We start from the raw sequence: 276174 nt of genomic DNA, 5'->3' as shown, positions 1-276174 counted from the left end.
CCTGCTCCTGTCCCTGTGCCACCCATGTGCCCCACAATGGGAGTGGCAGGAGCTGGGCAGGCAGGGGATGTGGGGCCGCTGCTGCAGAGGGGGATGGAGGGGCCAGGGAGCCCCTGATCGTTGGGATTGCAATCACAGGACTCTGCCTGGGACACTCTGCTGGTTAATCCAGCCACTCACCCCCCCAGGAGATGCCTATGCTCCTTCCTGGAGCATGGGACAGGAAGGCCCAGTGGAATGCTCGGAGCAAGCGCACAGGATCATTGAGGTCCCAAATCCTGGTGTTTCTCCTGTCTCCTTATTTCAGCCTCCCATCCTCTCTGCCTCCCACCCACTCTCTGGCTGAGATTCCACTGTCCATGGGATGCAGGCTAGGAGCTTTCCTGAGGTAATGTAACCCACCGACCCCAGGACATCCTCTTCTCTCTTCCCCCAGCAGGTACCACCTCCTCGCCCTCTGAAGAGACGTTTTTGGCAGGTATTTGTCTGTTGGATGCTGTACCCGGGGCTGCCACTGGCAGCAGTCTGCAGCCAGGGTGTCTCGTGTGTTCCTGGGGATCCTTGGGGTGACCAGCCAGGTCACAGGGACCATGCTGAGCTAGACGAGTGTTGGCACTCTCCTGTGCTGTCTATGATGGGTGGGGGGTGGGCAAGAGGGACAGCCCTGCAGAGTGGGAGGCCGGACACATCCCCCCTCCTAAAGACACAGCAGGATGTTTACGTGATGGATTCTGGCTGGTGAAGAGCACACAAAGCCTCAAAAAAATAAAATTAACAACAACAACAAAAAATTCTCCTGTTGTTCCCTGCAGCAGATGGAAAATAAACACAGCTGCTACTCTGTCCCAAGCAGTGGCTGCACACCCCAGCCCCTGCTGGTCCCCATGCCCAGGACACACTGCCCAGGCAGCCAAATACCCATGGGATTGATCCCACAGGAATCCTGAGCATCCAGGGGGATGACAGCTTGGCTCCGATGCTGCTTGAAGGGTGTGGGAGCTGAGATGGCACTGCCAGCCCAGAGGGGGGCCATGAAAAAAGGGATTGCCCACCCCAAGGAGCCATCCCAAGGTGATGCCAGTGGTGCCGGTCCAACCTCTGCTCTCTCTGTGCCCAACGGGGTGCATAAGCTGATCCCGTGGAAGAAGAGCCCTGTGAGGGGTGTGAGTGAGGCAAGGGCCCATCCCCAGCCCAGCTGGAGCAGCAGAGGAGCAGGGACACGGCGGGTGTGTGGGGACAGGACAGGCTGTGAGGCCACGGCTGCCCCCATCCATGTGGAGCACGGGGTGAAGTGGAGGTTAAACATCAGGAAACACTTTCTGGCTCTAGATGGGATCTGGGAGGCAGAGCCAGCTCCCAGCTTGGAGCCCCCTCTGTGGGGACAGGAGGGGGGCTGGGGGAGGACCCCCAGTGAAGGCTGTGTATCTGTCACACTGCCACAGCCGGGATATCCTCTATCCCTTCATTCCTCATGAATTTTAATGCCAGCAGGAGCTTCTGGCACCATGGCCTGCTGCAGCCCCCCACGGCAATGCCCCCACCCCGTCTGACCTGAAACTGGGGAAAAAAGGAAGATTTCCCATATTTACCATGAAACCGCAACAGCTCCTGCAGAGGCAGTGAAGTAACACTCCAGAATCTGGATTTAAATAAAGTTCAAGAATCTATAAATCCCATGGACAAGCAGAAGTACCAAACACCCCCCCCCCCTCCCCAGGTTTGCCTCTGGCAGCCCAAAACCTCTCAGCCTCCAGGTCCAGGAGGCCTGAGAGTCCTGAGTGAGGTTGGGTGGTGCTCCAGGCTGGGGAATGACCCAGACAGTTTGCAGGAATGCTGTCAGGGATGCCCGAGGCTGCAGGGATGTTTCCAAGGATGCAGGAATGCTGCCAGAGATATTGGGGACTGCAGGGATGCTGCCAGGGACTCCCAAAGGCTCTCTGGACTGCAGCTCTGCTCGGGGCTGGAAGAGTGCTTGAGGCTGGCAGGGATATTCGGAATTGGCAGGGGACTCACGACCGGCAGGGATGCTCCAGGCCGTGGGGATGCCTCCGGGTTGGGGAATGCTCCGGGCTATGCCCCGAGCTGTGGGATGTTTGGAGCTGGGGACTGACAATGGACAGGCATCCGGGGCTGGAGGTGCTGGCGGGCAGGGCAGGGGCTGCAGGGGCTCCTCCCGGCTGCTCGCGTGGAGCTCGGCTGTCCTCTAGTGCACGCCCGGCTCCATGACACGGAGCCGTGAGGCTGGGAAGGGCAGGGAAGGGCTGGGAAGGGCTGGGAAAGGCAGGGAAAGGCAGGGAAAAGCAGGCGGGGCACGTCGGGAGCACCTCCAAGCCCCACCTCCCACTCCCTTCCAGTCTCCACATTTTTAGGGCCTCCGCTATTTATTCAGCATCCCTTTGTCCCTCACTTTTTCTCCACGCCCAGTGTCCCTTGGCCTTCCACCCCTTTTTGGCCACAGTTTTATATTAAGTCTCCACATAATGGTCTCCAGTTATTCCTTAGGGTCCTGCTCCTTTTCAGCCTCCTGTTTTTCGGCGGCCTCCACTCTTCATCGCCCTCTCAGTCTCCATTTCCCACTATATTTTTATAGTCCTCTCAGCTCTCTTTGGCCTCCCTCCCTTTTTCAGCCCCCAATTTTTCCTGGTTTCTATTTGCCTTCAATCCTCCCATACCTCTTTGGACTCCCACCCCATTTCGACACAGGGAAGCCACCAAAGGAACACGGCACAGGGAAAAGAAGGGAAAGAGTGAGGGAGGAGGGTGAGGGAAGAAAGATGAAATGCAGATCCCCGAGCACTCGGTGTTGTCACAGGCTGAGCAGCCTCACCTGGGGATCCCCCACACACCTGCTCTATTTAAGATGACCCTCAGTTCCTTCCTCACCTCGCTATCGGCGTGCCCCAGCTCTGGCCCTGCCTCCAGTCCCACAGCCCATCCAGGCGACTCCTGCCCTGTCCCCGCGGGGGCTGTGGGCACACGGGAGGGTTCCCTGACCTCTGCCAGCGCTGCACAGGGGGACACCCGTCCTTGAGCCACGGGGCAGGGTCATAACCCCTGTTCCCTCCATAGGCTGGGTGCTTCGGGGCTCTTTTGAGGTGCTCTGGGGGCCCCGGGTCGCGCTGTCCCCGCGCTGTCCCCGCGCTGTCCCCGCGCTGTCCCCGCGCTGTCCCCGCGCTGTCCCCGCGCTGTCCCCGCGCTGTCCCCGCGCTGTCCCCGCGCTGTCCCCGCTCTCCCGGCGGCGGCCGCGCGAGGGCAGCAGAGCGCCAGGGACGGGCGGCGGGAGCGGAGCCGGGCGCGATCCCGAGTGGGCCCGGGACCATGGGCAGGGCAGAGCCGCGGGAGGGAACCGGGACAGGGACCCGAAACACCGCCCTACCCACCCGTGCTGTGGGCAGCGACACCTTCCGCCAGACCAGGTTGTTCCTACCGCCGTCCAACCTGGCCTGGGACACTTACAAGGATCCAGGGGCAGCCACAGTTCCTCTGGGGGCATCCTGTGCCAGGTCTCCCAGGATGCTCTGATCGAGCCAAGTGTCTGCTCCTTTCTCCTGTTCAGGTAGCTCTAGAAACCGGCATTGCTCACAAGGGCTCCTTCATCTTCAACCACCAAATCACAGGGGATTGAGGAGCCACCTGTGCCTGCGGGTGCTGCCTCACCCTCTGCTCTGAGTCATTAATCTGTCCCGGCCCAGCCCTGGCTGAGGAGCAGGTCTGAGGATCATCACTCCAGGGCTCCTTTGCTCCAGCAGGATGAGCTTCCCAGCAGCTGCTGGTGCAGACCCGGGTCTATCAGGCTGGCCTCGGGCTCTGTGCCCAATCCAATATCCACTCATGACCCCCCCTCAGCAGCCCCCTCTCCCACCCCCACCATCTTCAAAGTCAGGGACCTGGCAATGGTTCTGAAAGCTGGGCAGAGCCTCCATGCCATGGCTTGGCATGGAACTCAAAGGCTCAATTAGCAACATCTGCTCTTGTGGGCTGTAAAACCCTCTCGCTGCTCCCCTCCCTTGCTCCAAGCGCTCACAGCTGGGAGCAGCATGGGACTGCAGCCAGCCCGGCCAGGGGAGCTGTGCCCCTGGCTCACAGCTGTCATAGCTTGTGCCACCTCTGCCACCGTGAAACCTCTGCCACCACTCTCTAGACCCTTTAGATCCACGGCCTGATGGCAGCTGAGTGTGAGAGACAAGGAGTGAGCTCTTCTCTCTGGTGACCAGGGGATGGCCAAAGCTGTGTCAGGGAGGATTAGGCTGGATATTAGGAAAAGGTTCTTCCCCTAGAAGATGGTCAGGCACGGAACAGAGGGAAGGGTCTGGGGAACCAGGAGTGGCTGGGAGTGCTCAGCCTGGAGAAAAAGAGGTTCAGGGGGGAACCTTCTCCACAGCTCCCTGACAGGAGGGGACAGCTGGGGGGATTGGGCTCTGCTCCCAGGGAACAGGGACAGGATGAGAGGGAATGGCCTCAAGCTGAGTCAGAGGAGGTTCAGGCTGGACATCAGGAGGAATTTCTACATGGAAAGGCTTGTCAGACATTGGAAGGGGCTGCCCAGGAAAGTGGTGGATTCCTCATCCCTGGAAGTGTCTAAGGAAGGACTGGATGTGGCACTCAGTGCTCTGGGCTTGTTGACCACATGGGCATAGGTCAAAGGTTGGACTTGATGACCTTGGAAGCCTTTTCCAACCTCAATGATCCCATGATTCTGTGAAAACCAGCCCATGCCCTGCAGACTGGCTGAGAGGCCCCGCCAGCACCCATTGTTTGGGAGCTGAAGCAATTGGAGCCCTTTCCCGAGGAGCCTGGCGGGCCGGGCCGGGCTGTCCCGGGAGGGCCGTATAGCAGCAGGGCTGAACACTGCTGTCATCATTCCACGGATGCCTCCAAACGGGGCCAAGCGGCGCCACACGAGGCCACCAAGGTCGGGAGGGCATGCAGCCAGTCGGGAAAGGGATTTGTGAATGGAAGCTGGAAAGGCAGTCCCAACTGGATGAGAGACCATGTGGTACCCCCTGAAGAGGGGGGTCTTTGGGCCCCCATTTGGAGGCAGCCATCCCCTCACAGCCTGGTGCCAGGAGGGGACAAGGAAGCACTGGCAGGGCACCACTGATGTCTGACACTGGGCACCAAGTGCTTCCCTGCCTTTCTCAGCCTCATTCCAAGAATGTCCAGTATGTCTGCTCCTTCCCAACATTTTGGTCATTAGATCTGATTATCCTTGATTTATTTGCTGTCTGGGGAGCTCTCAGGGCCTCTCCCTCTGTACGAAGCAATGTCAGCTGCATTCTGGTTGCAGCAAAACATCCCAACCTGGGGACATCCCTTGGGAGATTCCCCAAAACCCCAGTGCCCTCCTCAGCTGGGGGTGTCCCTCAACTCCTGCCTGGGATCTGGGGGGCCAGCAGGGCTTGCCAGGACTGTGACCCCATGACAAACAAGGGATGTGATCACAATCCCATAAAAACACATAATCGAAGCCCTTTGCCAAGGCCAGGCCAAGCCTTGGCTGGCACAGTAGGCAGTGAGAAAACACCTTCTGCTGATGGCGACTTCGTCCCTAATTATCCCCATCAAGGATCTGCCTCACAGGTAATCATGGAAACTCCAAATTCCCCAGGGAATCCTCCCAAACATTGAGGCAGAGGCTGGAAGAGCTGCCTCTCTCACCTGAGGAACCAGGACTTGAGTGCCAGACTGTCCATATCTGCTTGGAGTAAGAAAAACATCCACAAACCACATTTGCCTTGGAATACTGACAGTAAAACATCCATACAACATTGCCCTTAGTACACCAGCAGCAGCAGCAGAGGGAGAGAAGCCAGAGGAGGGCTGAGCAAAGCTGTTCTCTCCTGAAGGGTCGTGTGTGAGCTGCTGGTTTTGCAGGGAGTGGGAGGAGCGGATAATGTTCTCCCAGGCAGAGGAAACTCCTGGGTGGAAATAGCGCTGTGCCCTGGAAACGGAGGCGTCAGCAAACAGGGCTGGTGCAGCCTCATCTCAGCAGGTGATGCTGAGCTGGGCACAGGCTCTGTGGTGGATGAACTGCTCCCAACGGGAATGGGAGCAATGAGCTCCCGTCACGGCTCTGTGGGTGCACAAGGGAGCCAAGGTCAGGGACAGACAGTGTTCCTGCACAGCAACTCCCTGGGACACCCACTCCATGCTCTCCCTCCCAGTTTCATTCATCCTCAGGTACACAAGAGGACCAGGAGTGCTTGGCCATGAAGAAAGCTGAGCCCTCAGGCTTGGGAGAAAGCTGAAAAAGAATGGGAATGAGTGAGGCTTTGTGGGGACAGACAGGAAATACGAGAGAAAGGACAGCAGGGCTCAGTGTCCCATAACTAACAGGGTGCACAAGGCTTGGAGGGGCTCTGTTACTGTCTCAGCTCTTCCTAGATCTGGACAGGACAGAACAGTCCTGATCTCCTGCCTGAAGTGCTCCCCCTGAGACATGGAGTAATGGGACAAGGGGCAACGGCTTTAAACTAAAGAGAAGGGAAGTTTAGATGGGATAGTGTGAAGAAATTCTTCCCTGTGAGGGTGATGAAATGGGGAGACCCCAACACAGCTTGCTCAGAGGAGCTGGGGCTGCCCCTGGATCCCTGGAAGTGTCTAAGGTCAGGTTGGACAGGGCCTGGAGCAACCTGGGAGAGTGGGAGGTGTCCCTGTCCATGGCAGGGTGATAGACAAGGTGATGTTTAAAAGTCTCTTCCAACCAAAACCATCCAGTGACTCCTCAAACTCTGGTTTGATCCTGTGTGCACGAGCAGCACAGACAGTCCTGGCAAAAATCCCACCACAGGAACCACAGGCATGCAGGAACAGCACTCTCAGCTATTCCAGCATCTCCTCCCAGTGGGGCCGTGGACATGCTGGAGGAGCAGGAAGGGATGGGGTGGAAGAGCCAGAGGGAAGCAGCCCCTGAGGGAGCCACAGGTGTCTGTGCCACGGCTCAGAAGAGCTGAGCCTCCAGCCTGAGTTGCAGATCCTTATATCACTCCCAGTGATGTTCAACATTTGTTCGTTCCGGCTGTAAAACCTCTCCTGGCTCCGCACCAGGTATTTCCCTCCCTCAGTGCCTCAGCCAGGGCTGAGCCGTTGGAGCGTGAGCAGCTCACATACCGTGGCCTTTGTGACTAATGGCACCAGCTGAGGCAACAGTCCCTCCATGAGAACCCCTTTCTCATGGGGCTTGCTGTCCTCACAGGTTAGGATGATAAATAGGACAAGGATAAAACCTCCAGTGTTTTTCTCTGTGCCTGCAGGATCCTACTCCCCTGAGGAAGCTTGGGTACTAGCACCCCATGGCCTTGAAGGAACTTGTTCACTTTGGGACAGAGCTTGAGGAAAATGCCAGGAATAGGAACTACTGAAGCAATTCCCACAGCCAGGGTAGTGCCCGAGGCTGAGGATTGCCCTGTGGGTGGAGAAGGACCCTCCTCTGTTCCGTGTACACTGGGGTTTCAAGTTCATAAATTTATGGAATCATTTAAGTTAGAGTGGCTCTCAGAGACCATTGAGTTCAACCATCACCCCCAGCACCACCAAGGCCACCATTAATCAATATTCCCAAGTGCCACATCCATGATTTTGACCACTTCCAGGGGCAGTGACTTCACTGCTTCCCTTGGTGTCTGTTTCAATGCCTGATCACTTTTTCAATGGAGAAATATTCCCTAATATCCCACCCAAATCTCCACCAGTGCAATTTATGGCTAATCCTTCTCATCCCGTCCCTGTTTCCTGGGAGCAGACCCTGATTTCCCCCTGGCTGCCCCCTCCTGTCAGGGAGTTGTGCAGAGCCAGAAGGTCCCCCCTGAGCTTCCTTTTCTCCAGGCTGAGCCTCCCCAGCTCCCTCAGCTCCTCTTTATTTTCTGCTCCCAGCGAGCTGATGGTCTCTCAGGGTTTAGCCATGCCAAGAACTCCCTAACAGGGATTTAGGGACACAAATAAGGGATGTCCCTGGAAGCTGCTTTTGCTGTCTGGTGATATCCCTCAGGAATGGAATCATCGGGGGCTCTTTGGTGGGCTGAGGGTGTGTGGGCAGCGAGGGGACACCAGGCTCTGCTCTCAGGGGACAGCACCGTGTGTGTGGCTGCTGCTGGAGCCCCCACGGGCCTGCTCCGCTGGGACCTGTTGACAGCAGGGATGCGACCAGTCCATGAGGGTGAGGATGAGGATTCAAGTGAAGGTTAGGGTTAGTATGAGGATGAGTGTGAATGTGAGTGTGAAGATGATGGCAAACGTGAGGTGAGCATGAGGGTGACCGTGGGGGTGAAGTGGCGGAGAGGATGAGGAAGCGGGTGAGGTTGAGGTGCTGATGAGGGTGCAGGTGACGCTCAGGGTGGGGGTGAGGACGAGGATGAGGCCGAGGGCGGTGCTGCCGCCGGGGCTGGGGGTGGTGTGCGGGTGCGGGGGTGTCCCGGCCCGGCCCGGGCGAGCGGAGCTGTCCTTCAGCACCTCGGAGCGCCGGCCGGGCCGGGCCGTGGCCGTGCCGGTGCCGGCGGAGCGGAGGCAGCGCGCAGGCGCAGCGCTCGCGGCTCCTCAAGGTGTTGGCGGCGCGGCCGAAGATGGCGACAGACTGAGGGCGATGGGGCCGGGCGGCGACGGCGGCGGCGGCGGGCGCGGCGCGGCCCCGGCACCGCGCCGGGGCAAGCGGAAAGCCGAGTGAGGGCGGCCGGGGCATGCCCGGGGCCGGGGCGGGCGGCGGCGGCGGGGCGCGGCGGGGGCGGCGCGGGCATGGCGGCGGCGCGGGGCAGGTGACAGCGGCGGCAGCGCGGCGCTGCCCGCCCGGCGCCCGCGCGCCCCCGGCATGATCCGCGGCGCCTGGATGTCCCCCCGCGGGGGCGCCGCCGGCGGGGCCGTGTGCTGCGCGCCGCGCCGCAGCGACAAGCCGGTGGCCGACCCCGAGCGGGCGCAGAAATGGCGCCTGTCGCTCGCCTCGCTCCTCTTCTTCACCGTGCTCCTCTCCGACCATCTGTGGCTCTGCGCCGGGGCCAAGCTGCGGGCGCGGGAGCGGCCGCGGGGCCGCGGGCCGCGGGCGCTGCTGGCGGCCGAGCCGGCGGACGGCGGCGGCGGCAGCTGCGAGGCCCTGCTGGGCAACCTGAGCCGCGGCCCCGGCGGGCCCTGCCCCGCCGCCCGCGGGGACCTGGACTCGGCGTGCGCCCGGCTGCTCGCCCCGCAGCGCCCGCGGGCCCCCGGCGCGCCCCTGCGCTCGCCCCCCGCCGCTGCCGCCGCCGCCGCCGCGCCCTTCTTCGCCTCGCCCTCGTCCAAAAGGACCTTCCTGCAGGCTTACTTCAGGAACTTCAACCTCTCCTTTTGTGATACTTACACGATCTGGGACCTGCTGCGGGAGATGGCCGGCCCCGACGGCCTGGACTGCAGCCTGGACAACCTGATGGTGGACCTGGTGGTGGCGGCGGCGGGGGCGCTGGGCGGGGAGGCCTGTAGCAGCTGCGTCCAGGCGTACCAGCGGCTGGACCAACACGCTCAGGAAAAATACGAGGAGTTCGACCTCTTGCTGGAGAAGTACTTGCAATCGGAAGAGTACTCGGTCAGATCCTGCCTGACGGACTGCAAGGTACGAGGGCGCGTCCTGGGTGAGCTGAGCCACAGGGGGCTTGGTGGTGTGGGGGAACCGTGGTCTCCCTGCTCTCACACCTACCTGCAGGCTGGGGTCTCCCTCTGCTCCCCAGAACTATCGTGGCAGTAGTGGTGGGACAGGTCTTGAGCCCTTGGGAAGGCTGGGACTGGGTGGTGGGACAGAGAAGGCAAAGCAGGACTTGGCCTGAATGAGCACTCGCACATCCCTTCACACCTGTGCACACACAGGCAGGTCCCGATATCCCATTCCTAACACCCTGCTCCCAACACCTCAGTCCAAGCACCCAACTCATGACACCCCAATCCCAGCACCCCAATCCTGACACCCCAATCCAGACATGCCACCTCAATCCAAGCATCTCACTCCTGACACCCCAGTCCCCACCAGCCTCACTCAGCCCTCTTTCTGTGTGCACCCCTGTGCACGCTGGGGCTGGGCCGGGCCAGGTGCAGGGCCTCTCATCTCTGCCTCAGGCCTGCTGCTGCTCCTGGAACAGCTCAGGGGTCTGCCTTGCTGTCATTAGACCAGCGGTGACCTGAGATGAACTGTGGTGCCAGAGCCCCGTCCCTGTACGTAGCAGCTGTTTTCCAGCTCTTATACCCTTTCTGCCCAGGGAACTGGCCCAGGGGTGCTGGGATGTGCCTCCCACCTTGGTGTTCCCTCCAGTGTCACTGACTGTGCCCAGCCCTGGGGCACAGTCCCTGTTCTGAAAGCCGATGGGTTGGTTGTGTCTCCCAGCATCCGTGGGATCGAGGCTCCGTATGGAGCCATCTCCTCTCCCAGATGAGAGCTGTGGTCAGATCTCCATCAGGCCCCCAGTCCCCAGTGGTTCTGCTGGATGCTCCGTTCTTAGAAATCTGTGGTGCCTCCAACTTCCACCTGCTCCAAGCTGCCTGGCTCACCTGTGCACGCTCTCTCCAGACATTGCCTCTGGGAAGTGCAATGGTCTCCATAAATAAACCTGCTTCCCTTTCTCAGAGCTGTGTCTTGGGGTGTGTGACAGCATCCCTGTCCCCACAGGGATGGTGACAGAGCTTCCTCCCTGGCAGTACGACGGGGTTGGCTGCTCCTCTTCTGCGACAGGAGTTTGGAGGGACACTTGGAGTTGCAGGGCAGCTCTTGAAGTGGCGTTCATGCCCTGGGGAAGTGCGGGAGCAGCACCAAGAGCAGCGCTGGGACACCGAGGTGGCGTCTTTCACCAAGGGCACATTGGTGAGATCCTGGCCACTACTACAAGGGTCTCTTTTGTGAGGAGCTGGGTTTGAGCAGGAGCTTGTGCTTGCGTTCTGGGCCCAGGCCAAGGCAGGTAATTACGGTTTGCTTCCCAAATTACTCCTGTGGTTTCCAAGGCATGTAGTGTTCAGCCTGCTCTGAGTAGGTTGGTCCACTGCTCCACTTCCACAGGGAGTTAGTTTGGTGCTGTCCATTGTGCTGCTCCTGCTTCCAGGGGCCCAGCAGGATGAGGATCTTCCTGTGCCATGTCTGGTGGAGCATAAATGTTCCAACTTCAGGCTTAGCTTCCATCTCTGCTGGGAGACCCAGAGAGACAAGTGAAAGAGGTGAGAAGATAATCATTATGTTGGGACTCCAGTATGTATGGAGTATGTAGAAACAGAGGCATGCTTTGATGAGTCCCCATTAAGTGTCCCTGGGTTTAACATCCTTGATGGGAGCAGGAAATGTGGTGGGGAGATGCAGAGCTGGAGGCAGTGGCAGGACTAGTCCCTCTGAACTGGTTCCGTGTTGCGTCCATGCCTCCTTAGAGCATCTGTGAGCTTCAGCCACACATTCCACAGGCAGTACTTGGGAAGCAACAGGAGGCAGAAGCAGCAGGGACAACCTGTGCACACTCCCCTGGGCCACCCATTGGGATGTTCCCATGGGAGTGCCCGAGTCTGCACGCTCCCACCGGAGCCCTCACAGCTTCCATCCTTTTGGTTGCTCCTGAAAATCAGGCTGCTTTGTTTAAGGCCGTTCACTCCATATTTATGTGTCTTACTCCAGCCTTTCACGTCCATGAGACTCAGCTTTTCTCTCTCAGTGGCTGTTCCCCATCTGTGAATTGAGGCTGATACCAGACCCCTCCAACGTTGTGGTGACAAGCAAGTTTTGGCCTGATTTCGAGTCCTCTGGACTTGAGCGGGGACTGCAGTTACTCATTGCCTTGGAAAAATGTGTCTGGTGGGATTTTTGAAGTGGTTTGAATTTGTAATTCCCATCCAGATGCTGGGTAATACCTGTTTGTGAGGGATGGCAGAGCTATTGCTTGATGGTGATAACATCTGAGAGCAAATAACAGGAAAACAGGAGAGGAGTGGAGGAAAACAGAGTGAAATGTGCAGCTCGGCCAGTGTGAGAGCTCCTGCAGAGCCCTCACAGCAGGATTCTGGCTGCAGGAACTCTGGAGCTGGAGAAATAGGATTTAGATGATAATTCTGGTACACGGGACCATGGGAGCAGGGCTGTGCATGGAGGGTTAGTGCTGCTTCGCATTCGCATCCCTGCCATTCTGTAATAACAGATGGAAATTTGAAGATGAGGAAGCACAACAGCTCCAGCTCACCTGCACAGAGTCTCTCTCTGCAGAGCCACGGATCCCTCTGGAATTTGGTGCCTAAGAAGTGTGGCCCAGTAGACAGCTCACAGGGAGCTCTGTGGCAGCCGAACAACTTCGATGATTTTGGCTCTCTATTCCACCTGATATCAAACAAGAGCAACACCAAATCCCAACTGGAGCTGCCAGTTCCTTCCTATGGCAGCAGGTTTGACCCCGAGCTAAAAGTTTGGAAGCGTGTGAGTGTTGCGGATTGGTTTCAGGAGACACATAATTCCCTGTTAATAAATCATCTTGAGAGCTGCCCTCAGGTTTGGGGAGAAAAGGCAGGTGCTGCCAGGAGGGAAAACAGCATCTCTAGGCATCCCAACCCCAGATCCCTCTGTGCTGGAGATTGGGGAAGACTGGACCCAAGTCTCCCTGGGAGATAGGAATCCCATGAAATGGTGGGGCCTGTGTGTAATTCAGCTGCGGAGATTACTCAGTGCTGTAATACTCTCCCTTTTTATTTTCTGCTAGAGGGGTTGCTCCTGGGCAGATCCCACTTTCTACATATGTTGTTATTCCTGTACAGCACCGTCAACTTCCAAATCACTCCCTGCAAGTGTTTTATTTGTTACTTCTACAACTAGCCCCAGAAATCCCTGTGACTGAGAGACAGTGAACCATGAGGATGCACTTCTGGGGTTTATTGTTTGCTTTTCCCGTGTGGTGGGATTTTGGGGGTCTGGCGCTCACAGGGATGCCCATAGACAGGGGCACTGGCATCTTGCAGACAGGAGGAAAAGAGGGAAGCGGGTCCACAAGGTTCATCCATCTTCTCAAATACATTTTAGCTCAATGCTGTGAGGATCTGCCTGCCAGCTGCTGGGTCATGGTGCTAGGTAGGGATGATGTGGATAAAAGGTGGCAAATGCCTGTGTTTTTCTGAACATAAGAGGGAAAAGTCATTAATTGAGTCAGGAGCAGCTGCCGGCCGCCTCCTTCTCGCCTGTTGCTATGTGACTTGTACCCTTTGTCTCTGCAAGACACAATGAACTTGGTGCACTGAACGGTTGTGGGGACACTTTGGAGCATCCTCCAATGGGGCTTGAGGAGGTAACAGCGGGGGGGACATGGATACTGGACTCGAATATCCATTGGGATATGTGGGGCAGCAGCAGCACCCAAACTGTCAGCCCAGGCTTTGCAGGACTTAGTGCAGGAGGAAGTCGCTGTCCCTCGAAAGCAATGCCCTGAGGGATGCTTGGGGCTCATTTGTGCCTTTTCCCCATCTTTCCAAACAGGGAAAGAGCAGTGTTGCACCAGATGAGAGCTTGGTTTGTGCCAAGGCTGATCTCTGCATGCTGGCCCCCGCCCCAACAGCTCCCAAAAGTTGCCCCTCCCACCAGTCCCAGGGCAAATCAAGATCTATGGGACAAAGCCTGTGGAATTAAAGAGTCATTAGGCTGCAAGAAACAAAGCTGTGATGAAAGAAGGGTTGGCAGGCAGGAGGGGGCGGCAGCAGAGCTGGGCAGGCTGGGCTGGACAGGACCTGTAGCATCTCAGATGTGATTAGATTATCAGGTTTCTCTGTGCACGGGCCCATGGTATGGGATCTGGTCCTGCACCTCTGGTTTTCCCAGTACCCCTGGCAGGGCAGGATTTCATTCCCAAGGCTTTGTTGGTGTTTCTGTGCCGCAGGTGCACAGCGGTGTGGTGAGAAATGAAGGCTGTTCCTGCTCTGGCATCACATCCGGCCCCACCAACAATGGAGCAGGGAGCAAATACCCAGTGCTCAGGTTCAGCACCCTCTGGGGTCCTGTTTTCTGGCTCTTGTTTAACCAGGAATAGGATGAGCAATGAGCATCCCTGCAGAGCATTGCTCCCTGTGGAACATCCTCTGGAAACCCAAGCCCACTGGCACCAGGAGCTTTGGAAACATCATGTCTTGGGGTTATCCCCATGCCAGGGACGACTCTTTGGGGAAACCAAAGCAACATTTTTTACCTTCACAGAAGTAGCTTACATTGAGTTTCTTTGGGCTAGGCTTATCCAAAATGCTGCTCAACCTGGTACAGTCCTGCTCCAAGCCTGGATGGCTCCTTACACGAAGGGAAGGTCTCTTGAGAACTACAGTAAAAGTAGTTTTACCAAAGCCTTGTGCTTTTTTAAGGGAGTAACTTTAACAGTGAGGCTTCCAGAGAGTCTATGGATAGGTTGCAAAGTTGCACCCTGGACCTGGTCTCCAGTGGAGCATTTGGTGCACCAGGAGCAGCAGCACCTGGGAAGGGAGAGGCTGCTCCCACACGCCTGTGTCAGCTCCAGAGCTTCTCCTCCAGAACCAGCCTGGCCAGTGAGGCATTTCATGAGGTGAAAAAAGGTTCCAGAGTGAATTCCGAAGTAATTCCAGCAGAACCAGTCATTTGGCAGCTTGAGCAGAAGCACATGCATGGGCTTAGCCAAGTATGTGGCTCCGTGTTCCCCACCCATTCCATGGAAGCAAAGGGAATTTTTTGTAGCTCTGCACAAAGATGTGATTCAGTTGTATAAAAAATTTGGGCCAAAGGACCAGGGTGGCTTTGGTCTGCAGGTACTGTGGCTGCAGCCTTTGGCACAGCCCAGTTCCGGTGCCTTGTGTCTGGTACATCCTCAATGCTTGAAAACTGAGATCAAGGCTTGGAAAAGGGGAGAAACAAAAATTGAACTGATGGAAGGAGTTTACCCCGTGGAATAAAAGACGTAGAGGTGTCAGGAATGCGCCAGTGGTAGCTGGGACTTGGCAGTACTGCAAGCCAGCCCGGAGTGGGGATGCTGAAATGGTGCTTGCGCAGTCCTGAGCTTTGCTTGGGGTTGAGACATCTCAAGCTGCTTGTGAGTGTGTGGTGGGCTGGAGGCTCAGCCTGCACAGGTGGCGTGGGGTGAAGCAACCTGGGGTGAGGTCAAGGTGTGAACGGGCGCGATTTACCGGGGATCGGGTGGTGTTTGGCTGCTTCCTTAGTGCTGGTCGTCTCTCAGTCCTTGTTGTCTGCCTGTCCTCACCTGTGTCTGTCAGTGGTGCTGCAGGGACAACCACAAGTTTCCCAAGGCAGCAGCAGGTCTCCATGGAGCAGCAGGCAGGTCGGCAAATGGTGCAGGGACAGCAAGGGAGGGTGACATCTGTCTCCATCAAACTGTCACCAGTGGCTCCAAGTGCCATAGGCTTCAGCACTGGTTCCTGCTCCATGTGCTCCCACCTGTGCCTGCTGCCATCAGTGCCAGAGGCAAGCCCAGGTTCTTCTCCATGTGTGCCCATTCCTGGAAGTATGGTGGGCCCAGGAGCTTCACCAGCAGGGTGGGACAAGCTCCTCGGAGATGCCACCTCAGCAGCTGGAGATGGAAAGTATCCACCTGCCCTGTGTGGTGCGGGAAGGCTCTGGGAGTCAGGAGCTCAGCAGCGCGTGCAGTGATATCAGCAGAATGTGAGATCTGGGAAAACAACACGACCCCCAGCCCCCTTGCTGTGCACATCCATTGTCACAGGCTGCCTGTGGTTGTCCAAATCAGGGCTGTCTTGCCACACTGCTTTTCCTACCAGGCAGTGATCCATGCTTCCCATGGACAGAGGGATCTGCTGGTGCCATGCTGACTTCCAGCTCTGCATGCATCCCTGCGAGAGGAGGCAGCACCTTCCATACCAGCACCAGGAGGTGGAAGAGAATGCACAGGTATCTGCTTGAACACAGTTGGACCTGCCCTCACAGTGGGCTTCGCCTGGTCCCTGCCTAAGGACAGGATTCTTTTCCATCAGGAAAGGAGCCGTTTGCACCCAGCGGGGATCACACATGGCCTGGCCTGACCCCGATGCTGGGCAGTGCCAAGGATCACACACAGAGAGGGTTTGGCAAAACATCCCTGTCCCGAGGGATGCCCCACAGGCTTTTTTTTTCTTCTTCCTCTGCCGCGGGCTCCGGAGCTGCCCTCCAGGGTGGGAGGCAGGCAGGCGGCAGAGGCAGGATGTACTTGGCTGCTGGGGGCTATTCCCACTGTCACCGGGATGCCATTAGGATGCGACTCATGCCTGGCTCCACGCAGGAGCTCAGCTCTGCTGTCCTTTGAAGGGCAATGACTCAGGGACAGCAAATCTGTGAATGAGACACGGAGGCTGCCTGGGCAAGAAGTAGCCATCTGTCCACGCTGCTCCATTCCCGTGGGCAGAGCCAGCCAGCAGCTGCCTGCCTGGAATGGCTCTCCTGCTGCAGCTTTGCTCTTCTTCCTGACTTTTCCCTGGGGCCGCTCTCCCAGCCATGCTCCTGGGGTGTCACAGGAAGAGCAGTGCTGCCAGCATTGGCTCCCCCAGATGCTGCCAACGTGGCCATTCTGTTAAAAAAGGAGCATGAAATGGCCCCAGCTGGCAAGGATTTGGTTTTCCAGAGCCCTGCCAATGCCAGGATCCTGGTGTTCCTGGTTCTGGCTGAAGAAGGAAATGCCACCTGCCCTGTTTGTCCTCTTGGGAGTAACAGATACACATGTTTGGCATCTTGGATGGAAATCTTATCCCTGCATGGCAGCGTTGCTGGTGGGTGGAGGCTGGTGGGTGGACAGGAGAGCGAAGGTAGAGCTGGGGAGGGGGCCAGGAAGTGGCTGGGATTGGGGTTTTCCTGGTGAGAGGTGTGCCAGCAGGGACCAGGGAGCCTGCAACACCCTGTGCTCGTAGGCATGAGTCCCAAGCATTCCCCACTGCTGGTGGTTACAGAGGGAGAGGAGGCAAGTGGAATTTTCTTGGAATTCTCTAACAGTTGCAAGTTGGGAAGGAGTGACCAGTGCTAGCAAAGCAGGAGCTGTGCTTCTGTCTTTAGTGTAATGAGTTCAACCTCCTTCAGACCTGGGCATCTCCCTGACCTACTCGTGGTCTTCAGTGTCATATTCCTTGGAGCTGGTTGTCTTCTGTGTCATTTTCAATGGAGCTGGATGTGGAGAGGAGGAATCCACAGGGGTCTCTGTGCAAGGACCAGTTTTCCTGCCATGCTGTTTTTCCTGTTTGTTGTCATTCCTTGCTCTCCCCTTCAAATGAGACTGTCAGGAAGCACCAGGAGCTCTGGGGTGGCAGCCTGGCTCAGAGCATGGTCCTGGGACCATTCTCCAGACACTCCCTGCTCATGGGAATGCAGGGGAAGCACTTCTGCTCTGCGAAGCATAATGAGGGAGAAGGGACAGGGACAGGGACAGCCTCAGCCTGTCCCAGGCTTGCCTTAGGGGAGAGCAGCAGGAATGGGGCTTCCCCGCAGTAGCACATCCCTTGGGATCTGCTGCATGAGGAGCGATGCCAGCCAGGAGCACCTGCCTGCAGCTCACCACAGAGACTGAGAGTGATCCTGGGGCTTTCCTCCCCTGGAAGCGAGCAGGAGATTTCTGCAAGTGATGTTCAGCCAGGGAGAGAAAACCAGAGGCTGCAGCTCTGGGTCTGACATGAGCCACAGCCTGCTGTGTGTCTCCAGCAGTAGGAGCTGCCAGGAGTGCTGATAAGCATCTCATAATCATCTTTGCTTGTATTTAAGTGACCTATGGACACAAGTTGAGGTGGCTGCAAGGCCCAGCATGAGCATGGAAAACTGCACTTCCCTGTGACCATGGAAGGTGCTCAGGAACCAAGATGTTCCTGTCTCCCTGCTGTTTGCTCCCTGGGCAAGATCCTGCTGCTTGCCCATCTCTGTGGGGTGCACATGGATGACATGAGGGACAAGGTTTCTCTTGCTGCCTTATACCCTGTCCCATTCCCACTAAAGCCAAGTGGGACCTCTTGGGATGCTGTGCAAGGGGCTCAAGGAAGAGTACAGGATTGGGTCCTTCCGTAGGCATTGGATGCAAGACAGCCCTGCTGTGACAAGCCCTTGCTGGGCTGGACTTTCACACCAGCCTGAGAACAATTTTCCAACCTCACCACTTCTTTGGAAGGGGGATGAGCAGAGAAACTTCTCCCTCACCCCCATCACTGGTGGGTAATTTATGGCTCATGGCACTGAAGTGTCTAGCCTTTATTTTTTTATATCCTATCTAATGTAACAAGATGTTCTCATTAGCTGTATAAATGTTTAATCCACTTTTGAATCTTGCTAAGCCCCTGGCTGCAGCAGGATCTAATGGGAGTGAATTCCTCAAGCCATCCTAATGGATTGAAGGGACCTCACTTTCCCTCTGTCCCCAGCTCCGTCGTGTTCAGCTTCAGTTTTGCTGAGGTCTTTAATTACTTTTTAAGTCATGGGCTGGTAGGATGGGCTGGTATATGACCCACTGGGGGCTGGCAGGTGAGGGATTGTACAGGATGGAGGGTTAGATGGGATATTGGGAAGAACTTTACTCAGAGTCTGGTGAGGCCCTGGAACTGGAGGCCTGGTCTCCCCTCTTCCACCTTCGGCCACGTGGTGTCACAAGGGCAGAGCCCTCCAGACGCCAATGAGAGCTGCTCTCTCCCTGGCCACCAGCTGTTTGTCCTTGTCTCCTGGTGTCCACCCCGTTCCCATACAAACCTCCACCCTCCATCTGGCCTTGCCTTCCTGACACGCTGCTCTTCTCTTCTCTAAAGCCCAGCCAAGACCCTTTTTGAAAGGAGAGCACAGAGCAGCAGCCTGGATTAACTGTAGCCTTGGAGTGCTGTTTCCTGTGGCCTCATCATGCTCCCAGGCTGAGATCTTGGCATAGGGACTGGCTGTGCCTGGGGTCTGGCAGCAGTGCCCACCATGGCTGGGCCACTGTGTCCCAGAAAGACACTGCCAGGGAATTCCCAGGTAAGTAGAGGAGACACACCCAGGATGTGAGGAGGTAGGACTGAACAGGAGACTGACATCAGGAATGCTGGGATGAGAGCTTGCATCTGTGAGCAGAGCACTGTCACCCCGTGCTCACCTCTCTTGGAGAGAGGATGCATCTACCTTGCGGTGGAGTTTAATAATGAAATGGAAATATTCCATGGGAACTGGGATGTTTTGTAGCAGCGATCTGGGATCGAGAGCCTCCTGCAGTGGGCTGGGGGCTGTAGGAGTGATTGGGCAGGGCTGAGTGGCTGGACGCGGGGGTAACCTCCAGCCACGTCCCAGCCTGCACTGGGAAAAATGGGAGCTGTGGTGGGAGGGGAAGAGCTGCAGACACTGCTGGGCAGGGACATGGAGTGAGCTGTGACATGCATGGAGACAGGCACTGGCTGTGGGAAGCAGGAGGGCCTGGCAGTGTTCATCCAGCCTTCCTGTTCATCCAGCTGTGCCTTTAATTGCTGTGATTAATCAATAGGTATAGGCACAGGGCCATGTTGGGATGCCACGTGCTCTGTCCCCTCAGCGCAGGAGCTGCCAGAGGCGTCCAAAACAAGTCCACAAGCTCTGCTCTTCCAGGGAGTGCTTCCTGCTTTGGTACCATCATGAGCACAAGCCCTTCTTCCTGGATTTGTTCCAAGGGGAGTGTGGCATCTGTTGGAATGAGACCAGGCTTTTCCCTGGGCGCTGCACACAGCAGCCCTTGGTGCCATGAGCAGATGAGCAAAGCCAGGAGGCTGTGACTGTGGTGTCTGTCCCCTGGGAGCGTTCCCAGGGCTGGGAGCTGGCACTGCCACCCCCCAGCCCATCACCTGTGGGTGCTGGGGTTGTGTGTGTGGTTGCAGAGACAGGTTGGGGTGCTGCTTCTCCCACACTTTTCCCACTCCAGTCCTTTCTAAGGCATATGTTGAGTTGCCTGATATTGTGACATAGCGTGGCAGCTGTTACCTGGGCCTTGAGTGTGTCAAGTGTGTGGGGGACCACACTTTAAAGCTATTTTCTCTTAGTTTTGACCAATGAGCTCCTGGGACATTGTGTGTCTCAGACTGGGTTTGAGTGGCTTGGAGGGGGAAATTTGGGTCTTTTCCCTCCAAAAGAAGGCGTGTTCAGACAGTCTCTTTAATCCAAGAACCGAGAATCAAAGCTAAAATGCTTTATTGTTAAATAAAAACTGAAAGCTTTAAACTTTAAAATGATTAGCTGCTTCATGAGGTGATTGAGTGGTGAGTGAGTAGCTCTGACAAGTTGCTTCCAGGTAATTTGGGAGTGACTTCATCACTCAGGTCAAGGAATATGGTCTGGTCCTGTGGGATGTAGGTGGGAAGCCACAGTTTGGGAGCACAGGGAACGTTCCAATGCCCAGGACCTTCCCTGAAGATGAGCCTGGTCAGTGCCAGACCTGGACCCTCCCTGTGCCCGGAACAAAACACAACAAGCAGGATGCAAACTGGTGTCATGGATGGGATGGCTGGCGGAGAACTTCTGGGAAAACCAGCCCTGGAGAGGGGTGCGCTGCAGGGTAATGGAGGGCCTGGAATGGGCATGTGCCAGCCAGCCCAGCAGCTCCGTGTGGTGTTTCATTCCCTGGTTGGAATTCCCACCAGTGCTGTTCCCTACAGCATGCATGCATCCATCCCCATTCCCCCATCCCTATCCATGTCCCAGGCATTCCTGCTGGCAGCCCCCATCCCTGCGCCCACTGCAGCCGTCATTCCGTGCCCTCTGGAGCTGGGTACAATGGGCAGAGGCTCCCCTGGTTGGGAAACGGAGGAGCTGCGGCTCCAGTGCTGTCATCGCCAAGCAAAAGGCAACTTTATATTAAAAATGAAGGGAAAACAATACAAATCCCATAATCCTACCCAGTTGTTGGGGCTTAGGATTGGGTTGGTTGTTTTTCTCCCCCTTCTCCTAACCCAGAGCATGTGAATGTGTCAAGGCAGGGATAACAACTCCAGAACTATGAAAGAAACCAAAAATCAGCTGTTCCAGAGATGATGTTGGAACAGGCCATAGCAAGGAGAATTTTTTAAAAAGCATAAAAAAAGCTGGTTTAAAGCTCCACATTGTTACTGGCCAAGTTAATTGAATACAGTGGTAATTGGACATTGCAGATGTGTTTTGTGACTCCTCCTGGCTAGCCCTGGACCTCAGCATTCCCTTAATCCTCTGCCATCCAGGGGGGCTCTTCTCTCCCCCTGGAGCCTGTCCTGCTTCCCGCGCTGCATCCTGATGTGCCAGAGCTTGGAGAGCTGCCCAAGCGGCTCATTAGCAGTGCTCATTTCCCTGTGTCCAAGATTAATGAGGCACAGCCACTCCAGATGCTCCTCTCAGGCCAGGATGGAAATGTGAGTCCCAGGAACTGCTCTGGGAGGGGAGGGGGCTGCTCCTGCCTGGGCATCTGGCAGGGACAGGCAGGGATTTTTCTTTCCATCCATGCTGGGAGCTGAGTGCACCCCGTGAGAAGAGGGAAAGGAGGAAAGTAATGGTGGCAGAGCCCAGAGTGACCCTCACCTCTGGTCCAGGCACAATCCGAGGTCTCCTTCTGGGGTTATTTTGTAGCGAAAAACTCCCTATTTCCCTCTCTGCCATCCAGTCTGCATCTGTCCTTCAGAGGAGTGGATTTTGGGCTGGGGATGCTGCCCCAACCCCTCCCTTTAATTAAGGAAAAGGATTTGTTACATTTGTACCATTAGCAGGATTTTCCTTGAGGAAACTTCCTGAGCATTGATCCTGTTCAGATGGGAAAACAACAGTTTGTTGTGTTAATTACAACTGGCATTCCCAGTGGGCATCCAAACTATCCCAAGCACTGCATCCTCTGCAGTGGTGGTGTATCCTGAGAATGCTGCTCCATTCCTGCTCCTTGGTTCTCCCAAGATGTAGCTGGGATGGTTCCACATGCAGTGGCAGTGTTTCCAACATACTGGCAGCAACTGGACCAGCCTTGAAGTGGTCAGATTTGTGCAGAAATCTCAAGGACATAGAAAGACTTTGGGAAAGCTTTTTGGTGGGGAATGCTGTCCTAGTACTGACAGGAGACAGAGGGAATAGTGCAGGCAGGAAAAAACTCTCATTTGGCACAGAATTCCCTGTGAAAGCACCGTCCTTCTGACTGCTGCTTCCAGATCCCAATGGAAGTGTGAGCAGACAGGGAGCTGAACTAACTATTGGAAATCAAATTAATTTTGGGATTTTTAATGTCTTTTATTATGAGATTTTTCATCCTATTGGCAAAATTCCTATGCGGACAAATAGCCTGTCCTCCTTCCATATAAATTGGGTGTCTGAAGTTGGCTCCTTTCCTAGGCAGCCAAATTCTGTGTGCTTTCTTGGAGTCATGCAGCCAGGCCTCTAGAGCTAAAAATGTAGGAAGAGGGCACCAAACTGGAGCTATTTTGGAGTTGAGGTCAATTATGTTTATTTGGCCAGGCTGGAGATCTGCCAAAAGCCAAACCAGAATGGCAGGAGCACTGGTTGCAACCTAACCTGCTTCCTGAAGAATCCAGAGAGAGCAAGGATGGAAACCAGGGAGCTTTCCCAGTTTATCTAAGCAAGGAATAAATGTCTCCCTGTCCTGAATTCTCACATGTCCTTTTAACAGCAGAACTAAGGAGGTTGTGTGGGGTAAGCTTGGAGATATCAAAACCTTGAGTATCCTAGGGAATTTGCTCGTTGTCTGTGACATGGATCTCTGTGGGTGAGTGATGGGAAGACTGGGATCTCCTGGAGATCCACCTGTGTCTCTGCCTGATCTCAGTGGAGTGGGAGAGCCCTGTGGGACCAGCACGTCTTTGGATGTCTCTGTTTTTCAGTACACACAGACAGTTTCCATCCTGCAGAGCTGCAGCACCTGGAGGATCTGCCACAAGGGAATGGCAAGGGCTGGCTGGGCTCAGTGCTTCCCTCAGCAAAGGCAGGTGCTCTGGAAAGGGAAGGATGAGTGGAAGGCAGCCAGGCAATCCAAGGTCCAGGTTCTGGATGAGTGCTTCAGCTCTGCCCTCCCTGGTGGTATCACCAGCTCCTTGCAGTCTCTCCATCCATATTTTCATTCAATTCATGGAACATCCCTCTGTGTGACCCCAGCACTCTGCCAGACTTCCCTGATGGGAATCATCACAAATGGGGAATATGTGTGGATCCATGTAGAGCCTGCTTGTGCCAGCTCTGTTTCCACATGAGAGCAGGATGAACCCAAGCAGCTTCCTACAAAGGAAGTCTTCTGTTCCGGCTGCCTTTTCCACCCAAATCTGGAGCTGGGACAGCTCAGGTGACAACCAGAATCCTCTGCCAGAGCACTTAGTGTACCCTCCATGCCGAGCTGCATGTGAGTCTAGGTGGGAGCTGGGATGTGACTGGGATCTGGGAAGGAGTGTGGGAGAGAGTCGGAGCTGGGAAGAAGACTGGCAGGAAATGGGAGTGAGTAAATCAGCCGAGCTCGCCTGAGTTGTGACTAAAGGGGGAGCATGAGATGACATCTGCAAATATTAGAGATGTGTAAACACAGAGCAGGGAGAGGGAATGGTGGAGGGAATGATTGAAGGGAGTGAACTTTTGGATGGAAAAATGTAGGTCAAGTATGAAGGAAAACTTGTAGGCAGTGAGATAAGTGCTGTAAAACAACCTCCTAGGGAAACACGAGGAAGTCCCACTGATGGAGATGTTTATCCTAAGGCAGATGAGGGCTGGAAAAGAGGCTGTGCTGGAGGGATGGATTCAGGGTCTCCATCCCAGATGGGGCTGGGCATACCAGTGATGTCCCTCTAGCTCCTAGTGTGTTCATAATTCCCCTTTGAACTCCAGGCTGGTTGTGGTTTAGTTAATCCATCTGGATTTTAATCCTGAAAACTTCATGGCTTTGGGGGGAATCCACCCACCTGAATTCAGCCAGTTCAAATTCAAGCAGGTCATCCACACCAGCTGTCCAAAATCCTGGATGGTCACCAGAGGAAGGAGAAGCTCATCAAGCTCCTCACTGCCAGATGCTCTGAGGGTCAGGGTGTTCTCAGCACACCCTCTCCTTGTTGCTCTAAAAGCAGCACAAATAATTAAGGTAATTAATAAGGCCTCTCTCTGTTTTGCTCCAGACCACACTGGAGTGTGTCTGGAGCGTGTGGAAACAACAGCGTCATGTCCAGGCAGGGATTTGTTGAGTCTTCAGATTGGAATAAGGATAAATCCTTGTCTTGGTTTGGAAAGACAAGTATCTGTCAGGGAAAACTGGAGTTTCCCTTGGAATGGAAAAACCCCCTCCCTCCAAATCAATACAATTTTGAAATTAGGAGCTTTCAGGCTAAAATATGGGAATAAGAATAACAGTTCTGTACTAAGAATATTAAAAAAATACAAATGCAGTAGTACAAAAAGCCAAACAAGCAAACAAACAAAAGTCTTAGAAAACCCTGACAGAGTCAGAGATGCGACCTGACATCCTGTTGTCAGGGTGTTGGAAGCAGTGCAAATAAGTCTTCCTGGAGTGACAGATGTTATGTGAAGTAGAGATGATCCTGCAGAAAAAAAAAGTCCAATGCTGGCAAGATGGGTCCAGTCATCCTCTGTGACTCCAGTGGAAACAGGCTCCCTTGGTGTTTGGGATTGCTGGTTTTATCCCGGTGGAAAGGCTTTGGCTCCTCCCACTGGGTGGAGCATCTCACAATGGAATGAGGTGATGTTATCAGTCATGTTTGAGGCCTTAAATGGCCCATTCACAGGCCCTAGGACAGGGATGGGTGGAGGAAGAGATAAGAAGGCACTGCCTTATCTGGTGTTATCAGTTGTCCCACTAACAGAGGGCATCTGTCCTCTTTCCACCTCTAGAGTTACAATAGATAAAGAACAATATCTCCCAACCGACTTCAACAGATGAAAATAGAGTACACATTTTTGGTTATGTTTTTCAACCCAAGACAATCCTGAATAAATCCTGGGCAGTCAGTAGGTGCTTTGGAGCCCACTTTACATCCCCTGGTGCTGTGTCCCATCAGTGTAAGGTGTCACTGCCCCCTGAGCTCTCTAACCCTCCTTTATATCCTGTTGAAGTTCCATAGCAGCAGTGACAGGTTCTGCTTTCCCAATGGAGAAAAACTCAGGGTTGCAGAGGGCCATGTGCCGCCCACTCAGGTGTCCTGCTGTGTCCTCCTTGCTGTTCCCATGTCTCCTTGCTCCCGACACTGTCCCCACGGGAGCAGAGGCAATCAGGGAGGGCACGTGTTGCAGTGGGGGTTGTGGTCCCTCTGGAGCATGGCTTCTTCCTCCTCGGCTCTAGGGAATCAGCTCAGGCAGATCATAGAGTCGTGGAATGGTTTGGGTTGGAAGGGACCTTAATCCCATCCCACCTCCTGCTCCAGGGCAGGGACACCTTCCACTATCCCAGGGTGCTCCAAGCCCCATCCAGCCTGGCCCTGAACACTTGCAGCAATGACATGTTCAGGGATGCAGATCCAGACCTCAAAACTCTCCTGCTTGAGTCCTCACACTCTGCAGAGTCATTCCCTCCTCTGGAACTGTTTCACTGTGTCCCAGTAATTAACATCCAACAGGACAAGAGCAAGCACCTGTATTCCCACATCCCAGGGGAAAGTCCTGGCCATGGTACTGCTGTGGGACTGCTCCAAAATGTTTGTTCCATAAATTGTGTCTGGTGCCCATTAAACTTTTTGGAATGAAAGCTTCACCAAAGCTAACACAATTCAGTGAAAATTCTGGATTTCATGATTTGGCATTTTCCAGGAAAAAAAAGGCAAACTAAAATAACTTGCTAAGAATTTCCTAACCAGCTTTAATCCTGAGACACCACTGTGGTCCAAACAAATGATGATAAGGATCTGTGGAAGACATGGGGAAGCAAAGAAGTGATGGGTTTAAAGCCTCCAGAAAGTGAAAATGCAGCTGAAAGGAGGAGCTCGGGGCTTCTCTAAGCATGCCAAGAAGGGAAACTCATTCCCTTTGAACCAGAGGGAATCCTTTCTAGCTGGTTTCAAAGGAAGTTGGTTATGGTCATGGAATGACTGTGGTGCTGTCACTCCTGGCCACATGAGTTCATGGGTGAGCTGGAAGTGCCACAGATTTCTTGCAGCCTGAGGAATGATGCACACCAGGAGAAATGGGAGCTCTCCCTCCCTCTCTGCTACAGCCAGTGGAGACAAACAACTTCCCCCATGTCTGATGCTGGGGAGATAAGGGAAGTTTGGGAATATGGTTGTAACTGAGGCCACCTGGGCTATGCCCAGCTGTCTGTCATAGGCACAAGCACACAGAGGCTGGAAGGGAAGAGGGAAACCCAGGACTGGACAGGCTGGAGAGGCAGGGAATGTGGCACAGCCTTGCAGTCACAGCTGAACCCCCAGGGTGCTCTTCCTTTTGGAAATGTTGCCAAGCACAGCTTGAAGTATCAAGAAGGTGAACAGAGCACATGGAGACACCTGTACCACTGGTATGTCCCAGTGCCAGAACTGGGAAATGAACAAGTTTCCCCCTTGAGCCAGAAGAAATGGCACAGCAGAAGTTCCAGATGTCAAGGAATCAATAATCTCTCCCAAGACCTGGTGCGGGAGGTGAGGAGGGTGTTATTCAGTGGCAGAGAGGGACAAGCATGAGGGCGCAGTGACTGTGTGTGCTGCATGCCAGCTGCTTCTGTCCAGCAGCTTTTCCAGCAGGAGACGTCCAGTAAAGACCAGCCCACGATGTGTTTTGCTGTCCCTTATCCAGAGCTGATGGGGGCCAAGGCACTTTAGAGGACATGAGAATCCGTCCCTTTCCCAGGAGAGCAAGTGGGATGTCTTGGGTATGAGGAGGACGCTCTGGGATGCGTGATAAGCAGTGTTTGAATTTTTGTGTGACAGACCAAGCTCTTGGGTCACTGGTGTTGGCAGAATCTGTCACGGTGCCATGTGGTAATTTCATGCGGTTATTTTTGTGGTGGATTTAACTGGATAGACAAGTTCCACCGTTGTTACACACCAGTGGGTTGTTTGAATCCATCACTGTTCAACAAATGCCCCCAACACACATTTCCCACAAGAGCTGGGGACTCTCCCATCCTCTTTCACACTGCAATGCTCCAGCTGTTCCAGTGCTTGGGAAGTGATGTGTCCCTCTCCATGACTTCCCCCAGGCTGTCTATAAGGCATGGCTGTGCTCCGAGTACTTCAACGTGACCCAGCAGCAGTGCCGGCAGCGGATCCCATGCAAGCAATACTGCCTGGAGGTGCAGACCAGGTGCCCGTTCGTGTTACCGGACAATGACGAGCTGATCTATGGAGGTTTGCCTGGCTTCATCTGTACGGGTAAGGAGGGCCGGGCCCACACCGGGCACAGAGGGTGACGGTGAGCTCTGGGGAATTTCCAAGCCGCTTCCCAAGTTTGGAAGGCTTGTTGGGATGGAGTGGGAGGAGGGGCAGTGTGGAAATGTTGCCTAATGCCAAAACGTGGCCATCCCAAGGGTACAGAATAAAGGGTTAATGGGGACACAGCAACATTTCAGCCCAGGAGGTGAAAGTCCTACCTCTGACTGAAAGCTAAAGCATGGAAGGAGCTGCAGGTGATGGATTAAAGCAGGGTGGGGATGTTGAACTACTGTGAGCAGGATTTGGGGAGCCCTGAGCTCGCCCGGCTGATGTGTGCAGGCTCACAGACGCGCTGGGGCAGTCTTGTGAGGTGTCTGGGTGTCCTGGTTCTCAGGTGTGCCCATCCCACAGTCGGGCAGTCTCTGCAGCCTCATCCTCAGTGTCCCGCTGACCCCTCCTCCTGCTTCCTTCCTTCCCGCAGGGCTGCTGGAGAATCAGCTGCCTGACGAGGAGGCCAAGTGCTGCGAGGTGCAATGGGACTCCTGTGAGCACCCCCCAGACAGCAACGAGGACACATCCACCAAATCCACGGCATCAGAGTCACTCCATTTCCACCGCCACGACCCCCACCTCCATCACCAGAGGCAGAACCACTACCACCTCTACCACCACCACCAGTACCACCAGTACCACCAGCCCCGCTCCCCATCCTTGCTGCCGGTCTCCGCGGGGTCTCGCCTTGGCAGCAGCAGGATCAGACTGTGCGTGCTGGTCCTGGTGCTCCTCCACACCATGGTGTCCTTCTCGAGCGTGCACGGCGGCGCCGGGGGGCTCAGCCTGGAGGCCCCGCCCACCCTGGAAGAGAGCGTGGCACGGGACGAGTGACACAGAGGGCAGAGCCGACCTCCAAGGAGAACGCCAGATCTTTTTCCATAAGGGGGGCACATGCTATTCCTCCAATGGGAGGCACGGGATTGGGGGTGGCGCACACGCACCCCCGCACATCCCCCAAGAGCTGCTCGCGGGGCATCCCCGTGGTGAAGAGTCTCTAACGCGCACAAGGCTGCGGGACCCGGCGCCAGAAGGGTTCGGGCAGGGGCAGCATTCCCGGCCCCGCAGGCGCCGGGTGGGCAGGAATGGCACAGGGGCGGGGGGACCGAAGGGAGGGGTCCCTTGGAATGGAAGGGTGTCCCCATGGGACTGCCGAGTGTCCCCCGTCCGCTGCCGCGAGTGCCTTGGGCGCCCGCGCCTCCCCCGCCCGCGCCGTGCCGAGGTTTGACAGTCGGCCAAGCCCTCGTTCCTTTTCTTCTGGGTCTGTGGATCCCGAGGGAGCAGGCGGAGGGGCAGCACCTCCCAGCACAGCCTGGCCCACTCCTGTCCCAGGGAAAAGCCACCGGCTCGGGGCAGAAGCACCCAGGTGGCACGCAGTGTCCTCAGCGTGGCGCTGCCTCACTGATGGCATTTGGGGACAGGAGTGGGACGCTGTGACACTGCACTGTGGTACCACTCGGGGTTGGTCTCACTGCATACCAGCCTGCTCCTCCAGCCTGGCCTTTCCTGCTCCTCTATGCGAGCAGGAGGAGAGGGAGGAGGCATGGAGCAGGAGGGATGTCCCCAGCATTCCCACATCCCACTTTGCCCAGTGTCCTGATGATTTAGTGTGACCTTTTGTTATCCTCCCTGGCTGGTGGGACTGGTCCCAGTGAGGAGTTGGGGAGATGCTGATTCCAGCAGCACACAGGCTGTGAGGAAAAAGGGGTCCCGTGTGGCAACAGTTGGATGCAGGGAATCCCAAAGGCATCCTTCCATGCTTCCTAGCTACAAATCATTGACTGGATGGCAGGAGTACTGGGCAAACGGGCTGGAGAAATCTGGCTTGGAGGGAGAGTCTCCCACACAAAGAGGCACTAATAAAGCCCAGCTAGGGAGGAGCATTTTTGTGAATAGTTTCAATCCATGGATGCCCCCAGATCCGGAAATTTCTGGGAGCCCAGCTGGACTTGGCCAGGCAAGGTGCTGGCTGGTGGAGCCTCATTTGGCTCACTTCGGGTGGTTTTTTAACCTGAGCTCAACATATCCAGGGATTAAACCCCAAACAAATATCAGATGCCTAGGATCTCATCCACAGGGCATTTCCTAGGAAACTCCCAGTTCTCCACCCACCCATCAGAACTGTTCCCAGCATGGACACTGCAAGGTGTGCCTCTGGGCTGGGCACCAGGGGCTGTAATTTGTCCTGGGTGTGGGCAGGGAGGGAAGAGAGGGCGTTTTAGCACAAGGTCATGAGTTGTGTGTAAACCCAGCCCCTGCTCCCAGAGGGGCTGGGATGGTCCCTCTGTTTCCAGGCTGGCTCTTGACAGGAACCTACAGTGACCCTGTGTGGGTCACTGCAGGAGATGGGGGTGGAGCAGGAGGAATGTCCTGCTGCATCCCAAATTGATCCCAGATTCCTGTGAGGGTGCAAGAAGTCCCAGAGTTGATGACCTGTAGGAGTTTTGTGGTTTCTGGTCAGTTGAGGTGAAGCAACACCAAACAGAGCCCCATGAGCAGAGCCCCATGAGCAAAGCTACTTCCTGCCTGGCTGGAAGAAGGAAGTACCAGGCATCTCGTAGGAAGCACAGGTTTCCTGACATTTCCAGCCCATTTCCAGACCAAAGAGGCTCTGAGAAGCAGCTGAATGTTTGATTCCTGCTTTGACTTGAATCTCAGAGCTTTGGGGTGATGTTTACACACCACCAGTTGCCTGCTCCCAAAGTCCTGCAGAGATGAGGCCTGTGATCCCATTGTCCCATGGTTTTTGGGGTGGGAGACGTGGTGCTCATGGAAGATGGAGAGTGTTTCCCGAGCAGATTCCCTTGCTATTGCCACCCAAAAAGTAGGATGTCTCTTGTTTGACTATTCCTCATGACATCCTTATAATTTCAGCCTAGTTTACACCAATCAGAACAGTTGGACATGGAACAGTTCTGCAAAGCAGGATCCAGTCCCATGATTTTCTGTGAGCAGTGGGGTTCTGGAGCTGCTCTGACAAGGACCAAAAGCTCCCAGGCAGGCCAGGGGAGGGAGCACAGCCCCGTCCCTGCCTCCAGACAGCCAGATCCCGGAGGAAATTAGATTTCTCCTGTACTGCCAAGAGTTAAGCTAATTCCAGGCGCCTCTCTCTGAGATAGACTGTGACCAGTCTTGGAGCGACTCATCAGAAGAGAGAAGAATAGCCCAGTGTGGTGCGTCAGCAAGTGGCCCTGAGTCACTGGCCCTGTTCACTGTGTCATGTGTGACACTGAGCAGCGCTGGCAGGAACGGGGTGGCCCGGCCTCAGTCCCTGCACCACATCCGGGTCCAGCACCATCCTGAGGGATGTGCTTCCTTCTCGTTGCCCCAAAGCCCTTGTGTCCTGCTGGTGCTAGGAGCATCAGGCCAGGCTTGGGGGTGGTGATGGGTGATGTGGGATTCCCAGAAAAGTTGTAGAAGTGTGCAAGGCCACATTGGACAGGGCTTGGAGCAACCCAATCCAGTAGGAGATGTCCCTGCCCATGGCAGAGGGTGGAACAGAATGGGTTTTAAGATCCCTTCAGCCTAAACCATTCCATGATTTCCACAGAGCTACAGGAATGAGATCCAACAACCCAAGTCATCTTCAGGGGATGCTGGCAGGGATTTGCTGGGATGACCTGGGAGCTGTGAGAAAGTTTCACCTTCCCTAACACCAGCTGGAGGCCTCCCTTGGGAGGTGAGGAGCACATGTTGCATCTTAGTGAATCTGGAAGTGGAGCCATTTCAGAACTGGGCTGGTCTGGGTGGCTACTGGGGAAGTTTGAGCCCCATCCACTGGAAGTGAGGAGTCCCCCAGGGCAGGAGATCCATGTATTTTCCAGGTCATGGCTCACAAGGTATGTTCCCAAGACAACAAGATGCCAGAGAGAGCACACAGGAGCGTAGAATGGGCTTTACCTGCTGCAAGTAGGAGGAAAGTGCTGAGTCTTCTCAGAGTGAAGCTTTGGAAGGAGATCTTTTCTTTAGCAAGTCTGGGCTGCTGTCAGTAAGTTCTGTGGTTTTAGGGCAGCATATGCTGCATTCAACACTTTGCCAGTCTCCTTAAACGGATCCAGACAAGGCTGTTCTCAGAGCAGGAGCAGCTGGAAGCGGTATATGGCGCAGTCCATTGTCAGGAGCCTGTCAGATAAAATTCCTGCCTTTGGTCTGACATTACAACCTCCTAATCCTCCATCCCTGAGTGCTCTGGCTTTGCTCTCCGAGAGAGCAGCCCAGGAATCAGACGGTGACATTGTCTCACCAAACACTACTGGCATTATTTTTATTACAAAGTGGAGGGTATGTGCCTGAAAAAGAAGGGAGTGTGCTTGGATAAAGAAGGAATGTGCCTGGATAAGGAGGGGAAGGGCTTCCTTACCCTGTGTGTCGAGGGATGCTTCACCCCAAACCCTGTGTCCGCCAGAGCAGGCACCCTTTGCAATCCCAAATGCTTTCCACATTCCCAAAGCCATCTTGGAAAATATGAACTCTAAATGATTTATCCTACCAGGAACTTAAACCCAAGGGGCTTTGTCGTTTTCATCCTGTGATCTTGTCTCTTCTCCCTAAAGAAGATGCCCTGTGTTGGATTAATATGTAAAACTCAACTTTTCCTTCATGGACAAACTTCTCCTTGCTCAGAGAAAATTGCCAGTGGGAAGCAGTGATTCTCCCCTGGTGAGGTGGTTACTCACCCCCAGGGAAGTGAGGGATGATGATGTCTCCACAAACTCCAGGTGTGGGCAGAGAGAAGGAGCAAAGGGAGCTGGGTCCACCGTTATTCCTGGGTTTTGCACTTTCATGTAGCTGCCAGTTGTACAAATTAATTTAAAATAACTGAAGAAAAATCCCAAAGAAAGGCCCTGCTTCCTCTGGGGAACATTAATCATTAGCTGAGTCTTTTTCTTATGAAAATACAGATCCATGGTAGCCCCAGGCAGAAGATTCCCAGGGAGAGCCCTCACCATTCGTGCTCCAGAGTTAGGGAAATCGCTTTGAAAGCATCTGACAACTAAAGCAGAACATGTTGAGTAACTTGGCAACACTGGGAAAACATCTGGAACTGGTTTTTCTTCCAACACATTTTGCTTTGCTTCAAGAGGAGATGTCAGGGCAGTTCATTCACTGCCACTCAGGGCCACAGGCGCAGCCAGGAGATGCTTGGCTGCTGCCTGGAGGAAGGGAATAAAGGGAATATCCCAGATAATCTGCTGCTCCTGGACAGGATCCTGCAAGGCCAGGCCATGAAGTGTCCCTATGCTGAGCTCTGTGGGTGCCTCCTGGTTTCTGGTGGCACCAAGCATGGTGGTTTGGGATGGGTTTTTGAGATTGCTTGGAAATGTTGTGGCTGCCCCACCCCTGGGAGCATCCAAGGCTAGGTTGGACGGGGCTTGGAGCAACCTGGCATAGTGGAAAGTGTCCCTGCCCATGGCAGGGAGTGGAATTGCATTATCTTGAAGGTTCCTTTTAACCCAAACCACTCTGGGATTCCATGATTTCCACAGAACCAAAGGGAGTGAGGTCCCATAGCCCAGGTTACCTTCAGTTTGTGATTCATCCTAATCCCACCCCTGCTGGCATCTGGGAAAGGAATGTGTGTAGGGCTTGGTGAAGACAAAGTCAGGATAGAAACATTCCTGATTCTGCCAGAAAGTGATGGGGCAGTGTACTAGTTTGAAAGCAAACCAGCAGGAGATTTCAAGTCAGAACTACAGTTTAATAGGAAATTAAGATAAAGGCAATAGAACAGAAACACTGGCTTAGACTGACAGACCTGACACCCTGTTGGTCAGGGTGGCGGTAGCAGTCCGATCCAATGGTGGCTGCAGTCCTGTTGGAGTGATGGATGTGGTTCTGTCAAAGCAGCGATCCTGTAAAAAGATCTGGAGTCCAGTGGTGGTTATGGAGCTCTTGTCCTCTGGGAATCCAGGGGTAGTGCTCCCATGGTGTCCCAAGCCTCAGACCACATCCAGGTAGGAATGTTCAGTTCCTCCCCTCAGGGCGGAGGAGCTCACAATGGGATGATGTAATTCTGTGAGTCATTCTTTGAGACCCTTCCTCAACACATTCCACTTGCTCCTCCTCCTTTTCCTCGGCATCTCTCACAATGATGCTGGATGTTGTGGTGGTTGTGGAAGCAGCGCTTGTTGTTGTACCCTTTTTAGTGCCAGTCACAAATTCAATCTTTGTACGTTCTGTATTGGCCTTTGCCAATCTCAATATTCTGGGCTTTAGCTAGTGCCTCATAATATGAATCCTCTGACCAGCTGTGAGGTTCAAACATGTCCTTTGGGTAATTTGTACCAATTTCATCAATGGAACAAAACTGGATCAGCTTTTCATACATGCTGGGGTTGCAAAATTCCTTGTTCTTCTGGATGATATAGCTCATATCCATGCCCTCTTTCATTTTCCTCTCATACAGCTTTTCAATGTTATCCTGCAATTGCTTAAAATATCTGCCAGGAGGCTCAGGAGGGATTTTGATCTCATCTGGAGACACGTTCCACACTCTTTCTGAAAAAGAAGCAAGTGGTTCATGAGGATCTCTTTATTCCACTTCGCGGAATTCCTTAAGGTCACCAACCTCAGATTTTTCAGTCCGTGAATCGTCGTCTTCTGACTGCCTGCTGTCCCCATCATCCTCCTGTTCGTACCCTTCCTCATCCCCATCCAGGCAGGTGAAGTCATCTTCTCCATACCCAACTGGCACCAGGCCTCCTTTGTCTCCCGTGGGCGCTCCCCCGTCACTCCATGAGTGCTGGCCTTGCTGTCTGACTCCAGGTCCGAGTCCTCAGCGTAAACTGCCAGCAAGGAGAGAGCTCTGCGCTTCACCACCGCCATCTTCCACCTCGGCCACACTACCAGCAGGGCCCCACCTTGGGCACCAAAAATGTCCTAGTTTAAAAGCAAACCAGTGGGAGATTCCAGATCAGAACTACGATTTAAATAGGAAAATTAAAGTAAAGGCATTACAACAGAAACAGTGGCTTCGATTGACAGAGTCAGGATACAACCTGACACCCTCTTGGTCAGGGTGGCGGTAGCAGTCCGATCCAATGGTGGCTGCAGTCCTGTTGGAGTGATGGATGTGGTTCTGTCAAAGCAGTGATCCTGTAGAAGGATCTGGTCCTTCTTTGGATGTTCAGTGGTGGTTATGGAGCTCTTGTCCTCTGGGAATCCAGTGGTAGTGCTCCCATGGTGTCCCAAGCTTCGGTTTATATCCAGGTAGGAATATTCCGTTCCTCCCCCTGGGTGGAGCATCTCACACTGGGATGATGTAATTCTGTGAGTCATTCTAGGAGACCCTCATGGCCCATTAGTGGAGATGGCTCCCCACAAAGCACCTGCTGCTTCCCTGGAAGGACTTATCAGGGCTGAGTCATGGAGAAGATAAAGAACACTGCCTCCTCCTATCTTTTGGTTACATCTTACATGGTAACCCAAGACAGGCAGGGAATTCTGTGTATCAGCTTTTTGTGCTTCCCTGGGGCTTCCCGCCCCTGGGGGTTAAACCTCTCTTAAACTAGGCTGGAAAAGTTGGGAAGGGCCAGGTTGGATGTTAAGGATCTCCTTCAGTCCAAAAGTTAGTTCATGAGCATCCCAGCTGGAGGTACCACCATCATACAACTCCAAAACCATCCCTTCTCCCATAGAAGAAGCATGCTCCAAGCTCCTGGAGCTGCACAACTTCTACCATGAGTCCATTTTCTTGCAGGAATGGAAGGATTTTAGCAGCTCTTTTTGGGTATTGTCAGTCCAAGTGGCTCTTCCGGGGACCTCTCAGCCCTACATGTCTCTGTGATGGGGGATGGACCATTTTTAATTGAGGATCATAAAAAATAAGGAATAATAAATTTTAAAAGTTGTTGGGGTTTTATCAAAGCACTCAGCCCCTCTGAGAGGGCTGAGCAGGAGATGAGTGAGTTCCCGAGCCCTGTCCCTCCACCCTTTCCTGCTCCAAATCTGCAGGACTTGCATTCCAGGCAGGCCAGGAGCAGTTTCCAGCCTTTTTAGCTCTTCAGGATGATCCTTTTTCAACCCAGAAAGTCAACAATTCCGCTTGTTGTAAACTGAAACTCAACAAAAAAACCCCAATAATTAGGTTTGGCTTATGAAATTTGGGGTTGGTTTTACCATTTTTAAATGTATTTGGGAACTGGACATGCCTGAGTTGCAAAACAAAAAGACAAAAAGAGCCAGACAGTGATTTTTTTTAATTTTGAAACTTGTCAAAACAAGCCAGATTGATCATTATGACCAATTTTTTTCTTTTCTTTTTTTTTTTTTCAGATTGAGAAATGCATCCAAAACAGTCCTTTCCCACAAAACCTTTCATTTTCCAAAAAGAAAACAAGGCAGAAAAAATTAAATATCAATCACACTTTTTCTGCTCGCACAGTTGGAACAGGCGGCAGCAGATTGGGAGAGAATAGCAATTTGTAAGGAATTCCAACCAGCTCTCCTTAAAATAGTATCCAGCCAGTTTCTCCAGGGCAGGAGGCTGGGTGGCTCCATGGTGGGAACAGGCTGGAGTGCATCCTGGCTAAGCAGGGTGGTATAACACCTTGGGAATGCAGGGACACCTTCCCCATGGGAATCAGAGATGCTGATGCTTGGGAGGAATTCCTGGGGATCCCCTTCCATCCCTCTGATGGACGTTTGGTTTGGTTTTCCATTCCAACCCAAACTGAATGCAGCTCCTCTGAGCCTCCTGTTTGGACACAGCCTCAGGATGCCTTCAAAAGGGAGACGCTCCCATCTGAGCAAAGGGGTGGAAATTGGGAATAAATTACATGTGCTGGTCCTTGAGGGAGCCAATGCCGTATTCAGGAGGGATATGGGAAGGGAGAGCAGGAGGAGACCCCAGCCCCTCGTGCCCTTCTCCCTCCAGAGTGTGTCCAAGCTGGGGCTCCCTGCCTTGCGCTGGGCGTCCCAGGGCCTTGGGAGACCTCAGGGAGACCTGTGGGACCCGACCTCTGCAGTGCCCAGGTTGCTGGTGCCCGAACCCTTCTCAAGTGCTTGTGCCATGTGGGTGGTGACAGAGCTCGGCCCGACCCCAATGAGGTCCTTCAACCGTGTGTGGTGGTGAAACACAAACCAACATTGCTGAAGTCAAAGTATCCTTTCTAATCCCCCGGCCCGATTTCTCTTTCTTTCCAGCTTTTCCTCCTCTGCCTCCTGGATCCTCCCTCTGTTCCCACCCCCCTTCTGTTTCTCTTTCTCCCTTCTGTCATAAGAAAGTGACTGTGTCCTCGAAGGGACAGTTTTCTTATGCCATTTTATACACTGTGCTTCATGTTTAGAACTTTTTTGCACTAGTTCCTATTACATTTATTTTCCAGACTGGTTTGACAAAAAACAAACAAACAAAAAATCCAACAAAAACACAATCCCATGCTATAATTCAGTTGTATTAAAATATTATCCTACTACTCTCTGTGTTCAATAGTCTCTGTACCTGTAATGCTTTCAGTTCTGTTGTATTTTGGGGCCGAGGTTTTCTCTGCTCCTTGTTTAACCCAGTAAAGAAATAAAATGTTAAGAATTGATGATAACTCCTCCTCCCTGTCTCTGTTGTGTCATTGGGGCCACCAGGGTCCCACAGGGACAGGCTCCCTCCAGAACCTGCTCTAAACTCCATCCACTGTCTCATGGGAGTTATTTTCCTGCCAAATCCCATCCCAACTGGAGGCCAGAGAGGCGGGCTGAAGGGACAATAACCCTGCCTTAGCTGAATTTGATTTCGTAACCTTTCTTTATATCCTTTTGTTTCTTGCTTTCACATTTCTTGCCACGGGGCTCACCTCAGAACAATAGGGGCGAAGGCTGTCACCAAGAGATTCATCAGACAATAATGACTCAACCAGGGTATCCAAATTTTGCCCAGCTGAAGTCCACACCCACACATAATCTGGAATTAATTCCTCTGGACAACAGAGCTCGGCATGGAACAGAGTGAGGACACCGCGCTCCAAATTGAGTGCTGCGTGCCAGACTGGGAAAGGCCACGGGATAAAGCTCTGGAGTGGCACTGTGGCCATCCCCATCCCAGGCTGGAAACCTCTGTTTGGAAAGAAAACCAGGAAAAGGGGAAGGATTTGGATGGGGATGGAAATAAAAGTTTTTTTAAAAAGATTGGTGCAGGAGGCAAATGGGGAAGGCCCCAGCTGTGCTGGAGAACCAAGGTCACAGAGTGGGAGAGGGAGTTTAGGGGGTGGGTGGGTGACAGTGAGAGGGGCTGGGGGTGATAATGAGGGAGCTGCACTTCCCCAGCTTGGGCAGCAGGAAGGGGGGATTCTGTCCCTCTGCCCTGCTCAGGTGAGACCCAACCTGCAGAGCTGCCTCAAACTCTGGAACCCCAAGATCAGAAGGACCTGGAGCTGCTGGAGTGAGTCCCAAGGAAGCCACAGAGCTGCTCCAAGGGCTGGAGTCCCTCTGGGGCCAGGCTGGGAGAGCTGGGAGTGCTCATCTGGAGAAGAGAAGGTTCCAGAGAGATCTCAGAGCGCCCTTTCCAGTGCTTAAAGGGTTCCAAAAGAGATGGAGAGGCACTTAGGACAAGGGATGGAGGGACAGGACACAGAGAATGGCTTCTCATTGCCAGAGGGCAGGATAAGGTGGGACATTGGGAAGGAATTCCTGGCTGTGAGGGTGGTGAGGCCCTGGCACAGGTTGCCCAGAGGGGATGGAAGAGGTGTTTGGCCCTCCAGACAGGAAAGTACCCACTGGAGCCTGTCCCCAGGAAGCCTCAAGTGCCCCAGGTTGTGCTGCTGCAAGCAATTACAGCAGCCCAGGTGATTCTCAATTCCAGAGTGATTTCTCCTGGCTGTGTCCTAAACTGCCCCAATTTGAGAGCTCTGGGCCCCAGATGGGCTTTAGAAATGTGCTGGTTTGAAAGCAAAACCAGCGAGAGACTCCAAGTCAGAAATACAATTTAATAGGAGAGAGGGAAAAAAAGTAAAATAAAATAAAATCAATAGCACAAAAAAACCACTGACAGAGTCAGAGAACAACCTGACACCCTGTTAGTTAGGGTGGTGGTAGCAGTCCAGATGGAGCGGTCTTGTTGAAGCAGTGATGCTGTAGAAAGGTCTGGTAGCTCTTGTCCTCTGGCAATCCAGTGGGTAAGGCCTGCTGTGCTGTCCCCAATCCCAGATGATATCCAGGTGGGAATGCTCACAGCCTCTCACAGTGGGCTGACACCATTCTATGAGTCCTGCAGTGGGTCCTTGAGTGCCCATTAAACAGAGATGGCTCCCAGAGGGAGTTACCTGTGAGTCACTGATGAGGCCTTGATGGCCCATTAACAGCAGATAGTCCAGAGGGAGGGGGCAAGGGAAACACTGCCCCACCTGGTTCCAACAGCTCCTGAAGATGTGATAGAATACACACTTTGGGCACACCTTACATTGTAACCTAGGACAAGAAACTACATAAAAGGTTCCTGCAAGGGCCTGAGCTGGTGGACAGTGTTGGGGTGCAGCACCAGCCTTTTCGGCAGAGTGTTTGGGATCTTTTCCTTTAGGAATGCTGTTGGCAGGATGTGTCCTGGCAGCCCTGGTGCCATCTCTCATTCCCACCAACCTCCTGGGTGTCTGGAAAGCAGTGGTGCCACTCCTGAGCTCCCAGGGAAGGGTTTTGGTGGCCACATGGTGCCCAAACTGCTGCAACAGCTGCAAATCCACCCAGGGACATGTTTATTCCCAAGGATTTGATTAGCAGGGATTTGAGTTAAGTGGATGTGAATTTTCATGGCTATAGTGCTGCGCACATCAAAGCTGGGAGGCAGGGGGCCAGAAAGAAGTTTCTCAGCTGTAAGTTTGCCTCATGACTCCATAAAAACTATGGTGGGCAGCATGGAAAGAATTCTGCTAGAAAGAGCCCAGAAAATGCTGCATCCCCAAGAAAACAACAAAAAGGGCTGCAGACCCAAACCAAAGCCCGGGCCTGGGAATGTTTTGAGGTGCGAGATGGAACTCACCAGATGCTGAAGTTCTGGGTGGGGTCTGGGTTTTGAACCTCCAGCCCCTCTGGATGTGGATTAGGAATTCCTCTTTTATGCCTTTATTTATAGTTTAATAGATGGCATACCAGCCCCTGCTTTCTGAGTTATCAAAAAGGAAAAGGATAATATTCAAATGCATATTTCTGAACCATTTCAGACCTCCTACAGCTTCTCCATCCTTCCTGAGCAGAGGAGAACTTGGGATTAATGGAAATCCAGAAACAGCGTTCTAAAAATGTGCTTGAGATCCTTGTTTTGCACACCAATACTTGACAACGGTAGATTAAGAATTCTGAAGAGAGGATTCCTCCTCACAGGAGTGCAGTTTTAGGGTGTTTTCCAGCAACTAGAAAACTCCAGCATGATTTTACTCTTTTCCAAGTCTGGACATTCTGGATACATTCCAACTGGAGCTCCTGATGTTGGTGAGTTCTGCATATATTTTTCTGGGATCAATCAGGTTCTTTGGGTGTGTTTACAGCTTTTGTGACTTGACAATATGATGCCACCTCAGCCAACAGATGAAAATCCTGGAGTGAGGAGTTGATGTTATTAATGGTCATCCTTTTCCACATTTTTTGCCTGAAGGACTCCTTTGTTCTGCTCTTTTTGTCTCAAAATCTGTGTTAAGTAACAGCTTACAATTAATTTTTCATTCCAGTCCCCTTTGCCCCAGCGGAGCCTGGAGGGGCTGTGGAAGGTGGGTTTGTATGGATTTCCATGGATGCTGTGAGCCAGATGGGTTTTACTGGGTGATTTCTTTCTTCCTTGTTCTGCTTTTCCTGGGTCTCCTTTGGATCATAGCCTTGGATCTGTTTTGGTACCCAAGGAAAATGAAGGTTTCACTGATGTGTTTTCCCCACTGAAAAATCCGTGTCTTTATTAATTCAACTTTAATTGCAGTGAGGAGAAGCCCTTGACGGGACAGAGCTGGGGAAGATCGGGTTTGCTGCCTCCACCTCCCTCTGGATTCCTGCTTACCCTTCACACTCAAACTGTCACCTTTCCAAGGGCTCACATTCAGCTCTGCTCTCTGTGACCAGGGACTGGACTCAAAGCACGGCTGGAACTGTCCAGGCAGGTTCAGGTTGGGTTTTAGGAAAAGTTTCTTCCCCCAGAGGATCTTGGGCACTGAAAGGGCTCCCAGGGAATGATCTTGGCAGCCCCAAGGCTGCCAGAGCTCCAGAAGCATTTGGACAACACTCCCAGGCACAGGCTGGGATTGTTGGGGTGTCTGTACAGGGCCAGGGCTTTGACTGGATGATCCTGAGGGACCCTTCCAGCTCAGGAAATCCTGGGATTCTGTGACTCTTCTTCTTCCAGTCTCAGCATCTTCCTACCACCCTCTTCCCTCTACAGCTGTGTTGCTTGATCTTTTCTCCAAAACTCATTGAATCTGGGGATTTTTATAATAGAATTATTTGGACTGGGATATTTGGGTCGCTTCTACCCCACTCTTGTTCCTTGCAGAATGGACTCTGTCTCCCCCAGATCCCATCTCCCACAGCTCAGTGCCCAGCCCAGGCAAATGACCAGCCCCAGGTAAATCCAGCACAGGCTTGAAGCAAAGCCTCGCTGCCCAGAGATCCCCTGACATGTTTGTACTCATAAACTTGTCAGCATTTGGCTTTTTTGTCCCTCTTGGGGGAAATTACTGCTGTTCCTCACCCCGTGTCAGCTCCCAAGCTGCATTGGGAACGGTGCTAAAACTCCTGCTGTGAGTGAGGCTCCGGTGGGAGCTGTCACTACCTCGGGGTCAGGAAGCCAATGGGAACCTCTGTTCCATAAACTGTGAGTTTTTCATAAAAGCCTTTCTAATTTGTACCAAAGAGACTCCAGCACACCCTTGGGACTGGTAAAAATAATAATAGTTTGAGTGGTGGAAGACTGCGAATTTGAAACAGAAGGTTGTGAGATCCACGAGAATTACCCAAAATATCAATGTTGGACATCAATAAATGTAATTTAGATATACAATGAGATAGCAAAGATTCCCACAAAGAACTGTCAGCTCTCACCTCTTTAGATCTCGGTGAGATAAAGCAGATGTTTCCATCCCATTGATCTGGAGGAATCGGCCCCTCCATCCGAGGGCGCATTGCCTCCAATCGCACGGGAATTATTCCTCACCAAAATTACAGGGTTTGCTATTTTTCAATAATTTTTTTATTCATTCTGAGATGAAATGCATATGTTCCTATCAGCAGGTTTAGCTTAGGAATGCTGCATTCCCAAAGCCAGGAGTCTTCTCATGGAGGAGAGGTGAAGGCAAATGGCACTCAGAGCTGGAGCTGTTCCCTCTGGAAAGGTCCCTCCGTAACACCCAATTTAATCTTTACTATTTCATCTCAAACAAATGGCTCCTGCCCCTTCCCAAATCCCCTCAGCCAGGCTCACATGGAGTGCTTTATCCTGCCTTGATCTCACATGGGCTCCGCAGAGGAAATTGCTGCTTTAGGGCTGTGTTCTGGAGGATATTCTGTCTGAGCCTTGTGATCTTTCTCCTCACTTAAATCCACAAGTGCTGGCACGCTGGGAAGAACAAACACGTGGGATTTTCCTTCCCTGGTTATTGCTGTCATCTCACATTAACAATCCCAAGGCTGGAAATCGCTGAAATCCCAGGTCACCTGGAAACTAAGCCCCGGATGTGGGGTCCTGTGGCTGGATCAGGGCCTGAGTGTGCAGTTTCCAATCACTGTTAGCAGAAAAAGACACTTCCATATGTTCTCCTTATGACTGTTCCTGCTTTGATATGAATTCCTTGGATTTACCCTTTTTAAAGCCAGGGCTTCAGTTCTTAATGCTGGACTCGCCCTGCCATACCCAAAATGCTTGAAAGTTTGAGTTTAGGCCAGAACTGAGATTTGGAAAAGGGTCTGGAGTGACAGGAAAAGGGGGAATGGCTTCAACCTGACAGAGGGCAGAGTTAGATGTAATTTTGAGAGGAAATTCATCCCTGGTACAGGTGCCCCAGAGAAGCTGTGGCTGCCCCACTTCTGGAAGTGTCCAAGGCCAGGCTGGATGGGTCTTGGAGCAATCTGGGATAGTGGAAGGTGTCCCTGCTCATGGCAGGGGGTGAGATGGGATGAGTTTTAAGATCCCTCCCCACCCAAATCATCCTGGGATTCTATACTGGGGCTGGAACTGTGGCCCTGCTCCATCCACAAAGGATTTTAGTCACCTTATATTTTTCTCTCTTAATGCAGAAATTGCATTTTTAGGCTCAAATCGTTATCCATGGAATTTACATCTTGAAAGAGAGAGAAGCAAAAGCCGAAGAGGCTTAAATTGGCACATGTGCCACAAACCTGGAGCAGGGAATGTCAGAATTCTCCCTGCTTAGGGGAGTCCCAAGCGGTGATTGAGGTTCCAGTTTCCTACACCTACAATATGGTGCTAATCCCATGTACTTCTGGCAGTGGGAAGCCATTCCCTGTGTCCTGTCATTCCATCCGTCCTTCAAAGTCCTTTTCCAGCTCTCCTGGAGCTCCTTTTAGCACTGGAAGGGGCTCTCAGGTTTTGGCAAAGTTGCTGCAAACCCTTATGCGGTGAGAGTGGGCATGCTCTAAGAGGAAAGGGGTCTCCTTGGGGGGGTCCCACCTTGACAGGGTGTGGCTCTGTGGGGTGGCACCTTCTCCCCAAGGACCCCAAACCCTAGAGCTGTGCTCCCCAGCAAACAGGTCTGGAAAAGCACAGAACCAACTAAGTCAGAAAAGACCTCAGGGGTCATTGAGTCCAGCCTAGGACCCAACAAGACCATGGCACCAGGAAGCCTGGAGAAATCCTTCCCAAGGGGCAGGGAGAGGAGCCCCATCCCTGCAGTCCCTGTTCAGGCTCAGCATTGAGGTGCAGCTCCCTCCTTTCCTTTCTCCTCCTTTTCCCTGCCTTTTGGTGAGCGATCCAAGGGGCAGAGCAAGCTCTGGGCTCTCTAGCATCTTTCATGTATCACGTCTGCTCCTCGAGGCACAGATTGTATCCTCTTTCCCTGGCACCAGCACAGCCCGAGAGTGGCACCCCCAGGACAATGCCTTGGCCGGCTCCAGCGCTGACCCGGGATGTGGGAGCCGAGGGGTCAGGATGCGAGGGCCAGGAGGCACCAAGGAGGTTGAATAACGTGGTGTGGAATATCATTGTTCCAGCCAGGATGAGTAAGAGCACAGCTGAGCCTGGTCACCGACGGCACTTCCATGATTACGGGGGAGGCAGGGGCTCGGAGACGGCTGCACAGTTGAAAATCAAGACAATGAGTCTATAAAAGTTTAAGAACTGAATAGATCCCGAACATTTGGTTCTCATTATCACCAAATAACATATAAATAAACATACAACAGAACCAAGAGAAGCATCTTCCTCACCCCCTCTGCAAAAGGTTGTGTTTAGGCTGAACCCGGCCTCCTTGGCCAAACCTCCTCCCATGTGCTCCGAGATGGAACCGTGGGGCTGCCAGACCTCATCTTCCTTCAAAACAGAGCAAAGCCTGATCGGTGCTGGAAAATGAGGTGTCACTGTGCTGCTGGTCCTCAAAAGTCAGCAGTGCAGGGGGAAATGTGAAAATAAGCCCAGCAAGAGTCAACACAGCTTTTTTTTCCTGTTGCAAAAAGCCCTTCCCCCCCCTGCCACGGGCAGGGACACCTCCCACTATCCCAAATTGCTCCAAGCTCCATCTGGCCTTGGACACTTCCAGGGATGGGGCAGCCACAGCTTCTCTGGGCAACGTAGTGTTCGTTTTGAGGATTCATGGAGTTAGAGAGTGAGAGATGAATGATCAGGACTGTGATGTCCTGCGAGGAAGAATCTTGGAAGAGTCCCTGGCAGAGTTAGGAAAAAAGCCATGAAAGTGATTCCTTAGTACATCTTGCTCTTCTAAGATGAACATATTGCTCAATTGCTGCCCCTATGGAAGCAGTTAGACACAAATAATTACCTTTCCTGCATGGACAGAGCTCACAGTTATTGAAAGAACAGTCTTAAGCAAAGCAGATTGGATGGAACATCTTAGATCTCACTGAGGAAGAGGAATTGAGATTGCAGTGCTGGATAGAGGCTCCATAACATCAGGATTCTGCTTCCTAAGGCCTTGTAAACACCCGTGCATGTGTTGTTGGAGTGCCAGGATTTCAGGTTTTAGTAGATTTTATTGTATTCATGTTGTTGAAAACATCACTTAGAGAGCGAGGGATGGCTTTCCTCAAAAGAAAGTCAGGAATTCCAAAGCTTTTAGGTCACACATGTTAAACTCGACTCTGCAGCCGCTGTAGGAATTGCAGCTGCTGCCAAAATGTAAATGGGAAATGGGCTCAAAGCTGCTTTACATCACTCAAAGATTCCCTGATCTGTGGAATTCACATGGAGAGGGGCACAGAGACCTGCCATGCGGTGCCCTGTGCTATGCAGAGTTGTACCCATTCCAAAGGGAAGGGAGATCTCCTAAGCTACAGCAGCTTCCTCCCACCTGTGGTTAAATCCTGTTGGGATGGAAAGGTGTCTTGATTTGGAAAGACAGGTATCTGCCAGGGAAAGTTGGAGCTCTCCTTGGAATGGAGAATGTAAATGCCCTCCCTCCAAATTATTATAATTTTGAGATTAGGGGCTTTCAGGCTAAAATATGGGAATAGGAATAACAGTTCTGTACTAGGAATATTAAAAATACAAATGCAGTAGCACAAAAAACCAAACAAGCAAACAAACAAAAGTCCTAGAAAACCCTGACAGAGTCAGAGATACAACCTGACACCCTGTTGTCGGGGTGTTGGAAGCAGTGCAAATAAGTCTTCCTGGAGTGACACATGTTGTTCTGTGGAGTAGAAATGATCCTGTAGAAAAAAAAAAGTCCCGTGCTGACGAGATGGGTCCAGTCTTTCTCTGGAAATCCAGTCGAAAAGAGCTTGATGGTCCAACATCTCAGTTTTTATCTGGGTAGGGAATGGTTGGCTCCTCCCCACTGGGTGGAGCATCTCACAATGGGATGATGTAATGTGTCATGTCACTGGTGAGCCTTAATGGCCCATTAACAGAAGATATCCCCTGGATGGAGGACAGCATGAAAGAGATAAGAAACACTGCCCCACCTGTTTTGAACAGCTGGCCCATTATCAGAAGGCATCCACCCTCCTCCCCCCTGGAGTTTGAACACTTATGTAGGGTTCATTAATGTTTATTTGCTTTTTGCGCCTCAGTTGTTGGGGTTGGCAGTGCTTGATGCTTCCAGTTTTGCTCTCCCCAAATATTAGGGAAAAATTTCTTTCTTAAGAAATTTCTTAATTTCATTTCCTAATGAAAAACAGAGGGTCTCATGGAATTTCATGTCTGTGACACAGGACTTATAGGAAAAAAAAGCCTACTGCAGGAAAACAAGGCCAGGAAGGGCTGGAAAAGGTGGTCCTCCTCTGCAAAGGCAGGACAAGGCCACCATGGGATTCTTTATGGCTGTGATCTGTGGGATGAAGACCCTCACAAATCCTCAGACAGTGTGTTCCAGGACTTGGAAGGGTTTGTCCTGGAAAGGACAGCTTTGTGGGAAGCCCCCAAGATCTGGGAGCACAGACCTGGCACAGGATCACCCAGCTCTTGGAGCCCACCCAGAGGAGCTCACCAGGACCCATCCCAGGGGTGTGCTGGTGGCAGTACTTGGTGCTGGCCCTTCCTGGTGATGACTCTGACATCTCCCAGCACTGCTGACCTGGTCTGCCTTATGTGATCCTCCAAAACCAGCTGGAATCCTCCTCTGCAGTGCCACCTCCTCTGCTGCCATTAACACCTTCTATTTAATTCCTTTTTTCCTTTTAGTTTTCCAAATCGCATCCTGTTGTCTTCAGGCCACCTTTCGAGTTTGTTCAGTACATTTCTAATTTCTCAATTCAAATTTCCTGACAGCCTGTGAGCATCACACAGCATCTTATTAATCACATTATCCCTCTTGTTATCAATTAAACGCCCTGACTGGGACTAGAAACAGCCCACGCCTTGCCAACTCCATTCGATGAGCTTTAAGGTCCTTCCAAACCAAACCAGGTGTGATTCCATTCCATGGTTCCCTCTCCAAATACACTCCTCCACCCGGTTCACTCTTTCCCAGCTGTTTTCTAGCTTCCATTAGTTTCCAGCAGTGACAATCAACCTTTTAGAAGCCGGAGAAGGCAGCGACAGCTGCCCCCAAACACTCACACACCCCTGGGCGCCCGTGCTCGGCCGTGTCCCCCGGCACAGCGGTGGCAACGCTGCCCATGCGCGGGGATCGGTGGCGTTTGTATCTGTTCCCAGGAATCCTCCGCCGGCTGCGGAGACAGCGGTCACCGGGACCGGGTCCTTCCATATTAGCACTGGGATAAAGATGGGGATGTCGACTGGGATCAGGACCGGGACTGGGACTGGGATCGGAGGTGGGAACGGGCCCTCCTGCACCGCACTGGGCACGGGCCCACCCATCACCGCTCCTGCCCATAGCCGGACAGGGATCGGGATGGGGACCGGGATCGGGCCCGCAGCGGGGCGCGGCTCCAGCCCCGGCTGACCCCGCCCATTCCTTTGCATATCCCCGCCCCGCCGTTGCCCAGGCCCCGCCCCCGGCCGGACGCTGAGGCGGTGCTGCCCCTGCCGAGCCCCGCCCCTCGCCCCAGTCCCCGCCCCCCTGGCGGCCCGGCCCCGCCCCGCGGGCTGGGCCCCGCCCCCTGGCGGGGCGCTGGCGGCCCGGCCGCGCAGCCCGCGGTGCCCGGCGCGCCCCGGGAGCAGCAGCGCTGGGGCCGCTCCGCGCCGCTCCGCCCGAGCGCACCATGGGCGCGGAGAGCAGGGCGGCGGCGCCGGCTCCCCGCGGCTGCGCCTGCGGCGGTGGCGGCAGCTGGCGGCTCTTCCTCGGCTTCTTCGCGCTGTCGCTGGCGCTGCACGTCCTGACGCTGGGCTGTTACCTGGAGCTGCGCTCCGAGCTCCGCCGCGACCGCGGCCCGCAGCCCGCGGCCCCGCCGCGCCGGGACGGGACGGCGGCAGCGCCCGGAGCTCCGGCCGGGGGCCGCCCGCAGCGCGCGGCCGAGGGCGCGGAGCGGCGCCAGCAGGTGGGTCCGGCGGGGGCGGGGGGACCGCGGGGGCTCCGCGCTGCTCGGGGCCATCCCCGGCTCCGTCCCCGCGCTCGGGTGCCGCGCCCCGGGGCGCTCCGGGACGGCCCCGCGGGGGAGTTTGGTGAGAAGAGGGAGGAGAGCCCCGAACTCGCGGTGCGGCGCTGAAGTGCGAGGGGAGCTCGTCTGGGCTGGGGGTGACGGGCTGCGGGGCCGCCTGTGTTCCACCTGCTGCTCGCCGTCTTCCTGTCGCGACAGACCCGCCGTGTGTCCCGACAGCCCGGCCTTGGCCAGCGGCGGCGGCTGTGCCCTGCCCCTTGCGGGGTCCCCCCGGGCGCGGGGTGCTGCTGCCGGGGAGCCCCGCACGGCTCGGCCCCGCACCCGCCGTGCGCGCTGGGTCCCGGTCCCGCCCGGCCTCCGCTGGCTCCCCTCCCTCCTCCTGCGCTGCGTTCGTGATTCCACTTCTCCCCCAGCCCAGGTGCATCATCTTTTGGGTGATGCCGCGGTGTCCCCCCCGCAGCAGCTGCTCAGCCTGTGCAGGACAGGTGGGCAGCAGCCTCCCGGTTGTCCCCGCCGATGTCCCCAGGAGGGACATCGATGGCCCCTGGAGGGGTCGCCTGTCCCGAGAGCCTCTGGGAGAGCCGGAGCGGAGCTGGGGCCTCCGCTCGCAAACTTAGCTCATTTTTTCCAGGCACGAAACCTCGCTACGAGCAGGATAAGCTGGAGGAAGGAGTTTCCTCCCCTCCGAGCCTCCCGAGCGGATGGCCCGCTCCCCCAAGGTGCCGGGTGGCTTTGCCGCGGAGTCGCAGCGGGGTTTCGGGGGGAGATGCCAAGCCCTGCCTCGGCACCCGGGCGGTCCTCGCCTTGCTGGTTATCAATGTGTGGGGGGAAGGACAAAAATAGCTTTGATAAAGCGGCGAGTTTGGAACTCTTCCTCCCACTTGGCAGCGGCAGCCGTTCCGCCGCGCCGGCCTCGGCTGCCCCCGGGAAAGCTGGGCTTGTGCTTCCTTCGCTGCCTTCATCCCGCAGCTTCCCATAACAAATCCCAATCCAGCGTTGAACTGGAGGGAAGCCGAGCTCCCAGCTCATCGCTCTGCTCTCTCCCCTCGCTGCCCCTCCAGCAGTGTCAACACAGAGTGAGCCGGAGCATCTGATGTCGTGCTGCGATTCCTGGGTTGCCTTGCAATAGCGCACGGCTGGAGTGCCTTTGGTGTTATCGTGCTGGATCTGTTTAGTCTTTCGAGCTCTTCTTTCCAGCGAGTGTATAATGAAGTACCAGGGCACATACTTGAGGCATTCATAAATTACAGCGTTAGATAATTTGTCTCTGGATGCGGACGGAGCTCCAAGCGTCGCTCGCGGCAGCTGACGGACTCCAGATAAGGTAACGCTAATTATTTATTTCTTTATTCTACATCTGGCCTGTCAGGCTTGAGATGAAGTATTCTTTCGGGCACATGGAAGCAGTTGTGTTGGAGAGAAAGGTTGCTGGTAGTAGGGACACAGGGAAGGAAGGCTGAGCATCCCAAGCCGCTCCGGTTGGGAACGGCTGCCGTGACAACATGTGATTAATGGGATTTGTAGTGGTGCTGCTCACCCATTTCTCACTGATTTTTCTGCCTTGAGTCGATGTGCAGCTAAAAACAAGCACTTTGGGTGTCCTGGGGTGCTATGAGTGCATTCCTTCAGTGATTAAAGCAGTGAAATGAGGGGTATGCAAACAGCTTTATTTACAAAGTTATTGTCCAGCTTTGGGGTATGTGGGGGTTCCTAGCAGCTCTTCCGAGCTGCGCTGCTGATAAACCCAAAGTGCGATCCCATACATGTGATGCTTGCAAAATTTGGGCTGGGATTACTAAACAACTCAAGAGACGTGCTCAATGACATTTCTCTCCTGTGGACCATGGTCAGAGTCAGGGTTTGTTTGGGGGGTACCAATGAGCACAGTGCCGTGAGCCCTCAGATGTCCTGCAGCTGCTGAGTGTCCTCAGTGAAGAGACCGAATGCTGTGTGTGTTGTGATTATACAGACTGACTTAAACCCAAAAGATACTCCCCTTCCTGACCCTTTCTTCTTTACTTTTAAATTGTTTTATTTCCCCCCTCCTCCTGACCTGAGGCAGGAGGAAGAGGAGTGCGGGGGGAAGGATGGGGAGCGATGGTCAGCGCTGAGATTTTGGCTGAAACCTCACCTGGCTGCGTGCCAGAAATGACCTCATGACAGGAGTGAGATTTGGCAGCTCGATAACGCCCCGCTTCCCTATCTCACAGGGTATCCAAATATGTAACTCATTTGGGATAGAAGGGCAGATTTTCATGGCAGAGGTTGAGGCATTGTAGTTCCACATCTTTGTCCCAGAACCCGCCGGGTGTTGCATCACCGCGTTGGCTGCGAGATGAGGAGTTTGTTAGAGCTGCTTTAATTCGTTGACTCTTCAGTGGCTCGGAGGTGTGAGAGAGGATTTGGGGGGATAGTGGAGCCTTGGCTGATGGTATACAATTCAAATAATCCCTCCAGATGGGTGTGCTGTGGGATGGGAGAGGGATTCAGTCAGGCAGGCTCCGCTCGTGGAGATCCACATCAGGGCACTGTGTCCCTTTAGAGGATTTTGTGCCTAAAGCGAATCGTATTTTGCTGTCAGAAAATCATCCTTGCAATATTTGAGCTGGGCAGAGCATCATTCCTGTGCCTTTTCTTCAACCAAATCCATGTCCTGCCACATTTCTGCCAAAACTTGTCTTTTGACCAATGCTGGGTGAAATGTGTGCCCTAAGAGTGTCCCACGATGGGGATAGAAACTGCCGAAGTCTGGGAATGGGACCAAATGCTATCGGTTTTGTTGAACTAACTGTGGAGGCGCTTGCAGCTGGTGGGGGGAGGGAGGGGAGGTGCTGAGTCATCCAAAAAAATGTGCGGAGCAGCAATTTGCTTACTGGCATTTCACCCTCCCGGTGCCAAGGTGTCTGATCTCAGTCTCCATTTCTCACCTTTTTCACAGGGGATGTTCCTACTTTGGAGCATTGCCAGGTCGGCATTCCTGACCTTGGCGTTGCTTTCATAGAATCATGGAATAGTTTGGGCTAGAAGGGACCTTAAAGCTCATCCAGTCCCACTCCCTGCCACGGGCAGGGACACCTTCCACTATTCCAGGTTGCTCCAAGTCCCATCGAACCTGGCCTTGGACACTTCCAGGGATCCAGGGGCAGCCACAGCTTCTCTGGGCAACCTGTGCCAGGGCCTCCCCACCATCACAGCGAGGAAATTCTTCTTTCTTTTCCCTCACCAGTGTAAAATTGCAGTTATTTCCCCCCTTTTTTTTTTGTGAATTCTGGCTCCAGAGTAAGAGGCAGCTCTTGATGTGAGTGGCACAAAGGCTCTAAAGGTGTCAAAGCTGCTCCAGGGACTCCTCCCACCCTGAGCATACCTGTAGCTCATCCATGCATCCTCATCCCTGCGTCTGGTTCCTGCATCCCAGCTGAAACCTGCCCAACGTGCTGAAAGCTTTGAGCAGGGCTCCTGTTGGAAATGCTTCTCCAGCCTCCTCTGGAAGCAGCCTCAGCACGAATTCTGTGGACTCAGACCTTTAAATCCCTGCTCAGGGCCTGTGTTGGGATTTCACGGCTCTGGTCCCAGGTTAGGGAAAGGCTAGGTGTGTGCAGAGGGAAGATGGCGATTTGGGATGTGCCCCCACAGTGGGTTTTCCCTCAGATTCCGCTTTACGGTCCTGGTTGTAGCTGGAAGAAGCTCTCAGAGGGCAATAAAGGGAGCTCTGTGGCAAATGTCAGGCTCTGGTTACCTTCACTCACAACTCGAATTCTCGTATTCCTGCTGCTGTGCCTATGAATATTCCATGCAAAATCTGGCCTCAATCCAGAACTACTCCTGTTGAGATGCTGCAGAGTGGCAGGAGCATGGCAGTGGCTGTGGGATGTGTTGCATCCTTGGGCAAATTAAATACAGTGTGAACTCTTCCCACAGGCTGGAGGTTCATCCCTGTGTGTCCTGTGGGGTGAATTCCTGGTGTGAGGAGAAATTCCTTTGGCTCTGTGGGAGTAGCCCAGCTGGTCCTTGGGAATTGTGGAATCACAGAAGGGTTTGGGGAGGAAGGGATCTCTCAAGGGCTGCCAAGTCTATACTCTCTGCCACAGGCAGGGACACCTTCCACTCAATCAGGACCTTCCCTGATTGTCCTTATTCCCAGATTTACGGTGCTGGAAGGGTGCTTTTCCTTCTGCTCCCCCAATCCCCCCGGCCTCCTCCACAACTGAGTCGGGGTTTAATTTCTGTTCTCTGCTCACTCCATGAAGGAGAAAAACTGTGACTTTGTGTGAGGACCAGGATGTTTTATCAGCATTTACCGAGTTCCTTGATGGAGAATGTTGTTGCCAGAATAAGCATTTGACTGACCCATGACCAATTTGCAGGTTTTTTCCACAATTTTTTGATGAGTTCCCTGTCAAATCCTTGAACTTCGGCTTTTAACAGTATTCCAAAGTTATCATCCCCTTAACCCCAGAGCAAATAGTGCTGTATCAACCCCATATTATTTTAACCTTTTAACATTATTTTTCTTACCGCATAATAACATAAATCTTCCCTGGTCTCCCATACACATGTAGTGTCTTGTAATGCTAATTAAACTGCACACCAGCCTAATTTTGCTCTCAGACTAATCCAATATATTTTTCTTGACTGGAAGCCAAACCCTGAGAGCTTCGGAGCATGCGGAGCTCTCATTCCAGTCTTATTATATGTTAATGGCTTTATATTTTAATATCTTTCAACACTTGGGGAGGATGTTATTTTTAGAGGTGTCTGGCTGCAGAAGGTACCGGTCTGTGAGGGGTTTGGGGGATGTGAAGCACTGAGTAAACTCCATGCAGGGAGTAAGTGGGAAGTGTATCCCTCAAGAAGTGTAATCTGTCATGGATCCATTGTGCACAATCATGGAATCACAGGGAGGTTTGATGTGATTTTACCGTGGTTAAGTGGGAGATTTGGATGCAATTTTACCGTGGTTAAGTGCCTTTATGGGGCGGTTGCAGTGGTAAGTGCTCTCTCGTTAAACTCTGGGTTTGTGTGCTAATGGTGCCAATGCCAGTCTGGCCTGGATGCTACTACAGCAGGAATAATCACTCCCAGATGGGTGTGGATGGAAAGAGCTCTTTTCCTAATCCCAAATGAAACACTGTTATAAGTGCAAAGTCCTAATGATGCAGGACTCCATTGATGGGGTGCCAGGCCTGTAACACCTTCCAAATGGAATTGCAGGTATCTTCCTGCCAGGCTGCACCTCAGCTCCGGGGATGGAGCTGGGATGCACTCCTTTTGGATGGTTCTTGCAGTAGAATCCCAGAATCTGCTGAATTGCAAGGATCCCATCAGGATCGAGGTTCACTGCATGGCGCAGGGTTGAGTTGTGTGGCTTTGCAGCTGCAGGCATTGTGTGACACGAGGTGGCATCATGTGGTGAGGGTTTGTGTCCATGGGGAGGGTTTGTGTGGTGTGGGGATGGTGTGAGGGTCCATGTCCATGGGGAGGGTCTGTGTTCCCTGGTGTCAGGGTCCATGTCCATGGGGAGGGTCTGTGTTCCCTGGTGTCAGGGTCCATGTCCATGGGGAGGGTCTGTGTTCCCTGGTGTGAGGGTCCATGTCCATGGGGAGGGTCTGTGTTCCCTGGTGTCAGGGTCCATGTCCATGGGGAGGGTCTGTGTTCCCTGGTGTGAGGGTCCATGTCCATGGGGAGGGTCTGTGTTCCCTGGTGTCAGGGTCCATGTCCATGGGGGGGGTCTGTGTTCCCTGGTGTGAGGGTCCATGTCCATGGGGAAGGTCTGTGTTCCCTGGTGTCAGGGTCCATGTCCATTAGAGGGTCTGTGTTCCCTGGTGTGAGGGTCCATGTCCATGGGGAGGGTCTGTGTTCCCTGGTGTGAGGGTCCATGTCCATGGGGAGGGTCTGTGTTCCCTGGTGTCAGGGTCCATGTCCATGGGGGGGGTCTGTGTTCCATGTAATGAAGATCCATGTCCATGGGGAGGGTCTGTGTTCCCTGGTGTGAGGGTCCATGTCCATGGGGAGGGTCTGTGTTCCCTGGTGTGAGGGTCCATGTCCATGGGGAGGGTCTGTGTTCCCTGGTGTCAGGGTCCATGTCCATGGGGAGGATCTGTGTTCCCTGGTGTGAGGGTCCATGTCCATGGGGAGGGTCTGTGTTCCCTGGTGTGAGGGTCCATGTCCATGGGGAGGGTCTGTGTTCCCTGGTGTCAGGGTCCATGTCCATGGGGAGGGTCTGTGTTCCCTGGTGTCAGGGTCCATGTCCATGGGGAGGGTCTGTGTTCCCTGGTGTGAGGGTCCATGTCCATGGGGAGGGTCTGTGTTCCCTGGTGTCAGGGTCCATGTCCATGGGGGGGGTCTGTGTTCCCTGGTGTGAGGGTCCATGTCCATGGGGAAGGTCTGTGTTCCCTGGTGTCAGGGTCCATGTCCATTAGAGGGTCTGTGTTCCCTGGTGTGAGGGTCCATGTCCATGGGGAGGGTCTGTGTTCCCTGGTGTGAGGGTCCATGTCCATGGGGAGGGTCTGTGTTCCCTGGTGTCAGGGTCCATGTCCATGGGGGGGGTCTGTGTTCCATGTAATGAAGATCCATGTCCATGGGGAGGGTCTGTGTTCCCTGGTGTGAGGGTCCATGTCCATGGGGAGGGTCTGTGTTCCCTGGTGTGAGGGTCCATGTCCATGGGGAGGGTCTGTGTTCCCTGGTGTCAGGGTCCATGTCCATGGGGAGGATCTGTGTTCCCTGGTGTGAGGGTCCATGTCCATGGGGAGGGTCTGTGTTCCCTGGTGTGAGGGTCCATGTCCATGGGGAGGGTCTGTGTTCCCTGGTGTCAGGGTCCATGTCCATGGGGAGGGTCTGTGTTCCCTGGTGTGAGGGTCCATGTCCATGGGGAGGGTCTGTGTTCCCTGGTGTCAGGGTCCATGTCCATGGGGGGGGTCTGTGTTCCCTGGTGTGAGGGTCCATGTCCATGGGGAAGGTCTGTGTTCCCTGGTGTCAGGGTCCATGTCCATTAGAGGGTCTGTGTTCCCTGGTGTCAGGGTCCATGTCCATGGGGAGGGTCTGTGTTCCCTGGTGTCAGGGTCCATGTCCATGGGGAGGGTCTGTGTTCCATGTAATGAAGATCCATGTCCATGGGGAGGGTCTGTGTTCCCTGGTGTCAGGGTCCATGTCCATGGGGAGGGTCTGTGTTCCCTGGTGTGAGGGTCCATGTCCATGGGGAGGGTCTGTGTTCCCTGGTGTCAGGGTCCATGTCCATGGGGAGGGTCTGTGTTCCCTGGTGTCAGGGTCCATGTCCATGGGGAGGGTCTGTGTTCCATGTAATGAAGATCCAAGTCCATGGGGAGGGTCTGTGTTCCCTGGTGTCAGGGTCCATGTCCATGGGGAGGATCTGTGTTCCCTGGTGTGAGGGTCCATGTCCTTGGGGAGGGTCTGTGTTCCCTGGTGTCAGGGTCCATGTCCATGGGGAGGGTCTGTGTTCCCTGGTGTGAGGGTCCATGTCCATGGGGAGGGTCTGTGTTCCCTGGTGTCAGGGTCCATGTCCATGGGGGGGGTCTGTGTTCCCTGGTGTCAGGGTCCATGTCCATGGGGAGGATCTGTGTTCCCTGGTGTCAGGGTCCATGTCCATGGGGAGGGTCTGTGTTCCCTGGTGTGAGGGTCCATGTCCATGGGGAGGATCTGTGTTCCCTGGTGTCAGGGTCCATGTCCATGGGGGGGGTCTGTGTTCCCTGGTGTCAGGGTCCATGTCCATGGGGAGGATCTGTGTTCCCTGGTGTCAGGGTCCATGTCCATGGGGAGGGTCTGTGTTCCCTGGTGTGAGGGTCCATGTCCATGGGGAGGATCTGTGTTCCCTGGTGTCAGGGTCCATGTCCATGGGGGGGGTCTGTGTTCCCTGGTGTCAGGGTCCATGTCCATGGGGAGGATCTGTGTTCCCTGGTGTCAGGGTCCATGTCCATGGGGAGGGTCTGTGTTCCCTGGTGTGAGGGTCCATGTCCATGGGGAGGGTCTGTGTTCCATGTAATGAAGATCCAAGTCCATGGGGAGGGTCTGTGTTCCCTGGTGTGAGGGTCCATGTCCATGGGGAGGATCTGTGTTCCCTGGTGTCAGGGTCCATGTCCATGGGGAGGGTCTGTGTTCCCTGGTGTGAGGGTCCATGTCCATGGGGAGGATCTGTGTTCCCTGGTGTGAGGGTCCATGTCCATGGGGAGGGTCTGTGTTCCCTGGTGTCAGGGTCCATGTCCATGGGGGGGGTCTGTGTTCCCTGGTGTGAGGGTCCATGTCCATGGGGAGGATCTGTGTTCCCTGGTGTCAGGGTCCATGTCCATGGGGAGGGTCTGTGTTCCCTGGTGTGAGGGTCCATGTCCATGGGGAGGGTCTGTGTTCCATGTAATGAAGATCCAAGTCCATGGGGAGGGTCTGTGTTCCCTGGTGTGAGGGTCCATGTCCATGGGGAGGATCTGTGTTCCCTGGTGTCAGGGTCCATGTCCATGGGGAGGGTCTGTGTTCCCTGGTGTGAGGGTCCATGTCCATGGGGAGGATCTGTGTTCCCTGGTGTCAGGGTCCATGTCCATGGGGAGGGTCCGTGTTCATGGCTTTGCCATGGCGGGAGCCGCTGGCTCGGTGGCCTTGTGGCAGTGGCTCTTGTGTGACGTGCCCTTACCGTGGTGGACGGGGAAGGGTTGTTTGTGCTGCACGCGGCAGTGGTCACTGCGTGGTGTGACAGGACAGTGGCCACAATGGCTGAAGCTGCTCCCGGGAGGGAGGAGCAGAGGACTGGGGAAGAGTTGCCTCCTGCCAGAGCTGCCTCTCGCATGGCTCTTGGGAGCTCAGAGCCCTCCTGGCTCCCCTCCTGGGCAGTGCCGGTGCCCCGGGGGTTAAATCCCATCCCTGTGTGACAACAGGGTTAAATCCCCGTGCCGGGCCAGCGGGGTGCTGTCCCTGAGTGCTGCCTTTGTCCTTTAATCCCTCTTTGCAATTCCTGTCACCTCTGGGCTTTCAGCCTCTCCGGAGACACAAAGCACTCGGAGGGGGAGACAGGGAAGGTGGTCCCTGAGCTGGCGCTGGAAGTCAAATCCACCTGGGAGCAGGTACAGGCTCTGTGGCTGTAAATTATGTGTAGGTGGGAGGGTAGGGGAGGTGCTGTGTCGGACAGACCCCATTGTGCTGCCTAATCCCAGAATCTCACCATGGTTTGGGTGGGAAGGGACCTTAAAGCTTGGCCCATTCCATTCCCTGCCATGGGCAGGGACTCCTTCCAGTATCCCAAATTGCTCCAGCCTGGTCTTGGACACTTCCAGGGATGGAGCAGCTGCAGCTTCTCAGGATATCTTCCCAGCTGTATCTTCTCCCTTTTTGATTTCTTATTTTAACTGGATAATGCTGACATTCCTTCCCAGAGAGTTGAGAGGATCAGAGTGCCCTGTCCAGAAAAAAAAATTAAATACAAGTCTTTGAATCTCATTCTTATTTGATAATAATATTTACATTTTCTAAAAATAACCAAATCTTTGTATTCTTTCTTACGTTTTCTGATCCATGAGGTGGCAGTGGCTTTCCCTGGTTTTCCCAGGGATGTGGGGCAGGTACTAGTGGCCTAAACAGACCTCTGTGATCCTTCCAGTCTTCCCCACGTGCCGGGCTCAGCGAAATTAATCCAGGAAATCATTTCGGAGCAATCATTTCCTTCAACTTTGCAAACAAGTTGCCAAGCTACTGGTTCTCTTAACCAGCACTTTATTCTAATTTCCCATGGGATAGGAAAATAGGATAAGGCATTTAAAGCTGGCAGCTGGAACCCTTGCCAACCCAAGAGGATAGAACAGTTCAGACTCAAAAATGGGGGCTTTATTTTAATTTTTTATTGCAGTTGCTGCTGTTCCTGGGGCTGCAGGAAGGCTCCTTCTGGAAAAATTGAATTCTCATGTTTTCCCATAAAACATAACCTATGGCAGAAAAAGGGGATCAGACAAGGAATCACTGGATGTGCAGCTGATGAGGTGCATTTCGAGAGCAGGATGAAGAGTCGAGTCGGGTTTTCTACTGCAGCTGTTTGTATCTTTTGAGTGATAATGAACTCAGTGAGTAGTTGGCTGCCTTGAGGCTGTGGATGAGCTTGTTGGTGCTTGCTGTGTCTGTCTGGGGTGTTAACTCTTGCTGGGAAGCAGGGAGATCCCAGACAAAGGTGAGGGAAGCCCATCAGGAATTACCTCCTCCCGCCCTCAGAGTAAATTCTGGCAAATTTGTAAGGTCAAAAGGAAATTTTTTTTTCCTAGAGAGGCAGGAAGGCAAAATTTAAAGCCTGTAATTGTCCATTTTAAAGGAATATTAAATCTTCTTTAGAGCAATTTCTTTATTGCCGACTTGGGGCTTTTGCCTGTTGTTGACAAGAGTTGTTTTGGCTCAGAACACAGCTCCTGCAGAGATTGCTGGACTGTGCAGGACTTGATGGTGAAAGGAAAATGGGCTTAAACTAAGAGGGTTGATTAAGATTGGATATTGGGAAGAAATTCTTCCCTGTGAGGGTGATGAGGCCCTGGCACAGGTTCTGTGGCTGTTCCACCCCCAGGAAGTGTCCAGGGCCAGGTTGGGTGGGGCTTGGAGCAATCTGGAATAGGGGAAGGTGTCCCTGCCCATGGCAGGGGATGGAATGGGATGGGCTTTAAGGTCCGTTCCCACCCAAACTATCCTGTTCTTCATTCTCTGGAAAGGGAATGTGTGCAGGAAAAGTCCTTGAACTGAAGGCTTCAGCTGAGCCTTGGGAGCTCAGCAATTATCCTGGCCCAGCTGAGCTTTGCCTCCATGTCTGGTGAGATGCTGAAACCAAGGAGAAAACTCAGCCTTTTGCTGGCAGGGTGGATTTTTCTTAGGAGATGGGAGAGCCTCCATGCTCAGCACCTGCAGGAATGCTGTCTGGTGTAATCCCTGGATCCCCTGGACTCTGGGCTCAGCCCAGTACGTCTCCCCAGTCCCCATGGGCTGGTCCTTATTTCAGGCTAAGCACCAGCAGCAGAGGAGCAGGAGAATCTCTGTGCCACTGCCCGGGATGCTGGGAGCCAGCACTTCCTAATAAAAGCAAGATTTGACTCCAAACACAGATGCTCTGCGGGTCATTCACACTCGCCTGTGTGGCTGCAGGGCTTGGAGAATTCCAGATGTGCTGTGTTGGTGTCCTGGTTGGGATGGAGCTGCAGGAGGAGCTCTGGGAAGTTGAGGTCTTCAAGTGTTAAATCCCAAGTGCTGCTCCCGGCGTCTGGCACACGTTTCCAACAACAGCCTGGATTTGCCAAGGAAAATGACGCTGGATGCAGCAAAAGAGCTGTCAACTCTTTCCTCCCTATGCTGCCGGGCAGCTTTTCTCCTGCTTTCCGGAATAACTAGGCTGTTTGGAAGTGATACGGAATTTGGGGTTCTCAGGGATGCTTTCATCCCCTTGCCTCCATCCTCACCCCATTCTAGACAGCAGCACTTCACACCAGGGCTGTGCGGTCCCTCTGGAATCCCACTTCTGAGGTGAGGGCTGGGGGTCACGTTAAGCTGAGAATAACTCAAGTTCTCCTCTGGCCCCTAAATGTTGGACCAGGGGGATTTTGGCTGGAACGTTAAAGAACTTGTTCGTAAAAGAGGCTTTTTGAGGCTAGTTTTGCGCAGGTGGGTTCAGGAGAAGACCCCCAGGGACCCCTGGACTGGTGTGCCTCCCACTCACTGACCCAGTAGCTTCTCTGTTGGGTCCTTCTGACTAAAAACTCTTTTTTTCCCATCTCTGAAGATGCTGAAACCCCAATTTATAAATGACTACTCTGCTAGCGATGGTTCATAGGGTGTTTGGGGCAACTATCCTTCAGTCATATCCCTATGAAGATCCTGTGTGGCTTCAAGCTGCGTCAGGTACTGAAGGAGTTAAAAATTCCTGCTGCTGGTGCACATGAGCAGCGCCAGGTATCTCGCAGGGGATCCAAGTTTGCTTTCTGAAATCTGGCAAATAGCAAAAATTTTGATGTCTGTGAACAGCAATCACACCCCAAGGCGATGACGGCTGACAGGGAAGGGCTCCTGACATATTTACTGAGCAATTTTCTTATCATGAAGTGCTTAAAAAGCCCAAACCTGGAGAACAATAGCAACAAAAACCCCACTGCAGGGTTTGTCAGCAGATGCAGCTTGGAGATAACAAATGATTTTTGCTTTTTGTTTGACTCCTTGGCCATTTAGGGGTTAATTGGAGCGAGGCCAAGTGTGGTGAGATAGTGCCTGAATCAGTTTTAAAAACACTGGGATTGGAAGGGTTTTAACTTCTAACTTTTGTGAGGCTCTTAGAGGCTGGTGAAGAGGTGGCTTAGAAACAACTAAAGGAAAACATTTGGGTTGGGCAATAAAAATTGGCTTTGGAAGGGGCAGCCCTTCCTGAGACCCCAAAAGTCATCTCAGCCCTCACCCCAGCTGGGCTTCCCCTTGTGCTGGGACTGGATTGGTCTGAAGTATTATTAAATGGGAATAAATGTTCCTGTGCGGGTGTTGTCATGTGTTCATCCACCAGTCCCTCTGTCCTAGTTGTTGTGTGTGTTTGGAGAATGAAGCAAAACTGCATTTGTGAGAAACCAGGGGGAGTTTGACACGAAAAATCAGGAATAAAGTTGTAATGTTGGTTCTGATCCAGCTGCTGCCCTTGATTTCACTCTGATAGAGAAAGGCACTGGCCTGAAACTGGTCCAGAGGGTTGTCCAGGATGCTCTGTGAACACTGGCATGAGGAATTCTGAGCAATAAAACTTTGGAAGTGTGGCCTTCGAGGGCTATTGTGGAAGGAAGGGCATAAGAAACATGACACTGGGATTGTGATTCCTGGCAGGAATGCTTTGCAATGGGGAAATTTCAGTTTGGTTTGTGTTGCTTACATGCCTTTCTTCTTGCTGAAGGGCAAATGACAGTGTCAGCATTAAATGTGAGGAGCTGACATCTTCCCATGAAATATGCCCGCCGTTCCTAGAACAGAGCTGGAATTACTGCTGCTCCAGAAATCTGCCTTCCCTGGATTTTACTTTTGGTCTTACCCCGAAAGGGACCCGACTGAAATGTTCCTGCTGATAAAGAGGTTGATTGTGGGGGGAATTGTGCTCCGGGGGGAGGTCTGAGAGCGGGAGGAGCCGTGGCTGAGCTGGATGTCCCTGTGTCCCTTTTGGCCCCTGGGCTCTCGTGTCAGGATGCGTCAGCCTGACGGGCGCCTGAGATGGAACAAAACCCAGGGCAATTGCTTGGATGTTTGGGGTTTTTTTTAAGGCCACTTCTCTGGGTTTGGAGATCTTGAACTTCTGTGGGGAAAATTTATGGCAGTTTAGAGATGGAAGAGATTGGCCATGTTCTCTGTGATGCCCTGATGGTCCCGTGTCCCCGGCAGCTTCTGTTGTGGTGACTTTTAGGTTGGTTGGTTCAGCTGGGCTTGGTTCAGCCAGGGCTGCACACCACAGAGTGAGTGATTGAGGGAGCTCTGTTGACTGGGGGCCAGCAGAGATGAGTGTGGCAGCTGGAGCTGCAGGAGGATGAGGAGTCACTCAATTTATCTTTATATCCAGTGGATTGTGCCGCTCGTTTCAGAGATCAGGAATTGCTCATTGTGCTGGGCTGAGTTTGGTCCTCTCGTGGGTTTTTCCACCAAGATCTGCCAGGGTTGGTGTCCATGGGGAAGAGGAACCTCTCAGGCTGTTCAGGAGGTGCCGACTGCCGCATCTGCAGAAGATCAGCAGGGTTGGGCTTTGTTGGCCAGGAGGCTTTAAGGGACACCTTGCGTGGAAAGGGCTGTCCAGCCCTAGCACAGGAGTGGTGGAGTCCCCATCCCTGAAGCTGGATGTGTCACTTGGGGACATGGCCAATGGTGGCCTTGGCAGTGCTGGAGAACTCCAGTCTCAGAGGGCTTTTCTAACCTCACTAATTCCATGATTTTTCTCGGGCTGTTACTATCATTGCTCAGTGCTGACATGCTCAGATTGGAAGAACTGGGGTTATTTCATAAAGGATCCTTTTCCTTCTTTCCCTCTGAAATTTCCACATCAGAACCATTTGCACATAAATAAAGCAGAATTTTTGGCCAGCTCTTGTACACACACCTGTGCACTCCCATCACCCACCAGGAAATTGCTGCCCTGAAATGCTGCTCCTAAAATATTTGCAGAGAAATGTTTCGAGAAAGCTGAAAATTACTATTTTGAGATTTCTCACGTGGTTGGTTGTGAATTAAGGCTGCAAAAAGAGGTTCTTCAAGCAAATGAACTGCTCTTAGAAGAAGTGGGGTGGGTCAAGATGGGACCACCCCCTTCCCGTGGGCAGGAACACCTTTCACTATCCCAGGTTGCTCCAGCCTGGCCTTGGACCTTTCCAGAGATGGGGCAACCACAGCTTCTTCCATAAAATGATGGAAAACACTGGGCTGGAGGGGCTCTGATGAATATAGGGTTATTTAATACATAGGATGATTTAATTTCTGTTTCAGTAGCTGTATTTACCATCGGGGGCTGGGGTCAGCTGGGGTGAGGGAGGAGGATGGAGGGGATGAGGCAGTGAGTCCCTGCTCCAGCAAGTCAGGATTTCCAGTAGGAGAATGCCCTTGGAAGAGTGTGTGTTTGTGCCCACAGCCATTAAGCTCCATAATCTTGGTGTCTGTATCGACTTACAAATGAAAGCTTGCAGTAATTTGGAGCAGCATTTGAATTGTGAGTGGTAGTGATGATGCTGAGCTTGTCTTTTAATGCTGAGTTTAGAGGCTTTGAGGTTTGGATTAAAAAAAACTTCAATGAAACCACAAAAAAGACATTGGAAGCATAGCTGAACAGGTGGAACAAATTTGTTAAATCTGTTATTGGGAAAACAGCAACTTGCTTTTAAGAAATAAATCAATCTGCAGCTCAGTGTTTCATAATGAGGAGTGGGATAGGAAAATCTAAAAATATCTCCAAATGAGAGCTAATGCTCCGAAGGAACAGATCCAAACTAGAATATAATATTGCCCATTGTGGTGACAATAAGGATTTTAAAGTTCATTGAGATCCTTGCTGGGATGCAGATGGGACTTGAAGAGCCAGCATATTTCCCTTGGCCGGGTCCAGTTTTTATTTGCATAATAACTTATTATATGTATTGCCAGTAGCTCGCAGAGCCCCTGGTCAGGATTGGGAAACCACGATGAGTTCATCCCCCTCTGCCTGCTGAGACAATATATTCCCCAAGAACTGGGAGGGAGGCGTCTCTAGCAACTGGAGCAAGTGATTATGTGCTTGAAAAGGCAGGAAAAAAGCAGAGTTTTAACCCTCTGAACCTTTGTGTACCTCGGAGCTTCTCACCAAGACCCATTTCAAGGGTCTTTGTCCTTTGCCTGCCTTTGTCCGTGTCCTTCCTCCTGTGGCATGAACTTTAGCAGCTGATTTTAATGAAGGAACCTTTCCAGGTGGAAAATGTCTCCTGGGTTCTCAGGAGATGAGGCATCTGTGCTGTTGTCCCTGTTGGAATGGTTTGGGTCAGAAGGGGCCTTAATGATCATCTTGTTCCACCCCCATTTTCTGCTCCTTTCCTTGATTTCCCCTGCGCTGTTCAGGCAGCAGAGCCAGCTCCACTTCCATTTTTCTTGGAAAGTGATTCCACAGCCTCATCCCTCTCTCAGCAGGTTCTTCCTAGCACTATTCCAGAGTTTTCCTTGCTCAGCAGAGCCCGGGTGCTCTGTCACACCCAGCCAGGCCAGGCTGGGGCACTGCCATCACCTTCCATGCTCCATCGTCCCTCTCTTTTGGGACTTGCAGAGGGCTCCGGGGCACAGGGGGCTTCTTCCAGTGCTGCTGTGGAGTAGCTGCTCCCAGCTAACCAAATCCATATGGACAGCTGTTGCTCAGAGGGGAGTGGGTAAGTGCATCCATAAAGTTTGGGATGTGTGCCGGAGGGAGCACAGCCAGTGCATGGGCATCGCTCTCTGGGACTTAAACCCAGGAGAACAAACCCCAAAACCTCTCTAACTTCCAGATCCAAGTTGAAGGAAGAATCAAGGTGTTGTGGAGTTGTAAATGAAAATGCCAGTTTTTCACATCTGCGTGTTGCCTTGCTCTGGGACCAGGATTGCTCAGGATTGGGGATTCTGTGTGATGGCATGGCTTTTGAGGGCAAAGAAGGTTTACCTGCAACTGCTTTAGGCTCGATTTTAGGAAAAGGTTCTTTCCCCAGAGGGTATTTTGGCACTGAACAGGCTCCCCAGGGAATGATCATGGCCTCAAGGCTGACAGAGCTCCAGGAGTGTTAGGACAGTACTCCCAGGCATAGGGTGAGCTTCTTGGGGTGTCTGTGCAGAGCCAGGAACCAGAGTGCTGGTCTTTGTGGATCCCTTCATACTTGGGATATTCCATGACGCTGATTTTGGTGATGGGCAGGTTGCAGTGACAGTGCCACTGTCCTCTTCTGTACCAGGCTGAGATGCCCTTGGGGTGACAAAGGCCAGTGCTGCTGATGCCTTTACCATGGTCAGTGTTGGCTTTTGGCTGGGTCCAGCCAACCATTGGGGCTGCCATATTCCTTTGGAAGCATTTCTGAGTCCAGGGATGCTTTTCCATGGCTGGGATTCCCTAGGTGCATTGTAACATCACTTTCTGCCCCAAACCTCAGCTCAGACTTCAAGGACTTATTTCTCACCTCAGAACTGTCACCATCCCCAGCTTGGTCATTGTGCTGGGATCTGGATGGATCCATGGGTTTGGAAACTCCTCCTGTTGCTTTAGTGCTGAGAGGGGCTCGTGTGGTGCTGATTGGGAAGCCCTGCTTTCCGTGTGCTCCCGTGGTTTGGGAGAGCTGGCATGTGATGCCCGGGATCCGTGCTCTGACCACGATGGCCCTGCTGGCCAGGACCCACCCAGAGTGGCTGGAAGGCAGGGATTTGGTACCCATGGGTGCTGCTGGAGGTGCCAAAGCTTTCGGGAGGTGCCAGGGACTCACTCCGGCCATGCCGCCAGTGATTTTTTAAGGCTGAGGGGTTGGTGGAGCCTTTGTGTTTCTCCTTTGAAGCGCCGGCCTGAAAGTGTTGTAATGAGATTTTATGATGTATTCTGGCAAGGCCTGGTTATTTTGTGTGTGGATTTATTGTCTAATGAATTGAGTGATTTTGAAATGTTTTGTGCAACGCTTTTTTGGAGAGGACATTGTATTTTGTTTATGGGACGCGTGAGTTTTTATGAAACTTTATTTAGCTTTTAGCAAGAATAATCTTTATTCAACAAATAGTGCAAATAAATCTTTAATTGAACAAATATGTGCCAACTTTCAAACACAGTAACAAACAATGACATGAAACAAGGAAACTTTGGAACAATATACAACTTTAAACATAGTATTAAAAAAAACCAACCCATTCCACCCCAACCCAAAACCCCTAACAAAGCAGATTATGGGCTGTGTAGAGGAGCATGGATATGTGGGACCTGCCAAGCTGGAGGGAGCAGACCAGGGAATGTGGTGCCTGGTGGCTTTCCAAGGATGCCCAGGGATTGGGGTGTCCCCCATGCCAGGGTTTGGAGGGAGTGGGACCTCCTGGATGTGCCTGAGCAGATTGGGAACTTTCCCTTTGTGTCCCGGTCCTTCCTGATGTTCCTTCCCAGTGGGGCATCCCCAGCCCCAAGGAGGGATGAGGAGCATCCAGGGGATGAGGATTTGCCTCTTCCAGCCCCACATTGTCTTCAGGCTCTTGGAGGGCACCCGAGGGGCTCTGAGCTCTGTGTTGCTGCAATGTCCTGTGTGAGCTGCCTGGGAAATGGGATGAGCATTCCCTGCTCCTCTTTATTCCTGCCTGGGCTTGGCTGCTGCCACTTAGGTTGCAAATGGAGATTCCCATCCCCTGCAATGCATGTAGCTGGAAATCCCTGAAGAACTCTCAAATCCAGCATGAGAGGGTTTGAAATGAGGGGAGGAAACCCTCAGCATTTGTTTCATTTCACTTTTTGGAGTGTCGGTCTTTAGGGAAGATGGGCAGAGTCACCTTTCTGTTTATTTCCTTATTATACTGATCCTACTGGATTGCCTTCGTTGTTCCAAGTATGGAACGTTTCTTTTATATCCCTGGAAGTGTTTCAGGCCAGGTTGGACAGGGCTTGGAGGAACCTGGTCTGGTGGAAGGTATCCCTGCCCATGACATGGGGTGGAACTGGATGGGCTTTAAGGTCCTTCCTAACCCAAACCATTCCAGGATTCTTTGCAAATAATTGTCCTAAATTATGGAAGGAGTTTAGTACTGAGGATTCTCATACAGCCACTGCTTTTCCCTGGAATTTCCTATATTGCTGACAAAATGACATGGCAGAAAGAGACCAAGCTCTGCATTTAAGTCACTTCCCTACATCTTCAAATACCAGGAATACAAACCCTGATATTTCTTCCTTCTCTGGGAAGAGCATTTTCATCCCTTCATTGCCCTTTTCAGCCCTTGGAATTGGAACAAAAGAGCTTTTCTTCTAAAAGTGAGCTGTGGAATTGGGTGTTAATGGAAACTAATTAATGCTGAATGGAAAATTCCTTCTCAGCTATGTTTTGCCATTCTCTTTTATAACTCCAACCTACCAGACCTCTCCCGGGCTGCCCATATTTTTCCAGGAAGGATAAATGAGGCTTATGTTTCCAGAATGGGAGATGGAGGCATCTTACCCCTCCATGCATCCTTGGCTTGATCTGACCCAACATTCCCCTGACCTCTGAGTGGTCCTAGAAGGGCCCAGTGCTGCTCTCTGCACCCGCCTCACCTTCAAAGACCCCCTTTTTCCTTGGATTTGTCTTCATCTTCTGTTTTGGACAATCACAGGGTCATTCAGGTTGGAGAAGCCCTTTGAAATCACTGAGTCCAACCCTTCCCCAGCGCTGCCAAGGCCACCAATAGCCCACATCCCCAGGTGCCACATCCACATGGCTTTTAAACCCCTCCGGGGATGGGGACTCCATCCCTGTGCCAGTGCTGGACAGCCTTTTCCATAAGCAATCTTCCCTGATACCCGACTAAACCTGCCTTGGCACAACTTGAGGCCATTCCTTCTCCTCCTGTCCCTGTTCCCTGAAAGCAGAGCCTGACCCCTCCCAGCTGGCCCCTCCAGGGTTGTGCAGAGCCAGAAGAAGGGGAAGCCCTGAGCCTGGTCTTCTCCAGGCTGAGCTCCCTCAGCTGCTTCTGGTGCTCCAGACTCTTTCCCAGCTCTGTTCCCCACTCTGGACACAGGAAAAGCCCTGAAGAGCAGCAGGAGATTGTTGGGTTGGGGAGTTTCACCCCGTTCATAAATGGGGAGATGTTGGTGCTGAGGAGCCTCCGTGGCCAAAGTGGCAGAGTTGACTGAGCCAACATTTTCCAGCTGGATCTCTGAGCAGGGCCCTGAGCCGCTATCTCCGGCCAGAGCTCTGCCCAAATCTCTGAGCTCTTCTGGCCTTTCAAACAGAGCCAAAAGCCCAACTGTGGAGGGAAACACCTGCCTGTGCTTTGTTTTGAAATCCATATTAAATCAGGAGATCAAGGAGTCGCTGTCCATGCAGAGGGATGGAGGAAAGCCATTGATGTGCCAGATGTGTGGCTGGAACATCTGTGGCTGGAGGTGCTCTGCCCAGGATTTGTCTGCTGAGGAAAGCAGGGAGGTGGTGCCTGAAGGGGCTGTGAGTGGTGGTCTCCTCTCTGTGGTAAATCCATCTTTTTCCTTAGGCAGGACATGGCTCAGATCCATAGAACATCCAAGGGTGGTGTTATGGATAAACTCATTTGGATTCATGATTGGTGTTTTTAACTACTTCATTTCCCAGTTAGTAAAGGGGGGGATAATTCCCGGTAGGAGCAAACTGAGCATCAAAGCTGTTTGTCGTTGCTGAGCTGGGCTCCAGACACACCCAGCGTCCAGCAGAAAGTGGGATGGGGACTGTACTGTTGGGAGCTGTCAGTATGGAGAGGTTCCACATCCTTGTCTCTGGATAAGCCCAGAGGAAAGGGACATTCCTCAGGCTGAGGCTGCATCCCATGGGGATCAAGGGGACAATTGCATCTGGCATTCGGTCTGGTGTCTTTCCAAAAGGCAGAGGGAAGGACCACTGGTGGGATCTTGGTGCTTGGCCAGTTTGGTGATGGATCCCAGTTAAGGATGGTGAGGTCCAGGGCACAGACAAAGCTGTTCACATTCCCTGTGAGGAAAAGCTTTCCCTTGCGCTTGCTGTCCACACCTCCATTCCTTTCCAGATCTCCCAATCCCTCCCTGGTTGTGTCTGCAGCCATCCCCCTGCAGGGTGAGGGCTCAGAGCTGCTCCTTGGGTGGGAGGACATTCCCACATCCCTGTGGGATATGCAGGTGTCTGTGTGCCACAGCTGCCAAGCTTTTTTCCCTGGCATAGACCACGATCGCATGAAGCCTTGTCTGCCTCAGCTGCTGGAATTCCTGTCAGTGGATCACCTGCTCCTGGTTGGAAGTGATAAGTCCTCTCTGTCTCCGTGTCAGCAGTGTATCAGGCCCATAAGTGTGTTGGCAGGAAACCTTCTTCCCTCCCAGGCTCTTGGATCACAAGGGGAGGATCAAGGACCAGATGTCCTCAAAATCCTGCATATCCTGAGGCTGACATTCAGCTGGCAGGGAAAACTTCACTCCCTGTCCATGGAATCTCTCCCAGGTTTTGTAGACAGAACCATTTCAGATCTCTCCATCCCTCATGCCTCTCCTTGGTCCATGTTGGGCCCCAGCCTCCTTTGGGGTGGTCAAAATGGGACTTTTTTGGAAGACCAGAAAGGTGCTGAGCTTCTCCTGCAGGGGCTGCAAAGGAATGTGTCTGACACTTCAGCTGGTTTTCCCTATGGATTTAAGGAAGGGGGTCAGGGCAGCAGGGCTTGGAGAATGTCAATAATTCTACCAAAGAAGTAATTTGTTTGCACCAAGCTTGGCATTTAAATGCTCATGGATAAGCAGGAATAGTGCATAGAATTTGTGGTACCTGTTTAAAATAGCTCTGTTGGAGCCCCAAACCAGACATGGAGGGTTTGGATTTCAGACCATCCTCTTGCTCCAGGATCTTCCTTTGGAAAGAATGCAATATTCCGTGCCAGCAGCTTGTGCTGCCCCAAATCCTCCTGTTTTTAGGATGCAGATTTTGATCTCAACCTGGGAGTCAGAGCATGCACTTGAACAGCATCTTAATGAGCTTATGGTTGAGAGCTATTTATTATCTGTTAGAACAGGCCTTTTATTCCACTGGCAGCCTAATTTGCATGGTTTGTTGTAATTAACACCATAAAATGTTTAAACAAAAGTACAGATAGAAATTAAATTTACAGGCATTGAATTCAATAGCATCAGAATAAACCTTTGATTTGTTTTTTTCCTTTGGCAAGAAAGTGATTCACTCAAATTAAATTTAGGAAAAGCTCTCAACTTGGAAGGACGGATTTAATGAAAAAAAGGCATCCCAAACTGCCAGAGCAGCTCAGGGAAAAGCTGGGATTTCTCTTGGACAAGGCTGCTGAAGGGAAATTCAACTGAGAGGTGTCCCAAAATCCCATGTTGGCTGCTGCTGGCAGCACGCGTGCAGGCAGGATGGTGCCTTCACTGTCCATCTGTTCCACTTTTTCATGCTCTGGCAACTATTTTGGAGGGACAGAGGGGTTGGGATGGAGGCAGATTTGTGGGAGTGTTCCCTGAAATTGTCCAAGGGCAAGTTGGACAAGGTTTTGGAGCAACCTGGGGTAGTGAAAGGTGGAGAAGGAGTGGAACGAGATGAGCTTTAAGGTCCCTTCCAACCCAACCCATTCCAGGATTATTCTATGATAGCTTGGAAAATCAACCTGAGGCTGATCTGTGGGTGAAAGGGTTGGGAACTGTGCTGTGTCCCAGCCATTCCTGAGGGGCTGGAGGGTTTTCCAGGGGCTCCAATGGTAGTACATCGCCTCCTGCTGCAGAACACGCAAGGTGGCTCTGGAAAAGTCTTCTATGGCACTAAAAGTAGCGTCACCATGTCCACCCCCAAATGAAGTCATCAAACCCAGGCCACTTCTGCTCTGATTTATGCGGCGAGCATTATAAAGAAATTATATTGTGAGCAAAATGGTCTCTGGGTGAGGTTTAGATTCCCTTCTATTGTTTGGAATTTTGGGTTTAGTGTTATGGCTGGGATTTGTATAGTCAGAACTAATTTGTAGCGTCTGGGACCGAGGCTTGGAGTGGTGCAGGAGTTGGGACTGAGCTGCTGGAGACATTAGTGGGGGGGAGCACGTGTTCCCTGGGGTCGGGGCTGCCGGGATTTACAGCCTGTGGGATCTCGGGAACTGATCCAGCAGGAATTCTGGTAGCCAGAAGATAAATGGGGAGAGTTTAGCTCATCTGTGCCTCTCTCTGGCTCTTTGAGGTGCTGATTTAGGGTTTGGAGAGCCATGCACAGGTTCATGCTCTGCATCCCAAGGGATTTGTCCAATATTTCCTCAGTGAGACATTGCTGTAGAGGATATTCCCTAACAGGTTGGGTTTTGAAGCTTAGAAAGGTCTGTCCCAAAGGTTTGTAAATTGGGGTACTGAAAATTGGGGTAATGATGAAGCACACTGAAAGCTGTTTGCCAGCCCCTGGGCAGTTTGATAAACTTATAGTGGCTTTCCTCCTGAAATCCCTCCTGGATCAGAGTGAAAACAACCGCCAAGACCTGTGTCTGTAGAGGACATGGGAAAACTGAGATAAGTGAACTAAAAGCAACTTTTTAAAAGAAATTAAGCTGGCATGCACCACCACCTCCAGGAGCAGTGCTGGAAATCATGTTTTCTTGGCCAGGTCATGCACAAACTAATATTAATTAATTATTTTCTGTTGCTGCAGCAGGAAGTTCTCCGTGTTGGTTTATTCTCTCTTTTTGAGCATTTTTATTTTTACCTCTGGCTCCTATTGCTTCACGAGGTGCTTCTCACTCTTTCCCAACTAAACCTCTAAAAGTTCAAGGATCCATGAGGTTTGTGTCTTGCTTAGGTCTATTTTTCTCTCTACATGATTATTTGGTTTGGTTTGCCAGGAGAAATCCAGGCCTTCACCCACTGGGTGCTGCAGGTTCTGAGCATTGGCTGTACAGAAAATAAATTAATTTAGCATTGTTTGACTTTTAGAGTTGTTTGACTTTGGAATAAATTGAGAATAAGGAGCATCTTGCTGTGCCAGCACCTACTAGCAGCACACTTTGCTATTTTAGGAGGGATTTGTCATGCCCAAACTGGAGATTCTGAAGCAGGAATAAAGCTTTTTCCCACTTTTCTCAGTTGCTTTGTAGTGTACAGGGCCAGGTAGGGCCCTCTGCTGGGGTTTGCAGTGGCAATCAGTGATTAACAAAAGGAAAGTTGTGAAATTAGGGAAGACACAGAATTTAATGCTTGCAATTTGATAATTGTGTGGTTTAGGGTTTTTTCACTTCAAATTAGACGGTTTTGGTAACATGATAAGCTGCTGTTACATGTCAGAGGCACAGGACTTGAATTGGAAATCTGTTTTTTCTAGTAGTGTTTTTTTAAGAACAGATTCTCCTTGTATTTGCTGTCAGTTCCTCTGGCTTCTCTTTTTCTTTGGAAATGACACATTGGGAATGATTTTGTTGGAATTTGAGGGGGGTTGGAGTTTTGGCTCAGGCAATGGCAACTGAATTTTTGGCTTGCCATCCCTGGTCAGCTGATGTGCCCTGTGACAAAGGTGACCCCAAATGGGTCCCTTTCACCCCAAACCATCCTGTGAGTGTGGGATTCTGTGTCTCCACGTCGAAGCCCGGGGGGGAGCAGCTCAGCCTGGGAGCGTGTCTGGGCAAGGACAGGAGGGAAACGGGGAGCAGAGCTGCTATTAAAGGGATTATTCCCAACATTATTCATCAGCCAGGCTTGAGTGATGGCCTCAGATCTGGCTGTGTTTGTGTTGGGGGGTTGTGTGTTGCTGATGGAAAAGTGGAGCCTTGCTCTGGGGGGAAACTGGTTTTATACCAGTTTTGGGGAGGTGTTGGTAGAGACTGCTGTTTATATTTACATTTATATTTACATATTGTGTACATACATTGAGTTTTTGGGGTAGGGGCACAGTCTATCCTTAGTCCCTGGACATTTCCATGGACACAGAGCCACAGAGGCTGCTTCATCTCTGGGAGTGTCCAAGGCCACACTGGATGAGGCTTGGAGCAACCTGGGCTAGTGGAAGGTGTCTCTGCCCATGGCAGAGGGTCGAACTGGATGAGCTTTAATTTCCCTCCCAACCCAAACCAGTCTGGGATTCTGGGATTCTTCACAGCCTGCCTGGGGGACATGATCTTGTGCTCTGGGCTTTGAGTATTTGTGACCCAGCTTGTGCCAGTACATTTTCCTTTTCCCTGGGTGAGAGTTTTCCAGGTCTGTTTGTGACAGCAAGAGCTGATTACTCTGACTGTTGGTGGAAGGACTCCAGTGCCAAGTGAGATGTGTCTCCAAATCTGCTTGTCAGTGAATAACTGCTGCTAGAGGATCTGAGCTGGCATTGGTGTCAAGAGGAGACGCTGGAACATGGATGCAGCTTTAGCTGCAGTAGAGCAGAGGGTTCAGGAAAGATGCTGGAGGTGCTAAACAAGGAAGAAGGTGGAGGAGCAGCTTCCATGCTGCCTGCTCACACATTCCCTGCCCGGAGCATTCTGCTTGCATTAAGTGCTGCTTTTTCACTTCACAACGTCACACAGAATCACTGAGGCTGGAAAAGCCCTCCAAGATCATCTGGTCCAACCTGGGACCACCTTGTCACCCAGCCTGGAGCACTGAGTGCCACATCCAGGCATTCCTTGGACACCTCCAGGGATGGACACTCCAAACCCCCCTGGGCAGCCCCTTCCAATGCCTGACCACCCTTTCCATGCAGAAATTCCTCCTGCTGTCCAACCTGCACCTCCTCTGGCACAGCTTGAGGCTGTACATGAAGGGAAGACCACTTTTGTTCTCCTCATTCCTCTCGTGGAGTGGGGGGTAGCAATGAGCCACCGCTGTTTGTTGTGGCTGTTGTTGCCTTTCCCTGGGTTTTCCGCCTAATGCCTGGCTAAGGAATTATCCTGACGAATACACGGAACAGGCACAGCTCCTGGCTAGAGGGATGAGAGCAGCTAATCCACAGGAACACAGCCCAGCCTTTTTGTTGCTTCCCGTTGTGGGGAGCTGTGCGGGACAGGATTTGTCAACACTCGGGGCCTGACAAAGAGCCCCTGACGGCGGCTGTGGGTGAGGCCAGCAAGCAGGGCCCGAGGGGAAGGTGTTGGGACTTGCTGCTGGAGCTGTGTCTGCACACAGACAGCTGGTTCAGAAATCCCTCCTCTCCTCTGGGAATGCAAAACTGATAGCTCTTTTGCCATCCCACAAGGAAGCAGGTTCCAGAGGTGCGGGCGGCTCTGCGCACTCAGGCCGCGGGGAGTTGGTTTTTTAGCAGTGAGGTGAAATTTTGGGGGGGTCACACCTCGTGCTTCTGGGATTTCATCCCTTTTAGATGTTCTTTCTCCTTTTCTCTTTTTTTCCTTCGACTCTAAAAGTTAAAAGAGGCCTTGGGTGTCTTCTCTTTTTGAAATGTGACCTTGCTGCATAAAGTTGTCTGACTCTTTGCTGTCCGTGCCCAGTGATATATGGGAACATCTGGGAACGAGGGGAGGCTGCTCAGTAATTCCCTGAATTTCTCTAGGATCACACGTGTACCTCAGGATCCCTTCCCAGCATTGGTGAAATGTTCCCCCTTTAATCCCAGCACTGTTTGAGGAGCTGCCATGTGTAGGCAGAGCAAAGAGAAGTGGGGAATGGGCTTTTTTGGGAGTCTGGCGTATTCCAGTAGTGCCAAGTGTGTCTCAATTAGTCCAGTGTGTGCATCTGTTATTTGACGGTGGTCAAAAGCAATACATTCTCCTCCTGCCTCCCTGACCATGGTTTAATTAATTAAGTTTAAAAATTCAGCCACAGGCTGTTGGTGAAGGTGCTGCTGGGGGTGTGGGAGCTGCTTCCAAAATACCATTGTTAAATTGTGGTGTCATTCCCAAATAATCCACTCTATAAGGCTGTTTTATTGGTAGTTTCTCTGCTTTGCCACTTCCAGATCTCTCACCAGAGGCTGGTTCCTGTTCTGCTCAATCACTTCCCACCTCCACCCTGCACCTCTCCAGGCTAATAATAAAAATCAAATTGTTTTCTCTGCTGGAGAAAAAAAGGAGAGTCAGAACTGAGGCTGATGTGATCCAGACCAAGCATTTCCCTCTCCTTTGGGTGCTGGATGTCCAAGTTCTCTGGGAATTAAAACCACCAGATGCATTTCTGCCCTTGGGCACCCCGAGCTCCTTCCAGCAGCATTCCCAGTATCCTTCTCTCCACATGGGGATCCTCAGTCATTTGTTTTTTCCTGTTGCAATGTTACAAATTTCTGCTGCCCTGTATTTTATTTGTGGGTTTTTCAGGCTTAGCAGGTAATGGTTATAAATGGAAATTTGACTGCAGCACGTGGTTTCTGGCTGCAGTAAATTCATTCCCTGCAGGCTTGGGGACGGATCCCATGTGTTTTCTCCAGTGCAAATGGTTGTTTCAAACATCCATCTGCTTTATCTGCTGTTGTGTTTACAGTTCCCCTTTGTAGTTCCCAGCAGCATCTCCTCTCTCTCCTCTGCTTTTGTTTATTTAAGGTTATGGTAAAATATCCCTCTCGTTTGGAGCTGTTTTGTGGGAGCCTTTCCCAGCTTGGCTGATCCCAGGGGTCAGGGGAATAAAATATCATGACCTGATCACCCCAGGGGAATCCCACAGTGGTGTTTGCAGCTGGTTCCTGGCGTTGCTGCTCCTCAGGAGTGGGATTTTAGCCAGATCTTGCCCTTGACCTTCCGGGGCTCTACAGGCAGTGTGGCTGGTCATTACTGAAAAATAAAGGGTTTAATCCACTCAATTTGTAGCAAAAGCTGACCAGTAGGCTCATCTTTGTTTGGGTATTGAACTGTATGATGTTCCTAGTTGTTTGTCTGTCCAGGATGATTTAGAAAACCAGTTTCAACTTTAGGAAAAAAAACCCCAAAATAATACAACAAACAAACCCAAACCAAGCTGTCTGAAAAATCCTAGGAGGATACATTTGATACTTTTTCCTGGCAAAAGTTAGACATTTTCCACTCTTCTTCAGTTTCAAGCCTTCAGAAGGCTTGTGGGTCCTTCTCCAGCACGTGGTGATGCCTCTCCACATCCAGGCAGGAGCACCCCGGGGCTCCACAGCCTTTGGAGTTTCCCTCAGGTTTTGTGTCCCCATCATGGGCAAAATATGACCCAGGATGACATTTGGAGAGGTTGCAAAATTCTCTCTGTAAACAGTATTTTATTTTTTTTCTTATGCTGAGCCCCAAGCAATGTCACTGCTTGTCTCGCACAGAGAAGTAGGAAAATAGTCCCTGGCTGCAGGAGGGGGTTGTTTTCCTAATTTTCCTTTACCACAGCAGCATTTCCTGTTACTGGTGAGTGTGTGGAGTGCCTGGATGAGACCTCCCCCAGCTCATGTGTCACCCCAAGTTGTGTGTTGGAGTTTTGTGGGACACTGGAGAGTGACTTTGGAGTGGGACCTGGAGTGCCAGGACAAGGAATGGCTTCCCACTGCCAGAGGGCAGAGTTATTGGTGGGATATTGGGAAGGAGTTTCTGGCTGTGGGGATGGAGTGGCCAGGTTACACAAAGAAGCTGTGGCTGCCCCTGGATCCCTGGAAGTGTCCAAGGCCAGGTTGGATGGAGCTTGAAGCAACCTGGTCTGGTGTCCCTGTGGCAAGGGGTAGAACATGATGAGCTTTAAGGTCCCTCCAACACAAACCAATCTGGGATCCTGTGGTCTTGAATTCCCCACCCTCTGCTGCTGGAATTGTCTCTTTTCCAGGGTCAAAAGCTGCTGGCCAGCTCCAAATAGCGCAAGCCCTTTCATTTTAGCCACTGGATATGGACAAAACAGTCCATTAAATTCTTTTTCTAGTTCCTTTTTTTTTTTTTTTTAATACCTTCTGGTTTTTTTTAACCTCCTAGTGCCTCTGTCTTACCATACGATGGAGAAGAAGCTGCTGCAGAGGCACAAGCAGCATCCAGGAGCTGATATATTAAATCCTTTACTACTTTCCTTACTCAAACTCCTCTCAACAAACAACTCAGACAGCACAAAACCTTTTTCTTTCAGCCTCACAAAGTCAGAACATGTCATAGGGGATGTTGAGCTAGTGCTGCTCCCTCCCAAGAGCTGCCCCAGCCTGACACGAGGCAGCTGTGCAGCAGCTGGCCTGGCTGCCTGGCTGGAAACATCTGGATGGGCTGTGGCGCATGGCGGGAGCCGCTGAGCCGATGCTGCTGTGCAGCCTCGGGCGCTGTTTGAAGACGTGCATTGGGCTCTGCACTTCAAAGCCCGGCTCAGAAAGGCTTGGCTTGCACAAACTCACACCTCTGCCTCTGCTCTGGGGCTGCCGTGGCTCCCACCCGCAGCCAGAGACCCAGGAATGCCACAGTTGAGGTTTGTTTGCTGGGAAGATAATGGAATTCCTGTGCGCAGCTTCAAGATCCACTTGATCGTGCTGTGCCAGCTGCTCGCGCTCGCTGGCCAGGCCGTGGGGGCTTGGGGCTGCGTTGTTTGGATAGAAAATGGAGCTGTTGCCATGTGGAGAGGGAGTGGGGAATGTTGTTCTGATTAGGAGCTGTCTGGTGCTTGCAGCAGCAAGTGGAGCTGGGTTTGGTGGCCCCAAAGCTGGGCCTAGAGGGGGCCGGAGATGTGCACAGTGCTGGGACTGGCTGTGAGATAGTAGCTTGTGGAAAGCTCACATTCCTGAACTCCTCCCAGCTCCTTTTCCCGGAGCTTCTACAGCACATCGTGGCATTTCTGATTCAGCTCATCCCTCATAGCTCAGGGCTGTGCCGTTCCAGTGCACAGGCAGTGGTGGGGCAGAGCCAGCCCGGTGCTCATGGTCAATCCCATGGCGCCGCTCCGGGCACTCCACGGAGCCATCAAGGGATCCCATATGCCTCCTGTGACTCCCTCAGCTACCCACATATCCCAGAGCACATTCCAAGGGTGAGGAGATGGCACAGCTGGCAGGTGGGTCAGGCTGCCACAGGTTTGCTTCTGGAAGGATCCATCCCAGAAGTGCTGGGGTGCTGTTTTCCCCTCATGCCAGTGGTTTCAGTGGGTGCAGTGGGTGCCATGGCTGTGAGAGCTGCTCCAGGTGTCCTCACTTCCAGAGGAGACAGTTCTTGTTGCTGAGCTCACACAGGCAGGAGAGGCCAGGCCAGGAGGGGACTAAACAGCAGCAGAATTTGTGGTTTTTTTACCGTGAGAGTGGCTTTTACCACCACTGACTCAAGATGCCTGGAGAGGAGGTGGATACCCCAAACCTAGAAATATTCAAGACCAGGTTGGATGAGGCTTGGAACAACCTGGACTAGAGGAAGGTGTCCCTGCCCATGGCAGAGGGATGACCAGAGGCAAATGTTCTTGAAGGTCCCTTCTAGCCCAAACTATTCCATGTTTCTATAATCCAATTACTGGGAAGCAGGATATTTATCTGGAGGCAGCTTCTCCAGTGCCATGTGCTGGGAAGCCCCTTGGTTCTCCCTGGATCCAGGGCTTGAGGGGACATTCCCTCTTCCTCCCATTCCCGTGCTGTGTCTCGTTGTCTTCCGAGGAGTCCCTGTAGGATCTGGAGTTTTGCAATTCCTGCATGAAGGAGCATCTCTGGCACTGCACCCAGCCCTGCCTTGCGGGGACTTGTTGCCGTGGCTGTGCCCTGAACGGAGCCTTGCAGAGCTCTTAATCCTGTCTGCATGAGGTCATTGGCTCCTTGACGTTAATTGCAGGGGATCTGATTAATTAGGCAACAGAGCATAATTTATTTGAGCAGATTATTGTATAGAATTAACCAGGCAGTCACTGTCTCCCACCACAATTCCATGCATCCCTGCAGATCTGGGAATCGCCATTAAAACCTTCAGCCTTGAAGTGGATGGCTGGATAATAACTGGATATATTTCCCAGTTGCTGCAGTGGACTGTTTATCCACACTATTTCATGGATGCATTATTTTGTGGGTGTTACATTTTCAGCAGACTTGTTTTCATTTTAATTCAATTCAATTTGGACTACTTGATTCCCTCCTCCCTTCTCTTCCGTTTTTCTTCTTCCAATAAAACGTCATAAAAATTAATCCCCACTGAAGGCCAAGTTTCACATTCAGAGTGAGAAAACAGGATTTAAAGCCCATATGCTGAAAAGGGAAAAAATGCACTCAGACAGGAAGTCTTGGGTCTGTTGTGGAGCAAAAAAAGATGTTTTTAAAACTTTATCATAGAATTATGAAATCCCAGGATGGTTTGGCCTGGAAGGGACCTCAAAGCTCATCTCATTCCACCCCTTTTCCATGGGCAGAGACACCTTCCACTACGCCAGGATGCTCCAGGCCCCATCCAAACTGGCCTTGCACACTCCCTTAAACAGCTCAATTATCTGAACAGCAGAGAGATTTAAAAATTATGAAGATTTTTGAAGATTCCCTCGCCCCAAAAAACAATAGGAGCTGTTGTCTGAGAGCAAAAGCAGAATGAAGTTCATCAGTTCCAGTGTCTGACAGATGTTCTCCTGTAACTTTCTCCTGTATGGATCCATGTCCATGAATGAATCCAAACCAATTCTTTGCTGCAGCTGGTCCCACTCCAGGCAACGGGGTTACGTTGAATAGAGATAGAAGGCCAAATACCAGAGAACTGAAAAGTGCCATAAACCTAGATCCTGCAGCCACATTCCCAGTGGAAAGCTCCAGAGCAGGATCTTGTTGGTCACCTCCTGCAGGAAGAGGTGGCTTGGTCACCTGCACTGTCTGCTTTGGAGATGGGTTCAAAAAGGGGACTGCTAATTGAATCAGCTGCTCTTCCCAGATGTCGGGATTTCAGTGCTCCTGTATCTTGAGAAATGTCTGGAATTGGTGGGAGTTGAAGGAGTTGGGTGGTAGAGGAGCACCTTCAGTGGAGGTGATCCAGAACATCCTCTGGGAATGGTCCCTGTGCACATTGTGGTCCATATTACATTGGCTGTGGAAGCAACTGAGGTAATTGTTCCTGCCATGACAAGAAGGACCTTCCAGATACTCCTAGAAGTGATTTCAAACCTGGCAAAAGGAGTTTTTCTCCTAAGGAGGAGCCCCAAGGGTGGTTTCAGGCTGGAGAGGGCCCAGTTCTTCATTTTGCATGGAACAGAGGTGCTCCAAGGGAAGCAGCAGGGTCCTGCAGCTCTTTGCTGGAGCAGCTCCTGATTTGGGGAATATTTTTAAGAGGGATTCTGGCTTGAAGAGGATTGTGCTGTTGACCTCATATTGTCCTGGATGTGCTGGAGAAGCTCCAGGTCATGAGGTGCAAGAGCAATGGTGCACCTGGAGAAAGGAAGAGGAACTATGTGGCTGATATGGAATTGCTGAGGGTTGGGTTCCCCCAAATCAAGTGTGTGCTGTATTTTATAAAATGCATGAATATTTTGGAAATATAATTGCTCAAATAAGGAAGGAATTGCTGTTGGAATGCAGGAGAAGAACCCCTGACCTCCATCTGGAGGGGGTCGTAGCCCAGCTGGCTGAGAATGGGCTTCAAAAAGGCTACAAAAGCTAATTAAAATGTGAAAAACTGAGAATTCCTGCTAATAGACAGCAGATCCCTGCCTGGCGCTGCTTCACAGCTAAATTTGATTTCCTTGGGAGGCAAGAGGAACTGATTTAAGTTCCTTAGTTCCTTACCTTGCTGACATTGATCCCTCTCAGCATTCAACCAGCCTGTTCCCAGCAAGGGACTTCCCGCAGCTCTGCTGTGCTGGACTTGGAGCCTGCAGCAGGAATCTCTTACTCCTGCTACCAGTAAAAAATTCACTGCAGGTGAATTTCATGTGCAGAGTTAAACTCAGCTTTGGCCTTGTTCTCCTCACATCTGGGTTGTGTTTGAGCTTTCCCTTCAGTGCCAGCAGGTGTAAGGAATGGGAAGCCTCAGCCGTCGCTCAGCTGGAGCCGTGTCCACCTCCGTGACATCATCAACGTCACTGTGACGTTTAAGAGTCCTTGTGGGAGCCACCAGCTCCCCTCCAGCTCAAGGCAGCTCCAGGGAAAGGTGTCTTGGACAAGTGTGTGGACAGACAGCCTCGTTAAACAAACCGTGGTTTTCCAGGCTTGAGGTGGTGCTGGCTTGGGGTCAAATTTAATGACTGAGGTGCTCCTACAGTCAGGGAAAGTTGTGGGGTGTGTGGAATCCAGGGGTTCGGACTGCGGACCTGGTTCCATTTTGTGCTGAAACCAGTTTTCTATGGAGGTTTAGGACAGAAGATGTTTCTGGGGGTTCCACAGGTTATTCTCCTTTTCCAAAGTTACTTCCCATGAGGAGCAAATCCACCTGCCTGCTGCCTCTCCCGTGTCCTTACCTGCCAGGTTTACCTGCATTTGTTCCAGGTTGCCTGAGCTGATTGAAAGTAAAAATTAAGTGGTGTGTTCAGTTGGATCCGTGGTGGAAATGTAAATATTTGGGATGTTGCTTATTGAGCTAAGCTGAGTTTGAGCTGGGGAAGGTTTGAATTAGAGGAAAAGAGGAAATTCCTGTTTAGACTTGAGTTGCAGGATGTCATCACTGCTGTCACAGGTCTGCTTAAAGCCCAGTTCCACATGGAAAGGAGCAAGGGAGAGGGAAGGTTTTGGGAACAGTTTGGTTCTGAAGCAAAGTTTATAAGGCATTTTAATTGTTCTGATGTCAATTAATTCCCTGTGTCCATTGCTTTGGCTTGGACTGAGAATTGGCAGTTGGAGTTAGGGTTCTGTCCTGCAAAACACAGTGGCTTTCCTGGGTAATGAAGGTAAAATACCAATAAAAGCCTGGGAAAACTTGCTCCCTCCTCTCTCATTGGTCTCCAGTTGGTGTCTGTTACTGGAGTGGTTGGAAGAGCCAGACTGTCATCCCCTGGCCTTCTCCAAACTGGGATTGCACAGTCTTTGGGAGAGGCTTTTGACCCAAGGACAGGAGTGCTCAGCACATTGACAGCATCTCAAATCCTCAAAAGCACTGGTGGCCTGTTCAGTGTGTAGATGTGCTGAGATGGGAGTTCCTGCCCACTGGCTGTCCCCAGTCCATGGCATTCCATGGTCCATCTCCAAGTCCAAGGTCATTTCTGTTTTCTAGTGGTCAAGTACTCCCTTGACTCCTTGGCTGTCATTTTTCTGAAGTTCCTCATGGGTGTTGGGAGGGAGGTGGCTCTGCTGTTACAGCTCCTGCCTGGACCAGAGCTCAACCCCTTCTCCCTGCCAAACTTCCCACCTGGATAACCTCACAACATCACTGGTGTTTCAGGATTATAGAGCAGCTTTGGGTGGAAAATGCTTTTAAAGTTCCCAGTTGTGTCTGACAACCTCGGTGAGGATCCTGGAGTGCAGATTGGAATGAGGGGGAGTTGGGATTTTGTATCAACTCCGGGGTGAAGGGTTGTGCCTCTGGGATCTTGGGCTTCAGCATGAACAGCTGGAAAGAGCAGGAATGTGGCCGGTGTTGGGTGGGAGGGATGACGGAGATGAAGCAACAAGGACCAGAGGGGTTCTGGGCATCATGAGAAGAGGAGCAAACTGGAGCTTCACACAGAAAAAGCTGAGGGAAGGGTTTGTTACAGTGTGGAAACTGCTCCAGAGCAATGGCAAGGATATCCCACAGCCAGCTGGGAGTACCAGGTTTGGGGAGGAAGACGGGCAGTGGAGGTTGTACCATCTGTAATGATTCTTCCATCTCTGCTCTCTCCATCTCTGGTCCCCCCTCCCATGGTATTGATCACATTCCACAAGCTTTGCAGGCTGTGGCTCGTCCTGCAGACGAGAAATGGTGTCAAAGTTCTGTAACATTGAAATGGGAATTGTTCCCTCGTTTGCTCCTTGCATTTTTATGAGGAGCAAGAAATGATGACAAAAACGATTCTTAAAATATGTTGAATGAGGTTTCTTTTCAATAAAGCAAAGCTACTCCCCAAACTTCTTTCTGGTCTAGTGGAATATAAATTATCCACTTGATCTTTTTTTTTTTTTTTTTTTTTTTTTGCACCACGTGTGACCAGAGGCAAAGTTCTGGAGGACAATGGGGCTGATATTCAAGTAGCTGCTCCTCTGAACCACAGGCTGAACTTGAGAGCACAGAAAAACAACAGTATTGCTTGCAGAGAATGCTGCTGCAGAGCCTGGGCTGGTTCTTAGGCTCTTCACACTACTGATCTCCCTAACTGCAAAGGAAGAGGGATTTTTTCTTTAACAATCCTGTTAAACACTTGTGCAAGAGAGTGAGTTCATGCTTTTTTCCTCAGGTGCTTTAAGACATTGAGCTGTGTGTTTCTGGATGAGATGTTTGGCTGGACTTACTTTGCCAGAAGGAATTGGGAGCTGTTGGAGGCAGAAAATCTTTGGGGTTTTTTTCACTTTTAACCTAAAAGACCTTGTACACTTGAAGGTTTGAGTGTTTTTCCCTTCTGCAGGAAGAAGACACTCACTTTTCCTACCAACTTAGCCTAAGGAAAAATCTACCCTTAGTGCATAATTGCATGGGTTAGGTTGTATTTTTTCACTTTTCTTCCTTTGAAGCTGTTTGACCATTGGAAATACATTCCCTTGGTGTTCAGTGACTCTTCAAAAGACTTTTGACAAGGGCCTGGAATGACAAGCCAAATAATGTTTTATTTTATGAAAAATTATAATACCTTTCTTTACCCTTACTTGCGTGGAGTGCTCAATGTCCATCCTACAAATGAGTTTGAGAGGCCCTGTTATTTGGGAGTTCCCACTGTGATCCCCTGACACCCATTCTCCAGCAGCTTTGTCCAATGTTCCCAGGCAGGTTTTGCAGGGAAAACCAGCTCTGTGTGCCTTTGTTTTGCTTTATTTTGCCCAGAGAAACCAAGGCATTGGTTTCCTCCGATTCCCTCCGGGGAGCGGTGCCTGTGCTATTGTTTCCCAGGTTATTTTGAGGAATGCCTTCCCCTGGGATTTTTCCTGTGTTGGCTTTTTGACCTTTTTGCATCCTATAGTGATTCTCGTGATTAAACCCACGGTGTTTCTAAAATTAAAGGTGATTTGAGGGTTTTAGGTTGGAGGAGGAGGGAAATGGGGATTGTTTCGACTGTGCAAGGAAAATACCTACTCCCAAAAAAGAAGCTGTGTGTGCTTTACTCCTGAAAAATTCTCTGGCTCTAAAAGTGCACAGGCTGAGAGAACAAGCTCTCTCTGACTTTGAGGATGAAGAGTTTCAGTGAAATCGTGGATTAGGTAAGAATTCCTTTTAGAATTCCCCAGAAGGTGGCACAGCTGGAGTGTCCCATGAGCCCAGGGCTGATGCAGAGGAAGGAAGGAACCTCTGATGATTTTGTTCCAACCCTGCCGTGGGCAGGGACACCTTCCACAATCCCAGGTTGCTCCAAGCCCCATCCAGCTTGGCCTTGGAAACTTCGAGGGATGCAGAGACCAGCCACAGCTTCTCTGGGCAACCTGTGCCAGGGCCTCACAGGGAGGAATTTCGTCCCAATATATTACTGATGTCTCGGAGTGGTGAATGGAAAAAGCATCCGAGTGGTGCCGGCCACGATTCCCAGACGGACACAGGCAGGCCCTTCATGGCCGAGCGTCCCCTGACCTCCGGCAGCTGCAGCCCTGGAACAACAGAGCCCTTGAGTCCCCGGAGAGGGATCTGGCCTTTGGGAGCTCGGATGGCTGCAAGAGGCTTGGTCACCCTTTCCCTGCCCCTGACCTTCCCAGGGATCTGAGCATTCCCTGCATCCCGAGCCGAACCCCTGAGCCCTCCATGCCAGTCACTAGAGGGTCAGTGCCATTATTTGCATAATCCAGAGCGCTGTGGAAGGTATTCCCTAGGATAGGCCCCTCTCTCTGCTCACACGGGTTGTGTCTGTTCCCAGGTTGAGTCTGGCATGCTGGTGTGTAACTGCTCCTGGAAAACACGGTTTCATGGGAGTTGTCCCAAAGCAGCAGCTGCTGTGTTCACAATTAGTGTCACAAGATGCTTTTATGGGTTTGTTTCCTAAGTAAAAGGTGTGATTCAGTCATTCACCATCACTTGTCATTTCTGGCTAGAATACAGAGTTTAATTGACAGATTACTTTTAGCCAAAATTCAGTGGTTTTCAGAGTGGTCAGTGACAAGTGGCTTCAGATTAAAATCTGGGGCAGAGCAGCGGAGTTGGGGTTGTTCAGCCTGGAGGAACAGCCTCTGTTTCACCCTGTTCTGTAAAACTCCAGTAATGATCCAGGTAATAACAGCATTCCAAAGCCATGCTGAGGATTTCATTGACACTTTAACCTGAATTATAATACGATTTGTTCCTTCAATTACTTCTGCAGTGTCTCAATGTGAGTTAAATAAGGGGTTTAAAGAGAAATTCACTTGTTCCCATTGCTCACCCTGCTCCGGTGTGTCGGGAAGGGTGCTGGTGGTGCCTGCAGGAGCATTCTGCTCCAGTTTTCCACACCTGGGGCAGTGTAGTGGGATGTGGGAGCTTTGGGAATGTGGTGTTCTGGGAATTGTTCTTGCCCTTTACTCCTTGTTGTAAACGAGGTCCTTCAGTTGTCCATCCACTCCTGTAACTGGCCTTCCTCAGGCAAGGAAGTTTTACTCATCATTGTTTTTTAGGGATGTTTAAAAGCCCAGTAGTGAGACTTTAGGAAGCTAATCCTCTGCAGATCATCCCACAGTGTTTCAGGGTCCTTTCAGCCACGATATCACTGCAATAACAAACACCCAGGAATTTTCCTGCACAGGGACAGAAGGAAATAGCAAAAGTTTGGGAATTTGAGAAATGCTTTGGGGGTTCTTCTTTGGAAAATAAGAGGTTTCCAAACATTTCCATTTGTGAGACTGCACCCGAGCTTGTTGGAGTAAAGCAAAATGCAGATGTAAAATCTGAGTGAATGCTGAGGTTGGGAGGGGATCTGTTCTTTGGAAAATACCTTGGGAATGCGAGGGAGAGGGGAGGTGAGATCCCTGGGGCCTGTGAAAAGCCAAGCGCCTTTGGCGATTATTGCTCCTGATAGGGACTTTTATGGGCTGGAGCTTAAGGAGCCCGGCAATTCAGGGGAGGTGTTTGTTCTTCTCTGCACTTTCAAAGGTGCTTTTGATGCCCCAGGTTTTGTTCTCAGAACAATGATGAGCTCGATAACCATTGGGGCTGCCTTTTGAAGCCTTCTGGTTCTTGTCTTCGGCTGTGTTTTTGTTTTGCTGTGTATTTACAGCTTAAATAACCACGATCGTGTTTCTTCAGCAAGGAGAGCTCCATCCCTGTCGGAACAGCCCTGGCTATTGCATGCAGTAACACACAGAAGGCGTTTGGTTCCTAATTGATCTTTGACTTTGCTTTTTTATGAAGTGGAAATAACAGGAAAATGCCGCTGGTGATGAGCTGCCACACCTGAGGGTAGCTGGGATTCTGGTTTGTAACCCCGAATTCTAGTTTCTGGGTCGGGATGTTGATCTGTTAAACAGTTTTTAAGGCAGCAGCAAATTTTTCCTGAATAAGAGGTCGCTACATAAAATTTTTGCCTCTTGGCGAATCTCGTGTTACAAATATTGCTGTAGGTTTAAAGTGTTAATTTATGTGGTATATTGGGTTGGATTTAAAGGTCCCTGAAGACCTTTGAATCTTAGTAGCTAATGAGGCTTGCAGAGAAGAGCTTGAGCGAGAAAAAACTTACTGGCAGTGAGTAATGCTGGAGAAAGAGCTCCAGGATTGAGCAAGTTTTGCAGAGAAAAATTGGGAATTATTGTTTCAGCCTTTGAGGTGTTTGATTAATTCCAGCCATAGATCTCCCTGTAGCCCTGGCCTGCAGATCCCCATGCCTGGGGGAAGGATTCTCTATGCCGAAATCCCTCAGGTGGAGCTTTCCCAAGTCCTGGACTGCTTCCAAGGGGACATATCTCCTTGGGGTGAGCTGAGATCTGTGAGCAGCCATCTTGCATCCTCCTCGGCTCTCCCTCTCATCCCTGATGGAAAGGATCTGGCATTTAGGCTTCAATCTCTCAGCTTGGCTGAACCAGCCTTGCAAAGATGCTTAAACTTTTCCCTCTTCTTACAGCTGGCCTTGCTGAACTTTTTTCACCCCGAGGAGAAGCTGCACATTGGAGAAGAAGGGAGACGCATCCGTCGGAATAAAAGGAGTAAAGGCAGTGAAGGGCCTGACGGTGAGTCCTGCTCAGTTTCTCCTTGGTTTTGGTTCCTTCCCAGATGAGGAATTCCAGGAGTTCTGATTTCTGCAACTGTGGGTCTTGTATGAATTAATGCTGCTTAGGAATTCCATCCTTGACTCCTCAAACTGCTTATTTAAGGCTTTAATTTGTACTTGTTTGCCTTTATTTGTTTTCTTGCACACCCCGCTTTGCTTAAAATCATCAAGGAGCTTTTCACAGTCCAACAAGCAGCTGGGAACATCTGCTTCCCAAACCGGTGACTGCTGTAAGGGGTGTTGAGTTGCTGTGGAGTCTGAGGTGGGGTCAAAGCCTCTGTGTAGGGAAGGCAAAGCTTGGATTAAAAGAGCAGAAAGGTTCCTGATTTCTTTGTGAGGAATTTGATTTCCAGTCCTGGCTTTCCATGATTGTCATGACACAAAGACAGAAACACAAACTCCTGGAAAAGCTCCCGTGCTTTCCTACTGCAGGAAAGCACAAATCCCCCTTTATAGGAGCAGAGAAAGGACTGGATGCCAGGGAAAGCATGGACAGAACTGATGGAGTTGTGGTTCTGTGCCTGGCTAAGCCCGAGTCCTAACTCCATTATCGTTGTTAGTTTTCCGGTCCAGCCCCATGAATTTCCCATCTCCCCTGAAACCTTTGCAATTTCGTAGTGGAGAAGCATTTCCCTGTGGCTCTGCTCCAAGAAAGAGCTTGGTGAGACTCCCTGGATTCCTCTTGCCCAGAATGCTGACAAGTCTGATGCATTTGGTGCAGACTCCCTGAGTGATTCCAGCCCAGTGTGGGCCATCAGTTTTGGAGCCAGTGTCGCTCTGGTGCTCAGATGGCTCAGGCATCATCCCAATCCTTTTCCCAGTCTCCTTGAAATCTATCCCAGTGTCTTCACCCTTTGTTTGTGTAGTAGCAAGTTCTCACTGGAGGCGAGCAGTGTCGATGAAGCGCTGCTGGCAGATGTTGGGAGGGATAAGCTGCCTCTGCCTTGCCAGATGTGCAGAGAGCTGCTGAGGAGAGAGAGAGGTTGAAGATTGGTGTCTAACAAGGGGTTTGCCCATCGCCCTTGTGCCCAGTGTTGTCCTTTCATGACTGCCATTCCTTTCCTGGATTTCCCTTATGTTCTGTGGATGCTCAGAGTTGAGTCACTTCAGAAATGCAGAGCACTTCCACCATTTATCCAGTCCCGGGAGGGGAATGGAGCTGGGGAAGGGTCTGGAGCACCAGGAGCAGCTGAGGGAGCTGGGGGGGCTCAGCCTGGAGAAAAGGAGGCTCAGGGGGGACCTTCTGGCTCTGCACAGCTCCCTGACAGGAGGGAGCAGCTGGGAGTGTTGGGTTCTGCTCCCAGGGAGTAGGGGCAGGATGAGAGGAAATGGCCTCAAGCTGTGGCAGGGGAGGGCCAGGTTGGACATCAGGAGGAATTTCTTCATGGAAAGGGTGGTAAGGCATTGGAAGGGACTGCTCAGGGAGGTTTGGAGTGCCCATCCCTGGAGGTGTCCAAGGAACCAGGGTGTATTTGGATTGGTTACAGATTAGACTTGGTGGTCTCGGAGGCCTTTTCCAGCCTCACTGATCCTGTGATTCTGAACTGTGCCTTTTTGAAAATTAGGGATTTTGACCCCACAGGTGGTGGAGGTGGGAAAAACTTCCAGGGTGACCGGTTGTGTCCCTCTGGCTTTGGCAAGAGGTTGCCCTGTGTTTGGCTGTGGTGGTTTTAGAGCTGCATTTAACAAGTGGGAGCTGTCAGGACAGGGCTTGACCTTGTAACAACCATAAAATCGAGAAACAAACAGAGCCACAGCCTTGGGGAACTCAGGCTGTTTGTTTTAGACCTTCATGAAGGAATCTTGCTGTCAGAGCAGGGCAATGAATCATTAAACTAATAAATAAAATCATGTCATGGTCCTGATAACACCGTTTTCTTTGTGAGTTTTGCAGAGGAAAAGTTGATCAAATCTTTGATCTCCAAAGAGCCTCCTAAAGATAAAAGTGGCTGAACTATAAATTCCCAGAAGGAAGGAGATGTGCTTTCCACTTGAGGCCTCACTAATATTTGTCTGGAATTAATTTTATGAACTTTCAAGTGCTTTTACACATGCAGGGAAAGACCGAAGTGATCTGAGCACAGAGGGTGGGGCTGGAGGGAGGCTACTCTGACCCTTCCCAGCTCTCCCAGTCCAGCTCATCCTGGTACCACCAACGGGCTGGCTTTGATGACGTATAAGCACCAGGGAGAACATGTTTCCTTTCCCAAAAGCTTTTTCTTTTCGGAGGATTTACTTTCAAGCCTTTTGCTGTGAAAGAGGTGATTTTGGGACAGGGCAGAGCTGGTTCTGTGCAGCCAGGGGAGGGTGATGGCCCTGGCTGTGCCCAGAATACAGAGCCACAGGGATAGGACATGGGAGCAGCAAAGCTGCTTTGGTGCCTCTTTGTTAAAAAATCCAAGGAAAATTGTGTGCAAAGGCATCAGTTAGATCCTGTCAGTCCCCAAGAGGACTCTGGAATTTCAGGGGCTTCTCCTTGTGGACTCTGGTTTCAGTCGTCTCACCCCTGACAAGTTTTATGTTTGGGTTTGCTTAATTTTGGGTTGTCGCTCCACACTCAGAGTGCCCTGAGGCCACCTAAAGCAGCCGAGGTCGTGTCCTGGCCAAGGTCTGTCTCCTTGTCCCTGTGTCCCTCCAGCCCTGGGGCATCCCACGGGTTCACTCAGGGCTGGTGCCTGTCCCAGTCCTGGGATCATCATCTTGAAGCCACTTTCCAGTCCATGCTACCAAACCCAACTTTTGCACAGCTTTAAAAACTGCCACCAGCTTTTCCAGGCCCAGGATTATCTCTTGCCACTCTATTTTTCCTGCCTCTTTTCTCCTCAGTGTTCCCAACCCCACCTGTCACTTCACTTCCTTTAATTCCTTAAAACCTGCCCCTCTCCAATGCCTCTTCCCTATTTTCGCCTTTCCCCCTCCTTCCCTTTTGCCCTGGTGTATTTAATGCTGCTGTGGAACTGCCACTGCTCCCAGATGAACAAATCATTCTGGAGCTGCTAATTAGCAACAGTTGTGCTAAAAGGAACCATCAAGGATGTTAAATTAGTCCACTTTTAAATAAACTGGGTATGAAATGTTAGATCTCTATTCCCAGAGTGCCAGTAAAAATGCTGCTGGCTCTTTGCTAACAAAGCCAAAATCTGGGAGTAGCATGGTTGTAACTCCAGAGACAATTCCATGCTCTGGAGGTTATAAATAATGACAGAGCACTTACAAAGCAGATGTCAATAGGACTCTTTAAAAAACATTGTTTTAAACATATAAAATAGTTTCTTTTTCTCCTACTTTCATCTCTGTTCCCAGTTAGATCCCTGCCGGGCTGCTTTCCTGGTTTCTGGGCTTTTTACATTTTGAGTTTGGGGTTGTTGGTTTGTGGGTTTTTCGGGTTTTTTTTTTCCCCTTCCTAGATTTTTTTCATACTGAGCTTGGTGAGAAACATCAGGGATTGTTCTCCAGGCTTTGAATGGGAGCATGGCAGCTGTGAAGAGGCTGAGCAGATGGCTGGCCTTAAGCTGACAACAATTTGGTTCCTACTACTTTGGCAGTTCTTCCTGACGAGGAAAGTCCTGGAGGAGAACTCCGGCGCTGCAAATGGCTTTGGGTTGAAAGGAAAATGAAATTCTGGGGGATTTAAAGCTCTTCCTCATCCCTGCCCCTACCTGGAGCTTTGGAAGTGATCCTCCAGCTATGTGGGTGCAGTTTCACCCTCTTAGGATTTGCTTGGTGGTTTTAGGGTGATTTCAGTGGGGTTTTGAGATGGTTTTAGAGTGGGTTTTGAATAGATTTAGAATGGTCTTATAGTGGTTTTAGGGTGGGTTTTGGGTGGTTTAGCAGGTAGCTGATGCCAGAGCCTAGCTTTCAGAGTGGCTTTAGGGTAATTTTAGGATGGTTTTACGGTGGATTTAGCGTAGAATTTGGATGTTTTCTGGATAGTTTAGCAGGTATTTGGTGCCAGAGCCTGGCTTTTAGGATGGCTTTAGGATGGGGTTTGGATAGTTTAGCAATTAGCTGATGCCAGTCTGGCTTTTAAGGTGGGTTTAGAATGGCTTTGGGATGTTTTTGGATAGTTTAGCAGGCAGCTGATGCCAGTCTGGCTTTTAGGGTGGGTTTAGAATGCATTTTGGGTGTTTTGGGGATGTTTTAGCAGGTAGCTGATGCCAGCCTGGCTGGGGGTGCCTGGGCCGCCTGGGCAGCCCCCAATCCCACAGGTGTCCCGTCCCAGCTATCCCCCTTTCCCGATCCAGCAGCACTGACCATGCAATAGGACTTTTTTTCTGCGTTTTTTTTAATATCCAGCTCACAATAGCAACTTTTCCTGCTGGCTTCCTCTCCTGTGGAAAGGGCAGGTTCATCCCTCTGCCTCCAGAACAATGGGTGCCTTTGTGTTGGCCCCGTGCAATTCCCAAAGCCCCAGCATTCCCAGAAACACAGATGGATGCAGGGCGATAGAGCCTTATTGTACTCCGAAACCATGGTGATGAGCACGCAGTAAATACTGGACATTTCCTGGATCCTGGAGCACGGGAGACACTCCCAGAAGGAAAGGCTCGCCACAAAGTGCTTGTTCATACTGATTTGCCCCAGAATATCTCCTGATTTCCCCCTAAATGGGAGAAATTGGGAATAACGTGATGTTTTAATCTTTGGGGATAAACTCATCCCTTTCCTGGGATGTTGCTGTCAGTATTTGTTATTACTGTGATAAAATTAATGCTGCTGATTATTTGCATATCCCTATATCCATATTATCCTGAGGCTTATGGTAACAGGGATTTGTTTAACGTCTCATCCCTAAAAACCGAGAGTGGTTTAAGTGTTGGTTCCAGCTCTGTTCCAGTCCTGCCACTGGTTGCACAGAGAAACTGTGGATTTTCCTGGAAGTGCCCAAGGCTAGGGTGGACAGAGCTTGGAACAACCTGGGATAGTGGAAGTTGTCCCTGCTCGTGGCAGGGGGTGGAAGGGGGAGAGCTTCAAGGTCCCTTTCAACCAAAGCAGTTTGTGATTCCATGATTCTCTAGCTGCTGAAGTCCAGAATTCCTCACTGAGCTCTGCTGTGTTTCTGTCCCAGGTAGATGTTAAATAGGAAAAGCTGGGAGAGGCCCAAGCCCTGTTGTGTGGTATGAAGGGTGAGTAATTGTCCCATCTCACAGGGATCACAGTGGAATGATGGTCAGTGTGTCCTGACCCATCTACAACCTGCCTTTGCCCCCTGGCTTCTTCAGAAGCCCTTCTGGCTGTGATCTGGATTGTTCCAGAAGGAACTCAGCTTCATTATTTGGAAGTTTACAAAGCTGTGATGAGGTGCTGCTGATCTGGTCCATCCCTGGAGCTGCAATGGGGGATTTCATCTTTCCCTGGCTGGGATGAGGCCGTGGGGTGGCCACTGGGAGATCTGGAGTTGCTGAGGATGAGAAGGAATTCTCTGGTTATTGTCACCTCGGTGACAGTTCCAGACACTTGCCCTGACTGCAGTTGTGGGTGGATTCTGAGCTCCCAGGAGCTGTGCTCAAACTTGACCAGAGCTCAGCTCTTTTTCCAGCTGCACTTTGAGCAGCGAGCAGCGTTATTGGAAGTGACTGGTGATTCCGACTGAATTCCGCTCCTGAGACCCGAGGCTTTTCGGAACGCCCCGGGTCAAACACTGAGCTTCAGGAATCTCACAGAGTTCCTTGTGTTACAAAACAGAGCCAGCACTAATGAGAGGAGAACAGATGTTCCAGAGGGGCAGGAATGTGGCTGCAGCTGAGCCATGAGTGCAGCTGAGCTGCACCGAGCGCTGGAAATGCTGGACTCCTCTGGAAGCTGCTGCTCCCTTCCCGCAGCATGAGAGGCTCCATTGTCTCCCTGCTGGCGGATTTGCAGCTGAGCTTTGATTTTGGTGAATAAACCCTCAGCCAGGGGGGTTCTACAGGCTCAGCACGTGCTCTAGGCCTGTCTGGTCGCTCTAAGTGAAGGAATTGTTGTGGAACTGGATCTGATCCACCTTCCCCACCTGAGCCCCCCCTCAGGTCCTGCCCCTGCCACCACAAGGATCCTCCTCCTGCAGTGTTTGAGATGAATAAGCTTATTTTTCTGCCTGGGGAGTCTTGGCAGGGCTGAGGGGATCTCATAATCCATACAAATATCTCCAAAGGGTGTTAGAGCATGGTGCCAGGCTCCAGGACAAGGGCAGTGCTCATAAACTGCAACACAAGGAGTTCCACCTAAACACGAGGAAGAACTTCTTTCCATGGAGGGGGCAGAGCCCTGGAACAGCTTCCCAGGGAGGGTATGGAGTCTCCCTCTCTGGAGATATCTCAAACCCACATGGACATGTTCCTGTGTCACCTGCTCCAAAGGGTGACCTTGCCTAGGGCTGGGTGGTCTCCAGAGGCTCCTTCCAACTACTCTGGGATTCTGTGAGCAGCCAAACCTGGAGCTGCCGCTCTGGTGGTGGCAGTTGTGATTGTCCCCACTGTGCCCTCTCTGGCCACTGACTGGAACCCTCTTGGCTGTCACAGAACTGCTGCACCAGCCCAGAGCTGCAGAGCTCCAGTGAGGAATTCCCTGGGGAAAAAGCTGTGAATGAGGCTGGGGTTGAATGTTTTCATGAGGGCTTTGTTGGCCGTGATGTATGGAGACATTGTTGGAGTCATATCTGATCCCACGAATTCCAGCAGGATTTGGGGAAGTGCCTTAATTGTTTTCAATGGATAAATGCAAGGGTTGGCTGAGCGAGGCAGCATTCCCTGTATCCCAGCTGCTGCAGGGACTTCACTTGAACTGCCCAAGAGTGATGGAGTCTCTTGTGGGTTTCCTTTTCTCCCACTTTTATCCCTTCTTTTTCCCCTTTATTAAATTCATCCAATCCTCACAAGAGCAGTGGGGCCTCTTTTGTGTTTTCTTCCTTTTCCCCCATCTTCCCCCTTTTTTTTTTCCCCCTCCTTTTCCCCTGTTTTTAGATTTATCCAGCTGTAAGTTCGTGTGGATGCACACGGGTAGATCCTTGGATATAGACCCTGCATTTTTCCATGAAATTAATCCATCAGTTCTCAGGCAGCTGCTCAATGCCATGGAGGTTTTCCATCCAATTAGGCAGGATTATGGATGGGAGGAGGAAAAACACGTCAAGTTCTGCAGGGATGAGACAGTCAGAGAGGTTTCCTCACACCTGCCCTCGATTCCTTATGGATAACCACAGGAAAAACTCATTTCAAACATCCAGCAAACAATTCGGGAGAGCCTCTCATACTCCCACTTCAAACCTTGCTGCTGCCCCACTTGGGAATCATTTCTGCTGGAATTCATGACATATGTTCGTTGTTTATCTTAGTGGGATGTGACTGAAAATGTCAGAATGTTTTGTGTTAGGCAACAACCGAATAAAACAAACAAAATAAAAACACAGCTGTAATGCTATGCTTCAAATTGTTGGATTTAAATATGTGGGATTGATAAAGGAAGCAAGAGGGTGCAGTGGTGGATAGAAAATCAGCCTGGTAACTCCAGCCAGCAGCCAAAAAAAAAGCCTTGGGATCCTTGAATTAGAACTGGGAATGTTGTTTGTCAGCTCTGCACTTGGAATCAAACCGAAATGCCTGAAGGGAAACAAAAGACACATCATATCCTCCTTCCAGAGCCAGCCAGAGGGTGGAAAATGAAATATGATGGCCACAGGTTCTGGTGTGAACCCCAGGAACTTGGCTGGGACTGGTGATGTGGGAGCAGAGCTGAGGAGGGTGGAGATTTCTGTTTGATTGGCTTCTTGTGTTTCTGAGGAGGCAGTGCAAGAGGATTTTGCCAGCAACAGTGGCTCTGGTTAATTGGGAGCAGGATTTTGTCTTTGCTCATGACCACATTTGTGCTGTGGTGTTCTTGCACCTTCTCAGAGACTGGAGCTGGTTTTTTAGAGCCTTCTGGTACCAGCAGCCTGTCCTGGTGCCTTGCCATTGATCCTATAGCAGATCTGGATGGGATGGAGGTGGTAAATCACCTTGGTTGTTCCTTGTGTCCTGTAAAGCCTTGGAAATTCCCATTGCAGTGGGCAGGGACACATCTGCCTTGCTCAAGGAAGTGAGGAGGGATTTTCAGCAGAGCTCTGGCTCTTGGAGAGCAGAGTTGAGATCATAGGGTGGAGAGAACCCCAGGAGGTGACTGGATCCAGCCTCTCCTCCTAAGTGGGACCAGCACTGTGACAGAGGTGACAACAGCAGAGATGACAGACCACTAAAGGACAGGTGCTGTTCCATCCTGGTTCTGCTACAATCCTGTGCCGGTATTTTTCCTTGTGCCAAAAAAGCCCTTAAGAGGGGGATACACAGGGCTGGTGGGGCTCTGTCTGCTCCAGCACCTCCCTTCAGACAGCACCTGGTGCCCTTTGAGTCCCATCATCCTTCTGAAGGTGGAGAAAGCCTGTGGAATGCATGAGCACAGCTAATTCAACTTGCTCCTTTTTTCCTTTCCAGCTGAGGAGTTGCTCCCCCAGCACATTTACCTGGAGAAAAAATCAGATTGATGAGTGGTTGTCCCTTAGGTCTGTCTCCTGTTCACACTTGGGTTCTGATCATCTGCAGTAATCACATTTTTTCCCTGGAATACAATTGAAGACCAGGATAAACTACTTCACAACCTACTGCCACTATAGGCATTATCTGTAAACTGTCCTTAGGAGTTTCACCACATGATTCCCCAAGGAGTCCTGGGTTTTGTCAAGCCAAGCAAAAATCTCTTGTGTATTGGCAGGAGAAAAAAAACTTTCTCAACAGCAAAAAAACCCTGTGTTCCTGATGAGATCTTACGTGGTCTGAAGCTGTTTGAGAAGAGTGATTGTGGCTCTCTGGCATCTCGTGTCTCTCCAGGGATTCCAGGGGTGAGCTGTGACTTCCCTCTGTTTGTTTTCAGCCTGATGAGCTTGAGCTGGGGGCTGGTGTTTGGGATCAGAGGAATGGGGAGGGAGCAGGCTACTGATGCATGGAGCTCCTGGAGTAGCATCTGCTCATCTGGATGACACATGGCTGGAGGTTTATCCTTTGGTGGAATGCGAGGAGAGGAGCAGGGAGGCAGCAAAGGCCACTCTCATCCCCAAGCCACCACATGAGAGATGATTCCCAGCCCTTGGTGCCAGGGCACGAGCTCTTATACCCTGTGGCCAACCAGCCCCAGGAGTGACCTCAGTGCAGGACACTTCCCCTGGAGAAAAGTCCATCAAAGAGATGAAGAATTGCTTAAATTGGATGGAGCCAAGGTAGTGCCTCAGAAGAGTCCAAAATGAGCTGCAAACTGTCCTTGATCTCCCAGGCTGGAGGAGACTGGCTTTGGGCTGGGGCAGTCCAGCACAGAGCTGAGGGGGTCACAAGTGTCACTGTCCCCAAGCCATTTCTGGCACTCAGCAGCGCCTCACTCCACAATGGGACAGGGCAACACAAAGCAAAGACTCCTGAACTTCAGGGCTTGTGCTGTGCAGGTGGAGCAGGCTGGGATGGCCCTCTGGGAATGGCATGGGACCAAGATCCCACTGGATGAAGGACAGGAAGGGAACGCTGCTTTGTAGGGTGCTATTGTGGAGCATCTTGATTTAAGGTGTAACCAGGCAAAGACTATTAACTGACATGTGATTTTTTAGGAGCTTTAAAACAAGATTGAAAGAAAAGCAGGGAGAGAAGAAAAAGTGGTGGCTGTGGAAAGCTGGAGTGCCCTGGGCTCTGCCTTATGGACTCACAGACAGTGCTGTTTCATCCTTCCCCTACTTCGTGTCATGAATTCCCTCCCCATTCCTTTACAAAACATATTCTCTCTGTATTCAGATTTGTTGAAATTAGTTCTAGTTCACACCTCTGGCTTGGATTCCTGTAAATGTAGGCAGTAGTTTTCCTCCACTCTCAGCAGAAGATTCCCCCTTCCTCATTAAAAAGCACCCCCTGGAAGATGCACCAGAGTTTTGGAGTAGCACAGGATGTGATTTACTTCTGAGACATTTTCCTAGATTTATCATTTATCATATTCTCTAAATATTCTGTAGTGATAATTCCAAACCTGCTCTTCAGCTGACCCATTGCTTTCTTTCTGGAGTTGGTAAAGAAGTACTTTCTTTTTCAGGGAAAAGGGAAAATATTCCTCTTGTTTCAGTGCTTGTATCACTGACTGATAGTTCAGTAGGGTCCAAGAAGCTTTCATTTGGATAGACCAAATTTCCTGAAAAATGTTGAAAACATATTGGTTCCAAACCTCCCCCAAAACCACATGTCCTAGATTAGGCATGTGTTGGGAGCTAACATCCCTCTTTCCCCAATCCACTGGAATCTGGCATTAATAACCCCACACGTAAAAATATTTGAAAAGCTTTACGTTTCTTCTGCCCATGGGAATGAAGTGAATGTCACTGCACCACTGTGCTGGAAAGGCAACTGCCGAGTTCTGGAGGTTTCTTGTTCTTTGGGAAAACTGACATCGCGGATGGCAGGAGGTTCATCATCACCTGGAACCTCAAGGAACACCAAAGCTGCTCTTTCCACCTTTGGTATTGGTCAAATAGGGATAGAGGGGTTGGTTGATGGGTGGGACTTACTCCAAGAGCCCTTGAGGTCGGAAAAGCCCTCCAAGATCATCCAGTCCAAGCTGTAACTGATCCCCGCCTGGTCACCAACCCAGAGGACTGAGTGCCATGTCCAGTCCTACCTTGGACATCTGCAGGGATGGGGGACTCCATCACTTCCTAGTGTCTGAAAGGACCTACAAGGAAGCCAGAGAGGGACTTCCTCATCAGGAAGGGTGGTGCCAGGACAAGGAGAAATGGATGCAACTGAAAGAGGGGCAATTTAGGTTGGACGAATGGAAGGAGTTCTTCTCTGTGAGGTTGGTGAAAGCTGGAATGGATTTCTGAGTGAAGCTGTGGCTGCCCCTGCATCCCTGGGAGTGTCCAAAGCCAGGTTGGACAGGGCTTAGAACAACCTGGGGTAGAGGAAGGTGTCCCTGCCCATGCCAGGGGGTAGGACTGCATGAGGATTAAACTTCCTTCCAACCCAAACCATTCCATGATTCTGTGACTTAGTGATTCAATGTTGATTTTATGAAAGAGTGAGAAGTGATGTGGTGTGTCTGGATGATGCTGACCTCTCTTTAATCACCAAGATTTTGTCTCTCATCTGTAACCTGGGATGAGGATAATTCCTCAGTAACTCCATCCTGTCGTCTCCCACGGTGGAGGGGAGATGGAAACACGGAGTTGCCTCAGTTGAATTATCTGGTTTTGCGTGTCCCCAAACCAGTGTCACATTTAGGGAAGAAGATTGAGGATGTTCCATAGTAACTCAGTGCTAGAAAATAGGAGAAGGATCAATAATTCCCAATGAATGCTGAAAACAGGTTGGCACAGTCTCTGAAGGATGGATGGATGGATGGATGGATGGATGGATGGATGGATGGATGGATGGATGGATGGATGGATGGATGGCTACCCAAAACTGGTGGTGCTGCCATGTACCTTTCCCAAACTGGATGAACACCTTAAAGACATCACTTGGTGTCATTTCCTGAATCAAAAGATGCTGCTAAAATATGGTTGTGGCATTCCATGGCTTTTTCCTGCTCTTGGAAACTGGGAATTCCAGCACGGTCAGCACCTCCTTAGGTGTATCCTTTGTTTGGCTGATTTCTATAATGGTCAACCTTTTATATGTTTGATATAAAATCAGCATAATTACAAAGATCTGTTCCTGTCCATAAAACCAGTTGGAACTGTTTGGCAGGAATTTAAACTATTTCTTGTTAATCCATACACACAACTAATAAGGGAAGGCAGTTTTTTTTAATACCCTATTTATATCAGCAGATGTCCCAAAGAAGTTTGGGATATTTCTGTATTTATAGTAAATCACAGCAGTGTGTAGCGTGCAGAAAGAGAGATTGGAGGGGGGGTAAAGTCAACTCTATTAATCTTGCTAAGAGCAAACATGTCACATGTAATATCCTTGAGTTGCATCGCCATCTGGGATTTTTCTGAAGGCCTTGGAATTGATCCAGCAGATGGTAGGGCTGCTAGGGCTGGAACCTGCTCCCTGAAGCATGGGGAGGTGTCTTCTGCTGCTGGCTGGGCCCCAGCTGGGGGTTTGCACACCAAAAACTCATCTCTTGCAAGTTTTTCCCTCAGCTTCAAGTGAGATGTTTGCATCTGAACCCAAAGTGCTTCTGCCATAAGGGACTTGGAATTGTTTGGAGTGCCTTTGAATGGTTTGGAGCCTTCCACTGGTGTTGGCTCTGTTTGGGTTGAGGTCTTTTTTCATCATATAGAAGCGTCTTCTGCTTGTGCCTTTCCCTCTAGGTTTACCCTTTCTGCAGGCTTGACATTCCCTCTTTTTCTGGTGTCCTCCCTTTATATTTTCCCAGCACTTGTGGAAAATCAGGTTTTGGAGGGGTCTAGCTCTGGAGTGCTGCTCACAGCCAGGGTGTCCAGAGCCCAGCATGCAGCATTCCTGCTCCCATCTTTCCTGGGGGAATACTGTCCTATGATGAGAAATTCAGCTGGTGCAAGTTACTGCAGCAGAGTAAGGGGCTTTTCCTACAGAAAATCCAGGGAAGAGGAATATCAGTGGTAGGAGTAGATCAGGTAGCTGCAATGTTTCCAGCAGCAGTTTCAGTAGCAATAGCTTCTGTGGTTAGGCAAAAATAATCCCAGACATTCTAAAGAGACTAGAGAGACTTTCAGCCATGACCTGCAACACAGGAGGGCTCACTCTGAGTCAGAAGATCCCCTCCAGTCCTGCGCTTCTCCTTGGAAGTCTCCTTATTCCCAGCTCAATGGTCTTGGGGAGCAATTTGGGTGTGCCAGCACTGTTCTCGAAGCACTCCAGGTTTTCTCCTTCTTTAACTTCTCCCAGTGGTGCTTCCACCCCTGTCCCAGTGCTGGTGGCCACCAAGGTGAGCTCACCTGCCCACTTTGCCCTTCCCAAAATCCTTTCTTTGGAATTCTTCTCATTTCAAGTAATCTTTCTGTATCCGATGATCAGGATTGACTTCATTGTTCCCAGGATTTCCTCAACCCTTCACTAAGTGGCAGCAGGATTTCTCCATGTTTTCCAGAGTTATTCCCATTTTAGGATTATGTTTCTGCCTTGTCTGGCTGAGCAGCAGCAGCTGAGCATGTGCAAGTGTCCTCCAGCATCCACCAGAACAATTTATTATTTCCCATGTATGTATATTTTATAGGACTGTATATTTTGACTGAGTGAATCTCATTCTATCCTTATTATCCTTCAAAGCCATCCAGCCTGTCCTCCTCTCCCAGTCCTTTTCTGTATTAACAGTTCTGGCCAACTTCCCTCCCCCTAAACAAGGGGGTGAACAGAGCTGACAACTCCTTCGAAGAGGGATCAGAGTCCAAACATATATTTAATTCCAGTTGAAAGATGGGGAAGGTCGAATGGGATGGACTTCCCAAGGTCTGGAGCTGGTTTGACCTCAAAGGAGAACAGGCAGCATGTGGAAAGGGAGAGATGGGATTCGTGGGAGGGACAGAAGTCAGGAAGGATAACTGTGCTTGGGTGGCTGTCACATTCAATCCTGGCAGCTGGGACCACCTGGATCTCTAGGATATTCCTGATGGGTGTGGAAGGGGATTCATGAGGAGCAGAAAGGTGCACTCATAAAGGTGCACACTTATAAAGAAGGGAAAAGAGGTGCCAGAGAACAGCTGAGAGGTTGGGCTGCTCTTAGATCCGATTGGGGTTGGAATAAATCCTCAACTGCAGCATAGCAAAGCCCTGAAATCAGGTATGGGAGATATTGATCAGTCAGAAGTTTTTTAAATCAAAAAAGTTTCCTTCTCCATGAAGGTGGCAGGGCTGTAGACTCTGGTGCAGCAGAATTGTAATCCTGTAATTTGGTTTTCATACTCCTTGAGGAACACAGTGGATACACTTGTGATCCACATCTTGGAGTGGAAAAAACCAGAGTTTTCTCTTAGGCCATCCTTGGAATCAAGACCTGCATGAAACTACAGTAAATAAATGTGGGTTGGGTAACAGGCTTTGAGTCATGGAACTTCTCCATGGAAGGAATGGGATGGGGAGGTGGGATTGGCAGTGTGGGAGAGAGTGTGGGAAGGACTTAGGTTTGCATGACTTGTAGGTATTTAACCATCAATAGAGAGGTAACCAGTGGGTCAGATGTATCATGGAATCTCACACTGATTTGGGTGGGAAGGGTCTTAAAGCTCATCTCATTCCCCTCCCATTGACAGGGACACCTTCCCCTATCCCAGGTTGCTCCAAGCCGCATCCAACCTGGCCTTGGACACTTCCAGGGATGGGGCATCCATTATGTTATAATGATATTACCTGTGTGTTCAACTACTGCATTTAAGTTTAAATACTTTGAAAAGTATTTTAAAATATTTTAACAAGTTTAGTGTTTAAATATTGGGTTGTGGCCTCTGCAAACCCTGGCAGAAAGGATTTTTTAATTGCCATTTTTCTCCTCTGCACATCAACGTTGGGACATCAAGCCAAATTTCAAAGCCTTGTGCCTCAACACCTCAGCACCTGAGAGGAATATTGATCTGAAGTTTTGGTGGCCCTCAGCTTAGACTCAATAATTTATTACCATTTTAGCCTAAATGGAGCAGCAGCTCATGAACTTCCCATTTTGAGCAGAACCGAGGGAAATTCTGCTGTATTAGAAGCTTCAGCTCCACGCTCCAATTGAACGACCCCTCCTTGCTCTCGGGAGGCGAACAGATGCAAACCCCCAGAGAGACTCAGAAGCTCCCAAGCTTAATAATCCTGGGGTTTTTTCCCCCCTCGTGTCAGGAGTGCTTTTGTGTCTGTCGAAAGCTCCACTTGCAGATCCATAACGTCTCTCTCTGCCGTGCCTGGAACAGATGCGTGTGTTGTAATATAGACTGCGAACATTGACATCCCATGTGGTTCTCATTCCTCCCAGTCATCTTTGAAGCTAATTGGATCCAGCCATCCCAAATGTGTCTGGCTGGCCACAGCTATTTGTACTTTCACTCTGGTTCTGGTGCTAATGGTGGGATCTATGGAACATGAAATAAACTCTCGTGACTCTGAGGGCTGCCGAGGCACAGCCGCTTGCTTCTCTCTGGGTTGGGATGGGCTGGGATCTTTAAGTGGGATTTTTTTCCTCTTCTAATGTTGTTCAGTGTCTGGTGGCTACAGTGAGGACTGGTGGGGCTCAGAAGTCCAGAATCAGGAGCCTGGTTGTCCACCCTGAAGTGTTTTACAGTCTGGTGTGGCTTCCTGGTGGGATATTGGGAAGGCATTATTAGGAATCCATGTGTTGTCTGACCTGTGAATGTTATTAAAAAATAGTATAAAAATATTATTAAAAACACTAAATTAGCAGAAATTATAATTTAGATAATTGAATCGTAGAATGGGTTGGGTTGGGTTGGAAGAATCTTAAAGCTCATTCATCCCCACGGGCAGGGAAACCTTCCCGTATCCCAGGTTGCTCCAAGCCCTGTCTAGCTGGGCCTTGGACACCTCAAGAGTTGGGGCAGCCACAGCTTCCCTGGGCAACCTGTGCCAGGCCCTCATAAGAAGGAATTTCTCCCTAAAATTATAGATACCACCATTTATAGATAATGTCTTTTATAGATAATGACTTTTATAGATAATACCATCATTTTCGCATGACCCAACAGCACAATGTAGGAAAAACAATATTCCTGTTGGAAAGGTATTAGTAAGGTTGTTAGGTAATTTCTCTGGTTCTTTTCCTGTCTTTCCTCTAACTATCCATGGGAAAAAAAGTTCTTTTGTTGGGAATTTACCTTTTTCCACCCCCTCAGACTCAAAGCAACCTCATGACCTTCAACTGGTTATAATTTTATTTCAGTTAAAGGTGATTTCAGTCATTGAGGTTGTGCTAAACCCCAGGTTTTAGAGGGATTTCCCTGATGAATAGCAAGGGAATATTTGGGGATTTTTGCAGTTCATTCCCGTCCATGATGAATTCTTGGAGAAGCAGTGGAACATGTTTCACACTTCAGCTTCTGCTCACAAAGTCCTGTCATTTCTCAGCTTCACTGTAAATATTTTCTCTTTGTGCTCAGGAGGTTTGGATTCCCATTGTTTCAAACAGCCAGTTCAGAATAATGCTTTGCTTTTGTGGGTTTTTAGTGTTTTATTCTTGTTTTTAAACAGCTTGGCTCGCAAGGAGTCAGCAGGGGTTGGGCCAGATGATCTTTAAACATCCCTTCCAACCCCAGCCACTCTGTGATGCTCTCAAATTTGGGTTACTGCTCTCAGCTGAGACCATTCCTGTGCTGCTGCGTGGGCCACAAACACATCCATTGTCGACCTGGAAAATAAAATGGCAATGGAAATTTTCTCTAACTAAATGATCTCTGAATATCACTAATTTTTTTTTGTTCCCCTTTGTAGGTCCAAGTTCAGTGAAAAACAAGAAAAAGGGTAAGTGTGAGTTTTAACTGAATTTTCCTTTCTGTGCTTTGTGAATTCGCTTTGGCCAACACGAAGGAGAAACGAATGGCAGCCTCCCTCTCCAGGAAAGGCTGGAATAACACCCACAAGCTCCCCTTAAAACTTCTTTAAGCACTGAAAGAAGTTAATTATGTTGTACAGAAGTAATCCTGAGGATTCTCCAGTTGGAGAGTTAGAGTTGAGTCAGTACCGAATACCTGGAGCTGTTGCTGTTTGCCGGCCTTGGCTTTCATCCCAATCCTGCCAACCTGTAGCTTGGATTCTCCTTCAGACCCACCAAACTCAGCATGAACACACTTTGCATCCCACTTTATCCTTGTGTTAACTTCCAAATTATCATTTTATGAGCCCCTTCTGAGTGTTGCTCAGCCCTCAGGGTTTTGTGGATTTGGTGATGTTCCTCAGGCAGATTGCAGTGGATCCTGGGGATCTGGGTTATTCAAGCAGCTCTGTTTGGAGGATTCCTGATGACATCACTTTTTCTGTAGGACTGCTGGGAACACTTAGGGTCCCACATCTATTTCTAGGAGTTTGAGCAAGTCCAACGATCCCAGCAGTCGAGTTTTCCATGTCTGTACTACTGTAGTAGCACATCAAATGGCTTTAATCCTTGGATGCAAACTCCAGAGCCACAGCTGAGAGGCGGGAACAGGACACACTTAGCAACTTCATTTGTATTTACTCCAAAAAGCAGCGTAAAATTTTATGTTGGAGAAGTTTCCTAACAAAGCTCAACCCGCATTCAATCAGCCCAACAAATAACAACTGATGGCTGCAGCCTCAGGAGCAATTCCAGAGGGGCAGGGGGTTCTCGTGGAGCTGGGTTGCATACAGCTGTATAAAGTAGCCTAATTTTATGGTATTGTCACATTTAATTCTTCTTAGAGTTCCAGTTCATTGTTTGATGGGTGAGGATTATGGAGAACTCCCTGCTTCTGCCTGCTCCAAATTTCAGAGCCCGCGGGTGCAGGCATGGGAGACTTGGCAGGCTGGGATTTAGGTGCTGGGACCCTCTTCGGAGACCTGATAAGAGAGCTATCAGACAATAAATGGAATTTATAGCCTTTTGTCTTGTGAGGTTTGTTAATGCAGAAAAGTGGTTGAAATGGCTTGAAGGAGGGAGAGGCACAGAAGTGTGTCTCTGGAAGGAGCGATTGTGTCACTGCTCAAGCAGCAGCTCCCTGAGTAGCAGAGCAGATTTTGGAGGCAGACGAGTTAAACCAGCTGTGATGTGCATCCCTCGTGGGAAGAGAAGCCTGGAGTGACAGCAGCAGCATTCCCAACTCCCTGTCTACAGTCCTCCCTTGGGATGGCCTGGATTGGGAGGATGTCAGTGAGAGTGGTTTAGGAAAAATGCATGTGCTTCAAGGTGATCACTTCCAAACCATGACTTCATTCCGAGGAGGAGGAGAAGTGTTGGATTAGATAGAGGAGGGCTGTTGTGGGCAGCTCAGCTTGGAAGTCATGGATGCTGATTTGGAGAGAAGTATTGCTGTGGAGTTTTGTCCCCTGAAGCCTTTTCCCCCTTATTGTAGAACACCAGTGTGTCTTTACTCACCTCTGCTTACTTTGACTTTATTTTCTGCACATTTAAATGATGTCCACAGTTGTCTCACCCTGATGTCCTTGTGCCCTTGCTCCTGGCTAGTGGCCATCCAGAGATTCCCACTCCTGTGCTAAAACAGATGGATTTTTCCTTATGCTTCTGTCCATTACAAAGATGGATATTAGTAGAGAAACAAGTACATAAATGTACTCAGAAACTATTCCAAGAACTATAATTTCCTACCCCAACTGCTGCTGTCATCTAAATACGAGTTTAATTCTGTCCTACTGGGGACCCTGTGGCAGCAGTTGAAGTGATTTTGCTCTGTTTATGTTCCTTGGCAGAAAAGCTGTTCCAAAGTGGCATTTTAAAAACTACATCAAAAGAACATCATTTTTGTCAGGAACATGGAAAATCAGGAGAGCAGGAACCAGGCTTTCCCTGCAGAGCTTGTTTCATTCTGCTCAGTGTATTTAAGAGTCATTCCTGATGTGGTTATGTCATTTCTCTTCCTTGGGACATGTGAGGTGTTTGAAGATCATGGTAGGGAAGAAGGTTTTTACCACGAGGCTGGGAAAATACTGGGAGAGGCTGTCCAGGGAAACTGGAAACTGGCTGCCCCATCCCTGGAAGTGTCCAGGTTGGACAGGGCTTGGAGCAACCTGGGATAGTGGAAGGTGTCCGTGCCCATGGGACTGGATGGGCTTTAAGGTGCTTTCCAACCCAGACCAGTCTGGGATTCTGTGATTGTAACAATTCACCAGTGTTTTAGTCCCCTCGATGGGGTTAGTCCTTCCCGAGCCCCTCCCTCCATTCAAAACCCAAAATACTGAATTATTTTGAGGCACGGGCAGCACAGGGGCTCCTCCAGCAATGCTGGGGAAGAGCTGGAGCTCAGCTCTGAACTGCCCTCTGGAGGAGACCAAGCCATGGGGATCATCTCCCAGTCCTAATGTGCAACAGGTAGGAAAGGTTATCCCTCATTTCCATCGAAACCCGGCAAACTGAGTAACTGCAGAGTGGTTCATCTGGACCAGAGCGCCCCAGCTTTGGCTGAGTGCATGGGAACATGCTGTGGGAGCATCCTGACTGTATCCAGAGTTCATCCCGGGTCCATAGGGGTGTGACCAGGCCCAGGGCATGGGACTTGGTGACTGACCCCATGCCAGGGGCGGAGTGACCAGAGCTGTGACTGGAGCTGTGGGAAGAGACCCCCCTGAGCCTCCATCCCTTGAGAGGCCTCAGAGAGTCCCCATGCCTCGTTTAAGTGTAATTCCCCACAGGAAGGAGCCTGCAGGGTGGTGACCTGATCTTGCCATGTTGGCAGCATTGTCCTCGTGATGTGGAGCTGTAGGTCACCCATCCCACCTGTCCTGAGGCTCCTCCTCATCCCTGCCTGCAGCCGGGAGTGATCCGTCCCCAACCTCCCATTTCCTGCTGCTCCAAGCCCACCCCACAGCCCCAGGTAACGCCTGTCCTTGTGTTTTCCAGGTAAAAAGGCTGGTCCTCCAGGTCCCAACGGTCCCCAAGGACCACCAGGGCCTCCCGGGCCACAGGGTCCCCCCGGCATTCCTGGCATCCCCGGGATTCCAGGCACAACCGTCATGGGACCGCCTGGCCCCCCTGGCCCACCAGGCCCTCAGGGACCACCCGGCGTGCAGGGTCCCTCAGGTGAGGATCCATCTGTGCCCTCTGCTCCAAGCTGGACACGTGGGAATGCAAGAGATGTCACCAGAGTGTCCAGATGCAATGGCACAACAGCCTGGAGCAGGAGTCAGGTGTCCTGGGCCATGTGGGACAGGGCTCGGAGCAACCTATGGAAGGTGTCCCTGCCCGTGGCAGGGGTGGAACTCAACGGGTTGTAAAGTCCCTTCTAACCCAAACCATGCTGAATTTCTGGGATTCTGGGATTCCACGGCTCTAAATGGCCAGGAGCAGCAGGAGCCCCTCATCTCCGTGCTGTGCTGCCACAGGCATCTCCTCCTTAATTAGGATTTGGCTCCCAGGGAAGGGAGATGCAATGAATGACCTGCAGAGGGAAACTTGACAGCTTGGCAGCCAAGAGATTTTATTCCCACTGTGGATCAGGGAATAGGTTGTGCAGTTTTTCCTTCTAGTGGAAATCTGTTGAATAACGAAGCACTTTGACAGTTGGATAGAAATGTCAGGAATAAACTAGGGAAGTCTAAGATTAATCTTTTTCTTCCTTATTTTTAAAAATATTTTTTAATATTTAATATTTCTGTTTTATATATTTTAATATTACCTGCACTCCATATCCCTCCTCCTGTTAAAACGGAGGTTTAATAGTTATTTTTGAGTAGGAAAAGTGATTTATATGGGGCTTCAGGGTTATTTCAGGGTAAAAATGTTATTTGTAAGGATGTTTAAGGGTTATTTTGGGATAAAAGAAAATTTTTTAAATGGGTTTTTTCACTCAACCTTCCTCTTCAATGATGTGGAATTGCCTTTTGCAGGTACCACAGACAAAGCCAGCTCCAGAGACATCCAGGTGGGTTGAGCTTTCCATGGAAAACCCCAGCTTTGGGGGGATTTTTATTTTGGCGTGATGCTTCCCATTAATCCTGAATCCCTGTGCTCTTCCTTGCAGCCAGCTGTGGTCCATCTCCAAGGCCAAGGCTCAGCAATCCAAGTGAAGAATGGTAAGGATCTCTTGGTAATTGTGGGTACTGGGAAGAGCCCCTCCTGCACCTATAAAATTCCTGGATCACAGTCCATCCCATGACACAGCTCCAACACGATCCCTGCCCATCCCTGCCCTCCAATACCCCTGGCCAGAACCCTCAGGAAGAGTCCTATGTGGAGTCTCCAGCCCCATTTCTCCTGAGCTCCTGTTTATCTCCCAGATTATCGCTGTTCTGTCCCTCCCAGTAATTCTGTCCCACTAAATCTCCCTTCTCCCTGATCTCCAGGTACATCTTGTGCCTCCCCTGCCCCTCCATGACCAGGCCTTTTTTTCCCCCATTCTATTTTAAGTCCTTAATGGATCCTTGTCCTGTCTCTTCCCCATTTGCCCATTTTCTTCCAGTTTCCCAGGAATTTAAGGCAGGGAAGAGCCAGTGGAGAGAGGACACAGAGGTGTCCAGCCACCAGCTCTTCCTGGGATCCCCCGAGCATCTCTGCCCCCACCAACAGCCTTTAATCCCAGACCCGGCCAAGCCACTTCCCATCCACATGCAGCTCCTTGCTCTCCTCCTCCTTCCCAGATCCCCATCCAAATTCTCCTCAAGTTCCCGCTCTCCTTGCCAACAGCTGGGGCTCATTCATCACCTCCTGCCTCCCTGCTCTGGCTGTGCTGGAAAGGAGCTGCCTTGTCCCCTCCCTGAGTCCCCACATGCAGCTCCCCAGGGACCACATCCATTCATCCTTACCCCAATCCCAGACGGGGAGGGACGCAGCTCCCGAGGGTGGGGGCAGCAGGAAGGGGCTGCAGGATCCCTGTCCACAAATTCCTGCCTCACACGTGGGATGGGGAGGGCTGGCCACTGCTTCTGTGGGAAGGCAGCTTTCCCTGTGAGCAGTGGCAGCTGGAATTGCTCATGGATAGGGAACATGAGATTGTGCTCCAGATCCCCAAAATTAAAAGGAAACCACCCGTTCTCAGGAACAATGTGAGGGAAAAGATGCTGTTTGCTTATGTTCAGAAAGCAGTTATCTCTTCATTACTGGGAATGCTGCTCTCTAAGAGCAGGAATGCCCTGTGAGTGTCCTTCCCTGCTGCTCGGGAACAATCCAGAGCTGGGAGCCAGGAATGCTGTCCAGCTGCCAGCCTGGCGAGCTCCAACTGGGAGCAGGGAGAGGAGAGGCAGAAGGAGATTGGGAGGAAATGAATGGGATTTGATAAACTGAGGCACCTACAGAGATTGGCTCAGTTTGAGGCTTACAGCAAAGTCTGTCCATAGGTTATCCCAGTATTCCCAGTGCCAGAGGACTGGGTGGTAGATCCATAAACCCCTGACTGTGTTGAGGGACCCCAGTTTTAGGGGTTACTGTGTTGTGATATGATGCAATTTCCTACTTCGTTATTCCTCTGGCTTTTAAAAACCTTAGGAGTTGTAAAGGCAAAGGTTTTGTTAAAATTATTCCTGTTACAATCAGGAATGGTGAAGTCAAGGAGCACCAGAACTAAAATCAATCGTGTGACCCAAAGCCGGCCTCCATTTGCCTGGAGAAGAGAAAGCTCCAGGGAGCCCCTTCCAGTGCCTAAAGGGACTCCCAGGGAGCTGGAGAGGCATTTTGGACAAGGGTCTGGAGTGACAGGACAAGAAGCAATGGTTTCAGGCTGAAAAAGGGTAGATTTAGATGGGAGATTGGGAAGGAATTCTTCCCTGTGAGGGTGGAGAGGCCCTGGCACAGGCTGTCCAGAGCAGCTGTGGCTGCCCCATCGCTGGAAGTATCCAAGGCCAGCTTGGACAGGGCTTGGAGCAATCTGGGATAGTGGAAGGTGTCCCTGCCCACGACAGGGGTTGGAATGAGATGAATGTTAAGGTCCCTTCCCACCCAAACAATTCCATGATGGTTCCATGATGGCCATTCCCATGGACACAATAGGGAATAGGGATCAAACAAGCTCAGCTGCAGGGTGAGGAGGAGGCAGGTCTGTGTCCAGCCCTGGGATGAGCACAGCACAACAGGCCCTGCACTGGGTTTTGAGGTTGAGAACACAGGGGGTTGGAGGCACAGGCGACCCCACATGGTGCGCTCAGAGCTAGAGAGGAGTCCTTGCTCCCACTCCCTAGTGTGTAATCCTGGGATTCCCGCACCGAATTCCCTGCTCTCTGTCATGCTGTGACTGTGTTTGTGTTGCTCCTGCGCTTTTCCTCCTGACGGGTACTGAGTGACCGCCGTTTTCTCATACTGAGATCTTTCAGGTGGAGTCCTCAATGACTGGTCTCGCATCACTCTGAACCCCAAGGTGTTTAAGCTGCATGCCCGCAGTGGGGAGCTGGAGGTACTGGTGGACGGCACATACTTCATCTATAGTCAGGTAGAAGTGAGTACGGTCCTAGGCTAACTCCTCCTATTCTTGTGTTCCGGTGGAAGCCTTGCATGAACCACAAGAGGGCTCCAGACCACAGCCAAATGCCAGCAGCTTGTGTGGAGCTTCGGCTCAGGATGGATGCGGGGAGGAGTGTCACACCCCTGTCACCTCCAGGACACCGCCCGCCAGGGTTTAGTCACTGAAAGCACACCCCACACCCGCCGACCCCGAGGTTATCCCTCTAGTTATCCATGTGGCCATTCCCCGACCCTTCCAAGCCTCCCTGCAGGCAGGACGCTGAGCTCAGTGCTTTAAAAGACACACTGTGGTTGTTTGTGGTTGTTTGGAGCTGTGTCACTCTGGAAGCGTAGGACGCCCAGCCCAGATGGTCTGGCCAGATTCCAGCCCAGGTGGCTCAGTTTGACTCCCCCTGCTCCGTGTGGCTCCACCCCAGCACCGGCTCTGGGATGAATTGGCCCACGGATGTCAGGTGCTCTTCCATGAAATTGGTGACACATGTCCAATTTGGATGGGGACAGAAAATATAATTTCACGTGGGCCAAGTTACAGTTGTTTCCCAAGTGTTTGATGCTGATTGATGGCCACAGTGTTAGGCCACTGAAGCCTCATCGTTTGGAGTCCATCAGGGAAAAAAAAAAAAAAACAGATTCAGTGTTCAGGCAGCTCCTGGCTCCAAAAGGGCTGGATTTCCTTTCTCAGGAAGAAGCAGCTCCCTGAGACTGACTGCTCCTTGGTCAGGGGCACCTCCTGCAGTTCTTTGGAATCAGAGTGTGGCAGAGGGTTAAGTGAGGATGAGTAGAGTCACAGGGCCTTGGGAATCAGTAGATTCAATCAGTAGAAATGCTGTGAGGTGATTTCCTTCCAAGCTGTGGCGGTTGGGAGAGCCTTTTCACTGTAATAGCTCGTGCCTGTGCAAGCACCGAGTCCAGTTACCCAGGAGGCAGCTCCCAGTCCACCTTAGGGCAGTTCTGAGGTCACCACTAAAGGAGGCTCCTGGCACCAGGAAGCAGGACTGGCCAGGTAAGTGCAAGAGGCCGTCAGTCGAATGTGTGTGTCTGTGTGTGGGCCGAGAAGCTGTTGTAGCACACAGGGGCTCCTGCATGGCTCTGTGCAGGTGTGTCACTTCCCTGGAGTAAGCAGGATGGTAGCTCAGACTTAGGCACGTGGATTCAGGGGGTTTTGCATGCTTGGGTCAGTCTGAAGCGGAATAAAAGAGGTTCCTGGTTGGTTTGGGGCTCTCCCTGTCTCGCACCTGTGAGTGAAGGTGTTGGGGCCAGGAGGGGCTGCACACACCCCCAGGGCACTGCACTTGCTCCCCACACCCCGACCCCCTTGCTGACACCTCTCTTCTCCCTGCCTCACATCAGGTCTACTACATCAACTTCACCGACTTTGCCAGCTACGAGGTGGTGGTGGACGAGAAGCCCTTTCTGCAGTGCACTCGCAGCATCGAGACCGGCAAGACCAACTTCAACACCTGCTACACGGCCGGGGTGTGCCTGCTCAAGGCCAGGCAGAAGATCGCCGTGAAGATGGTCCACGCTGACATCTCCATCAACATGAGCAAGCACACGACTTTCTTTGGGGCCATCCGCCTGGGAGATGCACCCGCGTCCTAGAGAGGAACTTGGCGTGGCCAAGGACACCCACGGAACTGCACAGTGCTGCTGTTCATAAAGCGTATCAGTATTTCAGGGGTTCTGTAATCCGGCCATAAAGGAAACTGATCCAGAGCTATTTATTCCTATATGTGAATGCAGGAAGCACAATTGTCCTCTGTGACTCGCGGGGAGACTCGGATCAAACCAAAAAGCTGGTGGGGAGAGCGTTGTGAGGAGGAAAGGCTGTTGGGTGTGCCTTGTCTCAGTATTTCAAGTATTACTGCACTGATACTCTGCTCGGTGACCTTCACATGAGGCTTGGTGGGAGAGCTGGGGGCTCTGCTCGGATGTTGCACTGGCAAGGGCACCCCAGGCGGGAGCGGGAGGACACGGACTCCTGTCCCAAAATCCCAGCCAGGCTCCTGCTTGTGCACGCTAACGACAGTCAAGAAGGGGATTCTGACTTCCTGCCTTCCCAGGGGGATCTGTAAGGGCCAGGGGGCAAGGGGAGGTGGGCGAGACAAGGTCAGTGGTGTTTACATTCATCCTCAGGAGGAGGAGGAGGAGGAGGAAAAGTGCCTCGACCTAGAGCTTAGAAGCAAAAGCAGGAAGTGCGAGAGGAAGAGGAATAACTAGAGCAGGCTTAGCAGATAGGAAACTGCCTCCGCATTCCAGAAACCACCAAATCCCAAAGAAAACGCCGATTCCCGGGTCCAGGCCTCTGCTCCTTTCAGCTCCTGCCCTTAGCCCAGAGGTAACCTTGCCCCAGCGGGGGCTGCCTTCAAGTACTGCTGCTGTTACAGCAAGCTGAGTTGTGTTGGGGGTATTTTGTTTTTGTTTTTCTTTTGGTTTTGTTTTTGGGGTTTTTTGGGGGGGATTGTTTTGTTCTTTTTAATTAATATTTTGCAAACCAGAACACATTTCTACAGGCTTCACCGAGCCACGTAGAGCAGCCACAAGTATTTGTGACAACACTCGGAGGAAGTTTGTTATGTTTAAGAATAAAATATTCAAACAGGATTTTTTTTTCTGTTTTAATAGCAACTGTCCTGCTTTTAGATGTGGTTTTTAGCTTTCCTCCCCTTACCCCTTTCCTTTTGGCACCCTTCTACCTAAAATAAGTGGTGATGGAGACTTTAGCAAAGGAAAAAAAATGGGATTTTAAAATCCAGTCCAGCATGAAGTCACCACTTTTTCTTTTCTCTGAGCCCTGCTGAGTCTAGTCATAACTCGATTTCTGGTGACTAATAGAGGAGCTGGGACACTATTGTTTCTTTTGGCTTCTTGAGCAACTCTGTCCTGTTACCTCCCCTCAGCTGGAGAGACCTAAAGCCATAAGATGCTCTGGAGCTGAGGCACAGGCACAAATTGCTCTGTTGTCTCAGCCCTTGGCTCGCACTTACTCGGCTTGGTTAGAGTTTTGTTTCCCTGTGTTTCTTTCCAGAGCCTGTTTGTGTTTTCAAGAGGGCAGTGAAGTTCCAGCCTGTGTAGAAACAGGGCAAATCCCGAAGTGACATCTTCAGCCTGGAGCAGGGAAGGTTTGGGGACCTCAGTGCCTAAAGGGGCTCCAGGAGAGCTGGAGAAGGACTTTGGACAAGAGTCTGGAGTGACAGGACAAGAAGCAATGGTTTCAGGCTGAAAGAGGGTAGATTTAGATGGGAGATTGGGAAGGAATTCTTCCTTGTGAGGGTGGAGAGGGCCTGGCACAGGCTGTCCAGAGAAGCTGTGACTGCCCCTGGATCCCTGGAAGTGCCCAAGGCCAGGACAGGGTTTGGAGCAATCTGGGATAGAGGAAGATGTCCCTGCCCACGGCAGAGAATGGAACTGTTAGATCTGTAAGATCCCTCCCAGCCCAGTCCTTTGATTCCGTGATCTTGGTGCTGGCTCCATGCAGAGGTGGCTCACGGTCACCTGCAGGGTGTGGGAGGGACGTGTCCCAGCGCTGTGCTGCGGCCACGGAGGGCCCGCCCTGCCTGGAGCATTCCTGGCTCCATCCCTAGCAAGTGATGTCCCTTGCCAAGTGTTGCAGTTATTGGGAGACAAAAATTCCTCGGGGCAGCGGCGTTGGCCATGGCCTCGCTATTCACAGGAGCCGTGCACTTCGGGAGACAACTGCGTGACAAATGGGCTGCTCTGGCTTTTTAGTGGCTTCTCCTCCCTTCAGCCTCGACATGTGGGACGGGCAGGAGCCTTGGGGGCTCTTCACTGGGTTTTGTGGTTTTCTTTCCTTTCAAATGGATTAAGAGGGACATGTTCCTGTGACAAGAATGAAGCGGGACAACTGCGTACAGTGAGAACATGAAGCAAATCGTTAACAGGATTGCTTTAGAACAGGCCCGAGCAGCAAGGCTGGGGGCAGCCGTAAATAACAGGGTGTTGGGAGAGCCGGGGATGGAGTTTGCATTCCTTGTCCCCCGCTGGCAGGATCTGGGATGTGCTCCATGGCTGCGGGCAGGGGGAGGCAGAGGGAGAATCCCTTTGCTCTGTAAAAGGCCAGAGTGTTGCTGTCCCCTCTCGTGTGTGCTCGGGATGTTGGAGGAGGGCGGGAGGGAGCAGTTCCTGCATGGAATGTATCAACAGGCTTTTTCTGGTGCTCACACTGACCAAAGCATGAGTTGGAGACATGGAATTGGAGCTGGCTGCAGGTGGCCTTGGCACATACAGCTTTTCCCTGCTCTCGGTGTTCCCGGTGTTCCCGGTGGGATGTCCCTCCCCAGCCACACCAGGAGCTCCTCTGGAAGGTCTGTATGGCCACAGCAGAGTGTTGGCTGTGCTTTGCAAGGGGACAGCTCCATCCTTCAGGAATGGGAGAGGGACCGTCCCCTCCCTGGGGTCAGAGCTAATCAGGAGTCACCTTCCCAATGCGCTGGGAATGCATGGAAGGACGGGCAGATCTGATGGACTCAGATAATCAGGTATCCTTCTGCTCCCGAACACCCAGGCTGGAGCCCGTCACCCACAGTACAGATGTGACCTGGGCAGGTGGCTCTGTCCCCGCTTCTCCACACCTCAGTCCTGCTGCTCATTCCGCACATCCTTTGGACACTTCTCCCACAAAAGCCTTGAGGGGAACAGGGAATCTCTCCAACAGATCCTGCTGGAGCCCTGGAGCAAGCGTGGAGGGCAGGAAGGCCAAGAAGCACAGGATAGCTGGTTTCAGAGCAGACCTCTCCCTGTTCAGGCTGTGTGGTTCCCTCTGCCTTTATCGCGATCCAAGAAAAGCCTCTCGGTGTTTGCCGGGTCTGATCCACACCTGGTCCTCCTGCGAGGGGAGTTCACAGCCTTGGGATGCAAGTGCCCAGGGATTCTCTGCGGAAGTCCCTGATCCAAATCAGGGACTTTTCAGCTGCTGACAGGGGCTGTGTCACCGTGCAGACCCATGTCCAGCAGTTGGGGTGCAGGGGGACAGGCCGGGCTTCCCCGGGCATGGCAGGGCCAGACGTGCCGGGGCTGGAGCGCGCCCGGGGCCGGTTCCGCTTTTGGGAGGGCAGGGGGGTCATCCAGAGGTCGGTGTTTCCCTGGCAGGAGCTCACATCTGCACAGATGTGCTGTGTGCTCACAGCTGCCTCCAGCCCCGGCACTGCGGGGCATCAGCCCAGGACGCTATCCCTAGCCTGTCACTGCTGTCCTGCCTGCCCCAGAGGCTGGGGACACCGGGCCAGCTCAAGGCTGTGTCACACCCTGAGGTGACAAGGTGTCCCCCACCGCACCAGCTGTGAGAGGGTGAGGAGTAACTCAGATGTGTAACTGTGTGTACATAGATACATAAATAATCTGTATTTGTTTATGTATGTATTTTATGCTTATATATTATTTTTTCCTACCAGACACCTCCAGGATTAGAGCATGGGCTCCGTGGCTGAAACTTCACATCCTTGGACAACCCCTCAGCAGCCTGAGTGGCTCCTTCACGTGGAACTGGCCACACTGAGCCAAAAACCCCCAAGCTGTGCATTATGGAGAGTGCTTCGTGAAGTATGTGGGGCGTGTCCCCGAGGAGTGTGTCAGCACTAGGTGGCACACGGACACGGAGATGCCACCACAAAAGAAAAGTCCCTGTGGGTGGGGCACAGCTCCGGGTGCACAGATCCCACCTGGAGCTGCCGCAGGGACAGTTCCCTTCTGGTTCCTGCCCTGGGCGAGGAGGTGACACGGCAGCCCAGGTGGCCACACGGGGTGTGACAGCGAGGAGCCCAGAGCTTGCCTGCCGCAGAACCCTGGGGAGGGAGAGGAGGAGGAGGGGGATTCCAGCTCTGCACATCCCGCTGGGAAGGGGCGGTGAGCCCTGGGAAGCTGTTGTTTCCCGAGAGCAGCAGCGCTGGGATGGGGAGGGAATGTCCCTGCCTGGGTGTGACAGTCAGGTGATCCCACAGCCAGGAGCTGTCCCTAGCTCGGGATAGCTGCAGAGCCCTTGTGTCCCGGGAGCTGGCTCATCCTGTCTCTGCCACGGGGAAGCTCCCCCAAACCCTCTCAGCTTTCCTACGTGCCACCCTTGCCTCCTGGCTTTTTGATGTCACAGCGCGTCCAGCCGGTCACCTGAGCTCCCTCCTCCCCATCCTGCCGTTTCCCTTCCCTGTGGCTTTGTGCCGTTTTTCCCCCTCTGCGAGCTGATGTCTTTCTTTTCCCACTTCCGTAGCTACGAACACCCACATGCCTTATCTCCTTCCCCCATCCCATCCTGAAGCCTATTTATACAGAGCCTGGCTCCTGCCCAGCCTGCCAGCGACGCCGCAGGAGCGGGACGGGGCTGGCAGCGCTCGCAGCCCAACATGCTCTGGGCTGCACGGGGATGTTTCCTGCTCTGGCTGCTCCCGTCCATCCTCAGAGCCCGAGCTAGCCTGGAAACGAGGCCCAGCTCCCCGCTGTGCCAGCAGGTAAGGCTGTTTTCAAGGAGCACCTGGGCTGGGATGGCTCCAGTAGCGTGGCTGGGGCTGACTACATCCCTCTCGATCTCCTCCCTGTGGCTCTCACCTCCCTCCAGCCTCCATCTCTTTCCCAGCTTTTCCTCTATTTTCCTGCCTTGGAGCTGGTCTCCCATGAGGTGGTCCCTGGCATCCAGCTGCTCCCACGTTCCTGCCTTGCCTGAGGTGCTCAGAGGATGGAGTGCAGGGATTCCAATGGGGCAGTTGGGAGCCTGGATTGGGAACAGCAGGTTTCTGTCACTCATTTCTTTCTTTGCAGAAAGAAATCAGCTGTTCCCCATCCACATTCCCAACTCCAGAGGAAACTGGAGCAAGAGGAAAGGTGGAGCCTACACAGAGGCCTTCCTCTACCTGAACAGGGATGCTTTGGACCAGCTGGGATTGGGAAGGGGGAGCAGTGCTCGTTCTCACTTCTCATGCCCGTCTTGGACAGCAGGTTGCTCACCTAGAGCTGTGGTTTGTACCCCCCTCATTCACACCTCTCCTGTCTCTCCACAGAGCCCCTCGAAGGTGTCTTGCAAAGGAGTTGGCCTGCAGAAATTTCCCGAGGAGCTTGGCCAAGGAATTAAGTACCTTGAACTCTCAAACAACTTCATCCAAAACCTGTCAGGCAGCAACATGCCAGGATTTGGGCAGCTGGAGTACCTGGATGTGTGCTTCAACCAGCTGGAAGCCGTGTCAGCCACCGCCCTGGCTCAGCTGCCTCAGCTGCGCTTGCTTCTCCTGGGATCGAACCACCTAGACCGGAATTACTTGGCTAACGGGGAAGCTTTCCATCTGCTCGGGAATATAGAGGTCCTGGACCTGTCTGTGAATAACCTGGAGAGCCACATGGCCAGCTGGTACATCAGCAACCTCACCAGCCTAAGGGTGCTGGATCTCTCCGGGAACACGATGACCAAGCTGCTGTCAGGGACCTTCCGGAACTCTCCGCAGCTGCGCCAGCTCGACCTCAGCAACAACTACATCATGGAGATCCAGGAGGGAACTTTTGAGCCTCTGGAAGAGCTGGAGGTGCTGAACTTGGCTTTGAATTCCCTCCACTGTATCTCTGGCTTCAGCCTCACGCAGCTGCGAGTTTTAAACCTCAGCCACAACGCCCTGGAGCTGTTCTCCGAGGAGGGGGGAGCGGAGCCCTACCTGCTCCGAGTGCTTGACTTGAGCCATAACAGACTCCTCTCTTTTCCCGAGCTCCCCAGAGCCCATGATCTCACACACTTAAACCTCTCCAACAACCTCATTGCTTCCCTGCTCCCAGGCTCACCCCATCCCAGGGAGTACGTCCTGCTCTACAAGGAGATGCAGAGGTTCAACAGGACCGTGCGTCCCGTGGCTGCTCTGACACACGTGGTTGACCTGGATCTCAGCAATAACCGCCTGGAGCTGTTCCCATTTTCCTTCTTCCACAGCCTGGGCTCCCTGCACAGCCTCAGCCTGGCTAGGAACTGTCTCCAGGATGTGGCCAGGGAGTCTGTCTCCAATGGCACAGAGCTGTCCATGCGCTCACTGGACCTCCACAGCAATGCGCTCCGTGTGCTGCCACACTGGTTCTTCAGTTCCCTGCCTCATCTGGAATCCATAGATCTGGGCTCCAACAGCCTCCAGCCTTGTGAGAGCCAGGGGAATGACCAGGGAAGGGATTTGCGAGGGGATTCTCACACATCAGCCCCCAGAGACACCTGCACCCCCTTCTACAACGTGCCTCGCTTGAAGCACCTGAGTCTGTCCAAGAACAACATCTCCAGGCTGCAGCCCCACGCCTTCAACCAGACCCCGCTGCTCTCCCTGGACCTGTCGGGAAACAGGGACTTGTCCATGCCCACGGGAGCACTGGGGGGCTTGGAGCTGTCCCTGCAGGAGCTCTCTCTGACGGACAACCAGATGGATGAGAGCCAGACAGTGCTGCCCTGCCTGGGCACGCTCCGAGTGCTGGACCTGTCGGGCAACCACCTGAGCCTGCTGCCCACAGGGCTTTCCTGCTCCCCGCTGGAGAACCTGGACATTCGGAATAACAACCTGCAGACCTTGGGAACAATTGGGAGCTGGTCCCACAGCCTGAGGGCCGTGTCCGTGGCTGGGAACCCATGGAGCTGCTGCTCGCTGGGCTGGCTGGACACGCTGCGTGTGGCCGGCGTGGCCGTGCTGGACCTGCGCCAAACCCTTTGTGTCTTCCAGGAGCATGGCCGGAATATCTCGGCCAAGATCACCGGCACTCCCCGATGGATCTGTCCCCAGCCTGAGGGCACTGCCTCCCTGGCTCTGCTTGTGGCCCTGGTAGGACTTTCCCTCTTCTGTGCCTGGGCCTTCTGCCTCTTGAGGAAAGGGCAGAAGGCTCCGGGATGTGCTGGACTTGGGAGCAACAGGGTGGGAGTGTCCCAGTCCCATCCCAAAGGAGAGGGGCCAGCCAGGGAGTGGCCACCTGACAGCATCACTGAAGTGTAGCCCAGACCTGCAGCCACTGGTCAGAACTCTAATTGTTATTAATAATATTAATATTAATAATATTATTGTGTTTTCGTCCCCACTGGTACCTGTGTGATTTGTGAACCCAGCGACAGGAGCGTAGTGGGTGCTGGGCTCTGAGCCACCTCCCCTTCTGCAGAAGGGGCATTCCCCTATCCTTTCTGATCCCTGCCAGAAATTAAACATGGAATTTGGGGTGCCATCACACATTCCCATCACTCGGCACAGGAAGCCAAGCCCTGGGCTGGCTGCACTGAGCACCCCTGCTCCACATCACACTCAGCTGGACAGGAATTGTCTCCACTGGGGCCATCTGGGTGTTTCCCAGTTTGCCCAGCAGCCCCTTTAAGAAGGTTTAATAGCTCTGCCAATGCCCTGCTGCTGCTCCTGAAGTGTTCCCTAATCCAGGAAGAAGCAGGAGGGAATGGGAATGGTGCTGGCTAGAAGTGCTGGGATGGGGAGTGGGTTTCTGTGGGACCCTGACCACCTCTCTCCTGCCTTTCCTTGCTGCGGATGCTGGGAGGAATTCCACTCTGTCCTCATCCACTGGGATAGCTGGAATGGGAGGAGTGGGGGTCTGTGCTGTTCCTGGCTGGCACAAGATGTCCCACCCTCAGTGCCAGGACCCCCAAGGTTACGATGGCAGAGACTGGTCTCTGGTCCCAGCACAAGATAAGTGCTGCCCAAGTCATGGTCCTGGATGGATTTGGCACCCTCTGAGCACCCCCTAAAGCCAGGGATGGTCCAGGGGCTCAGACCCTGGAAAGGCAGCAGGAGGAGGTGTTGAGTGAGATTGTCATTGTGTGGTGGTGTCCATCTCTACCTTGAGTGACCTGTCCAGCTTTCCAGGGCACAGTGGGAGCACCTGAAGGGCTGGGCCAGCTCCAGTAAGTATAAAAACGAGGCTGCAGTGAAACCCCTAATGTTTCACATCCATTTTGTTCCACCTTGGAAGTCCCCAGCTGGGCCCAGTCACCTCCACTCACCTGGTGGGTTGAAGCTCTGGGAACCAAAGGGCCTGGAAGTTACTTAAAATTCCAATTGCTTCATTTTCTTCCTTTTTTTTGTCTTTCAAGCTTATCATCATTTTACTGGGAAGCAAAAAGGGCATTTTTGTTGTAAAATGTGTCAGGGCTTCAGCTTCGTCTCCTTTGCTGGGCATGCAGCACCAGGACCTCCAGTGACTTTGGTGGCCCCCACATTTCCACCCGTGCCTCAGTTTCCCTCTGATGCAGAGCTCTGTGCCCTGTCACAGTGAGTGGCTATGGCAGGGGAGCCTGTCACTGTGTGTTACCATCCTGCAGGACGTTGGGGACAGGAGAAACCCAGCCTCCTGCTCTAGGGCTGCTGTTTGCTGGATCTCCTGCTGCCACACACCCCCAACCCCTTGGAGCTCCTGTTCCCGTGTCCCTCTTGGGTCACAAAAGTCCCTGAGCCACAGCCACCACAATCCTTGTCCTCTCCCATTCCGGTGCTTCCCAGCTCGATCCTCAGTGCTGTCCCCAGCTGATGTCCCTGGGGAGCCACGGCCAGCTGGGCTCTGGGCATGGACTGTCCCAGGAGCTGCTGCGCCCACCTGGGTCTTCTCCCCAGCACTGTCCCCTGTCCTTGGGTGACACCTGAGCTCCCTGGGGCGGGGACCTGCCTTCCCAATGTCCACAGATGAGTTCAGACTGTCCCTGGGGCAGGGATCTGCTTTTCCAGTGCCCATCAAGCGCTGGGACAGCAGGTGGGTGAGCTCAGCACATCCCCGATGCCTGCCAGCCTCCTGCCCCAGCGTTCCGTGACATTGCAGGGCACTTCAGAGCCCAAAGTGCCTACACTGGGTGTTCCTGGTGCATTCTGGTGCCCTCTGCTCCTCGTTTAACCCCTTCCCAGGCTGTGCTTCCCACTCGTGTCACCAGGAGATGTCCTGGCTTTGTGCTGCTGCTCCCACCAGCATCTTCCTCCCGTTGAGCTCGGAGCTGGGGACGGGCGGGGACACTGGGGACGGGCGGGGACACCGCGTACCACCGGGTGCTCAGGGACACCATGTGCTGCCGGCACTCGGTGCCAGGCTCTGCCTCGGGCATCCTGAGTGTCCCCAGCCGTGTTTATCCAGTGTCGTTTCCCCGCGGAGCAGCAGCTGGGCGGGTTTTGACCCCTTCAGGGCAGTGGCACTTGGGGACAGCAGCTGCTGATCCTGAAGTTCCTCTGGGAATTGAAGCCTCTGCTGGAAAATGCACTAAAAATTGGGGAGGGAAGAATCCTGAGGCTGGTTTTACCCCGCAGAAAAAGCTCCCCAATTACTGGACTTGATCTCAGAGGATTTTTCCAATCCTAAGGATTCTGTAAAACCCAGGGTAAGAGGGGGGAGAAGGGGAACCTCCCAAGGCTAACTTTCTCACCTGAGTTGTGGAAAATGAACCAGGGCAATAGTGTTTTGTTATCACCATTAATGATGTTTGTGTGCTTTCCTGACTCAGAGAAAAATGGGATTCCAAATTGTGGTCTCATGGATTTGCCAAGAATTGAGTCCGAGGGCAATGTCCCCTTCTTCCAGCCCCAGGAACAGTTTGGCCAGGAGCAGGACATGGGGTGAGCCTGTGCTGGCCCAGCGGACAATGAGGTGGCACCAAACCACATTTGTGTCCCCAGAACCAGCACAAAGCCAAGAGAAAACCAGGATCTGTCCTGAGTTCTGCACTGCTCCTCATCTGGAGCTTCCTGTGCTTTAGGGGGAATGGTTTTCCTATCCCAGGCATGTCTTGGCATTTCCAGTGTTTTCTTGATCCAAAAGGAGGGCAAAAGGTCTGTAGAATATTAAATTTTGAACAAATAAAGGGCTGATGCCAAAAATGTTGCATTTTCATGTCAGGCTGGAAGGAGGCAGGAGTGTAAATTTTGGTCTGACAGGAAAAGCAGCAATGATTAAAATGTTGTGACCATTGACAAATTTTCTAGAGAACTGTTGAGAAATCCAGCAAAACTCATTCTTTCCAGTGGAAAGCCTTCACATTTTCCTGGATCTGCATTTTAAAAGAAGAATAGATTTTTATCAAAAATTTCCACCGAGCTGTTTCACTAACCCAGGCGGAAATTACCTTCCCTCAACTCCCTCAACTCACTTCAATTACAGCAGTTTTGCTTTTTCCCTTTTCCCTCTTTTTTTTTTTTTTTTTTTTTTTTTTTTTTTTTTTTTTTTGGTGATCCAGAGCTTCATCTGCTGCAGGAGCTGAAGGATATCCTGGGAAGTGCCTGGCAGATCTCTCTCCTCAGGCCGCCTCAGCTGGGCAGAGCAAAGAGAGGAAAGTGTTTCTCCTCCTCTGTGTTCAGACAGAGCCTACATTAACTTAAATCTCCCCAGTTCTTATAGGGAAGATAATGAGTTCTTTCACCCAGCTGAAGGTAAATCCCCTTCCAGAGGGCCACTGGAGGTACTATGTCTTTTATTTTCCCTGATACTGCTGCAGTGCCCATTCCCGAACCCTTTTGATCTCATCGAGGCCCATCCTGCTGCCGTGTCCTGGCTGCCTGTGATGTGCGTCTGGTGAATGTGGTGCTTTCCCTGTGGCTTTGGGATGGAATAAGAGGCTGGTGGCACCTCCAGGACACCGCCCTGTGTCCCTCCCATCCTTAGGGCTGCTTCCCATTATCCCTCCCTGCCACAGCGACTCCGTGACTGGCACAGCTCCCCCGGCAGCTCTTCCCAGCCCGGAGAGGGAGGTCGGGCGTGTTGTTCATGCCACTTTTCCTCCCCTCCAGGGGCTCTGGCCGGGCTGGGACGTCCATCCCGAGGTGCCTCAGGGTGTGGCACATGTGGAACGTGTCGCCCCGGGACCTCCCTGCCTTGCAGAGCCCTGCACTGCCTCTGCAGCGTCACCTCCCCGGGCTGGGGGGGACAGATGCTGCCACATGTTCTGCAGCTGGATCCTCCCTCCCAGCTGTGCCTGGGCTGCCTGCACGGGGACGCCGCCGTGGGCACAGGCAACTCTGTCACAGGGAAGTGCCACCCCTTGTTGTGCGATGCGGATCTGCTGTCCCTGCTCCCAGATTTGGGATGCTGTGGGGACAGGTGACACTCGGAGGTGGCTCTGTGGGATCAGGTCCCTGCCATCCCCAGATTGTTCTCAGTACCTGTCCCGTGCTCTCTGGAAAGAGGGAGGGGGTGGTTTCCCTGAAGGAAAGCTGAGCTCCGTGGCAGGAAGGGCTCCTGCCAGGGTGACCATCCCACTGTCCCCAGCCTCTAGAGGGGACAGGGTGCTCCCAGTGTCCTCCAGCAGCAGGAAGCTCATCCCTGGCGTCTGAGCTGTGGCAGGAGCTGGAACGTCAGTGCCACATGACCGTGTGCCACCATCCCCTGCGTCACTGTGACCCGCTGGCACAGCCAGTGGCTGAAAGCCGCAAAGGGATGTGGCTCCTCACGGGGTCAGTCGGTAGGTGAGGGTAGGTTGGGGAACCGAGGTCACTGGGGCCTGAGGGGACACTTTGGTGGCAGAGGAACCCCTGGAAGGTTCCTGGATCTGCCCCTGCTGAGCCTGGGAGTCACAGGCCATTGGGAGCCAGAGCAGTGCACGGGGACCCCGTGTGCTCACACAGGTCACAAACCACTCACATGTGTTTGCTTTGGCCCCCATCCGAGTCCCAGGAGCGAGGGACACCAACCTTTGGCCCTCCAGGACAACTCTTTGCTGTTCCTCCACTGAAGCCTCTCCCAGGAGCTCTGACCCAGCACCAGCTCTGCCCCTTTAACCCCTTCTGGAGCTGCCCCCTCCCTGTGTCCCCAGGGTGGCCAACACCAGGCTGTGAGGGGACCTTTCCCAATGTTCTCGTGCTCCTTTGGTCTCCCCCCTGTCAGTGAAGCCCCAGCTGGAAAGGGAAGCCTCTCCTGGGCTGGGAATCCCCTCCTGCCTCCCTCCTTCCCACAGGACCAGCCCATCTTGGAAGGGGAAGGAAGGGGTATTTTAAGCACTCACCCTCCTTGGTTGTTCCAAGGATTGAGCTAAAAAGAGGAATTGACATTCAAAAGAGGGCTGGGTTTGCTTTAAAAGGAAGGGGTTGTTTTTTCCTACTACTCAGTCATTGCAAAACTTTCCTGTGAAGAGGGATTGGTAAAAATACCTCTGGTGGGAGGTGGCAGGCTGTGACATCGGTGCACAGTTCCTTGTGCTGGCCGTGCTTCCCTTGCCCAGTTCCTAGGGTAAACTCCCATCCCAAAGGAAGGGATGGGGTGGGATGAAGCCCCACTGTCCTGGTGCTGACCACATCTCCCATCACCTGTGAAGGGAATTCTCTCCTGCCAGCTCATCCTGGAGTGGTTCCTCTGCATTCCTCCTCTCCAGCAGCTTCTCCTGGCCATTCTCATGGCTTCAGAAGCCTCTGGAAACTCAGGTGCCTTTCCAGCTGTCGTCCAACACCAGTGTTGTCCTGGAAACGCTCTGGAGATCCTCCAGGTCCCAAAACAAGACACCATCCACACCCTGAGGAGGAGTTTAACTGGAAGCTACAAGGGACAGAATCCAAAACACTAGGTTTGATATTTAGGGACTATGGACTCGGGTTATCCCTGTGCTCCTCCTTTTCTCTCTGCCCTTTAACCATTCCCCTTGCAACTGCTTGGGATTTGAGAGTGACCTGGGACCCTTCCTCAGGGGCCACTGCTCCAGCACAATGAGCTGTGGCCTCTGCATCCCAAGGGAATAGGTTGGGAAGGACAATGACTCATGCCACATGTCCTGGTTTTAGTGCACGTGGTCCCAAGTCAAAGGAAGGTCATGAAGGGACAATGATCAACCATCCAGGCATGTCCTGTCAAGGTGAGAGGTCACAGGGAGGATGAAAATCAACCCCCAGTTTGGTTCTGTCAAGGAAATGCACCTTCCAGAGAGGGTAACTAGCGCAGCCAGGAGAAAGTGAAAGCCTAAAAAGTGGGTTTCAACCTGTGACCCTTTCCAAAACCCAGGGTCAGCTGGGCTTGTGTCAAATGTCACCTCCCACTGTGGGAAAATCCCAGCCTACCTGGTTCCTGGTGGGCTCCAAGCAGCACTTTTGGTTTTGTACTTGTAGGAGGGAGAGATCCCGAGAAATGCACCTTGTGACAGGCACGTGCCAGCCCTGGTGCCTTGCCGTGGCACCTCTGGCAGCCCCTGCTGGCACTTCAGGGCTGGTGCCTGTTCCAGCTCAGGGATGTGCACTCCCCTTGGTCAAGGAAAATGTGCTTTTTCAAGCTTTCTGTAAAGAAAATAAGAAAAAAAAATAGAAATTATAAACCTGTGCTGACCTCAAAGGGAAGGGGGGAGGGGGGCGGTGTCGAGCTCTGTTCCAAGGAACAAAGGACAGGACAGGAGGACAGGGCCTTGCTGTGCCAGGGGAGGTTTTAGTTGGATAATAGGGAAAATTTCTCACAGAAAGGGCTGCGCAGGGCAGTGGTGGAGTAGAATCCCAGCAGTGATTTAAAATTCAGGTGAATGTGGCACTTTGGGGACGTGGTCAGTGGCCTTGACAGTGCTGAGTGGAGCATCCTGCAGCGGCTCATCCCTCAACCCCCTCCCAGGTGCTGTTTGGGGGCGGCCACTGCTAATGACAGCTGGACCTCCCTCCAACCCCTCCTTGTCCCTAACCCTGTGAATGGCACCGAAACCGCCTTTGTTCCCCTCCCCGGGGGGCAGGACCCACCACCACCGCGGCTATAAAAGGGGTGGTGGGGCCGAGGGGCTCCAGCCCTGCTCCCAGTCCCTGCCCCAACCCCATCCCAGCTCCCAGTCCCCATCCCAGCCCCATTCCCGGCCATGGGTTGCCCCTCCGCCGCTGCCACCACCGCGCTGCTGTGCCAGCTGAGCCTGTCCGCAGCCATCCAGTGGCTGTGAGTAGGGATCTCTCCTTCCGGAGCCCCTCTTGGCGGTCCCTCGGGGCGCTGTGGCCCCCCGGTGACCCGCACCTCTCTCCACAGCGGGCTGGCGGGCAGCGGGGTGGCCTGGAACGAGAGCCAGCACTGCCGGCTGCTGGTGCCGGAGCAGCTGCAGCTGTGCCGCCGGCACCTGGAGGTGATGCCCAGCATCGTCCGCGCTGCCCGCCGCACGCAGGAGCTGTGCCAGCAGAGCTTCGCAGACATGAGGTGGAACTGCTCCTCCATCCAGAGCGCCCCCAGCTTCGGCCCCGACCTGCTCACAGGTAAGGGGCGCTCCTCCGGCCGAGGCACTGCTGCGGCTCTGCCTCGGAGCATCCCGGGCTGGCAGCGTGTCCCAGGGTCGCCTCTGCCTTGGATTTCTGTTTTGGAGTAAAATCCTGCCTTTAGGTAGCGTTAATCCTGCGCAAGTTCTGTCTGGGGGAGGTGACAGACAGTATCTTCCATTTCAAACAGCTGCCTGAGGCTCCAAAAAAAGCCAGGGAAGAAGAGGTGGGGATACAGGCTGGGTACGGGCAGTGTACTCCAGGGGGCACAGGTTAAAACACAAAAACTGAGAGGGCTCGAGTTCGTCCTTCTGCAAGACGAAATACAGAAGCTCCTCGCACTGCGAGATGTGTGAGAGGAGAGTCCGGCTGGGCAGGGAGGAAGGAAATATCCCTGTTTTCTCCACAGGAACGCGGGAAGCCGCCTTCGTGCACGCCCTGGCAGCGGCGGCAGTGGCCCAGGGCATCGCCCGCTCCTGCGCCTCCGGAGAGCTCCCGCTGTGCTCCTGCGGCCCCGGCCCCTCCGAGCCCCCCGCGCCCGGCACCCGCTGGGGCGGCTGCGGGGACAACCTGAGCCACGGCCTCCAGCTCGGAGCCGCCTTCACCGACGGCTCGGCCAGAGCCGGCCCCGGGAGCGCGCCCGGGCTCAGGGCCGTGAACCGGCACAACGGAGCCGTGGGACGGGCGGTGCGTGCGGGGCCCCGGGCCGGGATGGGGGATACGGAGCCCACCAGGGCTGCTGCGGTCTGGGAGGGAGTGTGTGAGCCCCCTGGGAGCCTGCGGTGGGTCACACGGTGGGGGCTGCTCCCCCCCAGGAGTGCCCAGGGGTGACACAGTGGGTACGAGCCCCCTGGGATAGGCGGAGCCCAGCACCGCTCACAGCAGGGGCAGAGGTCCCTAATTTAAGGCAGCAGATGGCAGCCGGGTTTTTGGGGTGTCCTGAACATCAGGAGGTAACAAGAAAATGGTTAAGAACGGTTTTAGCAGTCACCCCCACACACACACGGGACTCTGCTGCCCGTCCCCAGATATCCCATACCCTTCCCACAACAAGCACATCTGTTTCCACACTTCACACCAGTATTCCCAGTTATCTGATATTTCACACCAGCACACCCAGTGCTTTTTTCCACCCTTCTCATTGGAGACAGAACTCGTCCTGCCCCTCTCCAGCTGGTTTCCCAGCCCATCTGGTCTCTGTGCTTCTATCCACTCCTGTTCCCCAGGAGTTCCCTGTTCCCAACGGGGCTTGGGAAGACTCCAGCTGCCAGCTCCTCTGGGAAGCTTCCCAAGGATCAGGTTCTTATCAGGAGGGATTGAAGCAGTGCTGAGCCCCTGATTGCCCCATTATATTCAGCTCTGAGGTCTTTCATCACTTGAAACTCCCCACGGGTGCCTTTGGGAGTCAGTCCCTGGGGTGGTACCAGGACAGAGCAAACTCACCTGTTTCCCTGTGCTCTGCAGGTGCTCAGTGACTCCTTGGATACCAGGTGTAAATGCCACGGGGTTTCAGGCTCCTGCTCAGTGAGGACCTGCTGGAAAGGGCTGCCAGACCTGGGTGAAATCGCCTCTGACCTCAAATCCAGGTACCTGGCAGCCCTCAAGGTGACCCATCGGTTCGTGGGGCTCAGGAAGCAGCTGATCCCCAAGGAAGGGGATGCCAGGCCAGTGACAGAGATGGATCTGGTTTATCTCAGCAACTCTCCTGACTACTGCACCCCAAACCCCCAGCTGGGTTCTCTGGGGACACAGGACAGGTAAGAAACACTCAGCCTGTGATTCCAGGAGTGCCTGTGCCGCTGGGTTTGAGCATCCCAGGAAGCTGATGTGGATGGACTGGGGTGAGCATGCACTAGATCCCTGAATCCCTGTCCTGTGAGACCCCGCCTGCACTGCTGCATCCAGGTCTGGGGCCCCCAGCACAAGACAGGCATGGACTTGCTGAACAAGTCCATGGAGAAGAGAAGGCTCTAGGGAGATCTCAGAGCCCCTTCCAGTGCCTAAAGAAGCTCTAGGAGAGCTAGAAAGGGACTTGGGACAAGGGATGGAGGGACAGGACAAGGGGGAATGGTTTCCCACTGACAGGGTTAGATGAGATATTGGGAAGGAATCCTTCCCTGTGAGGGTGGGGAGGCCCTGGCACAGGGTGCCCAGAGAAGCTGTGGCTGCATCTGGATGCCTGGAACTGTCCAAGGCCGGGTTGGATGGGGTTGGAGCAACCTGGGATAGCAGAAGGTGTCCCTGCCCATGGCAGGGGGTGGAACAGGATGATCTTCAAGGTCCTTTCTGAGCCAACCATTCCCTGATTCCATGATCCTGCTGCCTCCTGCTCTGAGCACACCAACTCTGGGAGAGGCCAGGGCCTGGGAGGGCAGGTCCCCAGGTCCCACATGTCTCTGCAGGCCATGCAACAGGAGCTCCATGGGCAGTGACAGCTGTGACCTGCTGTGCTGTGGCCGTGGCTACAACACCTACACGGAGGAGGTGCAGGAGCGCTGCCACTGCCGGTACCGCTGGTGCTGCTCCGTGGTGTGCAGGCGCTGCCGACGCAGCCTGGAGAGACACGTCTGCAAGTAAGGAGGAGAACCCCCCCCCGACACCCACCAGGCATGGCTGGACACCAGGAGCCCATCCCAAGGGATGCCCCCAGCAAGGAGGAGGCTGTACAGGAAGCCTGGTTTCTCATCAAAAGCCTCGGACTGAGAGATTTTGGGAAGCCTTCGGTCCCTTCCAACCCAGAGCTCAGGGCAGGACAAAAAAGATGCCCTCCTGCAGCTGGGCAGTGGCCAGCCCTCTGTCTCCAGCTGGGAAATGCCATTGATCATTCCACAGGCCCCTTTCTCTGGGGGGAATGAGGACCCTGGGCAGCCATTGTCCCTTTGCAGGAGGATTCTGACAGCAGCCTGAAAGCCAGGAGTGATAGATGGAAGGAGGTAGAGTTATCCACTGGGAGAAAGCTGCAGGGATGGAATGCTGCTTCTTCGAGTGAGGGGGCCATGGGCAGCTCCTTTGGGAAGAGGATTCTGCTGTAGGCTCATCCAGGATGCTCCTCCTCAGAGGAAAACACTGCTCCAGAGCCCTTTGCAGCATCCCAGTGGAGACCATTTGCATGGAGATGGTGCTGCCCTCATTGATGGCAGAGACACCAGGGACAGGAGAGGTCCTGGGGGCTGCCAAAACTGGGCAGCCTGGCAAACCCACCCCTGACCATGTGTTAACAACCCGGCCAGGCAGCACTCTAGCTTCTGACCCCATGTGGGAGGTGAGAGGCCGCTCAATGTGTGAAATTCTCATGGCTTGTCCTTTCTGCCCCTCCTTCTGGCCCACTGAGGAATTCAGCCCACTCCTTCCACCCTTCAGGACCAGGTGTGTTGGAATTCTGGCCTGGAGAGGAGACACAACCCCAGGGTCTTAGGGAAGCAAATAACCTTTAGTTTCTGTACTTCCTGTAAGTGGGATTCTGGTGTTTGTTTTTAAATAAATGTTGTAACTCTCTGTGCCATGTTCTCTAGGACAATCTTTCCTCCATGTCCTTCCAAGCTGGTCCTGGAGAAAGAGGCTCTAAAGGAGAGCCTTGTGTCCACAAACCCCATGTCCATACTTTTCCTTTCACACAATCTGAGGACCAGCTCACTTTCAACTCTTTCTGCCTCTCACTGGCCCACATTTGCATGTAATTACAGATCCCTGCCTTCCTCCCTTCCTCAGCTCCTGTTTTACCCTCTGTTTCCTCAGGTTTCTGGCTGCTTGGGAACTGGCTGCCCGGGATTCAGGGCAGGTGCTGGAAACTGTCCAGTCCAGAGTTTTTTTTTCCTGATGCTTGGGAATGTGGGCTGGATGAGCCAAGGGTGTGTGTGAACAGCAAGGGTTTGGGAGCCAGGGATGGGGACTCCCACATTTCCCTTAGCACGGAACCTGGCCAAGCACTTGGATGGGATGAGATTCCTGCTGGTGCAGCCTTTGGAGATAAAGGATGAGTCCAAACAGGTGCGGGGGAGACTCCAGAGCACCAGAACAGATAAACAGATAAACAGAGCACTCCAGAACAGGTAAACGGGAATTCTCGGGTGGATTCCTGGAGCTCCTAGCATTTCCTGGAGACTCCAGCAACTCCGCTTTATTTTTGGTTCCCATTGACTGGAATTGGCTGTGCTCAGCCCTAGCCCAGCTGGACAATTACTCATTTCCATATCCATTCCATCATTTTTAATGGTCTCTGCTGGGTCACGGAATGAATTCATGAGCTTTCCTTGTAAAACGTCCCCTCCCCTTAATGTGCTCCAGGTTCCTGTGTGAGCAGGGAAGGAATCAGAGGTGGCTCTGAGGATGAATCAGAGAGGATTCAGGGGCTGGAAGTAGAACCCGAGCTCGAGGAGTGCCAGGAGTGAGTTAACCCTCGTTATCAGTTGTTAATGTGCCATTGACCGGCTCTGCCTCCTGCCATCTCCCTTCCGAGAGCGCCTGGAAAACCGCAGCTGCCCAAGGCCAAAAGTTATCTCGAGTTTTCCTTTTAAAATGCAATTAGGGCTCAGCGTCCGACATTCCTCAGAAAAAGGAGTTTCAGCTGCCAGGCTGCAAAACAACCGCAGTTTCTGTGTCCGGAGGGCTGCAGGTACTAAATTAGGATTGCTTCAGTGCCTTCCCTTCATCCGTCTCCCAGCTCATCCCAGATCACAGGGAGGTGACACCGGGAGGCGCTGGGAACTCCGCCGAGCAGTGCAAAACGAGCTGGTGAGAGGAAAAAAACCAACAAAAACCACCAAAAAACACTGGGAAGGATCTTGTGGAGTGAGAACTCCAGCCAGGAGGGTGGGAAATGTGATTTGCATTTAGTAACTACAAACACACATGGCCTGGGGGAGAGGAGAGCAGCCACAATAACAAGGAATGCCCAGGGGAGCTGTCGGGATCCCTCCTAGAGAGGTCCCGTTGGAATTTCTGCCTGGGAAAAGGCAGGGTCAAGTGCTGAATATGCAGAATCCACTCCTCCTCTCTTTGACTCCGGCCCCGACAGGGAAGAGCTGGGAAAGGACTGGATGTGTCACTGTGCAGCCGGAATCTGCGGGAAATGGGAAGGCGCCGGAATTAGCTGGAGAGTGCAAAGGGTCAGGCTGGCAGGGGGTGACAGCTCTGTGACAACGCTCTCAGTGGGAGCTGCTGGAATCCGGGCCCGCACCTGGAATTAGCGAGGATGTGAGATCTGCAGGGTTGGGAGCATCCTCCAGGAACTGGGAGCCAAAGGATGGATGCAGTGGGAATGATACCCCCGGGGGTTTTAAGGGAGCAGTGTTGGTAAGAAAGTGGTTATTTGTTGCTGGTCAAACTTTTGCAAACAATAAAGTCTGGAGGAAGGCGTGTGATTTTCATGGGTGTTTTTGATTTTGCTATTAAAACACTGATTTATTTATTTTTCCTTTTATTTCTCTATTCTTTAAAGGATGCTGCATTAACTTATTCCAGGAGGATAATATCAGCAGGGGTAACAAACCGTTGGTAGTGAAGTATTTTTGAGGAAGGATGACTGTGGTCAAGGACAGGTTGGGACAATCCGTCTGCACAGCCCTGGAGTGCAGCTCGCACTGGAATGTGGAGCAGGACCTGCACCTGTTTTTCCTTGTGCTGCTCACAGAGCTGAGCCAGAAGGAGGAGAGAGCCCAGGATGGGGCTCAGCTGTGGATCAGCTTCTCACAGTATCAGGGAATCCTGGAATGGTTTGGGTTGAAGAGACCTTAAAGCTCATCCAGTTTCACCTGCCAGCATGAGCAGGGAACCTTCTCCTACCCCAGGCTGCTCCAAGCTCTGTTCCAGCCTGCAGTGCTGGGAGTATTTGGGGGATGTTGCTGTGACCTTTGGGATGGTTGGTCCGTGCACTGTCACATCACAAGACACATACATGAGTAAATGCCTGTATTTAAGGAAAAACCCTTCCCTCTCTGTTCTCCTTTACTCCTGGGGTGTTCAGCAGTGTCGTGGTGCTCTAAGGATGACAAACCAGAACAGGGATTGTCCATGTGGGGATCTTCAGCTGAGGGACAGGGACAAACAGCGGTGAGTAAGAGCCATAAGATCCAAGGAGGAACCAGCTGCAGCCTGAGGAATTTTGGGTGTAGTTGGAAGGTCAGTTCTGGCAGGGGCTGCAGGGGGTTCAGGGGGGAAGCAGCTCTCCATCCCTTGGAATCATGGAATTCTTGGATGGTTTGGTAGAAGGGACCTTAAAGCCCATCTTATTTCACCCCCTGCCATGGGCAAAGACACCTGCTGCTATCCCAGGTTGCTCCAAGCCCCATCCAACCTGGCCTTGGGCACTACCAGGGATGGGGCAGCCACAGCTTCTCTGGGAAATCCATTCCAGGGCCTCCACAGCTTCACAGGGACACATCTGATTTGTCCCAGGCTGGGTAGCCATTCCAGCAGAGAGGGAGCCTAGGGCCTCTCTCCTCTGCAGAGCAGACACTGATATAGCCATGAGCCACCCCAGGGCTGCCATCCCACTGGGAATATCCAGGAGATCCTCCCATCAGCCCAGACCTGGGGCCAGACAGGTTTTGAGGACCCCTGGGCTCTGTGAGTAACAATTCATTGCACAACCTGACATGGGCATGAAGAAAACAAACAGAATAAATCCTAAACTGAGTCATCCTCAGAGGCTGAGTTAGAATTACTCAGGAGTAACGAGCAGTAGTGGTTGCTACATCCACACTTTGCCCAGGGCCAGGTCAATCACCTGTATTTCTAAAGGAATTAACCTGCTCCTAAAAGCACAGATTTAACCCTAACCCGTCTAACGTCTGGTCGAATTTTAGAGATTTTAGGAGTGGGAAAAAAAAATAAAAGAAAAGAAAAGAAAAAGAAAATGTCCCACTTGTACTGCAGAAAAAATAGAGAAAAATAGGAAGGTGATGTGGTTACACAATTAAATTGATATTTTGACAGTACTGCACTGTGGAGGAGCTCCACTGTGTAATGCTTTCATACAGCGAGAAAAAAGGGATGTTTTCTACCACTTTATCTAATTATCCACATTTTCTTCCCAGTTTTCCCAGATTCTACTGCCACGCTCCCTGCCAGGACCCTTGCGGGCCGGTGCGCCGGGCAGGACCTGGTAGGGGAAAGTCTTCCGTCCCTGGAGGCCTCTGATCGCCCCGGCGGCGCCGAGCCGCTCCTGCCCGTGCTGCCCGCCCGCCGCGGCGGTTCCGGGGGCGCTGCGCGGCCGCGGGGCGAGCGCGGGGCCATAAAGGCGCCCACCGGACCCGCTGCCCCTCGGCCTGCCCTCACCGCCATGGCGGCGCCAGCGCCCCGGCCCTGCCTAGGCCCTCCCCAAGATGGCGCCCGTCGCAGCTCCAGCCTGACCTCCCCAAGGTGTCGGCCCGTGTTGTGACTATGGCGGTGACCTCTCCAAGATGGCGGCCGGGGCGGGTACGGTCGCACCGAACCGCGCCGGAAGTGGCGGCGGTGCCGTTCCCGGCCCATGATGGCGGAGGCGGGCGCGGGCGGCCCCCGGCTGGCGGAGCTGCTGGCGTTAGGACGGCGGCTCTGGGACGAGCTGGAGGCCAGCACCGAGCCCTCCTCGGGAGCCCCGGCCGTGCAGGACAAGGTGCGGGAGGGGCTGGACGCGCTGCAGCAGGCGGCGGCCATGGTGGCGCAGCTGGAGCTGTTCAGGTGATCGCAGGGAATGCGTCTGAGGGGACAGCGAGGGTCCACGGGAAGGGCAGAGGTGGGGCGGGAGGGGGACAAAATCCCAGAATCACTGAGGCTGGACAAGATCGCTAAGATACGGAGTCCAACCTGTGACCGGTCCTCACTTTGTCACCAGCCCATAGCGCTGGAGTGCCACCTCCAGTCCTTCCTTGGACACCTCTAGGAATAGGGCGTCCACCACCTCCCTGGGCAGCGCCTTCCAAGGCCTGACCACCCTTTCCGTGGAGAAATTCCTGTTGATGTCCAACCTGAGCCCATCCTAGCGCAGCTTGAGGCCGTTGCCTCTCATCCCGTCCCTGTTCCCTGGGAGCAGAGCCCGACCCGCCCCGGCTGCCCCCTCCTGTCAGGGAGTTGTGCAGAGCCAGAAGATCCCCCCGAGCCTCCTTTTCTCCAGGCTGATCCCTCTCAGCTCCCTCAGCCGCCCCTCACGGGATGACTCCAACCCTTTTTCCATCTCCATTCCATTTCCTGACTCCCTGCTCTCTCCCTGGCAGTGAAAATGAGGAGCTGGAGGAGATCGCCTCGGCCGACCTGAAGTTCATGCTGCTGCCGGCGCTGCTGGGAGCCATGACGCTGAAGCAGGTGGACCTCAGCAGGAGAAGGGAGCACCTGGAGACTGCCCGGGAGCACTTCATGAACTTCCTCAAGCTCTGCACGAACTACAGGCTGGGGTCTTTCCAGCTGCCCCCTGGCACCTCCAGGGAGGAGGAAGCCAGCAGCCCCTCGGCCCCCCGGGACCCCACCCAGCCCAACCTGGTGGCCATGGCCACGAGCAGGGCAGCCAAAATTGAAAGGTGGGCTCTGTGCAGTGGGAACGGCTTTGGGAATCACTCTGGGAGGAGCCGGGAGTCTGAGGCAGTGCAGGATTGGACAGGGAGGAGCTTTCCTGGGCATTGGAATAATTTGATCATAAAATGCTCGTTTTAAGAAATGCAGCTTGCTGTTTAGTGGGTTAGGGCTGGGGAGGGGCATTGTGTCTCCAGTTTCCGGTCTCTGAGGAAGAGCTGCTCAAAAACTTAAAACTGGCTCTTTAATCTGTCATAATTCATGTTACAATTACTTATTTAATCACTGCTGGCAGCATAAAGACTTCCAAACTGGAAGTTTCCTACCAGTGGGTGCATTAGAGCTTGAAAAAAAGGGTGGTTGGTGTCTTTTGTGCTTTGGTTGGGATTTTGGCCCCCAAGTTGCTCATTGTGGCAGCACTGAAAGGTCCAAACTGGGCTGGACTTGCTTAAATTGTGTAGAAAAGCATAGAAAAATATGATTTGTATTCTAATTGGGAAGGGTTTCTTTTTTAAATAACTCTTTTTTGCTTCTTGTCCTCTCGGCTCCCAAAGGTTCCTTGGCTCTTATTGTTCATTCTTCAAGTGACAATAACTGAGGGAAAGAGGACACAGGGATTTAGTTTGGAAGTGTTTTATGAGAGTAGTTTCCCCTTTAATAACTAATTCTTGAAAAAGTAAAGATAAATTTACCCTGGAAGTTTATTATATAGGGAGTTCTTCCCTTTAATAACTAATTCCTGAAGAGGTCAAAAAGTCCAAAGAGCCAAAATTCTATTTTAAAAAACACCTGCACACACAAAACCACCTGGGACAGAAGTTGGAAAAGCTTTTTATTGTGTTTGTGTGACATGAAATCAACTCAATCCAGCCATTGCATTGATTTTCTCAGTCCTGCTTTCTCCAGGAGACTGATGTTTCCAGTCTTGTCTAATTTTACTAAGAAGGCTTCAGTTGCCAAGGATTCCTCAGTGTTTAGGAGAAGAATAAAATCAAGGCCCCTCTGAATTTAATGTAATTTTACAGCTGCTTTTAGCAGACAGAAGAGGTTGAAATTCCAATAGGAACCAGCACAACTTCCTTGAAATTTGGTTGATCCTCTTAGAGAGGGTTGTAAAGACCCTAGGGCTGTGCTGGGCTGGAAAAAAAATCATTCCATGATCTGATTTTGCTGTGTTTGAGCCAGATACAAACAGAAGAAGGAACTGGAGAACAAATTGGCCTCCCTGAGCACCTCTGTGGAGAGTGGGACAGCGGATGAAGATCAGACCCGGGAATTTTACATCCTCCAGATCCAGAAATGGATCAACACCAGCCTGGAGGAGATTGAGAGCATCGACCAGGAGCTGGTGATCCTGAGGAGCAGGGATGCAGCCAGGCAGGTGAGGGAACTCTCCTGCGATCCGGGTGCTGTGGGATGGACATGGGGGGATGAATCCCAGAGGAATTCAGTGGCAGAGTTTTATTCAGTGACTTCCCAGTTGGAATGGAGCTCGATCACAGCATGAGCTGATGGGAATTTCTCCTTTCTGAATTCTGAGTTTTGGGTTGGGCTCTGCTGCCACACCTTCCCTACAATCCAAGCCTGTGGAATGCTGGAGCTTGGAATATCAGAGCTGAACTGGGCTGTGCAAAGACTTTTCTGCAGATCCCTAATTCTGAAGAACAATTGGATTTGGAAGTTAAAATAAGGCCCATATAGTTTCTGCCAAGGCTCCACTCCTGGTCTGCACTTGGGTGTTATGTCTGTGTCTGGGTGTTATGGGTCCATTTGGAATGACAGGACATTCCCACAGACATGCAGTGCCTGTGCAGAACACTGTGTCCAGAATTTCTGTGCCCTGGGATGTCTGCTGGGAAGAGCAGCTCCTGATGTGCTGGCACAGCCTCCTGGCAGGGCTGGTTTGGGGGGCTGCAGGACTCAGCTCCTCCGAGGTGTCCTGAAGATGCCATGGAATGACGGGCTCGCAATGTTCCAGTGGAACAATAAAAAACATTTCCTGCTGTGCTCTGAGCTCAGCTCTGGCAGCTCTGCTTTGACCCCAGCAGGTGGCACAGAGGCACAGGAAGTGATTCCTGTGCAGGCACAGTTGCAATTCCTGATACAAACAAATTCAGGCCTCGATTCTCCATCCTGGGGTGTTGCTGGGACAGCTCAGGCGTTTCTCCTTTCTCTAAGACCTTTAGTAACTTCAAGGTGGGAAGCAGAGGGGGAATTCTCATCCCTCAGTTCTCTGGTGACTGTTGTTTGCATCCTCAGACTGCAGCAGCTCCCCGTGGCCCACCCTGGGCAGCCAGAACTCCGATGAAACCCTTCATCCTCACCCGGACTGCGGCTCAGGCCAGGTATGGATTGGGATGATCCAACCATGCTTTGGGGCAAGTGTCAAGCCTAAAATATTCCATCAAGTGCAGAAGTTCAGGTGGTGCCTTCATGTCTGCGCTTGAGTTTGTGGCACCCTGAAATCTCTGCAGGAGTTTTGGCACCTAAGGCACAGAGTGGGATAGAAACAAGATTTCCTGTCATGTTTGGGACATGATTTATGCTGAGCTTTCCATGTATCTGTGTCAGTTCCCAGGGGTGTCCTGGGACCACCTTCCCCTATTCCAGGTTCCTCCAAGCCCTGTCCAACCTGGCCTGGGACACTTCCAGGGATCCAGGGGCAGCCACAGCTTCTCTGGGCACCCTGTGCCGGGGCCTCCCCACCCTCACAGGGGAGAATTCCTTCCCAATATCCCATTTATCCCTGCCCTCTGGCAGTGGGAAGCCATTCCCTGTGACCTGCCATTCCAGGCCCTTTCCCTCTTTCCCTTGGGCATGGGAAGGCCACACTGCGTCACCCCAAAGCCTTCCTCAAGCCTGTCTTGTGACATCCTTATATCCTTAGCACAGATTGGATCATGGAATAGCCCTGTGTGTCTTGCCCGTGTTCCTGCTCATTCCAGGGAATTTGATTGCCTGGTTTTGTCCCACTGCAGGGTGTTTGGAGCTGGCTACCCCGGGCTGCCCACCATGACTGTGGATGACTGGTACGAGCAGCGCCGGAGACAGGGAATTGCGTCCACCCCACAGAGGGTTCCAGGTATGGAACAGAGATGGGAACAGGAGATTGTGGAAGCCTCTTGAGGGGATGGATGAGCAGGCATGTGTGTGGGGTATGGAGCAGCCCTGACTAGGGAAGAATCCCAGCTTTATTAGGAAAACAGCAGGGTTAGACTGTGCTTGGCCTGTCCAAGGCCAGGTTGGACAAGGCTTGGAGCAACGTAGCATAGTAGAAGGTGACCCTGGTGGCACTGGGTGGACTTTTAAGATCCCTTCCAAGCCAGTCCGTGCCAAGGTTCTCACTCCTGCTGTCTGGCAAGCCCAGCTTCCAGCAAGGCTTTGGAGAATGTGGATCTCCTCCCTGTCTCTCCCCTCCAGCAGGTGCAAATGATGAGGAGTCACAGAAGCAGCAGCAGGAGACGGAGGAGGAGGAGGATGATGAGGAAGCTCTTCGGAAAGCTCGAGACTGGGACGACTGGAAGGACACACACCCCCGGGGCTATGGCAACAGGCACAACATGGGCTGATGCTCTGGCTGTCAGCAGGGCCTGGAGATCCTGGGAGAACAACCTGGAGAGGGAGGAGGGAATACAGTGTACATAGGTGGAGCATCCGGGAATTCCCCGGATGGGTGGGGGACAGGATGGCAGGAGGACGTGACCCCTTTGCATTCCATGTCAGACTGGGGGCACTGGTCGTGTTGGGGGGTGCCCCAGAGCTCTGAGGGGCAGCTCCATGAGGGTCAGTCTCCCTCTGCCCGCCCAGGCGGAGGCAGCCTCCAAGGGGATTTAGAAACTGCTCTTTTTACTGTGGGTGGATATATTTATTTTTTTTTGTCCTCTCTGTTTTAAGCAAAATAAACTCTTTGTGCTGCATGGTTCTTGCTGTGAAATTCTCTTGCTCTTCATCCCGAGCTTTTCCAGAGTGTGAACCCCTGACGCTCTCATGGAGCCCAAAAGGGACAACTGGGACAAATGGTGCCATATTCCAAGACAAAGTAGTCAGTGTGCTCTGAAACTCTCTAGAACAATCCCTGAAAGGCGAGAAACTGTCTGAATCCCTCTGGCACCATTCCTGAACGAGGGAGAAGAGGACACACCTGGCACTGAGTTGGCACAGAGCAGGTGTGTACAGGAAAGTCGGGAATCACAGCTGGAAGCTCTTAAGTGCCCAATGTGTGCTGTTAGCTCTCGATGGACTTTTTCCAAAACATAAAATACTGGGATGGAAAAGCAAAGCATGGCCGGCCTTGTGTCACCTGGAACAGTGTCACTTGCACTTAACTTCCTTACCTTGGGCAGTGGGATTCTGTAGAAATTTGGTGGTTTTCCTTCCTATTAGCAGGATTTGGGCACAGCTGGAAGAGTGGGGATGTTTCCCATGCAGCAATCCCTGTCCTCAGAACTGACCCACACCCAGGAAACCTGCAGGGGCTGTGGTCCTTTCTCCCAGGTACTGAGCCCCTGCAATTCACAGGAAGAGTTTGTGGGCTCCAAATCTCCCAGGAAAGCTTTCTGACTTTCCCACCACAATCCTGCAGGTGTGTTTATCCCTTTCCTACATGGTGTTAGCCAGCACTTCCTAGGAGTGCCTCTGGACAGCTGAGGAGTAGCTTCAGCTGACTCCCAGCTGCTCCTATTTCAATTTCTTGTCATTTTTCCCCTCAAACCTCTCCTGACAGTGCTCCAGACTTCCTGGGCAGGAGGCAGAGTGCCCATCCCGGGGCTGAGAGCAGCAGGAATAGTCTGGCGGCCGTGGAGCTTCAGGATGATATTTTTGGGTGTCTCTGGGGCTGTCACATGGCAGTGTTTGTGACATTCCCCCAGCATGGACGGTACCATTCCCAGGGGAAAGCAGCAGAAACATTCCCAGGGGAATTCAGCCCTTCCAGCACCGGCAGCAGGGACTTTCCAAGGAGCAGCAACCTCCCAGCAAGGCCACAGTGCCTCATCCTCTGTGTGACCCTTCCAGGGATCACCAGTTCCTTTCCATGCTCCTAATCCCAGCTGGAGCAGTTCCCCTCCCCTCAGCAGGGCTGGTGTCCCTCTGGTCACCTGGTTAAAGCCTCTGGACACACAGCCCAGCGCCCTCTGATTGCCAGACTCACCTTTCCACCCACGGCACCACAGCGCTCCTGCCACCATGAAAACCATCATAGCAGCCTGCTCCCAGAATCTCAGTGGTAAGAGATTCCCAAAACGTGTTGGGGTGATTCCTGGTTCTCCAGCAGTGTGAGGGACTGGTGGTTGTTTCTGTTTCTCTGCTTGCTTGGGAGTGCTGAGGAGAAAGGGGGTGTTGAGAGCGATTTGAGGAGACCTCCACAGGAAAACGCACAGTTGCTCCACAGGGATGAAATTTTGGATGACATTTGGGAATGTTACACACAGGATTCTCCTTCAAATTCCGAATGTTGGGTTTGCAGAGGCTCCTGTGGATGGGGCTGACGGCAGAGCCCTGGGGGGTTCTCTGAGTCTGCAGTGTGGACATTAATGGGGCTTTTGGAATAGGAGCCAGGAAAAGGACATTAAACAGCAACTGTTTGGTGGGCACAAGTTTGCTGGGAAGACCTCTGTTCCCTGCAACAAGGGCTGGGTTCTGCAGGTGGCTGGGATTTTGGGCATGAGTAGTGGGCGGAAAGGGTCACTCAGAGACCAGCATGCTGCATGGGAGAAAAGGATAAAAATTCCCCACTGGAAAAATCCCCCAATTGCCAGAGATGGCTCCAGTGTTTAATTTATTTAACTTGTCCCATTCCTGGTTTGGATTGAGCTAGGAAGAACTGAACCTCCACCAGCTTCCTGAACCAGGGGTTGGTGGTTCTCCTCTGACCCAAGGATCTTTGGCTTGGGGAGCCACAGGGACAGGGCTACTTCTGTGTCCCCCTGATCATCTGTCTGGCCAACATGCAGATTTGGGGTTGTTTTCCCAAGAAAACAAGGCTTTTGTGGCACTCTGGTGGCTCTCTGGGGTGGTCTCAGCGTGAGGACCTTTGGCCAGGAGTGCTCCACTGGCAGGGCCGGCACTTCAGGCCCATTTTGGGGAGCAGGGATGGGGCCAGGCTTGGAGTTTGGATCCTGGCTCCCAGCCCGGGGAGGTTAATGGTTCACCAAGATCGGCTGGAGGGAAGGGGTGGCAGGGGGAGTGAAGTGGCTGCGCTGCCAGCAGCATGTCCCTGTGGGGACAGAGTGGGACGGCCACCCCCAGCCACCCTGGCTTGGCCTTGCTGCTGGCCTTGGCACTTGCTGGGGGTGGTGCCTCCCTGCTGTGCCAGCTGAGAAATCCCCAAATCCCCTGTGAGCACTCCAAGGCAGGAATGGGAATGGTCCCAGCCCTTGGGAACTGGGCATGGAGCGGGATGTGCCGCTGCTCTCGGCCCCGCTGGTAGAGGGAGCTTTTGGGCTTAGGGGTGCCCAGGTGCTCCCTGCTCTAGGAGCAGCCCTGACTGCCCAGGGCCACCTCCTGGAGTGGTCCAGAGCTTCCTGGGGATAAGCCTCCTCAATTCCACCCCCCACATCCCATCCCTCCTCCCCAGCTGCTCATCCTTCCCACCCCATCTCCCACTGGCACCCCTGGGTGCTCCCCGGCAGCCCGGTGGCCCCACCCGTGTACGAGCCATGCTATTTTGGGCGGGGGCCGTGTCCCCCTCTCCGCAGGCAGCCGGGCCAGCCTCCAGACTGCCCTGAGGACGCTGCTGGCCGTGCCCTGGCCCTCGCAGCGCGACGTGGGCTCCGCGCTCCAGCTCCTGGCCGTGCTGCAGTGGGTACTCAGCTTCTTGCTGCTGGGTGAGTGAGCATGAGGCTGAGGGGGGTCCCGAGAGGGCCACACACCCGCTCACCCCGTGCCTGGCTCCCGCAGGAACCGTCAGCCTCCTGGTCCTCATCTACTTGTTGTTCACCAGCCTCTGGCTCATCCCCATGCTCTACCTGGCATGGATCATCTTCGACTGGGACACGCCAGAGAAAGGTGTGGTAACCATGTCTCCGCTTCCTCCGGCTTTGCAGCAGGATGGGGCTGGGGTCCACCTTTCTTCAGGTCCCTCCCAGAATGTGGAGAGCACCACATCCCGCCCTGCTCCTTGCCCCCACTCCCTCTTCACCAGCACCACGGCGGGAGGAGGGATGCAGCGGGTCCGCGGGGAGCGTTTCCCTTGGATCCTGCTGCCCGCTGGGCTGGGCGTCATCTCCTGGGGCCCCTCCCGGCTTTACAGGTGGCAGGAGGCTGCCGTGCCTGCGGCGATGGACCGTGTGGAAGCACTTTCGGGATTATTTCCCGGTGAAGGTACGGCGCCGGGACGGGGTGGGAGCACCCAAAAGGAGGTGCCACCCTCACGTTCCCGTGACTCCTTTTGTCCCCGCAGCTGGTGAAGACACACGACCTGTCCCCCAGACACAACTACATCATCGGTTCACACCCTCACGGCATCCTCTGCGTCGGCGCCTTCTGCAACTTCATCACGGGCTCAACGGGCTTCGAGGAGCTCTTCCCGGGCATCCACTCCTTCCTCACCACGCTGGCCGGAAATTTCCGCCTGCCCGTGTTTCGGGAGTACCTGATGAGTGGGGGTGAGCGCTGCCTGCCCTGCCCAGCTCGACTGGGGCTGCCCAGAGCCCCTGCCCAGGGGCAGGGGGCTCCGGGAGGGCCCTGGTCCCTCTGAGGGAAGCACGGGACGCACGGTGCTGCCGGGAAGAGGCAGGGCAGGGATGCTGCTCTGCTTGCATTGTGCCTGAGCGACAGCTTCACCTCGCACCTGGTCTGCTCCTTGCCCACACCCTGCCTGCACCACGCCCGAGCTGCACCTTCACCTTGCTCGCAGCCTGCCCGCACCTCGCCTACACCCTGTCTGTACCGCTCCTACGCCTTGCCCGCTCCTTGCCTACACGCTCTCTGCACCCTCCGCCCTCGGTGTCCCCACGCTGCCCTCAGCGCTCCCTGCCCACACCTTTCCCACTCCCTGCCCGCAGCAGAGGGAGCCCTTGCACTGTCCTTGCCCTGGTCCCACCAGGTGCCACCGCTCGGGGGGACCCTCGGCGGTCCCTGCCGGGCGCCCGGGCACCGCAGTGCCGCAGCCCCGGTGCTCCATCCCGCCGTAGGGCTGTTCCCGGTGACCCGCCGCGCCATCGGGTACCTGCTGTCCCAGAAAGGCACCGGCAACGCGGTGGCCATCGTCATCGGCGGCGCGGCCGAGTCACTGTCCTGCCGGCCCGGCGTCACCACGCTCATCCTCAAGAACCGCAAGGGCTTCGTCCGCATGGCCCTGCGGCACGGGTGGGTCACGGCTGGGTCACCAGCACTGCCGCCCCCGCGGGTCCCGGCGGTCCCCGTCACCACCCACCGTGTCCCCTCCTCAGGGCCTTCCTCGTCCCGTCCTTCTCCTTTGGGGAGAACGACCTCTTCCGCCAGGTGGTCTTTGAGGAGGGCAGCTGGATGAGGAGCGTCCAGCGGCGCTTCCAGAAGATGATAGGCTTCGCTCCCTGCCTCTTCTACGGCCGCGGCATCACCTCCTGCCGCTCCCACGGCTTTCTGCCCTACGCCAGACCCATCACCACCGTGGGTGAGCAGTGGGGCTGGCGGTCCCCAGGGTAGGGGGCCGAGGGGACGCTCCCCAGTGTGGAAGGCACCTCCCGGGTCGTGTCCCCAGCGAGCCGAGTGTGTCGCCACCACCCCACACTGACCCCGTCCCCTGCCGGCAGTGGGAGAGCCGGTGCCAGTGCCCAAGGTGGAGAACCCGAGCCGGGAGCTGGTGGACCGGTACCACGAGCTCTACATCCAGGCCCTGCTCAAGCTCTTCAACGAGAACAAGACCAAGTATGGGCTGTCCGAGTCAGACGAGCTGCACATCCTCTGAGTGCCACCGGCACTGGCCCGGCCCTGGCTCATGAGGGCTCTTGCAGGGGGAATTTCAGCCAGCCTGGCATGGGGGATATGCAGGGGACAGTCCCCGCTCTGGACTTGTGTTCCTCGGAATTGAGGGGGAGGTGGGAGGACAGGGGGAAACTTTGGAGGGGAAGATTGGGAAAGGCTACCTCTTGCAAGGGGTTTGGAGGGGATGCGGGTGACACAGCTGTTCCCTGCAAGGGGCTGGTGTGGGGCTGGGGCCAGCAACGGGCCCAGGCCCCTGGGGATAACCAGGTCACCATAAGTGGAGGGAGGGGTGTCATGGGAGGTGGGATTGATGTGGGGTTTTTGGGTTGGCATCCTGATGATGAGTGGGACCAGCCTGGGGGGGACAACCCACCCTAGGGTGGAAGGGGGACACTCCTGGGGGGACCTTGGGGACCTGTGGATGTGGCCTGAGCCAGGACCATACGGCCCCAGATGAGCCTTTCCTGCCATCTCCATACCCAATACAGATTTCCAACCTCCCAACACCTGTCTGTGTGTGTTCTAGATGTTGGGACTGGCAGCACTGTGGCAGTACCCCTGCACTGCCCATGTGGGTGCCCTTGCCACCTCGCCATGTCCCTTCCCTGGCAGTCCCATCTCCAGCTGGGGCAGTGTTTGGTAGGGCCCCTTGCACCCACTTGGGAGCAGCCAAGCAGCTCCCAGGTGCACCTGGGCCACGTTGGGTATAATGGGAGTTGAGGGGCAGCTCTTACTGGTTTGACTGGGCTCAGGGGGCGATCTCCTGCTCTCTCTGCTTTTGGCCCAGTGGTGAGTGAGGGTCTCTCTGGGTGGGACAGGGATGTCTGGGGCACTCTCCTTCCCCTGCGCAGCTCTTGTGGGACAGGACTGTGTGTGACTGGTGTTGTGGCTGGGGTGTGACACCCCAGCGACACTCTGTGTGCCCCTTTCTTGGGCATGTGCTGGCAGGACTTGCAGGGAGTGATGGGGACAGCCTCTCCTGGGGCTCTTGGAGTGGGGACAGGCCTGTCCCTGTCCCATGCCTGCCAGGCTGGCATGGGAGAGTCAACAGCACTGATACCAATCTCAGAGCTCGGCTCTGCGCAGGCACTTGGTCAAACAAAAGGGCTGGGTAAACATTTGAGAAGCAAACACCCATAAAGGGAAATTCCCAAGAGCCTTCCTGTCACCACGGGAGCTCCAGCTCATCCTTCCAGACCTGCCCCAGAGGATTTTCTCCGGGCTGAGTGTGATTGTCTCGTCCCTCTTCCTTATGCTGCAGGGAGAAACAGGCCCGAGTGTAGAGAGGAAAGGTGGTTTTATTGGGGGTCATGGACAGCAAGTGCCCCAGGCCGTGTCACTCCCTCTCTGCCAAAGCCAGCAGTGTGATAGGGACATCTCTGAGAACCCGCCCAGTGTGGGCTCTGTCCCCAGGTTCAGTCTGGTCCCTGCATATCACCACTGAGTCATCTGGAAGAGCAGTGCCTGCCCAGGGAGGTACCAGTGTCCCTTCTCTTCAGAGACTTGTCAGCCCCATGTATCCCCAGGAATTCCAGAGATGGAACACCAGCCTGCTGCTCCAAAAGAGCCCCCTCAGTGTCCTTCTCATTCCCATGAGTGCCCGGTGGCTCTCCTGACCAGCACCAGCACCAGCACCCTCCTCCCACAGCGTCTCAGGGCAGGGCTGGGACCAGCCTGTGGCCTCCAGCCCTCAGCCCTGCGGGCTGGGCAGGGACAGCTCGGCTCTGGGGACTTGGGAGTGCCCACATGGAGCCCTGAGGGGCTGCAGCTCCCGGAGCCCTAGGCTGAGGCTACAGAACCCCCTCAGCACCCTCCTCCGCTGCGTGCTGTCCCGGTCCCTCGGGTGACACGGGCAATGTGGCTGCCGTCCGTGACATTGTCTGTGAAGGGTGACACCAGGGCCAGGTCCAGCGTGGGCATGGGCCGGAGGCGCTGGGCGGCCCCGCGGCGCAGCCAGCCCCGGTACTTGTCCCCAGCCATGAAGTACAGGATGGGGTCAAGGCAGCTGTTGATGCTGGCCAGGGGCCGCGTGATCTTGTAGGTGAAGTTGATGATGTTAAGGGTCTGACAGTCGGCCTGGAAGTACCGGGAGGTGTAGTAGAGGGTGCGGGTGATGTGGAAGGGCACGAAGCAGATGGCGAAGACGGCCAGCACCACGATGATCATCTTGATGGAACGCCTCTTGTAGGAGGGCATCCGGAGGCTGGGGCTGGAGAAGCTGGACTTGCAGAGCCGCTTGGCCATCAGGCAGTAGCACAGCACGATGACCAGGAAGGGCACCCCGAAGAGCAGGGCCATGACGGAGGAGCTGTAGTGCACGTAGTGGTCGAACTCCTCGGGCCTGGTGGTGTCGTGGCACAGGGTGATGTTGCCCTTGGAGCTGGTGGTAACGAAGATGAGGTTGGGGATGAGGCAGATGACGACCATGAGCCAGGCTGCCACACAGATGATGCGGGCGTGCTTGGTCTTCACCCACTTGAGGGAGCGGATGGGGTGGCAGATGCCCATGTAGCGGTGCACGCTGATGCAGGTGAGGAAGAGGATGCTGCTGTAGAGGTTGGCGTAGAAGAGGAACCGCACCATCTTGCAAAGCCCCGTCCCGAAGGGCCAATTGTTGCGGTCGGCGTAATAATAGACCAGGGTGGGCAGGGACAGGACGTAGAGCGTGTCCGAGAGGGCCAGGTTGACCATGTAGGTGGTGGTGGCATTCCAGGGCCTCATCCTGGAGATGAACATCCACAGGGCCCAGGAGTTGAGGGGCAGCCCCACCACAAAGACGATGCCATAGGAGACAGGCAGCAGGATGAACTTGAACTCTTCGTTGAAGACACACTTTGCCTCGGGTGCTGCTGTGGTGTTCCCTCCTGGCCAGGGAGCCGGCGTTGGTGTCCACGGGGAAACTGGGAACATCCTCACCGGAGTGCCCATGTTGTGCCAGCCAGACCTAAGGAACAGTTCATAAAAGTACACTAGTCACTGATTGCGACCACTGTCAGACACAAAGCGTGGAAGGGAGCCAAAGCTGCCAGATTTCCTCCCCCTCCAGGAGCTCCGGCCACTTTGATGGTTCTCTGGTTTTCCTCAACTTGCGCGTGTTTGGGCCTCGTGGGGAGCCGGGGGCGGGGGCCGTGCACTTGGCAAAGCCTCCCCTCCGCAGCCCCTGCACCGACATTAATCACTCATTAATCCGCCCTCGGAGCCGGCGCAGGCAGCCGGGAGCGGGCCGGGGACAGAGCCCCGCGCCGGCCCCGCCAGGCACAGCCCCACGGCCGCCGAACAATGAGACCCTGATGAGCACCAGCTACCCCCGGCCGGGGCCAGCGCAGCCTCTTGGAAGCTGCCTCAGCCTAATTGGCACCATCCTGACAATGCCGCTGCTCCCGGAGGGCTGCTTGGGAGAAGGAAGGCGGGAGGAGAAGAAAGGCTTGTCTGGGGGAATGTTGCTGCCCAGAGAGATCCTTGGGGGGCTGTTAGGGGAACCTTTGGGACAGAGTGTCCCTGGACAGCGAGGAGCCGCTGGCTGCCGGGTGTTGTCCACAGGGAAGGGATGAGCTGAGCCCTATGGAGAGGAGCTGCCAGAGCCAAGTCCCAGCTCAAGGCAGAGCAAGTTCACAAGGCAGGCAGGACGTTCTCTCCTGTGCTGTGCTAGGATTAAAGGCTGGGATCTGTGAATTCCTGGGAAGCCAGCACGAGGACAAACTGTCAAAGTTCCTTACTCTCTTCTCAAGGGAAAAGGGAGGGGGTGTCCAGCAAAGGACCGGTGAGGGCTGTGCCTGTGCCTTGACCCCTCCACACCCTTGTGAAATGATTCCTCCAATAGAGGATGGATGCCTGGATGAGTAACCTGGGAGTAGGAGCTGCTGTGCTGCTGGTGGAGACCTGGGTGTAGCCAAGCCATATTTGATGAAGGGAATGTGGGAGCATCTCCAATTCCCTTAGTCCAGAGCTCATCCAGGAGGTGACGTGCACCAGGACAGGGGAGGACTCAGGGCTCAGGGATGCAACTTAGCTGGAGCTGGTGCTACAAGGTGGAAGGACACATTCTCTCAGGCTCCTTCCTCCCTTGGCTCCCTCATCATCCCACTTCTAGTTTCCCTTTGCCCTGAGGATGTGCAGGTTTCTCCCAGCAGGAATATCTCATAGGTGTATCTGTGGGATCATCCCTGCCACGCCCTGCTTGGAGAGACACCTGGGGTTGACAGAGATGCTCATAAATGACTCAGCAGGCAGATGGGACAGTGCCCCTCCAGCCGCACTCCCGGGGCTCTGTTTGAGTTGCGGGCTGAGCTCCGGGCCCACATCCAACACCCTGAGGCTCTCAGCCCGCCACAGCTCCCGCCTTTATCGCAGGGATGAGTTCAGAGAGCAACAGGCAGGTCCTGATCAAACATTAACAGTGAGAAGAAGTTGGTTTGTTTTCCCAGAACCAGGAGGGCAAACAGGTGGTAGGAAAACCTGAGCTTGCAAGCGAGGTGCCAGTGGTGGTCCTGGCCCAGCAGCCACATGTCCCCAGGCTGCTGACAACATGAGGGGCCAGGAGATTTAGTTTCCTCTTCCAGCCTATGAGTGCAAGGGAACACAAAGCCTTGAGCCTGACCAGAGCAGAGCTGTTGCAGGTTCAGTGTCCAAAATCAGTGTCCGTGACACAGGTCACCAATTAATTAATATATGGAGAAGACAGTAAATAAAAGTTAATAATCAAGGGTGAAAAATGCATAAGGAAAAATCCTGAGCAGCTGTGGACTGCTGGACTGCACAGAGGAGAGCACAGGCACCTGACTTCTGGCAGCTGATACAGCCTGAGCGCAGTCAGCAGCAGGATTTAACCATTCCCAAGCACATTCCTTTGAGGATAACCAGCAAAGTATAGAAATGCAGAAGATGACATTCGGCAAGTTACATCTTAACAGGTTTCTTGTTTCCTCATCTTAGTCAGGACAAAAATCAGTGACTGAAATTACTGAACCATATTGCTGTAGCCTGAGGACACATCACCACCAGCCCCATTCCTATTCCTTGCTGACATTCCTAGCAAAGCAATCCTTGGCCATGGGCTTTTGAGGAGGGATCAAGGTGTGAGCCAAGAACTGGGATTGATTGTTGGAGCACAGAGATGGAAGGTACTGGAGGGGAAGGATGTGGAACAGGGAGATGGAATGTGCTGCAGGAAGAGGATTTGGAGCAGGGAGATGAAAGGGACTGCAGGGAAAGGACTTAAAGCAGGAAGATGGAAGGTGCTGCAGGAAGAGGTGATGTTCTTGCTCTGCCCGTTTTGTGGATGTACAAGTAACACTGCAGAACCCCTTGCCCATGGCAGGTGCATCCCCCAAGGATGGTGTCTTTGGAGAGGCCTCTGATTTTTCCCAGGAAGGAGCAAGGGGTCCTGGAAAATGCAGCAATAGCCATGGGCCAGTGGCAGGGGCAGGGGCCAGCCATGGGCCACACGTTGAGGGCACATGGTGCCCTTGGCCACAGCATTGGCAGCATTTCCCTGACTCCTGGTCCTTCAGGTGTGCCCAGCCAGAACTGTCCATTGGCCCTGCTGGCAGTACCAGTCCTGGTGGGATCTGAGGGCTCCCCCTGCCCCGGGGATTCATGAGGGTGTTGGAAAGGCTCCAGTAAAATGAAGGAGTAGTCAATGCCAGAGCAGTCCTGCTGGTGGGACAGGATGGGAATCATGGTGTTGGGGATCATGGAGCAGCAGGCAGGAACTCAGAGAGGGGAGGTGATAGCAGATTTTGGAGCTGCTGCCAGGGGATGGGTGAGCCTGGGACTGGCTGCTGCTGGAGCATGGGAAAAACAGGGCTTTTCTCCTCGCCTAAGCCCTTGGAAATTGCAAAACAGGGGGAAATTATGCAAAACATCCTGCAGAAGGACCCTTGTCCCTAATCGCCGCGTGGTTGGTGCAGCCAAAGCCTTGGCACAAGGGGATGTGGTCTAATTCCAATCCTTCCCTTCGCCTGGAAGAGCAGCCAAGGCATGCTCTGCTGGGACACCTCCCTGGGGACACAAGTGGGGTCGGGCATTTCCCTTGCTGTCCACCTCATCCCCTGGCCCGAGGGGACCCTGGGCAGAGTGGGTGTGAGGGTTCCCTTCCACCCTGGCTGGGTTGTCCCTGTCCCCCACCTCACTGGGAATGGGCAGGGGCCCACAGTGTCAGGACGAGCCACTCCAGCACCAGGGCAGCTTCAACCCATGAGGAGACAGAGATCTGGGAGATGGAGAGGAGGATGAAAGAGAGGAGGGGGCCACAGTGGGAAGGAACTGTTGTTTTAGAGAGAAGGATATACAGAGGGATTTGGGAATGGTGGAGGGCTGGTGAGATCTGGCTGGCCCCCACCCTGCACCCATCCAGCCCTGCAGATCCCACCTCTGACCCTCGCCCCCGGAGCCCAGTGGGACTGCATGACCCTGGCAGGGCTGTCCCTGCTGTCAGCAAAGAGGGGCTGCCCCGGCTCACCTGCAGACCTGGGCGGCTCTCAGCAGTGGGGCCCCCACGGGGAGAGCCTGTTCCCCACGCAGGACGGGGCCATGCCGTGGGGCTGTGGGCGGCCCTGGCCGTGCCCTGCCGTGCCGAGTGTGCCCGCTCCCGCTTCCCGCGGCCGGGAACAAAGTGCCCAGGGAAGGCAGGGCTGGAGGCGGGCAGAGGCGGAGGCAGGAGCTGCTCAGCCCCACTGCGCTCCCATCCCTCTGTTGCCTTCACAGGCTTTGAGCCACCTGCAGCCCCAGGACCTGGGGCAAGGTGGCCTCTCCCATGGGGTCACAGCCCTTTCCCCAAGAGCACCGCGGCCCCTCAACCACGAGGGCATAACCCCACATCCATGAGGGCACCGTGTCCCCTCGCCCATGGCGACCACATCCCTCCACCCATGGGGACCATGGTCACTCAACCAGAAGGTCCATCGTCCCTCACCCCTGGGTTGTGTCTCTCTGCCCATGGGGACCACGGCCCCTCACTCATAGGGACGACCCCTCAGGCAAGAGGGTCGTAGCCCCTATTCCTGGGGCGCGGGGCCCCTAGCCCGCCCCAGGACAGCCCCCCTGCCCGGTGGGTGCCGGGGTCCCGCAGCCAGCGGCGTTGTCCCGCTGGCCCCCAGCCCCGCTGGGCAATCCTGAGGACAAAGGTGGCCACTGCCACCTTGAGGCCAGCCCGGGCATCGTGTTCCCAAAACCGGGGCCACCTCGCGTGTCGCACGGCCAGGACACCGCCGGATGGCGGAGTCCCCGTGTTTTTGAGGGTGTGCCCATCTCCCTGTGCGGGCAGAGGGGAGCGGGGGTCAAGAGCTGTGACACCAGTCAGCTTTGCGATGGGCAAGGGCAGCCTGGAGGGCTGGGATTGCGCAGTGTTCCCATGGAGCGGGAAGAGGAGGGGGCAATGCCTTGGAGCATCCAGGACACCGGGGGCCGGTGTTTTCCCCATCTGGCTCGGCACTTTTTCTCCTTGCCCTTTGGCAGAAGCAGGTGTGCAGACACGGACCCAGTCCCTGACACTTTATTCTGGATAGTGATAGCAAAGGGAGCGCAGCGGTTTCGGGAGCTGTGCTGCAGGGAAAGGCCTCCGGGAGCACCGTCTGAGCAGGGCTGAGCAGGAGGGAGCTGCTGCCGAGGGCACAGGGCTGGGCACAGCTGTCGCTACATCCTGGCAGGCTGCAGGTCGGCGGGCAGAGGAGGCTGAGCCTCCAGGTCCGAAGCACCCAGCGCTCCTCGCTTCCCGAGTGGCCTCGGCCCTTCCCGGCAGGGCCGCGGCGGCGGCTCCAGGGCGTGGTGGGTCTGGCGCAGCGGGAGCTCCTGCCTGTCCCCCCTGCACTGCGGTGACACCTGGTCCAGCTGGCTCAGGTGAGTGGCCACGTACAGCGAGCAGTCGCCCAGCCCCACCGCGTCTCTTGCCAGGACGGCCGACTTGGGCCTCTTGGGGTGTCCCGCTCTGTGGGGGCTGAGTGGGTGCCCACGGGACGGGCTCGGTGGCCCGCAGAGGGGCCGGCCACACCACGGCTCCTCCTCTGAGGGCAACGGGACCCGCGGTCCAGCGGGGCTCCGGCACGGCTGGCCCCCGACCGGGCCCTCTGCCTGCTTCCTGGCGGCTTCTCCGGGGGCCGGGGCCCACGCGTTGGGCACTCCCTCAAAGATGAAGTAGGCAGGGTTGGTGTAGCCGGTGGCCGGCTCCGGGAGGCTGCGGGGGCGGCTCCTTCGAAACACGAAGAGGGAAAGGGCTCAGCATCCCGCCACTGGGGCTCCGGCACCGCTGAGCCCGCCTGGGGTACCTGAGGCGCTGCGGCGGTATCTTGGGGCACATCGGGGGCTCCGCCGCCGGCTCAGCATCCTCCTCCTCAAAGCTGATCCACTCTGCAAAGGCAACGAGGTCTGGGCTCACCCCACGGCCGGGAGCCAGAGGGCAACTTGGCCCAGGATGTCCCCGAGCCCAGGGCACCGGGAGGGGGCTGCGTGCGTTACCGTAGAGCCTCTCGCGGGTGCCGCACCGGCCCCGCGGCACCCGGACCCGCATCCAGCCGCGCACGGAGCCCGTCTCCTCGCCACGGTGGAACAGGAAGGTCTCGAACTGCTGGGGCGTGGTGCCGATCGCTGATCTCAGGGCAAGGCAGCACTCTCCTGCGGGCACAACGTCAGCCCCCGGGGCTCGGGGGACACGGGAGTCCCCCGTGAGCAGCAGCACCCGGAGCATAGTGGGTGCCAGGGTCCCTCCTACCAACCTCACACACAGCAGGCTGCAACCTGGAGGGGGCTGTGCTTGGCACCCCCGTGCCACCATGGTGGCCCCACCATCCCCACGTACCAAAGGACTCGCAGCTCTCCACGCCTTTGATGCTGAGGAGCAAGTGCTGGTCCCCCAGGTACTCCAGGTCGGGCAGGATGGGGTTCAGCTGTGCACAGAGAGGGGGGCTTAGGGGGGCTGCCACGGGGTAGGGGGCACAGGGAGGCTCTGTCCTGGGGGGTGGTGACAGCTCCAGCTCCCTTTGGGGCTCAGGGTACAGATGGGGATGAGGATGCTCCAGGGCTGCGCACCACAGGCAGATGCTTGGAGGACCAGCCCAGCTTGAGGAACCCAGGGATGTCACAGTTCTGGAAGGTGTTCTCCCCACTCCGCTGCATCTCTGGAGGGGAGAGAGGGGCACACAGCTCCAGCCAGGCTAGGTGACCCCCACAGCCACCCCCAACACCCCAGGCACCCCCTCACCCTCCAGGCAGTAGGAGTGGAACTCGATGTAGCACTTGCTGCGGCTCGTGGTTTTCAGCATCACCTCGATGCTCTCCCACTCGATGCAGGCCAGCGCCTCAGGGCTGGAGCCAGGAGCTGCAGACAGGTCCTGGCAGGTCAGGGTGTGCCAGGGCTCACCCCAAACCCAGCCCAAGGGGTGACAGAACCCAGCTCTTACCTTCCTTGGGCACAAACTGCGACGTCACTCCCACCTCAAAGGTGGCGAAGACAGGCGAGTGGTCACTGGTCACTATGTCATCGGTGCAGCCTGGATGGCAGGAGAGGCAGCTGGGGCAGGGTCCCAAAGCCCTGGCATCCTGGGCAGCACTGGCCCCCTCTGGCTGCTCTGTCCCCATGGTCTCACTCACCGTAGGAGTTACAGACCACGTGGGTCTCCGGGTGTGACTTCCACAGGATGCGGTCACACCACGAGGGGACATTGATCCGCATCTAAAAACAGGAAAAGCAGCTGGATCAGCAGCCTCTCGGGTCTGGGTCCCCCTGCTCAGAAGAGCTTCCTAGCACCCCAAAAGTGTTTTTCTTCCTGCCCAGATCTTGTTTTGGTAGGGAACAGGCTGCTGGAGCTGTGGGTATTGAGCACCACTATGCAGCCCCGTCAGCACCCTGCTGTCCCTGTCCCCAGAGTGTCCTGCTTGGAGGGAGGCCTCTGGAACTCACCCCCGTGGGCTTGGACTTCTGCCACACATAGGTGTCCCGGGTGCCCCTCTCGTAGCGGTACGTGGGAGGGAAGGAGATGTCACCCTCACCTGGAATCAGGATACATAGGTGGTGTGGGGGCCATGGTCCCTGCCAGTCCCAATGGGGTATCGTGCTCCCCATGGGAGGCTCATTCTGATGGCTGGCACCCCTGGCCCAGTGCTCACCAAGGTCCCCAGGCTCTGGGCACTTTGTGCAGGGCAGTGCCACTAGAGGGGACCCCCAAGAGCTGAGGGTGACACAGGAGGGTTGTGGGGACCCTGGTGCCGCTGTCTCAGCAGGAGGAGCAGCACCCTTGTCCCCACACTCACTGAACTGCAGGAACACCTTGTTCTTCTCCCGCTCCAGGTTGAGCTGGTCAACAGCCAGGAGGGCTTGAAACTCCTTCTTGACTATGTGGGTGAGGATGTCCTGTGGTGGGGAAGGGACAGTGACTCCCTGGGCCCTTCTCTCCCTGCTGTCCCTGGCCTGGCACCTGCAGGATCCCACCTGCACATCCATGTCCAGGCGGTAGTTGAGGTCCCCAAACCAGAAGAGGTGGGTGAAGCGCAGGGTGAGGTCAAAGCCCACCAGATGTTTGTCCCCCAGAGCCAGGGAGTGCAGGATGTCACTGTAGTTCTGGTTACGCCTGCAGAGGGGACAGCAGCATCATATGAGCCACCCCGGGGACTACTCACTCTCATTCAGCTGGGGATGGAGGCAGCCCAACAGGCCCTCCTTCTCCATCCTCCTGAGACACCCACCCCCCAGGGTAGCCCCATCCTCCCCATCCCTGCATCACCTGTGGGTCTTCTCACTGCCAGAGGCCAGGTGGCAGTTGACAAAGCCAAAGGAGGTCCCATTGAAAAGAAAGGAGACACCCACAGCTCCCTTGTTCCCTGCAGAGATGTGGCACCACTGAGCTCTGGGGGAGCCCACAAGTCCTGTCCTGGCGCTCAGGCTGTCCCCTCCCTCGGGACCATCTCCCTGCCCCACCCTCTCGCTACCCAGCGTGTTGGCGATCCCGGTTTTCACGCTGGAGGTGTGGACGTGGCTGATGCGCCGCTGATGCTCCGGCTTCACCAGCACCACGATCTTGATGCTCCACAGGCACTGCAGGGCCACCTGTGGTGGAGCAGGGGGTGAGCCTGCCTGGGCCCCGCCCTGCCCCACGGCCACGGAGGATGGGGCTGGACACGCAGGTATGTCAGCAGCCCATCCCTGATTCCTGGGGACGGCACTCATGGAGTCTGTGGGGCACAGGATGTTCCCTGGGCTGATTTGGGGTGGGGGCGGGCCTGCTGGTTGGGGTATGGGTTGTGGGGCGATGGCTGCTGGTGCGCAGCCCCCCAGGCCTGTCGGGGGCCTGGCTGTTACCACTCGGTAGTCGACGGCCATGAGGGTCTTGAGGGAGGCGCAGAGGAACTCGACCCACTCGCGGTCGCCCAGGGAGTTCTCCTGGGTGCCGATGACATAGATGTCGTGGGGGATGCAGGCCGTGGTCTCGTCCTGTGCACGCCCCAAGCCCCTCGAGGTCAGCCAGGAGGCCAGAGAGCGGGGTGGGGGCGTGCTACCTGCAGGCAGGGACACGGGTCATACAGGGGGGATGAGTCAGGTGCCCAAGCTCCTCTCCAGCCCAGGCCCTGCCAGTCTCCAGGAGCTGCCAGGGGTAGGAAGCAGTGTGCCAACCCCATGGATCAGCCGTGTGCATCCCAGACTGCTGCTGGGATTTACAGCCCAAAACTCTGGTGATATCCCTGTTCCTCTGTCTCCCCAACACCCTCCATGACAGGACAGATAAAGCCCATGGCAGCCAGACTGGCGTTTTCTCCAGCCTCCTCCTCAAACTGACAGCCTCAGACCTGAGGTTTCCTGAGACACCTCCAAAAACCCAGCCAGGCTCACAAAGAGCCACAACAACCTCCCAGGACAAGCCCACCTTCCCCTGGCCCCTTACCCATGTTCCACGTCCCAACATAAACCGAGATGATCTCAGGCTCATCTAGGTTGGAGTGCTGGATCTTCATCAGCTGCAGCAGCTGGCAAAAAGCCTCTCTCTTCTGCAGGGTGATGAGAGTGTCTTAGAGAGATGGGGGGCACAGCACCCCAGGATCAGGTGGACAATACCCCCAGATTGCAGTGGTGGTCTCAATCCTGAGACCACTGGTTTGCTGCTTCCCATATTCCCAAGGGCCTCCTCATCTCACAGGACGTGCTGTGGGCATGGCCGGTGCCGCTCACCCGCGCGCTGGGGAAGATGAAGTCCTTGCTCAGGCTCTTCTGGTTCTCGCGGGCGCACACCAGCCTCACCTTGCTCTGCACACTCTGGTACTTGATCAGCTGCAGGACTGAGCATGCAGGTCAGGGGGCAATGGTGGCCCCCGCCTCCCACCACGGGGCAGTGTGGGATGGGGGCTGGGGTGTGATAGGGCACGTGGCCCATCCTTGGGGCATCAGGCTATGACAGGGAACCCTACAGCCCCAAAGAATCCCATTGACAGTCAGCAGAAGTGCAGCAGCCCCTTACTTTTATCCTGTGGGATCACCTCCTCCGGGGAGCCGCTGCCCCGCTTGGCGACAGTCACTGTCCCTGACTCCACATCCACCGTCAGGGCCACACGCTGGGACTTGCCCACCTTCACCTGCACGCAGGGACATGGCTCTGGAGTTGTCCCCAAACCTGCCCTGCCCAGCAGTAACACGGGGTCCCTCCGTGTCCCCTGCCTCACCTCGAAGTTCTGCACGGCCAGGGGCCTGGCAGCTGGCAGGGGTGACACATCTACCCTGGGCAGTGCCAGGTTGTGCCTTGACACCATCTCCTGCAGCGACTTCAGCACCTGGCAGAGAGATGGGCAGTGTGCTGGGGACACTGGACCAACTGGGAGCCCTGGGCTGTGCTGCCACCAGAGCTTGGTTTGACAGAGGGGTTAATTTAGGGAAGAGGTAGCTGTGCCTCCCCCTGCACCGTGACTGGGGTCCGGCACCTTCTTCTCCAGCGAAGAGAGGAGGTGGTTGACAGTGGAGATCTTGTTAAGGAGCAGCTCCAGGTCTGGATCACTGCTCAGGAAACCCTGAAGGGGAGGATGGATAATTTTGGAACAGCACAGTGGCACTGGATTCCTCTCTGTGGCTCTGGGCTGCACCACAAGATGTAGAGGTCCCTGGGCATTGTGGGGGCACTCACCTGCTCCCTGGCCGGGCTGCGAGGGGACGCAGGGGCATCGAACACCCTGGCCAGGGTCTCCAGACCCGCCAGCGTGAAGTCGATCTCACTGCAGGGGAGGAGAGAGCGGGCGAGGGGCGGTGTGGGCGCTCCCTGTGCCTTGATGCCACACTCCGCCACCCAAAGGGGATGGTGACAAGGTGGGTGGCCACAGGCCATGGCCCCGCTCCAGCCCCACCGTCCACAGGCCACTGACCCGTGCAGTGCCCGGCAGGCAGTGGCGAGCGCGGTGCTGAGGTGCCGCAGCTGTGGGTGCCCTTGGCACAGAGCCTCCAGGTCCTGCACGTGGTGGGTCAGGTACTCGGCCATGAAGCCCATGAAGTCACTGGCAGGGCTGGGAGAGGGGTGGGACATAAAGATTCCCACCGGGCATGACCATCCATCGCCTGGGGCGGGCAGGGGTTCATTACCTGCTGTGGACCTGCTCCTGCAGCCTCTGGTGCAGCTGCTGTGGGATGTGGGTCCTGCTGGCGGGGGCAGCGCCGGCACACGGCACTGTGTGCCCCCAGCCTCGGGCATCCTCCCCGTCTGTGGGCAGAGTCGCCAGCTCAGCGGGACTTGCCCCGCTGCCAGCCTGGCACAGCTCCCGGCCCCTCCCCGGCTCACCCGAGTCCTCGGCCGGCCTCTGCCGGTGCACGGGGTGCAGCAGGGAGGTCACCAGCCCGTTGTTGGGGTGCTGGTAGGCACCGATCAGGTCGGGGAGGGTGCGGAAACACTTGGCTTGGATGCCCTGGATGGTCTGGGGAGGCAGAGCAGGGGAAGCACCGTCACATCCCCTCCTCTGCCAGGGCAGCCCCAGTCTGTCCAGTGGGTCTGTCCCTCAGAGCGTGCCCGTGGCGAGTTGAAAGGGCCAGCTGGACACCAGACCCATGGGGTAACGAGCATGGAAGAGCACGGAGACATCAGCCTCCTTCAGCAGATGGGGATTTGCTGTGCACACCCAGGATGCTCTATTTGAGGGGCAGAAAGGGCAGCTGCAGAGATCTGGGTACCAGGAGAAACCCCAAGGGGACATCGAATCCAGGGCAGCTTAGACCCCGTGGGGACAGGCGCCATGGGGCTGGCTCTGTGTGGCCAGGCTGTGACAGAGTGTGTGGCAGGAAGGGACAGTGTCAGGATGTGCTGTGCTGTGCGGAGGCAGCCTCTGATGGCCCCGAGCTGGAGCGGCTGCAAAGCGCCTGCATCCTGCAGCTCGTGCAGAAAACAAACCACAGGCTGATGCCACCTCACCGGGGAGCAGGACGGGCCCTGCACAGCTGCATCCCGCCCACGCCCAGCTCCGAGGCACCGCCCAGGGCAGGGGGTGCACCCCCTGCTCACCCACCTGCACGGAGAGCAGCCCCTCGTCATCGGGGAGGATGCGGTAGGTGTAGACGTGCTTCTGGAACCTGGAGAGAGCAGGTGAGGGCCCCCATTCCCCTGCCCGCGGCACTGCGGCAGCACTGGGGGCCCAGCCCTGAGACAAACACCCCATGCCCTCTGCAGAGAGAGGAACTGAGCGAGCATTTCTAGAAATAAATCATCACCCTCAGTTCGGGGTCTGTGAGAGGATGTGCAGTGTCCTCCTGCTTCCAAACTGCACAGGACAGCCATGACTGTGCTCACTGGGGTACCCCCAGCAGCGTGGCTCCATGGCTTGTGGCCAGACAGAGCCTTTGCTAGGCTGCCTGTGGGGCCACAGCACATCCCTGCCTGTGCCACCGTCCTGTGCCACCAGCCTGGGCTCTGGCTCGTGCCCTGCACGACCAGTGTCTGAATTTGCAATTTGTCCCACACAAAGGGCCAGGCCAGTGAAGGAAAGGGGGTGCATCCTGCCAAACCTGCCCACACAGATGTGTGACAAGCAGGCAGGAAGGGTGCAGAGCAGGAAGGGTGCAGGCAGCAGGAAGGGTGCAGGCAGCAAGTGCTCTCAGCAGTGCTGTCTTGGAACCCCTGGTTCCAAGAGCAAGGATGGCAAGAGGCCCCATGGTGGGGACTGTAGCCCCAGAGCCCCAGCATGGGAGATGCTCACAGGCCAGCAGGCAGCCCAAAACATCTCAGTGTGCTCTGGGTTTGAGGTTATGCATTCAGCAGCCATGCTGCTGGGCAGGGCTGCTGGCCCAACCTTCATCCTGCTCGCAAGGACACAGCTCCACAGCCCTGACTCGGAGATCACTCAAAACCCCGGTGCCAGGGAGCTGCCACCCTGCTCATTCCACTCGCATCCCTGCAGAAGGCTCTTCCATGAGGTTTTGGCAGTGCCTGGAGCAGGGAGAGGCACAGAGGGAGGCAGACAAGGGACAAGAGACAGAAGCCACACACGGAGAGGCAGGGCAGGGACTCACAGGAGGCACAGGGCATATGCCCCCTTCACTGACTCGCTGTCCCGCACCAGGAAGGAGCCGTCCCGCCCAGCCTTGGCCAGCAGCTCCTCGGCCACCACCTGGCTGATGTCGCCGTGGTACCACCCTGCTGCCACCATCCTGCAGAGCCGTGTCCCCGTCCCAGCACCACATCCAGCTCAGCAGGGGCTGCTGGCAGTCACAGCGGCTGCTGGGGCGGGTGAGGGGGGGAGTGGCGAGGGGACACCGGCCCCCGGTACCCGAGCGTGGTGCAGGCTGCAGGTCCCAGGGGGTGACACGGAGCCACCGAAGTGATGCTCATGGGGATGGGGTACCCTGCGGCCAGGCAGCGTGGCAGGAGCACCAGGGGGGCAGCTGGTGGAGGCTGGAGGTCAGGATGATCCTCATCACAGAGGCTCCAGCCTGCAGAGAACACGGGGACAGATCAGAGAGCGCATCTCTCCTGTTAGGGGGGGTCACAGGAGAAGTAGCCCTGGGCCACCATCCTGCCGTGGTGCACAGCGAGTACAGGCCATGCTGGTGGTACCCAAGGGGTCCGACCTCACCGCACGACTCACCGTCCCTCACAGACGCCGTGCGGGCCTCCCGTGGCTCCTGTGGGCTCCCGTGGCGCAGCAAGCCGAGCTTTTGGGCTTCCCCAGGTGGGTCACACCGGTCCCCTGCCCGCCACGCTGCCCATCGGGGCGGCAGCTCGGGGTCACGCAGCGCCCTCCGCGATGCCCTCGGCTCCCGTCCCGCGGCCGGCCCTCCCCGCTCGGTGCTGCTCGCTCGGCACCGCGGCGGCCGCGCTCTTCCTCCTTCTGTGCGCCCCGCTCTCCCCTGCCCCGGAGCGGCCTCCTCGCCCCTCCTCCAGCCCCGCTACCGGGGCAAGGCAGCGGCCTCGGGGGCTCGGCACGGCGGCGACACCGGGGACACTCCCGCAGAGCGCTCTGCCTCCACCTGCTCCCTCCACACCCTCCTCGGGGATGAGGGATGGGCAGAACCCTGGGAGAAGGCACCGCCAGTGGCGCAGGACGGCAGAAAGCTCCTGAAATATGTTTGGGGTGGAGGGCAGGGCGTGAGCTGCCCGCGCTGGGGCCAAGCTCTGCCCTTGGCAGAGAGGGACGGAGCTGCTGCTGGCACCGTGCACCCACAGTGGCACTCATGTCACCACACCTGTGTGTGCCCTGCCAGCAGGTGGGAGGGAATTCGGGTCCAGGAGCTCCAGGGAAAGGGGTCGGGAAGGAGGGAGACTTTTCCCAGCAGGATAGGGTTCGGACAGCATAGTGGGTCGAGGTTTTACTCCTCGTGGCTGGGAGGGAGCTGGCCCACACGCGCGTGGTGGCTCGAGCTGCCAGGGTGATTAGCAGCAATTAATTACAGATGAGCAGCAGCCACCGTCTGCTGTCCTGGAGCCTGGCAGCTCCAGGGCTGCTCAGGGGATAGATGGAGAAGCAGATTCCTGCTGGAGGAGGATGAGGATAAGGATGAGGATGAGGATGGAGTGCTGTGCCTAGCCATGCTCCTGACTGTTCCCCACCCTTGGCACCACTGCACATCCCTGCAGCCAAAGCTAAGGGACTGTTCCCACCACCTGCTGCCCCAGCCCTCCAGCAGAGATATGCCAAAGCCCCCTGTGAGGCTTTCTCCTGGGTTCTCAGCCTCGACAGGAACCTGTGGCTGGGCCAGTGAGAAGTTGGGCCACCCAGCTAATTTTGGGCTGGTGTTCTGGTCACACAGCAGCGGGTGCAGCTCTGCCCAGCACCTGCCGTGGGGACACAGAGGTGGCAGGTTTGACACCCATCCTGCTGGAGCCCCAGTCCCACCAGTGCTGCTGCCTCCCGTTACTTAACAGCACGGCAGTAATTCCTGGCAAGCGTGGAGGTGCCTGTCTCCTGATTAATGCCATCCATGCTGCTTAATCCGGATCAGGGGAGGAAGACCTGGAGCTCTGAGGGGCTTTGGGAAATCAGCAGTGCCTGCTGTGATTGTTTATGTAAGGTGGCTGTGCTGTGCAGTGCCAGAGACAGAGCTGGGACCGTGCCAGAGGCACCTGGAAGCTCTGCCAGCACCTGGGCACAGGTGAAGTTGGGAAAGTAATGTGGCTTCACTGGGGCCAGGCTGCTGGAGGCTCTGGCTGCACCAAGGCTCCCCCCAGAGCCTGTGGATGCAGGAAACCCCATGGCCCTTCCCTGGGAAGGCAGGACACTCCAGGGCATTGTCCATTGGGACCGAGGGTGAAGCCAGACGCCATAGCTCTCCGCCATCCACTGGTGTCCTGTCCCTCTGGAAGTGACAGTTTGAGCTGTGCTTCACACAGACCTGGAGAGATGGTGGGATGAGGAGATGAGATGAGCCTTTGGCGATTTGCTACACAGGAAAAACACTTTTTTCTTTTGCTACACTTTTTTCATTTCCCAGTTATTTTGAACTCTGCTTCCTTCCCTGGTGCTTGGTTTGGAGCACAGTGTGAGCGTGGGAAGAGATGTGGGCTCTGTCCATCTCCCCATTGTTTTGGGGAGGGGAATTATCTGCTCCCCAACTTGGGCAAGGCTGAATCCACACAGCTGGGATTAGGTTGAGCTGAAGGGAACCAAGATGACCCCTGCTCTCCAGCTCACCACACTGTGCAGACCCCGCACAGCAGTGAGTGACCCTGGTCACAGGGCCCTCATTTGAGACCATAACAAAGAGCCGCAAACAAAGATCAAGATTAGGTGCCCCAGGCACAGTGCTGGGGGCCCTGGCCAGGCTGAGGATGTCCAAGTGGGGCTGCGTCTTCCTCCTCCTCCTCCTCCTCTTTTACCCATCAGTGTGAAGGTCACAGTTCACGTGTCCCCCTGACTGTGGCAGAAATAGCTCCAGTTAATCTGGAACCTAAGCAGCTCTCCTGTGTGCAATTAAAGAGATCACAAGTCCCGGCCCCGGGGGACGTGTGCTGGCAGCCAAAGCCCTGGGAGTGGGGCTGCTGACCATGGCACGGCACAGCACGGAGGCTCCCGGTGGCCATGGGGGAACTGATGAGCTGTGCTTGGGGGAGTTGGTACCCAAGTGATCAATGTTGTTGAGCTGATGCAGGGTGCTGCAAGGAGGCACAGCTCCTTCCGCGATATCCTGATCCCAGTGCTCAGCTCTGGGGGTTGAGCCAGAACCAACTGCAGCCCCAAAGGAAGGGCTTGATTGAGGATGGATGGGAGGATGGAGGTGAGGAGGATGAGTGGGGCCCTGCTGGAGCAGTCTGTAGCTGCCCTGGGCTGTCTTTGTGCCCCATCTATTCCCACAGGAAGTTTTCCTACACAACGGCTGTGACCAGGACAGGGTTGCAGTGGGAATTCTGCTTGCCTGACAGCCATAAGGTAGAGCCGCTTTGGGCTTTCCACAGTCTTCTCTTTGCTGCAGCAAACCAGGAGTTAATGATGCGCTAATTGGGTCAGGCGAGGCCAGCCTAGGAGTTATGAAATGATGCTGGGCTGAGCAGGCTGCGTTGGGGACAATGGCAGTGCTGTGTCCCGCCCTCTGAGGGTGGCTGGTCCTTCCCTCATGGTTCAGGGGGGTGAATCCTGCCTTCACCCCATCATCTTGCACAACAGTGTCCCCATGGGGACCGTGTCCTGTGTGCCCAGGTCCCCTCTAGGTGATCAACCACACAGGCACATTGGCCATGCAGGAAGCTGCTTGTGCTTCCATCCTTCTCTTATCCAGCCAGGAAGGTGAGGGAGGGAGGGAGGGAGAACTCCAGGCTGGTCCCTCCTTCTCTGCCATCTCCATCCAACCCCAGGCCCAGCCCATCTCCCCTTGCAATGGGAGCAGCTACAGAGAGTCTCTGTGGGAATCCACACCCCTTCCCACCGGGAGCAGGGCTTCCACCTCAATTACCATCACCTTGCTCCTAAGCCCCCTTTGCCAATCCCTCTAAGCTGCTTTCCCAGGGCTCCAGCAAGAGATTTATTTATAGCCCACTCTTACTATGAAGCGTCTCCCCAATTAATCAACTAATAGGATTGGTTTTTCCCGCAAGTCCCTCTCCCCGGAGCACTCGCTCAGACACACAGCCCTGCAGCCCCGGCCAAGGCTGAGTGGGCGAGATCAGATGTCAGGGGAGGGACAGCTGGGGGGGATATAAGAAGCTGCAGAACTGGGAGCAGCCCGTGGTGACTGGGTGGCACTGGGACGTGCTGGGAGAGGCAGAGGAGAACGTCTGTCTGTCCATCCACCTGCCAGGTGAGTGCTGCCAGCTCTGCTGCCTGGGCCCTGCTAGGGCTTCGGGGTTCTGAGGGTTTGGAAAACAGGGCAGGGACACTGGTGCTGGGTTGTGGCTGGAAGGAGAGTTGTTTACAGTTGAAAAATGGGGGAAATGTGGACACAAAGAATTCCAGTGAGGCCAAAGGACATAGCAGAGGGGCCGGGTAGTGGCATAGAACAGCTGAGCCAAGCCAGGAAGGATCTGAGTCCCCTCTTTGGGGCTTGGGAGATGCAGAGCAGGAGTTCAGCTCTTCTCCCCTCCACCTTTCATTGCCTTGTCCCAAGTTCCTGGAGTGGGAATGGAGCCAAACTCTGCTCCCATGCCCTTTGCACCTTCTCACCCTCTGAGGATTCCCAGACTTCATGTCCCAAGCACCCAAAGGCCTCAAAGATCCTGAGCTTGGGACTACATTCTCATCTTCCTGTGGGGAAGATAATCATCCCCTCACCCCCATGGCCATTTCTTCTCTCTCACCAGCTTCCCTCAGGTTGTGTTGAGAGGTAACTCTGTCCACGTGCCCCTGGGGCTTAAAATCCTGCCTGGGCTTAAGCTGTGCTCATGTCAGAGCTGTCTATCCCTAAGAGGCTGAGCTCATCCCATTTAATATCCCAGAGAATCAGCTGGTGATCCATGGGATCTTTACAGGTTCCTTCTGAACACAGGCTCAAGCCAGTAGAGCCTGGGTAGGACTGGAAGCTTCAGCCCCAATCCCAACACAAAAGGACCCTGTGCCCTGAGACCTCTCTTTCCATGGGGCAGTTGAGCTTCCCTTGACCTTTCTCCCTGTGTTTCCCTCACCTTCCTGGGAGTGACAGGCCAAAACAAGCCCCTTCCTACTGCTGAGCCATGACAGCCAATTTCCAGCAGACAGGAAAAACTATTAAAATTGAGACTCTATAAGGCCTTTTGTTCATTTTCTTGCCCTTCCCAGTATTGAACCTGCTCCATTGGGAATCACTCTTGTGCTTACTCTTTTCTGGAACCACACTCTCCCTTTCTCTCTCCCATTTCATCACATTTTTGGCCGGGAACAAGGAGCTGGCTCAGCTCCCATGTACCACCCCAAAGCCAAACCTGGAACTCCTGAGCTCTGCAAAGGTGTCAGTGCCATATCCCAAGGGCTCTGCCATTTGTTAGGATGTGCAGGATGATGGATGGTGGCCATGGGATTGCCCCTTCCCCAGCACCTCATTCAGTGCTTTCCCTGTTTCTCCCCACAGATTTCCACCTGGAGATTCCTGCACTGATTTAAAATGGCAGACGGATCCAAGTAAGTATCTTTATTGACTTATTTATCTGGAATTAGGGTGGAGCACGGCACTACAGGGCAGGAGCAGAGGGGGAAAGTGAGACCCCAGCTCAACCCAGCTGCCACTCCCAGGGGCTGGAATGTGAGTTCCCATGGAGCTGTCATGGAGCTCTGTGCTGGTCTTTCTCACTCGCCCGTGAGACACAAAATCCACCCACTCCTGCACAGTCACCCTGAGCTCAGGAGCACATCTAGGGTAGCCACACAAGTTGGGCTTGGTCCTGAATTTGCTGGACATGGAATTTCTCAGGGACAGGACACCCTGGTATAGCTCTTGGTGATGCACCACATTTGTAGGGCAGCCCATCATCACCCCATCCAGCCTTGTCCAAGGCATTCCCAAACATCTGTCTCTGTTTTCTCCACAGGGTTTTCAAGAAGACCAGTCCCAACAGCAAGGTGAGTCTCTGTGCCCTGTCCCCTCATGTGCCCTCTTCCCTCATGTGGCCAGCCCAAGGTTCAGGCTGTGCTGGGATCCTTCTGGGCTGGATCTGCCCACAGGAGCCAGGCTGGGTCTGCCTTCCCTTTGAAATCAGATTGATTCCTGGACCTCCCACGATGCCACTGCAGGACTGGCTTTTCAAAATAGGAATTAAAATATACCCTGATATGATCCCTTAAAGGTGATTCTGGCCCAGCCTGGTGACAAACTCCACAGCACAACTTAGGGCTGAAATTTGGGCCAATTCAATTTTGAACATTAACTTGCTTCCTTCTTCTCTTTCCCCATGTGTTGCTTCCAGCTTTCCCTCTACCTGGGGAAGAGAGACTATGTGGATAATGTGGATTCAGTGGAATCTGTAGGTGAGTGGGCCTGTGCCCAGCACTGAAGGGGAAGTACAAGCAGGAGGGGCTGGGGAGAACAGTCCCTGTGTTTCAGGCTGATGGTAGAGCAGGAGAAGCAGCTCTGCAGGAGCAAATGCCATGTTTTCCTGCAAATATCCTTAGGAAAAATTGTGGGGAAAGGGACAAAGTCCCTTTGTGAAACAACCCAGCCACAGTGCTGGTGGAGATGCTGGAGGAGGCATCACCATCAGCTGGAAAGTGGATTATTTGGGCTGAAAAAGATGTGTTTTAGTAAAGATCTTCCCAGGCAGCAGAGCTCACCGGTACTTCTCCTTTTGCTTGTTTGCAGATGGTGTCTGCCTGGTCGACCCAGAGTACCTAAAGGACAGGAAAGGTATTGATACAGAAATACAACATGAGGGGAGGGGATGGAACCAGCTCAAGGCTCAGCAGCAACCTGGTTGGGTGCTCAGGTTAAAGCTGCTCCACGTCACCTAGAGCTTGTTGTCCATGGGGGCCATGGCAGTGAAGGACATGCGGAATCCTGTTCATATTTAGAGCCTGAGGTCCCAAGAAGACTCATTTCTGCTGAAGAGCTTTTAAATTGTTTTTCTTGCCTCTTTATTCACCCCCATGCCTTTCCTCCCTCCCTCCCACCCTCCCTCTCATCCCTCTCCTGCCTGGCTCAGTGTATGTGATGCTGACCTGCGCCTTCCGCTATGGCCGTGATGACCTCGACGTGATCGGCCTGACCTTCAGGAAGGACATCTGGGTGAAGACCACCCAGCTGTACCCACCTGTGCCGGACCAGACCCCCAAAACCCTCACTCCTCTGCAGGAGAAGCTGATGAAGAAGCTCGGGGAGCATGCCTACCCCTTCACCTTCGAGGTAGGGGCTGCTCAGCCCCACCCAGCCGAATGGCTCCATGGTGTCACCAGGGCTCAGCTCTGAACACTCCCTTTATTCCCTTTTTTCTCTCTTTCTGTGCTCTGCCCAGATTGCCACCAACCTGCCCTGCTCCATCACCCTCCAGCCCGGGCCAGATGATGTGGGAAAGGTGAGATGCTGTCCTCAACCTGTGTACCCTGGACCATCCTCTCTGTCAGGAGGTTGAGCTGTGGGATGCTAAAAATGAGAATTGATTCTCATGATCCATGGGTTGAGGATTGGGAAGGGAGGATAGCTGGAGTCAGTGCCAGGATCTCTGGGAATGCAGTGGAGGAAGGAAGAAAAGGAACCTAAAGCTCAGGCAGCTCTGAGCCCCTCCTGCTCAGTGACTGTGTATGTTCCCCCAGGCCTGTGGTGTGGACTTCGAGGTCAAAGGATTTTGTGCTGAAAATCTGGAGGAGAAAATTCACAAGAGGTATTTCAGGGAATCCCTTTCACCCCTTTTGACCCTAAAACTAAACCCCAGGTTTTGGGGTGACCAGCTTAGGGGTCAGGCAGAATACCTTCTGTCAGCCTGTGCCATGCTTGGATGGGCAGCTCACCCTAAAACCGGGGCAGTGGCCCATGTGTCACCTGTCCTAAGAGCCAGGTGAAATGTTCACCTTTTCTCTGGAGGCACTGTGGTGTCCCCAAAGAGGCCTTCTTGAGGCTGTGGGGGACACCGGGGGTGCCACCTCTGTCCCCACAGGAACTCTGTGCGCCTCATCATCCGCAAGGTCCAGTTCGCCCCGGCGCAGACAGGGCCGGCCCCGAAAGCCGAGACCACCCGGCAGTTCATGATGTCAGACAAGCCTCTGCACCTCGAAGCTTCCCTGGATAAGGAGGTCAGTAGGGACACTGTCCCCCCAGGGATGGGGACCAAGATTTCTGGTCACATCACTGAGCCTCTTCCCACTGCAGATCTACTACCACGGAGAGCCCATCTATGTGACCGTCAACATCAACAACACCACCAACAAGGTTGTGAAAAAAATCAAGATCTCAGGTGAGAGAGGGGCAGAAGGGACCTGTCCCAGCACCCATCACTGCTAGAGATGGGCACTGTGAACCCCTGCCATGTCACCAACACTGGTCCCCCTTGTCTGTCCCCAGTGGACCAGGTCACAGACGTGGTCCTGTATTCCCTGGATAAATACACGAAGACTGTGTGCACCGAGGAGATAAAGTAAGGGACAAGGGGCTGGAGATGATGTGGCATTTCAGAGAGGGAGGAAGAGAAATGAGGTGGAGGAGGAGGATGGGAGAGTGATGAGGAGAGAGGATGTAACAGTTTACACCAAGAAGCAAAAAATATCCGTGTTAGAAGAGCAGGTGCAGAGGAAACAGAGGACAGGGAAGGCTGTGGACAACGTCCCACCAGCACAGGCTGGTGGTGGCTGGGAAGGTCCCTGGGGAAGGTGCACAGCTGCTCCCAGGCTTCTTCGTCTCCTCACTTTGCATTTTTGAGGCCAGACACAGCCTCTGCCCCCCTGAGAATGAGGAGGAAGGGAGCAAAGTTGGGGGGGGAAAAAAAGAAGTGGTTGTAGAGGGGAAGGAGAGAAGGGAACAAAAGGAGGAAATGGCCCAGCAGCTGCATGGGGAGGGGAGAGCCGGCCCTGCACAGGTGTCTGCAGTGATGCTGAGCACCCCCATGCTGGGGCTGGCTCTGACCTCTTCTCTCCCATCCTTCCAGTGAGACTGTGGCTGCCAATTCCACCTTCTCCAAAACATACTCGGTGACTCCCCTGCTCTCGGCTAACCGCCAGAAGCGAGGCCTCGCTCTTGATGGCAAACTCAAGCACGAGGACACCAACCTGGCCTCCACCACCATGTAAGAACTGTGTAGGCTCCCTCTGCTCCCCACCACACCTTCCCCCACTTCCCCCTACTCAGGATGCTCTGGGCTCCCACCAAGGGCCCCTGAGCCCACCCCATCCAGCTGGAAAACAGGGATTTTGTGACATTGTCACAGACCCACCTCTCTATCCCGTAGGAGAGATGTAGCTTCCCAGTTCCAATGCTGCTCAAAGCTCCTGGATCCCTCTGCAGGGTTGGGCCTTTTCTTGGAAGGGGCCTCCAGAAGCTGCTCTGTGGCTTCACCCAAGTGCCCTTCCCTCTATTCTCCTGCTCTCCTGCTAAGCCCCAGCACATCCCATATGTTTCAGGACACAGATAAACCCTGTCAACTGCCATGGGGGGAGGGTATGGGGTCTGCAGGCAGCACTGCCCTCTCACTGTCCCTCTCTGCCTTTTTCCTAGCCTGAGACCTGGCATGGACAAGGAGGTGCTGGGCATCCTGGTGTCCTACAAAGTGAAGGTCAACCTGGTGGTGTCCCGAGGAGGGTGAGGCTCTGTGGGCATGGGAATCAAGGATCATATTCTTGGGCTGTGCTGGGGAATTTTGTATCCAGGGAAAATGAGAGGGCACTCACACCACGGGCCTCTTCATCTCTGCCCTGCCCCTCTGGGGTCGCTGGGCTGACCTCTGACCCCCACCCCCCCATGGTTGTTATCAACCATCTTCCACCTCAGTATAAAGCACAGTCTAACACCTCCCCTCCTCTGCCTTGGCTCATTTCTGTCCCTTCTCTCCTGCGGCCACAGCATCCTGGGGGATCTCACTGCCAGGTAAGGGGAGCTGCTTGTGGGACTGAGGGTGAGGCTGTGCTGGGCAGGATTCTTGACAGAACTGCTTTTTTTCCAGTGATGTTGGGGTGGAGATGCCCGTCATCCTCATGCACCCGAAGCCTGATGACTGTGAGTTGTGTGTGGGATGCTGGGGAAGAGGCACTTCTGGTTCAAGGGGAAACAACTCTGGTGCAGCTGCCCCAGTGCAAGGCCCCTGCTCTGCCCTCTGAGGGGTGGGCACAGCTGTCCAGCTGTCTTGGAGCAGGGTGGGAGCAGTTTTCCCATGGGATGGCACAGCTGTGCAGCTGTGCTGCACCCACCCTGTGTCCTGCAGCAGGGTGGGAGATTTCCTACCCGTAGCACCCTTCCCACTGGTCCTCTTTCCAGGAAAACACCCAAGCGTTGAGGAGAGCTGTCAGTTGAAATGTCCTTTCTGTATTAACCTGCACATCTTTTCTCTCCCTATCCCCTTCTCCCTGTGCTTATCATTGGAATACAGCTAAGCCAAGGTAAAGAGATGTTCCCTCTGACACACAAACCACATAGATCCATCACAGATGGATGTGACATCCCAGCTTGAGATTAAACCACCCAAGTCTCAGAGCCATGAGCCTGTGTCACAGCAGCCACTCCCGGAGGCAGCAGGAGACATCAGATCCTGGGATGTGTTCTGCAAATTTCCAGGGCTTATTTGACAACTCCCCTTGCTGCAGCCACAACAGCTGCAAGCCCAGGCCTTGCCCTGTCCCTCAGAAGCAGCTGGCAGTGTCTTCCAGCCATCACTGGACAAAATGTCTCCATGGCCTTGGTCCCCACACAGAGATTCCTGGGCTGCTGGAAGTCATATCTCTGTGTCCCTGCACATTCCCCACACCAGAGGCCTTTTCTCCTCTCAACTATTCCAGCTGAAACCACAGCTGGGGCTGCTTCCCTCTGGGAAGCTGCAGTGCCAAATCCATTCCTGACAGTCATGGTCCTGCCAAAGGTTTTGTGTCTGGTTACACCCTGCAACAGGATGTGAGCACTGGGATTTGGGGCCTGGAAAACCAGGCTGCTATTCCAGGCTTTCATACTTATCCCTTTCACACCATCCCTTTCCCAGCTCAGTGAGAACATTTAAACTTCCAAAGAGGAAATCTCTTGGTCTGTACCCACCATGGCTCCGTGTTGGTTTTGCAAAATCATTTCGCATTGTCAAACTTTCAGAATGCTTTTTGCTCTTTTTGACTCTTTTTTTCTGTTTTCTCCCCTACTTTTCACTTTGTGTTCTCCCGTGCTGTTACTCGCTGCTCGCCTTTCGCAAGGAGGTAATTCAGCTCTTTGTTTTCCTTTCCTTGTTTTCCCTTGAAAATGCGAAATATTGTGTAAAAACCCACCAGAAGCTGCAGGCCCACTCCCTGGGTCATGCAGGCTCGCTGTGATGGGGCCTGGGCTTGTGTGCTGGGGCCAGGCTGTGCCTCAAGGTGGCCTGAGTTTTCTGAGTGGGTTGACAGGGCTGGGGTCACCATGGTGCTGTCCCCATGAGGAGCAGGGTTTGGGCTCAGCAGGGGTTTCCCCTCTTCCTCTGGGCTCACTGTGCTCTGCTCTCCTTTCCAGCGAGGAGGACATTGTCATCGAGGAATTTGCTCGCCAGAAGCTCAAGGGAGAGAAGGATGATGAAGATGAGAAGGAGGAAGCTGAGAAAGAGGAGAGCTAAGCTGCGGACCCCCAGTGCTCCAATTTGGGATGGAACCGCCTGTAGTGTCCCCACTGTGCCACACCTGGCACAGCTCCCTCAGTCCCTCACAGTCCCCATAGGTTTCCCCTGCTCCCCAGGCTCCTGGCACCGACTCCAAGCCCTGGTAGTGGTGGTGAGAGCTGCTGCAGCTCCTCCCGGGACCGCCACGCTGGATAGCTGTGCGGCGCTCCCTCTTCCCATGGATGCCAGGACAGGGACAGGGCAGGTGTGACGGCCCCGGCTGAGCACATCACCAGTGTGGCTGTCACCTGCCCGTGCTGTGCACAGCTCTGTGATATCAACACCAATAAACCCACCCGGTGGCCCGGTGCAGGCTCTGTGTCGTTCTGGGGGGAGCAGACGGTGCCTTCGCATAGGTGGGGATGAGATGATGCAGGAGCTGGTGCAGCCAGTCCCGGCCGGGCCCATCCCTGATACAGCCAGGACCATCCAAGGTACTGCTGGACCCATCCTGCGACAGCTGCGTCCAATCCCAGCACAACCCGCCCCGGTACAGCCAGACCCATTCTGCTACAACCATCCCCGGTACAGAGGAGTCCAGCCAACCTACAGCCGTATGCATCCCGCTACAGCCGGCTCCAATCCCGCTACAACATCCCCGCTACAGCCCGGGCACGTCCCCCTGCAAGCCGCAGCATCCTCACCCCGAAGGCCGCCCGGTCGCCGCGGCAACCGTTCTCCCCATCACCACGGCAACCTCCCCTCCCGTCGCCATGGCAACCGCCCTCCCCGGCAGCACGGCCCTCGCCGTTGCCATGGCGGCGCCCCGCCCCCGTCGCCATGGCAGCGCGCCTCCCCTTGGGGCGGGCCGGCGGTGACGCGGCGGAGGTGACGCGCGGGGCGGTGGTACCGGGGCGCTCGGCGCTGTCTCCTTGTCCCCATCACGGCTCCCGCTCGGCCCCCCCGCGCCGCCATGTCCGCGCCCGGCAGCGGCGGCGACTTCGGGAACCCGCTCAGGAAGTTCAAGCTCGTCTTCCTGGGCGAGCAGAGCGGTGAGCGCCGCGCCGGGCCCGGGCGGAGCCGGGAGGGGCCCGCGGGGCGGGGGCAGCGCCCGGGGCCGTGCGGGGCCGAGGCCGCGCTGTGTCCGGGGTGGGGGACGTGGCTCGGGCCTGGCGGGGCCCGGGGATAGGCGGCCCAGCCGGAGGCCTCCGCGGGCGGGGCTGGCGGGCCCCGGGACTCCGTTCCCAGCCTTTCCCGTCGGCCGGGGCTCCGTTCCGCCCTCCTGGGGCCGCAGTGCGCCCGCAGCCCGCGCGGGGAGGCGGCCCCAGAGCCGCGGGGGCTCCCGGCGGCTGCGCTGCCCCCCTGGCCGCCCCCCCCGTCCCCGCCGCGGGGGTTTAGTCGTGCCTCAAATGGCCTCCCTTTTGTGCCCCTTCCCTGGGAGTGGATGGATGAGTTGTGTATTTTCCTTGGAATCGTGCTGCTTTCTCGCTGCGAGTGTCCGAGGCCCGTTGGACAGGGCTTGGAGACACCTGGACTATGGAAGGTGTCCCTGCCCACAAGAGGGGTGGAACTGGATGAGCATTAAGGTCCCTTCCAACCCAAACCATCGTGGGGTTGTTACTCTTCTCCTTGAGCCGGGAACGGGAGGTCTTGGAGGGATTTCCAGAAGTTTTCTAATTTCCCAGCCTTTCCAATGCAGGATTGACATTGCTGCTGATAGACATTTGTCTAGTCTGTTTTTAACCCTGTCCAGTGTTCATAATTTCACAACCTTTTTCGGCAATTTATTCCTCTTCCCTCATCTACCTGTGTCCTTTGAATTTTTCTTGGCTTCCTCCACCTTCCTGAGCCAGAATTGGAGCTTTATCTTTGTTTTTCACTTCTTGTCAGCTCTGCACTTTGTCTCTTGATGATATTTGGAGATGTAAATTTTAAGTTTTGAAACAAACCACCAGAGTTTGCTCTGTATCTGAAACCTTGTTACGAAGGGAGGATGGTAGTGTGGAATGTTGCTTTTCCACACAGCCGGAGGCAGCAGAACAGCATCTGGGATATCACCTGCTTTGTTTTGATGTTTATGTCCCAGGCTTGGGGATTACATAAGGAGCAGAACAGGCTAACAAAGCAGATTTATTGCTTGCCCAAAGCAAAGAACCAGTTCTTTGTTATCAACACACCTGATTCGAGAGCCAGGTTATCACCATGATTCGTTTTGCAGAGATTGATCTGCCTGTGTCATTTTGGGACTGAAATTTCCAGCTGGCTGTTCCCCAGGAAGGTGTAGCTGGAATGGCCTGAGATTGGCAGCTGCTGTCAGATCAGTGCCACTCCCAAAGCAGTGCTATTTTTTTTTCCACTGCTGCTTGAAAGTAATTTTTCTCTTCTCTTGTAGTTGGGAAGACCTCCCTGATCACCAGGTTTATGTATGACAGTTTTGACAATACTTACCAGGTATGTGATACTATTTATTTGCTTTTTGAACACATATTTATGGATAAATCTATTCCCTGCTGTTCAGATAGATGTCTGGGAGCCCATATCTCCATGAGATGTCAGTTCAAGATCAGATAAGAGGTTAAAATGTGCCATGAGATGGAGATGAAGCTTCATGATTAAATCAAAACATCCAGTATGATGTCAGGAAGTGCAGTGTCCAGGAAGGCAGCAAGGTTTAGATCCCCTTTGGATGTGGGGTAGATCCCCTTGGATGTGGGATAGATCCTGTGAAAAACCTTGAGGAAAATGGGGAGAACATCGTTTTATGGGAGGATGCTGGTCAGGATTTCTGGTGATGGATATGAGAGCCTCAGGAAATGGAGAATGAATAAAAAACCCCACATCTTCTGACATTCTTAGTCTCTGTTATCTTTAGAGCTTCCATTTCAGTCGGAATAGTTGAGTCTGGAGTGTGTAGATGGATCTGCCAGAAGTCAGCTTGGTATATTTTGTCTCTCAGTTTTTTGATTACTATTTTTTGACTAAAGGACTAAAGATAGGAAAAGCCAGGGAAGTCTTGGCAGGCAAAGAAGGGGGTGGGGATGGTGAGGCTGCGGATGAAAAGCAGAAGATGTGTAAGAGGCCTGAAGGTTTGGGGAAGAATTAACTGCATGAAAGGCACTCAGAAGTATTTCATGAGAATATCAGATATCTGTAGAGCAGATGAGATTAGGGCTTTATCTTTTAATTCAGCCTGGAAGAGTTACTGGTTTAGATTGGGGTGATTTGAAGTTGAGGACAAGTCACTCACTGGAACTGGATCCTCTTGTGCTTCCTGTGTTTTTTCTTCTCCTGTGCTTCCTTTCTTTTCCTGTCTCTTGTAAGATACTCTCATAGATTTATTTATTGCTTATTGTAGTTGTTATAAACCATGGCCTGGCTGGAAAATAGACCTCCCAGAAATAACTTCTCCCTCCCCAAACTGAGTGTGTTGCTCTTTTCCAATTATCCAGTGGTACACATTCAGCTGTGTGTAAAAAGAGTGGGGATAATTTGCTTAAAACACTAAAATCTGTTACATCAGGAGCTGCCTCCTCTTTCCTGGACTCCTGATGGGCTGGGACAACTTCTTTATTGAAGTGCCTGGGAGTGCACCTAACTGAGTGCATTATTTTAAATGCCTTTGTGCTGGAATTGCTGTAGCAATGGGAATGGGAGTGGATGCAGACCTGCCTGGGAAATGCAGCTGCTGAATGTCACTGGAAGGGAAGCACATTCTGAAGTGGAGAGGCCTGGATAAGCATGGCTTTTTAGCTTTCAGTTGCCTGTATTTTGTAGATCTCATTTGTTCTACCATTTGGGTATTTCTAACAAGATAATTCTTACCAGACTGAACTGGGGCAGGCCAGAAGGAGCCGCCAGTTCAGATGCAATCTGTGTGGAGATTATACGAATGTCTGAGGTTAAAATCCAGACTCGGAGGCTCTTGTGGAGCTGAGAAGTGTTGAAGAGTGCTGTGAAATGCAGCTGGTTCAGATCTCGAGATCGCTTTGTTTTTATCACCTCAGTTGAAGGCAATTGAAGGCAAATCACTTCACCTGCTTTGTAACAAGTCTGTGAACATTTCTCAGAATTTGTGCAGAAGGGGGATGCAGGAAGGCAAGTCACAGCTCCTAATGCTTCTCCTCTTTCCAGGCAACCATTGGAATTGATTTCCTGTCCAAAACAATGTACTTGGAGGACCGCACGGTGAGTGGGGCAGGGGTGGGATGGCTGGGAGGGCACTTCCCCCGGCCCTTCTTCCAGCAGCTGCTGGAATCCCCCAGCGGCCTCCAGAGAACCAACCTTGGTTGAATCCCATCACTGGTACAAGATCTGATACCTCTACCAGGAAGTCAAAATCTTCCATGGAAAACTGGGGCTGGATAATGGTCACGTGTCCAGGAATTTGCTGCCTGTTGTGTAGACCTGCTTTAGGGGCAGTTTGCACCCTGAGTTTGCAGCTCTGCCTCTGTGATTGTCAGGATGAAAAGGGCTGAGCAGACCTCAGGACCACAGAGTATTCTGAGCTGGAAAGGACCCGCGTAGGTCATCCAGCGCAGCTCCTGAAGCCAATAAAAAGCCAAGGAATTGGTGTTCCAAGTCTTGAAGTCCGTCATGATTAGACCTTGGTCCTCCTCCTAGGAAGCTCCTGTGGTAACACAGCGCTGACCTACTGCAATAAAGCAATTGGGAATTTAGCCTGCATGAGATTCCTGTTTGCACAGAGACCTCTCACTCCCTTCTCCTGGATTTCCTCTCAGTATTTGTGGGTTTGCTCATGTTTTTGCCAGTATTTGCCTTTTTTCCCATTTTGCTGCTGTGTGAGGAGTGTGACATGGCTGTGGGGAGCAGGGAACACTCCTGTGTGGAGCTTTGGGCCTGCTGTATCCAAAGAAGTCTCTTCCCAGTGTGTGTGCTGAGCTTCCTGAGAGTTTCTCTGCCATTTTACCAATGATTCTCTCTTAGAAAAGCCCTTCCTTAACCTTTGTTTAAGGCAAAGATCCTGGGAATGCTGCTTGACACCTGTGGATGCCTGTGTGCTGTTATAGTGGTTTGTCATGGTTGTGTAAGTCAGGATGTCATTCACCTGCTGCCCTTCAATCCAGAAAATCCCATTTTCCTCCCAATGTTGGAATGCTGTGAGCTCTCCTGATCATGTAAGTGGTTCACAGAGCCCGTCAAGCCTGTTCGAATAACAGAGGTGTGGAGTGTAGATAAGAGGAGGGACAAATACAAGCAAACAAGCTGGGAAAATTCAGACACTGGAATAGTTTCTAGATGTGGTTAATGCTGGATTTTGCAGTAGGCTTTGATTTCTTGGCTGGAAATGAGGAATGCTGAGTCTCCAGCTGGGATGTGTGCTTTGGTGGATTTGATACAGCCTTACAGCAAATAATGTATCCTGAAATTGTACCTGTGCTCTGTCACTCAGCTCTAAACATGGCCTGGACAAGCCAGCTGAAGGGGTCCTCATCCCTGGAAGTGTCCTAGGCCAGGTTGGATGGGTCTTGTAGCAACCTGGTCCAGTGGAAGGTGTCCCTGGCCACAGCAGGGGTGGAATGAGACGAGCTTGAAGATTCCATCCAACCCAAACCATTCTGGGATTCCATGAAATACATGTGGAATTTGGTTCTTTAAAACCATCTCCCAGGACAGGCAGCTGTGTGACATTCCCAGCATTGGGATGCGTTGCATTAAGTGAGCTGCAGCCACCAGAAGCCCCATCCTCATTCTGGCTGTCAGGAGCCACATCCGTGTGCCAGTTCCCCTCATTCCTGACAGACTGAGGAGTTCTTCCTTCTCTGTGTGTCCATACCTTCCCGGCCTTGTTGGATTGCAGTGCTGTAGAGGCCGGCCTGGAGAGTGGTTTCTGTTGAGGGTTCCACCACCTCTGTTTTTCCAGTGGGATCATCCAGGCCGGGCTGAGGTGGTCCTTGGGGTCAGGAGTCCCTCATCTGGCCAGCTGCTTGTGTGGGTGTTCTGACAGGCTCCCTGAGGCCTGTGCATTTCCCGTGTCAGCTGCTGCTGTGAGGAGAGATTTAGGGCTCTCCTGGTTTCTGGTGTTGTCGTGTGTGTGATATTCCTGGGTCTGTGGAGGGAGGGATGTACCCAGACCTTGGGAAGTGTCGCTGCCTCTTTTCACATTTCTGTTCCATTTGAACTTTCCTTTTGTTGCCTTAGTTTTGCTTTGCTACTTATTTTTATTTATTTATTTTGATTTCACTTGAGTTTTGGTTTTGTTCTCCATTTTCCTGCTGTTCCCTTTCCCCTTCCCCTACACTTTCCCATTTCCCAGATCAGGCTGCAGCTGTGGGACACAGCCGGCCAGGAGAGGTTCCTCATTCCCAGCTCCATCCGTGATTCTGCTGTGGCTCTCATTGTCTTTGACATCACAAGTAGGTATTGAGCCCAGGGTCTGCAGGGACTTTGCTTTTCATGTGTGTCTTTACTCTGGAAGTGGTGGTGGTACCCCAGAAGAGCTAAAATAGCCCATCAGCCACCTGTGGGTGTTGGCAGGGATTGGGAATTCCAGTGTCTGTGCTGGTTGTTGGTAGCCTTTAGAAAGATTCACTGGTTTTCTGTTTTGTTTTTTATTTTTCTAACTTCAAAATGATTTTTCTTTTTCATTTCTGGGTAAGGAGAGAGGTTATACAAGTATCAGCTTCAAGTGCCAAAGGAGAGAAATGTTGTCAGAGTAGGTAAAACAAGACAAGACCCTTTCAAACAGAAACTGTGGAGTGACTTAGGAGAATTCAAGATTTCCATTTTGTTGGAAAAGAGACCTGGAGACTCACGAGAGAGCTTTTGAAAGAGGAGAGATGCAACAACCACAATTTCTAAAGAACAAACACGCTTAAAGGGAAATTCCCTGTAACTCTTGACATGAATGTTTTAATCCAAGATAGGAAGTTACAAAGAGTGAGGACCAGACATTTGTTTTACTCTGCTAAGCTGAAGTGCTTAACAAATAATAGGCTGTGATGTATCCTCACTACTCAGGGCAAATAATTTTCTGGTATACCTCCTGGAGAGAATTCTGGGGGAATTCCTGGTTTGGTGCAAATGATGTCAAACTGGCCTGTTTGGGGACCACAGAGATGTGCTGGTGGTGGCCTGTGCTGGGGATTCTCCTGGCTGAGGCAGCAGGGCAGGATGCACAGCTTGGCATCATTTTTTCCCACAGTGTAAGTACAGAATGCTGTTTATCCATGCAGCTGGAAACATTTTGCCAGTCCAAGCTGTTCTTAACAGCTCCCAGCCATGTCAGAAGAAATTAAGTGACAGCTGATCTCATCATTCTTCAGCAATGGGCTGATCTTTGCAGATAATTTCATTTTTTTCTTAGTGACTGAGAGGTTTAAAGTTTTCTTGTATTGCAGAAGGGACATGCTTAGGTACCTCTGGGGGCACAATGACATTGTTTGGTTATTGTTGATGTGCTGGACATCCCAAAATGCAGGTGGAGAGATCTGTGAGGATAGTCCATACTTGGCTCAGGCCCCTCCTGAAGGTTGTTCCTAAGGGAGGCTGGGCTCATTCCTGGTGTCCCACAGTGGTTATTTGTATTTTCCCTTTTAAAACGGGTGCACACGAACCTGGACTTGCAGAAATTCAGCAAACCTGGGTCACTTCAGGACCTGCTCACTGGAGATGTCTCTCAAAAGGCATTACCCTGCACAAATTACAAATTAAACAAATTACCTGGGCCAGCTCTGTGGTGCTTCCTCCAGTTGCCTTTTGCCTGTGAGTCTAAAGGTTTGGGGTGATTCAGTCACCACCTGGGTGAATGTTCCTGGTGAATATTCCAGTGTAACAGCACTGTCCAGGGAGGCTGTGGAAGCTTGGGAAGTCCAGTTGTTGGGAGCAGTCTCATCTTCCAGCTCTACTGTGACACTGCCCAGGTGCTCCCAGTTTGTCACCTTGAGTTTCCTGGGATAGAGAAGAGCCCTGAATTCTGCTCCTGTAATCAAGTCTGCCTTCAAAATTAAGCAAGAGTTAATTGCTTTAACTATAAACCCTAATCTTCCTTAAGCCCCAGGGAATCAGCTCGACATTCCCTGATGTAGATAAGATGTTGTTTTGAATCTGACTGCAGCCCTGTGCTTTATCAGCTTCTCTTTCTCTTCCAAACAAGCAATGATTGGTCCTGAGGAAGCTGCTTTTTCCTTGATGAGCTTCCTCATTAGCCAGTGCTCTGCCTCCCTGCTGGGATTATTTGTGGCTGTAAACTGGGAACCAGTGGGTGCCTCCATAAAACTGTTGGGAATGAGGAGCAACCCTGTTTTCAGGCACTGTGAGGCACTCCCAGTGTGGAAAGCTTTATGTTTGGGATGTTTGTGGAGTTTTTGAGCAGTGCTGGTTCAGCCAGGCAAGTGCCAGACTGGGGCTGTCACATATAATAATATATAATATATAATAATATATAATAACAGTTTGTGTTTGGGGTCAAACTCTACCTGGCCCAGCATTTTTGTGACTCCTGTGCTGCTCTGGGAGAACCCCGTGTCCTTTGTACCACCTGAGCCCTGCAGTGTGTAGCATTTGCTTTCACTTCTGCTGGAATTCAAGTTATCGTTGCTTCAATATCACATGAAGATCCCCACTGCCATCACATGGATGATCCATGCCGGAGGTTGGATGCTGTTTTCCTGCCTGGTGTCTGCCCTGTGGGAATTGCCCCAAAAGCTTTGATCAAAGATACTCCAGGCTATGAGTCCTGTGGAGATCTCATCCATAATCCTGGGAGATCAGTGCTGTACTGTTGGCTACCCCCAGTAATGAGGTGGGAGCCAAATCCTAGAGAAGTTTGGGAATAGCAGGATCTCTAGGCAAGCAAAGGAGGGAATTAAAAGCACTTTGCAAACAGATCCATGAAACAGCACTGTGGTTGGATTTGGGGTGAGATGACAAGGTCACCTCAGCTGCTGCAGTTGGGTGTGGAAGTGGCCTTTTCCCTAAAGGGTTTTCCTGCTCTCTCTCCTCTCCCTGGTGGGCCGGGCTGGCCCCAGCAGGTCCGGCTGCAGCTCTGGGACACGGCGGGGCAGGAGCGGTTCCGCAGCCTCATCCCCAGCTACATCCGCGACTCCACCATCGCCGTCGTGGTCTATGACATCACAAGTGAGTGGAGCCTGGTGACAGCACAGGGACGTGGTGCTCTGCTGTGTCCTTGTTAGAAACACCCCAGACAAGCAGAACTGAGAAGTTACAACCACAAGTTCTGCAAAAACATCATTAAAATCAGAAATGCTTCTCCCCCTTCCTTTTTTATCGTCTGGGCGGGAAATAATTGATGTGGGGTGGGGAGGTTTGGAGAAGCACCTGAGTCTAAGTGAAGCATTTCCCCTGTTACAAAGTTTGATCCTCAGCCTTGCTATCCCATTCTTCCCGGCAGACTTGAATTCTTTCCAGCAAACCTCCAAGTGGATCGATGACGTCAGGACAGAGCGAGGCAGTGATGTCATCATCATGTTGGTGGGGAACAAAACTGACCTGGCAGACAAGAGGTAATGGGGGGAATTGGGGCCTGCTGCCCTGCCCAGAGCCACCAAGGACTGGGGCCAGTCTGGGCTTAAAACAAGGCTTGGTTTTAAACACAATGTCCGTTTGCATGTCAGGAAATTCTCGTTTCTGGTTTCAGCAAAACTTACTCTCTTTGCTGTCCAACAAACAGTTTAAAACAAACCCACTTAAGAAATTACTTAAGTGGCTCTGCACCATTTTCTCAGTGGGGTATTTTGTCTGATTTTCCATTTCACACTGAAGTAAAGGCTAAAAGCTGCCTGTAAAAGCAGGGAAATGGGCTGATTTTCACTACTTTCCACCAATTTCTCCCACTGTCATGGGCTGGCACTGGCCAGATGTTAATGCACCCATGAATATATGTTTTTTCTCTAACAGCTACTGTGGGATGTGATCAGGAACAGAGCAGAGCAGGCTTAAATCTTGAAAACAAAAAAAAACACCAAAACTTTATTACATTACGTAAGAACAGGGACAGAAATACTCTTAAACACACACAGAGACAGAAATAAAAACTTCTTAGAACATTTCTTCTCCCAGTTTCTACCTCCCTACACATCACTCTTCACAGACCAAACCTTTGGGTTTTAGATCAAACAATCACCACTCAAAAACAAACTAATCTTCAATTCAGCAAGGGAGAGAGAGGAGTCTCTCTCGCACCACAGACTGTTCTCCAGAAAACACGGGTCTACCCCTTATGTGTTCCCATGTCACCCATGGCACCACCCGGAGAAGTCTGCCAGGGTGACACTCTCTTTTTCCTATGTCCAGCGCTCTCACCGCTGTCCACAGGCTGAAAACTACATACAGGGCTTTTTAAAGATGCTGCATGCTGAGCTCCTCCCCTTTTTACCAGGGGCCGGGGTTCCAGGAGCAGGTCTGCCCTAAGGGCAGAGGGCACCACCTCACCCTCCCCCTCTCTTCTCTGCTCGCTCCACTCTTCAAGTGCCAGTCACTGTAGCAAAAGCAAGGGCAGCTGCATCCACCCAAAAATGCAGTTTATGTTCAAAAGAGACTCAAGTTCAGTCCATGGCTGACATTATGCAAGAAAAGTCCAGCTCAGAAGGCTACTCCTCTCATTCTTTGCCCATCAGGTTCCTTCCAATCGTGCTTTATCATCTCGGTCCCAGGCCGCTTCCTTCTCCTTTTCTGAAACCACCAGTCATGAGAATCAACGTCTAAGAAAAGTTTCTTTCTGCCAAGCAAGGGTTAACAGTTTTTTCTCGGCAGGGTGCAGGCTCAGGCACTCCCAGGCTCCACAACTCCCAGGTGGCTGGGCACCTTCTCCCGGAGTTTGGGGGTGGAGGGGGGTGAGCACACACAGAAGGCACTTCCACAGTTTTCCACCCCTCCATCCTGGACGGGGCAGCTCAGTTCCAGTCCTGTCCCCTCTCTTCTCCCCCCGGGGCTCCGGCTTACCTGAGCCGACCACGTGTTTCCCCTCCCCCACCCAGCCTCGTGGCTGGGCAGGGGAAGGAGGCCAGAGACCTCTCTCTGCTGAAACCGGGATCCAAAAAGAGGCCGAGCCCCCTTGGGGGTCCTGCTTTTAACTCTTTGTGTCCTCAGAGGCGTGTCCAAACCTCCGAGTGACCAATCCAGGTGCCAGCAGAAAAGCTGATTACTAATTGGCTTGCCTACATCCCCCCGGAAAAATTCACCTCCCCCCGCAACCACGACACCCACACTTTGTGCATGTGCAGGTGGAAATTCATGGCACAGTTTCTCCTCATTAAGATGCAGCACAAGCTTTTGTAGGATTGATCTAAAAGTATGAATTTCTCTTAGTGTAAATTTCAAGTCATACATAACACAGACTGGGCTTGTGGATGTGTGAAAGGAAACCAGTTCAGCAAAACCCAAACTTGCCCCAGAGACCCAAAAATTTAATTAGATTCCTAAAACGACACGGACTTAATGTTTTGGGAGGTGCCAATAAAGCATTTTGCTTTAAAACTCTTAATTCTACAGCATGTCAACCAAAATAACCAGTGTAAAGGGTTCTTAGAAGAGCACAGGCTTTACTTTGTGTTCCTGTTTCAAATCCTTCTCCGGATTGTTGATTTAACAATAATTTTGATGACTATGTGCAGAGATTTTTGTTCCTTAGGAAAGTATCAGGAGCAGTGTATAAAAGGGAAGGTTTTTATTTTAATGGGTGGTGCCGGAAGTAGCTGACAAAGGGAAGATGGAGTGAACCAGGCAGCTCCAACCCTTCCAACTGAAACATCCTCACACATCCCAGAAATGTGGGCTTTGGGTGTCAGGGGGTGTGAGAGAGCTTGAAACCATCGGGTGATTTTCATCTGATGCACATAAAATCACCTCAGGAAGGCAGAATTGGGAACCATCTGGATCTCACAGCAAAATAAAGTCTAAAAAAATCAAATTCTTGTACTTTAGCTCTTCACAAGATTTTCCTGATCAAAGGAGAACAATTTATAGATGAAATTAATGTTTTCTCAGCAAAATCTTGGCTTTTATTTGATTATCGTTGCACACTCTGTTTCTTGGGTTGATGGGCAGAGTGATGGGAGTGTTCCATCCTGGGACATTCCAACATTTTAAAATTCTTACTCCTGCTTTACTCACTCCCACAGTTACACATTCCTTCAGGATTTGTTGTGATATGGATTTTCTCCTGTGATTCTGTTGGTTTTGTGTTCCAATATCCCCAGCATCCCTGGCTGTTTGCTCTGCAGGTTTTTAGTTTTCATGCCCAGCAGGAAAAACAGGAATAATTCTACTTGGCTTTTTCTACTTCACTGACCAGCATTTTGAGGTGTCCTGTGCCTTGCACTTTGGAAATATTCCTAAAACTTGGTGCACAGCGCTTCAGGAATACAATAAAAACATCTACAGTTCATTTTGCTTAAGAATTGCATGTGTGATGAACTCATGGTCTGTCCCTGAGTTCGTTCACAAAAGCAAAATCCAAGATGTCCCTGAGCCAGCTCTGGGTTTTGACCATTCAGTCTCTCTCATGCCCTCCTGGGAAGCTGGGAATAACTACAGCTCCCTGACTGACTAACCTGGCATTTCTAATTCCTCTCCAAATCCAGTTTCCTGTGAAACTACAAAGCCCAATGGGATCATTTCAGCCTTGGAGTATTTTCTGATGGTGCACAACAGCTGGCCTGGCACTACTGGAAGAATTTTGAAGCAGTTTGAAGCAGCTACAGCTGAAGTTCATGCAGCACTGGAAATTCTTATTTTGGGAGCTGAATGTGACAGTAGTCCCTGATGTGGGAATTTGGAATGATGGGGAAGGGAATATCCAGGTGTCAGTAACAGGAGCTGCCTTGCCTTTCTTTTCAAAGGATTTTGGATTTGTGTGAGGCTGAAATTCTGGACCTATAAGGCTGGACAAAGCCACCTTTGGTGTCATAAAGGTGACATTTTTTGAAGCAGAATACAGGGAAGCCATTCATCCTCTGATAAAAACCAGGGATGAGGCAAGCTCTGAGGTCAAAAAGCTGCACTAAAAATAGCCCTCCCTGTTCCTGTTCAGTACAGCCTGGCAAGTTTTTCATTCCACTCAATGTTGCTTCAGTTGGTGGCTGGTTTTTTGGTTGGTTTTTTGTTGTTTTATGTTTTCTTTTCCTCCCTGCAGCTTTCTCTCTCTCATTTTTGGTCTCTTTTGCTTTGGTTTGGTTTTTCTGCTCTGTGAGTTGTTCTCATTGCTGGAGACAGATTCCTGTAGAGGAGGGTGAGGGAAAAGCCCAAGAGCTGAATGTGCTGGGTGTTTGCAAGCAGTGCTGAAGCAGGACTTAATGGACACAGGGTGGTGCTCAGAGGGGCAATTCTCAAGCTGCTGCACTGTTCATGCTGCTGGAGCCTTTCTGGAGTCTTTGTGTCACTTCACAACATTCCCTCTGTTAGATTTGGGAAACTCCCTGTGTTGGTGTGGTGATTTTTCCTTTCCTGGAATGCTGTGGGTGAGGCTCAGATGTTCTGCACAAGCTTCATCCGGTGCTGCTCATCTGCCACAAATCCAGGTGTTCCCTGGGGTGGGTTCACTCCAAACTGAAAGAACTGGGGGTGTTGAAGCCTTGAGGGTCCTGAGGTGGGCTGTACCCTCTTGGAGGGGGAGCAGCAACTCACTCCCAGCCATCTCTAACTCTTCCTTCTGTTCCTTGTGTCTCTTTTCCACCTTTGTGCAGGCAAATCACCACAGAGGAAGGGGAACAGAGAGCCAAAGAGCTGAATGTGATGTTCATTGAGACCAGTGCAAAGACTGGCTACAATGTGAAACAGGTACATCCAGGTTGTGTTCTCAGTCAGGAATCTGTCCCTCACTGCTCTGGGTCTGCTCCAGGGTGGGTTTGTGATCCTGCAGGAATTTGCTTGTGTTTAATGCCAGCCTCTGTGATGTTTCTTGGTTTATGTAGTGCAATCTCCTTTCCTGTTGAGTCCTGAATGATTTCCTGTCAAAGCTAAACCTTAAAGGAGAACTCGCTCCAGAATGTGCTGAGGGGTGGGAAAGGGGAAAAATGATTGTTTTGTGCAGTCAGTCAGCTGGAATTTGGTTTGGTTCACAGTCAATGCACGGTTTGCTGAAATCACTGCTGACATCAGTGGGGAGAATTGTTTCTGCTGATGCACTAGAGTAGGAGTTCCTCATTCTGTTTGCCAGCCAGATAATCTTGAGCTATTTTAGGGGAATTGAGGTTGGAAGGGATCTCTGGAAATCACCCCTTCCAACCCTCCTGCTCAGAGCAGGCTGCCCAGAGCTGCCTCCAGCTGAGTTTGGAATATCTCGAAGGGCTGTCCAGGTGCCGGTATTTGATCAACCAAACAGCAAAATAACCTTTAAATCTTTGTTTTGTTGAATTTCTCAGATTTCTGCTTGTGCCCTTTGCCTCTTGCTCATGATTCCCCTCTCCATTGATTCAGGGATTGTTCTGGATATGACAGAGCTTGGAATAAGGAGCTGTGAGCTCTGGAGGAAATTGGGAAACATCCTCAGGAGTTTGCTGCACACCAGCAGCTTGGTACAACCTCACAGTGGTATTAGGAGGCTTTGGGCTTGGTTTGTGTGGCTGTTCTGGATTGAACCCACTTTCGTGTTTGACTTTGACCCGTGTTACCTTCTTTGCCCAGCGTGTATTAGTGGGGAGTATTGGGATTTGAAGGCTGCAAACTTCAGCACCTCACTGGGACCTTGGTTTTGCAAGGAACACCCTTTAGAGGGATGGCTGAGGAGCTGCTGGGAGGGAAATCAGCAGCAGCAGGGATTGCTCTGGTGTTAGGTGCAGCAGAGTTCAGCAGCCTGGCAGTGTCTGTGCTGTGTAAGGGCAGCAGGACAAGCTCTAAACATTGACTGAGGAATGACGCAAACCCATTTTCCAGGATTTCTGGGGATATCATAGCCCTTCCCAGCTCCAGCACATCCTTCCCAGTGTAACTGCAGTCCCCTGGAACCAGCACTTCTGCTGAGGAAAGGCTGTTTGGCAGCAGGACTGACCTGAAGGCCTGGGTTCTCAGTTAATCCACAGAGGAGTATTCAGTGCCAGCTGAGTGATCAGAAATCCCCAGATGTGCACCCTGTGTGCACAAGCAGAGGCTGGACATGGTAAATGATGTTTAGTGCAGGAGGGTGTTCCATGAATCCCTGGAAGAATGTTACTAATTAATTACATGCTCTCTTCAAGCAGGAACGGGTAAAATAAAACCGTTTTTTTATGGGCATTAAATAAATTCTTTAATATAAGTTCTTTAAAACCTGTTATAGTTCCTACATAAAATTCTTATGGCATATTTGATCACTGCTCTTCCTGCTAAAGTACCCAGTTGACGAGTTCATACAACTCAGGCTTCAAGTCCTGCTGTAAATCAATGTTTTTAACAGGAACTTTTTTCTGACAAGCCTTGAGCTTCTCTCTTGCCCTTCCCAGCTTTTCCGCCGTGTGGCTGCTGCCTTACCTGGGATGGACAGCACACCAGAGAAGAGCAAAGAAGATAGTATCCTTGTTTTCCCATGGAACTGGACAATCTAGTGTTAAGTTTGGCTTACTGACTTTCTTTGGCACCTTGTGGGGTTGAGTCTTACTGAGGTTTTGCAGGGATGTGGCTGTAACAGTGCGTGAAGCTGTTGGAATATGAGCAGAGGGATGGAGCAGCTCTGCCATGAGGAAAGGTTGGGAGAATTGGGATTGTTCAGGCTGGAGAAGAGAAGCTTTGGGGTGACCTAATGCAGGCCTTCAGGAAGTGAAGAAGCTGAAAAGAAAAATGGAAAGGAAGTATTTACAATGGCTTGGATTGACAGGACAAGGGGGAATGGCTTCCCACTGCCAGAGTCCAGGGTGAGATGGGATATTGGGAAGAAATACTTCCCTGTGAGGGTGGTGAGGCCCTGGCACAAGTTGCCCAGAGCAGCTGTGGCTGCCCCATCCCTGGAAATGTCCAAGGCCAGGTTGTATGGGGCTCGGAGCACCCTGGGATGGTGGAAGGTGTCCCTGCCCGTGGCATGGGTTGGCACTGAGTGGCCTTTAGGATCCCTCCAACCCAAGCCATCCTGGGATTGTATGACCCTGTTTGCAGGCCAGGTATAAATGTACACAACTAATGGCCAGCACAAGTTTTGCTTCTCCACGTGAACTGCGGCTGGAATTTCCACAGCCTTAAACCACCAGAGCTCATTACTCTTTTTGTTCATCTTCTGAAAGGTCTCACAATGTCCCTGGCTTTGCAGTTACCCTGTGTAGGCAGACCATGGAGAGACACCCTACAACCCTTCCAGATCCTGTTCTAGGTGATTCCTTGACTGTCCCTGCAGTGATTGACATCAAACTAGAGAAGCCCCCCGAGCAGCCAGTCACGGAGAGCGGGTGCTCCTGCTAACAGCCCCTGCCAGCAGCACCCCCGCCCGGCCGGGCTCCCAGAGAACATCCCGCTCATTGCCACCCCTCTGGGGCTGGAAAACCATTCCTAAGCGAGCGAATCCCTGTGTACTGGTGGGGAGCAGCCCTGGCCGCCCCTCTCACTGCATGGTTTGAGCCCTGAGTGCAGAATGAGTGTCCTGTCTTTTGAGTTTATTTTTTTATGTTGTTGCACTTTGGCACCACGGTGCCCTTCAATCTCTCTCCCTCTCTCTCTCTCTCTCTCTTCCTCCCTTTCTCTCCCTGTTCCCACCTGGAGCCTCCCTGCTCAGATGTATCTTGTGAATGCCATGGAAAAGCTGCCAAGTTAGGGAAGACAAAAATGAAGCTTTGGGGGGTGGGTTTTCCACCTTCCCTCCTGCCTTGCATTCCCCCCCTGTCCTCTCCAGTCCCCTGTCCTACATCCCCACTTCCTCTGATAAAAGGCTGCTCCTTAAACTTAAACCAGTCACTTGGACTTGCCTTTTTGGACTCTGCAGGTTCCCTGTTCCCAGGCTTTGCTTCCCGCAGGGCACACACCCCATGAGCTCCCTGGTTTCTCCTTTCCGTGGATGATCCTGGCTGATGCTTGCTCACAGCTTCCCAGTTTTGCCCCTCGTGTCACACAGGGCCATGGAAAGCCCCAAACTCTGAGAGCTTTGGCCTTGTTGCTCCCATTTATGTAGCAAGGACATCCCAGAGCCTGCTCCCTTCATCTGGAATCTCTTCCAATCCAGAGGGTGTTGGTGAGTCTTGGCTGCAGATGTGGGGGAAGAGGAGAGAACAGAGGCTTTGCAGCCCAAGGCTGGGTGGGGAGAAATCCTCAGGGATTCTAGAAGCAGTAACCTGGAATGCATCACTGCACAGGCAATACCTTCTCTGGGAGTCATGGATGCTCCTCAGGCTCCTTCCGTGATCTCCATTCTCCTGTTCCTCATCATGGGAGCTGCCTCATTCGGAGCAGGAGAGCCACAGCAGAGGGACAGGCGACATTCCACTCCCATTGCCAGGTTGCTGCTTGATAGAATCATTCCCATTGCCTCTGCCCTTGGAACAGAGCTCTGGGGTGGGACCAGCAGCCATTTCACTCCTGGGGGAGTTTTAACCTTTGCCAAAGCTGAGGGGAGCAGTGGCAGGGAATTCTGTCACAGTGGGTGGAGGATTGGAGGGTTGGACACTGCTGAAGGGAATTCTGGTGTCACTCCCCCAGCCTTGGAGGTTGGGAACTGCCTCCTTTCCCCCAGCCCCTGGTTCAATTATTTCATAGAGCTTTTCAGAGATTTCCTGGGGTTTTGGGTCCACAAAAAAATTGATTTCTCAGTTGGCAGAGAGGAGAATTCCACTATCCTTTCTCCACCTGGCCTGTGTGACACAGAGGATGCTGTGTAGGATGGTGACCACGGTGTGACCACACTGAGGGGGGTCAGTGACACTCCCTTCCGTCCCTTGGGAGGACAGGGTGTCCCTCAGTCCCTGACACCTTGTGTGCACCTGAGGGCGGGAAGGGACAGCCCTGGGCTGGGATGTGGCAGCCCTGGCCACAGGTCACCGAGCACCCCAGAGTCCCTTCCCCTCCAGGCGAGCTGGCTGCAGGAGGAAGCTGGGATGTGATTCCCCGCCCCTCGGGAAGCTGATCCCGTTCCCTGTACATAGCCCATTGTGGGAATTGCTGGTGTCGGTGTCCGTGTCTGTAGAACAGGTGTTGCTCTCCCTCCTCACAGGCAGCTCTGCTGTCCCTTCGTGTTGTTCGAGTCACGGACCGGGGCGGGAGGGGGGAGACCCCAATTACGGGGTGGGGGGTAATTAGTGGAATCCAATAGTTCCCTTCCCACTGTTTTTCTGGATGTGTTCCTGCCGTGTGTCCGGCCCTGCTGTCTTGTAGCTGTAGCAAGTAAGTGTGACTGTAACTCTGAGTAAGGACTGTGTGACACAGCCACAGTGTATCACTAAATAAATAAAGTTATTTCACCAACACTGCACTCGCCTGCTGCCACAGGGGCTGGGACGCTGAAAGGGTTTGCTCTGAGGTGTGACATGCCTCTCCTGAGGAGGAGTGGAGGAAGGAACAGAGTAGGAGGAAGGATGGAGAAGGAGGAGGAGGAAGGAGCAGGAGACATGAAGGAGGAAGAAAGACCAAAGGAGGAGGGACAGTGGTGGAAGAATGGAAAAGGAAGGACAGAGGAGGGAGGAAGGATGGACCAGAAGGAGAAAGGGAGAAGGGAGGGAAACAGGTTGGAGGAGGGGGAGGGACAGAGGAAGCGGAGGAGACTTTGCTGACATTGTCGCAAAATGTGGACTATGTAACAATTTCTCAAGCAGGCTCTTCTTCGACATTCGATCTTTGTTACTTTCAAGCCTAATCAGACAAAAAAGAGATTTAATCCAAGAAATTGAGCAGTTAATGAGCTGGAAGGGATGTCCAGGTGTTGAAGGAACAAGTGACTTGTGGGTTGAATTGCCTCATTGAGGGTTAGGGCTGGACATGCTTCAGTGATCTCAGCCCTGGGGGAAGTTACCCTCTTGGGAACCCTATTTCTTCCTTGGGAAGAAGGATCCCTATTTTGGGGTAACAGCAGGACCCTATGGATCCAAACATGACTCTCAATGGAGCTAGAACACATGGTTCCTGGAGCTCTCAGGTGAGGCCTGCCCTGCAACACACCTGGAACTGATCCTGCTGTTCCAGAAGGACCTGCAGGACCTCTGCCAGTCCTGCTTCCCTGCACCCTGAACCCCTGGCAGTACTCTCTTCATCCCTGCAAGTGTCCAAGGCCAGGTTGGACAGGGCTTGGAGCAACCTGGGATAGTGGGAGGTGTCCCTGCCCATGGCAGGGGATGGCACTGGATGATCTTTAAGGTCTGTCCCACCCAAACTCTTCCCTGATTTTATAAATTTGTGCCTCTCATCTCAGTTTTGCCAGTCACTAAAAAAATCCAGTGTTGCTGGAGCTGTTGTTTTCCCACCAGGAATCAGTAACTGCTCAAGTTCTGGAGGATGAAATGAAATCCGGTGGCCTTAATGCTTTGCTAATTAACATATCCAAGACATGAATGTGCCTTGGGAAAGAATCCACTCTTTCCTGTCAGCCAGGTCAGCAGGAAAACACCTGAGTCATTCCCTGGAAGGAACTGCCCAGAGCAGCAGGGGAGACCTTCCTGGAGCTCCTGCCAGGTAATGCTCTGAAGCAGGAGGGATAAATTCAACAGTGAAATTGTCTCTGCAGTTCCCTGTGGAGAGAGCTCCTATTTTCCTATGGAACATGGAGATCCTGGGAAACCAGTGTGAGACCAGAGAGGTCTCCTTCCTCTTCCCAGGGTGTTACAGGGGCTTCCAGGATATTCATTCCCCTGGTGGAAAAGGTAATTTTTAGTTCTGAGTGAAAACCTCTTTTTCAGTGTTTTTTCCTCGCTCCCAGCCTGGCTCAGTGTCCTGCCCTGCTCCTGGAGTTGTGCTGGTGCCACCACAGCTAAAATCCTGCCTTGCTCCTTCCTGGCACTGGAACACATTCCAGGTTAATCAGGGGCTGATTTCCAGCAGAGTCAATGGAAAAAGCCCCTGAAACAGCTGCAGAACATTTTCTCCTGCAGGCTGCAAGGGTGGCTGGAGCTGAGCCTTGTCCCAGCATTTCCTTGGAATGGTGCTCATGGTGGGTACATCCCAACCTTCACACAGACTTCCTGAGTGAGAATAAGCTGAATTCAGGCTGCTGTACTTGATTTATTGATTGTTTTTACAGAAAAAGTGGAAAACACCACAAGAAAGAGAAGACAAGAGCCAGGGCTGTCCTGAAGCCATTACAATGTGATCCCACCAGGCAATCGCCCCTGGATTTGCTGATAATTAACATGTTTCCTTAGTAATTAACATTTCCAAACATCCCAGCCCTATATTGTGGGGGTTTTATCAGCAAAGACCACAAACAGCCAGAGCTGTGCGTGGACTGGGGCTGGATTTTACTCCTGGAGTTCCCAGCAAACCCAGCAATGCAGAGCAGAGGTGGGACAGAGAAGGAAATAATTCCATGGCACAAGAGAGTGGAACAGGTGAATTTCCTGGAGGACAATGCCTGTCCTCTGCTCAGGAATGCTCAACAAACAAGGATCCAGAATCAAGGGATCCAGAACTAGCCCAGAACTCACTTAAGTCTTGCTAAAATCTGGATCCTGCTGGAGCAGCTGCCCCCAGAACCCATTTCACACCAGCTTTTCCCAACACCCATTCCCAGGAGCACAGCCTCAATCCCCATCCATCTTCCAGCCAAATGAGCCACTTGGCATCTCTCCACATGGGAAAGAGCTGATCCTGAGCAGGACAGTGGTACCTCCAGTGAAAGCTGAAACGTGAGGAGTCATCTCAGACGTTGGGAAAAAGGAGTGGTGAGGTTTTGGCAGGATGGACTAACTCCTTGTTAGTGAACTGTCCGTTCCTTCTGCCGCTGGTAATCTGTGAGGGAGGGACAAGGACAGAGAATGGCCAGGGGGAATTACCTAAAATCTTCAGGTAAAACACACATTCCCAAGTGGAGGCAGTGTTTCAGACTCTCTGGCTTTAAAAGTGTACCCCCACCAGTCATTTTAAGTGATTTTAAGGCATTTAGAACAAAATAATTTGTTTGAAATGATTTGTTTGAAATCCCCTCTTCCCCTACTGCTTTTTTTTTCTTCTTCATGGCCGCTTTCATTTTATGAAGAATCCTTGTTTGGCTTGACTTCTCCCTTTTTTTAATTTGTTAAATCTTGGAATTTTATGAATGCAGAAGCAGAAACTGGGAGTGAACCCAGTCCTTCCCTTCATCCTCAGTTCAAACATCCTTAGGGAGGGATAACCACCACTGGCACTTGTGCCAGAGCTCACTCCTATGTTATTCAAGGATAATTAGCTTAAATTTATGAGCTCCAAGTTAATTTTTCCATTCCCCAACCATCCCACCTTCCTGCTCTCCGGGTTTTCCTACGTGGGCAGATGAGGCCAGGCCTCATTATCCTGATGTGGTGCCTGATCCCAAATCAACAGTCAGTGACCTTGACCTGCCCTGGCAGGGATTTATGGAAGTTTGCTTCCCAAGGAGCATTCCAGGACTGGACACTTACTGTAGGGGAAGTACCGGACGCGCATCGTGATCTCCCGCGCCGTCTTCAGGATCTCCACTGCCTAGAAAACAAGGAAAGAGCATTCCATGGGTTCTGTGCTGGGCTGAGAGCCTGGAAGGAGGTGGCTTCCCCACCCCAGTTCTCACCTTGCTGTGCTCTATGTCTTGGAAATCCACATCGTTCACTGAGAGCACCTGGTCCCCCTCCTGCAGCCCAGCCCTGTGAGCATCTGAGTCGGGAATTACCTAGGAAGGGAGAGCAGGGATGGCAGCAGTGGATCTCGCACAGCTCCCCTCCCCCACTGCCCCGGGGAGCAATTCCAGGGGCTGGGAAGAGATCAGGGAGTGATGCAGGATCTTCTGAGGGCTTTGTGACAAATCCCAGCCCCGAGCTCAGAGGGTGTGAGGCAGCCAGAGCCTCCCTGCACACCCGGCCGGCTCAGCTGCTCCCACCGGCATAGGCGGGATCCGGGCAGGAATGGCATAAGGACAGACACACCTTGGAGATGAAGATTCCCAACTGTGAGGCTTTTCCTCCCCGGATGTTGAAGCCCAGCTGTGGGAAAAATCAGCAGCGAAATGCAGTCACCAGGACCCTTCCCTTGGGCAAGCTCTCTTTCCATCCCCACAAGTTCTCCCTGTCCATGGCCTTTCCAGTTCCCCAGAACCCTCCTCCCTGCTCTGCCTCCCGGCTAGATCCAAGCCGTGCTCTGCCAGGCAGCAGCACCAGGCCCTCTCTCCTAATTCCTGCCACCGGGAACACCTGAGGGGCCCCCGCTCCCATCCTCCACCAGCTGCACATCCCAAGACACCACATCGGGAACAACCACTCCCCTTGGCCACAACCCTGGAATCTGCCACCCTGCCCGCCCCAAGCCTGGCAAAGCAGTTCCCTGTGTCAGGACGCCAGGACGCTGCCAGTCGGGAATATCGCAATCCCAACGCCCTTTTTTTTTTTTTTTTTTTTTTTTTTTTTTTTTTTTTTTTTTTTTTTTGCCAAGGAAACGCTGTGGGGACCGCGTCCGGGACCGCCACACGGCGCCCCCGCCTCACCTGCGCCCCGGGCGGCTTCTTGAGGACGATGGTGCGGGGCAGGAACTGCGTGAGCTCGTTGTTGTAGTCGGGGTGATACACGCGCTGCGGGGGACGCGCGGCCGCTCAGCCGGGGCCGGGCCGCGCTCCCCCGCTCGGCGGGGCCCCGCGGCCGCCGTCCCCGAGCCGTCCCCCCGCTCCCCCCGTCCCGGGCTGACCTCGTGCGGCGGGACCCAGGCGGGCGGGCTCTCGTAGGGCGGCAGGAAAACCACCGGGAAGTCGTCGTAGGGCACCCGGCCCTCCATGCCGCCGCTCCTCCGCCGCGGCCGCGCTCCGATTGGCCGCCACCCGGCCCTGGCCCCGCCCCCCGCCTCGCGCACCCGCACGCGACGGGCTCCGCCCCGCCCCTCGCGCCGTCCCACCCCCACCCCGGTTGACCCCGCCCTCACCCTATGCGCCGCTCCGCGATTGGCTGCGGCCCCGCCTCTCGGTGACGCGCGGCCTCGCGATGGGCCGTGGCTCCGCCCCGCCGGCGCCCGCTCGCTGATTGGCCGTGGCGGCGCGCGGCCAGGTTTGAACGGCGGCCGTTGCGGTGCCGCCATTGGAACGAGCAGCGGCGGTTCCAGGTCAGTCCTGCGGCCGCCCCGCAACACCGGGCAGGGCCAGGCCGGGCTCTCTCCTCTCCCTCCCCACGTCCGGCTCGGGAGTTCCGCTCCATTCCCATTCCACCCTCGAGCCCCGGCAGGGCCGCTTCACCCCCGCTCCACCGCCACCCCGGGCAGGGCCCAGGTTCCCGCTCCGTCCCCGCTCCCGTGTCCCGGCCCGCCTCACGGCGCTCGTCTCCCGCAGGCTAGCGATGATGAGGGAGGACGAGAAGGGCATCCCGGTGCGTGTGGCGCTGCGCTGCCGGCCGCTGGTGCCCAAGGAGACCAGCGAGGGCTGCAGGATGTGCCTGTCCTTCGTGCCCGGGGAGCCGCAGGTGAGGAGCGCGGGGCTCCCGGGGGTCCCGCAGCCCGGGCGCGGTCACCAGCGCTGCCCCGTCCCTCTCCTCCGCAGGTCGTGGTGGGGAATGACAAGGCCTTCACCTACGACTACGTGTTCGACCCGTCCGTGGAGCAGGAGGAGGTTTTCAACACAGCGGTGTCGCCTCTGGTCCGAGGCATCTTCAAAGGTTTGTCCTAGATCTTGTCCTTTTGGAACCCGTTCCTTTCCCTAGAACGAGGGAGGAGTGTTCTCTGAGGCCGCCTGGTTCCCGAGGCTGCCTGTGTGAGGCAGTTTTCACGGAATACCGAAAGAGTTTGGGTCAGAAGGGACTTCAAAACCCATCCAGCCCCACTCCCTGGCATGGGCAGGGACACCTTCCACTAGCCCAGGGTGCTCCAAGCTTCGTCCAGCCTGGCCTTTGACATTTCCAGGGATCCAGGGGCAGCCACAGCTTCTCTGCGCAACCTGTGCCCCACTCTCCCAGGGAACTATACTTCCCAATATTCCTTGGGCGTTGGGAAGCCGTTCTCCTTTGTTCTGTCACTCTAGGCCCTTATAAAAAATCCCTCTCCCTCCTTAAGAATAACACAATGAATTGATAAACATCCTGTTCCAGGACGCTGCAGTGGAGCTGGGATGGCAGAGAATTTGTGCTGTGTTTCTATTTAGCTCTAATAAAACGTCCAATCTTTTTAAAGAGTTGAAATAATCATTTTATCTCTGCTTTATGCAGTTTTCCTTGCCTTTCTTTTTCCCCCTCAATGTTCCTGTCTGTGATGTATGCCTAAAGCTGGTGTAAACTGATGATTTTCTGGAAGGGTGATTTTCAAAAATGCAGCTTTCTGTTCCCATGTGACTCAGCCGGGTGCCCTTTGTTCCCTCAGGATACAACGCCACTGTCTTGGCCTACGGACAGACGGGGTCAGGGAAAACCTATTCCATGGGAGGCACCTACACTGCCAACCAGGAGTATGAGCCCAGCGTGGGGGTCATCCCCAGGGTCATCAAGCTGCTCTTTGAGGAGAAACAGCAAAGGCAGGATTGGGATTTCGTCCTCAAAGTTTCTTATCTGGAGGTAAAAGTTCAGTTTTTATCAAATTAGCAATAAAGGGAGCTTTGAGGTCACCCCCTTCAGGTAGCAGGTATTGATTAAATCAACCCCTAAGATTCCAGGAGGTTTTGTCAATTCTTTTTGGTCCAAGGTATCTCTCTCTAAAGGTAAAATGAGTAAAATATATTGACAAATTAGCCCTAATTTCAGCATAACTGTTCCTTTCTTTGGCTGTTAACTCTGAACTTCTCCTCTACTGCTTTCAGATCTACAATGAGGACATCCTGGACCTGCTGTGCCCCTCCCGAGAACGTTCCCAGATCAGCATCCGAGAGGATCCCAAGGAAGGCATCAAGGTCTGCCCTGCTGGGTGTGGGAGCAGGAGAGCGTGCCAGGGCTGGGGACTGAAGCGGTTTATGTGGAATTTTCTGTCATCCCTAAAGCAGAGGCATGGGGCTCATCTATGTGTTGGGAACAGCACAGAAAAATCCAGGGGGATGGATCCTCAGGGAAAGAACATCCAATCCCTTCTGCTCCTCCCCTCTGTGGCTGGTGTCTCTGGGAGCTGCCTCTCCAGTCCTTTATTCACACAAAACCCTTCCCCATCAGCCCCTTCCTATGACTGGCACAGCTCTCAGCTCCCAGCTTGGCCCAGGATATCCATGGATTTGTCCCTGCAGCCCTGAGGAGCTCTGTCTCCATCCCAGAGCCCAGCTGTCAGAGCAGGCAGAGGAACTTGGGGGTATTTAGAAACAGGTGATGTGATTCCATGTTCCTGAAGTGAGATTCAGAACCAGTTTTTCCTGGGAGTTGCTATGCCAGACCCCTGGCTGGAGGTGACACTGATTCTGAGGAATGGGCTGGCACAGTGTGAGGTGCAGGGAGAGTCTTCTGATCCCGGGTGGGAGGAAGAGGAAGCAAGGATAAACAATGTTTCCTTCATGGCTACAGATTGTGGGCTTGACAGAAAAAAATGTCACCTGTGCCCAAGAGACCGTGTCCTGCCTGGAGCAGGGGAACAACTCCAGAACAGTGGGATCCACAGCTATGAATTCGCAGTCCTCCAGATCCCATGCCATCTTCACCATCTGCATTGATCAGAAGAAGAAAAATGACAAGTGAGTGTCATTGTGCAGCCAGTGAGAGATACTTTCCCAAAATTTCCTTATCCTGGTCCTGAGTTCTGCTTCTCAAGGCAGTTCAGGTTTTGCCTCTCTGAATTTTCAGAGGGGCTGTTCCTTTTCTATGTAGAAGTTTACCTGGGAGAGTGAAACAATTTCTTTCTGCCCTAGGAATAGCAGTTTTCACTGCAAGCTACACCTGGTGGATCTTGCTGGCTCTGAGAGACAAAAGAAGACCAAGGCTGAGGGAGACAGGCTCAAAGAAGGTCTCTGGGCTGGGACTGGTGGAGTTTGGGTTTCTTCTCACAAGGGAGTTAATAAAAGAGCAAAGCACTTCTTTAGCCCTTTAATCTGCTTTTTAAACCTTGTTAAAGTTTTACTAAGGACAGGAAATGAGGAGTTTGGAGCTGTTGAGGTGGCTTTGCTCACCGTGAGCTTTGTCTGCAGGAATCAACATCAACAGAGGGCTCCTGTGCCTGGGGAATGTCATCAGTGCTCTGGGAGATGAGAATAAAAAGGGAGGGTTTGTCCCCTACAGAGACTCCAAGCTGACCAGGCTGCTGCAAGGTGAGAGAATGTGATGACAAAAGCCTAAACTTACAGGTGATTTTTAAATAACAAAGCAGGAAGAAAACCCACAGTTCAGAGCTGCTGCTGGAAAGGGATTTGTTTATTTAATTCCTCACTGAAGCCAGGCCTTTCCTGGATTCCTATTTTAGGCTGCAAATCCAATGATGAACTCAAAATGAGTCCTGCTCTCCTGCACTTTGTGTGACAGGAGGAAACCAGACAAATTCAGGGTATATTTTTGGTGGGGAGAAAGAAGAGGAGAAATCTGGGAGCAGAGATCTATAATTGTACCTTAATTATAGCAACTCCCTGGATGATGTCACAGCCAGAATGAAGCTCCAGCTGCCTATGCCTTCCATGGGATTTGTTTTCTTGGGCTGAATATCTGGTCTTTCGTTTGTAATAGCTGGAATTTTTCTCTTAATGTATTTTATTTAAGTTGACCTTTAATTTGGGCACAGCTTTAGTAATGAAATTACTGAGATTTTTATGGTAATTACATAATTTTGTGCAAAATCTCTTCAGTATTTTCCAAGTCTGAAAGTACCTCATTAAAACCTGGATTGGGCTGGATGTGGGGCCCTTTTTTTTTCCTCATCAGTACCTTTAAAGAGCCAATTTGTGTAAAGCCAAGGGATGAAGTTCCGTGCAGCTTTGTGATCTGTTCTTAGCCAATCATTTCTTCAATTTAAGAAAATTCTGGATATTCATGGAGGTCTTGTTATTGTGGGGGGAGAAGGGAGGGGCAAACCTGAAAGAACCAGGCCAGAGATGGCATAAAGAAGTTATTTATTAGGGCAACAACTGAGGCTACTGGGGTGAAATCTTTGGTTTCAAAGCCTGACTTTGGTTTTCAAAAACACACTTTAATACAGAACTGAGTGGGCAGAGGAGACAGTAATGAGTGGCACAACTGTCCAGCTGTTTAATCTGCATTTTGGGGATGTGTTTATGGGGTTGGAACCTTTGAATAATGACATTTCACTGTCATTGTTGCTCTGACAGCTTTGACATTGTTTCTTTTCCTTCCCAGACTCCCTGGGTGGGAACAGCCACACGCTGATGATTGCCTGTGTGAGCCCAGCAGATTCCAACCTGGAGGAGACCCTGAACACTCTACGTTACGCAGACAGGGCCAGGAAGATCAAAAACAAACCCATTGTCAACGTGGACCCCCAGGCGGCTGAGCTGCACCAGCTGAAGCAGCAGGTACGGGGGTTCCCCTCAGGTTCTGAGCTCAGCAAACCCCGAGGGAAGGCACAACCTCACAAAAAATGCAAAACATCCCTAATGTGTGTTGCTCTGTCTCTGGGGTGGTGGGGAAGGGGATACGTGGATATTTTTTTGAGTTTTTCTGTAGCCATAGGAAAGTGGTAGTGCTGGTGTGGTTTAAATTTCCCTTCCGCCCATGTCTTGGTTTGAAAGACAGGTGTCTGCTAGGGAGGGGCAGGACCTCCTCCCTAGAGATGGAGAATTCAAATCCCCTCCCTCCACATTATTATAATTTAGAAAATTAAAGGGGCTTTCAGGCAGAGGTATGGGGGTAGGAATAACATTGGTAAGTACGACAAAGCAAACAACAGCTACAGCATTAATGATGAACAGAACCAGGAGCTTTGAGGGCTTTCTTTCACAAAGATCTCAGTGCCCCTGCGGGACTCCAACAGACCAAGCTGGAACGGTGGAAAATCCCGGGCTGGTAGCTGGAACTTCAGGGATGCCCCAGCAGGGCGGGGCTACAGAGTAGGAGAAGGCCTCAAAGCGCCCAAGGAGCCGCTACGGCACGACAGGGCCGGCCCAGCAGGGCAGGAGGAGGCGAGCTCAGAGTTCCTGGGCACCCGAGCAGATGGATGGTGGATTTCCCAGGTCCGGATAGAGTGGTGACAGTGAACTCTTCCCACAGCAAGCAGCAGCTCGACCGTCCTCTCTCCAATGCTGAGAGCAAGAGAGAGGGAAACTGCCCCAAAACTCGAGTTATCAACTCCCAGAGACCCAAAAACAAGGGGTGTAGCCCGGTGCTACCCTCTCCTTTGGCCACTTCTTTGTTTTGGTCAAGTATTCACAAGTACCCAGTAATTAGTCTCCTAGCAACTTATGGGGAAAAATTCTATAAGTCAAAAAGAAACAAATCTAACCCCCAACAACCCTACAAATCATTGCCTGGTGAGCTACAGGCATAATAAGAAATACAGAGGTTTGGTGCCTCCCTGACACTTGCCCAGCAGGGTGGGAAAAGGAAGAATTTCCCCTAGGATGATCCCAGAGGGAAAAGAAAAACCCTTTATTTGAGGAGTAAATTACTTGAAATTCTGTAACAACACCACTCCTTTCCACAGACCGTGGTTAAAAGGGAATTATGGAGCAGGGGAGTCAGGAGGACCAAGGATCCATGGAGCTGCTACATTTACAAGCAATAATTATTTGTCTTTTTAGGTCCAGCAGCTCCAGGTGTTGCTGCTCCAGGCCCATGGAGGGACTCTGCCCGTGGCTATCAAGTAAGATTTGTTATTTAATGTCCTATGGATGTGTATTTATCACACTCCAGAGAAGTCTCTGGATCTCCTTAGCTTTGGGCAGTACTGTGGAGTGAGGGGAGAAATTGGTTGCTTTTCCCCCCACCTCTTTTTGTCATCCTTACTGGAATTCCCTGTGATATTAATTTTATAGCAAACACCTCATGACTGCAAAAATCTGTTGCAGGAAGTAAGAGGAACCAGGAAACACCTCCTCAATAAATTCCTGTCTCTGAGACCCAACCACCCCTGTTCTCCTCACCCCTCTATCCCTAAATGTGAGACAGCTCTGCCTCCATTATCCTTAAAAGCACAAAATCTGGGACAGAGCTGGATTGTGCAGGTGTTGTGTTCTGGGGATGTTTCAAAACCAAATATATGGAGTTCACAGCCTCTGTTCGGAGGGTTTTTCTGTATTCTGGAAGTGTCCAAGGCTTGGACAGGACCTGGAGCAGCCTGGTCTGTGGAAGGTGTCCCTGCCTGTGGCAGGAGTGGGGCTGAATGAGCTTTAGGATCCTTCCCTCCCAAACCATTCTGGGCTATTTATTGTAAATTATTTAGGGAGTCATAATAGTTTTGGAGGTGACTTCTGTGCTGTCCCAAAGCCCAGACTCACACCCAACTGCTCCTTGCTGTTGCAGTTGTTTGGCCCCCTCAGAGAGCCTCCAATCCCTGATGGAGAAGAATCAGTCCCTGCAGGAGGAGAACCAGAAGCTGAGCCAGGGGCTGAGTGAGGCTGCTGGGCAAACAGCACAGATGCTGGAGAGGATCATCCTGGTAAGTTCAGTTATCCCAGGAGAGCTCTAAATTGCTGGGAGTTGAATCAATGGGAGCTCTTGTATTTATGACATATTGAGAATCTCTTTTAAGTGTTCCTTTCACATTGATTCCAAATCAGTCAGAACCAAAAGCCTGCCAGAATCTGTTGGCCTTTAGTTTCCTTGTGGAAAAAAGAGACCTGAATCTTTCAGCTTTTTAATACTTTAAATTTTTATTTTAATATTTTAATTAGCATTTGCACACTTGTGCTCTCCCTTCCCCACCCTGCTTTTTTCCTATTGCCTGCAGTGTCTATCCCTGAAAAAATGCTGGGAAGTCCAAACTGGTGGCCCTGACCATGAAGGATCTTTCAGTGCATTGATTTTCACACTGCTCATCTTTTGCTGCAAATCACTCAGCAGATTTCTGGATTCTTATCTTCTACAAATCAGTATAATTCTGATTTCTTTTAGATGGAGCAAGAAAATGAGAAGATGAATGCAAAACTAGAGCAGCTCCAACACCATGCTGTGTAAGTGTCCCTACACCCTTCTCCTGGGATAATGTCCTTGGGAATTCAATGTTTTGAGTGGGATAAACTAAACTGGATCCAGTCAGCTGGGGGTTTGTCCATCCAGAATTAATTCAGCAGTTGAGTGGGGAAGGTTGTTCTTCCTTGGCACAAACTTTCCGTGGGCTTGTTCCCATGTTTCCAGGTGCAAGTTGGATCTGCAGAAGCTGGTGGAGACTGTGGAAGATGAGGAATTAAAGGAAAATGTGGAGGTGATCCAGAACCTGCAGCAGGTGCTGGCTGAGCTGCAGGTAAGGCTGCACCCTGTGAGGAGGGATTTGTGTCAACTTACTCAGGAAATCTCGGGTTACACCCCAACAGTTTCTCTCAAGGAGCCCAGGAATTGAAAGTGTGAAATGACTCTTGAGATTGACTTCAAAACAGTCCTGTTGTGCTTTAATGCTGCAGAACGGCCACTTATGCTGCTCCTGGGTGGGGTAGAAAGAGGAGTCTACATGAAAAAACCTGATACTGGAGGTTGGCATGGATTTACAGTCCCTAAGTTGGATGAAGTGTTCTAAACTTGGTGATTTTCATGGACAATGTAAATTGCAGCAATAGAAGCTTCCAGGCTTTTGTCTAATGGAGGAGTTTCAGTTCTCCCTCACTGGACATTCCTCTGTTCTCTCCTCCTCTTCCTGCTCTCTCTGCTGGAGTTCAGGGAAAATTTCAAGGAATGGCTTTTCCAACTAGACAAGAAAGAGTTTCCTCACATTCCTGAAGGATGAGGATGATGGTCTTCTGTTTCTAGAGAAGTTCTGGCCAGAGGAGAATCACATTGTGCTTTGCCATAATGTGCTAACAGTCTGTTATTTCCTTCGTTTTATTTCATGTTTCCCTTTTTACCAAAATTTTCTTCTCTCTGTCCACCAGAGTGAAAATGCTGCCACCACAGAAGCTGCTGCAGAGCTGCCAAACTCTGAACAGGGTTCTCCAGGTGTAAGTGAGGGGCTCAGCAATGCACACCTCACTGGGGCATGGTTTTATCTCCTCATCACTTTAATCTGCTCCCTCCTGCTAGTTTTCTAACTCCAATACTAACTCAAATTGATAAAACATCATTTTTGCCTGTGCTGTTTTAAACTCAACATGTTCAGGGTCAAGAACTGGTTCTCATTTCTGCATCTGACTTTTTTACGTAAAAATGAATTTGAAGCGCTCTGTAGAAACAGAGATGGTGCAGTTGAGGAGCTCTGGATTGGCCTCTCCTCAAGGCTGTGTCTTCTGCAGGAAGCAGAACAGGACCAGGAATCCAAGAGAGCCTCCAACGACTTCAGCACCCAACACGCCCTGCGCCAGGCACAACTCTCCAAGGAGCTGCTGGAGCTCAACAAAGCCCTGAGTCTGAAAGAGGCCCTGGCCAAAAAAATGTCCCAAAATGATACTCAGCTGGGGCCCATTCAGTCACAGTACCAGGTAAAGCTGAAATCCTCCTTGGTCAGTTTGTTTTTTCACATTTCTTGCTAGAGAGGGAAGGGAGGACATCTGTCCTCAGGAGCCTCTTCTGATTTGGGTCTATTCCTTAAGCTTGGGTCCTTGCTCCCTTGGGCCGTTTTCCCTTCTGTGCTGGGATCTCCCATCTCTGAAATTATTCAGTCAGGACGTGGCCCCAGTGACTCTGTGCCCTCTGAAGCTCCAGAGCGTGCTGGGCCAGCCCCTGTGACCCTGAGGCTGCTCTTAGATAAGGTGGTTTAACAGCCTCTGTGAAGGAATAAGGTTTTCAAGATTTCTCTATCACAAAGCCTCAGGTGTCTTTCCAAGGTTTTTATTTGGAGATTTATTCTTGTCCTTGATAGACCAATATCAAGCATCTGGAATTGGAGGTCAGCAATTTGCAAAAGGAAAAGGAGGATTTGATCATTGCTCTGCAGCTGGCAAAGAAGGACATCAACCAGGCCAAGTAAGAGGGCTTTGCCTGCAGCTCTGGGGGTTGTTAATGTGTCTGAAAATCCAATGTCTTGCACTTCCGTGATCTGTCAAAGCTTTTTGGAGGTAAAAGTGCCAGGAGCGGCAGAGAAATCATCCTGTGGGCTTTTATCAGCAGAAAAGGTGACAGAGGTGACATTTTTCATGAGCAGTCTCTGGAGCTGAGGAGAGGATTTGTTGTTGCTTCTCTCCAGGCTGAGTGAGCGGCGCAGGAAAAGGCTCCAGGAGCTGGAAGCACAAATTAATGAGCTCAAGAAGAAGCTGAATGAGCAATCCAAACTCTTGAAGCTGAAGGAATCCACAGAGCGCACGGTGTCCAAACTGAACCAGGAGATCATGGTAACCAACGAGGACCTCTGACCTGAGCCAGTGTGGTGGGTAAAGCAGGTCCCGGACAGGAATCCCAGAAATCCCAAACAGGAATCCACTTTTTGTTTAGTCAGATAGAAATAGCAGTTTCTGGCAAGATTCCTTTGGCTACATGACCACAATAGGCAGGTGACTACTGAGATCTGGGAGGAAAAAGAGTCCAGAGTATCTTTTAGTACTTCTAATTTATTGCCTCAATCAAGTCGTTTGATTCCTCTTTGGTTTCCCTAAACTTGTGCCTGTGTTGGTCTTCCCTTTATGCCAAAAAGAATCCCTGTTTTTTAGCATTTTGAGAGTGTCCTGAGTGGGAGCACAGTAAGATTTTCCCCCTGCCACCCACCACACTTGGCAGGCACTAGGGGAATGGAGGTTGAAGTTCTTTAGGCTGTCAGTCCTGGATAATTCTTCCAGCCACTGGTGTTTTGCAGGAAATGAAGCAGCAAAGGGTGCAGCTGATGCGTCAGATGAAAGAAGACACTGAGAAATTCAGGCAGTGGAAGCAGCAGAAGGACAAGGAAGTGATCCAGCTGAAGGAAAAGGTGAGCAAACAAGCCCCTCACACTGTTCCTCCCTCCAAAGGGCTGCTGCAAGGTTTCTTTAACTCGGAAGCATCTGAGAAGAGCTGGGAATGCTTTGAAAAGAAGTTTGGCTCATGTGGCTGCCACTTTTCACCACTTGGACTTGTTTGTGGCTGGAGATCTTCAAGCTCTTGCCACAGCTGTGACCCTGCGCTAAAGCAGAAAGAAAAAATAGTCAATGTTTGAATGATGTAAAGATGTAGGGTTTGGCCTTAGCATGGGAGTTTCTTAAACTTCCAAAGGAATGTTTGATCTGCTGGTTAATAACATCCAGGTGCTTGTGGTGGCTGAGTGTAATGGCCAGCAAACACCTGGAGTTTGGTGTCACAGCAATTCCTGCCCCTCAATCCCTTGGGATGCTCAGGCTGGAATTTTGGGGCTGCAGCCTTTCCTTTGTCATAGAAAATGTGACCTCCAGCTGTTTTTCCTTGCAGGACCGTAAGAGACAATATGAGCTCCTCAAGCTGGAGAGGGATTTCCAGAAACAGGCCAATGTCCTCCGGCGCAAAACAGAGGAGGTGAGGAGCCAACGTCTCCTGCAAATTCCCAACCAATCCCTAAAGTCTGACAAGTGGGGACTGAAGGAAGGAACAGGATACACAGAAACCTCTTAGAGGAAGCTTAGAGTGTGGAAAGAAAAGCTTTTCTCTCTGTAAAAGCTTTTTCTCTCCAGAGAAAAAGAAAAGCTTTTTCCTCTCTGGAGAAATCCCCATTTCTGCCTTGGGGCCTTTCAGGGATCCCAGTTAAATTTGCTCCTTAAAGGCCAAAGATTCTGAGTCCCAGGTTCCTGTGGTAAATCCATGCAGATGTCCAAGGCAGGAAATGGGAAATGAGTTTGGGTGGTGGATCTACAAGGTTACAGTTCAAAATCTTTTCAGGATGGCTTTGTAAAAGAAATGCACCTTCAACCCCTCGTTTTGGGTGTTTTCTTCTACCTTCAGGCTTAGAAAGAGCTTTTCTTTAAAGGAGGAATGGCAGCAAAGGAAATAAATCAAGGGCAGGAATCCTTGAGTTAAACCAGGATAACTTGAGATTTATTAACCTTATGCTGTCACTGTCGCAGTGTTTGCCCTGGGCTGGGAATCCCTGCTCTTTCCAGCTGTAGCAGATGATTTGCAGTCCCTGTTCAGCTCCCTGTGGCATCTTTTCCAGGCAGCAGCTGCCAACAAGCGCCTCAAGGATGCCCTGCAGAAGCAGAAGGAGGCAGCAGATAAACGGAAGGAGACCCAAAATCGGGGCATGGGAGGAATTGCTGCACGAGTCAAAGTGGGTAACAGCATTTTTGCATGCCAGCACTGGGCAAACTAGGATTTGGGGTGGGTGCTGCTGGCCTTGGTGGCTGGAGCACAGCAGGAGGACTAGGGAATTGCAATGGGATTATTCAGTTTCTCTGAAATGCCTTCACAGAGGATTCAGTCCTGGGTTTGAGCTCAATCACTGGGTTTGGGGGGTTATTTTTCCAGAGCTGGCTTGCAAATGAAGTTGAGGTTCTTGTGAGCACTGAGGAAGCTCGAAGACATCTGGCAGACTTGCTGGAGGACAGGAAAATCCTGGCAAAGGAGCTCCTTCAGCTGAAAGAGAAGAAAGATTCTGGAGAAAACCCTCCAAAGCTCCGGGTAAGAGGGGTATTCCCATTTTCCCACCCCACTCCTCTGGCTCTTCAGCAATATTAGATTCATTATTCTCACTCCTACTTGAGTAGGAGTACTTCCTGTTCCCTCAGAAGGTGGGGATGGATCCTACCCTTGGCTATCTTTCTGGGAGAAAGAGTTAATGTTCTTGTCCTCTGACACAGGGACAAGAGGTGCTAAAGGAACTTGTTGCTTAATGGAATTTGGGATTTTTTTTCCCTGAAAAGGCAGTCAGGCTTTGGAAAAGGCTGTCTGGGGAAGTGGTGGAATCACCATCCCTGGAAGAGTCCAAAAAATGTCTGGATGTGGCACTTGGGGACACGGGTGACCCATCACTGTTGGGGGAATGGTTGGACTCAATGCTCTGGGACAGCTTTTCCAGCCTCAAGGATTCTGAGGGATGTGAGTGGCTCGCTCCCCTTAGCAAAGGATTTTGGGAGGGAGCAATGAAATTGAAGCTATGGAGAGCTGCCTGGAGGCTTTTCTAGCTGCAATATCTGTAAATGTGTGATTTCCTCCCTGTTCCTGCTCTGGATCCGTGTGCTGTGATTCCAGAGGCGCACGTACTCCGTGTCCAACCAGGAGGCTCCAGACACGGATCTCTCCATCTCCAAGCAGATTGAGAGCCTGCAAACAGAGATGGAACTCAGGTAAGGCGCTTCCACAAAGCTCATCCACACAGCCTTGCCTCTGGGTTTTCCCTCATTTCCATACCAGCTCTCTGGGAGGTGGAAGAGGATGTAAAACACACAGAATGACGCTGGAAGTGATGAGGGAAAGGTGTGGGGTTTTCCTGGCTGGTACTTTTCTGAAATGTGGGGAAAATACTCAGGCACTAAGAATGGGTGTTTTGAGCTGGTAGTGAGCACCTCGGGAGTAAAAACCTCCACTTTTATTTGGGAATGTGGACTGGAGGCAAAACTCTCCAGGGGAGCAACACAAGCTCTAGGTGCTCTACTGAGCAGCAAAAATCTCAACTTATACAATTTTACTGAGTATTCTGGGAACAGTAGCATTAGCCCAGAAACCAGCCATGGTTTTCTCCTGTGTAGTAACCCCAAATCCATGGGTTCTTCCCCAGGAGTGCCCAGATAGCAGATCTGCAGCAGAAACTCCTGGATGCAGACAATGGAGATTGGGCCAAGCAGCGCTGGGACAGCATTACCACCATCCTGGAAGCCAAATGTGCTCTGAAGTATCTGCTGGGAGAGGTAAACCCTGGATTTTTTCTCTTCTATCTCTGAAAACAGAGGCTGTAAGTCTGCTTAGCCACAAATAAAAGGAAGTTACCAAAGGAATTTGAGTAAAGCCCTCTGGTAGTGGATGAGATTTATTCCCTTCTCCAGTTTGTATTACTATTTGTAATCTATATTGGGGAGTGAAATCTGAAAAACAGGGAAGATGGAGGTGGAATAGATGAGGGTCTGGAGATACCAGCTAAATGTTTGCATGGGAAAAGGAAAGAACAAATCTCAAAAGTGGAAGAGAAGAAAAAGTATCTAAAATGCTTCCTGAACAAGAAGGGAGACAAAGGCAGTGCTGGTTGAGGTCAGGGGAAGCAGTGGAATTGATGCTGAGATGGGAAAAAGAGAAATGGGAGTATTGAGAAATTGTGATCAGGGAAAGAGGAACTGAAGAACAAAATTACCTGTTGCTCCCTGGTACTTGGAAATCAAAGGAAAATGGTCAAAAGGAAAATACTCTGAGTGTTGCAGGAAGGGAGGTGAATTCAGAACGGTGAACAAGGCCCTCAGCTCCCTGGTTTGCACTTCCGAAGTGTCTGGCTCTGAATCTCTGACTGGTTTCCTTGATGCTGAGGGCTGGTCCAGTTCCTGGGGTGGCTAGAAGTTACAAGGGTGCTTCCCCTCCACCCTGCAGCACCTGTCCCAGCAGGCAACCCCTGTCCCAGCAGAGAATTCCTTTCCCAAGCTATCTCTTGCTCTTGTTTTCCAGCTGGTATCCTCCAAAGTACAGGAGAGCAAACTGCAGAGCAGCCTGGAGCACAGCCAGGCCAGCTGTTCTGACGTGCAGAAGGTGCTGATGGAAGAGAGAAACCACATAGCAGAGCTGGAGACAGAGTTCCAAAATCAGATTTTGGTGAAAGAACAGCAACACCAGGAAAAGGTGAATTACAGCTTATGGAAATCTTGGAATCTGATCTCTAGGTCTGCTCAGAGAGGAAGACGAGGGGGGATGTGCTGAAATAAAGCTGGTGCTGAATAGCAAATTTTGTTGGATTTTTGCAGATGGTTCATTAAAAACCAAAGACATCTCTGTGTTTATTCAGTAGCTTTCCTTCTGCTTTAAATGAGGAGGTTACACCTGAGCACAAGATCACTTTTCAAGTACATCAGGGTGGAATTGAGCTGAAAGTGGCAGGAAATTTCCCTGAGTCTGGACTTTGATGCCAAGTGCTCCTTTCAGGAATTCACCCCTGTTTATTCCAACTTGCTTTTAGGTTCTGTACCTGCTCAGCCAATTGCAGCAGAAAGAAGCAGCAGAGAAGAGACTGGAAGATTCCCTGAATGAGCAGGAGAAAAAACTGCAGGAGCGACTCCGGTTCCAGGTGCGGTGACTGGTTGTGGCTGGGAGAGGGGTGGGATCCTCTGGCATACCTAGAATTAGGAGAAGGATTGTGTGTCCCCTTTGCAGAAGTCTGCATGGGATGGTTACTGTGCAGGAATAACCCTGGGGGATTTTCTCTTATTTATCTCCAATGAAACAAATTTCCTCTTGTCCTGCAAACAGGAGGAAGAGCTGGAAAAAATGAGTGAGATCTGTGAGAAGAACCAGGAACTCCTCTGGGAGAATGACACTCTGAAACAGGTAGAGCCTTGTACAGCCACCAGAACCTTGTGGCATTTGGGTTTAATGGATTTGTAGAGCTAATTCTTGTCCCTTTTGACAGAAACTGCTGCTCCTCCAAGTTGCCAGTGGCCAGAAGATCCGGCACATCCAGCAAAGGCCACCTGAGTCCCCAGACTCTTCTTTTGATTATGTTCCACCCAAAGTAAGAGGCTGCAGTTTGTATTGCACCTGAATTCTTTGCCAAAGTTAATCTTGGCTACTGATAGTGTGGGTGGTTGTTTTTTTTCTTTTTTTTTTCTTTCTCCTGAGCTGCTTTTACCAGACACTTGTTCTAGTCATTGAAGTTCTGCTCACTGAAGTGGCCCCTTCAGTCCCTTCTAGAAGACTCAAATACCTTGCATTAGTTTTCTGATTTAAAAAAAATAGGCAAACAAACCCCCAAACCTGTTTCCTCATTGTAGTTCTGACTCTGTCTCCTTCTTCACAATCCACATTGTTTTTCTGTAGCATGAAGCAAGGCATGTGTGTCACAGCAAACTTTGCTGCTTTGCAAAGAGCCAAATCTTTGTGCCGGGAGGAAGAAATTCTTTAAAACTCTTTGGGCAGAGTGTGACACTCGTTTTCTGTCATGTGATGTGACAACAACTCAGACTTCCAAGGATTTGTCATTATCAGTTTAAATTGAATTTTCAATCCTGCCAATTGGTTCTTTCTTTTCCCACCCTCCCTCCACAACCTTCTTGGCTGTGAGGGACTCTGAAAACCTTAATAAAACCTTATTAAAATATAATAATTATTAATAAATAGGATCTGTGTGATTTTTGGTGGCCTAACCCCTCGTGCTCCTGTCTTGCAGCCCAAGGGTCGCCGGCAGACAACGGCCAAGCCCCGAGCACCCAGCCCCGAGATGGATGTGGAGGAGCTGCTCTCTGACCCTGGGGAACTGGAGGATTCTGACTGGCTTCCTGGGAAAGCAGGCAGAGGAGCAAGGAAAAGCATGGGGGTAAGATCCAGCTGCCCTTGATCTAGTGTCTGTTAGGGAATCACTTGCTGTGTCCAAAGACTGGGTATGGAGCTGTGAGTTGTGATGTCTCCGCTGTTCTCCAAGTGGCAGGAATGGGTTGTTTGGATGACTGGGGATATTTGGGACCCTCCCACAGACACAGCAAAGGTTGTCTGCAGTCAGCAACACCTTCCTGGACAGGTTTTCCCTGTCCAAGTCACCCTCTCCAGGTTCTGTCCAGCTGCCCATGCCTGAGCTGGCCTCTTCTTCAGCAATAGTCCCAACAGCAGCCAGATCCATCCAGGGAGTCAATTTTAGGGAAAAAAAAAAAAAAACAGGAAAAAAGATGGCCTGTTGTGGATCCTTGTTCCCTTTGGGAAACTGCAGCTTCCAGTCCTGATAGAGCCTCAGCTTCCATCTGTCTGTGTCAGTCTGGAGCTTCAGCCTGTGGCTCAGAAAATTCTTGAGGCTTTTGGGGCGGGAACTCCTTCTTTTTGTGGAAGTGTGGCAGAAAAACTGGGATCCTTTGGCATAACCTCAGGCACTGGGTAACTGAGGGTACTTAGCCATAGATCCTGAAGATGGATCTGTAGGTGGAAGGATTTTATTCTGTGTATTAGAAAGAAAATTATTCTGAGATATGGGACTGGCAGCAAAATACAACAAGGGGCAGCAAGGGGGTGTCCCTATCCTTGAGATGCCACAGTTGCCAGGACCTGGAGCATTCCAGGAGCATCCTGGCCATTGGATCCCCCTTCCCTCTGCAGTGCTCGTGCAAGGGCCGCTGTGGGAACAGGCAGTGTGGCTGCAGGAAGCAGAAGCTGGCATGCACCGACGGCTGCAGCTGCACCACAGCCATGTGCAGGAACAGGGACCGGGGCCTGGTGAGTGCTGCTGGCTCTGGGGGGCCACAGGGGCTGCAGGGCCTGGATTGCGCAGGAACAAAGCCGGATGAAGGGATGATTCCCACACAAGCATAGTTTGTCCAGGCAGAGCATGTGCACTTTGCCAAAACTCAGTGAATGTCACTAATTAGTGCCTCTCTGGTAACTGAGGACAATTTTCCACTGCAGGACAAGACTCTGCCTTTCGGCACAGACATTTGGAGATTCACAGCAAAGGTTTTCATGTTCCCACTTCTCATCCACAAACCTGAGGACAAATAATTTCAATTTTCCTTTTGGACTCAGTAAATTAAAGTTGTGTCTTTGGCTTCAGACAACACAAAGCCTTGACTCTCAATTCCCAGATTTATTTTTAAGAATGGAAGGGATGTTTTGGGGAGGGACTTACAGCAGCAGGAAGGTCCATGAGAAACTGATGTTCATTGAGAAAGATGTTCCTAGGTGGGAATTTTGCTCTTAGATCTTAGAGGTGTGGAGCAGGGACATCCCATAATGCTCTAATTATTGCCTATTTACGGAGGCCTAGCCTGAGCTGCAGCATCCTGTACTGTGGAAAACTTCCCAGCTGGAGAGCAGGGGGCTGTGGTGGGAAGGGAGGGGATGGATGTTCTGCAAGAGCTTCACCCTCTGCTGCCCCTCAGGAAACCACAACATGTGATGATCACAAAAGGGACTCGGAAGGGTCCTTGAAGCTGGAAGACCCCACGGAGGTGAAAGCAGAAAACAGCTTCTTCCAGCCCGTGTGTGTCACTCCAACCTCAAAGGTATTCCCAGGGGAGAGCAGAGCTGCTGAATGGGGGCTCTTGGAGGGAAATCACCCCAGAGGAGAAGCTGCTGCTGGAAAACTCTGCACAGCTCCAGGCAGCTCATGTGGAAGTTCTAGAGTGTGCTGAATTCCTGTTTCCACACTGAAATGATGCCACAGGCTTGCCACATTTTCCTGCAGCACCTTCAGCAAGGAGAAGAGGGGAAGTGAGGATCTTGCAGGATGAAACCACATCTGTCCATGTTCAAAGTGATCTCAAGCTGTTGTGCTCTCTGATCTGACACATCTCATTTTGCCTCAGCTAAACAAATACCCTTATCTGATTATTCCAACTGCTTTCTCTTCCTGCTGGATCTTGATATTTTGTCAAAAAATACGTGTTTTTCCTGACTTAAGTAAAAAAAGCAACTCTTGAGGTTGGCCTGCTGGCACTTGGTGCTATTGCCTGCTGCCTCTGGCAGGTCACTCCTTCAGTGACTAACTCCAAAGATTGTCCCTTGCTTTCCCACAGGTCCTGCAGGACATCACAGACCAGGAAGTGCTCTTGAAGATTCCCAGCACTGCTGCCTCCCTGCTTGGGAGGGATGAGGAGTCCCAGGAGAACCAGAACCCCTTTGGGAAGAAGAGGAAGAAGATGCTGAGCAGCACCATCAGCTTCTTCTCAGGCTGCACCCCCATCAAGGAAGAGTTTAACTGACCTGCAACTTTCCCATCCCTTTAGGCCACATTCCTGGTGACTTTTGAGGGAGTTGGATTCTCCTGCTAGAGCAGCAGCTCCTGCCCTCAGCAAGGGCGTAAAACTCTACTTCTTGCTGGTTGTGTCTCTGTAAATATTTGTGTGTTGGGGATAGGGGAAGGGTAAGAATCTTTTCTCTGTAATTCCTGGAGTGAATGGGGGTAATTTTCCAGGTGGGTGTTCCCAGCTCCTTCCTTCCTACTGAGCTGTGAATGCTGGGTACGGTTTCACCTGTAATCTTGGAAGAACTTTGCCTTTGCACTTGTCTGCTCTTGTCTCTTCCCACGGAGCCTGAAGGAACTTTTCCACCTGTCCTGGGAGATCCATGGAGTGAGAAGGCCCTGGCTGAAGTCTTAAACCAGCTGCTCTGAACTGGTCTGGCTTTCTGGCCCCTTTGGCCTCTGGACTGTCCTTTTTCAATGAACTTTAGAAACTTGACCTATGTGAATAATGTAGGAATTTTAACTCTGGTTTGTAGCTTCCTATTAAATAAATCAATAAAACCTGACTTGGAGTTGGAATTATTGTACACAACACCCCCCCCAAGCCTCCCCTAGGCTCTCTCAAGTTATACTTGGTCTTAAAACCAGTCCAGGAGTTGCTGCCACTGGGACCTGCTCAGGTCTTTCTGTCCAGACACCCCAAACCAGGTCCTGCCAATTTTGCTTACCCTCAGCCCTAAGTCTGAGTCTTAAGACTGAGTTCCTGAGTCTCAGCAGGAAGAAAAGGTGATAAAAGTAATTTTTGTTAAATTTTCCTTTACTGACAATGGTGGGGACCCCTCCCTTCCCTGGTATGTGCACAGGGATATGGGATTTGGGCTGTAGTTTCCTTGACCTGAGAATCCCCTTTGTTTATCTGTTCGATGAGGGCTCTGCCAACTTAGGGAATACGAGGATGGTTTGGGTGGGAGGAGGCCTTCAGGATCATCCATTTTCCCTATCCCAGGTGCCCTTGGACACTTCCAGGAATGAGGCAGCCACAGCTTCTCTGGGTGCCCTATGCCAGGGTCTCCCCACCCTCATAGGGAAGAATTCCTTCCCAAAATGGCCCCTCACCCTGGACTTCAGTCCTCTCCCTGCTTTCCAACTCTATAAAGGCCCTGAGAGCTGTAAAATATTTCCAAGTGATTTAAATTAGCTTGGAAATTCTGAGGTGTTATGCTCTAATAGAAGATTGTTCCATCCCAAGTGCCATGCCAATCCACAGCCCATCCCGTTCCATCCCACAGCCCATCCTTTAGGCTCAATCCTGAGTCAGGAGTTTGGTGCTGAAGAGCAGACACAGCACAACGGCAGCGAGTCTGTGCTCGGGGACAACGCCAGGGCCTGAGGGGAGCTTGTCCTGCGGGACGAGGGAGAATCCCCTGGCAGTGGGATGGGGACAGGCGGCACCAGGGGCAGGACAGAGGGGACAGCAGGGGCTGCCCGGGGCCAGCTCTGCCCCAGGGGCCATGGAATATCCTGAGTGGGATGGGACCCACCACGATCATGGATGCAGCTCCTGGCCCTGCCCAGGACACCACGATGATCCCACCTTGTAATAAATTATACAGTAAATAATATATAATTCTAGACAACTTCTAAACAACATATAATTCTAGACAATGCTCTATCATTTTGTCTTTGGTGTTCTAAATTCCTTTATATTATTATATTATTTTTATATTAATTATAACAAATATATGTGAATTTGTACCATCCAGTAGTAGGCAATAACACAATTGTGTGTGGAAATGTATTTCTATAGATTATTATTTTTAAACTGGATGTGTGAGAGTGCATTCAGCAGTTTTATGTATATACATGTTTAATATTTATGTATATATATTAATATTTTATATATAAATAAACATGAATATATAGAATGCATATTTGAATAGTATATATGCAATAAAAAGTACATTTATGTGTATGCATAATTAACTGTATTCTCTACATGTATATAAAATGTTTATATACTTATTATATTTATATATCTCTAAATATATTTATTATATATTTAGCTTTAGTATTATGTTAATATTTTAACAATCTATTTAAATAAATATTGTAATATATATTTCTATATCATATATAAACCCCAATATATCTGAGTAATATCCATATATGAAAATTAATTTTTACATATTATATATAATTATACATATCAAATACATTTAATAGATATTTCATTATTTTAGAGAGATGTATATTTATGTATAATATATATTTCTGTATTATATATTCCATATTATATAAAAACATATGTCTCTCTAAATATTTTCTCCATATATTTGAGAGAGACATCTATATGTTTATATAAATATTCTGGATATTAAATATATCATATATTTTAAATCTATATATAACATATCTAGTAATCATGAGCATTATGCAGGCCAGTGTTAAATGTTGCTCTATATAGTGTATATATACAAATATAGCACTCTGTATAAAATAAACATATGTATGATATTTTTATACATGTAATGTAATATATTAAATATCTATATATTGTATAATACATAATACTTATAGTATAAAAATATATTTAAATATATAAATATAGTGCTCTCTAATATGTATAAACTATGTATTATATATAGGAATGTGCATATAAGATACATATTAATAACACAAATATATATTTCATATATAAAATATATATGTAGATAGAGGTATAGCTATAGATATGCATGTGTTTATAAAAGACAGCTATGAGGCACGTGAGAATAGTTGTGTATCATAAATTGTTTGCCATCTATTATTTTGTATCTTTGTTATACAATACCTAGAAATATAATATGTATACTGTAATATATTGTGTCTATGACACAAAATAGATATATTCGTGTGTTCTATTCCCTAGAAGCTCTACACGAGGCAGGGTGTGAGCCTGTGCAGTGCAGAACCCAGGCTGGGAGGGCTGGTCCTACAGGGAACACGTAATCAGAAGGGATGTCCTACACAGCAGCTACAGGATGGTGCACGAGACAATAATCAATAAAACACAGTAACAGAGAGAGGTGTTGTTAAAAATGGAAATGAGTTTCTGAGGGGTACATTCTAGATGTGGCTGCTTATACACATGCATATAAAATATTTTTAAAATTTAATATGAGAGGGTATCACAGGTTTCTGTTTATATAGAAATATTTAAACACGAACAGCCTGAGAACAGGATCTGTGAGAGCGTGGATATGGTCAGGTAAAAACCTCCACATTATTTGGTTTATATGGGCAAACGGTCCGCGCTGCAACTTAAAAATTGGTGTGGGAGAGGGGCTGAGACTGTGAACACAGGGACCGACTGAAATGAGGAAATCATGAATAGGTAGGTGTAGAATACAAGTATGTAGGAAAATCATCTATAAAAAGTGCTTATATAAACATATTACATATTATATACAAAAGCTATTGATATATATTACATGTACTATTATATATATGTATTACTATTTATATTTCTAAGTATTATGATTCTATATATTTATATTTTTATTATATGCTGATATGTATTATATCATATACGTATGATACATATATGTAATATGTATATATTGGGATATAAAATACATTAATTATATGCTTTATCTTACATAGGATAATTGTATATGGTCTATACATAAATATATATAACATATATAATGTAAATGAAGTGTTTTTCTGTGCATGCATAATTAACTACTATAGTGTGTATTCCCTACATACACACTATGTTCTATATATTTTACATTAAGCGTGCACACAAATATGTATGTATATATAAATATCTACGTATGTGTGTAGACAAATGTATGTATATTAATAAAAATAAGTGCCTGGGCAAGTTTTGAGGGTACAAGGCAATTACATGTCTGTGTATATGATAAATACCTAACATATATATACACACATATATACATGAAACATACATATATAAAACAATATATGTGTATATATAGGGGTGTGCATATATAAATATATGCAAATTAGTATTAAAATATTAAAAATATAGAAAATACATAGAAAACCCACTGCACCCTCCCCCAGGTGTGTGCACAAGACACCAAGGCTGGGTTACAAACACTCTCCACTTTATTTCCACATTCCTGAGGCCCGAACAGGGCCTTCCTGCCCATTCCCACCCTCTGGAGTCCATGTAAATCCCACAGGAAGGGCTCCGTGAATCCCAGGGAAGGGCTGTGGGCCCTCACAAGGCGTCATAGTCGTCATCATCCTCGTGCTTCCTCTTGAGCGGGTTGGGGTCGGCGGCGCCGGGCGGGACCATGTTGGTGGTGATCAGGATGTTCTTGGGGCCGATCAGGGACGGGTTGATCAGGACGTTCTGCACCGTGGGAGTGGTGGGAGTGGCTGTGGGAATCACCGGAAGGGTTCACTGAGAGCTTGGAGCAATCCCTGCACTATTCCAGGCTCATAAAGCGCCGTGCTGCCAGAACATTCTGGGCGGTTCATCCCAAGAGGGCACATGGGGAATATCTGGGGAGGGGTGAGGACACAAGGGGGAGAGGGAAACAGGATGGGGTAGGAGGGAGCTGCCCTGGATGGTGATTTCTGGCTGCCAGTGCTGTGCTGGGAATGGGAATTAACACTGGAAGTTCCTGGAATGAAGGAGAGGGGAAGAAATGCCCACACCTGCTTGGCCAGAGCAGCTGTGGCTGCCCCATCCCTGGAAGTGCTCCAGGCCAGCCTGGAGCAGCATGGAAGGTGTTTATGTCCATGGCAGGGGGTGGGACTAGATGAGCTTCTCTCTCCCAACCCAGCCATCCTGTGGCTGTGTGGTTATCCCCGTTTCCATGCCCAGGAATCCCAGGAATACCTGATTTCCCTGCAGGCTGCGAGGATGGGATCTGGACTGTGAAGCGCTGCCCCGCCAGCGACACCGGCGCGCCCACCTTGGCCGACACCGACACGGTCTGGGCTGAGGGGGTGCCTGGATTCAACATAACCCCACCAAAATAAATCCAAACAAATCCATAAACACTCCTAGAACCCTCTCCCAAGTGGAACCTGTCATTAGCCACAGAGGGAATGCACAGGAACACAAGATATAAGGAGTCTGATTTCCAGGCAGAGCTGCACATTTGCTCATTTTCCCACATTTACCCCAGCCCTATGGAATTCCAGATTATAAGCACACGCCAACTTTTAGGGCACAGCTCTAAATTTTAAGATCATTTTAAAAATGGATTTTTCTCAGAACTATTTAATTCAGCATCATGCTGACACTGAGGAAAACAACCCTAAATGTAAGTAAAGGTTTTGAACAGTCCTTTAAGGAAAGAATTTATCACAAATACAGAATATGTGTAATGCATTTACATTTAAATGTTATTGTAATAGTAAAGATTAATTTACAAAATTAACTTTCTGATGCTGTCAAACAATGCAAGGTCACACAGTCCCTGACATTACCTCAGGGGTGGAAAAGTATTTTAAATTATTCCTCTTTATTTTTTCTTGCTAAAATAAAGGTGGGAATCTCCCATGGAAATGTTTCCTACCCAAAGTGGGAGTGCTGGGCCTGCTGCTCACAGCGCCCACGCTCAGGCGAGGGACTGTGATCCTGCCTGCTGTGGAGGAGACCTGTGGGGAGAGAACCAGGGAATCAGGGATTGGCTCGGAATAAACAGGAAAGTCCCACCCCACTGAGGCATTCCCACCAAAGGAAATATTCTCCCTCTACAGCAGAAACAAGCGATATGGAAGTAAAAAATACTCTTTTAATATCTACACCAAAGCCTGACTTGTGTCTCTGACAAACAAACATTAAACCTGACAGTTCCTCCTGGACATAAGGAGGAATTTCTTCATGAAAAAGGTGTTCAGGCATTGGAAGGCACTGTCCAAGGAGGTGTTGGAGTCTCCATCCCTGGAGGTGTCCAGGGAATGACTGGACATGGCACTCAGTGCTCTGGTGGGGATTTGGCACAGGCTGGATTTCATGATCCTGGAGGATTTTCCAGTCTCAGTGATTCTGGGATTCTGCAGTATTTCTTTAACACTACAATATTCCCACACTTTAAATTCCCCTACATTTTAAAATTCCCACCTAAAATCAACCAACAACAATTTGCAAATCCAGCCTGGAAACCTCCGAGCTGACACGCGCAGGCCAATATCCACCCACACCTTCCAGAGGTGTGGAAAACTGCAATTTCAGACCACTCCCAACCCCCCGGGGACAAACTCCCAGCCCCTGAGCCATCCTTACCTTCTTCTGCAGGGATTTGAGGCGGTAGTTGGGGGCAGTCAGGCAGTACCTGTCGGGCGGCAGCCGCGGGCCTGAGTACGGCTTGATCAGCGGCAGCGGCGTCTGGTTCTTCTGCCGGGCAATGTCCAGCAGGAACTGCAGGGACACGGCCACATCCCTGTGTCCTGCCCTCATCCCTGTGTCCTGTCCTCATCCCCGTGTCCCTGTCACATCCCTGTGTCCCTGTCACATCCCCGTGTCCCGGTCACATCTCTGCGTCCCATCCTCATCCCTGTGTCCCAGCCTCATCCCCGTGTCCCAGCCTCATCCCCGTGTCCCAGCCTCATCCCTGCGTCCTGCCCTCATCCCCCTGTCCTGGTCACATCCCCATGACCCTGTCACATCCCCCTGTCCTGCTCTCATCCCCTTGTCCCTGTCACATCCCCATGTCCCGCTATCATCCCTGTGTCCTGGCCTCTGTCACATCCCCATGTCCCGCTATCATCCCTGTGTCCCGGCCTCATCCCCGTGTCCCGGCCTCATCCCCGTGTCCCGGCCACATCCCTGTGTCCTGCCCTCATCCCCCTGTCCTGGTCACATCCCCATGTCCCTGTCACATCCCCCTGTCCCAGCCTCATCCCCGTGTCCCGCTCTCATGCCCGGCTGTACTCACGTCCCGGGGCGGGGGGGATGTGAAGGACTGGTCAGTGCGGCACTGGATCGCCAGGCGCACGTCGTCCGCGTCCACGCTCGACTTCTTGGCGTGGCTTGAGTAGATCTTGGCATCCTCCAGGATCGTGGTCACGTATCCTGGGGGAAACGGGCTCTGGGTTGAGGCTGGGTTAAATGAAATACTCCCCATCCCCATCCTGATCTCAGCCAGCCGGCGCTGAAAGTTCTGCGGGCTCCAGGTACTGCTCGAACTGCCCGGTGGATGGGATAATGGGAAGGAATCCTTCCCTGTCAGGCCCTGGCACAGGGTGCCCAGAGCAGCTGTGGCTGCCCCTGGATCCCTGGAAGTTTCCAAGGTCAGGCTGCAGGGGGCTTGGAGCAACCTGGGACAGCGGAAGGTGCCCCTGCCCAAACCATCTTGTGACTGGTGACTCTGTGCTTACTTTTAAAGTGTCACAGAATTACAGTGGAAAAAAGTCTCCAGAGTCTGACAGGGAAGCCTCCTTGGAAACACGGACTCACAGAGCACTTCCCTGCTCCACCCGGGGTTTCCCCGCGCACTTCCCGCCCGGACCCGCTTACTGTAGGCGAACTCCAGCATCTGGTTGATGACGCGCGGCTCGTACTCTGTGATGCCCATGTCCTTGAGGATCTGCGCCATCACCTGCGGGGGGGCACAGGCACCGCTCAGCCCCCCGAGCCCCTCGGTTCCCCCGGTCCCGCCCGGATGCCCCCGGACCCCGCGGTACCTGCGCGTCTTTAGGGGCGCTCTTGGGAGACGCCATCTTAGCCGCCTCCATGGCTTCCGGTCATGTGACGCGAGGGGCGCGGCTACGGCGCCTGGGAGGGAGGCGTTACTATGGGGACGAGGCCCGGGGGGGTTGCCATGGAGACGCGGCCTGGCCGGGCAGAAATTCATTTTACTATAAATATTCATGTAGGCCGACGGATGCACAGGCCAAATCTGATGGATTCAAATGACTGTACTCCCGCTCCCCCTGCTGCAGACAGCCCAAATGCCCCCCATCTACCCGGTGGTGATGCAGGAAGGGATGCTTTGTTATTTCATTAACAGCTCTGAAGCCACTTCTGAAATTAGCAGCATGTCCAGGATTAACTAAAATTGACTGTGTGTTCCCAGTGTTCTAAAAACAACAGGTTCCACTTCGGAAGCAAATTAAAAAACTTTTTAAAACAAGTTTTCATGGCAGCTGACTGGATTTGGAAGCCATTTAGAACACATTCCATATGAGTTTTGTCACAGTTTCTCACATTCTGAGGCAAAACAGAAGAAAAAAAAAAAAAGAAAACTTTTGTTGTGATTTTGTCAGGCAGGTGATCTGCAGTGCTCCAGAAGCAGTTGTAAAGTGTTATTACAATACAGGATGGTCTCACTGCAGCCAGGTCTGGAGGAAGAGGATATGCTGGAGACTCCCATCCCAGGTCCTCAGAGACAGGGAGAAACCAGGAGCTTCTCCCTCTGATCTGCCCTGTGGAACATCCCAGCAGCAGCTCTGGTGCTCCCCATCCACACCCAGGAAGGCATTCAGCACCTGGATCAGCCAACCTGGATGGAGACACATCCCAGGACTGCCTGGGGTTTGGGGGTACTGGGATCAGCCTGGGGGAACAAGAGCAGCCCAATGGCTCTGGCAGTGCCTGAAGGAGCTGGAAAACCCTCACTCAGCACAAGGGGCAGGCACAGGACTGCTGTGCCAGAATTCCTGTGCTGAGGCAGCTCTGAGGCCAAGTCATTTGACTTCCATGAGTCAGAACACCGTTACATGAAAACATCCTGGGAGGAGGGAGGGAGGAGGAATCCCAGACACTGACTTCAGACAACAAACAAAATCCACTTTTCTTTCCCTTGTTTTAGGAAAGAGAGGGAGAGGAGCTCTTCCACTGGCTTGGATCAACCTGGAACTCAGCACGTGGAGCTGTGGGCAGTTACATAATTTATTCCTGAGGCAGTAAAGAAAGTGATGGTTTGCACTTCCATGGGGCTTGGGATTAATCCCTAAACCCAGTGCATGACTCTTCTGTCTCCTCTGTGCCACCTTCTCCACTTGCCCGTAGGTGACTTTCCATGCTGGGAACAGCCAGGAGCTACTTGCAGGATTTCTGCAAGGAAAGCAGCAAGAGAAGACAGAGAGAGCCAGTTCCCACAGGGCCACCTGTCCTCAGGGCCCACAAGAACCTTCTGGCTACAGATGCTTCTCCTCATGGATAGTCCTGTGGGGCACAGTCGTGCTGGGAATCATGGGATCAGTGAGTTTGGAAAAGCCTTCCAAGACCACTGAGTCCGAGGTGTGCCTGATGTCCACCTTGTCACCAGCCCAGAGTGCTGTGTCACACCCAGTCCTTCCTAGGACACCTCCAGGGATGGGGACTCCATCACCTCTCTGGGCAGTTCCAATGTTTAAAAACCCTTTTCATGAAGGAATTCCTGCTGATTCCAACCTAACCCTCCCCTGGCACAGCTTGAGGCTGTTTCCTCTCATCCTGTCCCTGTTCCCTGGGAGCAGAGCCCGAGCCCCACCTGGCTGCATCCTCCTGTCACAGAGTTGTGCAGAGCCAGGAGGACTCCCTGAGCCTCATTTTCTCCAGGGTAAATGCTGGAAGACACAATCCACTGGGCACCACACACTGGCCCAATGGAAGAGCAGCCCTCTTCCCCTCTGCTCAGACACGGGGGTTGTTTTCAGCATCAGAAAACAGGAAATGGGGTCACAGCGTGTCCTGGCCCTGCGCCGACTCCTCCGTCTGCCACGGGTCGTTCATCCCGGGCAGCTGCCGGCCAGCTGGGAATCATCTGTTAGAGAAATCAGGAGCACAGCCTGGGCATGTGGCTTTGTTCTGGGTGCACGATTTAAATCCTACGAATTTTAAGTCCCTGGAAGTGTTCAAGGCCAGGATGGATGGGGCTTGGAGCAACGTGGGATAGGGAAAGGTATCCCTGTCTGGCAGGGAGTGGAACAAGATGAGCTTTCAAATCCCTCCCAACCTAACCCACTCCATGATTCTACAAAATTTCACTGGGAATTTCTTCCCAGGCAGGACTTATTCAGGTGTTCAGGGTGCAGCCAGGCAGAGCCCGGGCCCAGGGACAGCTTTTCTTGTTGGGAGGTGTCCAAATCTGCAAGAACAACCCCAGCCAGAGCTTCTGATTCTTGGAAAAGGCAGCAGGAATCTCGCTAACATCAGATCTGGGATTTGCTGGACAATGCAGTGCCTGTGTTCAGCTCTGACCTTTCCAGCACCAATCCCACACTATTTGGCTCCACAAAACTCTGGCTTTTGAGCTGTCCTTGGGAGCAGAAGAGCTGCAAAGAGCAGAGCTTGGAGGTTTGTTTTTTAGCTGACACCTCTCACTTCTGCTAGAGCCCCATTCCCATGTTCTGGAGAATTCTGAGCACTATGGCAGGACACATCCCGCTGCTGGGTGTCCCTGCTCCCCTTGGCCTCGTGATTCCAGCCTGGAGAGCCTTCCCTTGGGATTCCCTCACACTGGCCCTCACTCTGCTTGCCTCCTCCCAGCCCAGCATTTTCCAGTTCCTCAACCCTGATCTTTCCTGAAGTGGAAAGTTTACCCAGGCTGAGTGTCCAGCTATTTGGGAATCATGGGTCAAATAAAGCCTTTCCCATCTTATCTTCATCAGATCATTAAGGCAGCGTCAGGAGAATTCCACACTCAGCAGCAAATGCTGGGGAAGAGCTCAAGGGGGAAAGGCCCTGAGCCCACACAAAATGATGGAAAATTGGTGATCAGCCCCAAATCATCAAAGAACTGTTCTACTTCACCTGGGAACTGCAGGTCCTTCCCGCAGCGTGAGGAGAAATGGAAGTGATATTCCAAGGGTACCAAGTTAATTCAGCTCTTAGTGACACTGAGCATGTTTCCCTTCCCTTGAACTACACATGACACCAAGTGAGACTAAATCCCACAAAACCACAGGAGCTCGGAGTCAAATTTGAATACATTTGTATTATTTATTGGCTGTATTAAATATATTATCTATTTGATAGTTACAATTTAGTAATACAATGCATGGCAGCTTTAACATACGTTTGAGATATCTCAAAATGACAGTACAAGAAAACTGAAGATACCTAAAATACATTAATGCCACAAGGGTACATCCTTCTGGAATGGACAACAGCTGATGGAAAATCTGTATTGCAGTAAAAATCCCAGATATTCTCTGGAAATATGAAATTTGTGGAAATCACAAAAGGATTCGATTTAAATTTTTTACCAGTGGTGACTTGTTAGTATTTACTCTGCGATCCTAATTTCAGGACTATTATTGCCATATAAACCTCTACAAGTTGGTTCTAAGGAGTTAAGAAAGAATCCTTTGGCAACGGAGATTTGTTGCAGGCAGTTTATCCGCTAAAGGGAGACTATGAGGAAAATAAAGGCAGATTGTAAACTCTTCTGCAAACTAGAGACTAATATCTGTATAAAACTCTGACACTGGAGGGAGAGATTTCTATGATATGATAAATGATTAACTTAAAGTTCTGCTACAAGTAGAACAATACATTCAAACATACATTTTTTTCTTTCCAGGACTTTTAATCAAAATAAATAGAGTACAAAAATGAAGAGTACGTTTTGAAAAGATTAATTTCAGATTGCACCATCAATCTACTGTGAAGAGGATTAAGTGATACTAGGTCATAATTTAGGTTTTCCACATCTGAAATACAACACAATGCCTCAAAACTCTAACACAATGTTATTCCTCAACTGCTGTAGGAGAAAGACCCTTAAAAGTGATTAATTAATTACCAGAAAAACATTGCCTGTAGCTCTGTCACATTCACCCTCCCACCCACAAGTGCATCGTTCTGATGGCCAAAGTGGACCCACAGACTTAGCAAAATACCCTAAATCTACCGTTCTGTGGCATGTTCCAAATGCTGTTGGCAAGACCCAACCTGAAACATTGGAAATTTGTGATTTCCAGCTTTCAAAAGCTTTGATCTAATGGAGCCAGAGGCTGCCAGGCTCCTCCTCAAGGATTCACAAGCAGATGGAACACAACAGTCAAATGTAGTGCACAGTGTCCACAAAAATATCCCCCAGCCAACCAGGACGACTTTCAGACAAGTTCATAGCAGGCTGAACACTCCCAACAGGAAAACCATGGAATGTGAAGCTGCTACCACTGGGATAGCAAGTTTAAAACATTGTATAAATGTTATCTAAAAAGAGTTCTCTCACATACGATTTGCTCACTGGGTTTAAGTTAGAAGGGCACCCAAAGCAGGCTGAACTTTTTTAGGTTAATAATAGTACAAAAACATTTGCTCACTTTGAGCCAAATAGTGTAACATTTATCATAAATGCACTCTTTCTCCTTAAAGACAACTCCTGTGCTGTTCTGAGCATGCTGCACAGGGAATTACTTTTCTCTCAGGCACTGAGAGTGAAATGTGGATTGGGCCAAAGCTGCTCAGAACAGCAGGAACATTCCGGGCAGAGCCTTTCCTGGGCATCCCGGCCGAGTGCCACGTCCTGCCGGCATTGGTTTGGATTAAAACCCTAAAAAACCCTGACACCCTCTACTCCAACACTTGAAATGATTATTACTGAATCCCAAGTATTAAAATAACTGTAAAGTAGTAATATCACTAAGTCAATATTCTGCTTTCCTTCTACAGTCTAGTAAATGTGGTATGCTCTAGTAGGCTCTGCAGTTCTGCTCTAAGCTCAAGCACTCGTGCTGCTGGATTTCATGGATATCAAACTACAGCAAAACCTGATGGAACAGCCATCGCCTCCTGCTGCTCTGGAGGTGCTGGGAAAGGACTGTTCCAGCAATGCCTTCCCTCTCCAACTGGCTGGGATGGGGAGAGAGGAGGAGTGTGCACACCCCTCCAGTGTGCACCATAAGGCAGCTGATTGCTGTTCTCTAACAGCTCACCCTGATTACAGAGGCCCCAGGATCACCCTTTCTACAAGAAATCTATGTCCAGCATTTGGAAAGGATCTGCCGAGCCAGCCTCGCCGGCAGCCAGCAGCAGGAGCGGGAACGCATGGAGCGAGGGGTTCCCAGCTAGGATTTCATTGAACTACCCATAAATACCCCAGAGAGCTCTGTACAGACAGCTGAGCAAGGCCAGCTCCGCCCTACTTGATGACGAAGTACTGGATGACCACGGCGAAGAGGATGGCGACCAGGGCGAAGCCGCAGAGCAGCGCGATGGCGATGACGCGCTCCTCGTGCAGCCGCTTCCCGCTCTGCGCCAGCTCCGCGCCCGCCGGGGCCGCGGCGGGGCCCGGCTCCTGGCGCTGGCAGCTGAACACGGTGCTGGGGCTGTAGGGGCCGCAGAGCTCTGGGCAGCCCGGCAGGTCGTGGCACTGGCGGCCGGCGCAGACGCGCACGCGGTACTCGCAGTTTGTCTGCGTGGCCGGCAGCCGGAACCACGGCTCGGGGCCCTTGTACACCTGGCAGGAGACAGGAGCCACTTCAGTCAGGAGCACCTCACTCACCACCGGCACCTGGAACTGCCCGTCCTGCTCCAGGCCTGCGTGCAGTGCTGGGCACCGCACTGCCCTCCTCCCTCCAGTTTCATGAAATCACAGCTTCAATCTCTGGACAATTCATGATTCCTTTAAGTTTCCTGCCACACCCCACACTGAAGCCTCACCTGGGCTGAGAGGCTCAGGAAGGAGAAAAAAATCATCCTGCATTTGTTTCCTTTAAGCTCCTCCACCCAAGAGAGGTGATTAATGGTGACCTCTGATTAACAGGGGCAGTGGTACCACAGACCATCAGGATAAAGAATCAAGAGCCAAAGGAATTGTTGGGAGAACTGGATAAACCGATGCTCACTCACTACACACTTTCTGAAGTGTCCCTGTCACCTCCTCAAACAGAATTTCAACCTTCAAATCATGGAATCACAGCATGATTTGGGTCGGAAGGGACCTTAAAGCCCATCCCATTCTATCCTCTGCATTGGGCAGGGACACGTTCCACAAGAAATATACACATCTTTTTTTTTTTGTAGTAACTCTTCCCAGTAAAAACCTCTCACATTCCTGATGCTGCATAAAAGGGTACCTGATCAAACTCTCTGCCAGCAGCAAGCTGAAGGATGTAAACAATGGAATCTCCTTTCATTGGCTGTAGAGGCTCCCATGTGATTTCAAAAGTGTTTTCTTCCAGCTGAATCACTTTGGGTGCTGGAAAATAAAGTGATTTGTTGGTGTTTTAGAGAAAGAACATTTGTCCCTACAAATGTACAGCTGTCATGCTTAAAGGCAACTCATTCCACTTAAAACACTTAAAGCAATTAAGATTTATTTCCTTTTTTCCTATTGATGAGACAAGCTTAAAAATGATCATTATTATGTAGATTACACTTGTCAGCCTTTTTGAGCTGCCAGGATGAGCCCATGTTTGTAAAGAGGAGCAGCACTTTCAAGTTATTACAGAACCCAAAATTTCTGTCCATGGGCAGAGCTGAAACTACGTCCTAACCATGGTTGAGTCAATTAATTTTGCTCCAGGCACTCAGCACTCTGACCTTCACAGTGACTTTAATGGTGACCTTTAATGTCCATATTAAAAAGTGAAGATCAGAGGAATAACTGTGCCCTCATTCGCCAACACACTGCTGTAACTTTGATGGATAACCCTGCAAAATGCCCTTCCAGCTGAGCAGAGGTAGGAGTGCTCAATTCAGGGGTGGAAGACCTGCAGTGCAGGAGGTGATCACAACCAAGGAGCCCTTTTCACACCCAGACAAAGCCCCTCACAGCGAGTTTGTGTCTCTGTTGCCACCAAAACTGGCTGAGGGTCAGGCTGTAGGATCCAAGCCTGCCCACCAGTTCCTTGCAGCAGTTACCAGGGCAGTGCCAGCTCACCTTTGAGAGGTGGAGGTGGAGACTTGGTGGTGGTGAAAGCACAGACCTCCGAGAAGGCTCCTTCCCCGGCATCGTTGTACGCCTGGATGCGGAAATGGTACGTGGTGGATTCGCTGAGCCTCTGCACCTTGTAGGTGTGACAGGGACCACTATAGACTGTCACAAACCTGGGGGACACAGAACACACACAGAGTTACCCAGCAATCACCGATGCGTAGGGCAGTATCAGACCTGAAACACTCGGAATTGAGTTAAGGACAAAGAAGTGATGCTGCATTCCTGGTGTCCCAGGTTTCTTCCCACTCAGGCTGGAGGGCCCAACTCCTCTGAATCAAGAGAACAACCCTTGAATATCCAAACTAAATTTGAAATTTCCAGTTGAAGAACAGCTGGCCAACCCCTGTTTCTTATACGCCGATCAGACTGTGTTTTTGAATGTCCAAAAATAACTCTGGCAGCACAGGATAGTGGTAAGGTATTTATTCCTATTTATTTATTCTTTAAACAGTATTTACTGTTTACAAGCAGCAGAAGTGCAAGACGGCACTTCTGGTTGAAAGATGGGATGCAAGACTGCAAAAGGGTAAACTCAGGGATGCCCAAATGACTCAGTGGTGCAAACAGAAGAGAGAATAACATAAAATACCTTAAAAACTTGACATGAAGCAGTAAAACCACAAAATCTTTAACGGTCTCACCTGCCAAACCTGTCCTCCATCTGCAGGTTGAACTGAGTAGGGTTGGGAATTAAAGCTCTGCTGGGCCCTTCTCCCCATTTCAGTTTAAGGCTCTGGTAGCTGAAGACCACACATTCCAGGTGGGGAGGGTCAGGAGGTAGTGGTTTGGTTTTGGCTTTCATGGAGTGACTGAAAGGACCAACTCCAAAGCTGTTGATGGCTTGCACCCTGATCCTGGGAATGGGAGAGAGCAGCTACGTAGTCAGGAAAAGTGCTAGGTTAACACTAAAAGCAACAGTTAAAAGGTGTATAGAGTATAACTCCAAACAGTAATGCAATGAATATGCAGCTTGAAATTAAATCTGAACTCAGCTTTAACCAAGACTGAGGTCACAGGAACTCCTGCTCTCCTCTTACCTGTCCCTCCATCATCTTCTGGCCACAGACCTGAGCAACTCAGTGAAAAATTCTAAACCCAGAAACCTTAAAGTCTTGGCTTTGAGACAGAACGTGAACCTTAACACCAACCACGATCTCACTCCTGCCAACGTCATGGCTGGAGTCTGGATATGACAATTTTAGGAGTATTTCTTGGAGCTGCAGGGTGAATTAAGCAAATAGTCTGCAAACTGCATGAAGGATTGCTCTAAAAACTTAAAGCACTCGCCTCGAAGGACACTTAAATCCTGTAAATGTGATTTCAGAATAATTCTTACCTGTACAGGGTGTCAGGCAGCAGATTCTCAAGGACATGGGTTGTGTTTCTCCCTACAGTGACCAGCTGCTTCTCCCCATACTCAATGTTGTACCCTGTGATCTCTGCCCCGTGGCAGCAGGGCTCTTCCCACTGGATTGCAAGGCACGTGGAGAAGGGAGGGGAAATTTCCATCTGATCCTCTTCAAGTAAGTGGAGCACGGCCACGGCTGCGGGCACTGACGGGGGCGTGGTCACCACACCCGTGTCCCCAAACAGCCCCACCCCAGCCACGTTCACAGCCTGAAAGACATCACACAGGAGTTACCAAATCCTTGTTTTCCAACCAGGCAGCCACAGCTCTCACAGCCTTCTGTGTGTTCTTAAAAGCAGCATGGAAGAGAGTGGAAAATCTCCTGAGTAATCTGTCAACAGGGCAAAGCATCTGGTGTTTCACAGCACACTGGATCTAAACTCCTAAAGATTGAGGGAATGAGGAGGGACTCGGGGACAAGAGAAGTATTTTTCCCAATTCCCTTCTCTATTGCATGAGCAGGTGACAGCACATGACTTTATTCCTCTCTAGCTGGAATTTGTCCACAAACTGTAAGTGCCAGTGGCACCAAAAGACTTTTCCTACCTGGACTCTGCAGTAATAGGTGGTTGCAGGCGTGAGCCCCTTGACCTCATAGCTCTGGCAGGGGCCAGTGTAGATGATGTGCATGGAGCCCTCCACCTGGCCCCAGTCCAGCCTGTACTCGGTGATTTCTGCTCCGTTGCACGCCGGGCTCTGTGAGGTGAGGGAGAAATTCTGCTCAGCTCTTGCACTTACACACCCCCAGCACACAGTGGGGAGCTCTGTTACACTGAGACACCGGATCAGAGTCACAGAAAAGGTCGGAAAACACCTCCAAGATTATCAAATCCAACCTTTGGAAGCACTGGGACTGGAAACTGAGGTCTGTTCCAAGGGATTTCAAGTTAAAAGGTGATACGTGGCTGTAACACCACCACAGATCAACACCAAAATTTTGACTGACCCACAATCTCTTACCACCTAAAGGAATTAATACACTATATATTAATCACCACACCATGAGGAGGACTAAATGCCACACAATTTGTCCAGTTAAGACTGCAATTTATAAGTGCCGGACTTTCCAAACCCAACACAGACATCTATAAAGAAACAGGCTTAAAATATTCCACCTCTACATAAAATATTTCTCTCATTTCTGTGTATCATAAACATGTCACTACATTTCTAAAAGCCAAACACTAATTTGGGTGGTACTGGAAGCCATCAACACCTACCTCCCACGAAACCACAGCACAAGTTGCACTTTTGCAGGTTATCAGGGGTTTGCAGCACTGCTCAGGGGGTCCTGGAGCAGTGCAAAGCTCTGCCTTCTCAGAGTGGGGGCCAAACTGCAGGAAAACAACACTGCATGAACACAGCAACAGCACTAGGGCAAGAACTGATGTGCAAGTGAAGCAAACAAAGTATTTTTAACTTGACAGGGAAGCAAACAGCAGAGTTCAGGGCTCAGTTTCAGATTCTTTGCAGATACTTGAAGCTGGCCTCTGCTCCCACAGGATACCTGAGTTCCTCCCACTGCCAGGGTTTTGTAACTCCTCCCTCTCCCAGTCAGGACATGCCCTCCAGCAGCAGCTGGGGACTGCTCCACAAAGACTTTTATGCCACTAACGTGGCATTAAGACGTTTATCCCACGCTTCTCCCAACCTGCCATGACTGGCATACACCCCTCTTCACACAATGCTGCTCCCACCACATCTGCAGAGCCTGAGCTCAGGGATAACACATCCAACACTTCCGAAGGCACAAACATCAAGAGGTTCACACAACAAACGGCTACAACCCCCGCCAGCATCATCAATCCTGTCCCCTGTGTGAAGTCAGTGAGATGTGGTGAGCGCAGTGGTTACCCCGACTCTGTTCCCTGCCCGGAGCCAGAAGCAGTAGGTTCTCCCTGGGAGCAGATTGGTCACTCCAAACTCGGCTGCTGGGCCCTGATAAACCACCCTGCGCTCGTCGTGCTCCGAGCTGGCCATCTCCAGCAGATACTCTGTGATCTCAGAGCCTCCATCCACAGCTGGGGGGCCTGGCAAACAAAAAGAGATTGGATTTTCCTATTAATTTCTCAATTCCCTAAGTTAGGGCAGGCTCTTCTCATGCATCTGAGCAGAAACACTTCATGAAGCTTGCTTTCCCCCCCGCCCAGGTACTGATAATTCATTTAAGATGGCCTTCATCAGGTTTTTCTTATGTATTTTCCCTGGTTTCTTCACAAAACAGTGCATCTTCATTAATTTTTGCTTATCTCCTTTACTGAGATAACAGTAAGAAAACAAGGGTTGGTTTTTAAATTGCCAAGCAGGTGTCAGTCCTGGGGAGACAGGAAGCTTTCTCATTGGAAAATACTTATGTCTGCTTAAGTCACACTGTATCACCCTAACAGAGGTGAACAGAAGCTTTGGTCTTCTTAAAAAAAATCCCACAAAACAAAACAAAACCCCCACCCCAAACCTAAAAAACAACGAAGGCCATGGACAGCACCTCTGTAATTTTTACTTTTTTTTCTCTGAAGATTTTTGATTTGGATGACTGAAATGAGAGCAGTGTTTTACTCCAACTCTGGTGCTTACCCCACTGCAAAGCGATTTCCTTGGACTTGGCTTTGCCCACCAGGGCGGGCACGGGACAGGGCCCAGGGTGAACAGCCGCTGTTGTGACAGTCGTGACATCAGAGGCCTGCCAGGTACACAGGTCATTGCAGAGCACAGACATAAAGCATTTGGCTAAAACATGAACAGAAATGGTTTCCAGATGCACCTTTCCCCTCCTGCTGCTCACCTGGCTCTCCCCACCTTTACTGGCACAGGACACCCGGAGTCTGTAGGAGGTGCCAGGCCGGAGGTGGTCACAGACGTGTTCCCGCTGAGCTCCGCTGTAAATGGGCTCCCACCTCCCTCCTGAGGGAAGGAAGAGCACTTTACCCTTTCAAACATTTCTAAAGTCCCACCTGAAAATTCACTCACATGATTATTAAGGCAGCCAAACCAGAGAATCAATTTGAAATGATTAATCATACAGAGAACATGTACAACACAACATACACGTGTGAAATTGGCAGTGATTGCTGGAGTAAAGCACCATTTTAGTTGGAAAACATGGAAAAAATCCAAGTCTAAAGAATGTCCAACATCTAAATGTGAATTAAATACCTCCAGGGATGGAGACTGAATACTGTATTAGGACCCAAAGGTGATTCCTTACCAGCTGATGCCTCGGAGATTTCCAAAGTGTATTTAGAAATGTCTGATCCTCCACTATCCTTGGGGGGTTCTGAAAGAAATCAACAGCTTAAGTTACAGAAGATTTAACATCAAGGCATTATTTTGTTACCAGCTTTTTGAGTGAAAAGTCATTCAAACAGGAAAGTCAATCAGCAAGAGAAACCAGTGTACCTAATGATTGACAATACATTTTTCAGAGCAATTTTCCTCCTATTATTAATTGTGATTACGCCAAGAAGAGTAACTGGGAAAACAATCCAAATTTCAGGTATCAGCTCTTGTTTTTTAAGTGCACATAAGACTTATTTAAACATCACAGTAAACTCAGAGCGTATCATCACAGCAGTCACTGCTTCTCAAAAATGAATGAACAACACCAGTGTGGCACTACAACCCTAAAATAAACCGGTTTGGGGTCCTGTTCCTGCAGTAACAATCCCTGCACATAAATCAGCCTGAGTTCCCTCTCATTCAGTCAGAGAGAGGCTGTCCACACCCCAGCAGCACTGGAACACCCCAAGGTACCTACCCCACGTGACTCTCACACTGTGGGGATGGATCTTGCCCTTTACAACAGGTTTGCTCGGAGGTCCAGGTCTGTCAGGTTTGGTGCTGTATTCCACCACCTCACCGGGGCTGCTTTTTCCTTCACTGTTGTAGGCAAACAGCTGTTGGAGGAGGTAAGAGAACAGAGAATAAGTGGTTTATTTAATGACAGTAATACATGTTGGTAATACATGAGGATAAACATGTGGATGATTAAAAAAAAATCTTCTATTAAAAACCCAACCAAAATAAAGACAACCATTTATACCAAAATTAGCTGGTGCAAAAAATCTGATTTGTATTATTACTTCACCAAAACCTGCTCTAACAACAGGTAATTGTTGGGACAAACAGGTGGATTCCTGCTGTCCCCATTCAAGTTGAAAAACTTCCTGGAGAATACTGAAGCCCAGGAAAGCACATGAAATTAGGAACAAACTGTGGTACAAACCCTGAACTTATAGGATGTACTCCTCCTCAGGTTTCTTAAAGTGCATGAGAGCTCATCTCCATTGTACTGGGGCTGGAACCCATAGCCCTGGCAAGGAGGGAAAATAAGCATGAACACAGTCACTGATTTTTAAGGTAAAACAAAACCCAGAGTGGACAAATCGCATTCTTTTTATCTTGAACTTCATTTCTGTGCCAGGAATTACGTGCAATACTTTGTGCCATGAATTGCACATAATACTTTATCTCTGCCATGAATCCCATGCAGTAGTTTATCTCTGCCATGGATTCCTTGCAATACCTCAACTCCATCATGAGTTCCATGCAATATTTAATTTCTGTGCCATGAATTCCATGCAATACTTGCTGACCATTTCTCAGAAGGTAAAAAAATGTTTATTTTTTTTCCAGCACTATGAAGGGAGTTTCCACACAAAGCCCAGCACTTACAGAACCTTCTTCCTCCATGTCCAGGCTGTAGGTGAGGGAGTCCTCTCCTGCAGGAGAGCTCCATTTCAGGGTCATCCAGGTCACTCCTGCTTCGTGCAGCACAGGTGGTGCCGGGGCCGGTGGCACCACCCCGGCCGTGCTGAACGTCACCGTCTCACTGAACCCACTGGGAAGGAGATTTTGAACAAGGGTGAGCAGCAGCTGATGGAATCCGGGGAGAAAGTAATCATATGGTATCCCTGGGCTCCTGTTACCTCATTCCAATGTCGTTTTTAGCAGCCAGTCTCAGGGAGTATCTTGTGGAGGGAGTGAGTCTGGTGAGCTTATACTGCTTCAGGTGCCCATAGTAACATTCCTTGAAGGGACCATTCTTCCCCTAGGAAACAGGGAGATCCAGAGTCACTCTCTGATCCCTGCGAGGGTCACCCTCCTCACTCTACATCTTCCTAAATCTCACAATCTGAGACTGGTTTGGGTTGGGAGAGACCTTAAAGCTCATCTTGTTCCATAGGCAGGGACACCTTCCACGAGAAACATCATTTCACTCATTTAACAGTAATTAAAAAACAAATTATTGAGCCTCAAGAATACAAAATCTAATGTATCATGGTCATCCTGAGTCTGCTGATGGTCACCCTGAGCAGTCTTGATAAGAAACCGCATTGGGACTGAGATACCTGATTACTTTTGGTGCTGAAAACAAAACTCATTCTGGAAGTTTTTTTATCCCTTTGCATTACATCTCAGCAAGACGCTCTAGAGCTGAGGGAGATTTGTGACACAACCCAAAGACGCCAAATGCTTACGCATTTAAAGAGAACACCGGAATTACTGGTGCCCTAGATGACAAATGAGGCAGTTTTACACTGTCCCCTCCCACTGATCATCTGTCCCTTTAAAATTGTCAGGGGAGTGTCCCCGAAATAGCTGCTGTACCTAAGCAAAGGGTATTTTTACGTGTAATTGCTCTACAGACGTCATTACGATTTTTTTTTGTACTAGAAAAGCTCTTACCTCATCCCATTCTAAAAGAAAATTAGTTATTTTGGAACCATTGTCATTTGAGGACTGAAAATAAAGAAACAGTGAAAAAAAGAGTTAAAAACAAGTAGCTGTAAATGTATTTTACCAATTTTTTACACATTGAATATTATAAACTCCAACTGCCTTTTAATACAAGGCTGCTGTGCTACTTCTTTTAGTCCTGATAGTTTAGAATATGAATTTATGAATAGTTTTATTTTATAAATGAAGCAGATTATATTCTTAGAGCTCTTTTCCTCATGTCATGCACTGTGTGCTCACCACCTGCCTGTGCAATCTAAGGGCTCCCACAAGCAACATCTGACACATGAAATGGGAACTTCTTCATTTTCTAAGCACAGATTCTACAAATAATTTCACTGAAGTCATTTAGCTGGAACCATTTTTCAGCATAATCGTAAGAAAAACATGAAAACCCAAGCAAACACAGCTACCAGTAAGTCTTCACAGATACTGGTTATATTCGTAAGTCAGATTAAAAATGAGATTCAAAGAAATTTAGTCTGAATGGGTCAGCATAACTAAAAGAACATTCAGTCAAATCTGTTTATCATCCATGACCTCAAGCAATGATATAAATAAATAAAAATCCATTTTTTCCTCTCTGCCAGTTCAGAAGAGAAGAGCTGACACACCAAAGCTGCAGGCAAGAAACTCAGCAAACATTGAAAAACAGAGAAAGGAAATTACTGTTTCATTATCAATCCTCACTGAGCAAATTAAAAGGCAACACCTACAGCACACATTGAATTCTTGACAAAGCTAACTTAAATACACTGCACAGGAACCCAGCAGAGTTCTCTGCTCCCCTTCACTCAGCCCCAGGTTTGGTTCTTACCTTCCACTGCAAGCTCAGGCTGTTTTTGGTGCGGTTAATCAGTTTTGGGGCTGCTGGACAGTCTGGCTCACAGCTCTCTGTAGTGAAGCTCACCACTTCTGAAATGGTTTCTTTGATGGAACTGCTGGTTGCTGAAACTCTAAACAAAGTGTAATTAATGATGCGGCTGTTGCACTGGCACCTGGAAATTTAAGGGAAGAGCTGGCAGCTGCAGGAATTTAATCCTGAGCAGTGGCTGCAGGGTGGGGGTCACACAGGTTCACCTGCTGACCCCAAACCCCCATTTCTCACCCTTCATTTACTCTGCCATTACTCTCTGTCACAGTGGACACATTTTAGTGCTGAAATACCTGTGGAATAGGGGATGAAAATTATGGCAGATGTACCCAAACGATAATAGCATACTTCACTGGAAATGAGCCATTTGCTAAAAACACCTTAAAATTCAAATACAGCCAACACTTGTGCAGGAATATGGGCACTAAACCGGCTAAATCATAAAATCACCATTTTCATAGCAATTGTTTCGTGTTTTCAGCAGTTTTGCCTCTTTCTGTGGAAAACGCAATCCACTGTGCAGGTGGAGCTGTGCCCAGCTCAACTCCTCTATGGCTTCAGAGCAGGACTTTTATCCAGGGAATCTTTCATCTACTCCTGTGCCCCAGCAGTGACTGTGGCTCTTCCCAGTGCTCCCTTGGTTTGTTTCACCAGCTGCTCTCTGGCTGGCCAGCCCAACACCTCCAGTCAGGATCATTTACTCCTGATCATCCCATCCCATTTCCCATTCTCACTTCCCTGCTTCCACTGTTGCAGGTCAGACAAGCATCTCTGGAAATCAAGCTGACAAGTCAGACTTTCAGATCCAATCTCAAGGCTAAATTATTTCATTTACCACTGACTTCAGCCCACAACAATCTACAGAGTGTTGTTCTAAAAAATATACCAGCAGAGAATAATTTAAAGTTTGTAACTGAGAAATCTGAAGAAACAGAGAAAGTGGTAGGGAAGGAAATGAGGTGGTATTTTGGTGAAGTTATAAGATAAATGGGACTTTAGATAGCAAACCCAGTGTCCACAGCAGGGTGTTTTTCACAGTATTCCTTAACTGTTTGTACCACCCCTTTTTCATGAAGCCACAACAACCCTGGAATTCCCACATCCACCAAAGCATTATTTCCTTCACAGCACCATACCTGGCATGATAATCAGTGGCTGGTCTGAGATCAGGAAGTGTAATTGTTAATTCATCCCCACTGTGAAAAGGCAAAAACAAACAGAAAGCAGAGTTACAGCTCTTCCTTAAACCTCAGGGCTCAAAGCTCATTGAAAAGCAAAACCACGTAGTGCACATTTAAGTTTCCCACTGTCCATGTAACTCTTTAGTGACATTACTTAAAATTTATTTCATGTGAAGTAGGAAGGTCTGCAAGTCAACAAACAGCTCCTGATAGAGAGATTGCCGATTGGTTAATGGTTTAAACATTGTGCTTAAAGGAAGAAACTAAACTTACACATAGACAGATTTAAATTTTCCATTTTTACCACTGTTGGATATTGCTACTTCAAATGTAAATGCTGCTGGACTATGACTATGGCTCTCTCCATTCTGTGAACTAACTGGGAGATTCCAGGACAGAACGGCTGATCTTGCTTGTATATCAGAAACCTATTAAAAGCATAAATAATGCAAGTAAGTTTGCTTTCTGCAAGAAAAGGTTAATTAGTAAATAACATGGCGTCGCTAATTGGCCTAGGAAACTCCTCACTGGAGGAATTCTTTCCCTCTGGAATGGGAATATAGAGGCATTCTTTGGAATGCAATGATTTCCTCTCTTCATTTCTATAAAGGCTTTCCCTTCCAATACCAAATTAACACCACACAGAGGCAGGAAGAGAAAATTCCTGCATCAGTGTTTCCATCACTCCTTTGGAGCAAATGCTCAGCTGGGGAGTCTTAGGCAGGATCCCAGATCAGACTTAGGCACAGACACCTCATTTTCTGACAGCTCCCTCAATCAATTCACTCATTGATCTTAAGGACAGCACAGGCTCTGTCTGTAAAACTCAAAATTTCTTGTCTGATTTTTTTTTTTTTTTTTTTTTTTTTGCTGCTTAATTCCCACACTCCAAGTTCTCTCTGCCCGAGGCAACACAGCGCTGTGGCAGCTTTAAGTACAGATGTCACACGCAGCAGGGAAAAAGTACCGAAGGACCAAAATCCCCCTCAAAAGCTGGTGCAAAGCAACACAACCCCTGTTTGCTGTGTGGATAATGCAGAGAAGAGCTCATTAAACTTGCTCAAGATCAAACACAGACATTTTAATTACCCTCACCAGACTCCATCTTCCTGAGTAAGTCTCCACATACTCAAATATTTGCTCCACTTTCTCAATATAACATCGAAAGAGGATCTATTTGTGTTAATTTTATCCTCAACACTCCTAAATCCTCTCTGCTGAGCAAAGGATGGTTCCAAGAGTGGACAAACCTCCAAGAGTTTAGCAGGACCCTGGTTTGCAAGGTAAAGCCCTCACATACCCTGGAAAACTGCAACAGTGGAATATTCTGGGATTACAGGCTGGCAAACTGAGAAATAGTGAATTTCCAGCACGATTGCCCTTTCCCAGCTATAAACTCTGACAACTTAACTGTATTATCTTCTCCATTAAAAAAAATCAAACCATTAAGAACAAAGCAAAAGGGATTGATAAAACACAAGTTATTTTACAGGAAGCACGGGCCCAGAAAATAATGGGATTTTAAGGCTAATACTTACGACTGGCTTGCCAATGCTCAAGTGAATATCACATTTCCTGGATTCTGTGTCAGGTTCTGCAATTTAAACACAAACCAGATTATCCCAAAGCCTGAGAGCAACCCAGGCTGTTACCAAAAGGCCACCACGAGATGGAGTTGGCCTCATTAGGTCTTGAACAATAGCACTTATTGTGCAAAGTTCATTTTCCCTGTTTGTTTTGGCTGCGTGAGAGGCAGAAACACCAACTATCCAAAACCAACAGTGGTACAAAAACTCTTTTAGTACATCCTGCACAAAGGGGATCTTTTCCTAATGCAGCAGAAATAGGTTTTCTTTGACAAACACAAAAACATGCCTCCAAAAGTGAGAGGTGTTAAAAAAAAGGACAGTAAGATCTTATCTCTGCCTTATGCGTTTTCCCGGAATTTCTGTGGCACAGAACATTCCCAGTTTGGAAGAAGCCTGACACTGTCTCAAAGCAAAGCACAGCAAAGCCAGTAACACTCCACGAGGTTTTTAGTAGCAATGAGGTATTAAAAAGCTGTAATTACAACTAATTAAACAGCAGCATCTACAACTGCTCAAATTTTCGTATTTCTTGAAGACTTAAGTGACTCCCAGTTAACCAAAAAGTACCACAAACAGTGACATCAGAAGTTCTGGAAGTACCTGGGGGTCAACCTCACTGGGAATATTGATCAGCCCTGGGTCAGAAACAAGAGGGAAGTAAAAAGGTTTAATATTAAATCTTCTCGAAGACCTTATTTTATCAATATCAAATGAAAAAACTTGATATTCCAACGATTCCTAGAGAAAAAAAAATTTAACCATAATGGATTTCAGGCTTCCTCTAATCCCAAACAGCCAAACAAATTTATAGATTCAGCTTTTTCAGAACCTGTTTTGCAATGAATTTATAGACAATAAGAAAATAACTGAGATTTCCCCTGTCCATGCCACCTACCTCCCATCTCTGCCTCCGTACTGCCCTTTGTTTTTCCTATCTGCTTCTGCTTTAGTGCCCCAACTGCCCCTTGCTGGCCCTTTCCATTCCCATTGGAAATTGTGGCATTGGGAGAAGAATTAACAACTTTATGTGGTGAGGAGGGAGGGCTGTTCAGTTTATTGTTGGTGTGACCACTGGCTTGTCTGTCCTTTAGCCTCTTCTTGAGGTGCTCCTGCATTTTGAGACTCCTCTCGTCCCTCTGGATGAAGTTTGTCCTTCCATGGGAACGTGGTTCTGCGAAGAAGGGAGAAATAACTTCATTATTCTGAATTATTCATTTGACATCTGAATGTACAAGCTGGAAAATGCATTAAAATTGAGCCCTGGAACTTCCCTGTGCTTTGTCAGTCTGGAAGTGCAGAGAGTTTGGAGTTTGGAGTCTTTTTAAACTGAATTTTTTGGCCTTTCTTCTGTCAGCTGCTCTAGATCCTGCCTTACAGCTACCTTTCTTCCCTGCTATAGACACATTTGCAAAAAATGAAGCAAATTTAGGACCCAAACTGAATTTTTCCAGCACAGCCTAAGTGCTCTTTTACCCTACATTGAGTCAAAATACGTAATTACCAATTCAAGCTTAAGAGACAATGAATGGTCTTACTAAGTTTAATTTCTGTTTTAAGTCTTGATTATAAAATAAGTATTAGAGCTTGGTTTAATTCAATATAGAATTTCAATACTCCTAGTCCTCCACTGATTTATTGTTTCGTTTCAGTTTTTTGAGTGGGTCTGCACTTCACCCTCCAACACGGATAACAACTTTTTTGGGTTATTTTTGTTCACTTTTCAGTCATATTTGGACTAGAAAGAAAAATACATTCATGTATCAAATTATGATCAGTTTCAATAAGCTTCATGCCAAGGCTGTGACAAAACTCAGTGTGCAGAGGTGTAAGGAAAGGAGTTTTAAGAGTCACTGCTGTGAGTTTTACAGTGGCAAAAGGAGGGATGCACGGAAAACACAACATTTCTCAGGTACAAACCTACGTAACTCCTTGAAAACAGAGGATTCAAACAGAAAATTCAGAGGATACACAACCACACTTTGCACATGGTGAGTACCTGACCCACGGGGGTGTTCTAAGTTAATACCAGAACCCCTGGGACTGTGTGGGGAGGCAGGGCCAGCTGTCCCTCCTGGGATTCAGGGCATTCCCGGGCTCTCACCTTGCTCCTGGAACACGTGTGGTGGCGGGTGCTGGTGCATGAACTGAGGTGGGATCTCTCCTGTGCCGGGCACCGCAGGGAACACAGGGTGAGGGGGCGGTGGGAGCAGGGCATGGGGGTGGTGCATGTAATGGGGCATGTGGGGGGGAGGGGGGGGAGGAGGGGGATGCATGGAAGGGTGGAACTCCCCCGAGTGGGGCACCACCACCACTCTCCGAACTCCGTTTTCTTCCACCACCTGCCAGGAAACGGGAGAGATCAACTGTGAGGCCAGAGACAATCCCGTGAAATACTGTACACTTAACAAGGCATTTCCCTGCTCCAGGTCACACCCAGGAGCAGCTGACAGGCACACAGTCGGGTTTGCACACCAGACTGGATTCCAGTGGAAACCAGGCAGGCGCTGCTGGGGTGAAGGGGAGTTTGAGGCAGTCAGTCACACCAAAGTGCTGAACAATCACAGAACCCCAGGATGGTTTAGGTAGGAAAAGATCTTAAACTTCATCTCATCCCACTCCTGCTATGGGCAGGGACACCCTCCACAGAACAGCTTGCTCCAAGCCCCATCCAGCCTGTCCTGGAACACTTCCAGGGATGGGAGTCCACAACCTGTTCACTCCTGCGTTATTTCACTCCACTTTGGCAGACTCCAAGAAAACCAGCCCTGGGCTCCTCCAGACACTGGGAACACAAAGTTATCACCTCATCTAACAAGAACAGTCCAGGTAACTCAAGCTCTGATTTAAAGCTGCCTTCCAACTTGTCAATCCCTGTCACAACAACCAAGGGAAAACAACCCAACCCTGCTGGTTTCAGGTGACAGCAAACACCGAACAAATAAATGTGGTTTTCAGGCTGAAGAGCTCAGTGCTGCCAGGGCTCTGCTCACTGTTTGCACTGAGGGATCCATTTCACAAGGATCAGAAACTGTCTAGGGGAATCTTTCCTCAAGGTCTTGCAGAGCTGAAGAACAGTAGAAGCTCAAAATGCAGCTGTGTGCAAAAAGAAATGGCCTGGAGAACCCAAGAACTCAGGTACAGGTTTCAAACCTACGTAGAACACTCCCGACTTTCAACATTACTACATAACAAGTTCTGTTTCCCCATTTGGTTTTAATTATTTCCTTTTAAAATGCGTAAATTTAGAAATAAATCAAACTGGGAATGGGGATTATCTCTGGTAACAACACGCAGGTCCCGAACAACACCCGGGAGTGGAAAATCCATGGCAGTGGAAAAGCAAAGTTGGAAGAGCCCAGAGCCCTGTTCATTTCCCAAACACATCACTGGAATCAGTGTTTGCACTACCACCATACTCTGCATGCTCTGCTCCAGCAGTGGTGCTGTGCTGGAATTTCAGAAGATCGGGGCTGGTAAAGAGGAGGGCACTGAAAATTTGGAAAATTTTTATATTAGAATAGAAAACCTGCAGCTGACACTGTTCACATAACTCAGCTCCACCCTGCAAACAGGACTGATGAAAAATAAACATGTAGATCCTGTTCATGGAGCTCAGACAGTCAATTCAGAGCTGTCCCTGTTACAAAAAATATCTTTAACTGCTGGGACTAGGATTAAAAAAATCCTGGAAACCAGATCAGACATTAGTCAGTAACAGAAGGGACAGAGCCCATAATAAAGTGAAACAGTTGGTAAGTTCAATGGAAAAACCAGCTTTTTTCACAGCTAAAATCACCAACCAGTAATAAAAATATGATTAGAATTTCCCCAAAAACCACACTGCAAGAGAAGGAGAAATAAATATACCTGAGATACGTAACCGGGAGGCACAAAAATCGGCGGCATGGAACCGTTTGGTGACATCATGGGGACATGTGCTGGACCTGGTGAGGACAAGGGGCCACTTTTTAACAACCAAGGCTTTTTCCCATTTGCAGACACTTTTTTCCAAAGGTGGGAGCTCACCCTGGAGCCTGAAACATCAGGAATTGCGTCCCATTCTCTGTTTGATTATTGGCTTTATCCCAACCACCACACTTTGGCCAACACTGTCTTTTACCTGCACAAAAATCTGTACAAATAATTTTAGCTCTTCATTTGTGACAGCTGAAAGTCTGTAGTAATTAAGGCAAATGCAGGTATTGGGGTAAAGCTGATGTAGGAACTTTAAAAAAAATTAAATACATTATTTTTATGTGAAGCTCAAGGGAAGTATTCCTGAAGGGGGTTTGATGAAAGCAGAATGGACACATTTTATACAGTATCATGTAAAATGGTGACAAATACTCCAAAAATGGAAATACTGATAAATTCAACTTGACTTACAGGAGATATTTTGCCCTGACTCTGATTTTCTGTCACTTACCCAGAAGGTAAAATGGAATTTGCAGGCATGGAGTGGAGCAATGATTTCTCCACCTCTCACAGCACAGAGATGTCCCAGTGCCCGTAAAGTTCTTTAAATTATTGTGGATTAAATGCCACAGAAATCACATGTTAAGATCCTGGGAAGACACTTAGGTAAGGATCACTGCAAACCTATCTTTAGGGAATAAAAATCCGCAGCACGCAGGGAATTCTGGCAGCTTCCCAGTGCTGCCTCATTTATGCTTGGACACAAACTGAAAAATCTGATTTATTCCAGTGCAGAAAACGCATCTGACATCACATATTTGGATGCAGGACTTGAGCTTCTCTTTACCTTGAATGCACTGAACATGTCCATCTTCAGTTGTAATTGTAAATGTTTCACCTGGGTTCACCTGGACAAGAATCACCTGCAGGAAACAAAACACAGAAGAGGGGTTGGGGGCTTTTTAAATTTTAGAAATTCTCTAGGGGAAAACCCCCTTCTCTTTAGAGACGAATAACAACAGAGCTTTGGTAACCTTGGAGTAAAAAAGGAAAATGGGTAGAATGATGGATGGAATGAAAATATTTCTTTCTACTTTGACATAAAATCCTTGTATTTTTCCTCTGGTTACTCCCAGAAGTGCTTCAGCTGATACACAGGGAAAAGCTTTTAATTTCAAGTTTCACACTGCTTTTACTGAGGCAATAATGACCTGAGATTCCCACTGCATTCTAGACTTTTCCCACCCCCTCTCCCCTGCAGCTCCTGTGAGGCATAGTGTGTTTTCCCTGTGGAAGAATCCAAGCCCCAGTGACACCCTGCAGGTCCCTTTGGACATGGCCCCGTCCTCTTGCACACAAATCCACGTGGAGCTGGGCCAGGATCACTCCTCAGGCAGTGCTGGGATCCCAAACAATCTCCTCATCCTGCCCCAGCCTCAGGGCAATTTTGGCAGCTGCACTTTATTGTACCATCTATGATATTCCACAGTTAATCCTTTAAAAAAAGGATTTAAAAGGTTTGGCCAGGTAAAAACTTCAGGTACACAATTAAAATTCCACCCTGGTGACAGCTGGCGCCGATGTAAAAACTGAAAGAAAATGTATTTGTTAAAGCAACTGTGAAAATCAGTATAATTTTCTTCCATTCCATTTTTCGAAAATATTTTTGCACTAGTCATGGAGTGACATTTGTAGCAGGTAGATGAGACCTGAAGAAATCACCTGGTCAATCATCCTGGTGAAATGAGTTACACATGACATTAATGAATGAATTTTTCTGTGCTGTCACATTTTCAGTGCTGGAGCTCCCTGAACTCCCCGGGCACCAGTTTCACTGTTCTCATCACCACACACTCCAAGGATAAATGATAAACGCTACTTTAACACTCGTTTTGCAGCTTCTGCATATTGGTGTATTAAACTTTGGTTTTATTTTTCATAACTTCCCTTGTAGGGGAGAACTGATGCTCCTTGTACAGGAGAATTTTACTTTGGGTGGATGAGCTGTTTCTGGATGTAAGCGAGCCACCAAAATGCCTGAGAAGGCCATTTAGGCACTCAGTAATATTTATTATCGTTCCAGGAGAGGGAGAGATGGCAGAGAATGTCTTCAAAAGTGGCGTAATTTGCATTAATAATGAAATTTATGCAGATTTGTCACTTCAGAATGCAAGTAAATGCATGACTTCAATGCTAATCAATTTCTTGGGATAAAGGGAGAGAAGTGGTGTTAATTGTTTAAAGAAAACTGACTATAATGGACTGGGGATTTGCTAGAGCACAAGAAAGAGGAAAAAGTTTCGCTGTGGATCCAGGATTTCAGAGGCAGGGATTGATCTCCGCAAAAGGCTCATCTCGGAGGGCAAAATTCAAAGGCAAGAAAGTGATCTTTTGAGAGATTCAGAGCCTCTGAGAGTGGCACATCCTCAGAAGAGGCTTCCATGAACTCCAGTTCTCTGAATCAGCTCAGGAAAACTGAGGGAAGGATCCCAGTCTAATGCTGCAATCACAGGGCTGCAGCCATTGGGAGCCTGGAATTCCAGGAATGCACAGGCCATGTCTTAGAGCAGTGACTCACTGGAATTAATGAAGCAAATGCAGTCCCAGCCACCTTCCAAAAAGGAAAATTTCCAGGAAGCTGGAGCTATGCTGAGGGGTGGATCTGAGCCAAGTGAGACACAGGGAGTGCTGAGCCCAGGAGTTGCCAATGCCTCCAGGTGTCCTGAGCACCTCTCCAGGACTGGTGGCACCAGCACAGCCAAAGCTGTTCAGCCACAGCACTGGTTTTATCCCTTATTCACACACTTTTGGATCCAGAAACCCTTCCAGAAAACTTCCAACTTTTGCTTTAAGTGAAATGGAACTAATGGATCAACTGGAATTGGCCAAACACACAGGTTTGATTTCTGGAAACAAATCACTCTTACAATAATTAAGTGTTAGCACTGTCCTTCACAGCCCTGGCAGAGAAATCATTAAAAATCCTCTGCATTAATAAAGATTCTAAGTCAAGACTCTCTTTAAAAGATTCTATAGAAACTTCAAATCTGCTTTTCAAATGCATCTCCACCATACAACTCTATTGTTTTACTTTTTTTTTTTTCCAATCTCACCTGATTGCAGAGTCTCCTCTAGGTCCTAAAAATGTCAGTGACTGTCACCTCCATGTCCCACACACACAGCTCTGGGGACAGCGACCAATTAAATCTACTTGATCTCTTTTCCTCACGAAACCTGAACCACCTGAGCCACCTCCCAGCCGGGCAGGGCTGAAATTTCACCTTCTACTGCCAGAACTTCAGAAATATCCTGGAGACTTTGCTCATTTCCAGACACACTCATTGTACTTCCACCTCCAGGGTCTGAGGCAGAAAGGGAAAAGGACTTTTTCCTTAATAAAGCCCATTTTTCCAAGTATACAACTGAAACAACACAGATTTCTCCTCCTTATCTCCAACAATGACAAATTAAAGGAGATCTCATCTAAACTTTCAGCATTTATGACCTATCAGACCTCAAAGGATGAGAAGAGTTCCCAGTATTTACAGTATAAAGCACTCAGCTCCTTCTGCTGAACACTAAATTCCCATTTACTGACAATTTACACATACTTTACACCTACACATTCAATCTTGTTCTGCTGCCACTTTTACCTGTATTTCTAATCCTGCCAGGGATTCTGAAGGGTTGTGTTTAATAAAGCTCTAAAGTTTCAACTAAATACAGTCAGGTTTCACCACTGCACTGTAATTATTAATGAAGACACTTAAAACCAGGAAGCTAAGGTCCTTCCTTTCATTTTCCCGTAGTAGATTTCCCCTGCAATCCCTTGCTAATCTTTGTTCATTACTTCACAGTAGTTTCAAAACTTTTATTAACCCCCCAATTTTTCCTTTGATTTTTGGAGTTTGCAGCTCCCTTTTGAAGCCCTTTTTTCCACACCTGCCCACTGGCTGGGAGCTGAATGATTTTTTCCTCTCTCTATTTGCACTGACTCCTGACGTCAGTGCTCACAGCCACATCCCTCCCCAGCTCTGCAGATCACTGGCAGAGCTGCCTGGATTTTGCGGAGCCACCATCCCAGTTGTTCCCAGTTGCTCCCAGTTCAGGGCTCACTTGCCTGCTGGATGCTGTCCCCGTTGACCATGTGAGGTAGAAGTGGCACTTCATTCAGCAGAGGTGTGGCTTCCAGGGGAGGCGGCTGGTCAGCCATCATTTCTTGGGATCATTCATGGACACCTGCTCACCTCAACCACCTGCTCCAAGAAAAAACAGGGATGAAGTCAGATCCGGCTCTCCCTTCCTTAAATCATTCTCTGTGCGTTTGACAAACTCGGCCTGTGGGGCCCTGCCAACCCAGAACATTCCCAGTGCACCCAAACAGTGCAATATTATCCCGTTTTTCACTTCTAACTCCTTTCCTGTAAGCAGTAAATGCCCTTTCCCCAAAATTCTCCAATTAAATTACCAGAAATATTCAGCCACAAGTGCTGGAATTGGTACTTCAGTGTAGCAACTACACAGTAGAGGAATTTACATTTATACAGCATTTTATTCCTGAATTTGCACTTCAAATTCCTAAACTGCTTCCACTCCAGACCCCAAGCCTCAGGCTAAATAATGCACATACCACATTTACATTTTAGTGATGACCAAAAAAATCCCCAAACCATGCAATTTCTCCAATACAAAATCTGCCAGGGTGAAAACAAAGCTTGGGACAACACAGTATCCTGCTTTGTCCCAAAATTTTTGACTCAGAACCATGAGGAAATGTGAACAGAAGAGTGCTGCTGAGTCACAGGCTTCCAGGGAATAATCTGTAATTAGAGCAAGTCAAAATACAGATGATACAAATTAATTATAGTAATTAGAGCAAGTCAAGCCACAAGCTCCCAGTAGTAGGGAATTTTTAGTGTATAGTTAATCCAGCATCCATACAAAGCATAAGATAACAGGATACAGGAAATGCTGACACTTCCTTCTCCTGTCCCATTACCTCCTATAAACCAGACAGCAAAATGTGGTTTGCAGGGTCCAATTCCTTAAAAAAAAAAAAAAGGAAACCACAAAACACCCCTCTAAATCTGTGCATCGATCCAGTCAGGCTGCTTGAAAGTGTTAAAGCCTCCCTCAGTTCTCCACAAGCAACACGGAAAGGGCAATACTTGGGAAAGAAAAAATATGAAAACTGCTAAATTCTCTGCCTGTGGGACTGCATTTCCAGCACATTAGCAACAGTAGGAAAAATATCATATAATTAATATAATTTCTTCTGGTTTTGACTGATTTTGTACAGAAAAATCTGTAAGAAAGCTGAGATTACAGAGGTTTGTCCTGTGTTACCAAGACAAGGCAAATAAGCTGGTGGAATCCCCTGATAAACCCTCCACTTCGCCTTTGCAAAAGCTTCTCAAAATCAGAGATGCAATCACACAGCCACAAAATGCAGCACAACAAACTCCTCAAGACTTCCCAAACCCCAGCTCCTTTCACATGGAAATTCTTTTCCAGGGCTGCTCTGGTAACAATTTTGAGAAGTCAAACATCACTGCAAGGTGCAAGGGCTGGATAGGACCTCAAAGACCAAATTTGCATCAGGTTTGGCCTAAATACACTTAATAAATACGCTGAATAAATACGCTGAATAAATATGCTGAACTGCCTTAGCATGGTATTTATTTCCTGAATAAAATAATCTCCTTTTTGTCAGGTTTGGAATTGCCTCTGCCAAGGATGCAAATTTTAACTATTCCACTTAAAAACCCCTGCCTGGAACAGTAAAAATCAGGCAAAGGTTTCTTTCTCTACACCTCTCCCATTTTTTGGGGTTGGATCTAAGCCTTAAGAGCCGTAACAGGAATTCACTGTACACAGGCAAAATGAAAATTCTTTATTTTATATATGCATCAAAGAAAACAGAAATTAGTACTTAAAATAAAGGGGGAGCCCCTTTACCAAAACACATCTCTATCTGTCCTGAAATTCAACTACCTCAAATAAGCAGCTGCAGAAAAACGTGTTCTGAAACAGGGCCCAAAGGCACCTGCAACTTCAAATAAAGCTTCAGAGTTTCTGTGCTCATCCTCTGCAACTTTAAATAAAGGTTCATAGTTTCTCTGCTCATCCCCTGCCTTGGCTGAATTTAATTCTCCCTTTAGGACAAATTGTAGAGAGAACCCAAACATCCCCATGGTTTTTAGAACCCTTCATCTCCTGCCCAATTACACAGAGGATTTAATTTATATGGACAAATCCACACACCTTCTGCTTGCTTAGTGCTGTAACTTCATTTCTCCGAGGAATAATTTAGTATTTGGATTATCAGGAAATACTTGTTTTAAAACTGTCAATGACAAACTCCAAATATAGCCAATTTCATGTCTTAGTAGCAGTGGCCATATGGTCAGAGAAAACAGAAGTACTGACAGGAACAAAACCCTCTGAAGAGGTTTTGGGGCAGTTTCACCTGGCTCAGAACGTTGGTCTTTCCCTATGCAGCTGGGCTGCGGTGGCTGCAAGTGGCAGAGGACAAAGAGGGACGTCCTGACAAATTGGAAAAAAACAAGTTATTTTGGGTTTTGAGCACTGCTTCATTCCTTGAAAACACTGATAAGAGCAGCAAAAACACCCTGCCCTCCAAGGGAACACAGTCAATGAATGTGGGACTCAATCCCTCTCCACTTCAACAGATAAAACTTTTCCAGGAAAATATATCCATGGATTCACCTCCCTAAAGTCTCCAGTCCACTCAAGGAAGTAGGTGGCATTTGGGTAAATAAAAAGAAAATTCCTGAAAAGTTATTCCATACTCAGCACAATTTCCTGCCAAACAAAACAAAGACAGAGCTCTGTCTTGAAAAGCCATTTCCCAACACCCTCCCACGGCTGGGCTGGAGCAGAGAATCCAGTCCTGCTCGGCCCTCACTGCAGGGCAAGGCTGCTCCCAAGGGAAAGGTGCAAGGCAATCAGCACAGGGGCAAAGAGGAGCTTCCAGAATCCTGAACCCACCTCCATCCACAGTCCCACCCTCAGGCATCAGGGAATCCCAGAATGGTTTGGGTTGGAAGGGACCTTAGAGCCCATCCAGTGCCACTCCCTGCCACGGACAGGGGCATCTTCCCCTATGCCAGGTTGCTCCCAGCCCCATCCAACCTGGCCTCGGACACTTCTATGGATCCAGGGGCAGCCACAGCTTCTCTGACAGCCTGTGCCAGGGCCTGCCCACCCTCACAGACAGGGATTACTTCCCAATATCCCATCTATCCCAGCCCTCTGGCAGTGGGAAGCCATTCCCCCTTGTCATATCACTCCGTCCCTTGTCCCAAATCCCTCTCCAGCTCTCCTGGAGCCCCTTCAGGCACTGGAAGGGCCTCTGAGAGCCTCCTCTTCTCAAAGTGAACACCCCCAGCCTCTCCCAGCCTGGCTCCAGAGGTGCACCAGCCCTTGGAGCAGCTCTGTGGCCTCCTCTGGAATCTCTCCAGCAGCTCCATGCCCTTCCTGTGCTGGGAGTCCAGGGCAGGAGGCAGCTCTGCAGGTGGGGTCTTACTTGAGCAGGGCGGAATTCCCCCTGCTCCTCCTGCCCATGCTGGGAATGAGGCCTGGAATCAGAGGGTTCTGGGGACCAGAGCATGTCCAGCCTCTCCTCCACCAACACTCCCAAGCTTCACATCATGCCTAACACTCTGTCAGTGATTCCAGGCTTCCTCTAAGCCCTTGGATGTACCCCAAACCAAGTCAGCTTGGAGAGGCAAACCCAGCTGGGGGGTTGTTCGTGGACCCACCCACAGGGAGGACTGCATCGAAGAGCTGCTTGGTCCCTAAAGCCACTTTATTCCAGCAAATCTCAGGAACAGCAGCCCAAACTGCTTTCGCCATGGTCTGTTCTTGGCAGTGAGGGATTTATCAAACCCAGGAACTATTCAAGTGGTATGGGGGAAAACAAAAACAAAAACAAAACAAACAAACAAACAAACAAACAAACAAAAAAAAAACCCCAAAAAAAAAAAAAAAAAAAAAAAAAACCACAAGGAAAAAAGTAAAATCCTGGGAATTTGCAGACTGCACTGACACTAAAGATGAGCTAATACACTAAATTTTAAATTCTAGACGAAAAATAAGCAAGAAAAATCCCATCTGGAAGCATTAAAGACCAGGCAAATTCTGTAATTTATAGAATAAACTGAAGTTTAGTGACTCATTAAATAGGCATCAATAGCAGAACTTGCAGAGGTGTCTCTACAGCTTTGTCACCCTGTCCTGGAGATTTTTGACTCAGTATGGAATTAAACAAATTAAATTTTAGAAAGGTTACATTATGCAAGGCCACTTCTGGCCTGATTCATTTTTTTGCAGTGGTTTCTATTACACATCAGCTAAAGGTCATTCCCAAACCTGGGCTGAACTGAAGGATGAATTCAGCCCACAGACCCACAAAAAAATATAATAATTGGCATTAATCATCCCAGCAACAAACCTGAAGCTGGACGAAATGACAGTGGGTAACATATTTCTACGTTCAATAGCTTGAGCTTTTGTTTTCAAAGATTATTCACCATCTAAAAAGCTGAAATACAGTAATTTTTCACAATAGAACATATTTTAAACTATATAAATCCAATCCATAATGTAAAAATGGGCCCTGAGATGCATTCTGGACCAGTTCAACAATCTCATGGAACGTGGTCATGTTCCCATATTCAGAAGAAGGCAACATTTTCCAGGGACACTCTCACCCTACAAAGGCTTCTAAGAAAAACAGAAAATCTCCAGGACTGCCCTTCCAGCAAACAATTCCCGTCCACAGCGGCCGGGCCTGACCTCACTTCCTGCCACAGTAAAAACGCCGAGCTCTGCAAGGCTCCGGCATCGGCCTCCCCTTCGCTCCAGCCCAAATTCCTCCCTGGCAGAGCCGCTGGAGACCCGCCAGCTCCTGAGGAGCCGCTCAGTGTTCATTGATTCTGGGCTCGGATTTCCATGGAAAACAGCTCTTCAGCTCCCTGATGGATGGAGCGGAGCAAAGAGAGATTGTGAGGGCCGTCTGATACGGGATCATCCTGCTTCAAGTCTGGAAAACATTAGGGATTCACACGAGACAGTCGGAAATGCTAAAGTAGTCTCCGATGGTTTGGATCCAAAGTGGAATAATGAGTAATTCCAGGGCACGGGGGCAGTTACAGACAAATGGTTGGAGTTGGGGATCTTAGAGGTCTTTTCCAACCATAATGACTCCATTAATGTTTTGTAAACTTCTGGGTAGAACTCTCAGCATTGCTGAGCCTCCTTTAGCTGTTTCCAATGTGCAGCTCAGGATGAGGCACCATGTCAGCTCTGTCACTTCCATCTGAATGATACAGGAGAAACAACTTCCAAATTGTCACAGCAATATCTGGAAGAAAGGTTCTGGCCAGAGGAATCTTCCTGGGCAAACACATCATTCCCGTTTTATCAAGAGTTTCTGGAGCAGTCACCACTAATTTACAATCTACAATTTACAGACTGGTTTCTCTTTAGACACTGACAATGAATGTGCCAGTATTTACTGCAGGACATGTAAGAACAAAAAGGTTGTGTATTTCTTAACTGTAATATTAAAAAAAAAAACAACAGAAAAAAGAACTTTTTCATTGGAATCGTGTCCTTTAGCCATGTTATCTATTGTGAGATTATCTGTTGTGCAAATGTGTTGCAGTATTATGGATTTAGCAAAGTTCCTGTTGTCTCACATTAAGGTATTTTCCTATAATATTAAAAATCTTTCTCCAGAAAGATCTCACACAGACTAAATGGGAGGAACACTGCAGACAGGCATGGATCAGCTTCATTCCACTGTCCAGAGAAGAAACCAGATTTCATAAACAGTGAAAAATAAGTTTATAACCCCAGAGAGAAGCTGTCCCAAAGGCTGGATTTTCATTACAGTAAGTGCTGGATTTAAGCTGAGAAAGTTCCTATTCCAAGGAACTTATTACTTAAATGGAGACTTTATTTTTTTTTTAAATACAGCATGCCTGAGTTAGAAAGAACAATGTGTCCAGGAAGGAGAACCTGAATTCAGCAGAGACTTCCTGATTTCCAGGTTCAGTGCCTTATGCAACCTGCCAGCCTGATCATATATTTTCATTGATTGCAGGAAGTAAGCTACTCTAATATTGCTCTTTATTAAAAGCAGTATTGTATAAACACATAAAGCTTTACTTGCAGCTTTTTATACTGACAGACTAATTAGTATTATAAATATTATACAATATATAAAAGTATAGCAAATGTATTTTCTATGAGAAGGGGAAAACCCCATTTCTCTGATAAAGAACATTATTTGTTACGGCCATGTCTCAAAATCCAGACCTCCTGCAAACTGAAGCTCTGAGTATTTTAAGCTCCACTCTGTCAGTTCAATTTTCCATCACTCCTCTCCAAAGGCTGTTAAAAAGAACGACCACAGAGCCATCCCAAAGCCATCCCCAACCCCAGGCTAAGGAATAACCTTGTCAAAAAGATCCAGCCTTAAATATGATTCCTAAAAACCCCAGATATGGTCCACACAATTTTAAAGCAGGAAAAACCGGGGAAATAAGACCCAAGCTGCCCTCTCCCACTCATATTTTTCCAATAAACAGCATTAACAAGATGTTGAAGGTACCATCCCAATCCTAAAATAGTTTGTGCCCCAGGACCACACATGAGGCCTGCTGGGTGGACTGGGTTTGCTTTGAGCAAGATTAAGGCAAGGAGAGATTTAACAGAAGCTCAGTTACAACCTGAGCTCTGGAGGGCCCACCCCAGCTCCATAAGTCATCTGTTCCCCACTAAATCCCTGTTTTGATTAAAATCCTGGAAATCATTTATAATGGCCCCCAAGGGAATCAGGCTGCAGCATCTTCTGGGAAGTTCGGCTTCCAGCCAGGAGGGCAACACAGCCTTGAGCCTAAAAATGTTCCTCATGATTTACCCAACCAATGGGCTCAAATACTCTCAATATTAAGAGAGCCTGCCTGAAAATGTCCCTCATGATTTACCCAATAAATGTGCTCATATATTGTGACTATTCAGAGCCTGACCCAGGGGTGGCTTTGACCCAGGTGCGGTCTGTGATCCCAGGAAAACAAAAAAAGGTCAACAAAATTCCACTCCAGCTCTACACACACAGGACAAGGCTTCCACACTTTGCACTAAATATTTGCATTTAGCACTGACCAAATTACTGAAGGATTTTTAATTTAGTATTAATTAGCTCATCCCTCAGGCCACCACGAGACCTCAATGCTCCTAAAATTCTCCTTGGAGGAGGATTAAGATTGGGATGGAAGCCCTCATTTCCCAGATACCAAAATCCCTAAAAACACCCAGAAACAGTAGAGGCAACACACCAAGGCTATGGGAGCTCTGACCTCAGGGATCCTATCAACTTTCACGCTCCCTCACCCCTCTGGATCGGGTTCCTGAGGGAGCGTGCCAGGAAAGCCATCAAACAATTGTTCCCTGCAGCCTCCCACAGCAACTCCCTAGCACTCCAGGATAATTTCCCAGCCTGAAACTCCATCCCTCAGGATTCCAGGGGACAGACAAGGCCAGTGCCCACCCTCCAGGCTTACACATGTTTTTCCAGGGGCTGCACAACTTCCTGCTGCTCTTCCCAAAAGAAAATCCACTGGGAAGAGCTGGACAGAAAAGCTCTGTCAGTGCCCAGAGTGCATTAATTTGATTTGAGCTGTTATTTAATATTATGCTCACATTAAGGTCATGCCTGCATTATTCATTTTAGGAGGCCTGTAAAGTTGGCAGTAACAATTTCTATAATGCAAACACGACATAATTTTTAGATAAATATTTTCCTTCGTTGTTTTAGTTCTTTTATGGCTTTTCTCTTATTGCCAGAAAAGCAGAGTTGAATCCTGAGCACTTGTGTGCTGCTTCCTAAGTGACCAGTCCCATAAACCAAAACCCGAGTTCCCGAAAGATCCCATTACTGTCCTAATCCCAATTCTGCTTCTTCAAATGTTCAGAGAACTGAGCACCTCAAAGGACTGAGCCATTAAGGTGCTTCATTCTTATTTCATCTTAAAAAATAAAGGGATTAAGGAATTTTCTAGCGGCAAAAATGTTGCTTAAAACAAACAAAAAAAACCACACACACACAAAAAACCCCAAAAACCCCCCCACAAACAAACAACAACAACAACAACAACAAATGTAAACTACATTTTTTCCCACCTGTTAGGAAGGTGATAATTTCTGGAATAAGCCCAAGTACTCATTTTAATGCCTTAATGCTACACAAAGCAAAAAATTTCAAGCTTACATGAAAAATCCATCATTAAAAGCAATTTAACAATGGACTTGTTTTACATGATTTTCCAAGTGTAAAACTGTGAACTTAAAACCATTATTCTGGGTTTTTTTAGACCCTGAAGCATACCAGTTTATTTACACACTAGCCATATACTATGGAAATTCTAGATCCAAATGGTTCTCTAAATCACTTGGAAGCTATGAAGTAATAGGCACCACAGTCCATGGAAAAGACATCCCAAAAAACTTCTGCCCAGAGGCACAAGACAGAGTACAAGCCCTTATGTGTGCCTGGAATTCTCTCTTGGACCTGAACTGGTCAGCAAAAAGGCAGCTGGAATTCCCACCTGGAACTACCACAGAGCTGGGCAGATGAAACCAAGCGATTCCAGGTGTGCCAAGGTTTGCCAGCTGCGGACTGCAAGTTCCTACAGGGAGCTGCAGCCGCTCCCAAGGCTCTGAAATTCAGGAGAAGGATCTGCATAACTGAGCACAGCTATTCTCCGTGGGACAAATTTGTCTTGAAGTGGAAGGTAAAATTGAAGGCATTTTATGATAATTTTTTCCCTGAAAATAAAAAAAGTTCTGCCCATTTACTAGATTCCAGGGGAAAAGTTCTGTTGGAAAGCCTGGAAGCAACCCAAAGGAATAGCTGTTGTATGTGCAGACATGTTCCCTCCAACAGGAACACATCATTCCACAGCACCTTGCTCATCCCAGTCCCTCCCTCCTGTCAGGAACACCAATTTCATGGCAAGGAATAAATATTAAAGTACTTTTAAAAGCTTTTTTAAGAATCTTCTAGTGAGGACCAGGAAAAGTGGGGAAGTTAAGAGCACCCTGAGTTTGGTTGCTCTGCTTTGTCCTATGCCATATGTGTCCAAACCTGGACGAAACCTCCTGGGATTGACCCAGAAACGCACCAAACTGAGCCCTTTTTAGTGCCAGAGCTGGGTAATACCTCTGTGAATTTGGGGAGCATTATGGGATGGCAAACACCCACAGCTGGTATGAGACAGAGGTGGTCCAAAATCTCTTTCCCAAATGCTTGCCTTCTGCATCCCTACCCATTTATTTACTTTAAACTCAACTCAGGGAGGGCAATCATGAAGATTATGAAAAGCAACAGCAACCAGGCCATTCCCAAGAAAGGCTCCCTACCATGAGACAGGTCAGAGCAGTCAGCTGCTGTCTAATCCAACAAAACAGGAGGAAAATCAGGATTTCACAGGTGGAACAAACAGGAGTTTGCTCCCATTTTTTTGCAGGCTTTAAGGAAGCAAAGGCTGATTTTGCACCAGCTCTGATCTGCACATCACTACAGTGTTGGATGCAACACAAACAACCCTCTTAAACCAGGACTTCAAAACCAAGCAGAAAAACCTAGCAAAAGCAAAGGATTTCTTCAAGTTGGAGCAGATTAGGCAAACTCTGAGCAAGGAGGAATTATTTTAATACAGCAGCTGAAGACTTTTCCTTGCACAACACCAGAGGCTGGGGCTGTAACACTTCAGCTGAGCACTGGGTCAAATTAGGCTGGTTAGAACAGGTTATGCTTAAACCCAGGGCTAAAACACACCAATAAATGACTGTAATTACCACAGCTGAGCAGTCTCGTGGCATCAGACCATGTGCATTTTTTTAGTTCATGGAAAATGCAAGGGGAAAACGCAAGTGTGAGATCATCCCCATGAGGCTGGAGCAGGAACACTTCCCTCAGCCTGGGTGACTGACCAGGACACTGCCACAGCTCAGCTGATGGCTGGCAACCCACTGAAATCATTTGCTTCTGTATCCGAGCTTTGACTATTTATTTGCAAATCAATGAACCTGCTGGAAGTCTGGGGAGTGAGTCACATTTTTATGTAACTGCTTAAGTAGAAAGTATCAGTTTTGAAGAACCTAGGGATGATTGTTTATGTAAGTTTTTATCAAGTTTATATTTTAAGAAATCCAAGCATTAAAAAGCAAAATGACAATTTACAATACACCGAAAGGCTGTTTACATAGTATCTTCCAAATCTGAATAGTTCCTCTAAATAACTCTCACCCCTCATATTGAAATGGACAAAAATATATGCCTGGGTGACCAGATTATAGATTTTTTTAAAGCAGAATCTGCTTAAAACCAACATGAATATCTTGCAAGTCCTTCAAGAGCATAAAACTCCTCCCATGCACTCATTAAACTGCCTTCACTCCTGCAAGTGACCGGAGATGACAAACCCCAGTGACACATCAGTGGTCACTTTAACACCTCACTCAGCAGAATTGAAAGCAACTGACTCCCGAGAGATACTAACGCTCAAGTTATTTAGCAAAGAGCATGGAACAGCAGATGAAAAAACTTCATCTGAATTTATGAACCTGGATTTAACCTGGTAAAACGCTCCTCCTCCCAAAACACCTGTACAGATCCAGGGAATGCAGCATGATTATCACTTCTTTCTCAATGTCTTGTATGAAATCCATCTGCTGGTCATGTTTTGCTTTCCAATATTCCTCTCCAAGTTTTTGACAGATTCCTTTCTGCTCTCTCAGCAGATCAGTTCCCTGACCTGACCAGTTCCATAAAAACGAACTCAGTTCCATGATCTCCAACTCAAACCACAGGATCTGAGCAAGGCACTACCAGAATGCTTTCACCCACTCCAGCTGTTCCATATGCAGGAAATGCATTTGGCTAAAAACAGAATTCACTTTCTTTATCCAAAGCCAATTATGTAATTCTCTCCAAGAGAAAACGTCCAGCTAAGTGGGTGAAGGGAGAAGAAAGAGTAAAAGTGGAAACAGAGATAAGGCTGCCACCTTACAAAATCAATAATGTTCCTGTGGAACCTGAAACTCTTCTTACCTCAAGAATTCAATCAGTTCTTCCTTCCCTAATTAATTTTTTCCATTTGATAAGAAGTTGCCCAGAACTTTCTTCCAGAAAAAAAAAGCTTAGAAGTCCATCAAATATGTTCATTTCAACTCAAAGTGTTACTTAGAGGCTTACTGAGAAAATAAGCACTTCATTAAATCTGGGAGAATCTAAAATTCTGTATAATTACCGTTGTCACCTTCCTGACTTGGAATTCCTCCTGATGAGTGTTCCAGTGCCTGCTGCAGAGTGAGCAATGTGTGCTGTCCTCAAGCTTCTTTCTGCAGGCAAAAAAACCCCCATATTTTCATGTTAGTGCCTTGATAAACATGAAATCAGAAGAAAAACAAGCTGCAGGGAACACCAAGGATTGATGGAAAGAACAGGAGCCAGGAGGGGACAGACAGTGGTAACTCCACTGGGGAGTTCTTTGGATATAACTGGATTTATTTAGTTACCTTCTCTATACCTGTTCTACTCCTCTATGTGGCAGCAAAGACAGAAAAAGTAGGTTCCAAACATACCCAAATTCAAATTGTCATGCATACATTTCCCTTCTGATAAGGGACATAGAAAGATATAAATTGTACATAAAGCTGGAAATGCAATCCCAATTTGCTGTTACAGGGCAGCACAGCTTTACTTCAAAAACTGCTCCATTAAGGATGCTCCAGCAGAAGGAAATGAACAGCTCCAGAGTCGTTAAACCACTTCAGATGTTGTATCTGTGTAAATATATATGTAAAAATCACCACCTTTCTCAAGCTCATCCAGCATGAAAACACTTCCTAAAATATTTACACACTGAGCCCTCTTTTGGCCCTCCAAACACTGGAAGTCTTTGCAGGGATCAGTCAATCCCCAATATTGTTTTTCACAGAACTATTAAGGTTGGAAAAGGTCTCAAAGATCATCAATTCCAACCTGTGCTGACCCTACACTGTCACCAGCCCATAGCGCTGCGTGCCACCTCCAGTCCTTCCCTGGACACCTCCCTGGGCAGCCCCTTCCAATGCCTGGCCACCCTTTCCAGGAAGAAATTCCTCCTGAATATCTGAAGATAAGGCCCAGGCAGGTGCAGTGTGCTCTGCAGTTTTACTGGAATACTCCAAGAAATCTCAGTCCTTGTGGCTCATCAGGCTGCCTTAAGAAGCTCCCACATAGCAATCCATTCTCACTGTCACCATAAAGGTGATACTGTCTTCAAGTCACACTGATGGCACCACCTGAAGATGTTTCTAAAGTCACAATCTAACAAATGTTCCTCCTGAGCTACTTTAAATGAGACACCAGAAAAAAACTGCATATAAAGCATCAGGCCCCAGAGTGACTCTTGGGCAAAAGAAGGCATTTTCCACATCAGTCAAGATCCTGGGAACAAGGGGAGATTTACATTAGGATTGAAAGGGCCGAAGGGCTGGGAGCCAGTGGTCTGTCTGTGCCGGTCAATACACAGAAAGGATTGTGTTAGCACCACTGAAAGAATAAATTATCGCTGCTTTTACAATAAGCTCTTCAAGAATGCAATAAAGAGTTCAGTGTGTGCTCCTCACTCAGGAATCCAAAACTTTTCAGTGAAGGTCTGGCTTACAGCAAAGATAACAGCTGAAAACCAACCATCTTGACCTTGGGAAGCTTCATGACAGTGTGCTAAAAACAGGTGAAAAAATGCACAGGTTCCTGCTCCCACATCTCCCAGCCTCAAGGCCAGAGCCTTGAGCAACCCCAGGTTTAAATACTGAGAGTTCAGACCTGATGCTTTCAGACAGACCAAAATTAGAAGTGAGAAATGATTTTTTTTTCCCTCAAGCTCCTTGCCTGTTGCAGGATTACTAATACTGAGGTTTTCTCATCTGCTTTCAGAGACAATTTTAAAATTCTTCTCCGATTCAATGAAATCATGACAGGAAATTAAGAAAATATGGAACTAGGGAAAGAATTCTTACAATATTTCATGCCAGCTCCTGACTTTGATGAACAATATTATAAGAATGTCTTCCCAGTCACGTATTTCCTTCTGAATCTGACAAGCTTCCCAATTGTGGAAATAGCAAGTCACCAAATAAAAATGCCACTCTTTCAAGCTTAAAAGATAAATTTTGATTTGCATGAAATTCACCCAAGGCCAGGCAGAACGGGAGCAGAATACTGGAATTTTTCCTGTCTGCACAGTCCATATGAAATATTGTTTTTTTTGAGGTCTCATCAAACCTTTCCTAAAAATAACCATAAAAGATGACAATTGTTGGCAGGGGTGGGACAAGCCCCACAGTTAACAGGATACCAATGCCAGCCTCCAAAAATGACAACCAAAAGGTCACAAAAGGAGTTATACAGAATATTTATATCCAGATTTGGTGTCAGTGCAACATCAAAGGGAGATGCAGTTTGTGATCAAGGCTTGTGGCAGGAAATGGATTTGTGCAGACAAAGCTATCTTTATTCTCTTTCAAGGTGAATCCACCAGGAGTTATTGTTTTAAACCACTCTAACTTCCAATCCCTCAAAACCACTGAAGAAAATGAACGATCAAATCACCACCAAAAATCAGCTGTCCCAAGAGAGGAGCAGGGAAAGTTGGTATTTGTGCATATCCCCAGCCCAAGGAACTGGAATTACATCACTGCACTGTCGAAGTGCTGCTTCATTCCAGCTAGAGCCAGGTCTTCCAAAAACTTGCTGCAACAATCCCGAGCTACAGCTGAGTGAATAACTTGTAAGAGCTTGCTCCAGGAGCTGTGTGAGCCATCAGTCCCAGCCGTGTTTATCCACAGGCTGCCCCATGAAGGATCCCAAACTGAGATCTGGGATCCAACGAATTAGTTCAGCTCTCTAGAAAATGAGATTTATTTGATCCCAGCTGAGAACAAACGATTCTCAGACAACAGTGCTCCAAAACTTTCCAAGATTTGGAAACAGGAAGGTAAAAAGTGTAAAAAAAAGAGGAGAGTGTAATAGCTGGCTGTTTTTCAACACCCATGGTCACACACTGAGCCCTGAGAAAGTCAACATCTTTCCCATTTTACCACCTTATCCTTTTTCACAAATTACATAAACCAAGGGAAGGAATGCAAGTGTGGGAAGCAACTCAGGCTTTGCCGCTTACTCACACAGATACTGAACCAAACACAAAGTACTTTCTTCTACACTGGATCTTAACTCCAAGGTCAATTTATTGGCTTAAAATACAGAGAGGATGCTTCCCTGGTTCAAATGCTAATCTGAGGCTCAGGAAATCTAGATTCGATTCCCTGCCTCACCACATACTTCCTGCGCAACCTTGGGCCATAAATATTTTGGTGCCTCAGTCTTTCCATCTGTGACTGAGACAGTATTTCCCTATTGAATGGAGTGTTGTAAAGATAAATACATTAGGAAAACATCAGGAATCACAGGCCACAGCCATACGTGGAGCGGACTCTGTTGGGGAACTTATCTCTGTGTCAATATTCCCAATCAGGCAGCAGGGACAGCAAGGAAGGGCTGCCAATGTGAAAAAATTTAACTAGCACAGGACAGAGAGAAGACAAAGTATCAGCAGAACAGACAGAAACTGAAAACTCAGTTATTAATTACAGAAAATTTCCATCATTCCAACCAAGTTTTGAACAGAAACAAAACTCAGAAACCAGCTGGGCGAGCTGCTGAAGGGAGCAAATACACCTGCCAGCAATGCATCATTACCCTGTTTTTGGAGATTATCACACATAACACCTCAGATTTGAGGTGGCAGAGGGGCTGCTGAGTCTGGGGGCAGAGAATCCCTGGAGACTGTCCCCGAAGGGAAGCACCTGCTGCTGAAGTCCCCAGCCCTTTGTGAGACACATAAACAGGAGCGGGCAGAGTGACCCCAGTGGGGTCCCCACTGCTGCTGCCCCAGGGCGGAGAGGGGACACAGCGGGAAGGGGGAGGGCAAAAGATGGTCACCAGCCATGCAGGGGCTGACAGCAGTGACCTCCCCCTGCCCCGACCCCAGGAGGACGCGGGGGAGGTGTCTGGGACCGGAGCTGCGGAGCAGCCAAGGGGAACAACTACAAGGCTACGTGGCATTCGCAGGCAGCGGCTGCCGGGGAGGGAGCACGGGGGGGCGGCCAGGGGGGACCTGGGGGGGACGACTGCACATCGCAGCCCCTCCTGCCCCGCGAAACAGGAGAATAAGGAGAGGAAAGGGACAGATGGAGACGGAGAATATGTGCGCTGGGGAGCGGAGCGGGAACGGGCGAGGGGAAGCGCGACCCGCGGTCGGGCCGGCATTAACCCCACTCGGGCTGGCTCAGCCAGCAGCCCCCGCCCGGCCCGGCTCCCCAGCACCGGGAGCTCCTTTAGGAGCGGCTCCCCAGAACCCCTGTCCCCGAACCCGCCGGGTCTCTTCGGGTGATGCCCGCGCTCCATAGGGCAGCGCACCCGCAGAGATCCCGGCCGTCTGTCCTGGACACCCTGAACCCTGCCTGCCCCGCGCCCCGGACACCCCGTGCGCCTCGGCCACTCCAACCACCCCGGGCACCCCATCCCATCCCAAGCACCCCATCCCACCCCATGTCATCCCAAGCACCCCATCCTATCCCGCTCACCCCATTCCAACCCACGTCCCGGGACATCGGGTTCCCTTGGATCCTGCACCGTCCGCCACGTCCACCCCCGAACCTGTCCCACAGCCCGGGCTGTCCCCCACCTCAGAACACCCCTCCCGTGCCGGGGTCCCGCCTGTCCCTCCAGCCGCCCCCGCCCGGCTCCGCGCCGCCTCCCGCCCTCCGCTCCGCGGGGCTTCGCTCCCGGCACTGCCCACTGCGTCCTGGCTGGGCACCGCCGCTCTCCGCCGTCCAGGGGAGCAGCGGAGCCCGGGGAAGGGGCCCCGGGGAGCGGCCCGCGGCGGTGCCCGAGCGCTGTCCCCGGCACTGACCGTGTGCCCCGCGGGCTCCGCCGCCTCAGCGCCCGCCGCCGGCCCGCGCCGCCATCATGGAATGCACGCACCGCGCCTGCGCCGCCGCGCCGCCGCCGGCCGGGGGCGGGCGGGCGCGCCAACCAACCACAGCCCGCGCCGATCCGCGGCTCCCGGACACCCGAGGCCGCCGAAAGCTGCGCGGAGGGGCGGCCGCGACGGGCCGGGGTGGTGGCACCTGGGGGCGGGTGACCTGTCTGGGCAGTGTGTGTCCATCCCGGACACCGCCCGCCATCCACGGGCACTGGCCGTCACCTTGGACACTGTCCCCTAGGCACTGTCTGTTCCCCTGGGGCTGTGTCACCCCCAGGCACTGTTGGTGACCCCACAGTCACCCCGGTGCTCCACCTGTGTCACCAAACCGTGTCCCGGCCCCCTCAGGGGTCTCCAGTCTCCATCCCCACCACATGGCACGGCAAAGATGAGTGGGGTTTCCCACTTTTGTACATTTCAGCCCACAGTTTGGACGGGGGGGCTCATAGCGTGTGCCTGACCCTAAAACTGTCTAATAACACAAAACGCTTTAATGACGTCATCATGAAAGTGAGGGGATGATCCCGAATGAGTGGGCAAAGAGAGGAGGAAGGAGAGGTTTAATCACTGGTTGTGCCGGGGGAGGGTTAGTTGGATATTAAGGAAAATTTCTTCACGGAAAACGTTGTCCAGCACTGGCACAGGCTGCCCAGGGCACCCATCCTGCACAGAGACCCCATCCTTGAGGAGGAGTCCCCAACCCTAGAGGGATTTAAGTAAGATCTCTGTGGATGTAGCACTTGGGGACATGAGTTAGTAGTGGCTTTGGCAGTGCTGGGGAATGGCTGGTGTCAATGGTCTTGGGGGTCTTTTCCAACATGAATATCCCTGTTATTCCATGATCCTTTGTATCCTGACAGGCGGCTCCATTCCCATGTTCAGCCGCAGAGCATCCCAACCCCTGCTGCAAAGAGGATCAAGGGCATGGGCTGAAAAAACCCTCCTGGACTGCAGAGCCCCTCTGGCACATCCATTTTTTTTTTTTTCCTGGCAAATAATGTACCAATAAATCTTACACTTTTCACCTAATTTCCACCAGGCAGTTTACACCAATGTATTTCTATTAACGTGTTTTTAAAAATGGGCCTCAAACTTGCTTAAAGCAATGATTTCAGAGATATTCTGTGTGAAATTCAGCTCCATGTGGATGTAAAATAAATGTGACAGCTGTGCTTTTATACAAGCCCCACTAAACTGTGGATCACAGCAGAAAAAGGTCACACTTGACATTTACATGCAATATAATAAATGTGTATATATAATCTATATAATAGGCATAGAAAGACTAACCTTTTAAAATGAATAGGCTTGTGTTTACTCCCAGATTGATCTTAGATGTGTTTGTAATGAATATAGGAAAATTTTATGATGGATAGAAGAAATTGTTCCTTAATGTTGGAGAATTTCTCTCTGGAGGCTAGTAGAAGGGGTTGATTTGCCAGAACGCACACTCTGTGCTGGACAGGACTAAAATAAATTCCCATCCATCTTTTTAAACAAGAAGGCCCTGGTAAGAAAGGCCAGAAGTGGTGGTGGCTGCTAAATTTTTAAACAATTAATAGGTTATCTTGTTAAATAAAGGCCAAAAGAACTCTCAGAGTAACTTTATCATTAATTTTACTCATATAAAAGGCAAATAAAATTATTATTATAGTCCCTGCTAATTGGGAACAAACAGTGAAAGAACATAAAATCTGTTGCATCTGAAAAGCACAATTGTGTAGGTGAATCTGTGGAAAATTCCAGGTGGAAAAGGCAGGAGAAACCTTATCCTCTTAAAAAGAAATTAGTCAAAATCTCTGCACTGAAATTTCCTCCTCTTTCTACCCCTTCCATACGTATTCCTGCACACGTGTGACTCCTGACCTGATCCTTTTCCTTATGGAATAGTGTGGATCAGCACATCCTGTGTTTTATTATGGTTGATAAGATCCTATAAATTTGCCTATAAAGTAGATTGAGACCTTCAGACAAAGATTTAGGGGAAAAATAATCTGCTTCTTTGTTCTGAGCTTCAGGGACTCAAATGCTTTTGACATGCTTTTGTTCCTGATATTAAACTCTGAATTTCAATGACAACCTCAAATGGAATTCTTTAATTCCAGCTCCCATTTAAGTCTGGGAACACCTTAGGAAAGGTGGAAGACAGGACCAGCACAGGACTGGGTGAGTGCTGACCTGCTTTAGGAACAAAAAAGTTGGTTAATAATTTCACCTTTGAGAGAATTCCTGGAATCTTCAGCACTCCATCTCAGGAATCTTAGAACTCCCCAGGCTCTACCTAATCTGCAGTGCCATGGGGATTTCATTCTGAAGTGAAGTGTTTGGGCTTAATTTTGGGGAGATCTCCTGAAAGTGACCTACCAGATGGGATTTGGAAATCTGATACACTCTGCACCAAATGAACTTTGCTGCTGAAAGCAGAGATTCAAGGACTGTTTTGACTTCCCAGGCTTGGTATTTATCCATTGCCAGCTAAACCTCACAAGTTGTGACTAGTGGTGGTTGTGATCCCCCGTGGTGATGTCCTGTGCCCGATATCCAGAATAAAGGAGGTCCTTGGGAGGGAATGCTGAGCATTCTTTGCTCTGAAAGCTCCTGGCCCCCCCGGTTTTGACAAGGACAAGAATTCCTCTGAAGGTAACAACACAGTGCAGAAAAATCCTTTTCCTTTGCCCCCAGCCTTTCCTTAAATAATTTTTTTCTCCTTAAATTTCCATTTAAAATTGATCTAATCTCCTAACAAGGTCATTCCAGCAAAGTTGTAGAGAAACTTCCAGAGTTTCCAATGAGCCTTGGGATGAGAGATCCCCAACCTGCCCACACCCCACAGGCTCCAGGGCTCCTTTAAAACTCCAGCTGCTCCAAGTGTGACAGCTATTCCCACACCATGGAAGAGAAATGACCCAATGTTCACTGCCTACACCCAGACTGCCACGGCATGACAGTGAGGGAAAGCTGTTTTTTACAGCTGGAACTGGAAAGGGAGGCTAGTCTGGAGGCAGAGGCGGGATGTTCCAGATGGAAAAGCCACACGGGAGGAATATTTGGCGTGAGGAGCACAGTGACCGAACTGCCTGGAAGGAAAGCTCTGATTACATGGGTCAGGAATTACATGGAACAAGGCTGAGGGCAGCTTTAACTCTATTTTGAAATCTCTGGAGAGCCACAAGGACCATGCAAGGACATCGGGTTCCACACACGGAGTCAGCGACTGGACTGGGAAAAGTTGGATTTTGAGGAAATTTTTGCCCAGACTGTCCTTTCGGTCTGGAGAGGAAGAGGGTACTGGACTCAGGGAAGATCCAGGCCTGGGAAAGAGGAATTAAAAATAGCAGAATAAAACATCAAAGAACACTTGGCAAAAGGAAAGGGAAAGAGAAAAGAGATGGGAAGTGGAAATGAGTCAGGAGGGAGGAAAGAGAGGACAAATGGGAAGAAATCTAGGCTTATAAAGGAAGGGCAGGCTCTGAAATGGAAAAAAAAAATGGTAAAGAGGGGAATTAAGGAGAGTCTGTCTTAACAAAACAATGGCAAGAGGCAGTGCCAAAAATATGCTCATTCTTCCACTTCAGAAAATTTAGAATTGCAATTTCATCATTTTAATTTGCTGATTCAACTGCCCTAGGTGAGTTAATAAAAATAAAGGGACAGGGGGAAAGAAAAATATTGAAGAAATGGAAAAGAAAAGCCTTTGACAGAGAGGGGAGAAAAGAAAGATAAGAGGAATATTGCAATTACAACATATCCCAGACTGAACATGGGCTGGGAGCTTGAATAACAAAAACCTGGACGCACACCCCCCTCCACGCCAACACCCCACTTATCAGGGGGATTAGCAGAGGTCCTGGAGTTTTAGTTCCAACCCATAATAAAAATTGTTTTTCCATCCTTTGACTACAATAATAACGATTCTGGTTATTGGAACTCGTGTCTAGCAAAGCCTCCCCTCTCCTGCCTTTGCTGGGAGCTGCGAGTGCGGGCTTGGAACGCATTCCCCTGGTTTTCCCTGGCTCCACACAAACTCCTGCTGTGTGCACTCCAGGAGGGAGCGGGGCAGGGCAGCCTGGCAAACAAACTTCCCTCAAGCAGCACTTTACTGGGAGCTGTGCTGGGATCTGCAGGAGTAAACCGCGACGCTGGAGCAGATTTTCCACCCCTGTGCTCTCGCGCCGCTCCTTCCACACCTGGAGTGTTTTCTCTGGTGATGGGATCTGCTCCATAGGGAGCAAACCAGCACTCTGGGCTGTGGATTTGGAGAGCAGCACAATGGGAAAAGCCTGGAGGGCATCGGGAGAGGGGTTTTCCTCAAAGGTCACATGCCTGCTCCTCTGCAGGTGCCCGGAATGGCTTGGGTGGGAAGGGACCTTAAAGTCCATCCAGTTCTGCTCCCTGCCATTGGTAGGGACACCTTCCACTACCCCAGGCTGTTCCTAGCCCCATCCAGCTGCTGTTTCTTTGATGTTGAACCACAGAACCGAATCAACACCAGCAGAAATGATTTAGGATTATTAAACACCCACTAAACAAACAGGTGACACTGGCAGAGGCACAGGGTGGTACCAGCACCAGTGGCCAGTGACTAAAATTGACCTTATTTTAATTGAAGAAATTCAGTTTGGAGATTGTCTTCTGGGTTCAGTAATATTCACAGAATCCTCTGCCCTCTCAGTGGTTTTCAGTCCTGGTTCAGTTCTGGTGGGGCCTTATAGCAGAAAAAGAGATGTATTAAGAAGAAAATACAGGTCCTTGGCAGCTGTATGGACAGGCCAGCATGGACTGGCAGGGAAGCCTTTGCTAGGGGATGGAGATGCAGGTGGACACCACATTTTGCTGTCTGTGCTGCTTTCTCCAAGCAGGACCCAGAACCCTCCAGGAGCCCTCACTCCAAACCAGGAACTCCTGGCACAGACCTGCTCCCATAAATTCCAATGAGCATCAGCCCTGAATCCACAAACCTGCTGGCACAAAGTCACCATAAAAACCGAACCAAAAGCCCTCCACAGCCCACAACAAACACTGCTGGTGTTTATGGCTGGTGGAGGTGGAGGGGGATGAAGCTCAGTGCTGGGAAGCACCTGGTTTATGATTCCCTCACTCGTCATGTGGCAGAGCCCACAAGCAAACAGTGCATGTCCTGACCTTGAGCTGCTTCCACCCCTCCCTCTGCCCCATCCTGCAGACTGCAAGCCTAAGAGGGGCTGTTTGGAAAAGTGAATTAAACCCTGGCCCACTGAAGATCTTTCTGTGAGCAAGGAGGAAAAGCTGAGCTCACCCTCATCCCTCTCCAGTGCAGGAGGGATGGCTGGAGATCACACCTCGCCACTGGATGCATGTAAATGGCAAAAATCTGGAGTAAGGAAATTGTTCCTCACTTCTCTCAGCCTCAGTCTGGAGCTGCTGTCACCACCATGTGAGGAGAAGGCTGTGGAACACCTGCCTGTTCTCTGCCACCTTCTGCAAGGTCTTTCTGCTCCATTTCTCCTCAATTTATTTAGCAATGGCCCTGATAGGAATCAAACATCTCATTTCAGTCCAGTTCCAATCACTGGCTCTGTTTAGCCATAAATCTATAACTCTTGCCCAAAGCCAAGAAGCAAACAAGAGAAAAAAACAGATCCCAAATCCAAACAGGCTGAAGGACTCTGTGCCTCAAGAAATTGTTGGGAACGGGCAGGTCCAAGCAGAGGCCTTGGGAAACAATGTGGCACCTGCTGGGGATTCTGCTCCAGAGGGGAACATTCAGCTGGGGAAAACAGGATCTCCTTGTGGGAGGGAGCCCGTGTTGCCTTGCTCCCTGGTGTTGCAGCATCCCCAGAGCCCAGGGAAGGTGCAGCAGCCATGTCAGCAGTGGAAAGGCTCAGGAGCAGGAGCAGAGCTCCTCCCGGGTGGGTGCTGGGACAGTTCTCCAGCTGACCTGGTCACGGCGACACCACGGCTGGGTCAGGTCTGCTTGCCTGGGAATGTGCTCACAGTTCCAAGGAACTGGAGCCTCAGAAAGAAAAACAACCATAATTCCAAGATGCTGGAGATGCTCCTCCTTGCTCTGGTGATGAAAGGAGGAAGCCAAAATAAGTTCATTTGTAAGGCTCCTATAAATCAGAGTGAAGCTGTTTGACAAACCATCTCCGATGTGCTTTCCTGCTGCTCTGCATGAAGAGATCATTTCCAGGGTGCTACAGAAGCACCTGAATCCTGTGTTTTTATCCCAAAGAGGGCATTTCAGTCCCTGAGCTGGGCAGGGGCTCATTTCCCTGCATGGAATTCAGTTGAGAAAGGTCTTTGAAGAGCAGAACAGGCACCAGAGCCAATGTCTGGAGAACAGAGGGAAGGGGAAGGACAAAAAAACAAAAACAAAACAAAACAAAACAAAACAAAACAAAACAAAACAAAAAAAAGGCAAGCAGAATAAATCTGAATTGTAACAAAATTACAGTCTGTATTGAAATCTCCACATTTGGAACTGATTTTTTTCCATCAGACAAAAGGCTGAGAATTCAGTTGTTGAAACGCTGATCTCTTTTTTAAGTTGTTCTGAAGGGCACATCCAGGGGAGCTGCAGGTGAACCCTCAGCAGTGGAGGACTGATAAAACCTGAAATATTCCTGTGTCAGGTGTAATGTGATGCTCATCCCTTTGTTTGGGCTGTTTCCTTCCTGCTGGGCACTTAGAGCAGGTTTCCTACCTTTCCTCGGGTTCACTTGTTTTTCTGGGTGCTGCTCTCGTTTTAACTCCTCCCACCTCACTTTGAGGGAGTGAAAACCCTTTTCCCTTCACACTGGCACCAAAATTTCCCTCAGCCCTGTGCATGGAAGGTTTGATGTCCATCCCTGGGCTGAGAGTGCTGGAAGCTGAGGCACCTTTGGGAAAAGCTGCTCGCCCATGCTCCTTGATCCCCCTGCTCCCTGTCCACATGGGACTTCAATTGTTTCACTCCAATTCTCCATTGTCTCTCTTCAGAGCTCTATTTCTTTCCTATCTGGCATTTTCTTCCCTGTCCCCAAACAACCTCTTTTACTTGCTCTCTCCTACAATAAGCCCATTCCTTGTGATTGTTTCCATTCCCCTTTTTTGTTTTATTTTTTATTTTTCACTTGATGGAGGCCTGGGGGCCCCTGCTCTGCGCTGGGGTCTCCTCTTACAACCACAAAGATCCTGGGAGCTGGAGCAGCATCCCCTTCTGATCGGATTGGTGTCCTCAGCACTGCAGAAGGGACTCTCCACACCCCAATAAGCATTTTATATCAATGCAAAGCTATGAATCAGGTCTGGGATGCAAATAAGAAGCAGCCACATGGCATGAGGCAGTTGGGAGCACTTCAGGCTAAGGAGAAAAAAAAAACCAAAAAAAACCCCAACCCATCCAGCAAAAGGCAGAGATGCAGCTGTGAAGAATTCAAATATTGGCTCATCCAGGAAACCTCCACGTTGTATCCATTACTGAAATCTACTTATTTGTTTGGGGATAATGATCTCCAGTTTGAGATTGGCATGGATCTGATTTCCCACCCTCAGAGGGAAGGTCCAAGTACTGGTATTCCGTGTGAGGTGGTGGCACAAGGAGTGTTTCTCAGCTGGCAGAGCAGATCTCTGGTAGAGAACCTGCAAGTAGAATTACCGAGGACACTTTAGGAGAGAAAGCAGAAAAAAACCCCAAACTGGCCTCTTCCCACCTTCCCTATCTTTTCTTGCTATGAAAAATCCTCCTCACTGCTTTCCCTGTTGCTGTGCCTGGTGCTGGAGGCTGCTGGGAGTGGGGAATTTCAGGGAGCCCTTCCAAGGGCTCTGCTCCAGGAGTGCTGGCTTTGCCATTTCCCTCCTCTGGAAAAGGGGCTGGTGGCTCCAGAGGCTGCAAATGGGGCCTGGAGCAGCTGCCAGCTGAGGTCATCCATGGGGGATTGATGTGGGATTGTTTGTGACGCTCCAGCAGTGAGTGTTCCAATCGCTGTGAAAAAAAGCAGAAGGAATAAAGGGGGGGTGGAGGCGGAGTATGGAGCTGTGATATTTCCTGGAATGTGCCTTGAAGCTGTCTCTGCATGGCATTGCTTCTGTCTCCACCCCTACTGCTCATCCTGAGCTGGTGGTGAGCTCAGGATGGGCTTTTCTGCTGGAAAAGTTTCTGGTGGTGGAGAATGGCCTGGTGCTCCAATGTCAACCCTTGCCCCTCTGCTTCACTGACACACCAGGAATAAGTAGCTTCACTCTTCCCAGGGCAGTCAGAAATCCCAACTTGTTAGGGGTGAGATAAGCAGGACAAGATGAGGCTAGATTTGTGTTAGAGCTGTGAGAAGGGGAGTGATGAGTTCCTTTGAGCCAGGAAGGGATTTGGGACCCCTGATCCCAGAGTTCCTCTGCCTTGGTGAGGGTGGCTAAACCCCAGCAATGGCATTGCCCCATTCCCACCTCCTGAGACAAAATGTTTGAGCCACCTCCATCAATAAAAAGTTTGGAATTACCATCTTTGGTCTTAATTATGCTCAACTTTCCTACTGGAGCCAAGGGAAAGCCTCCAGACATGGAATATTTGTACCTGTGAATGGCCTCCTGTGACTGGTCACCCTGGAGAGCCACCAAATCTTTCCCCCAGTGACACAGGCCTTGGTGTTTGTTCCAGCTCCAAAAACGCAGACACATTTTGAGAGAACTACAGGACCCTTGTTTCATAAAGAAATGAAGCAATCTCCTTTTCACTTCTCCTCTTTGCTGTTACTTCACCTTTTCTCCCCAAACGGTGCCAGCAGCTTCCTCAGGCAGCGTGTGGGACATGCACAGGTCTTTTGTCACGGTGCCACTCAACAAGGTTTGTCACTCCCTGCTTCTATCAAAGATTACAGGGCTTTAAAATCCTCCTTCTGATGGATAAAATGCTCTCAGTGCCTTCTTAGGGGGCCCTGACCCCTTTAGCTTTGGGAGGGGGGACAGAAAATGCCTCACCATCATCACTAACAGGCTCTTGCTCAGTGTTGCCTTTTCACCATTGCCCCGGTCTTCCTATTTATGTATTTCTATATAAAATCCAGCTAAATCAATCAATAGAAGTCTTTAAATATAGATCACTCCACCAAAAAGGAGTTCAAACTGTGTTTGTGTGAGCTGGAATGGCAAAAGTGATGCTCTCCTGTGGTGTTGCTGCACTGAACTTAAGGCAAAGCCCCTGAAGTTTAACATAAAATAGAACGAAACAAAAATAGTCCCCAACTTACTATTTTCTCAAACAGCCCCAAGTCTCCTCTCTCTCCCTACAATCCCTGCCGTTTGTATTGACACGATCCTTGCAGTTTGGATAAAGAGCTGGTATTTTGTAGAAATTTTATTTTTTCAGGGAAAGCAGGGGCTGAAGATTTTACATATTTTTTCTTGTAATTAAATTACATTTGAGGTTGAAACTTCAGCTTTAACTTTTCATTTTCACTCTCCTTTGTTCACAGGAGGGCAGTATTTCCCTGGCTTGTTGTTTTTCTAGATTTTATGGCTAATAAACCATATTTCTACTTTTCCCAGCCTCCTTCTGAGAGTCAGTTTAGCCACGAATTGTGCTCACTCAGTATGAAGTGCAAGAGCTGCCTCCTCCTCCAGCAGTCCTTGTTGGAGCACAGTTGTTTCAGAGAGACATGCAGTAGAAATAAACAGGGAAAAATCAAAATGTACAGCTCTGCTGAGGGGTCAGTGCTGGTGGAGGAGGCCACGAGCTCAGGCACCTTGCTGGAAGCCGTGGAGGCTGTGCCTGAGCTTACAGAAACTCTGTAATACTGGATGTTTGCTGGAGTCATTTCACCAGCAGAATTCCCACCATGGGAGAGAGCTACCGTAATTAGACATTTAATTTGAGTTGAATCATTGGTGCCACTCTTTGTGGCTGTAGAGGCTCCTGCTCAGCACTGCCCAGTGCCTCCAGTGTTCTTTGCATTGTCCAGATGCACCAGGGACATTTGGTGACCCTCAGAAGTACCTCAGATTCTATTGATTAGTTTTAGTTTTAATTACGGTGGGAGCAAACTCTGCCATCAGTTGGCGTTAGTGGCACAATTTGGATCTGAACAGATAGATCCCAGGAGGATCTACCCCAGGAGCTGAGGATGTGCAGGACTGTCCCTCTGGGCTTTGACATCCGTTCCTCAGCACCTCAGTTTCATTCGTTCACATCCTTGAGGGCTCTTTTTCCTCCCACAGGATATGATTAACCCTGACTGGAGTCACCGCACTGCACCCTGAGAAGAAAATCCACCTGAGCTCAGCTTCTGCCCCCCTCAAGTCCTGCCCAGCCTGGCATTCCTTGTGCACAGCTCAGGAATCTTCTCTGGGACACACCCGGGCCCCCTCAGCACTGGGGGTCTCAGCTCTCAGCCTTGCTCCAGTCTCTTCTCTGGAGCTGGGGACCTCAAGCCCTTCCCCACAGGTGAGGATGCTGCTCCAGGTTTGTAGGGAAGCAGCTGCCCTGTCCTTCCCACCTGAGTACCAGGAAATGGTGAGGAGGAGCCCAAAGCAGCTCTGGAGTGCTGTGAACTTCTGGCACAGAGATTCGGGGAGATGAAGGACATGAGAAGTGGGGGAGGAGATGCTGCGGGCAGGAGGCAGCAGCTCAAGGCCAGTTTGGGGGAACTTTTCGTTCCATTTTCCTTGAAAATTCGTGGTGAAAGGGCAATGCAACATTTTCCAGCCCTCACTCACGTATGCAGCTTCCTGCCATGAGTAACTTGGGGAGGGCAGGGCAGAGAGAAGGGGCTGTCTCAGGGTTTCTCAGAAAGGAAATAAAGCCTCTCCAGTCCTGGGACAGATGCAATTCTAACAGTCCAGCCACAGGGTGCCTTTTGCAATAACTGCTCCCAAACGCAGCAGCTTTGAGCCAGCCCTCTGCAGCCTCCTGGGCTGGTCAGATGAAACACCTGCAGGAACCTCCTGTCCAGTGTGTCCCCACAGCAGGGACGTGGTGACACTGTGCTTCTTGTCCTTGAACCCTCCAGGTGTTACTGGGGGGCTCAGGAGCTGCAGGGAGCCTAAGAATCATAAAATACCCTAAGCTGGAAGGGACCACGAGGATCAGAGTCCAGCTCCTGGCCCTGCACAGACACCCCAACAATCCCACCCTGTGCATCACTGGGAACGTTGTCCAAACACTCCTGGAGTTCGTGCAGCCTTGGGGCTGTGCCCATTCCCTGAGGAGACTGTTCAGTACCAAAACACCCTCTGGGGAAAGAATTCCTTAAAATCCAGCCTGACCCTCCTCTGACACAGTTCCATCTGTCCCCTGGGTTCTGTCCCTCTCACAAGGAGCAGAGATTGGAGCTTACCCTCAGGAAGAGTGCAGCTCCTGAGGAGTCTCCCCTGTGTCCTTTCTTCCCCAGGCTGAACAACCCAAGTGACTTCAGCCTTGCTGAAATGAAACTCAAGCAGATCACAAGGGAGTCGTGCTCCTCACAAATAAAGGGATGTTGACAGGCCGAACCCAAACCAAACTCTGTTTAATCTTTGTCTCCCTCAGCACAGACCTGTAGCAGTGGTCCTGGACTTGGAGTTTTTACTATTGATCAAAAATGCGGGGTTTTGCTGCCTTGTTCCTTCTGTCCCTCCCAGCCTGGTGAGGATCCATCAGGAGTGTATTTATTGACCTGACAAAGGGCCCTTGCTTTGCTCCCAGGGCAGCCTGGTTTCCTCTGAAGCGTAAGAAGCTACACTGACAAGAACAAAACAGGCACATTTCCCCCTCCAGTCAAGTCTGCAAATATTCCAAAGGGTTGTTTGTACATGTGGCTGCTCGCAGGGCTGGAATTAAGAGTTTGGGTGAGGCAGGGTTGAGTTCCCTACCTTGCTGATCCCAAGAGGGGTTTCTAACCATAGGTGTCAGGCTGGGCTTTTCATCCCTCAGGTTTGCTTTCAGGAATGTTTCTAAGGCATTTTAGTGCTGCTGATGTTTCAAAATCTGATGGGCTTTCCTTCATTTTTACTCCTTAGTTTTCTTCCCTGGTAATCAGGTCATCCCAGTGTAGGAGAAGGATAATGATCCTGGTGTTCTCCCTCCTGCCATGAAGTCCCTCTCCTAATGTCAGACCACAATGGAAATTGAGAAAAAAAATGATAAATTAAGATTCAACTTGAAAATTAACTCCTGCTGAAAGGATGCAGAGCATCTCAGTGCCCAGGTCCCTGGGAAATCCAGGCAGTGGGAATGGACTGAGCCCCTCCAGCCCCAAAATAGGTGCTCAGGGATGGGGGAGGCAGCAGGCACCATGCTCAGAGCAGGAATTAGAAGAAATCTCTCTTTATTACCAGTGCTTGGACTTTACTGATCATTAAACTGAAGGGCTGCCATCTTCTCACATCCCACAGGAGTTTTATGAGAAAGCAGTTTATGGAACTAGGGTGAGCACATCCCATATGCAGTTTCTGAACTTCCCAGCTGTGCCCATGTGGCAGCTCCCTTTCCTTTGGTAGGAGACAGGCAGGACCATTCCATTCCAATCCCACATGGATTACCAGTTTCTTGCAGAGCTTTTCACCCACAGCTGTACTGGGTTTGGCCAGAAATAACCCTCCCAGACATACCCAGGCCAAACTGGCATGAGGAGGTGATGCCCAAGGGCTGTATCCAGCACTAGCTCCCACTGGAAGCTGTGCAGGCCCATGCTGGGACAGTCATCCTATGGAAAATCAGCATTTTTTAGGCACAGTCAAGGGTGCAGTTGGAGCACAAGGCAGGAGAAGGGTACTGGGTCCTTCTGTGGCTGGGTCCTTCCCATCTGGAACATCCATCCTGAAAAATGCAAAAAACCAAAAGGAAGGCGGAGAGGGAAACCCAAAGACTGTGAAACAAAATACAGGCAGGGAGGGACATACTGGTGGGAAGGGAGGAACGAAGGGGTCAACACCAGAGGAAACAGGACAATGTGACAGGAGAGGAACTGGGGCTAGACTGAATGAAAAGAGGAAACCTCGGCAGCCACAGGCGGCGGCTCCGGGAATGTCTCAGCACTAGGGGACACCATTGGACCACAAACTGCAGCACGACATAACCCAGTTTCAAGCAGAAACCCAACCCACTCATTTTTGTTTTCTATGCGTCTCTGTCACCGCACCAGGGTGACACTTGGTCCCCTCTTCCCAGCTCCTGTCACGTTGCACAGCCCCTAAAAACACCGCAATTCCTAACTTGCCTCATCCCACTGACAATCCCTGTTTCTCTTCACAGCTTTCTCTCCAGGTTCCTATTCCTAAGCAAAACCTGCCCAGGATTTGTTGCCAAGGAGGCACGTTTCTGTGTCCACAGGGCAAAGGCACACACACAGGGACACTGTCACCTGGAGCTGATGGCAAAGTCCCTGCTCACCCCTCTGGACTGAAGCTTTATAACCAAACACCCCCCTGCAGACCCTGCACCTGCTCTGGGGAAATCCATGGAGAAAACCTTCCCAGAAGACTTTTCTGTAAATTTGTGATGTGTGACCACACAGAAAAGACAAAAAAATCCCTCTCACCAAGAGCATCCCTGCCCTGCAAATGTCTTCTGTCTGTAAATCCCAATTTATTCAGGTTCAAGCTGCTTTTTGTTGGGCTGCTCCACCACTACAAGGTCTACCAAGACCATCAGAAGTGCTTTGGCTCCAACAGGTCCCCAAGCAGCAGCTCCAGGTGGTGGCTGAATCCTGGGAAGTCAAGCTACAGCAAAGTCCAGCAAAAAAGCTCCCCCAACATCTCAGCAACATCTCTGCTGCTGTGTTTATTACACCATTATAAATTATTATTATTATTAAACAAATATTACACTCTAGTGCTGTGTGCAAATAAAGTTTTATTGTAGGGAAGAAGAATCTGTAACAGAGAACTTCAAATGAGCCAGGGAAAACAGCAATTAAAATTTCACTTGCAATGTTTTTATTTGACATTCAGTAAAGTTTTTTAAAACAGGCTTTCCTATTGCACAAAAATGAAAAAAAGCTGCCATCTCCTTTGCCATTAACATTGTCTCATTCAAATAAAAAAGGCAAAAGATGAAAAACACCTCTGCTACAATAAAAATGCTTTGCAATATATACATATATATATACACACACTTAGCTTTACCATACAATATTTTAAACTGCGGGAATGGGCATGCTATTCCTGCATATTCTGAATAAAAATCCATGAGGATTTTTATTTACAGCTTCACAATGCCTTTAAAGCCTGGAGATACAAGTGGAATACTCAGTGCTGACCCTTGGAAATGAGTTTTAGCCAATTCATCCATATTTTTTCTCTGAATAATTTACAGTTCTGGCTTTGAATTCTTGGCTCTGCCCTCCTGTGAGTTTATGGGGTATCTAACTCTCCTCTACAGCAGCAGCTTTCAGCCCTCTACTACTTTATCCTTCAAATTCAACAAAGGAATTTTAGATCTTCTTCGAAATTCCCATCCATCATTTGTCCTGCAGGTGAATTTGTTTTTTTAAGTGCCTTTTGCTGAGCCAGGGCTGTGGTGTAAAGAGAGAATTCGCACTCTAATTATCTGCACAGATAATTTCTCCAGCAGATGCCTGTCCAAGCCAAACTTCTTTTGCTCACTGTTATTCTTCACCACTAAAACTGTTTTCTTTATTCAAGATAACATCGAGTGATTTCATAAATACCACATCCAAACACACTTGCTGTTCATTTATCAAGTCTTTCTCCAACTGAGAGGTTTAATCCTACAAGAATTTTTATTTCTGTAGGGATGTGTCGCACATCTCTGGCTGGGCTCTGCTCCAGCAAAGCTGGAGCTATCTTCCTGCAGATCCCCTGGAAAAGTACAGGAATGTTTCCCTCTGTCCAAGAGTTTGAAGTTTTCCTTTACAGAAGAAATACATCTCATCCAAATGCAGATTTTAAAACTCCAGCTCTCCCTAAAGATCTTTCTAAGGGCCTCATGTTGCCTCTTTGCTGCCAGGTGTAGATGAGGTAAACACTCCGGAACAGGATCAAACATCCTAGAGAGCTTTATTTTTATTTGTTATTGATTTATCACCCTTGGCCAATTGTTGAGAAAGGCAAATCTGACTCTGAGCACACAGAACTCCTCTTCTACCTAAAATATCCCCAAAAACTGGAGTGATAGTCTGAATCCTGCAGCTATCACTCCAGGATCAGTGCCACTGAAATAAGATCCCCTCTTATCCTTATTCCTAAATTATCCTGGACAGTAGGATACTGAAATTTTACAACTGATCCCATGGACTTTTCTAGAAACTGGGAAAATATTGGCAAATCTGCTGCCCTCCAAAGCATCTCGAGCTACTTGATGGGGGTGGGAGATGGGGCTATCCCTATTTGCAGTCCAGGCACAGCCCTGGGAGCCTGAAAGACACGTAATGATCATAGAAACCGAAATCCAGAGGCACTGGGAGCAAGGCAGGAATTATCATGGCCTTGCTGTATAAATAACTTGGAGGCTGTTTGAAGATCCAGTGAAAACTCTGCCCTTGCTGTTTGACAGGAGCTCCCCACGCGCAGCAAGCTTTGTTTACATTTCCCGCTGTCTCGGGGAATTAATGCTCTTGGAAAGTCGTGGAAAGAAGCAAATGCCCAAATACAGCCTTGGAAGAGGTTTGCGAGTTCAGCAGCAGCTCCTCAGTCTGCCGATGGTGGCTGCTCTGTCGCACGTGGCTCTGAGGGTCCCAGGGTCTGCCCAGCCCCAGCAGTGGCTCTGCCACCAAGTACCACATACCAGGGACTGTCCACAGTTATTTAACTGCAACTTGAAAGCCTCCACCCCATCTTCTGGAAGAGTTTGGAGATCTCCAACCCCCACCAGAGCTCTGGGGGGAAAGTTTAACCTCCCTACAAAGGAGCCACAGCTGCGCTTCCATTCCTCCTCTGGCTTTCTCCAAAGGGTTCCTCATCCTTGTCCTTCAGGGAGATCTTTTTCCTGAGGGCTTGTGACAAGCTTGAGGAGGACGCCTTCCTCAGCGTGGTGAGCCTCTGCCGGAAGTTGCCCCCAGAGAAGAAGTAGAGGAGGGGGTCAAAGCAGCAGTTGGCAGCTGCCAGGGGCAGGGTGACAATGACGGCTTTCTGCAGGAACACGGTGTCCCCGCAGCCGGGGCCGCGCAGGCGCAGCGTGTGCAGGTGCACCGTGCGCAGGACGTGGTACGGCGTGAAGCTCACCAGGAAGGTGGCGGTGACAATGACAATCATCCACACGGCCTTGCGGCGGTTGGCCTCGTTCTTCCGCAGGGAGTTGCGCAGCAGGGTGCGGATGATCATGGTGTAGCAGATGGTGATGACGACGAAGGGGAAGATGAAGCCCACGAAGAGGGCGATGAGGTCCAGGATCACCACCAGGTTTGTCTTCTGGGAGTTCTCTGGCGGCTCGAAGCACTTGGTCTTGTTGCCGTGCTGGTAGGTCCCGTTGCGCAGGAAGGGCGCGCTCGTCAGCGTGACGAACACCCAGATGCCAACGCACACAAACTTCGCCTTCTTCTCCGACACCAGGCTGATGTTGCGGACCGGGAAGACGATGGCGATGCAGCGGAAGAAGCTCATGGCCGTCATGAAGAAGATGCTGCAGTAGAGGTTGACGTAGAGCGCGTAGGACGAGAGGCGGCACAGGAAGTCGCTGAAGAACCAGTGTCCCTTGTGCACGTAGTAGATGACACGCAGGGGCAGGGTGAGCACGCACAGGAAGTCGGACAGGGCCAGGTTGAGCATGTAGACCTGGAAGGCCGTTTTCTGCCGGTACGT

The 276174-nt window shown here is 51.2% G+C and overlaps 15 protein-coding genes and 1 pseudogene across 25 annotated transcripts in view; 9 read left to right on the top strand and 7 right to left on the bottom strand.

The window, feature by feature from the left end:
* Window positions 1-8541: 8541 nt before the first annotated feature.
* On the top strand, window positions 8542-28080 carry NALF2 (NALCN channel auxiliary factor 2). Its single transcript, XM_063422894.1, has 3 exons — window positions 8542-9568; window positions 27021-27192; window positions 27674-28080. The coding sequence occupies exons 1-3, from the start codon at window positions 8801-8803 to the stop codon at window positions 28075-28077; spliced, it is 1344 nt and encodes a 447-aa protein (XP_063278964.1). The 5' UTR covers window positions 8542-8800; the 3' UTR covers window positions 28078-28080.
* Window positions 28081-33207: 5127 nt separating this feature from the next.
* LOC134564188 (SAP30-binding protein-like) lies at window positions 33208-36776 on the bottom strand (annotated as a pseudogene).
* A 10110-nt stretch (window positions 36777-46886) lies between these two features.
* Window positions 46887-111172, top strand: EDA (ectodysplasin A). Of its 4 annotated transcripts, none has more exons than XM_063423002.1 (8): window positions 46887-47277; window positions 85394-85499; window positions 101923-101952; window positions 105020-105199; window positions 106006-106040; window positions 106140-106191; window positions 108421-108542; window positions 109919-111172. In XM_063423002.1, the coding sequence occupies exons 1-8, from the start codon at window positions 47002-47004 to the stop codon at window positions 110168-110170; spliced, it is 1053 nt and encodes a 350-aa protein (XP_063279072.1). In that variant the 5' UTR covers window positions 46887-47001; the 3' UTR covers window positions 110171-111172. The 4 variants fall into 4 exon arrangements, with proteins under 4 accessions (XP_063279072.1, XP_063279073.1, XP_063279070.1 ...); XM_063423003.1 differs by having other exon boundaries at window positions 46888-47277; window positions 108421-108536; XM_063423000.1 differs by having other exon boundaries at window positions 46888-47277; window positions 108412-108542.
* Window positions 111173-111286: 114 nt separating this feature from the next.
* On the top strand, window positions 111287-117586 carry LOC134564251 (transforming growth factor beta activator LRRC32-like). Its single transcript, XM_063422998.1, has 2 exons — window positions 111287-115026; window positions 115573-117586. The coding sequence occupies exons 1-2, from the start codon at window positions 114922-114924 to the stop codon at window positions 117514-117516; spliced, it is 2049 nt and encodes a 682-aa protein (XP_063279068.1). The 5' UTR covers window positions 111287-114921; the 3' UTR covers window positions 117517-117586.
* Window positions 117587-124230: 6644 nt separating this feature from the next.
* On the top strand, window positions 124231-127980 carry LOC134564628 (protein Wnt-11b-2-like). Its single transcript, XM_063423562.1, has 5 exons — window positions 124231-124378; window positions 124466-124686; window positions 125096-125373; window positions 126151-126443; window positions 127089-127980. The coding sequence occupies exons 1-5, from the start codon at window positions 124305-124307 to the stop codon at window positions 127261-127263; spliced, it is 1041 nt and encodes a 346-aa protein (XP_063279632.1). The 5' UTR covers window positions 124231-124304; the 3' UTR covers window positions 127264-127980.
* A 4145-nt stretch (window positions 127981-132125) lies between these two features.
* Window positions 132126-137092, top strand: IGBP1 (immunoglobulin binding protein 1). The gene is made up of 6 exons (XM_063423109.1): window positions 132126-132345; window positions 132879-133178; window positions 134356-134551; window positions 135430-135515; window positions 136149-136252; window positions 136591-137092. The coding sequence occupies exons 1-6, from the start codon at window positions 132155-132157 to the stop codon at window positions 136737-136739; spliced, it is 1026 nt and encodes a 341-aa protein (XP_063279179.1). The 5' UTR covers window positions 132126-132154; the 3' UTR covers window positions 136740-137092.
* A 1262-nt stretch (window positions 137093-138354) lies between these two features.
* On the top strand, window positions 138355-144806 carry LOC134564318 (diacylglycerol O-acyltransferase 2-like). Of its 3 annotated transcripts, XM_063423108.1 has the most exons (9): window positions 138355-138394; window positions 139866-139994; window positions 140068-140175; window positions 140420-140490; window positions 140570-140774; window positions 141303-141477; window positions 141561-141763; window positions 141903-142017; window positions 144788-144806. In XM_063423108.1, exons 1-9 carry the CDS (start codon window positions 138355-138357, stop codon window positions 144804-144806), a joined length of 1065 nt encoding a protein of 354 aa, XP_063279178.1. The 3 variants fall into 3 exon arrangements, with proteins under 3 accessions (XP_063279178.1, XP_063279177.1, XP_063279176.1); XM_063423107.1 differs by lacking the exon at window positions 144788-144806 and having other exon boundaries at window positions 141903-142167; XM_063423106.1 differs by lacking the exon at window positions 144788-144806 and having other exon boundaries at window positions 139800-139994; window positions 141903-142167.
* LOC134564317 (P2Y purinoceptor 4-like) lies at window positions 143392-148658 on the bottom strand. The gene is made up of 2 exons (XM_063423105.1): window positions 148535-148658; window positions 143392-145018 (listed from the first exon to the last, which is right to left on the bottom strand). Exon 2 carries the CDS (start codon window positions 145000-145002, stop codon window positions 143878-143880), a length of 1125 nt encoding a protein of 374 aa, XP_063279175.1. The 5' UTR covers window positions 145003-145018; window positions 148535-148658; the 3' UTR covers window positions 143392-143877.
* Window positions 148659-149564: 906 nt separating this feature from the next.
* LOC134563735 (phosphatidylinositol 3,4,5-trisphosphate 5-phosphatase 2A-like) lies at window positions 149565-158384 on the bottom strand. The gene is made up of 26 exons (XM_063421969.1): window positions 158107-158384; window positions 157532-157951; window positions 156532-156595; window positions 155814-155946; window positions 155618-155735; window positions 155404-155541; window positions 155169-155256; window positions 154969-155055; window positions 154714-154821; window positions 154512-154626; window positions 154226-154332; window positions 153942-154044; window positions 153362-153558; window positions 152992-153109; window positions 152787-152883; window positions 152495-152633; window positions 152317-152416; window positions 151967-152055; window positions 151657-151738; window positions 151467-151556; window positions 151268-151384; window positions 151096-151184; window positions 150866-150953; window positions 150526-150681; window positions 150336-150417; window positions 149565-150259 (listed from the first exon to the last, which is right to left on the bottom strand). The coding sequence occupies exons 2-26, from the start codon at window positions 157666-157668 to the stop codon at window positions 149707-149709; spliced, it is 3195 nt and encodes a 1064-aa protein (XP_063278039.1). The 5' UTR covers window positions 157669-157951; window positions 158107-158384; the 3' UTR covers window positions 149565-149706.
* Window positions 158385-163024: 4640 nt separating this feature from the next.
* LOC134564263 (arrestin-C-like) lies at window positions 163025-169118 on the top strand. The gene is made up of 17 exons (XM_063423014.1): window positions 163025-163041; window positions 163449-163479; window positions 163824-163884; window positions 164216-164260; window positions 164556-164755; window positions 164865-164924; window positions 165163-165230; window positions 165504-165639; window positions 165716-165800; window positions 165908-165980; window positions 166488-166625; window positions 167054-167137; window positions 167399-167422; window positions 167499-167551; window positions 167922-167931; window positions 168727-168729; window positions 169019-169118. Exons 1-17 carry the CDS (start codon window positions 163025-163027, stop codon window positions 169116-169118), a joined length of 1188 nt encoding a protein of 395 aa, XP_063279084.1.
* An 855-nt stretch (window positions 169119-169973) lies between these two features.
* LOC134563697 (ras-related protein Rab-6A-like) lies at window positions 169974-187432 on the top strand. Of its 6 annotated transcripts, none has more exons than XM_063421875.1 (9): window positions 169974-170152; window positions 171493-171551; window positions 173232-173285; window positions 175375-175476; window positions 178070-178196; window positions 178471-178582; window positions 182762-182855; window positions 184496-184562; window positions 185377-187432. In XM_063421875.1, the coding sequence occupies exons 1-9, from the start codon at window positions 170074-170076 to the stop codon at window positions 185439-185441; spliced, it is 759 nt and encodes a 252-aa protein (XP_063277945.1). In that variant the 5' UTR covers window positions 169974-170073; the 3' UTR covers window positions 185442-187432. The 6 variants fall into 6 exon arrangements, 5 of the variants coding, with proteins under 5 accessions (XP_063277945.1, XP_063277947.1, XP_063277946.1 ...); XM_063421876.1 differs by having other exon boundaries at window positions 170013-170152; window positions 175380-175476; XM_063421879.1 differs by having other exon boundaries at window positions 170013-170152; window positions 175375-175474; window positions 178091-178196.
* Window positions 187433-189152: 1720 nt separating this feature from the next.
* PDZD11 (PDZ domain containing 11) lies at window positions 189153-191959 on the bottom strand. The gene is made up of 6 exons (XM_063421774.1): window positions 191799-191959; window positions 191602-191685; window positions 191048-191104; window positions 190696-190794; window positions 190550-190610; window positions 189153-189902 (listed from the first exon to the last, which is right to left on the bottom strand). Exons 1-6 carry the CDS (start codon window positions 191883-191885, stop codon window positions 189868-189870), a joined length of 423 nt encoding a protein of 140 aa, XP_063277844.1. The 5' UTR covers window positions 191886-191959; the 3' UTR covers window positions 189153-189867.
* A 177-nt stretch (window positions 191960-192136) lies between these two features.
* KIF4A (kinesin family member 4A) lies at window positions 192137-210373 on the top strand. Its single transcript, XM_063421874.1, has 31 exons — window positions 192137-192206; window positions 192430-192559; window positions 192637-192751; window positions 193449-193639; window positions 193882-193971; window positions 194567-194733; window positions 194908-195002; window positions 195184-195303; window positions 196340-196515; window positions 197740-197801; window positions 198461-198596; window positions 199052-199110; window positions 199295-199400; window positions 200023-200088; window positions 200380-200565; window positions 200946-201049; window positions 201270-201414; window positions 201873-201983; window positions 202457-202540; window positions 203175-203288; window positions 203486-203638; window positions 204209-204303; window positions 204735-204864; window positions 205607-205777; window positions 206112-206219; window positions 206402-206479; window positions 206562-206663; window positions 207318-207464; window positions 208232-208348; window positions 209011-209133; window positions 209647-210373. The coding sequence occupies exons 2-31, from the start codon at window positions 192437-192439 to the stop codon at window positions 209830-209832; spliced, it is 3660 nt and encodes a 1219-aa protein (XP_063277944.1). The 5' UTR covers window positions 192137-192206; window positions 192430-192436; the 3' UTR covers window positions 209833-210373.
* A 3524-nt stretch (window positions 210374-213897) lies between these two features.
* LOC134563667 (transcription initiation factor TFIID subunit 9-like) lies at window positions 213898-217544 on the bottom strand. The gene is made up of 7 exons (XM_063421823.1): window positions 217467-217544; window positions 217300-217381; window positions 216719-216855; window positions 216067-216201; window positions 215357-215438; window positions 214672-214785; window positions 213898-214205 (listed from the first exon to the last, which is right to left on the bottom strand). Exons 1-7 carry the CDS (start codon window positions 217515-217517, stop codon window positions 214045-214047), a joined length of 762 nt encoding a protein of 253 aa, XP_063277893.1. The 5' UTR covers window positions 217518-217544; the 3' UTR covers window positions 213898-214044.
* A 3138-nt stretch (window positions 217545-220682) lies between these two features.
* LOC134563511 (fibronectin type-III domain-containing protein 3a-like) lies at window positions 220683-259549 on the bottom strand. The gene is made up of 27 exons (XM_063421469.1): window positions 259414-259549; window positions 254704-254794; window positions 243480-243615; window positions 240207-240282; window positions 239312-239388; window positions 237546-237783; window positions 236340-236615; window positions 235394-235449; window positions 234129-234283; window positions 233811-233870; window positions 232618-232756; window positions 231750-231803; window positions 230990-231111; window positions 230736-230901; window positions 230287-230373; window positions 229819-229957; window positions 229270-229338; window positions 228847-228965; window positions 228639-228744; window positions 227919-228094; window positions 227285-227398; window positions 226611-226760; window positions 225993-226273; window positions 225298-225510; window positions 224600-224766; window positions 223794-223915; window positions 220683-223174 (listed from the first exon to the last, which is right to left on the bottom strand). Exons 3-27 carry the CDS (start codon window positions 243573-243575, stop codon window positions 222857-222859), a joined length of 3576 nt encoding a protein of 1191 aa, XP_063277539.1. The 5' UTR covers window positions 243576-243615; window positions 254704-254794; window positions 259414-259549; the 3' UTR covers window positions 220683-222856.
* A 13711-nt stretch (window positions 259550-273260) lies between these two features.
* LOC134563841 (cysteinyl leukotriene receptor 1-like) overlaps window positions 273261-276174 on the bottom strand; it is a 5491-nt gene continuing 2577 nt past the window's right edge. The window contains exon 2 of the mRNA XM_063422188.1: window positions 273261-276174. This exon is cut by the window's right edge and continues 184 nt beyond it. Within this exon, the coding sequence (XP_063278258.1) occupies window positions 275275-276174 (900 nt within the window). The 3' untranslated portion in view covers window positions 273261-275274.

Source organism: Prinia subflava, chromosome Z (assembly GCF_021018805.1).
Source record: "Prinia subflava isolate CZ2003 ecotype Zambia chromosome Z, Cam_Psub_1.2, whole genome shotgun sequence".
Taxonomy (NCBI): domain Eukaryota; kingdom Metazoa; phylum Chordata; class Aves; order Passeriformes; family Cisticolidae; genus Prinia; species Prinia subflava.
Note: the sequence above shows the minus strand (reverse complement) of the source record. Positions and strands in the feature narration are given on the sequence as shown.

Coding starts and splice junctions, on each gene's coding strand:
- LOC134563511 (XM_063421469.1), bottom strand. CDS start 243,575: ATGATGGCTGACCAGCCGCCTCCCCTGGAAGCCACACCTCTGCTGAAT. Junction 237,784..239,311: donor CTCCCGGTTACGTATCTCAG/GTATATTTATTT, acceptor GTTTCCTGGCAG/GTGGTGGAAGAAAACGGAGT. Junction 236,616..237,545: donor ACACGTGTTCCAGGAGCAAG/GTGAGAGCCCGG, acceptor CCTTCTTCGCAG/AACCACGTTCCCATGGAAGG.
- LOC134564263 (XM_063423014.1), top strand. Junction 165,231..165,503: donor GAGGAGAAAATTCACAAGAG/GTATTTCAGGGA, acceptor CTGTCCCCACAG/GAACTCTGTGCGCCTCATCA. Junction 167,423..167,498: donor CTGGGGGATCTCACTGCCAG/GTAAGGGGAGCT, acceptor CTTTTTTTCCAG/TGATGTTGGGGTGGAGATGC.
- NALF2 (XM_063422894.1), top strand. CDS start 8,801: ATGATCCGCGGCGCCTGGATGTCCCCCCGCGGGGGCGCCGCCGGCGGG. Junction 9,569..27,020: donor CCTGCCTGACGGACTGCAAG/GTACGAGGGCGC, acceptor GACTTCCCCCAG/GCTGTCTATAAGGCATGGCT. Junction 27,193..27,673: donor GCCTGGCTTCATCTGTACGG/GTAAGGAGGGCC, acceptor TCCTTCCCGCAG/GGCTGCTGGAGAATCAGCTG.
- LOC134564317 (XM_063423105.1), bottom strand. CDS start 145,002: ATGGGCACTCCGGTGAGGATGTTCCCAGTTTCCCCGTGGACACCAACG.
- PDZD11 (XM_063421774.1), bottom strand. CDS start 191,885: ATGGAGGGCCGGGTGCCCTACGACGACTTCCCGGTGGTTTTCCTGCCG. Junction 191,686..191,798: donor CCTGGGTCCCGCCGCACGAG/GTCAGCCCGGGA, acceptor CGTCCCCCGCAG/CGCGTGTATCACCCCGACTA. Junction 191,105..191,601: donor AGAAGCCGCCCGGGGCGCAG/GTGAGGCGGGGG, acceptor TTTTTCCCACAG/CTGGGCTTCAACATCCGGGG.
- LOC134563697 (XM_063421875.1), top strand. CDS start 170,074: ATGTCCGCGCCCGGCAGCGGCGGCGACTTCGGGAACCCGCTCAGGAAG. Junction 178,583..182,761: donor ACTGACCTGGCAGACAAGAG/GTAATGGGGGGA, acceptor ACCTTTGTGCAG/GCAAATCACCACAGAGGAAG. Junction 182,856..184,495: donor CTGGCTACAATGTGAAACAG/GTACATCCAGGT, acceptor TGCCCTTCCCAG/CTTTTCCGCCGTGTGGCTGC.
- LOC134564251 (XM_063422998.1), top strand. CDS start 114,922: ATGCTCTGGGCTGCACGGGGATGTTTCCTGCTCTGGCTGCTCCCGTCC. Junction 115,027..115,572: donor GCTCCCCGCTGTGCCAGCAG/GTAAGGCTGTTT, acceptor GTCTCTCCACAG/AGCCCCTCGAAGGTGTCTTG.
- LOC134563735 (XM_063421969.1), bottom strand. CDS start 157,668: ATGGTGGCAGCAGGGTGGTACCACGGCGACATCAGCCAGGTGGTGGCC. Junction 151,385..151,466: donor GCAGTTTGTGCCCAAGGAAG/GTAAGAGCTGGG, acceptor ACCTGTCTGCAG/CTCCTGGCTCCAGCCCTGAG. Junction 150,954..151,095: donor CCTCCAAGCATCTGCCTGTG/GTGCGCAGCCCT, acceptor CTCTGTGCACAG/CTGAACCCCATCCTGCCCGA.
- IGBP1 (XM_063423109.1), top strand. CDS start 132,155: ATGATGGCGGAGGCGGGCGCGGGCGGCCCCCGGCTGGCGGAGCTGCTG. Junction 135,516..136,148: donor CGGACTGCGGCTCAGGCCAG/GTATGGATTGGG, acceptor GTCCCACTGCAG/GGTGTTTGGAGCTGGCTACC. Junction 136,253..136,590: donor CACCCCACAGAGGGTTCCAG/GTATGGAACAGA, acceptor TCTCCCCTCCAG/CAGGTGCAAATGATGAGGAG.
- LOC134564628 (XM_063423562.1), top strand. CDS start 124,305: ATGGGTTGCCCCTCCGCCGCTGCCACCACCGCGCTGCTGTGCCAGCTG. Junction 124,687..125,095: donor CGGCCCCGACCTGCTCACAG/GTAAGGGGCGCT, acceptor TTTTCTCCACAG/GAACGCGGGAAGCCGCCTTC. Junction 126,444..127,088: donor TCTCTGGGGACACAGGACAG/GTAAGAAACACT, acceptor ATGTCTCTGCAG/GCCATGCAACAGGAGCTCCA.
- LOC134563667 (XM_063421823.1), bottom strand. CDS start 217,517: ATGGAGGCGGCTAAGATGGCGTCTCCCAAGAGCGCCCCTAAAGACGCG. Junction 216,202..216,718: donor CATCCCCCCCGCCCCGGGAC/GTGAGTACAGCC, acceptor GTGTCCCTGCAG/TTCCTGCTGGACATTGCCCG. Junction 214,786..215,356: donor GCCCAGCACTCCCACTTTGG/GTAGGAAACATT, acceptor TGTTGAATCCAG/GCACCCCCTCAGCCCAGACC.
- KIF4A (XM_063421874.1), top strand. CDS start 192,437: ATGATGAGGGAGGACGAGAAGGGCATCCCGGTGCGTGTGGCGCTGCGC. Junction 192,560..192,636: donor TCGTGCCCGGGGAGCCGCAG/GTGAGGAGCGCG, acceptor TCTCCTCCGCAG/GTCGTGGTGGGGAATGACAA. Junction 203,289..203,485: donor GAATTGCTGCACGAGTCAAA/GTGGGTAACAGC, acceptor TTATTTTTCCAG/AGCTGGCTTGCAAATGAAGT.
- EDA (XM_063423000.1), top strand. CDS start 47,002: ATGGGCGCGGAGAGCAGGGCGGCGGCGCCGGCTCCCCGCGGCTGCGCC. Junction 105,200..106,005: donor CGGCGTGCAGGGTCCCTCAG/GTGAGGATCCAT, acceptor TGCCTTTTGCAG/GTACCACAGACAAAGCCAGC. Junction 106,041..106,139: donor CCAGCTCCAGAGACATCCAG/GTGGGTTGAGCT, acceptor TCTTCCTTGCAG/CCAGCTGTGGTCCATCTCCA.
- LOC134564318 (XM_063423106.1), top strand. CDS start 138,355: ATGAAAACCATCATAGCAGCCTGCTCCCAGAATCTCAGTG. Junction 140,775..141,302: donor GGAGTACCTGATGAGTGGGG/GTGAGCGCTGCC, acceptor ATCCCGCCGTAG/GGCTGTTCCCGGTGACCCGC. Junction 141,764..141,902: donor CAGACCCATCACCACCGTGG/GTGAGCAGTGGG, acceptor CCCTGCCGGCAG/TGGGAGAGCCGGTGCCAGTG.